Below are 288358 nucleotides of genomic sequence, written 5' to 3' on the forward strand. Positions count from 1 at the left end.
TTGCAGTTCAATTCACAATAGCTAAGACCTGGAACCAACCTAAATCCCATCAACAGTAGACTGGATAAAGAAATTATGGAACATGTACTCTACAGAATACTATACAGTAGTCGAAAACAATGAAACCCAGTCATTTGCAACAAGATGGAGGAATCTGGAAAACATTTTGTTGAGTTAAATAAGCCAGTCCCAAAGGGACAAATATCATATGTTCTCCCTGATCAGCAACAACTAACTGAGCACCAAAGTGGAAACCTGTTGAAGTGAAATGGGCACTATGAGAAACAGTGACTTGATCAGCTCTTGTCCTGTCTGTTGATGTACAATGTAATACTTTATTCATTTTCGTATTTTTTTTCTAGTACTATTCGTTGAACTCTGTAATTAACACACAATTATTCTTAGGTGTTTAAATTTTAACTGAAAAGTGACCCCTGTTAGGAATTTGAAAAACATTATTATGAGTGAAATAAGCCAGTCCCAAAGGAAAAAATACCATATGTTCTCCCTGATCGGTGACAACTAACTGAGCACCAAAAAGGAAACCTGTTAAAGTGAAATGAACACTATGAGAAACGCTGACTTGATCAGCCCTTGCCTTGACTGTTTATGAACAATTTAATACGTTATCCCTCTTAGTATTTTTTTTGTTTGTTCCACTTAATACTTTTGGTTGAATACTGTAATCAATACACAGTTATTCTTAAGTGTTGAAACTTAACTGAAAAGTGATTGCTGTTAAAACTAAGAGTGGGAATAAGAGAGGGAAGAGATGTACAATTTGGTACATGCTCAATCTGTCTTGCCCCAAACAGTAGAGTTAGAAACATACCAGGGGATTCCAATTCAATCCCATCAAGGTGGCATGTACCAATGCCATCTCACTTGTCCCAGTGATCAATTTCTGTTCACAATTGATCATAATGATAGGACTAAGAGTCAAAGGGATCACATAAACAAGAGTAGTGCCTGAAAATACTAACTGATAGAATCAAAAAGGGAGAGAAGGATCCAACATGGGAAGCAGGATACACAGCAGACTCATAAAATGGCAGATGTCCTAAACAGCACTCAGGCCTCAGAATCAGCCCTTAAGGCACGCAGATCTGGCTGAAAAGCCCATGAGAGTATTTCAGGCATGGAAAGCCAAGACACTCTGGCAAAAAAAAAAGAAAAATGACCTAAATGAAAGATCTCTGTGCGTGAGATCCCAGTGAAAAGAACGGGTCATCAAAGAAGGAGGTACCTTTCTCTGAAAGGAGGAGAGAACTTCCACTTTGGCTATGACCTTGTCAAAATAGGATTAGAGTCGGTGAACTCAAAAGGCTTCCATAGCCTTGGCAACTCATGACAAGAGCCTAGGGTGATTACTGAGGCCATAAACAAGAGTGTCAATTTGTTAAGTCAACAACAGGAGTCACTGTGCACTTACTCCTCATGTAGGATCTCTGTCCTCAATGTGCTGTACATTGTGATTTAATGCTATAACTAGTACTCAAACAGTATTTTTCACTTTGTATTTCTATGGGGGTGCAAACTGTTGAAATGTCTACTTAATATATGCTAAACTGATCTTCTGTATATAAAGAGAATTGAAAATAAATCTTTTTGTGAATTGAAGGAGAGAGGGAGCGGGAGATGGGAGGGGTGTGAGTGGAGGGAAATTATCGGGGGGGGAAGCCATTGTAATCCATAATTTAAAAAAGATTTATCAGCACAATGCAAATATTCAAATAATCATTCTGTATCATTGACAATTTTTAAGCATTTTATTTCATAATAGTTTTAAATTTACAAAGCAAAATTGAGTTATTAATACAAAGAGTTCTCATATACTCCTCACCCCATGCACCTATTAACATCTTATATTACCATCTTTCTCAAAATTTTGAGTCACACCCAACTTTTCTTATTTTGCTTTTACAAAGACTTTTATCAATCTCCACCCTCCCATCCTCTGATCAGCATTCTGTGTTCAGATTGAATTGGGTTTTGAATTTTTTTTATCGTGCAGGTTAAGCAATTGATCCAAGAGCCATTTTACTCACATTTGTTTTAATAAGGCAGTCATTATACAGTTATGATTATACTACTAGATAGTGCTTTGAAGAAATACAGTTCAGTTATTTTATTGCTGCTAAGTTCAAAATTTTATAATAGACAAATAATAATATTAGTTCTTGGGTATTGAACAAAACATTTTATCTTATTATTGCTTTCTGTCTTTGTTTTCTGAAGTTTTGTGATCATCATTCCTGTACCTAGGATTTTACTGCAGCATTAGAATTTTTCAATGTAGCAGATATATTGAAAGATTGGATGGTATCCATTTTCTCTATATTACTTTATCATAAACTTAAATGTATTAAATAATAAATAATAAATTCATACTTAGAGTCTCTTATGTAAGTTTGAGGAAAAAAAATAAAAATTATTATCCTTTAGAACACAGAACTCCTAAATCAATTTTTAAATATTACTTGACAAAATATGACTTTTGACCATTTATGAAAAAATAAGCATACATCAATCCTTGATTTTGATCTGTAAAATAAAATGTCCATTTACAGTTATATTTTACAATATATCTTATTTCCATTATTCTTATAAGTATTAGGAAAAATGATGGCTTTAATCCGCTTTTGAATTTCTCATTAGTAAGATGCGTAATAGTTTAAACAAAGAATGGCTTTGACAAAATTAACTCATTCACTACACCCCAGGAAGGCATACAGTTGATCAATTCTTACTTCTTCCTCTTGCTCCTAGTATTGGTTCAAATACATTCTATACCTTCTCTCTATTCCAGTTTTCAGAATCAGGAATACTATTAGCACATGTGTTATTCTCTGCTCTTTTCTTATTGGACATCGCAAATGATATCACAGAACATATAACTTTGGCCCATTCCTTAGCAGAAATCTATCTTTCTCCCCTACCAAATAATTCTGAAATTTGAGGTTCAGTTTCTTTATAGATTCTTCTTTCACTTATCTTAAATGTATCCTACTTTAAAGAGCATTGAATAAGTCTTTTCTCCTCTAGCCTAAGCTTTGGGGTCTATATGCACTGAAGTTGTAGTAATCAGGCATGGTTTAAAGCTTAGTTAACTCTATAAAAATAATAACATGTATTCTGAGAATGAATATGCTGATAAAACAGTAGTCAGAGAATGATCTGTTTCCATCTCTGAAGATCAGTCATTTCTCTGATTGTGTGCATATGTGTTACAGTTTGCAGGGCAAAATGTCTCAATCAATTTTAAGTCTTTGTTCCATGTCTGGTAAGGGGAAATTTGCAGGAAAAGAAAACTATCCATCTGCTAGTAAGGTATGTTTTATTATTAAGTCTAGTGAAAAATGAAAGCAAAGTGGACACACACACACACACACACATCTCCTACAACTTACCTGGGATAGGAGAAAAACTAATTTTTTGAGTAGAGGCTATAAACACAAAATAAAAAATTTTGAAGTGGAACTAGTGCACTCTTCATTTACCAATATGCATTTTAATACCATGTAATTTGTTAAAATTAATATTCATAGGTAGCTGTTTGGCTATGATATGTTTCAATGTTAAATATATATGAGGGTACTTCAAAAAGGTGTGGCCATATGGATTTAAAAACCAAGTTTATTTTAACATAAAAATTTAAAATCCATACATATTTTAAAAAATATACATTTTCCATTAATCTTTTGAGAAGCAGTCATATTTGCTCACACATAGGAAAAAATTTTGAGCAAATCACAAGTATCCCCATTTTTAGTTTCTCTCCAGATGGATTTTTGATTCAAATTACTCCAAAGTAGAGGAAGATTGCATTAAGCACTGTGACAACGTGTGCTAACATTGTCAAGTTCTTTGTATTCATGGAGTTCAAAATTTTACATGGAAAATACAAAAATTTTTCATTGAATGTTGCCATAAAAATGTGTTTCATTTCCCATAATATTAAAGCCCCTTGTTGATAACTGATTAGATACCTGTAGCCTTTGGTGTTTAATTAAACCATTTCTACTGCAAATAAATTCATTATATTTGGAGGAAAGACCAAAGGTTTACTGGGTGTCCTGTATACCAAGTAACTGTCCAGAAGAGAAAAAAACTTCTATTAATCACAGTAAGCATTGAATGATCAAAAGAAGATACAGTTGACCTGATATCTTGATGTGCTTTATTTTATAATTACCCTTCACTGTATGTTGAATTTGATGATGAGTTTAAATAGTCTAAATGAATGGTCAGAGACTTTATTTTTGGTCCTGTATATGACTCATTCTGCAAATATAATTATCAATTACATAACTGACAAAAACTTGTTTAGGAGTTTTCTTTGACCAGCTGTATTACTAAACACTGTGGTACCAGAAAGCTGGACAGCTATTGTCTCCATTTTTAGTAATCTTTTTACATATATAATGGAATAAACACATGTAGTTTTAAACTTTTTATCCCAAATGTTTAATATTTTATCCAATTCAGTGCAATCAAAATATATTAAACAAATTTTGAATACCACTATGTTCTACTTATAGTAGCAAAAGAAAATAATAATTTATACCTGAACTTTTTTATTGATTTCTAATCATTTGTTCCCAAAAAAAGAGTTTAAGGCAGAATGTTGATTGCTTTAATCTGGTACTCATTATTTTAATCATAAACATGCTGGTAATTATGTTTTCCTAACAAATGTGCCTCAAATAATTAACAAATCACACTATTTAAACTGGTAACATTAAAGGTAAAAATATCTCTCCAATTCCCACTGTAGTAAGGTGACTTTCTTTGGCTTTATTCCTATTTTTTACAAAGGTGAATTGTTAAGTGATATCTATATAAGCATGATTATACTAAAATATTGTAAGTAGTTTTTTATAATAAATAGATGGTAATTAATTAGTATATTCTTTTATCTTGGAAGTGTTTGTGTATATCTGTTACATTTTTCTTAACTGAATCTCCAAAGATGCATTTTCTAAAATAATTTATTAATTAAAGCTTAGAAAGTATTTTTATGCACTAAGAAATCAAACAAAATTCCAGACACATGGCGTCAATAAAAGTATCCAGGTATGGAGTGTTTTAGTGTTGATATTCCTCTACAAAGCAGAATTCTGAAGAATAATAAGAGTTTATTCTTTTCAATTACATCCTTGTTTTGTCCTACTGCTGTGGGGACCCATGAGCTGGCCATGGGCCCACATGCTAAGGCTTGGCTTGCTGACCATTGGCATTAGTTACTGCTGTGTGGATGTTTATGGTTTCTGTTGAGCTGTGATATCGGGACCGTTTCATAACCCCAGGCTAGAGTCAAAACAACTATGGCCTTGGGGCTTCCCGTACTTCTTTTTCCACTGGCCAAGGCTGAGAAAACACCAGGTGGAAGCTTGTTGTTAGCACCCGAGTTTCCTGCTACGTGAGCAGGAGCTTGATTGGATGAAGGCGCGTGATCACCTTTATGGTTGGACAAGGAGCGCATGGACTGTGTGTGATCAGGCACCCGATTGCAGCGCCGCTGCATGGACTGTAGCATGGACTAAGCTTGCTTACGTGCCTCTGCAATGATATACTATATAAGCCATTCGTGATGTAGTAACGGGAGCTTCCCGTTTCTTTCGGAGCTCCCCTTGCTCAAGGGTTTCTCTTTCTATCCTGTTTAAATAAAGCCTACTGAAGGCCGATAAGCTGCGAGCAACGTCGTTCCTTTGCGGGCAAGGGAGTGACATACTGCCTCACATTAAGTCGTAAATCTCTCACACCTTTCTTCTCCATTTTTTTTAACTTTTAGTCTGAAGCACTAGAATTTTACTTCATAGAAGTAGAGTTCATAAAATCGTTCATCAGGATATCCTTAAAGTTTTTAAGAAAACAAATGAGACTCAGAATGTACTGATTTTTTTTTTAATTTATATATTTGAAAGGCAAACAGAAGGGAGAAAAAGAGTAAGTTCCTAGCTGCTGGTTGAATCTCCAAATGCCCACGCAACCAATACGGGGCTGGAACATGGAAGGCAGGAACTGAAGATTCAAAGGTTTCCACCTTTGTTAAAGAAACTCAATTACTTGAGCCATCACCACTATCGCCCACAGTATGACAGGAAGCCAGAATAAGAAATCACATTTGGTTATCAGACCCAGGTACTCTGCTATGGGATGCAGGTGTTTCAACCACTATATCAAAGGCCCACCTTCGGAGATTCTGAAATAGAAGCTCCCCATCTAATCCTGATGGTCAGCCAAATAACTTCAGGGTCACACATTCATTCAGTAGTTGTGTTATTTTCTTCATAGATATAATACAAGACTATTTACTATGCACAAATCAAGTTGAGTTCATTTAAAATCCAAGAGTTTTCATTAAGGATTACCTTGACTTCCTTGCCTAAGTAATAACTTTCTCCAGCATTTTATCTAAGTAAATATATGACTAAAAGTAGGTAACATCTGTCTTGAACATCTTCGACAGACTAGCATATTTTCATGCAAGCTTGAGAGAAAAGTTATTTTCCAGAATGTTTTCTGAGGTTTGTCTTGGATTCTTTCTATATTGAATTTTGCCTTTTACTAAATAAAATTGAAAATGCCCTGTTAATTTAATCTCAAATTTCTACATTAGGATTCTGGCATATTTACCTAAGGTTATCTCTACCCTTTAAAACAATATACAGCCACTATACAATCTTTAAGTTTACAGAGTCATGTGTTGTTGCCCAGCAGATTATCTACTTGGGCTGCCAGCATTCCATATTGGAGTGCCAATTCAAGTTCCAGCAGCTACTCTTTTGATCCAGCTTCTTGCTAATGCATCTGGAAAGGCCCGTGGCATCCATGTGGAAGACCCAGATGGAGATAAGGGCTCCTGGCATCAAGTGGCTTACCCCTGGCTGTTACAGCTATTTTGGGTGGTGATACAGTGGGTAGAAGATTCTCTCTCTCTCCCTCCCTCTCTCTATGTCACTCTGCCTTTCAAATACATAAATCTTTTAAAAGTAAATTTATAAATAACAAATTTTATTTAAGATAAAGTCTAGGCTGCTATAACTGACAAGCACAATAGAAAAATCTTCAAGGTAGAAGTTACTTTTACCTTCACTGAACAATATGGACTTAAGTAGTCCCGAATAATAAAGGTATTTGCTCCTTGTTTAGGACGTCATTTGTGATGCCCATGTCTCATATCAGAGTGCCCATGGCAAGTCCTAGCTTTGTTTCCAGTGGCAGCTTTCTGCTAATGCTCACATAGTCAGGCACTAGGTTATGATAGCTCAAGACATAGTGTCCCAGATTGAGTTCTAGCCACTTGTTTTCATCTGGCCCAGCTCTGGCTATTGTAGGAATTTGAAGAGTGAACCAGCAGATAAAAGACCTGTCTGTCTATCCATCTGTGTGTGTGTACACATACATTTGTACTATTCAAATAAATTGGTGAAAAATAGAAAACAGAAGTCCAGCTTGGTTTGCTAACTCCCTGATATCAGACAACCAGGCTTTTTTTTTTTTATCCTGTTTCCATAAGCTTTTGCTATTGCCCCCATTGTGTGTTTCAAGAAAGCTCACAATTCAACTGCACTACAACCAGTGAAAAATGTAGTGGGAGAGAAAAAGCACATATCTTCTCTTTAAGTGTATGGCTGGGAAGTTACACTTAAACTACTTTTGCTCCCATTTTATTAGCCTGAATGGCATTAGGTAGGCACACAGAAAAGTAAGGAAACCAAAACAAACAAACAAACAAACAAACAAAACACGCAATCTAACTTTCATTTGGACAGTCATATACTTATGCAACTCTTTTTTTTTTTTTTAATCTATTTGACAGGTAGAGTTAGACAATGAGAGAGAGAGAGAGAGACAGAGAGAAAGGTCTTCCTTCCATTGGTTCACGGCCCAAATGGCCACCAAACGGCCGGCGTTGTGCCGATCCAAAGCCAGGAGCTAGGTACCTCTTTCTGGTCTCCCATGCGGGTTTAGGGGCCCAAGCACTGGGCCATCCTCCACTGCCTTCCAGGGCCAAATCAGAGAGCTGGACTGGAAGAGGAGCAACCGGGACTAGAACTCGGCGCCCATATGGGATGCCGGCACTGCAAGCAGTAATTAAGCAAGTGAGCCATGGCACCGGCCCACATGCAACTCTTTATTAAAGACGAGAATATTAGTGATCAAGTAGTGCTATTAATTATTCACTTCTCAAGAATAGGATACCTTTACTATGTGGGAGGAAGGTTAACTATTCTCTTCACAAAGTCATATCACAAAGGAGAAATAAGGGAGGGCTTTTGGCATAATAGTTAAGATGCCACTTGGGACGCTTACATCCCACATTGATTTGCCTGCATGTGATCCCCAGCTCTGTTCCTGATCCCAGTTTCCTGCTAATTCCCTGGGAAGCATCAGTTGATGGTTCAAGTAGTTCAGTCCCTTCCACCTATGCAGAGGTATGGATGTAGTTTCTGACTCAATGCTTTGACCTGACCTTACCTTATGCTGTTGCTGTTCTGGGTATCTGAGGAATAAGCCAACTGATATGATATTTCTCTCTCTCTCTCTCTCTCTCTCTCTCTCTCTCTGCCTATTGATCTAGCAATCAATTTATCTCTAACTCTACCTTTATTTCTGTCTTTTAAATAAAATAATTTTGGAAAACTAAATAATAAAAGTGTTATCGGGGCCAGTGTGGCATAGTGGGTTAAGTCATCACCTGTGAAGCCAGCATTCCATATGAGTGCTGGTTCATGCTCTAACTGTTCTACTTCTGATCCAGCCCCTTGTGCCTAGGAATGTGCCTAGGAAGTTGCCTAGGAGGGCAGCAGAGGATGGCCCAAGCACTTGGGCTCCAGTATCTATGCAGGGAATCTGCAAGGATTTCCTAGGCCCTAGCTTTGGCCTGGACCAGTTCTAGCCATTGCAACCATTTAGGGAATGACCCAGCCAATGGATAAATTTTCCCTCTCCCTCACCTCTCCCTCTTCCTCTCCCTCTTCCTCTCCCTCTCCCTCTCCCTCTACTTCTCCCTCCCTCTCCCACTTTCAAATAAATAAATCAATCTTTAAAAAATATATATTTATCTTTTTTAACTTTTATTTAATGAATATAAATTTCCAAAGTACAGCTTATGGATTACAATCGCTTCCCCACCATAACTTCCCTCCCACCCGCAACCCTCCCCTTTCCTGCTCCCTCTCCCCTTCCATTCACACAAAGATTTATTTTCAAGTCTCTTTATATACAGAAGATCAGTTTAGCATATATTAAGTAAAGATTTCAACAGTTTGCACCCCCATAGAAACAAAGTGAAAAATACTGTTTGAGTACTCGTTATAGCATTAAATCTCAATGTACAGCACATTAAGGACAGAGATCCTACATGAAGAGTAAGTGCACAGTGACTCCTGTTGTTGACTTAACAAATTGACACTCTTGTTTATGGCATCAGTAATCACCCTAGGCTCTTGTCATGAGTTGCCAAGGCTATGGAAGCCTTTTGAGCTCACTGACTCTGATCATATTTAGACAAGGTCATAGGCAAAGTGGAAGTTCTCTCCTCCTTTCAGAGAAAGGTACCTCCTTCTTTGATGACCCATTCTTTCCACTGGGATCTCACTCACAGAGATCTTTCATTTAGGTCATTTTTTTTGTTTGCCAGAGTGCCTTGGCTTTTCATGCCTGAAATACACTCATGGGCTTTTCAGCCAGATCTGAATGCCTTAAGGGCTAATTCTGAGGCCAAGTGCTGTTTAGGACATCCACCATTTTATGAGTCTGCTGTGTATCCCGCTTCCAATGTTGGATCATTCTCTCCCTTTTTTATTCTATATTGGTTAGTATTTTCAGACAGTAGTCTTGTTTATGTGATCCCTTTGACTCTTAGTCCTATCATTATGATCAATTGTGAACAGAAACAATATTTACTCTGTAAATTCAATTTGTCGCTCCCCGTTTTCGTGGAGGAACAACACAGGACCCTGCGCTGTTCTTCTGTCTGCTCGGCCCTCCCCGGGTTTGCTGCTGGTCCTTCCCGGGTTGGCTACTATCCCTTCCACCTCCGTGGAAGGGCAGTTCCCCCTGGCCACATTCCCCACTTCCGCAGGGGAGCGGCACTCCGCCGGCCGGCTTTCTCGGGGGCTGCACAGGTGTTCCCCTTAGATGTTCCCCCTAGATGTTCCTGGTGCATGCCGTCTCTCTCCTCCTTTATAGTCCTCCTCCGCCAATCCTAACTCGGCTGCCCACACGCCGAGTACGCTGCTCTCCTCTAATCAGGAGTAGGTCCTACAGTTTATTGGTTGAACTGGAGGCAGCTGCGTAGAAGCTGTTTTCTCCTCTCCCAGCGCCATATTGTGGGAGAGCAGATGCATAGAATAAGTCTTAATTCCAGTAACTCAGTCTAGTCCGGGTTGCTCCCCACAGATCCCCCTTTCTTTTTATTTTTTGGCGTTGATACGCGCCTGTCTTCGGTGCCCCGCGGCACACACTCTGCTCTACTTGCTAGAGTTGCCACAGGTTCTTACAAGTCCTATCAATCAGGCAAACCGAATCCGGGTCCTCTCTTCGCCATGTTGTGAGGAGGTTTTTAGGCGCTGATGCGTGCCTGTGTTCGGTGACCTGCGGCTCACACTCTGGTCGAGCCGCCTGCTGGCGCTTACCGCCTTAATCAGGCAGACCGAATCCAAGCCTCCTAATTGCTGTATTGTGGGGAGGCCTTACTGATGTTAATTCGTGCCTGTCTTCGGTGACCTGCGGCGCATAAGCTGCTAGCAGCCCGCAGGTGCTCATCGCCTCACTTAATCAGGCAAACCGAATCCAAGCTCTCTCATTTCCATGTTGTGGGGAGGCCTTTCTATTCCTCTATTTCTCTATCTCCGGGCATTCCTATTTCTCCCATTTTACTTCTATCTTCCAGCATTCCTATTTCTCTCATTTTACTTCTAAACTTCTGTTTCTCTTATCCCTGCAGCTTCCCGGCGGCGCTTGCCCCGAGGCTGCTTCCCGGCGCCTCGCCCCGCCGGCGGGTTCCCGGCTCTGCGCGCACACTCCGCGGTCTCCACGCACTTCGCGCCCGCACCACGGCCTCGCGCCAGCCCCGCGTTCCCTATCTATTCACGCCCCGTGCTCTCTCTGCACGCGGCGGCTTCCGCGAATGTTTCCGCCACCACCAGCATTCAGTCCAAGTTCCCCGGACTAACCTGGCGAATTTCAACCTGGCGGCCCACGTCTCTGCCTCTGGTTCCAGATCTTCGCCTCTTGCTCCCCGGGGTGACTTGAAGAATTCCAAGGTGGCTTATGTCTTCGCCTCGGCCTGCACTCGCGGCTTCATCCTCCCTAACATTTTTCTCTACCCGGTATGTTTCCCTAAGTTTTCTTCCAACAATATTCCTCTCATTTCTCCTGGCTTCTCCCCACAGTCCGTATCCGAGTCCAAGCCTCCTCCAGGTTTCACTTTCGCTTTCAGTCTCCTAGCTTCCCCGCCATAGTCCGCATCCGAGTCTATGAAAGCTTTCACTTTCGCTTTCAATCCTAACTTCTTTCCCACAGTCCATATCCGAGTCTATGCCTAGGCTTTCAATAGCTTCTTCCGGCACCTAGGCTCTTTGCTAGTCTCTCTCTCCGGTATTTTCCACTTCTTCCCGTTTCTTCCCTCCTAAGTTTCCTATCCGTCCTAGGTTTCCTATCCGAGTCACGGCACCATTATGTCGCTCCCCCTCTTCGTGGAGGAACGACACTAAACCCTGGCTAGGCTTCATATCCGAGTCACGGCACCATTATGTCGCTCCCTGTTTTCGTGGAGGAACGACACAGGACCCTGCGCTGTTCTTCTGTCTGCTCGGCCCTCCCCGGGTTTGCTGCTGGTCCTTCCCGGGTTGGCTACTATCCCTTCCACCTCCGTGGAAGGGCAGTTCCCCCTGGCCACATTCCCCACTTCCGCAGGGGAGCGGCACTCCGCCGGCCGGCTTTCTCGGGGGCTGCACAGGTGTTCCCCTTAGATGTTCCCCCTAGATGTTCCTGGTGCATGCCGTCTCTCTCCTCCTTTATAGTCCTCCTCCGCCAATCCTAACTCGGCTGCCCACACACCGAGTACGCTGCTCTCCTCTAATCAGGAGTAGGTCCTACAGTTTATTGGTTGAACTGGAGGCAGCTGCGTAGAAGCTGTTTTCTCCTCTCCCAGCGCCATATTGTGAGAGAGCAGATGCATAGAATAAGTCTTAATTCCAGTAACTCAGTCTAGTCCGGGTTGCTCCCCACACAATTCATGAGGGTTTTTCAACAAGTCTGTGGAAAACCTATCATATGAAAAAATTATGCATGAATTTCAAGTTTTTAGCACCAAAACAAACATATCATTTAATTCCATTTTCCATATGCTATTTGAAGTAATCTTGTATTTACTTTTACTCAAATGAAAAAGCGCTAACTTATTATTACTTATAACCATTTCACTGCATATATTTAACTTACAATTACTACTAAGGAGTTTGTAATAATGGCTAATATATGTTGGGAGGCAGAAAACAAATATATTTACCTAATTAAGCCAGAAGTTTGAATAAGGTAGGTAGCATTAGAACTGTGCAATGACATTGGAAGGGTTAAGAAAATGCAAAGTTCGCACTTCGTTGTAAGATTCAGAAAAAGGATAACACTTGATGAATAGGACGTTTATCTTAAGGCAGAAATGAAGCAGTGAGTGCAGGTACCCACACATAACAATGAAAAAGCTTTTTGAACATTTGATGAACAACAAGTGACTCAATTGGAGGGAAGACTTTAGGATTCATTCTTAAGCTATCCCAATTAGTGATAATTTATTAAATGGAGAAGTAGATGTTAACCATTCAGTAAAGGAAAACTGTCTTATCCATGTCTGTGTTCCCAGTTCCCAGGGCAAGGCCTCATGAAATGTCTGTGTGATAAAACATCTGTGAACAAATGAATGGGTGACAAGACCTATATCTCAGAAAAACTGATCCATGCCTGGTTTGTCAAGTGAGTTGGAAGGATGTTATCCTCCTGCTTGCATAATTACGATGATCATGATCTAAACATGCTTTTAGTTAATATTTAGTGAGAACTTTTCTCTGCCCTGTCTGTAACAAGATCTTCAGTAGCCTATTGCCACCAATATTGAATGCTATTTTAAGCCAATTTCATAGGACGAGAACCTGAAATTCATTGTTAGACATTTATTTAAAGTCATGGGGCCTGTATGTGACAAAGCCTTAACCCAAATGTGAGTCCACATCCCATACATTTAATCAATAATAGCATACTCCATACCACTATGAATATTTATCTGGCTCCTCAAATACAAAGAACTCAAGTAAAGCAAAATCAATCTTTTCAGTAAAGCAAGGTATTAACCCACAGCCTAGATATTAGGGGGTGCAGAGGGCAGGGCGGGATTTGGAATTCTCTTTGTGGAGAAAGAATTATTTTCAGAGGTCTTCATTTTATTCCATAAGGATTCAGTAAAAGAAAAATTGAAATATTTTGAGGCTCAAATGATATTCTTAAAAGTGTGAAATCCATTCATTTAAACCTCTTAACACAAGTATTTTACAGTCAAAACTCAAATGCCCTTTGAACACCAAGTAACTGAGATCAGAAAAGAGGCTATAAACACTTTTCTAAGCACAATACCATTTCAAATGAACTCATTTTAGGCATGAATAAAGACACTTTGGAAATGTACTGAAAATGGCGTAACAATTTGCACATAGGAATTTACTGACAACCTGCACTTTCATACATTATTAGTGCTTGCATCAGAACTTCTATGTATCCACAGAAGACTGAGACCCTTTAGAGCTGTCACACAGTGGAACTTGTTTTTCTGGTATAGCAGGACCTGTGTAAGTAACTGAAAATATTGTGGCATTTTCCTCTTATCATTTTTCAACTCAAGTGTTGATACATGTGATAACAAGAAGCATGTTCTCACTGTAGGAATGTAAACATAAACACCATAATGTGAAAAACTATAGACTAAATGATGTAGATATATCAAAATATAAATAGGAGAGGAAGATGTAATGGTAGCTGTGCTCTAAATGCTATATATATGCAATACATAAAATCTTCTCCCTTTAAACAAATAGAAAAATTATAAAGCATACTTCACAAAAGTTAAAGGTTAGGTAATAAATGACCGTTTTCCATCCACACACACACAAAAAAAACGTCCCAACACCGCCCCACTACACAAACACACACACACACACACATACACATATACATATACACACACAAGCAATACAGATCTAAAATAGTGATTAGTAGAATCTGGAAAGGGTAGAAGGAGTGAGAGGAATCTGCTAATGGATACCAAAATGCAGGTAAAGATAATGGGTTCTGGAGTTACACAGAGTAGTAGGATAATAATAGTAGTAGGATAATAGTAATAATAGTAGTAGGATAATAGTAGTCCACAACAAAGGACATGAAACAGTTAATATCCTATTATGATTGATTTATTCTGTGTATGTCTATTAAAATACTTCATTGCACTCCATAAACATAAATATTTAATATTAATCAAAATTTCCAAATTTAAAAGTATACTAGTTTTTAAAAGGTAATATGGGCCTGCGCCATGGCTCACTAGGCTAATCCTCCGCCTTGCAGCGCCAGCACACCGGGTTCTAGTCCTGGTCGGGGCACCAGATTCTTTCCCGGTTGCCCTTCTTCCAGGCCAGCTCTCTGCTGTGGCCAGGGAGTGCAGTGGAGAATGGCCCAAGTCCTTGGGCCTGCACCCCACGGGAGACCAGGAGAAGCATCTGGCTCCTGCCATCGGATCAGCGCGGTGCGCCGGCCACAGCTCGCTGGCCGCGGTGGCCATTGGAGGGTGAACCAACGGCAAAGGAAGACCTTTCTCTCTGTCTCTCTCTCTCACTGTCCACTCTTCCTTTCAAAAAAAAAAAGATAATATGAATTTCCCACGTGTTTTTGAAGGCTTCTTGTGGTGGGCATGAGGATACACACCTATAAATATATATGTATTTAAAATATTTATGTATTTATATGTATGGATATACATGTGAGACAATCATTAGGTTTCATACAATTTCAAAGCCACATAAATGTAAGTACTACATTTTTCACCTTTAATTTTTAAACTGTCTAAAATGCCAACATGATATACCTCACCATGTAAATCTGAAAATGATATGTGTAGTATTTATTCAATGGTATTTTTACAATGGTATTTCCTACCATTTGTAAACTGCTATTACCTAACTCTATGTTTTTTATCAAAAGCTATTTCTCATTTTTGAAAATCTTAAAACCATTTTTATTTGCATTCATCAAGTTTAAATTTAAGCTTCTTCATGAACTATGCAGAATCTGATACCAATTAGTGGAGATACATGGGAAAATTAACCTGAGGTCCTTCCCTTAAGGAATAGGAGGGAAATTTTTATGTGCGCAAATATGCTAGTAACTACAATGAAGACATGAAAGTTAGGTAAGAATTCTACCAATAATTCTGGAGAGAAAAGATTCTTATATTTCAAATATATGTGAAACAACTGGAAATGATGAAGGGCTATATTGTGGCATAGCAGATAAAGCCAACCCTTGCAATTCCAGCATCACATATGAGCATTGCTTTGTGTTCCAGCTTCTCCACTTCTGATCCAGCTCCCAGCTAATGGCTTTGAAAAAATCAGTGAAAAATAGCCCAAGTGTTTGGGCCCTTGTCACCCATATGGGAGACCCAGAGGAAGCTCCTGGCTCCTTGCTTCTGTCTGGCCCAGTCTTGGTCATTGCAGCCATCTGGGGAGTGAACCAGTGGATAGAAAAATATCTCTCTCCCTCTCTCTCTCTCTATCTCTCTCTCTCTCTGCCCCACTCTCACTGTAACTCTTTCAAATAAATGCATAAATCTTTTTAAAATATAAAAATAGAAACGTTGGCAAAAGGAAGATATTGTTTCTCATTAATTGTGAGTGTGAGAATTAAATGAGATAACCAACTCAAGGGATTTATCACAGTGTTCAATCAGAAAAGGCTCAACATTTTTTAGTTATATAAAGAATCCATTTTAAGAGATAACTCGTATTTGGCAGAAAGACAGAAAGAATAAAATAACTGGATGCTATGTGCCAGTCTTGTGAAATTTGGTGGGATCACTGGTTATAGGATGCAGATACCCACTACAGTCCATGTTGAAGCAGAGACTGACACCATATGATCATATTTCATGGGTTACTTAAAGACCTGAACATCATTAGGAAGGAAGAAAATCCATATAGCTACAGCGGGATGATTGTGTTGAGACTTGTGATACGTTGACAGAAATAAATGATCAATATACAGGTTCTTTTATTTAATCCTGTCACCCATGCAAGTACTAGTTTTTATCTTAGCAATACCTCTATAAGCATTGTGTTCACTGTATCTCTTATTTTAAAAAAAATGTCAGAGGGAAAGAAGCATATTATATTGAAAATAAAAAGATGTCAGAGAAATTTATGAATTTATCATTGGATCAAAATATCATTCTTGTGACATAGAAGTAATTCTCAATGAAATATTTTATTCAGGAGGTCAAACATTGGGTCAAACTTTTTAATAGAAACTTCTTCATTGGCAGCCGCTTTCAGAGGAGCTGTCTCTGCTTCCTTCAATAAACTTCAGTCACTTTGCATTATGTTCCTTTTTAATGTGCCTCATTCTTCATGATCATGAGACAAAGAACCCATCAGAGAGAAGCTGTGACCCAGAATACTGCAACACTACACTAGTTTGTATCTGTAAGCAGAGCAATTAATAATGCTACTTTGATTCATAGTTATTTTACACTTAGTTCCAGATGTTATTCTGAGCTCTTTACACTGCTGTATTCTTTTAAATCTCACAATTATCCTATATTGATACTTAATATTTATACAGCCATTTTCAAGATGAAGAGGCTGAGGTTCAGAGACGTTAAATGATTTGTTCAAGGTTACACATGTGGTAAGTGGCAAAGTTAGAATTTAGCACAATCAGTAAGATTTGAAAGTCTGTGCTTAGGAAATATTCCATCCTATATGTAGTCATAACAGTTGAAAAATGATTCCTGTTAAATATAAGAGTGGGAATAAGAGAAGGAAGAGATGTACAATTTATGACATGCTCAAGCTGACTTGCCTCAAACAGCAGAGTTAGAAACATACCAGGGGATTCCAATTCAATCCCATCAAGGTGGATGTACAAATGCCATCTCACTAGTCCATGTGATCAATTTCTGTTCACAATTGATCATAATGATAGGACTAAGAGTCAAAGGGATCACATAAACAAGACTAGTGTCTGAAAATACTAACCGATAGAATCAAAAAGGGAGAAAACGATCCAACATGGGAAGCAGGATACACAGCAGACTCATAAAATGGTGGATGTCCTAAACAGCACTCAGGCCTCAGAATCAGCCCTTAAGGCACGCAGATCTGGCTGAAAAGCCCATGAGTGTATTTCAGGCATGGAAAGCCAAGACACTCTGGGGGAAAAAAAATGACCTAAATGAAAGATCTCTGTGAGTGAGATCCCAGTGGAAAGAATGGGTCATCAAAGAAGGAGGTACCTTTCTCTGAAAGGAGGAGAGAACTTCCACTTTGCCTATGACCTTGTCTAAATATGATCAGAGTCAGTGAGCTCAAAAGGCTTCCATAGCCTTGGCAACTCATGACAAGAGCCTAGGGTGATTACTGATGCCATAAACAAGAGTGTCAATTTGTTAAGTCAACAACAGGAGTCACTGTGCACTTACTCTTCATGTAGGATCTCTGTCCTTAATGTGCTGTACATTGAGATTTAATGCTATAACGAGTACTCAAACAGTATTTTTCACTTTGTTTCTATGGGGGTGCAAACTGTTGAAATCTTTACTTAATATATGCTAAACTGATCTTCTGTATATAAAGAGACTTGAAAATAAATCTTTGTGTGAATGGAAGGGGAGAGGGAGCAGGAAAGGGGAGGGTTGCGGGTGGGAGGGAAGTTATGGGGGGGAAGCCATTGTAATCCATAAGCTGTACTTCGGAAATTTATATTCATTAAATAAAAGTTTAAAAAATTAGAAAGATTGTTCAATTTCTAGAAGCATTCCAATGCTTTCAATAACATATTGAATGTTTAATTTTTGTTAAATTAATCTATTTGAAAGGCAGAGCAAAAGGCACAGAGATTTGAGAGAGCGAGTGAGAAATATTGAAAGAGAGAATCTTCCACAAGCTAGTTCACCCCACAAATGCCCCCCAACAGCCAGGACTGAGCCCTACAAAAGCCAGGGAACAGAAATGCTGAGTTTCTGATGTGAGTGGCTGGGGATCCCGACATTTGCTTCCTCCCTGGCTTTTTAGAAGAAGCTGGCTTGGAAGCTGAGGAGCCAGAACCTGCTCTGGCCCTCCAATATCATATGTGGGCATCCAAAATATCAAGTTAATGCCTATTACAGAGGTTGATTTTAACCCCCACTTCCCAGAAAAAAAAAATTGGAAAAGGGAAAGAACAGATATTTGGGTCTGTAAAATATAACAGTGCCTAGAGCTTATAGGTTTCAAATGTTGTATTATTTTTCATATACCTTAATGTGAATCTCTGAAGGTGGAAGTGCACCAAACCTCTCCATTATCACTGAAATTGAGACTTATGTGAGCACCACACAATTTCATAAATTATTCTTTTACTATCTCACTTCCATGCTACTTGTACCCATGATAGTACCTTACACTTCCTGATCTTGTTCCTATCCGTAATGATGACTTTGGTACTAGGTTCATCTTCCTAGTCTCCTGTAGTTTCCAATTTTCATACCTAATAATAAACTTGCTATTGCCTTTCCAACCTTACCCCTGACCTCTGAATTTGTTCTGAATTTTAGTCAGGGAAAGCTAATAGTTAAACATACTAGCTTTAAAGTATGCTCTTTTATTTGAGAAAAGATAAAAAGGAAATAGAAACATGCATTTGACATAGTGGTTAAGATACTGCTTAGGTGTGGGGAGCCATTGCACCGCACCCTAAAGATGGCACCGGCTCCTTTCTCCCGGAAGGACTGGAGAGAAACAAACAACTCCTAATAAGGAGATGGCTGAGCTCCCTTCTGGCTTCCGCATTGCTGTACCTATCAATCCTTGCCACTTGGCTGCCTTTGATTGGTGTGCTGATGGCTATAAGAGGGATGGGAGAGGGAAGGAGGCGGAAGAAGAAGCTTGTTCAAGGTTCCTGAATAAACTGCTTGAAGAAGAGTTCGGGTTGTGTCTTCCTTGCTGGTCGAGGGATGCGACAACTGGTGGCCCGTACGGGGAACCATCTCAAACGCGAACTCAGAACTTCATGCAGTCAGGGCAGCACTGGTAAGTCCCCCAGGAAAATAAGGTGGGGATCCGCGATAAGAGCGGGCAGTCCTGCGACAATAGCGGGAGGATAGCTCTGCGATTAAAGCAGAGGAAGTTCTGCGACAAAAGCAAAAGGAGCTCTGACCCGTGGCCAGGGAAAGAGTACAATTTTTGACGATGGGTAATTCACAGTCCCATCCAATTTTTCTGGCGCTGAATGCGCTGCTTTGAGAAAACGGTTTGAAACTTAAGCCTAGTACATTGCATAGGTTTTTACGTAACTGCGATACCATTGCACCCTGGTATGGGGTTTCGGGAAGCCTTACTATCCCTTCATGGGACAAACTAGGCAGGGATTTGGATTTTGCATTCGAACAGGGTAATCTCGAAAGGGGAGTGAGACCAATATGGAAGTTAGTGCGAGCATGCCTCGAGGATGAGCGGTGTAGTGAAACTATTCTGAGCGGTCAAGCTGCTTTGGAGGAGCTTCAGGAAGAGCGCTCCGAGAGAGCTGCCAGTGAAAAAGGGAAAACTTTGAAGGAGAGTCAGAAAAGAACTAGGAAAAAATGTACCCCGATCTTTCCAAGTTGCACAGCCCCTCCTTAGTAAGTAGTACTAGTGCAGAAAGTAGCTCAGAAAGCAGCAGTGAGTCTGAAGAGTGTGGCGATAACAAAGAGTCTGGTATAAAGCAAGTACGGGAATTGAATCGGCAAATGAGGATTTCCAAAAATTACAGCCGCTGAGCCATTACCAGGTGCTCCAAATATATTTACGGATGGGTCAAAAACAGGCTGTGGGGTTTATATGGTAGAGGGTAATGACCCGGTATTTCATCAGTTTCAGCCAGGCTCGCCTCAAGTTGTGGAATTAAAAATAGTTATTGAAGTCCTTAAGCAGTGCTCTTTTGCCTTTAACTTGTTGTCAGATTCCTTATATGTGGTGAACGCATTAAAGATATTGGAAACCACAGGACCGATTAAACCTTCTAGCCCAATTGTATCCCTAACGTCAGGTGATTGCTCATTGTCTGGATGCATGGGCCGCCTGGGGGAGACCCCAGGTGCTAAAAACTGATAATGGCCCGGCCTATACATCTCAAACCTTTACCACCTTTTGCCAAAAAATGGAGGTTCAACTTGTCCATGGATTGCCGTACAATCCTCAGGGCCAGGGCATAATTGAGCGAGCACACCGCACACTGAAAGAATATCTTTTAAAACAAAAAGGGGGACGCGACAGGCCAGGAGAAAGAGAGAGGAAAAATTCCACAGGTATCTTGACCTAGAGAAAAGTCTTAATTCGATAACCCTTTCCAACTTGATGGGTTTTTCTCTTTACAGTTAATAAAAACTTAAGCAATGGGCTCATACGCTGATAATCAATTCTTTTCTGTGCTGCTGTAGCTAACTTATCTAATGAGAGTTTTCATGTGTCTTGAAGGTTTCGCATTTTTCTATTGCCAGTATGAGTCTTGATTGGAAAAACTGCACCATGAAGCTGTTTACGTTATATCTTTAATGTTTGAGTGATTACCTAACTCTGATTAGATCTAGTCCACAGCCTTGGTTAAACGTACTAATTTTTGACTAAAATGGTTTGACTCTCTGATAGTTTAAATTCTAAACCGAGTCTTTCAACTTTGGGGCTTCCAGTCGGATCCCTGGAACTCTCAAAGGATGGGACTCTAAATTTGTTAAAGTAACAGCTGTTTGAGTCAATTCAAATTATACAAAGTGTATTAAAATGTAGTAAATGATGTCAAATCTATGTTGTATTCATGTTTTTGCTTTTCAGCTAGAGTAGTCTTATAAAAATGAGAGTAAATTCTGTGTATACAAGCCTTTATGTTGTTAACTCAAGTAAGCCAATACAGATTGGTTCAGAAAATTGGGTTAATGCAAACGCCCTTTGGTTCACTTGCTCAGTTTTACATTTACATGTCTTTGATATGCTTTAAACTTGTTTCTCTTAAGGATGAAGATCTTTTCAAAGTTGTAAATATGCACTAGTGACTGTTGCTGCCCAAGTGGTGTTATCCTTATGTTACTTAAAAGCATGGAAATGTAATTTTGACTTTTAATTCAGATAATGGTGTGGTATTCATTAATAGCTCAGTGTTTTAAGTTATCCAGGCATCGGTGCTAAGTAAAATATGGAAAATGTATTATGTGTACTTTTAACATCTTAAATTTGATAAGACTTTTAAGTTTGCCCGCATGTATTCTCATAGGTTGTCCATACATGATAATCCAAGACTATAAAAGTAACTACAGGTATAAAGTTTCAGAAGGTGTGAGCAAGTCATGAAAAGTTGTAAAAAGTTTACGATTTTAAAACATTGTTTACAGAGTTTTCTATAAGTTAAATGTTAATGCCAAAATTACACTAACCTAAAGTTGAAGTCTGATCTTCTGTTATAACAATGGGATTTTTTAAAATGTGTACTAATGTTAGTAATTATCTGGAAATGGTCTCAATTGTAAATCTTAAAATCTGTTGTTGCAAAAACTGTAATGTCTCTTTTTAACACTACTGTCTGTTAAGTTATGATTGATAAAAAGTATTAAGTCTTAAAAAGTTATGTTAAATATTATTATGATCAGATCTGGTCTAAAAGTGTTAAAATCACCCTGACTAAATGTTAAGGAATTCTATTTTGACCAGATACTCTAAGTTCTCTTGGCACCTTTAACAGACTTTCTGAAAATCAAAGTTCTAAATTCTCTGGACTTTTGGTATCTCCAGAGGGCCCCTGGAGATGTCAAAAGATATGTCTCTCATCTTGCAGAGATAATAACCAATCGGGCTGTTTAGATTAAAAGTGGTGCCAAGATGTGAAATGATGCTAAACTTCAGTTATAAATGTGTTTCTTTCTAGCTGCTCCAGTCTCTGGCTCAGAAGCCAGATCCTTTAAAGAAAGACTGACAAAGTCTAAGAAGCATCCCATGGTCATGATTTGCATCACCTCAATGTCCAAACCTTATGATTAAGATACGGAATCACCCGGGAACAGGCAAGGCAAATTGTAAAATCCTGCCCTTCCTGTGTCACATTTCTCCCGGTCCCTTATTATGGTGTAAATCCTAGAGGTTTTATGCCTAATCAGCTTTGGCAGATGGATGTTACCCATTTTTCTGAATTTGGTAAACTAAAATACATACATGTTTCTTTAGATACATGTTCAGGTTTTGTTTTTGCCACGCTGCAATGCGGCGAGGCTGCCAAACATCTCTCATTGCCTTCAGGCCTTTGCTGTTCTAGGAATCCCTATACAGATAAAAACTAATAATGGCCCAGCGTATACTTCCAACTCTTTTAAGCACTTCTGTACTAACTTCCACATCTCTCATCACCGGGATTCCTTATAATCCCCAGGGACAAGGTATTGTGGAACGAGCACATGCCACATTAAAAAATTATTTACAAAAAAAAAAAGGGGGGGGGAATACGGGACCATGGCATATTCCCCACAAAAATGGCTATCACATGCTCTTTTCATTTTAAATTTTCTAATACTGGATAATCAAGGGAAAACTGCAGCTGATCGTCACTGGCATCCTGAAACCAAAAGACAACAAGTCTATGTGAAGTGGAAAGACCCTCTAACTGCTCAATGGTATGGACCTGACTCTGTTTTAATATGGGGACATGGACATGTTTCTATATTCTCGATGGTTACCTGAGCGACTGGTGCGGCAAACAGACAATGTCACAAAGCAGCCCCTCGATCTTCATTATGATAACATTGCTGATTGGGATCGTTACTGCAGCCATTATAACCGCCATTTCCATTGCAGCTGTGGGCGCTACAACAGCTGCTATAGCGCTCACAGGGACAGTTCAAACTGCTAATACCCTGAATAATTTAACAGCCTCCGTGGCTGCTGCTTTGGATACTCAGACATCCTTAAATGCACAAATAAAGGGAGGCTTGATGATTGTTAATCAGCGTGTGGATTTGGTACAAGAGCAGGTGGATACTCTCTGGCAGCTTGCTCAGCTAGGATGTGAGTGGAAATTTTCAGGGTTGTGTGTGACCTCTGTTCAGTACGATAACATGACTCAGGCAACAAATTACTCTAAAAAGTTGTCTCAGATGCTCTTGCAGAATTGGTCCGCAGAATTTGACTACACCTTGAAGCAACTGCGCCTTGCCATGGTCACCATCAACTCCACACGTGTGGATGTCTCCTTCGCATCTGGATTGTCATCCTGGATCTGCACAGCCATCTCCAACCTGAAGGAGTGGGCGGGACTTGGAGCTTTGACAGGGTTGCTGTTACTTGTGTTATTTTGCCTGTGGTGTTTGTGCAGGATGAGGACAGCTCATCGGCAGGAATTGGACATGATAGCTCAAGCCTTTTATGCCCTTGAGGCTGGACAATCGCCACAAGCATGGCTGGCCTTCCTTGAATGCTAGGCATGGGTGCAGGGTGCGAGGCAAAGCACTGCAGAGAGAACGAGCCATTACGTTCTCTGGAAGGCAAGTCTGTCTGCATGTGGGTTGGCATCCCAGATCCCACCCCGCGAAAAGGATGCTGTTCCAGGTGGATGCCTGGCAGTGGGGGACAGACCCCTACCTTCTCCTGTAATCCTTAGATGCCTGGTTCTAAAACAAAAAGGGGGAACTGTGGGGAGCCATTGCACCACGCCCTAAAGATGGCGCCGGCTCCTTTCTCCCGGAAGGACTGGCGAGAAACAAACAACTCCTAATAAGGAGATGGCTGAGCTCTCTTCTGGCTTCCGCATTGCTGTACCTATCAATCCTTGCCACTTGGCTGCTTTTGATTGGTGTGCTGATGGCTATAAGAGGGATGGGAGAGAGAAGGAGGCGGAAGAAGAAGCTTGTTCAAGGTTCCTGAATAAACTGCTTGAAGAAGAGTTCGGGTTGTGTCTTCCTTGCTGGTCGAGGGACGCGACACTTAGGATGCCTGCATCCCATCTCAGAGTCCCTGGGTTTGAGTCCCAGCTCCACTACTAATACCAACTTCCTGATAATGTACACTCTTGGAGGGAGTGATGATGGCTCAAGTACTTGGCTCTCCACTATCCACGTGAGAAACCTGGATTCAGTTTGGGGCTCCTGGCTTGGCTTGGCCCAGCCCCTGTTTGGGGAATGAACCACCAGATAAAAGGTCTCTCTCTCTCTCTCTCTCTCTCTCTCTTTCTCTCTCTTTCTCTCTCTTTCTTTCTCCCTCTGTGTGTGTGTTTGTGTGTGTGTGTGTCTTTCAAATGAAAAGAAAATGCTGTCTACCTGTTAAACATGTTTTCACCTTATCCAAATATTGAGATGCTATAAACCAAAAACAACATTTCAAGAATATAAACTATGTTTCATTTGCTATATCCCATAAGAAAATCAGGCGGCCGGCGCCGCGGCTCACTAGGCTAATCCTCCGCCTAGCGGCGCCGGCACACCGGGTTCTAGTCCCGGTCGGGGCGCCGGATTCTGTCCCGGTTGCCCCTCTTCCAGGCCAGCCCTCTGCTGTGGCCAGGGAGTGCAGTGGAGGATGGCCCAGGTGCTTGGGCCCTGCACCCCATGGGAGACCAGGAAAAGCACCTGGCTCCTGGCTCCTGCCATCGGATCAGCGCGGTGCGCTGGCTGCAGCGCGCCGGCCGCGGTGGCCATTGGAGGGTGAACCAACGGCAAAAGGAAGACCTTTCTCTCTGTCTCTCTCTCTCTCACTGTCCACTCTGCCTGTCACAAAAAAAAAAAAAAAAATCAGGCTCTCCAAGTTTTACTTATATTTCATGATTCCCTACTCACCACATAGTATCCTTAGTGTATATTGATTGAGAGTAATTTATTGGAAAATGTCTGTTTTTAAATAACTTCAATGAGGACAAAAACCATAAATTATTATGCTAGTTCTTACTGACTGGGTTACAAATTACTCAAGAACGTGGTAATTTACAGCAACAATCATTGCCTCATGATTCTTTTAATTTGAAATGCACCTGGGGAGAGAGGGGAGAGAGAGAGGGAGAACTAGCTCATTCGCCAAATGTGGGCAAAAGCTAGGCTGGACTAAAGCCAGGAGCCAGAAAAATTTTGAAAATCTCTGCTAAAGAATTTGTAAATCTGACAGAAATAGTTTTATGGAAAAGAAATAAACGTTACTTTTCTTAAGCATATAACATGGAATGTAATGAAAACATAAAATAGATCCAAAGAGATTCACACATTAAGAGAAAAGACAAAGACCACAAAGAGCTGGTGCAGAGATCTATATCAGATGATGACATGGACAAGGCATCATTGTGGACTCTCAAAGGACAGGATGACATAATGATCTAAGAAAGGTTGTTGAAGAACAGGGTTGCACATACATCCTTGGAAAAGAAAAATGTCCATTTTTGTGGGGGCCGGCGCTGTGGCTCACTTGGTTAATCCTCCGCCTGCAGCGCCGGCATCCCATATGGGCACCAGTTCTAGTCCCTGTTGCTCCTCTTCCAGTCCAGCTCTCTGCTGTGGCCCAGGAAGGCAGTGGAGGATGGCCCATGTGCTTGGACCCTGCACCCGCATGGGAGACCAGGAAGAAGCACCTGATTCCTGGCTTCAGATTTGTACAGCACCGGCCATAGCAGCCATTTGGGGAGTGAACCAATGGAAGAAAGACCTTTCTCTCTGTCTCTCTCTCATTGTCTATAACTCTGCCCATCAAATTAAAAAAAAATCCACTTTTGTTTTTCATTTTCCGCATCAATTCTGCTTCTGCACACAGCTTGATCTATGTGATGATATTATTTATTTTTGAAGAAAAGTCACCATTAAAATTTTGTGCCATTCTCAAAAAAATTGAAATTAAAAGGTTACTGTACTCATAGAAGGCAGTAATTTATTCGAAAGATGTGGCATGATGAAAAATATTGCTAAACACATCTTCTGAGGGCATTTGGTGTTTTAACTTTTCCAATTCTTGTTTTTTTTCAGTCCAAATTCATGCTAGTGAAATCATGATACAACTAATCTAATTACTGATACAGCCAAAAAGAACTGTTACTAGTTCCTTTACTAAGCCTTCCTGACTTTTACCTAAATGTTATTGGATATCAACAGAGAGTTCTCATGATGCCACTAATTTTGTTTTATTATATAAGTACTTTAGTATTTTCTCTATTTCTAGGGTAAAAGGAATCCCAAGGGTAGGTATTGTTTCAGAAATATAAGTTTAATGGTGAGGAATATTTGAGAAACAACACATCAAGGAGCCAGAATGGAGGGCATTTTTTAAACTACTGTAAGTCTGGGCACAGAATATGAATGAATGAATCAACTTCTGTGGGCAAACGTCCTTCCCAAGTAATTGATTTCTAAATGCCAAACCAAAATAGTTTGCTATACGCTCAATGAAAATGTTCTGTTCTAAAGGATGTTCTGACTGATAGTAAATTTAATAAAGTTTTAAAATGTCAAGTTGTTTTAATTCCAACTCTGTATCTCCTAGAGGGTAATGTGTTAAAAATTCAACATCATAAGATCATCCTTCTCAACTTTTTGGATTTTAGGAATAAGGATTTTAGAAAGAAAACTAATCTAGACTCTATTTGGCTCACCTCCCTCAGAACTTCATGCAATTTATCTGAATAACAAAAACAACAAAAAGCTATTTTAAAACAAAATAATAATATTTATGTTCATAGTCTTTAAATCAGCAAGATTCTTTTGATATCAGATAACTGGAGTTAATTTTTAACTTCTGTGTTAGATACATTATAGAATTCAAAATAAAATTTAAAAAGGATAAACCAGCAATGAATTGTTTAAACATCCACCTGTTCTATTGAAATATTATTTTTTGAAAATGTTTCATAAGTTTCTTAGAGGACAAAACAGTTGTTCTCCATAAACTTTATATCAATAAATTGATCTTTATACATCATAGATTATATTATTATATCCATAACTACAATGGGTCATAGCTTCATATACACAAAGCAACTGGTATGCAAAAAATTTTAAATATTTAAACAATTATTTTTACATTTCTGTAAATAAAATTTAACCTTACTAATAATATATCCCATTTAGGTTCATGTAGTTACACCTTATAAAAAATAAATCTAAAATCTAGAATTGCATTTTAGAAAGTCTTTCTATTATACATTGCTACTTAGTATTTTGTTAAAAGGCACTATTCTATACATATAGCAATGACTTTGGTATATATTTTGCAATTCCATAGTCATCAGTGATTGTAAAATATATTCTGAAATTAGTTACCCCTTCACCATCCTTTTTAAAGAAAATGGGAGGATTTTCCCATGATAAAGCTATTTCTTAAGAATAAATGCTCCTTGAATTTTTACAAGCCTTTGGTTAATTTTTAGAGTTCAGAAAAAGTTCAACAATTTTTGTCATATTATTATTGATTCTATTGAAGAGTAAATTTTCTGAATTCCTTACTTTTAAATTCCAGAAAAGCTTCGTACTTTATGCTATTTTAGTGGTATTCTTAATCTCAGTTTCTGAGTCCTTCATTTTTATCTTGAGTATATACACATGTTATTTGAACTTTATTAATATTATATATAAATAATATATGAAAATATATATAATGATTTCCTGCAAAAATCTGCTTATTGATTCTAGCAGCATTCTTTTAAATTTTCTACTAAATTTTCTGCATAGAGCATCATGATATCTTGTTTGTCAAATAGCCTTTGATTTTTCTTCCTCGCCTGGTGTATAGGCCTGATCTTCCAGCACAATGTTGAATAAAAATTATGATAGTAAATATATTTGCCTTGATGTGATCTTTATATACTACTTTTTAAATCTCCCAAACTTATTTATTTTATGTATTTATTTTCATTTTATTTGAAGGGCCAAGAAACAGACACAAAATTTTCAAGCCTTGGTTAACTCCCCAAATTCCCACAACAGCCATAGCTGAGTCGGGCTGAAGCTAGGAGCTCAGAATTCAATTTTGATAGCTCACAAGGATGGCAGAGCCCCAAGTACAAGAACTGTCATCTGTTGCCTCCCAAGATGAGCATTAGCAAAAAGCTGGATCAGATGTGAAGTCAGGACTTGGACCCAGCACTCAGACAGGGGATGTATGCATACCAGGAGGCAACTGAAATGCTACACAATTTATCTGCTCTTAAGGGACATGCTTTCAGGCTACTTTTGTTGTTTTTGTGTGTTTTCTTATTAATAAGAAATGGATATAAGATTTTGTCAATTGTGTTGTACACATTAATTCGATCATATAATTTTTCTCCTTTGGTTAATTAATAGAGTCAGTTATACTTTTTGATTTATGAATGTTGAACCAACCTCAAACTTCTAAAATAGTTTCCACTTGGTAATTGATGTTTTAATCTTTTCATATATTTTTGGATTTTGCTTGCTAAAATTTGCTAAAAAAATCTACTTCCTAAAGGGTTGTTTGTTAATGCCTAGTTTTTTTCTGCTCTCTTTGTTTCTTTGTTAGTGTGTGATTTCCATGTCAGAATAATGCAGGCCTCATAGATTGAGTTGAAGTATATTATTTTCCCTTCAATATTCTGATAGTTTGCATAAAAGCATTAGTAGTAATTCATTCACAATGCTGTAGCAGAATCCATCTGGGCCTTAAACTTCCCAACATATTCCAACAATAAAATGGGTGTATTTAGTAGAGATAATGATATTTCAATGATCTACTTCATATCATATGAGCCTTAGTCTGCTTCATCTAAGTTGTTACAATTTAGAATTTTTTTTGTCATAAAGTGCTCATAGCACTCACTTATCCTTTTTAATAACAGAATTTGTAGTGGTGCCTTAGTTCTAACTCCCAACAATGAGAACTTTCGTCTTTTCATTGGTTCCTATTTAGTCTGGAGATTCATCAATTTTGTTGATAACAGCTTTCAGTTATTTTCAAAATGTTTACTTACCAACTTCTATTTATTGGAAAGTCAGAGAGACAGAGACAAAGAAAAGAGGGAGATCTTCTCCACACCCCAGATGCCACAGCAGCTGGAGTTGGGCCAGGTGAAGCCAGGAGCCTGGAACTTAATGTAGGTCTCCTACATGGGTGTTGGAGACCCAAGTATTTGAGCCAATCCAGAGTGTGAATTAGCAGTAATATGGATTCAGAAGCAGAACTTGGACTTAAACTTAGGTATTCCAATGTGGAACAAGGTAGATTTCCCAAGAGGTATCTTCACCAAATGCCCACCTTAATTTTTGGTTATTTTTATTTTCTCTATTACTTTTCAGTTTCTTAATTTTCAGCCTAATACTTTCAAATCCATTCTTAGGCTTACTTAAAAAAAAAAACTTAATGGTGGAAACTGAGTTCATATTTTTGTGAAATTATTATCCATTGATGATATTTTGTGTCATAAGGCATCTCTAAGTCCTCTTTTAGCTAGATTCTATGTAATTTGATATAGTGTTATTTCATTCAACTTCCAAAAATGTGAATTAAGTCAATTTAACTGGTAGTGTTGACATGTTGACACTTTCTATAGCTTTTTTTTTTTTTGACAGATAGAGTTAGACAGTGAAAGAGAGAGAGACAGAGAGAAAGGTCTTCCTTCTGTTGGTTCACTCCCCAAATGGCCGCTACAGCCAGAGCTACGCTAATCGGAAGCCAGAAACCAGGTGCTTCTTCCTGGTCTCCCATGCGGTGCAGGCGCCCAAGCACTTGGGCCATCTTCTACTGCCTTCCCGGGCCACAGCAGAGAACTGGACTGGAAGAGGAGCAACCAGCTGGGACTAGAACTCGGCGCCCATGTGGGATGCTGGCGCCGCAGGCGGAGGATTAACCAAGTGAGCCACGGTGCCGGCCTCAACATTTTCTATAGTCTTACTGTCTATATCATCTATCAGTTTTTGAAAGAAGTGTTAAAATACTCAGAATTTTTCTAACAGTATATTCCCTTCACAGTTTTATGTTCCTGTTTCATGATTTTTTCAAGCCCTATTATTAGGTCCATAAAGGCTTACAGCTATTATGTGCTCTATTATTTTGAACCAAATAGCCTTATGGCTGGTTGAATTCTATGTTCTAAAACCAATCAGCTTTGTTTGATAATATTGCTACTCCAGCTTTTCTTTTATTATTTTAGCATAGTATAGTTTTTACATTTATTTTACTTCTAATTGCATTATGTTATTTAAAATTAGGTTTGTAGGCATCATTTGGTTGAATCTTGGATTTTTGGCCTAACAATTCATAACTTGGAACTGCAGCATTGGAATAATAAATTAATTAATTAATATTAATATAACTTTTATTTAGATTTAAACTTACTGCGTTGTTATTTTTCTGTTTTTCAAATCATCATTCAGTTTACTTTGCCCATTCTTGCTGCCCACTTTTGAAACATAGAGGCATGACTTTTTGGACAATTTTATTTTCTTTAAAGATTTATTTTATTTATTTGAAAGACAGAGTTAACAGAGAGAGGTAGAGAAAGAGAGAGAGGTCCTCCACCTGCTGATTCACTCCCCAGATGGCCCCAATGGTGGGAGCTATGTCGATCCAAAGCCAGGAGCCAGGAGCTTCTTCCAGGTCTCCCATGCAGGTGTGGGGGCCCAAGGACTTGGACCATCTTCCACTGCTTTCCGGGGCCACAGCAGAGAGCTGGATCAGAAGAGGAGCAGCCGGGACAACAACCGGTGCCCATATGGGATGCAGGTGCTTCAGGCCAGGGCTTTAACTCGCTGCACCACATCGCCAGCCCCTGGACAATTTAATTTTATCTCCTTTGTTAGATAATTAATTAAAATTTTAGGTTTTCAAATGCCTGATAAAAGATTTCCGTACACATCCTCTACTAATCACACTTACAACTTTATGTGGCATAATTTAAGAACTTTTAAAAAATGTATTACTATTTGTCTTTCTCAGTTATTGCTATTGTTAGCATTCATTTTACTTCTTCATAGATCTCTTTTAGAGAATAGGTATACACAGTCGCCTAAATCCTTTTATTTCAGGTAGAACACTGGAAAAGATATATAGCTCCATAATGCAATTACACTTATCTTGAATAGACGTTTTGCAATTTTAGCAATTTGAACATAGCCAACTTTTAATATTGTTTTACTCTTAGAAGTTATTTTTGCGGTATTAGAAAATTTGGATTTTTCTTTGTTTACCCTGTTCTCAGAGGGAGAGTTTTTGTTTCTCTTTTGGAGGCTCATGATTAAATGTCAGTTTCTGCAGCATTTTCTTTTCCTTGATGAATGGGAATAGGGACCCTTAATCTCTAACCATTCATTGTTGTTCATTATTCTGATGAATTCTCCCTTTTCCAATTGCTACCTCTGAACTTTAGAAAGAATAGTCTACACTAACACAAAAGAAAACCATTTTGATTAATTTCATTTATTCAGAAATCAGTTTCAGTGCAGAAAAAGTGGCATCCATTAGATATGAGCTTCATTATTACCATATTTGAAGACCCACAAAAGTCTGCATTTCTACCTTGTGAAAGCTAATTTTAGATTGTCATCTTTTTCATGGTTACTCTCCTTAAATTCTCCTACATAATATGTAATATCTATCACAAACTTGAATTGCAAGTTATCAAGAAAAATAAGCATCATTAATTCTTTTCTCAGAAATTCAAAAGTCTGACTGAACCTTATTGAAATCAGTTTATAAAAAAAGATACTGCTTTCTCCATTCAAGTATTATGATGTTAATATATACTTTATACACTGGGTAATAACTTTTCATTTAACTCAATTTTTTACTGTAAGGAAAATGTTTATTTAGCTTCTCTTCTAGAAATTGTATTTATATAAGCAGAGCAGATTTCACATATTTTACAAATACGATTCTAAGCAGATAAGCATATCAGAATAAGTGTTATTTCATGGAAAACTAGATTCCCTGGAGTAGGTATTGTGATGCAATAAGTTGAGTAATTGCTGGAGACTATCACATGCCATATTGGAGTGCCACTTCAAATACTACTCCCTCTGCTTTCAATCCAGCCTCCCGTTAATGTTCCTGGGAAGGAGTGATGTAATGTGCTTGCATCTCTGCAACCCATATGTCCTGGATGCAGATCTTGGTTCCTGGCTTTGGCTTGGCCCAGACTGGCTGTTGCAGGCATCTGGGGAGTGAACTGAGTGGAAGATTCTCTCCCCCCAATCCTGTTATTCTGCCTTTCAAATAAATGAATCAGTTCTTTAAAAATAAACACTAGATACTTAAAAACTGTGTATGTATTCCTAATATTTAGATAAACATGTTTTCCAAGGTCACAAATGGCAAAATTTAAATTCAAATCAAGTCTGTTCAAAACCCAAGAATCATGTACTACATAATTAACATTAACATATGCTACTGTATTTTAAATAATGTTATGTATATTAAAAATAATCAAATAATGTGCCTATTTTAATGTACATTAAATCATTTAATTTCACATATATCCCACATAATAGGAATTTTTCTGCATTAAAAACCTATTTGGTATATTCCAGATCTTACATATTCCTGATTTGAGCAATAGGACATGGCTACAATTCAATACAATCATGTTGATTAATTTCACCTTATATTCTTTACCTTAACACTAAAGAGGGCATTTAATGTTTCTTGATAATGACAATATAGTCTTCAAGTTTGTTTATTCTCCTGCTGTCTTCAAATATTTCATTCTATCTTTCCTCAAAACTAAAACTTCTACTCCAGTCTTCTCTGTAATCCAATGATTGGTTTGTTATGTTAATGAGGATATTATGACAATCAGCTTGAATTAAGCATTGTGTTAACTTTGCTTTACTAACAGGCACACGCCTAAACCCAATCACTTGTCAATGGAACCCAGAGTACTTCTTCAATGAAACCCAGGGTACCTTTTCAATAACAGTCACCACAATATCAAGAAGAAGGGGATGGGGAAGAGGAAGGAGAAAGAAAAAGATTGTGCACCAGCTCCTACCCCCTACATCTACCCACCTGCCAGTATTTATACTAATATACTTTTGGCTTCCCTTCTGTTTGTACAGACCTACCAAAGCCAAGTTGCTCACTTACATACTAGCTTTTAGCCCTACATCCCTAGTTAAAAGGATTTCTATCCTCTGTATCCTCCGTCCTCAAAATTCCCCTTGTTATTAGATCATGTTAGATTCAAAAGTACAAATAGCTTCAAAGCTATAGGATGATAAAAGATGTATCATGCAAGCAGCAATCCTAAGGACTCTGGAGTGATTATACTGTTGTGAAACGAAATAGGCTTTAAATTTAAAAAGTGATTGAGTTAAAAGAAATATTTCAATATTGATAAAAGATTAAATCATAAGGAAGATATCAATGTTATCAACATTTATATACCAAACAAGATAGTATCTAGAGTCATGAAACAAAAACTGACAACTAAAATATGAAAAAGATAATTAAAATTATTATTGGATTGGTATTTTATGGCAATACGCCACTTTCAATAATGGATAGAGCAAGGAAGGAAAAGATCAAAAGGAAAATAAAAGACTATAAAACAAATAGAACAAATATCTGTAAAACTATACACTAAATGACAGAATATACACTCTTCCTTAACTCACATGGAAAATTTTCTAGTATAGACAATACCAGCATTCTGTGACATGTAGAAAACCATAGTGGCCCCCAAAAAGCAGTCCATGTCCTAATACCCTGAAATTGTACATATATAAGGTGCATAGCCCTTTTTGTATTCAGATGATATATTTGCTCATGTTGAAAACAAATGAAATGAAGTCCCTAACCTTTAAAAAAAATTATAATCTCACTGTGATTCACAAACCACAAATTATTTCACAAATACAAATAATGAAGTTTTTCTCTTTCACTTATGGGGCTGTTATAATGACTTGTTTTAAAAATGATGAAGTCATGATCCAGAGAGCTTAAGAGTAGCAACATTTGGCTGGTGTGTACAGCAGTGCAATGGGAGTTAAAATACTTCAATGGATAAATTACATGTAAGCAAATTTTAGTGTATATATACTCTTAATGGATGATAGTTCAGTGTGATGTAGAAAATTTATATTCAGGTATGTCTCACTTACATTTGATCCTTTCCAAACTTTTACATCATTGTCTGAATTATTTTTTCTCCTAAGCAAATCTCCTTGAAAACAACAGGGGGATTGGGTTAAATATCCATAATCAGGGCCAGCACAATTGCATTTCAGATTAACAGTCTTCTACAGCACCAGCAATCCATGCTGGCGCCAGTTCAAGTCCAGGCTGCTCCACTTCTGATCTAGCTCACTACTAACGTGCCTGGGAAAGCCAGAGAAGATGATTCAAAGGCTTGGGCCCAGGAACCTACTTAGGAGACTCAGCAGTTCTGTCTCCTGGCTTTGGCCTGGTCCAGCCCTCACCACTGCAGCCATTTGGGAAGAGAACCAACAACAAATGAAAGCTTGCTCTCGCTCTCGCTCTCTCTCTCTCTCTCTCTCTTTCTCTCTCCTCTTCTCTTTCTCTGTAGCTCTTTCAAGTAAGTGAATAAATAAATAGATGTTTAAAAAAATAATAATGTCCACAAAGCAATTTTGAACAAAAATTCCTAAAAGAGGGTTGTTCCCCTGTTTGTTCTACTGAACCATAAACTAAAGGAGAGTAGGGATCACATCTATATTGCTAAGGATTTTATCTATTGTGTCAAGGATACTGCCTGTCAAATAGTAAACCCCTCTGAATATTTTCTCCAATTCCCGTTGTTATTACTCCCTATTAGAATATTATTATGGGGGCCGGTGCTGCGGCTCACTAGGCTAATCCTCTGCCTGCAGCGCCAGCACCCCAGGTTCTAGTCCCGTTCAGGGCGCCGTATTCTGTCCCGGTTGCTCCTCTTGCAGTCCAGCTCTCTGCTGTGGCCAAGGAGTGCAGTGGAGGATGGCCCAAGTGCTTGGGTCCTGCATCCACATGAGAGACCAGAAGAAGCACCTGGCTCCTGGCTTCGGATCAGCGCGGTGCGCCGGCCGCAGCTCACCGGCCCCAATGGCCATTGTGGGGTGAATCAACAGAAAAGAAAGACCTTTCTCTCTGCCTCTCTCTCTCTCACTGTCCACTCTGCCTGTCAAAAAAAAAAAAAAAAAAAAAAAAGGAATATTCTTATGGGGCTTGGCACTGCGGCACAGTAGGTCAATCTTATGCCTGCAGTGTAGGCATCCCATATGGGCACCTGTTCTAGTCCCAGCTGCTGCTTTTCTGATCCAGCTGTCTGCTATGGCCTGGGAAAGCAGTGGAAGATGGTCCAAGCTCTTGAGTCTCCCATGTGGGAGACCTGGAAAAAGCTCCTGGCTCCTGGATTCGGATCAGCTCAGCTCTGGCCTTTGTGGCCATTTGGGGAGTGAACCAGCAGGTGTAAGACCCTTCTCTCTGTCTCTTCCTCTCACTATCTGTAACTATACATCTCATATAAATAAATAAAATATTAAAAAATATTCTCCACAACTATTTTTTAAAATATATTTATGTGTGTGCTTTTTATTTTATCCCTCATAAAATTCAATTTATCTTAATAGATAGAAATGTTTCCCAGGCTCAATGATGAGTCATAACTGAGAGAAAAACAAATTGTTGCAATTGTGTACTAATATGTGATTCATGATGGTCCATGTTGCTTCTACTTATAAAAAGTTATTTCTTATTTATCTGTGATTTTTAAAATGTCATAAAGTACTCTATGCATGTTCATTTGACCTACTAAGAATACAGGCACATTCAAAGTAGTGAAAACAAATGTCATTTGTGACAATGAATCATAAGTCAGCGAACATCTTCTTTTGAGGGCTCATTTCCTCTCAGATTAATTTGACTGCAAACATAGAGTGAGCTCATTCAAAAAATATTTTGAAAATCTTTCATTTTTGCCTATTCTTACCATGAAACTAGAAAAGCTAAACCCCATGCCATAGTCTTTTTTCAAATATGGGATGGTCTATTTGATGGTCTCACACAAGGAATAATTACAGTTGCGAGCCCATTATTTTCCTGATAAAAGTAAACAGATACTATAGGAAGTGCTTTCAATTTTTTGGCTCACTTTTGCATTGAATTAGGAAAAGAACGGTAGTAGAACAGAGAACAACACAGAAAATGGGATAGCATGATGATGTAAGTGTTCTATGTCTTCTAATAGAATTACTGGCTCAACTTTAAAGATCTTTCATGTGAGAAAAGACCATAATCTTGGGGTTTTCCTTTAATCAAAGTCATATTCCTAATGTTAAAGTTAACCTTTCTGACAAACAATTTAAGTTAACACTTACTGTTTATTTTTGGAGTTTAAAATATGGAATTTTTAGACTCCTGGGTATTATTTTTAAATTGTGAAATGAAGAGAGAAACAGCTAATGGGCAGTTACAACTTGTCCTAATGCAGAGTGGAACACATGATCAATGTACAATAATGTTTAATTTTAGTTAATATGTTAACTAAATAATTTATAACTAATATAATTAAATAACTGATATAATTAAGTTATGTTGAACTGTTAAATGCAAACTACTTTATCAGTGTTAAGGGCTAGTCCTTGTCCTCCAAATTGTCACAGTAATACCATCTGATATTTATCTAATTCTCAAGTATTTAGTACTTTTTCACGTATTATCTTATCAAATCATTTAAAAATTCTGGGAGAGGGGCAGGAGTTACAATAAAACATCCCATATTACAGCTCCAGTTTGCGTCCTAGCTGCTCTGCTTCCATTCCAGCTCCCCGCTAATGTGTCTGGGAAATCAGGGTAAGCTGATTCATGTACCTGTGTCCCTGCCACCCACGTGGAAGAATCAGACGGAGTTCTGAGCTTCTGGCTTCAGTCTGCCCCAGTCCTTGCTCTTGAAGATATTGTGGAAGTAAACCAGCAGATAAAAGATCTCGTTCTCTCTCTCTCTCTCTCTCTTTCTCTCTCTCTTCTCTCTTTTTCTCATACCATTTTTAACATGAAGAAACATAGTAGCCTTTCTGATTCAAGTTAGCCAGCTTTAGAGTGTACCTTACATCTTTTATGAGTACACATAATTAAGATTACAGATGTGCAAACTGGGAATAAGTTTCTTAAAGTGTAATCACTAGGTTCATTGAATATAACAAAAATAGCTGGAAGAGCAACAGTGAGAATAAGTAAAGACATGAAAACCTCAGGGACTGCATAACAGAGTTTTTGAAGGACTCTTAGCCTTAACAGTTGTAGTAGAGAATACAAAACGTAAGTGGGGATGGGCAAGGGGGGAGTTATTAAAATGGTACGACTCTAACAGTGTTTGATTTCACCTCTCTCACTTGAGAAACACAGAACACAGGGCAAAATGACCTCCAATTTTTAAATCAACAACAGGAGTCACTGTGCACTTACTCCCCATGTAGGATCTCTGTCCTTAATGTGTTGTACCATGAGAATTAATGGTAAAACTAGTCCTCAAACAGTACTTTATACTTTACGTGTCTGTGTGGGTGCAAACTGTTGAAATCTTTACTTAGCATAGAGTTGATATTCCGTATATAATGATAATTAAAAATGAATCTTAATGAAGAATGGGATGGGAGAGGGAGTAGGAAGTGGGACGGTTTGGAGGTGGGAGGGTAGGTGTGGGAGTAAGAACTGCTATAATATAAAAGCTGTACCTATGAAAGTAATATTTATTAAATAAAAGCTTCCTAAAATAAATTCATAAAAGAATTATAATATAAGAAAAAATTTATTTAAGTTATACAAGTTTCATGTATTTCATATACACAGATTTAGGAACATAATAACACTTCACCCCTACCCTCCCTCCCACCCATGCTCCAAACTTTCCTCCTCCTCCCTCTCACATTCTCACCCTTAATTTTTCAAAAATCTATTATCAGTTTACTTAATGATTATATAGTTAACCCTACGCTAAGCAAAAGAGTTCAACAAATAATATGAAGAGAAAAAAATAAAAGACACTGTACCTCAATAGAAGAGATAGGGCTGTAACAATCATTGAATCTCAAAACATCCATTTCATTCCAATACATTACATTTCAGGTACCCTATTAATTACCTTAGGTCAGGAAATACATATGGAATTTGTCTTTTTTTGGACTGGCTTATTTAACTAAGTACAATGGTTTCCAGTTTTTTCAATATTGTTGAAAAAGACAGAATTTCACTTTTTTTTACAGCTGAGTAGTATTCCAGAGTGTTTATATACCATAATTTCTTTATCCAGTCAACAGTTGATGGACATCCGGGTTGATTCCATACCTTAGCTTTTGTGAACTGTACTGCAATGAACATGGGGGTACAGATAACTCTTTCATATACTGATTTCTTTTGGTTTGGGTAAAGTCCCAGGAGTGGGATGGCTGGATCATATGGTAGGTCTATATTCAGATTTCTGAGGTGTCTCCACATTAGTTGCAACAGTTTTTCATTTTCACCAACCATGTACCAGAGTATCTTTTCCCCCATATTCTCGCCAGCATTTGTTATTTGTTGATTTCTAAATGAGAGCCACTATAACTGGAGTAAGGTGAAACCTCACTGTGGTTTTCACTTGCATTCCCCTGATGGCTAGTGATCCTGAGAATTTTCTCAAGTGTCTCTTGACCATCTGAATTTCTTCTCTTGAAAAATTCCTATTCAAGTCCTTTGCTCATTTCTTGACTGAATTGTTCACCAATCTCACCAAAATATTTGCAAACCTAATCAAACAGTACATCAAGTAGATCATACATCGTGAGCAAACAATATTTAACACAGGATGTAACAATAGTTTACCATTTGCAAATTTATAAATTCAATAGTTCACATCAATAGAATAAAGAATAAAACCACATGATTATCTTAATAGATGAATAAGAGGCACTTGATAAGATAAAGAATCCCTTCATGAAAAAAACTCAACCAATTAGTTATGCAAGAAATATATGTCAAATTAATAAAGGCTATATGTAACAAACCCACAGCCAAAATCATACTAAATAGATAAAAGTAGAAAGCATTTCCCCTAAGATCTGGAATAAGACAAGAATGTCCACTTACATCACATTAATTAAATGTATTAAATATAATATTGAAAGTATTAGCAGTAACAATTAGGGAAGAAAACTAAATAAAGAATATCCAAATTTAAAAATACAGATGCACGGTGACATAGCCAGTAAAGACGCCACCTGCAATGCCAGCATCCCATATGGGTGCCAGTTTGTACCCTAGCTGCTCTACTTGGAAACCAGCTCCCTACTAATGGTCTGAAAGAGCAGCAAAAGATGTTGCAAGTGTTTGGGTCCCTGTACCAATGTGGGAGATCCAGATAAAGCCCCTGGCTCCTGGCTCCTGGCTTCAGCCTGGCCCAACCGTGATCACTGCAGCCATTTAAGTAATTAAACGAGCAGATGAACAATCTCCCTCTCTCCCCCGTCTCTCCTCTCTCTGTAACTGTGCCTTTCAAAAAAATCAATAAAAACCTATAAAAATGTATAGTGTCAAAATAAAGATGTTTGCAGATGTAATTATTTAATACATGGGAAAACCTAAACTCTCCAGCAGCAGCAGTAGCAGTGGAAGAAGAAAGAAGAAAGAAGAAAGAAGAAGAACAAGAATAAGAGGAAAAGGAAGAGGAAGGAATCAATAAACCAAATTAATAAAGTTGCAGGATAGAAAATAAACATTAAAAACTGCAGCATATTTGTATGTATGCTAATAAAGATTTTACTGAAAGGGAAAAGAAGACAATCCAATAACAGCTACAACAATATTTAGTAATAAATTTAACCAAATGAATAAAAAGGCTACACAATGAAAATTAAAAATCATCGATAAAATCAGTCATAAAAGGCACAACAAATGGAGAGATATTCTATGTTCGTTGATTGGAAGTATTAATATTGTTAAAATTTCCATACTACCTAAAGCATTCTATAGAATCAAGGCAATCCCCATCAAAATACCAATGAAATTATTTTTTATTTGATATTTTTGTTTGAAAGGCAGAGTAACAGAGAGAGACAGAGAGAGAAAAATCTTCCATCTTCTGGTTCACTCCCCAAATGGCTGCAACAGCCAGGACTGGGCCAGACTTAAGCCGGGAGCCAGGAGATTCTTCCCAGTCTCCTGCATGAGCACAGGGCCCATACAGCTGGGCCATATTCTGCTGCTTTCCCAGGCACATTAGCAGGGAATTGAATTGGAAGTAGAGAAGTCGGAACTCAAACCTGTACCTATTTGGGATGCTGGAATGGCAGGCAGAGGTTTAACTCACTAAGCCACTATGCTGGCCCCTCAATAAAATTCTTTTTTTTTTTAAACTTTTATTTAATGAATATAAATTTCCAAAGTACAGCTTATGGATTACAATGGCTTCCCCCCCATAACGTCCCTCCCACCCGCAACCCTCCCCTTTCCCACTCCCTCCCCCCTTCCATTCACATCAAGATTCATTTTCATTTCTCTTTACATACAGATCAGTTTAGCATACATTAAGTAAAGATTTCCACAGTTTGCTCCCACACAGAAACATAAAGTGAAAAATACTATTTGAGTACTAGTTATAGCATTAAATCTCAATGTACAGCACACTAAGGACAAAGATCCTACATGAGGAGTAAGTGCACAGTGACTCCTGTTGTTGACTTAACAAATTGACACTCTTGTTTATGGCATCAGTAATCACCCTAGGCTCTTGTCATGAGTTGCCAAGGCTATGGAAGACCCCTGAGTTCACTGACTCTGATCATATTTAGACAAGGCCATGGTCAAAGTGGAAGTTCTCTCCTCCCTTCAGAGAAAGGTACCTCCTTCTTTGAAGACCCGTTCTTTCCAATGGGATCTCAATTGCGGAGATATTTCATTTAGGTCTTTTTTTTTTTTTTTTTTTTTCCCCCAGAGTGTCTTGGCTTCCCATGCCTGAAATACTCTCATGGGCTTTTCAGCCGGACCTGCATGCCTTAAGGGCTGATTCTGAGGCCTGAGTGCTGTTTAGGACATCTGCCATTCTATGGGTCTGCTGTGGATCTCACTTCCCATGTTGGATCATTCCCCTTTTTTATTCTATATCGGTTACTATTTGCAGACACTATTCTTGTTTATGTGATCCCTTTGGTTCTTAGTCCTATCATTATGATCAATTGTGAACAGAAATTGATCACTGGGACTAGTGAGATGGCATTGGTACATGCCACCTTGATGGGATTGAATTGGAATCCCCTGGTATGTTTCTAACTCTACTGTTTGAGGTAAGTCAGCTTGAGGATGTCCCGAATTGCACATCTCTTCCCTCTCTTATTCCCACTCTTATATTTAAGTGATCACTTTTCAGTTAAGTTTCAGCACTTAAGAAGAATTGTGTATTGACTACAGTATTCAACCAAAAGTATTAAGTAGAACAAACAAAAAAATACTAAGAAGGATAACATATCAAGTTGCTCATCAACAGTCAGGGTGAGGGCTGATCAAGTCACTGTTTCTCATAGTGTCCATTTCACTTCAACAGGTTTCCTTTTTGGTGCTCAGTTATCAAATGTAACAACAAAAGACCAAGAATGACCAAAATGATCTTTTAGCAACAACAACAACAACAAAATAAAATAAAAGTTTAAAACATCACCATAAAAAACTTTAAAGCATACTATACTGATTATAGATGTAATTTTAAAGCATGGCATTGAAATAAAAACTAACACATAGATTAATGAAACATTATAGACAAACAAGAAATTATACATGTACATATATCCAACTGATTTTTGACAAATGCACTAAGAATACACATTGGAGAAAGATTGTCTCTTCAATTAAAGAGAACTGGCAAAACTGGATATACATTTGTACAAAATTGAAATTAGATCTCAAACTCTCACCATATAGAAAAATAAACCCAAGATGAATCACAAGACCTTAAGCTATGAAATCTGTAGAAAACCATAGAGGAAACACTTCAAGGTACTGGGAAGGACAATTATTTTTAAATAAGATCCCAAAAGCACAGGCAACAAAGACAAAACTAGATAAATTGGATTGTATTAAAGGCAGAAGTTTCTGCACGAGAAAAGAAGCAATTAATAGAATGAAGATACATCCAACAGAATGGGAGAAATTATTGCAACTACTTATCTGACAAAGGATTAAGATCTAGCATAAATATGGAACTCAAAACTCAACAACAGAAAAAAATCAATGCAGTTAGGAAATGTGCACTAACCCTGAATAGATATTTCTCAAAAAGAAGAAATGCAAATAGCTAATAAATATTTTTAAAATATCTCAATGCTAGCAATTGAAACTTATAAATCAAAACTACAATGAGCTATCACCTCATGCCTGTTAGTCTGACTGTTTCGAAATAGACAGCAAGTCACAAATGTTGGTGAGCATATGGAGAAAAAGGTATTCTTATACACCATTGATGGGAATGTAACTTAGTACAGACACTATGGGAAACTTTATGGAGATTCTTCAAAAACTAAAAACACAACTTCCGTGTGATCCAACAATCCCACTACTAGTTACATAACCAAAGTAAAGGAAATAATTATTTCAAAGAGATACTTGTTACATCAGCTCTGCAGATTCAGAGTCCTTAAATTGCGAGATGTCTTTGCAGAGCAAAAGTTAGATGCTTCTCAAATAAATTGAATAAGATTAAGGAAGAAAGGCAATTCCATCCTAAGATCATTTTGACCTCTGAAGGGGAAAACCAGCTGAAGTCTTTCTCGTGGCTGTGCTTTCCTAGTTTTTCTATGATGTCCTGTGTTCTACATTTAATAGGTTTGATATTGTGGGCAAATGTGTCGTGTGGGATAGGTTTCATCATTGAGAAAAAAGTTTAACTGTGTATAGAGAAATAAATTTTCTAAACTAACAAATTCTACATGTATTATCTGGCTGCAGAGTTGACAGACAGTGATTATACAGTAGATCATGAGCTCAAACTTCTAAGGAACACTTAAAAAATAAAAACAGATATGTCTGAGGATAGCTAAAGATGAAAAATACTTTAAAATAAATAAAAGTATAAGAGCAAAAGCAGTTTCTGATAGTGGAAAATGATATCTGTTGGGACCCACTTTGTGTCTATGACTCATTTGATAGACTATAAGCATAGCCTCCTGGTCTGTAATCTCTTTGATCTAAGACTTGATGAAATTTTCTATCTTTTGAGCCAAGGACCGGCTCCTATTCCTCTATGTGAAACTCTAAGTGACTGAAAGAGTACCGAAGGCATGACTTCAAACATATTGAATTACCAAAGACTTGTTAGAACACATCTTTTACAGCTAATAACAGAATAATTGACCCCAAAGTACCTAAGATTTTTGTAAATATTCACAGGCAAAGTATACATTGGAAAGCAATTGTTCTCATTTTTAAAGGTTAGACACACAAAATAGCCCTAGATATGGAATTTCTTCCTCTTTGATTTACTTAAGTACAAATTCTGATGAGAATGCTAAAGTTATGAAGATTTTGATAGGCATTCCATTCCACTGATGCTGACAAGTTGATACGCTTTAGGCAATTCAATAAAACAGAAAATTGAACATTTTAAATTTATAAGAATTAGTCATGACTCAGCCTAAGAATTCATTTCCTGTTACACACTATCTCATCATCCAATATGGCTATGAAGAATTTACCACATAGAGCCAATTAAGTCAGTAAATTTTGAAACAATTCATTATACACATTATTTTTCAAGTATCTAAATATTGTACTCTGACCTAGGGTTGTGGCACAGCAGGTCAATATGCTTACTGCAATGATGGCATTCCATATGGATGCTGGTTTGTGTCCTGGCTTCTCCACTTCTGATCCAGCTTCTTGCTAATAGCCTGGAAAAAGCAACAGAAGATTGTCCAGGTGTTTGAGCCCCTGCAACCCATGTGGGAGACACAGATGAAGCTCTTAGCTCCTGGCTTTGGCCTGGCCCAGCCCCAGCTGTTGAGGCCATTTGGACCGTGAACCAGAAGGTGGAAAATCTCTGTGTCCCTCCCTCTCTCTTTTTTTCTCTAACTCTGACTTTCAAATATACATATATATATATATATATATTTAAATTCTATACTTAATTGTAATACATATACTTCATCATGTAATCTATAAGGAGAAAAGAAAATTTAGCTCAGGTTTTGTGGAATTTATGTACATAGCATTAGTCCTAAATTGAAATTTATCTGTGAATTAAAATGATATGTTCTGTCAACTAAGGTTTTCCAGCAGAAATTAAAAATAAGTGATATATCTTAAAAATGTTATTTTTAGGAGACGGTCCTGTGGGGCAGTAGGTTAGAGCCCTGGCCTGAAGCGCCGGCATCCCATATGGGCGCCAGTTCTAGTCCCAGCTGCTCCTCTTCCAATCCAGCTCTCTGCTATGGCCTGGGATAGCAATGGAGGATGGCTCAAGTCCTTGGGCCCCTGCACCAACATGGGAGACCTGGAAGAGGCTCCTGTCTCCTGGATTCAGATCAGTGCAGCTCCAGCAATTGCAGCCACCTGGGGAGTGAACCAGCAGATGGAAGACCTCTCTCTCTGTCTCTACCTCTCTCTGTAACTCTGTCTTTCAAATAAATAAAGTAAATCTTTAAAAAATGTTAATTTTAAAGTAACCCTAAGCACTATTGGCTATATGTGGTATTTTAATTAAGTTTTCAAATACTATCAGTTTCCAACACAATATTTGTAAAGTATTAAACTACATAGCTTATTTTCAAATATTTTTATTTTGAATTTTATATATTTACTTGGTAACTTCTGGCCAAATTCTTGGCATATATTAATCCTCACAAAAACCAGTACCAGGCCTTCCATGTTGAAACCCACTGCTAGACATTGCCCCAGAATCTCTGCTCATAGGCCATTTACCTGCAGTCTGAGACTTTGGCTCCCACTTTGCAAGGAGGCAAAAGGATGGTCTATAGCCCTCCTCCAGAAGCTTTAACTTCAGGAGAGTAGCATAAGAAAGTGATTCCAGGGTTTCACTTCAGAGTTCAGTGCCAGGACAGTAAAATCTAACACCGAGATTATCTTATGGTTCCTATTCCCAGGCTAATGCCTGCAGACAGAGCATGAAGACATGCCCTAGTGCCAAGTGGAAGTCTGTGTTCTTAGCCATTTGAGTTTACATCCAGGCCAGCTTCACATGTGGGTGGTTGCATCAACTTCAGGATGAAAGTATACCTCAGTAAGCAGGCAACAAATATCATGGTGGGCATTTATCATATGCCCACAATGTACTGATCTTGATGGGATATAGGATGGGGGTGTGATCTGCCATTATGGTATTGGTGGCCATGTACCTGCCCAACTCTTTATTTACTCTACCCGCAGGAAGCACAATGTGGGGAACATAATTGTCTTCTTGTGGGAAGAAAAGGTATGTGGGTGCAAATACATTGCACAGGAACCTGGGTTGATGTATCCATGGCAAGACTTAAAGCCAGGAAGATTCTTATGGCATGACTACACAACAATGACTGTGGATTAGGCAGCTTGGCATACCCAATCACAAGGAAGGGGCAGGTAGGTTGAACTCCCCTTAGCTGGACACTACCACAATTCATTATGAACAGTGCATAAACTGGATTAGGGATAAATATGGACTTGGAATATCACCTACTGCTAAAACAATGAAAATACACCAAAAGTGGACACAAGGCAAACCTCACTAGTCATCTAGTGTTGAAACAGAAGCAGCAACAGGCATAGAGAAAATAAACAGATTGCATAGCAGCTCTGGAACAACAGCAATAAGCAGAGCCGGATTACAAGATTGCCAAAAAAAAAAAAATCAAGAAATTTCTTTATCGCCTCGTGAAAAAAATAAGTTTTCACCAAGTAGAGATAAATCTGAAAGTTATTAGATGTGGGTTCAAAATAGCTATTTTCAGAAAAACTCAGTAAGCTTCAAGAATGTTGAGTAAAGTAAAAAATGTGATAGAATGTGTTAATAAAATAGAAGAATAGAATAGATCAAACAGAAGAATCAATAAACTACAAGACAGGTTTTTTCAAAGTACATTGTTGAAGAAAAAATGCAATGCCCTAGATTCATTTTAACCTCCGCTCCACCATTCTTGTGATCATGTTGTAAATTCAGAAATGTTCAACTCTTTTCACATATGAATTCCAGGCAAGATGCAGGAAGGATATTTTAAAACCTTTTCTGAAATCACTAGAAGATTTCCATTAAAGTTTCATTGACCAGAATTGACAAGTTGCTCTAGCTTACAAGAGGCTGGAATATGATTTAGTTCATCAATTGTTGTTACAATAAAAATAGTGCTCAGTTAAGGAGGTAGGTATGTTGGATATTGGATAAGCAACTATCTTAAACTTCCACATTGTAAAACCATATTTATCCACCAATTCGAGACATGAATATACCATGAAGTGGATGAACAGTGTTGATCTGAAATTTTAGAACAATTGTGACTTTAAAAAAAAGTGACTTAAAAAACTGTGCTTGAACTATCAGATGTGAAACATTAAAAAGGATAATTTATAAATTTCAAGGTTTTGGACCAAAATAAAACTCTTGAAGCTTTCTATCATATTTTCTCTATAAGAACAGAACAATCATTTAATCAACTGAAAATTGTTAATGAATTTTACGAAGTATCTTTTAGAAATAATTCTGCCTTTATATATTTTTTATAAATATATAAGAAAACCCATATGTATGTATAATTATTTTTAAAAATTATTTTATTTATTTATTTGAAAGGTAGAGTTACAGAGAAAAAGGGAGAAACAGAGAGAGAGAGAGATTGTCATTTACTGGTTTACTCCTCAAATGGCTGCAATGGCTGAAACTGAGTTTCTTCCAGATCACCCATGTGGGTAGAAGGGCCCAAGCACTTGGACATCCTCTACTACTTTTCTAGGCACATTAGCAGGGAACTGGATTGGTAGCAGAACAGCCAAGTCTCAAACCGGTGCCCATATGGGATGCCAGCCACACAGGAGACAACCTTACTTACCATGCCACAATGCCAGCCTCATGCATGTATAATCTAAAGTTGAGAATTTTTTTAATTTTTTATTTTATAACTTTAGAAAAAATGCCCTACAATCTTTGCCAAGAGTTATATCATGGGATTTGTTTTACCTCCTGTGGAAGTCCAACTACCAAACCATTCAACATAACATACATTGGTGATAATCCTTGCAATGGTGATTATCCACCTGATGCTTGTCTTCTTTATCACAAGAGGGTGGACATTGCTGTAGCTTTTTCACCACTATAATTCTACCACACAACAAAGGAGAAGCTTAATGAATATCAGGTGAACTAAAACAGTGCTTCAATGAATGGATGCATGGTGACAATGACACCATGCTAGTTGAACAAAATTGATTTCTACAACATTAGTCTGAATATTTTACTCTTCTGGAAAAATAACAATTTGATGTTCACTTTGATAATCAAAACATCTAGAATTTGGAGAATTTCCACTGTCAGAATTTTGTAGTTATTTAAATTGTATCCAAGGTCTGTAATAAAAAGGAGTAATTATGCCAATAACTCCATACTCATTGGAGATAATGATAAAGTTTCTAATTTAGCAATTCCTACTGAAGCATTAACTGGAGTTTCATTAAATTCAAAGTAATTTATGATTCATTATAACTATTAAACTATATTAGTACTTTTCTTACTCACTATTATGAATGGAACAATATAAGAGCAAAGGATCAATGATGTATTATCCAGTCTACAATTCAGAATTCTTTTATTGCCCAGATTTCTTATCTTTTATCATCTGTCTCTAATAATTTATAGTTGTCCTTTTTATTCATGTTATTGGTCCAGACTCAACATTAAAAGCAAACTACTTTCTCCTCTTTTGAGAAGAATATATAAAAGTCCCTTGTTTTATTAATTCTTATTTTATTTTAATTCATATTTTCAAAGCTAGGTAAAGTTTATACATAACAAGGATTGTAGGAGTGATGAGCCAGAGAAGACATAGAAACACAACAATAACGCAAGTGGACAAAAAATCCTAGTCTAGATAGCATTAAGAATTGAAGTTGCATTCAATGAAGAGGTTGGGGACACTGATTTGACAGAATTGTCTGAATTTTCCAAATGTAAGTGAATTGAAGCTTCCCAGGGTAAAAGGAAGAGAATTTTCCAAAATGTACAAGGAGTGTAATCATTTCAGTATCACATTCCCCACTTTGAAAGTCTAGCTTATTATCAGTTCTATAAAACATGGGAACAGGGGCTGGTGCGGTGGCTCATTTGGTTAATCCTCCGCCTGTGGCACCGGCAGCCCATATGGGCTCCGGGTTCTAGTCCAGGTTGCTATTCTTCCAGTCCAGCTCTCTGCTGTGGCCCGGGAAGGCAGTGGAGGATGGCCCAAGTGCTTGGGCCCTGCACCCACATGGGAGACCAGGAGGAAGCACCTGGCTCCTGAGTTCGGATCAGTGCAGTGCGCCGGCCATAGCAGCCATTTGAGGGGTGAACCAATGGAAGGAAACCTTTCTCTCTGTCTGTCTCTCTCACTGTCTAACTCTGCCTGTCAAATAAAAAAAAACGTGGGAACAGAGTAGCCTCTTTAAAATTGGATATTTCAACTGCACTCTAATGATAAGGAAAAGGTGGTGCATGTCCATAATGGAATATTAGTGATAAAAAGAATGAAAGCATATCATTTCTGAAAAAAGTATTTGGAACTGCATCACATGCTAAATGAAATGAACCAATATGGGAAGACAAATGCCATGCTCTCATTCACATGTGGAAGCTGAAAATGTTCATCCCCAAGTATAAGAGTAGAACAGTGATCCTACAGGAGAGAAAGGGAGGGAGAGTGAGCACAAGAAGAAGGTTAAATTATCGGTACCAAAGGCTTAACTAGTATTATCCTTCTATTTATGAATTTTAAAATCCTTACTTAGCTTCAGCCTTTAAATTGAAACAAATAGTCAAGCACTGTGGAGCAGTGAGTTAAACCACCACTTGAAGCCTCACATCCCATAACAGGATGCTCTATTAGAGCGCTGGCTGCTCTGCACATCTGATCCAGTGCCCTGATAATCTTACTGAGACCACGGATGATGATCCAAGCACTTGGATTTCTTTCAACCATGTCTGAGACTCAGATTGAGTTCCTGTATCCTAGCTTCAGCCTGGCCCAACCCTGACTATTTCAGGCACTAAGGGAGTGAACCTGCAGGTGGAAGATAAATTCTCTCTCCTCTCTCTCTCTTTCTCTCTCTCTCCCCCCCTTATTATGCCTTTCAATTAAATAAATTAAAATATTTTAAAATTTAATACATATACTACAGTTTATCACACCATCAAAAATTCATAATTGCACAATCTACTTTTGTTCTGAGAAAGTACGTATTATTATTTATAAAATTTTCATTTCAATATTTTATATGTAATTTCAAATTCACAGTTCTTTATGTATCTAGTAATTCATTGAATTGATGTTATATACCATCAAAGCTTTACATTAGTAATTTTCCACTTAAGTGTCATGAAATAAACATTTCTCAAATTTTCCTAACAATCATATTATGCACTTAAAATAAGCTAATTAGAAATGCAAGTAATTAAAATACAAAAATTCCTTATAAACACCCTCAGAAGAAAAAATACTGAAGATTCTCGAGGTCTCTGACTTGATGTTATTGAATACTCAGTGACAATTTTGAATTAGTTTTTGGTACAAAGAATGTAACGTCACAACATAAATTAGCCTCCATAATCAGGATCAACATACTGCAGCATGTGATGATATTTGTAGTGGAAAAATACCCAGCATACCTAATCAACCAATATGTTTTCTTTGGCAACTGTGCTTAATGTATTGGAAATTCTGTCAGGGATAACTACATCAATAGAGTGAATACCATGTATCTGATATAACAATCTCTTACATACAGATGATTCACCTCACTATTCTGTATAAACTCCCTCAACTGTATCTATACTATGAATAATATTAGATTCAGGTTAATTTGATTTTAAATCCTTTTCCTAGGTCAAAGTGTTTAACACCTTTAAAGTGAAAATATCAACTCTCACACCACAGGATGTAATTACCCAAAGGATCAAAGAATGAATTTACACTAAACAAATTGATTTTATGTTCAGTACAGTCTAGGCAAAATCCTTTATATGATCTCAACATATGTTATATATGCTTTGTCCTGAAATTTTAAAATCTGAGCTTTCAATAATGAAAGTACTTCCTCAAAGGAAATATTTTTTAGCTCCCAGATTTAATCTTTTAAAAATGTGTACTTTGAAAAATTTCAAAATGCACCAAAATCATCTTTTTCCCCATGAACTTTTTGAATTATCCTTGTACATATTTTATGAGTTATTTTTATGTACTCAACATTTAATAGCAAGTGTTTTATAGACAGAGTTTTAAAGTGCATATATCCTTTTAATTGTTTCAACACTGAAATCTCTAGCATGGTTTCCATTATTGATGCTTTAGAGAACTGTAACATTTTTTAAAAAAATATTTAATTTATTTAAAAGTCAAAATTGCAAAGAGAGAGAAGAAGAGGCACAGAGAGAAAGAGGGGGAGACAGACAGACAGAAAAAGAGGAAGAGAGAGAGAGAGAGAGGTCTTCCATCTGCTGGTTCATTCCCCAATTGGCCACAATGGCCAGAGCTTTGCCAATCCGAAACCAGGAGCCAAGAGCTTCCTCCAGTTCTTCCCACATGATTGCAGGGGCCCAAGGAGTTGGGCCATCTTCTACTGTTTTCCCAAGTCATAGCAGAGAGCTGGATCAGAAGTGGTGCGCCTGGGACTGTAATTGGTGCCCATATGGGATGCTGGCACTGCAGATTGCAGATTTACCCACTACGCCACAGTGCCACTTCCGAGAACTGGAACTTTTTTCAGAATTTAAGATTATACCAACTAAATCAAAATCTCTCAAAAACAAGTTTATGATTTTATCTTCAAAACCAAATAATAATTTGTTTCAATGGCATTGACTTGACAACTTCAAAATTCAAGGTATTATTTAGTAATTTGAACTGACAAAGTTATATAAATATATATATATATATGTTTTTCCTCAATCATTGTTAGTATTCTAACAATTACTAATCATTAAAATACAATATTGATCTAGGTTTAGTGCCTTTATCATGAAGGGATAAAAAATTTAATTAATGATGTACAGCAGAATGTGGAAAATACTCTGGTCAGCAAATTCATGGTAATTTGACAGCACATGGAAGCAGCACTTTGGTCAGTCTTTCATGCAAAAGAAGCAATTAATTTACGATTGGCTGTTATGGTCTGCAACATCAACTAATCATTGTCTTGAATTAATTTGCCACTTGGTGAAATTCAGCTAAATAATTCTACTTGGGAAGTAACACACCTTGAAGATTCTAAAAGTACATTCAAATTATACTAATCTTTGCTTTCCAGAGAATTCTTACTAAATTTTAATGCTCTGTCACCTTAATTAAAATTTTGGCTTATGAATATGTAAATTTATCTTATGTCTCTCTACAAGCTAGTTATAAATATGGTCTATACATTAGCATAAAATAATATTATTGGAAATATAATTTTTCATGCTGATGAGTATTCTTCAGGCTGTTCAACACATATATGCAAAGAAAAATTCCTTACATTTTTCATGTTACAAGAATAATTGAATCATTCATTTACTTTTTTGTTCATGTAATTTTTTTTTTTACAGGCAGAATTAGATAGTGAGAGAGAGAGAGACAGAGAGAAAGGTCTTCCTTCCGTTGGTTCACTCCCCAAATGGCCACTACCACTACGGCCAGCACGCTGCACCGATCCGAAGCCAGGAGCCAGGTGCTTCCTCCTGGTCTCCCATGCAGGTGCAGGGCCCAAGGACTTGGGCTATCCTCCACTGCCTTCCCAGGCCACAGCAGGGAGCTGGACTGGAAGAGGAGCAACTGGGACAGAATCCGGTGCCCCAACCGGGACTAGAACCCCGGGGTGCAGGCGCCGCAGGTGGAGGATTAGCCAAGTGAGCGGCGGCACCGGTCTGTTCATGTATTTTTAACTAAATTCAGAAAACCCGTATCCCATTGGGAGGAGTGAAGAATAGAGAGAAATAATTTTATGGTGAATCCCATCACTATTTTTCATTCTAGTGGCTATAGGTTGCTGTGCATCGTGCCTTCATCTTCTAAATTTTTCTATTCCATTAGAAAAAATTAAGAAAGTAAATGAAAGTAATTTAATGATTTAATGAATACATTAATACCAAACAATAAAATATAATATATTAGTTTCCTATGCTGACTGTATCAAATTATGACAAACTTGATCACTTAAAACAGCAGAAATATGTTCTCTCACAGGTCAAAGGTAAGATGACCAAACTCAAGGTGTTGTCAGGTTCTCATTCCCCTGGAGTTCTGAGGAGAGACATTTCTCCTTGCCTTGGGTAGCTTCTGGTGACTGTTGACATTCCTTGTCAGCAGTGGTTGCATTATTCTAATTTCAATGTTGGTTTTCACCTTCTATGTGTGTCTACGAGAAGTCACTCTGATGCTCTAAACTGTATAATCCCCTCCTCTCAAAATCCTTAACCTGATCCAATACTTTGCACGTCAGACAATAATCACAGATTCTGGATATTAGGACATCAGTTTACCTTTGAGGCCACTCTGGACACTACAGTGTTGGTTACATTTCATCTCTTTAGGCCTCTCTGCATGCTGGGAAGTAGTAGCTGATGGTACTTGGGACTCTGTTACACATGTGAAAAATCAGATTGTATTCCCTGTTTCTTATTTATACCAGGCTATTGCAGGCATTTGGGAAGTGAAACAATAGATGGAAGATCTCTGTCTCTCTTTCTCTCTGTCACTTTGCTTCTCAAATAAAATGAAATATTCAACTAAGAAAAGTTGTGGAATGATCCAGATGACTTAATAGGTCATTTTTAAGAAATTATTTTTTCTGCAAAACTTAAAGAAAAAAAGGAGATGGGTTGAGGGATGGAGAGAGAGAGGGAGGTAACTAATCTTCATAGAATTGTACTTAGGAAACCTGCTATCTTTATATTAATAAAATTTTTAAAAATCAAGATTTATTTATGTATTTGAAACATAGAATGACAGGAGGAGAGGGAAAGAGAGGTAGGTGAAAGAGAGAGACAGAAATAGAGACAGAGAGAGAATGATGTTCCATCCACTACTTCACTCCCCAAATGGCTGAAGTTGACCCAACCCAAAGCCAGGAGCCAAGGACTCCATTTGGATCTAACAGCTGGGGATAGGAACCCAAGTACTTGGGATATCATCTGTTGCCACCCAGTTACATCAGTGGAAAGACCAATCAGAAGCAAAAGCACCAAATACCCTGGACTTAACTGACACCCTGATATGGGATGCAGGTATCCCAAGCAGCACATCAACCAGCTGTGTAACAATGCTCAGTCCAACAAATCTTTTTAGAGTAAATAAAGCATCCTTACAAATAAAAAGTGCTATCCTTCTCAACATTCACAAAAAAGCATATTTTAAAGTAAACGAGGCCTGTGCAATCTGATTGAACATATTATTCAAATAGGATTTTTTTTTTTACAAAAAAAGTTCACTTAATTGAACCATAGAAAAGTAAAATTTTATACTGATCATAAGAAATCACATTGACTAGAGACAATTCATGCTGGTAAATTAACCCTTCCTTAGCAAATGTAATAGTAATAGACTGGTAAAGTTTAAATATCATATTCTTTTGATGCATCCATACTATATATTTACTCTTGAATAAAAGCATTTTATACATTTTCCCTTGAGAAAAATTCATTATTCCATAACATGCCATAAAATCTTGTTTAGAAGGAATAAAAAATAGTCAAGTCAGAATTGTTTTGGGCTGTTCTTTATTAAGACACTGAGTAAGATAAAATACAATTTGGGCCAAGCTTTCAAAAGGAAATTACCAAGACAGAAGGGTGATAAAAGAAATTTAGAACCATAAAACATACTTTGACAGCTCTCCATGAGCAATCCTGATACAGCAGTAAACATCTGCCATTTGAGAAAATGCTAGTACTTTACAGAGTCTTTTAGAAAATAGAAATTAGTCATATCCATGGATGATGGCTTTATGTTTGAACTATAACTCTGTGGCTTAGTGGAGTGTTTGCTCTTTCAGTGAACGCCCAGAGATATGTGCTGGTTGTTGCCAGGGAGCTCTGGTCAGTGCTCCAGGTTGGAGTGGGTATTCAATGTGACCCCCAAGGTGGGCATGGTAGATCTCATCCATTGTCAGCAGGGGAGGGTATGTAATATCACCTGTGTTGACATAATCACACCTTTAGTGTGAGCACAGATGCCTCTGCAATGACTACCCCAGGCAATCAGGGAACTCTGAGCCTCTGGTGCCAGACACAATGATTGCCCAGAGACCCAGCTACATCCTGTGCCCTACCATTCATTCACAGCATCTCACAGTCATAGCATGCAAGACTCCCAGAGTCATGGGATGCAGAAGATCCACTCTACTATGCTAGCCTGTCCTGGACACAGAGAGAGCAGAAACATTCCCAGAGCCAGCTGCACGTGGGTGATCCATCTTGGCACTTTGAACCCTAGAGTTTCACTCTCAAAGCTTGCATGTCCTCCAGCCACCAGCTCTGGGGTCTAGTGTTTGTGTGTGTGTGTGTGTGTGTGTGTGTGTGTTTTGACAGGCAAAGTGGACAGTGAGAGAGAGAGAGACAGAGAGAAAGGTCTTCCTTTGCCATTGGTTCACCCTGCAATGGCCGCCGCGGCCAGCGCGCTTCGGCTGGCCGCACCGCGCTGATCCAATGGCAGGAGCCAGGTACTTATCGTGGTCTCCCATGGGGTGCAGGGCCCAAGCACTTGGGCCATCCTCCACTGCACTCCCTGGCCACAGCAGAGAGCTGGCCTGGAAGAGGGGCAACCGGGACAGAATCCGACGCCCCAATGGGGACTAGAATCCGGTGTGCCGGTGCCGCAAGGCGGAGGATTAGCCTATTGAGCCACGGCGCCGGCCAGTGTGGTTTCTATGCTCATTGCTTCGCATCCACACCTTCCTCACTCTCCACAGTGTCACTCTTCCTGCTGTAGAATTTTCACTGAAAACTTCTCTCCAACTATCCCCTGGCAATGCACTCCCTCCACTTTTCTTCCTACTATTCTCCCCTTGTCTAAATCAGTATGTCTTTTCCCTATTCATCCATCTTGGAATCTGCTGCTTTGTTTTTTTAATTATTTGATATTGCTAAACTATTTTTCTATCAGAAATCAGGAATGGGTGATATAGATGTTTGTGAATATATGGACCTTATTTTATCGGAATTAATTCCAGGAAAAACTTAAAAAGGAAACTGATGATATAAACCACTCTCTAAAAGAAAATATTTATTTTTAGTTATTTGTTTAAATTTTATTTGGAACTAAGAGAGAGGTGGGAGAGAGAGACATACAGATAGAGAGAGAGCCCCTCCACTCTGTGGTTCACTCCAAAAATGCTCATAAGAGCTGGGACTGGTCAAGGCTGAACTCAATCTGAATCTCCCACATGGGTGAAAAGAACTCAAATGTTTGGGCCATAATCTGCTGTTTCCAAGAAGACTATTAGCAGGAAGCTGGATCAGGAGAGAAGCTGAGACTCAAATCAGGCAGACTGTTATGAGATGCAGGCATCCAGAAAAGTGACCTAATGGGTATGTCAAACTCCTGCCCTGGAAAAACAGTTTAAAACAGAATTTACTCTCTACAGCCTCCAGTTCAATATCGATTTACATTCTTCTTACCTCTGCTAAGCAACAAATTACTTTTAATCTATGAAAAAATATCATGGGCTCAACTAACAATAACTTAGTCACGAAGTGTGACTTTTCTACTTTATCATGTTGCTTTTTCATCATCACATCATTGGCACTTTGAGCCCTGGAGCCTCACTCTCAAAGTTTGCATGTAATATAATGATGGAAAACAAAATATTGATGTATTTTCTACATTTTATAGTAAATTAGGAGGAAGTTATTCAGGGCTGGTGATGTGGCACAACTTCATAACGCCCTGGCCTGAAGAGCCAGCATCCCATATGGGCGCCGGTTCTAGTCCAGGCTGCTCCTCTTCCAATTCAGCTCTCTGCTATGGCCTGGGATAGCAGTAGAATATGGCTCAAGTCCTTGGGCCCCTGCACCTGTATAGGAGACCCGGAAGAAACTCCTGACTCCTGGCTTCAGATGGGCACAGCTCCAGCCATTGAGGCCATCTGGGGAGTGAACCATTGGATGGAAGATCTCTCTCTCTGTCTCTACCTCTCTCTGTAATTCTGTCTTTCAAATAAATAAAATAAATCTTAAAAAAAGGAAGTTATTAAATATCAGATAAAATTAAAGAAAATCATGGAAAACATCCAATAAATACTTTTAACAAGCAATATAATTTTTAGTTACCTATGTAACTTATGTAAGGGGTAAAGAGAACTTGTGATTAGGATAAAGGAGATGTCCTAAAAAGTTCATGAGAAATGCATGCTACCTTTGAATTTCATTTTTCCATAAACTTTTTGATGTATCCTCATGTTAAAGAGAATCTACATTCATTTTGTCTGCTGGGGATACTTCAGGTTAGTCGCACCTATCAATGGTCATGTTCTTGAGCAGTAACTATCAGAGATCAGTGTTAGAGATTGAAGTGGTTTTTAACACTACATTTGTCACAAAAATTGTACTGCTCACTACTTGGAATTATTTTTTATTATTCCCATAAATTAAATTCCATACAACATGAAATCAACTATGGCATTCTTATTTTTCCATAGATTCTTGAGTCATAGGATAAACAAATCCAATCCTTCATTTTAGCACTTAAAGTACGCCACAGTTTTTAGTATTTAATCTGCACAATTATTTTAATCTGTACAATCATCCTCTGAGACAAGTACCAATACTAGGTATAGACTGCAAACTCTAAGGGTCAGAAAGCTGAACTAATCAGTCGTTTGAATGGTAGACCTACTAAGACCTGGAAACAAAGGTATTAGGAAAGATCAGTTAGTATGGGAATTAATGATTCTGGCAACTTTGCATCATAAAGTAATAAATAATTTTAAAACAAAGACCTAAAGAAAACCTTTTTAAAGACAAAATGGAAATGAACAATTGAAAATCAGATGATATACTTTAACACTATATAATTCAGAAGAAGACATATTTGATGTCCAGCTGTTCTCTGTTTCCCTTATAGTATCATTGATGGTTTTTTACTTCTTATTAAACTATTTTTTTGACAGGCAGAGTGGACAGTGAGAGAGAGAGAGAGAGAGACAGAGAGAAAGGTCTTCCTTTGCCATTGGTTCACCCTCCAATGGCCGCTGCGGCCGGCTCGCTGCGGCCAGTGCATCACGCTGATCCGATGGCAGGAGCCAGCTGCTTATCCTGGTCTCCCGTGCGAGTGCAGGGCCCAAGCACTTGGGCCATCCTCCACTGCACTCCCTGGCCACAGCAGAGAGCTGGCCTGGAAGAGGGGCAACCGGGACAGAATCCGGCACCCCGACCAGGACTAGAACCTGGGGTGCCAGCGTCGTCGCAGGCGGAGGATTAGCCTATTGAGCCACCGCGCCGGCCTAAACTTTTTTTTAAAATAAGAAACAATTGGTACAACTGAGAAAAACAAACACAACAATTAAAACTTATACAATCAACTAGAACATAATATTAATATAATAACCAGTGTCTCCTTAGTTTGCTAGAAAAATATTTAATATCAAAAAGTAGTAAAATTATAAGTAGTCATTAAATTCTTGGTTAAATAAATTAAAGTGGGAAAATAAAAACATCTTCTGAAATGAAATTTACGCATGGCAACATTTTGTGGATGGAATCTGAAAAGCGTCAATATGCAGCATGTATACATGTGTATGTGTGCATTCCTTGAGACGATGCATAACAAGAAAAATTACTTTAATGGTAAAGAAAACCATCACAGAAATATATCAAGCATATGTCTGAAAACTCAGTAGAGCTCTTCCAGTTTCTGGTCTAACATTTAAAGATCTTGGAAGTCTTTACTTCTGTTCTTACAATTAGATGGATGGGCAAATTTAAGTTGATGACTTTGCTTGGATCCTTCAGGGAACTAACATCACAGAACAAATATCAACCCCAAATCTGGCGAGATGCGTTCAGAGAGCTGTAGAAACTGAAATGTCTTTATCTCTAGCAGAAGCCTAAACAATCAGATATGTGAACGCACACATGTTAATTTTGGTGAGTTCATGGAGGCTGCATATGGACTAGCATGAGCACTGAGCTGCAGTCATGGAGGAAACCATACTATCATGAGCTTTTCCAAGATCCCTGGAAAGTTCTCAATGTGAGGATTTAAGAAACAATCCCTTGGAAAAGTAACCATGTAAAACATTCTCAAAGGCTTTTCCAGACAAAAGCCCCCTCTCTAGAATAAAAGACTTTTTCAAAGCACAATTCAGAGCACAATATCTTGGCTGCAATAAATGAATTATTTTCTACTTTATTCCCCTCCTTCCTTCCTGTCTCATTTAAAAAAGAAAAATACTATCAAAAAAGGAATGGACTTTAGAGATGCACATTAGGAGTTCTGCAGACAAGGAAGAGGGTAAGAGATAAAGTTTTTTGTTTGTTTGTTTGTTTCTTAAAGGCTGAGGCAGGTGTCTGATGCAGCAGGTAAAATGCCACTTCAGATGCCTGCATCCATATCTGAATTCCTGGGCTCAAGTTCTAGCTGCACTACCAATATTAATGAGAACTTTAGGAGGCATCATGTAATGGCTCAAATACTTGTGTCCCCACCACCCCTGTAGAAAACTTGGATTTGGTCCTGGGCTCCTGGCTTCAGCCTGGACAATGTTGGTTTTTGCAGGTATGGGGAGTGAACCATTGGATGCAAGATTTCTCTCTTTTACTCTATGTGTCTCTTTGCCTTTCTAATACAAAATGAGTTTTCTTAAAAAAAAAATTAAGACTGGCTTCAGGTCAGAAATACAAGGAAATTTCAACAAAGTTCAAAGCAAATAAAGTTAAAAGATGTTTTTGTGCAAAAAAAGTTGTAATCAATGCAAAATTTCCTCATAAAATTAATTTTAATAAACTATTTGAAGACCCCTCATATGCCTGGAATTCAAATTGTTTTCACATTAAAATAAATTTATATTGTAATTGATTTTTCCGTGAACATTTTGAAGTATCATCATTCTTATAAAAGCCACAACCCGAGGCATAGCCCCTCTAAAAAACTGAGATTTATTCAAGGTTATAAAATGTGTTTCCCCCACATCTTACCACCACAAAAAGAGAACACCATGGAACAAGTGATTACAACTGAACGAGCTACAAAGCAGAGACTCAGGAGCAAAGCATAGAGATACTTCTAGAAACAGGAGAAATGAAAAAAACAAGGACACTACTGGAATTTGAATCTCAGAAACTAAAGCTATACCAAACATTATAAATACAGCTCAACTCCAAAATAAATTAACATAAATCCTCACACTAAAGATCAATTCTATATATTTTCTATTATCCAACATATGTCCCACTATCGACAAAAATTTACAATGTATATGAAAAGACAAGAAAAACAAAGGTGGAAAAGTCAACATGGTCATCTGAACTGGATTAACTAAATTCAGATATGACAGACATGTTGGAATTATCAGAATGAGAAATAATTATGATGTATTAGGGGCTTGTGAGATAGCTCCCAACATCATACTCGGGCTCAGTGATTCGCTACAAGGTGTTTTTTGTTTGTTTGTTTGTTTGTTTTGTTTTGTTTTGTTTTTTTTGACAGGCAGAGTGGACAGTGAGAGAGAAAGAGAGACTGAGAGAAAGGTCTTCCTTTTTCCGTTGGTTCACCCCCCAAATGGCTACTACAGCCAGCATGCTGTGCTGATCTGAAGCCAGGAGCCAGATACTTCCTCCTGGTCTCCCATGCAGGTGCAGGGCCCAAGCACTTGGGCCATCCTCCACGGCCTTCCCAGGCCACAGCAGAGAGCTGGACTGGAAGAGGGGCAACCGGGACAGAATTCGGTGCCCCAACCGGGACTAGAACCTGGGGTGCCAGCACCACAAGTGGAGGATTAGCCTAGTGAGGCGCGGTGCCAGCAAGAAATCCAGTTCTAAACAAAGGGTAAGAATTTGATCTCACTGTGACAAAGCAACTACAGGTAAGACTCAGAATTTAATTTTGTATAGCTTGTGAATGATTTTATAAATGTCCAAATGACCCTTGGCAGAAAAAAATGTTCCTTACCACTGTAATATATACTTATTATAATACACTTACTTATAATACTTACTTATTTTTTCTCTTAGAGTTATTTTAAAATATGGTTTCATTATTATATACCTAATTCTCCTACTATAAGCAAACTTACTATGCAAGGTTCAAAATTTCTTTGCAGTTCTTTAAGTCCTAATAGTGTATCTCAGTAAGGCTTTATGGTCAGAATCCAGTACTTTCAATCTTTATTTACTGAAAGTTATAAGAGGCATGCAAAGAAAAAAAATGATGAAACTCATTAGCATAACAAAACCTGGAACATGTACATTTCTTCTGATTGTTGTTCATCTCGGAACAACTTCCTCAAATATTGCTATTGGTGCTGTTAACAAACCAATAGCATTCCATAGATAACACTAAACACAACAGAGACAAAACAAAATAAAATTTTGCTCAAGTGTTTAGGTTAGCAAAAGTTGATTTTGTTGCAAGAAAATACAGAGCAGGTCCTCATGGCAGCACCAGTTAATTTTTCCTAGTTACACACTGTTATCTGCTCTTCTCTTCATTCATGCTGTGCCATCCATCATAAATTTCTTTCTTTAAATTTTCAGAGACAGCAATGAAATACTTCTTTGCTAGAGTCAGACTGGAAGGTTTGTATCCTTCTTCATCCTCTTCAATAGCTGTGAGTTAAATAACTTAACCTCTTTTACCTTGAATTTTTTCATCTTGTGAATGATGCTAACAATAACTAAATTAAAACATCATTGTGAGGATAATAAGCTTATAGTATCTGACACATAAATAAGTATTTAATGATTGTCAGAAAGAGGATTTTAATCAACCAAAATTCATAGGATTCTTTATTGTGATATCTATCCCTAGGCATATCATACATTTGGACTTTTAAAATTGTATTTTCTAAATCCTAACATAGTGCCACACAGTGCAAATCTCCCAGAAATGTACATTGTAAAGAATTGATTGTGCATTAATTGAGGTAGCATTAAATTATATTTCCATTAAGGACAATCTGTGCAATATGCATAATGGTTTTCAATATTACTTGTTTAATTTAATTAACAACTGGAGGAAAGTGATTTTGAAAAAAACTGAAAGTAAATTGCTCACATCCTGCAATCCCTTCTAGGCCTGAAAATTTGACTCTAATAACCAGATCTACTTCACCTTGTTCAATATCTGAAATATTCACTTTATAGAGAAGATTGAAAATAGCATAATACTTAGTGAAAATACTTGAACAAATTTCCAGTACTTGAGCTATATGCAGGTATGAATGCATATGAAATTGGTTTTCAATGGGTTCTTACACATATCTTTTTTTCTGGTGTCACAATGAGATAAAATGTAAATAAATCTTTACCAAGATGTAAGCAAATCTTACTCTTTCTTAATGTAATTAATATAAAATCATTAAGATGATATTTTATTTTCTTTCTAATATTGATTGAAGTCCAGTCTGTATTTTATAGTTAATGCACACCCCAGTTTGACCTGCCCACATTTCAAAGACTCAGTAGTCGCATGTGACTGCCTAGTGGCTACACTAGACAGTGCAGATGCAGTGTCTTTTCATTTACTTACATTTTACTCAAGATAAAGCTTTAAGTGCTGGCTTTTGTTTGTTCTGTCTATTGATAGCTATTGAAGTTTTAACTTAGAGCACAAAATGGTCTGATATAACATGACAGCTGCCTTGTAATTAGTCAGTTTCATTTTTGGTAAAGTTCTCTTCCTTTCTACATCTTAAGGTTCTATTTTTCATAATACACCTCAATGGATATTGTGTTCTCTGTAATTTGTTATTTTATCTATGTTTAAGGAAGAAATGACTTAAGTAACTATCAGAGGAAAATGTGACACCCAATCCTGCAAAAATCCTAGGTAGCTCTTCTAAATAGAAATATTCAATATCCTCTTGTAAGAATTAATTGCATTATGCTGTAATCATTTCCTAAGAAGTCAATTTGATCTAATTTGAGTTCATCCAACTTTCCAAAATACAAATTAATAAGTTAGCTTTTTAGCATATTCAGAAAAATTAACGTGAACTTCCGGCCAGTTGGATTTGTTCCTTTCTCAACTCAATCTGGAGAGTCTTACTGAAACTAATCATTGAAACCTCTCTCTCACTTTAACTACCAGGGTTCTCAAGTAGAGGATTTTAAACTTATTAATGATGGATTTATTTTTTATTTTGTCCAAGAAAAATCTTTAAAGATAAAATCTAGTCTTGTTGAAGGGAGAAAACAGGACCTCATATCACTTTCTAATACTTGTTTTTTCCCTCTGAGACTTCAGTAAAATACTTTTCAGGGTGATAAGGAACCTAGTGATGGGGATGGGGCTTTTAGCTCAGCAGTTAAGTCACATGAATTCCCCATCAGAAGACCTGATGATCCCCTGCTCTGGCTTCTGAATTCAGCTTCCTGTGAGGCAGCAACAGCAATGGCTCAAGTAATTGGATTCCTGGAATGCTTTCCCAGTTCCTGACTCTGGACCACTCCTGCCATTGTGGACAGCTGAGGTGTAAACCAGCAGCACTCACACCCTGACTTAGGATTCTTGCTTGTTTCTTAAATCTTAGAAATTCATATACACAAAGAGATTCCCCATCTTGCCCCAGCTATTGCACATACGATACTCCAAATCACACACCAGTCAAACATAATTTCTAAATAAATAAAAAAGTAAATGATTAAATAAAGTAAACATAAAAGCTATCTTTGTTTCAGTATGTTATATTTATTGACAAATTCATACTGAGGATCCTGTATTTATAGAAACAAAGAAATTTCATTTAGGTTTTTTTTGTTGTTGTTGTTTTTGTTTTTTTTCCCCAGAGTGTCTTGGCTTTCCATGCCTGAAATACTCTCATGGGCTTTTCAGCCAGATCCACATGCCTTAAGGGCTGATTCTGAGGCCAGAGTGCTGTTTAGGACATCTGCCATTCTATGGGTCTGCTGTGGATCTCACTTCCCATGTTGGATCATTCTCTCCCTTTTTGATTCTATCAGCTAGTATTTGCAGACACTATTCTTGTTTATGTGATCCCTTTGGTTCTTAGTCCTATCATTATGATCAATTGTGAACAGAAATTGATCACTGGGACTAGTGAGATGGCATTGGTACATGCCACCTTGATGGGATTGAATTGGAATCCCCTGGTATGTTTCTAACCCTACCGTTTGAGGTAAGTCAGCTTGAGCATGTCCCGAATTGCACATCTCTTCCCTCTCTTATTCCCACTCTTATATTTAACTGTGATCACTTTTCAGTTAAGTTTCAGCACTTAAGAAGAATTATGTATTGATTACAGTATTCAACCGAAAGTATTAAGTAGAACAAACAAACAAAAATACTAAGAGGGATAACATATCAAGTTGCTCATCAACAGTAGGGTGAGGGCTGATCAAGTCACCGTTTCTCATAGTGTTCATTTCACTTTAACAGGTTTCCTTCTTGGTGCTCAGTTAGTTGTCACCTATCAAGGAGAACAAGTGGTATTTGTCCCTTTGGGATTGGATTACTTCACTCAGCATAATGTTTTCCAAATTCCTAACAGGGATCACTTTTCAGTTAAAATTTAAACACCTAAGAATAATTGTGTGTTAATTACAGAGTTCAACCAATGGTACTAGAACAAAAACAAAATACTAAAATGGATAAAGTATTACATTGTACATCAACTGTCAGGACAAGAGCTGATCAAGTCACTGTTTCTCATAGTGTCCATTTCATTTCAACAAGTTTCCCCTTTGGTGCTCAGTTAGTTGTCGCCAATCAGGGAGAACATATGATATTTGTCCCTTTGGGACTGGCTTACTTCACTCAGCATGATGTTTTCCAGATTCCTCCATCTTGTTGCAAATGACTGGGTTTCGTTGTTTTTGACTGCTGTATAGTATTCTATAGAGTACATGTCCCATAATTTCTTTATCCAGTCTACTGTTGATGGGCATTTGGGTTGGTTCCAGGTCTTAGCTATTGTGAATTGAGCTGCAATAAACATTAATGTGCAGACAGCTTGTTTGTTTGCCAATTTCATTTCCTTTGGGTAAATTCCAAGGAGTGGGATGGCTGGGTTGAATGGTAGGGTTATCTTCAGGTTTCTGAGGAATCTCCAGACTGACTTCCAGAGTGGCTTGACCAGTTTGCATTCCCACCAACAGTGGGTTAGTGTCCCTTTTTCCCCACATCCTCGCTAGCATCTGTTGTTGGTAGATTTCTGCATGTGAGCCATTCTAACCGGGGTGAGGTGAAACCTCATTGTGGTTTTGATTTGCATTTCCCTGATTGCTAGTGATCTTGAACATTTTTTCATGTGCCTGTTGGCCATTTGGATTTCCTCTTTGTAAAATGTCTATTGAGGTCCTTTGCCCATCTCTTAGGTGGGTTGTTTGTTTTGATGTTGTGGAGTTTCTTGATTTCTTTGTAGATTCTGGTTATCAACCCTTTATCTGTTGCATAGTTTGCAAATACATTTTCCCATTCTCTGTCGGTTGTCTGGTTGTCTCTTCACTTTCCTGACTGTTTCTTTTGCAGTACAGAAACTTCTCAATTTGATGCAATCCCAAATGTTAATTTTGGCTTTGACTGCCTGTGCTTCTGGGGTGTTTTCCAAGAAGTCATTGCTGGTACCTATATCTTGCAGGGTTTTTCCAATGCTCTCTAATAATTTGATGGTGTCAGGTCGTACATTTAAGTCTTTAATCCATGTTGAGTGAATTTTTGTGTAAGGTGAAAGGTAGGGGTCTTACTTAATGATTCTGCACGTGGAAATCCAGTTTTCCCAGCACCAAGACACTCTGGGGGAAAAAAAAAAAAACCTAAATGAAAGATCTCCGCAAGTGAGATCCTAGTGGAAAGAATGGGTCATCAAAGAAGGAGGTACCTTTCTCTGAAGGGAGGAGAGAACTTCCACTTTGACCATGGCCTTGTCTCAATATGATCAGAGTCAGTGAACTCAGGGGGCTTCCATAGCCTTGGCAGCTCATGACAAGAGCCTAGGGTGATTTCTGAGGCCATAAACAAGAGTGTCAATTTGTTAAGTCAACAACAGGAGTCACTGTGCACTTACTCCTCATGTAGGATCTCTGTCCTTAGTGTGCTGTACATCGTGATTTAATGCTATAACTAGTACTCAAACAGTATTTTTCACTTTATGTTTCTGTGTGGGAGCAAACTTTGGAAATCTTTACTTAATGTATGCTAAACTGATCTTCTGTATATAAAGAGAAACGAAAATGAATCTTGATGTGAATGGAAGGGGAGAGGGAGTGGGAAAGGGGAGGGTTGTGGGTAGGAGGGATGTCATTGGGGGGAAGCCATTGTAATCCATAAGCTGTACTTTGTAAATTTATAATCATTAAATAAAAGTTTTTTAAAAAAGATAGGTTTCTTTTTTTTAATTTCACTTGGTTTTTTTTTTTTAGACACTAAATTAACTTTAAAGAGGAACCAAAAAATGAAAAAAAAGAAGAAATTTCACAAAGCATTATCGAAAGCTTTTCTCATCTTTTTGTATGGCTTTTTATGGTATGGTTCTGGTTATATTCATTACTGCTTGCTGCAGTATGTTTCTGAAAACAAATGAGAAAACATTTCTCTGCTTTGCCTTTTTAAGATTTATGTATTTATTTAAAGGCAGATTGACAAAGAGAGGGAAGGGGAAAGACAAACAGATTTTCCATCCACTGGTTTACATTCCATGTGGCCGCAACAACCAGGTCTGGGCCAGGCCAAATCCAGGAGCCAGGCATTCCATCCAGGTTTCCTACCTGGGTGGCAGGAATTCAAGTGATTCAGCCATCATCTGCTCTGTCCCAGGTACATTAGCAGGAGGTGAATCTGAAGCAGAGTATCTAGTACTCTAAACCAGCATTTTTTCTAAAGCTTTTTTATTTATTTGAAAGTCAGAGTTATAAAGAGAGAGAAGGAAAGGCAGACAGAGGTCTTCCATCCCCTGGTTCAGTCCTCGGATGGCCACAACAGCCAGAACTGTGTGGATCCATAAACAGGAGCTAGGAGCTTCTTCCAGGTCTCCCATGTGGGTTCAGGGGCCCAAGGACTTGGGCCATCTTCTACTGCTTTCCTAGGCCATAGCAAAGAGCTGGATCAGAAGTGGAGCAGCTGGGACTCAAACCGGTGCCTATATGGGATGCATATGCAGGCGGCAGTTTTCCCTGCTGCATCACACTGCTGGCACCATTGACCAGCATTCTTGTCTGCACTGCTGCATTCCAAACTGGGGTTTAGCCTACCACACCACAAAACGTCTGTACTACCCTTACCTTTTTCAGCAAGCTATATCTATACACATTTATTCAGTATTAACAACCAAATGAGAGCCATCATGCAAATATATGATTGTAAATGCTATACGAAGTGGGGATATAAGTTTCTTTATAAATAATAATATAGATAACATTCATTCTGAGTGTATAGACTCTAACTTCAAGAACATTTATTACATTAGTTTTTTACAGTGTGTCAGCTGGGTCCCACCAGAAAAACTATTCAAATAATCTAATAGATTTATGATTTTGCTCAAAATACTATTTAGTTTCAGTTCCATAAATAAAAAAAATCTTAAAAGAAGTAAAGTTTTAAAAAATTATTTGAATTTTTAAAAACTTTTATATATTTGGTGTATTTTCCTGAAAAAGTATTGAGGGCTGTTTTTTCATTTATTCACATTGTAATATGTGAATATAAATTTACATTTATTCACATGTAATATTTTATATGTTTAAATCACTTTTTCATGTATTTTTCATTGTGCTTCAAAGCAAAATATTAGAATATAAATAATAAATATGTAAATAATTGTTTAAATATATAGGTTTATTTGAACTTATTCAACCTGTCATAGAAAAGAAAGGCAGAGGGGGCCGACGATATGGCATAGCAGGTAAAGCCACCACCTGCAGTGCTGGCATCTCATATGGGCACAGGTTTGAGTCCTGGCTGCTCCACTTCTGATCCAACTCTCTGCTATGGCCTGAGAAAGCAGTAGAAGATGGCCCAAGTCTCCACATGGGAGATCCAGAAGAAGCTCCTGGTTCCCAGCTTTGGATCGGCAGAGCTCCAGCCATCTCAGCCATTTGGGGAGTGAACTATCAGATGGAAGACTTCTCTCTCTCTCTGACTCTCCTTCTCTTTGTGTAAAATAAAATAAATAAATCTTTTAAAAAGAAAAGAAAGGCAGAAATGCAACTTTTAAAGGGAAATTGTGGGGAGCAACTCGGACTAGACTAAGTTACTGGAATTAAGACTTATTCTATGCATCTGCTCTCCCACAATATGGCACTGGGAGAGGAGAAAACAGCTTCTACTCAGCTGCCTCCCGTTTAGCCAATAAACTGTAGGACTTGCTCCTGATTGGAGGAGAGCAGCGTACTCGGCGTGTGGGCAGCCGAGTTGGGATTGGCAGAGGAGGACTAAAAAGGAGGAGAGAGACGGCATGCACGAGGAACATCTAAGAGGAACATCTAAGAGGAACATCTAAGGGGAACATCTGAAGGAACACCTGTGTAGCCCCCGAGAGAGCCGGCCAGCGGTGTGCCGCTCCCCTGCAGAAGTGGGGAATGTGGCCAGGGGGAACTGCCCTTCCACGGAGGTGGAAGGGACAGTAGCCAACCCGGGAAGAACCAGCAGCAAACCCGGGGAGGGCCGAGCAGACGAAAGAACAGCGCAGGATCCTGTGTCGTTCCTCCACGAAGAGGGGGAGCGACATAATGGTGCTGTGACTCGGATATGAAGCCTAGGCAGGACTTAGTGTCGTTCCTCCATGAAGAGGGGGAGCGACATAATGGGGCCGTGACTCGGATAGGAAACTTAGGAGGGAAGAAACGGGAAGAAGTGGAAAATACCGGAGAGAGAGACTAGCAAACAGCCTAGGGGAAAGCCGGATGGAAAAGGTGCCAGAAGAAGCTATTGAAAGCCTAGGCATAGACTCGGATACGGACTGTGGGAAAGAAGTTAGGATTTAAAGTGAAAGCAAGAAGAAACTTAAACTCAGATACGGACTGCAGGTTGAAAGTGAAAGTGAAACCTATAAGAAACTTAGACTTGGATACGGACTGTGGGGAGAGGCCAGGAAAAATGAGGGAGGAATATTGTTGGAAGAAAACTTAGGGAAACATACCGGGTAGAGAAAAATGTTAGGGAGGATGAAGCCGCGAGTGCAGGCCGAGGCGGAGACGTAAGCCACCTTGGAATTCTTCAAGTCACCCCGGGGAGCAAGAGGCGAAGATCTGGAACCAGAGGCAGAGACGTGGGCCACCAGGTTGGAATTCGCCAGGTTAGTCCGGGGAACTTGGATTGAATGCTAGTGGCGGAGACGTAAGCTACGCTGTGTGACTTGCAGAAGCCGCCGCGTGCAGAGAGAGCATGGGGCGTGAATAGATAGGGAACGCGGGGCTGGCGCGAGGCCGTGGTTCGGTCGCGAAGGGGCGTGGAGACCGCGGAGTGTGCGCGCGAAGCCGAGCCGCGCAGAGCCGGGAGCCCGCCGGCGGGGCGAGGTGCCGAGAAGCAGCCTCGGGGCAGGCGCCGGGAAGCCGCGGGGATAAGAGAAACAGAAGTTTAGAAGTAAAATGAGAGAAATAGGAATGCTGGAAGATAGAAGTAAAATGAGAGAAATAGGAATGCTGGAAGATAGAAGCAAAATGGGAGAAATAGGAATGCCCGGAGATAGAGAAATAGAGAAATAGAGAAAGGCCTCCCCACAATACCGCAAGGAGAAGGCTTGGATTCGGTCTTCCTGATTAGTGAGGCGATGAGCACCTGCGGGCGGCTAGCAGCTTATGCGCCGCAGGTCACCGAAGACAGGTACGTTATTAACATCAATAGTCTCCCCACAATACCGCAATGAGAGGGCTTGGATTCGGTCTGCCTGATTAGGGCGATAAGCACCAACAGGCGGCTCGACCAGAGTATGAGCTGCAGGTCACCGAAGATAGGCACGAATCAACACCAATAAGCCTCCCCACAATATGGCGCTGAGAAGGCTTGGATTCGGTTTGCCTGATTGTTAGGGCTTGTAAGCCCCTGCAGGCAGAGCAGAGCATGCGCTGCAGGGCACCGAACACAGGCACGCATCAGCGCCTAAAAACCTCCTCACAACATGGCGAAGAGAGGACCCGGATTCGGTTTGCCTGATTGATAGGACTTGTAAGAACCTGTGTCAACTCTAGCAAGCAGAGCAGAGTGTGTGCCGCGGGACACCGAAGACAGGCGCGTATCAACGCCAAAAAATAAAAAGAAAGGGGGATCTGTGGGGAGCAACTCGGACTAGACTAAGTTACTGGAATTAAGACTTATTCTATGCATCTGCTCTCCCACAATATGGCACTGGGAGAGGAGAAAACAGCTTCTACTCAGCTGCCTCCCGTTTAGCCAATAAACTGTAGGACTTGCTCCTGATTGGAGGAGAGCAGCGTACTCGGCGTGTGGGCAGCCGAGTTGGGATTGGCAGAGGAGGACTATAAAGGAGGAGAGAGACGGCATGCACGAGGAACATCTAAGAGGAACATCTAAGGGGAACATCTGAAGGAACACCTGTGCAGCCCCCGAGAGAGCCGGCCGGCAGTGTGCCGCTCCCCTGCGGAAGTGGGGAATGTGGCCAGGGGGAACTGCCCTTCCACGGAGGTGGAAGGGACAGTAGCCAACCCGGGAAGAACCAGCAGCAAACCCGGGGAGGGCCGAGCAGACGAAAGAACAGCGCAGGGTCCCGTGTCGTTCCTCCACGAAGAGGGAGAGCGACAGAAATGTATTATTTGAGGAAGAAATTTGTTTCAAGTTCAGATGATAGAGGCTTAATAAACACTATTTTAAAATAATAACATGCAGAAAGATGTTTATGAATCTTGGTTTGAAATGCTGTCGTTGTCAATCAATTAAATTTTAATTTAATTCTTACATTGAACACTATATGCTATATTACTGTATTATATGCTACATACTGTAGTATACAGTATTTGTAATATAGCAACATTGTATTTCTGTAGTATATGCTGTATTACTGAAGAGATTAAAAAGGGCTAAGGCTCATATAATAGTCTTGGGAATATTATAAGAATATTCTTAAGTATGCATTTTGTATTTCATTTCCAACAGTACTAATTGACATAGATGTTAAGGAATTCTGAGACAAAACTTTGGGGAGAGTCATCCTTCTGCTCAAAACTTTTTCCAGTCTATCCTTCTCTCCTATAGTTGTTTTAGCTCTGAAGTTTCAATCACTCTCAATAGTTTTCTCATACCCCACAACCATTATATATAATATATATATATATATAAATTTTAGGTAAGGTATACAAATTTCATCTATCTTCTATATGCCATTTTATATTAGAACCTTGAGTATCTGTGGGTTTTGGTTTCCTCAAGGGCATGCTGGAACCAATATCCTGCAGCCACAAAGAGACAACTCTACTCATTTTTTGGTTCCAGTCCTCTGTTGCATTTGGATGGGATTCTTTTCATGGGAATCTACGTTACTCAAGTTGATTTTCTGCTTCTAAATTCCTAAAAGTTTTCATAACGTAACATCCCACACTGAAATTTCTTTTATCTTCTAGTTATCTAAGGCATATTTTCTGGATATATTGCCAGTTCGATGACTATTATCCAATAAAAGGTAAAAATCCATACTGTATTATTATCCTTATAATCTTATTTATCTTATGTCATGATAAACACCTATTAATTCTGTCCATTGAGTGAAATTATTAATTTTCTCTTTTGCTAGGCATAATCATTAACCTGTGAGAAGTCAGATGCTTTCCAGATTGGTGTCACTCCTTTGTTCTTGTGACAATGACTGTAAACCACGTTATACCTTTAGCATCTTCAGATAACTCTGTTGGAAGATATTCATTTAGCCCAATGGCTAGGTAACACCTCAGGAAGGTTTAATAAGAGACTCAAAGGCACAGTAGTCCATGGTCATTCATGTGATCACTAACCTCAGTGGTCTCCCTTATTGCATGTTCTACAATGTGCTATTTATTTGCACTTAATGAGGAAAGCCTCTAGGTACTTCCCTCCAAGCTGCAATGGTGATGGGAGACAACTAAGCCCATGTTGGGTATTTCAGGTCTCAACATAACTGCACGCTGTTCACCAGTAAAAGACTTTGAATTAAAGCCAAATAACTAGTTTACCTTTCTAATGATGCTTCCTTGATGATACACCAGATTAATCTCTAGTCCAAAACCCCCATAATTATTGCTGAATGGCAATAACAACCATTTTCCAGGTTCCAGGCAATTTGGGTGCACATTGCAGACTCTTCAACAACCATTTAAGGGTGCCAGGGTTAGATCTTGATGACTTTGACTGCATTCTATGGTTTTAAAACACACAGGAAGCCTGATTTTTCTCAAAACTCCATTCAAAAATCAGTGTTTCTTCCAGTAAATATAAAGAGGCAATAGTAAAGTTTCCAGATGACATATGTATTTGCTACAGAAAATTTTTAAAAGGTCAATCTTTTCTTCCTCTTATTTCAATTTTGGGTCTGGCAAAGAAAATTCATTTTTCATTATCTGAGGGGTATTTCCAGATGATTCTACCAAGTGGAGCCTGGGAAACTTCTTATTTGTTATAGGCCCTGTGATTTAGTTGGGTTGATTAACCATGCTCTGGTAGTCATATGATTATAAATATTTGTAATTCAACACTATTTTGGTTTCAGATCGAGATATCAACATCATGGCATCAATTTAACAGATAACATTTTTTTTCAACTGAATAAATCTAAGATTCTTATCCATATATTTAGACAATAAGTAGAATTTAAATATTCCTATGAAAGCATATTAAATGTACGAGGGAGTCCATTTCCGATGAATGAAAATTGAATTTGATTTATTTCCAAAATAAAGATGAAAAGGAAGCCATTAACTGAATCAGTAATCAAATATCAGTCTCCTGTAGCTTTTTGCACAGCTTGAACTGTTGATATCAAACACACGTGAAGCATCACTCAATTCCATTTTCCATAATCTCTAGTTAACTTCCAGAATCCACCAGCTTGTATTATCAGTCATAGCGGATAAGAAGGCAGTGAGTGTTAGTGTATACATAAAAAAGATCCTAAATTAAAATGGAAGGCCAGTATTGTGGCGCAGCAGGTTAAGCACCATCCCATATTGGAGTGGTGTTTTGAGTCCAAGCCTCTCCTCATCCAGCTCCCTGCTAATGTACCTGGGAAAGCAACAGAAGATAGTCAAAGTACGTGGGGCCCTGCCACCCACATGGGAGACCTGGATGAAGTTCCTTTCTCCTGGCTTCACCTTGGTATAGCTATGGCCATTGGGGCCATCTGTGGAGTGACCCAGCAGATGGAAGATCTCTTTTTCTGTCTCTCCCTCTCTTTCTGTCATTCTGCCTTTCAAATAGTAAAATAAATCTTTAAAATTAACTAATTAATGTAAAATTTCTTTATGGTTTCTTTTTTGTTTTGTTTTGTTTGTTTGTTTGTTTTTGACAGGCAGAGTGGACAGTGAGAGAGAGAGACAGAGAGAAAGGTCTTCCTTTGCCGTTGGTTCACCCTCCAATGGCCGCCGCGGCCAGCGCGTTGCGGCCCGCGCACCGCGCTGATCCGATGGCAGGAGCCAGGTACTTATCCTGGTCTCCCATGGGGTGCAGGGCCCAAGCACTTGGGCCATCCTCCACTGCACTCCCTGGCCACAGCAGAGAGCTGTCCTGGAAGAGGGGCAACTGGGACAGAATCCAGCACCCCGACCGGGACTAGAACCTGGTGTGCCGGCGCCACAAGGCGGAGGATTAGCCTAGTGAGCCGCGGCGCCGGCCTCTTTATGGTTTCTATGTACCCTATATTGTTTGAAATTATCCACTGGATAAGCTTAGGTAATTCTAGTCAAAAATGCCCAAATCAAACAAGATAAAAAGCAGATACCCAAAATCCTTTCCCCAACAAATGGGAAAGGAGAAGCCTCTCCCATTCAAATATTATATTTATTCCAACAATATGTTTATATAAGAAGGAAACAATGACCAAACATAACTATTATTCATAAATTTCTTTTTTGATCTATATTTTCACTGATAGACCTTACACAAACTAAATGATGATATTCTGCTTATTCAAATATGTAACATTTAATTTTTAAGGAGTTTTAAGTATGACTATGAACATCAGTGTCTGGTGATATAACAATGTTTCTTAACTATAGCTAGGCAATTTTAGATATAAAAAAGCAAGTCACCAAGTGACTCAGTTGCTCTATGTGTCAGATATTTTGATTAAGTAATCTCCACAGTCCCTCCAAAACAGAGACTTGATTTCTCTCCTTCAAGTATCCAAGTAAACGATTTATACAATCAGCTTCTTCTAAGCCCACAGAAACCAAAAGGATCTATAAACCCTGGTCTGATGAGGTAACTGAAAATAAGCTGCATTTATTTCTATAAGTTTATTCACAGAATAAATAACTTTTTTGAAAAGAAATGCAGTTATTCCTGATGAATTTTAACACTTTACTTTTTCAACTGTTTCAAATTTTCATATTACTTTATTAAACATAACATTAAATTATATTTTTTAAACTCTAACTTTGAATCTAGAGATTCAACTATCCTGGGAAATTCTTTTTGCCATAAAAACAGGAAAATAATGAACTTGTGAGTACTGTTTCAAAATTAGTTAAATTATACGAAATAATATTCTTCTCATTTCCTTGATTTAACATACGTACTAGAGTGAATAGCATATCAGAGACATGACTTGTCAATTCATTCTCAACTCTCAAAATGTAGCCCTTCTGCAGAAATAAGTATGATTCCTGCAGGCGTACACCTTCCGGATAGGTTAACGCCGGCGAGACCTCGGAGACACCAGACGCGTTTATCGGCTTTTCAGCTTCCACTTTATTTTTCAGCAGACTCGCGTTACATGTCGCGAACGCCCGCCCTGTTACCGGCATTCATTCACAACTCCTTCATTCACCACTCCCGCTTACTACTCGCATTCATTCACAGCTCCCGCCTGTTACCGGCGTTCATTCATAACTCCCGCCTGTTTCTGGCGTTCATTCACAACTCCGCCTGTTACTGGCGTTCATTCATTACTCCATCTTTTACCCGCGTTCATTCATAACTCCGTCTTTTACCAGCGTTCATTCATTCACTCCCCCCGCCCACCGTCCACCTATTTATATATATATATCATTCACGGAAAATATGTTACCAACTAAGTGTGGGAAACATGCAATAACAGGATGCTTAAAGTCAAAACAGGATCTTGCAATTAGCAACGGGCAGGGTGGAAAAAGCCCAGCACTAAACTTCTTGTGCTTGTACATGTCGGGAGGGGCACAGCTGGCCAGGCTGTCCCGTTCCCCGACAGATTCCAGTGTTTGAAATGTGCATATTTTTGTGCAAACTGGATTCTGAATACAACCTAACAGTTTAATGTGAACTGAATTGAAGAAGCAACAATCTATTCCAAAGTTGGGGGACTATTTTATTCTTTAAGAAATAGATATGTGCTTATGCCAAATTTTATATCTGATATAAAATATTCTCATGTATGACTTTCATGCTATGACATTCTCTTGCATATATACGATAGCAGTTATACCCACGTAATCTATGCCTATGCATGCATGTGTCTAGAAACACTGGTAGAGGGGACATCAATCACTTCAGAATGAGCACAGCAGCTCATACCCACCTCCTGTTCTTGGTCCCAATTTTTAAGTTATAGCTTCACCACTAGTCCTTTCGTTAGCTGGGTTTTAATTCCAATGAGATTATATACCTTCTGCTTGTTTCTTTGTACATTAGAGGGTTTTTTGTTTGACTTCTAGGAAATATTCATCACTACCATAAGGCCTGAGTCCTTGAATGCTTGAAACTGTTTTCTTTATATCTGAACATGAGTTTAAATATATTACTTTCTTAAATAAATTAATTTCTTGGAAAATTACTTCCCTAAGAAATCTGAAGAATTCCTCCACTACGACCCAACAGATAATGTGTAAAATTCAAAGACCATAGAGCAGGGATTTTCTGTAGCTATTAAGTCATTGCTTGAGATGCCTGAATCCCATATTGGAGTGCATGATTTGAATCCCGACTTCTGTGCTTATAATCCGGCTTTCTGCTAATGCATACCCTGAGAGGCAGCAGGTCATGACTCAAACAGTTGAGGCCTGCTATCCATCTGGGACACTTGGATTGAATTCCAGGCTCCTAGCTTCAATCTGGCAAAGTGCTGGTTGTAATGGGCTTTTGGGAAGTGAACCAATGGAGAAAAGAAATCCTCTCGCTCTCTCTCTCCACGCCCAACCCCATCGTTCTCTCTGCCTTTCAATTTTAAATAAAGAAATAAATACCCAAAAGAATTGATTTCTTAAACTTACAGGTGATTTGATTTTTTCCTATCACTTGCCATATTATTTCCTTATTCAGAGATCAGCTAACTTCATTTGAATATTCTTGACATGATTCTTTTGGATAAGTTTTGATTGTGGTGTGGTTAATCTTTCAAATACAGATTTAGTTATCTTGTGTTTAGGAAGCTTTTAATTTCATGTCTCACTGTTGAGTTTGGGAATAAGGGGAGTGACATGGTAATCATATTGCCATAATACTCCTTGTTGAGATTCAGCTACGTTGTCTTAAGTATCATCCTGGAAGAGTTTCACTTGTGTCTATAATTCTGAAAAGCTGATTTTGACCATTTTTGTCACTGTGTCCATTGTTTTTCTGTAGAAACGGGTGTTTGGAATTATCTTCTCCCCCATTTGTGCTACCAGTTTCATCTATTGTGTTTTTGTAGTAATTCCATTATATTTATTTGATTATCTTCCTCAGAAACTCTGGGCAGGTGTTGGATCACCAATTTTTTTTAGTGCCTGTAAGTTTCTTTACATTCTTGTTCACTTTAACAAGTTTTATTCTCACTTGATCTTAGCCAAAAGGCAGAGAAGCAATACAAGCTTTATTCTCAAACCTACTCTTCAGTTTTACAACAGCAGCTCTTTTTATTTCTGTTTCTAATAGGATTTTTTGTAATTTTTTTTTATTTTCGAGTTCCATTTAAGTATTATGTTAGATTTCTTTAGTTTCCATAATACATTTCATTGCCTTCTAAGCTAGTTATTATTCATCTTATACCTCTTTATTATGTTTATTTCCTGCTTTTTATTTTATGTACAATCTTTGAATAGTGAGTATAATTCATCTTTGAAGGTGTCAGGGTGCGTTTTGTCTGTGAAACAGCTATTCATAAAATACCATCAAGTAAGAGCCTCAATCATGGGCTTGGGAATTGAATGTTTGGGTTCAGTTTTGCCATTCTGTAGGCACAAAATACTTTCTGAAGGATAATACATTCTATAGTATGAAGTTCCTGTGCCTCTTAATGAAGCTCCTCTCTCTTATGTTTTATATAGCAATTTCTCCCCTAAATTTCTTGGGTTCTTTCAAACCAGCAATTGCAAAGACATTCAATGACTACTCCTTACTTAAATCATTCTAGAACCTTTTCTTCCAAAATGGCTGAAATGCCCATTTATTTAATTTTACCTCTCCGGCCAGTTTTGCTGTTCTTGTTGTTACACGAGTCTTAGATATGCTGATGCAATGTGTTAGAGTATCCATAATATTAAATTCTTTTAAAAAGATTTATTTAATTTATTTGAAAGTCAGAGTTGCAGAGAGACAGAGGCAGAGAGAGAGAGAGAGGTCTTCCTTCCGCTAGTTCACTCCCCAATTGGCCGCAACAGCCTGAGCTGCACCTATCCAAAGCCAAGAGCCAGTAACTTCTTCCAGGTCTCCCAAACAGGTACAGGGGCCCAAGGACTTGGGCCATCTTCTACTGCTTTCCTAAACCATAGCAGAGAGCTGGATGTGAAGTGGAGCAGCCCGGATTTGAACCAGTGCCCATATGAGATGCCGGCACTACAGACAGCAGCTTTACCCAATACACCACAGGGCCAGCCCCCATAATATTTAATTCTAAAAAGTAATTATTTATTTGGTATCTTAGGGTATTTTACTTAATAGCAAAACTCTAAGCCCCAATGATTTATTCCCACACGGCAACTACTCCTCTTGGAATCAATACAACATTTGATTTCTTGAGTCAATTCTACTCCATTTATTGTCTAGATCTGGGGCTACCCACAGGTTCCAATGAAGCAGTTTTCTCTTTTGTGTTTGTTTTGTTTTGTGTTCATTTGTTTCAGAGAGAAGAGAAATGATATCTTTTGACCATCATATTTTGTTTGCTCCATTTGTTTTGTATTGTTTTATTTCCTTTTGAAGATAACTGATTAGAGGTAGAGCAATTTGGAGAAAAAACAATAGATTAAATTGTACTCAGTTGCAAATCCAACTTTTCATATGATTTGTTTGCCAACTGTTAAATGGTTTGTTTGCCTGTTTTCTTGGAAAGATAGCATAACAGAATGACTAAAATTCCACATTCTCATATCAGATCCTGGGTACAATTCTGCCTCCCACTATTTGCTATATACTTTGTGTGACTTTAGATATGTTATTTCATCTCCTATGCCAAAGTTCTTATCCAGAAATGGGAATAATAGTAATGTCATCACATAGGATACTTAGGACATATAAAGTTAATTCAAATAAAGGAAATGCTTAGAACATTGTCTCATACATATTAAGTGCTCAATGACTGTTACCATTTTGATCAAAATTATTGTCCATACTCATTTCACATTACTTTTATCAAAATTATTTTCCAAAGTGCCGATGAATGTGAAATATTTTTATTAAAATCATTTCTGTGAATACCAAATTCAATTTATATAGGCATTATATATTTAGTACCCATACCTATCAGACATTTTAACAAAAGATGTATGATTCAATGAAATCATCACAATTTTATCAAGGACAAAACAGCCTAAAGGAAAAAAAAAAAAAGCCACTAATTTTAAAAAGTCAGAGCCGGCCAGAGCCACAGCTCACTTGGCTAATCCTCCACCTATGGTGCCGGTACCTTTGGTTCTAGTCCAGGCTGGGGTGCCGGATTCTGTCCTGGTTGCTCCTCTTCCAGTCCAGCTCTCTGCTGTGGCCCGGCAAGGCAGTGGAGGATGGCCCAAGTGCTTGGTCCTGCACCCGCATGGAGACCAGGAGGAAGCACCTGGCTCCTGGCTTTAGATTGGCGCAGCGCGCTGGCTGTAGCGGCCATTTGCGGGGTGAACCAATGGAAGGAAGACCTCCCTCTCCCCTCTCCCTCTAACTCTGCCTGTCCAAAAAAACAAACAAAAAAAAAAACAAAGAAGTATATTTAAAAACAAAGTCAGAGCCACCAGTCAAACTTTAATTTCTCAGTTTCAAAGTTTTTATTCATCAGTTTCCCGAAAAGAGGTAAAAATAAAAATGAGATATTTACCAGTTGCTGGGTTACAACAATAAAATAGTATTTTGATAAGTACATAGAGTCTGGATTCTGTTTAATGTGGTTTATTATTATTTAACATTGAGATATTATAGCAATGGCAATAGTATTTCATCAGATTCAATTAATTATTTAGGTAGCCAAGAATTTTGAAACCCTAACAAAAATGTGTTCATTTGAGAGCTTTGTTCTGTAGGGTACACTTTCTTAGTCACAATAAAGAGGACATTTCTTTCATCTGATCACTTGGACTCCAAAATGATTCCCCTTTGATCCCCTTCCTTTTCAATAATGAGTAGTTCCTAAACCAGATCATCATTTTATTTACAATTTAGAATGTTAAAGATATGCAGATACTATAAATGTAGAAATACAGAGATATGTAAGACTATTAAATCACACTGAAGTGTAAATAAACCTCAGGACAACAGCAATAACTAATATCAGTGGGAGAAAATATCCTCATTTTTGAAGACTTTTTTTAATTTATTTGAAAGACAGAGTTTACCAAGAGAAGGAGGAGAGACAGACTGGGAGATCTTCCATCCACTGATTCACTCCCCAAAATGATCGCAACAGCCAATCTGGGCCAATTTGAAGCCAGGATCCAGGAGCTTCCTGCAGGTCTCCCACATGGGTACAGGGGCCCAAATGCCCAGGTCATCTTCTGCTGTTTTCCCAGGTACATTAGTAGGGAGCTGGATTGGCAATGGAGCAACCAGGACTTGAACTGGTTCCATATGGGATGCCAGTACTGCATACAGAGGGTTTAACCTGTGCATCACGGCACTAGCCTTAAAATATTCTCAATTTTCTGTCTGTAAATATATAAGTGATTTATTTGATCATACAATAAGATAATATGCTATATACAAGTTTATATTTTGTTTTTTGTTTTTACTTAACACTAAAAGATATCCTATGTTATTAATAGTCTTTAAAACACATTCTTCAAGTGGAAGTATAGAAGACTATCTTTGAAAATGTCATGTTTCATTTTTTGAAGTTACTAAAATTATTTCATGTCACTTATATTTCTTATATTTTTGCCCTCAAAAATATAAATACAGGTATAACTTTTTATGCAAATTCTTACCATGATTTCTGGTTATTGAACTAATTACTAGGAGTCTCTAGGAGTAAAATCACCAGACTCAAAGAATAAGATTATTATTAAGATTATAGATATTATATAACTAAATGAAGTATTGAGAGGAAGTAACAAATTATGAATAAAGTTACTACAAGTAAAGATAGCAATTCCTCCACACTTCAAAATAATAAATTACCTTAAAATTTTAAACCTCAAAAATGGTATATAAATTTTAGGAGATACAAATTATATACTTTCAGAAATTTTCAAATTGATTTTATACATAGATAGATCTATTTTTGTGTCCCCAAACTGTACATGTGCTGGACACTTGGCCCTAGGTATGGTGATGTTGGGAGCTGATAGAACCTTCAAATGATTGGAAGTAGTGGAAGGTGAAGGGATTAATGTATTTCTTTCTCTCAGGACCCCAGTAATTGCCCATAATAGGAGTTACAAGGGAGCCAGCACCTCCAAAGTGAACAAACATCATCCCCCACACCACTGTAGGTGTAAAATCTTTTCAGGGCCCGGAAAAAGAGTTCATTCTTTCAGTTAAAACCTGTAAGAAATACCTATCAATAAATATTCATACTTTTAAGCATTTTTGTTTTTCTGCTTCTTTTAGAAAAGAGTAAAATTATACCAGAGAAATAGAGGTAAAATTCTAATAACTTTACAATTTTTCAAAGACCTATTTGTTTTTGCTTTGTATGAATCATTGCTTCTCCAACATGGTAGTAGCAAAACCACTGACTATAGGTATAACTCAGTCCTCATATTACAGACATAGAAAGTGAATCACAAGATAAAAGGACAAATTTTGATTTCAGCTTCTCTTCTATGGAAACTATACGTTTTAAGGAAAGATAATGATAATACAAAATTAATGTATCACTGTAACAGAAACCTCCAAGGAACGCACTGCCTTCTCACTTCCACAAGTGAGTCAGTGGGGATTCTGAGAAAACAACTATAATTCAAAATTATTTAATTTCTTCTATATTCAGTCAACGTAATAGAATGTTATGTGATTTTCAGAACCGTTTCAGTTAACTGAATGAAGGTTTTTTTTTTTTTTAATCACTGAAATGTAAACTAGAAGTATTATATAATTACATAATTTTGCCTTAAATTTGCTAGAGAAACTATATATCTCAGTATTCCCATAAGTAAAACTGGTAAACAATAATTTTGCATGTGTGTTAGTATATCTGTCCATTAATTATGTAGAGTATAAGAATTATTTTTATTTAGCAACAGAAGGAAATCACATTTTGATTTATATACTTTACATAACACAAAAAAGAAGTTGACTTTATAGGCATTTAATATGAAATTTCATTACAATGAATGTATTTGATGTCCAAATACTCTGTGTGTATATGTATTATAAATTCATATAATTGTCATTATATTAGATTGCAAAAACAAGAAAGCATCTTGAAGGCTATATGACCTAGCATCAAAATAATAAATTTTAATAAACTTTAATAAATCTCATGATAGTAGATAGTATTAACCTCATGTCTTTTGAGAAAAAAAGGAAAATCAGTGTATTATTTACTACATAAAACATGTTAATCTGTTTTCTTAAATAAAACAATTTCTACCCAACATGACTTGAAATAGAGCTTACAAAATAATTTGTAATGCAAAATGAATTTCACCTATAAATAAAAAAGCAAATAAAATAATCTAGTTTTAAAAGGTCATACTTTACGAATCAAACATGCCATTAAACTATACAGTATCCAATTGAAGCCTGTCAATTTCATATTATATATACGAAGAAGAAACTATTTCTTAAACATTTAGCAACCCATTAAAATATCTGTTACAAGATTCTGTGTTAATCAGCTTAGTACAACCCATGCCTTGCCTTTAAATGTCATATGTGTACATACATATACATACACACACACACTTAAGGAGAGATACAGGAAGACCAGTACTTACACAATTCTGTAAAAAGAACCAAACTACTGACATAAACTGGGTACTATAATGAACTGGCCATCATAGGAAGCTTCCCTCCCAAAAAATAATATTTAATTTTAATATTTAAAATAAAATGTAAAGAGTATGTGATAGATTGATAGTAATGAAAAGGGTATCCCAGGAAAAAGGTACAGTGTTGTGAAGACATAATATATAAAATACTAGGATATGCTGAAGCATTGCAAGTAGTTTTAATCAGCTAAAGGACCTTCTCAAGGAGAACTGAATGATAAAAGCAAGCAGGAAACAGGAACCAAATATTGAAGGACTTTGTTGCTCTCCACTGAAAAGCTTTTGGCAGGAGAATGACTGGTCAAATTTATGTTTAGATAGATCCTTCTAAACCATGATATAATATAATTAACAGGAAGAGTGTTGAGTAAAATCATGATGATCCAAATGAGTATGTCATAGTATCTACAAGAAAGGTAATAGGGATCTGGAATAGGGAAATATCCATGGGAATAAAAAGAAAATTGATAAAGATCTGCCTAGAATGTTCAATCTACTCTACTGGACTTGGTAAGTTGTTGGATTTGTGGCTAAAGAGTAAATAAAGGAATGTGATGAAATATACACTAATTCCCAAGATTATAGTTTGATCAATTATTAGAACAAATTTAAGATCTTGAAAATTAATTCAATTTGGGATTCTGTAAAGTATGAAATGATTTTAGGGAGTATGAAGGGAAATTCATAGATATTTGATTATATGGTCATGAAGAAATAGATTTGGTAGACCTTTGTCTTCCAGTATAAGAGGCTTATTAAAGCTAAATATGTCAGGAGCATATAGAGTAATACAAAGTGTTAAGATGGGGAACTCTGGTATCATAATATCAAATATAAATGGCTGTCGTAGAAACAGAAGCTCAAAAGATAATTGTCCAAGAAGAGAAAAGTAAGTGGTTTTACAGCTTTACAGAGGGAGAGGCTATTCGGGATGAAGAAATGATAATAATCTCTTTGTGGGCTGAGTTGTGGGGAAGCAGTGTGTTGCTCTAACAGATACTAAAATAAGTGGTTTTAGAACGAGATAATTGATCAAGGCTAGAAAATTTAGAAAAACCCTTGCTTGCCTTGAAGGGACTACTATAAACACTAAAAGGAATATAGAAATGGAAACTAGAGGAAAAGCTATCTTTGTGATAAAATAGTGAAGAACTGGGCTGAATTGCATTTTGCTTTTATGTGGAAAGTAAAACTTTTAAGTGATGAACATGGATACTTAGCTGAAGGAGATTTTCAGACAAAATGGAATATCAGGCCTAATTCTCCTTGTTGCTTGTACTAAAATGCAAAAGGAGGTATAACTTGAAGATGGAATTGTTAAACTAAAAGAAATCAGAAGATTTTGAAAGATTTGTAAAATTCTCAGTCTATCTATATTGCAAAAACATGAGAAAATTGTGCTCTAGAAAGAACACTAAGGAACATACTTTGGCTTAAAGTATTAGACATATGATGTGGGGATTAAATCAATAACCTCATTGGAAACATTGTCAGGCTGGATGCAAGGGGAAAGAGATAGGGTAAAATAAATAAAGGTTGTTAGACATCTGAAATTCTGCAGGCAGGAAATGAGCTACTACAGATACTGAGATGCAAAGTTGCACACTCTTTCATGAAAAGGGAAGAACAATTCCAAGGATGGCTCAGCCAGCAGAGCCTCTATCTCCTTGGTTCCAGGCAGAAAGTAGTTTCATCCTGGCCCAGCCCTGGCTGTTGCAGACAATTTGACAGTGAACCAAAGAATAGAAGAACTAACTCTCCTTCTCCCTCTCTCTCTCCCCCTCTGCCTATCAAAAACTGACAGTGAAATTTTAATTTAAAAATTAAAAAGTATTACTTATCTGAGGTTGGCCCTAATCAAATGGCAGAGGAAGAGACAGGAGTGACATGCATAGCTACAAAATTAAACAACGCCAAAGATTCTCAGCAAACAACCAGAGTTAGAATAGAGTATGGACCACTTCTCCTTCAGACTTTCAGAACAACCTCATTAACAACTTGATTTCAAACATCTATGCTTCCAAACTGAGAGAATAAATTTCTGACATGTTAAGCCATTTGATTGGTCATACTTAGTTATGACAGGCCTGAGAAACCAATAGAAATGTCTACAGCTATACAAACATCAGGAATATTAAAATGGAAAGTGACCATTTGGTTTAACTTGCAGGAAACTAATAGCACAATGTATTGGAACAATAGTATTAAGTACTAAGGAATTCAAAATTGCATTATGAGGTGAGGAAGTGAGAATATTTAGATATTTTGTTATAAAGGTCCATCTAGGAATGGAAGAAGAGAGATAAAAGTGGTAATGTAAAGAGGATACAGTCAAGAAATGAATATATTAATATAGATTATCAGATGTTTCAAACTAATTCAAAAAGATAAAAAGAATGAGATATTAGAGAGAAATGGTTTGAAGAATATTTAGCATAGCAGTTAAGAATCCTGTTTAAGATGCCTGCATCTCACATCCCAGTGCATGGGTTTGATACCCAGCTCCACTTCCTGCTGCTACCTTCCAACTAATATCAACTCTGGGAGTAATCACTGGAGTACCCATGTGAGAGACGGGACTTGAGTGTCTGGTTTGTGGCTTCAACCTGGTCAAGCTCTGGCAATTATTGACATTTGCATAGTGAGCCCATTAATGGAAGCTCTCTTGTGTTTATCCTTCTTTCTCTAGCTCTCTGTTTCTCAAATAATAATAGGCAATGGGTTTTAAAAAGAGAGAAACCACTTTCCCTTGGTTAATAACAAATGATGAAAACATGGATAAAATGCACAGAATATTAAAATTCTTGGCTGATGGTTTTCAATTTTGACAGAAAAACCGAGGACATTATTTGCTGAGCCTGAGAAGAAAGATGGAGAAGTGAAAGATTTGAAGAATAGATTAAACTTTGGAAATAGGAACTGATTGCAGGCCCACATGGAGAGTGTCTGGTAGAGTACAGTAATTTTTAAGGAGCTCCTGTCTGCACAATTAAGTGAAGTTGTGTTGATTGCCAGTAATACTCAGCAAGTTGACTGTAGGAGCCCAAAACTCACAGGGTGGAACTGATCCAATGAGATAAGCAACTCTGATGAAATAACAAAGGGAAGAAAAATATAAAGCAAGGTTCAGAGTGCTAGACTATAGGGATCTCAAACTGATTTAAAAAATCTCAACATGGTAGAAAAGCAATGAACATACTAAAGGAAAAGTGTGAGAACTGTCAAATAGAAGGTTGTTGTCAGAGACAGAAATCTGGAATTTTGACAAGCTGTTCTTCCCAAAAATAACTCCTCCACTAGCCATCAACAGTACCTAAAATACCACACTGTAATGCCTATTTTTGGAGGCCTGTCAAAATAAAAATTCAAGTGTGAGGCATACCACACTAAGTGTCCTTGAGTTGCAAGAGAAGAAATAACATGACAAGTATCTATTCCATTATAAATTGTTAGCAAAAAATTGTAACACATGACCTTTATGAATTCCAAACAAAAATATGCAGACTAAATACAACTTAGAAGATATATAATATTCTAAGCATAATATTTCATAATAAAATAAATACTTCTTGTTTATGAGGAATAGATAGTAACCACTCATATAAACTCTCATAATTTGTACATGTATTCAGTCCAACAGCTTAGTTTGCTATTATCTAAAATCTATCGACATCTCCTCCCAAGTCACCTACCATGCTGGACTCATTTGCCAGCATGGTCACATGCCTACATGCTCACACATACTCCCAGCTTTTAAATGCCATAGGTTAGGATCAAACTCTGCCTACTCTGGTAACCTACCATTTCCTCTACTTCTTGGATCCTTCCTTCAGTCGTTCAAGGCTAAGATTTTCTGAGTTCTTACACTAAGGGAAAGAGGATGAAGAAGAATTAAAAATCCAGCTGAGTGGGCTCAGACAAGAGCAGGATTCAGAATCCAGAGCTACAAGGGACAAATTACTCACCAAATTTTCTTGGGAAACTTCATCTTTAGCCATTATCTCCTATACTTTCTCGGTTTTCAAAGTATAAGTAAGTCTTTCTTTGCATAATTTTATTCCATCCTCACAAAGCAATTTTTGAGAACTTGACAGAATCCAGAATCTTCGTACAGAGTTAAACGTTCATTTCTCTCTGCATCTTATATTCCTATTTGTATACCTGCATAAAGTAATAAAAGAAAAAAAGAACCTGCTATTCGTATCTGACTGTTTCATTTTTAACTTCCCGGTACCTGGAAGGCAGGATATTCCAAATATATCTGAGAAATGACAGACAATAAATGGTTACTGACCACCCTTATAGAATCCAGGGAGCCTCTCTCTAAGTAAGGTAAATATTCCAAATATATCTGAGAAATGACAGACAATAAATGATTACTGACTACCCTTAGAGCCTCTCTCTAAGTAAGGTAAATCTAAGAAGGGCCATTACCCAGATCTCTCTCTTCCCCAGAAAGGAAGAAATTCTAAACCTTTTTCATTATTTTTACTCTTATTTCTAACATTATCACTTTTTTATGCCAAATCACCTCTATTCTTCTATAAACCCATGGAAGACAGAATTGCAGAATTATACTCCATATTATAAGTAAAGCAGTACTGTTAAATGAATATATCTTTACACAACGAATATTACTATGTAAAGATTAAAATATCCTAAATACCAAACTACCACATAACTTATTTTGTAATCTTAAATAAGTGATATGTATCATATGAAAAGTTTAATTCCTCCATGTGTCATTAGGAAAGAAAAAGACTTTCATTTGTCATTCAAGTAATATCTAGACAGTAAATTAGAAGAAAGTAATCTTTCAAGAGAAAGTAGTTTAATTTAAAATTAGTAAGCAAGTAAAATGACATTAAGTTTACCTATGATTTATTTTCATGGGCCTCTCTGGGAAGAAACGAGAAATAATAACATCTGTTAACTATCAGGTTGAGCATGCATTTATTTTGATACAGGGTTGTATCAATATGATTATTTTCAGGTTGCCTCAAATTTATTTCCTCATAGTACCCCTTTAGCCATAAAATTGCAAGAGGGAAACCAGTATTCATTTGCAGTGATCCTATGTGTACACAGCAGGGTTTTGAAGAATATGTTCCTAACAAGAAAACTAAAGAACATAGAAGGCAAAACCACAAGCTGTTTTCTCTTTACATAACTTGCAGCTCAAATCCATTTGACCTGAAAACGTTTAGATGAATTGCAGGATGATAACTAGAGAGAAAAGAGCCAGTGTTTGTTAGTTCTTCCTCCTGCTTGGTTGGTTGAAGGAAGTCAGCAGAAATTACTTACTCCACAATCATTCTGCAAATTGGAATTTTTAAAGTTTCTGCTTTCCAATGAGGATTCTGACGCTCAAGGAATCTGAGTCAATGAGAGTATTCCAAATGGGTTGTGGAGAAATTGGATTTAAAATAACTTTTAATGGCATATAACAATTCTGAAGTTGTATATATGAGGAATCGTTAGAAAACCCATGGAGATGCATATTGTGAAAACACAATGAATGGATTTAACAAGTATTGCACCAAAATAAACATATTTTGTAATTCTATTTTTCCACAAACTCTCTGAAATGCCCCTATTTTTGGGAGATCTCTAAAAAATACGTTTAACTGAAACGCACTAGCCAAGAGATTTAGGAGAGAGTTTCATCTCTGGAACCTTCTGGGGACTGCCTTGAGGCAGATGCCAGCACTCACCACTTCATCCAGCTGGAGCTCCACCAAAGTGCTGCAGCTCACCTGCTCCAGGATGAAGTCAGGCCTGCGGGCTGCCTCGGGAATCTCGGGTTAGCGACTGTCCCGCATCCTCACAGTCAAGTACTGAAAACTTAGGAGACAAATGCCTGCCCAAAGCCACACAATCTGGTGTTTGTATGTGCATTGATCAGAGGAGGTGACATCGGGCCCAAAGGAAAGAAGTGTAAATCTCGCCGTCCTGTAGAACACAGGCACACAGGCACACACACACACCTTACACCTCGGGATGTCTTAGTTGCCCTCAGTGTGTTGGGATTTTCCAACCTGAGCAAACCCTTGCTTCAGTCTGAAAGGAATAAGGGTAAGGGGTGGAGGGGCTAATGTCTGGTGTCAAGAAAACAGGGAAAATGGGTGGGAGCGAGATGAAAAAGACCTCGAGATAAGAGAAAATTAACACAGAAGCAACCGAGCAACCGTTGAGTGAAATCCCAAAAACCAGTGACACCTGAGACCATGCGGGGCCCATGGCATCCCTGCCGGCCTCAGGCTACACCCTGGCACCGCGCGGTATCCAGCCTCCGCCGCCCTGTAAATCGTTACAAATGTCTGAAAGCAGGAGCCTCAGCAAAATACCTTGAAGTTAAAAGAAGAGAAATGGTCTTGGAAAGATTGTAATTGCAGCGAGGAAGCACGCCCGAAGCACACTCACCGCCCGCCAAGCCCCAGGTACTTGGCGCCGGCGGCGAATGTATTAGATTGGAAGGGCGGGAGGAGACAAGGAGCGCAATCCTAGCGGGCACAGGAGTTGTGAGGTTCAGCGCCCCCCGCGACGTCACCAAAGCAGGAGACTCCAAGAGACTATAAAGCGCGCCCGCAGCGCAGGATCCTCAGTTCTCCGCACGGCGCCCGGTAGCTTCTCCCGGGAGGGACCCGCGCTCCATCCCTGGGGCCCGGGAGCAGCCCCTAATTCTCTCTCCCCGAGGATCTCACCCTTCCCTTCTGCCAGAGCGCAAACTCCGCGGAAAAAGCGCTGCTCCTGATTCTTACCACCTGCTGGCTCAAAGCAATCGCTATAAAAAGCAAGGGCTGGGAGCTCCTCTCAGCTTGTTTCCAGGTGAGACCGAAGGCTTGCCCGGCGGCAAAGTGACCCTGCGGCAGAGAGGAACTTCGGGCGATTCGGCCGGCTCCACCCGCGGCGATGGACTCTTTCGCCGCCGCCGAGACCTGGACGGACGGCGCTGGAGGTGCGGGCGCCGACGGCCGGAACCTGAGTGCTGCGCTGGCGGCTGGGGCTGCCGCGGAGGCGCTGGGGACTGAGTGGCTGCAACTGCTAGTTCAAGCCGGTAACCTGTCCTCCTCCCTTCCATCCTCGGTGCCGGGACTGCCCACGACTTCCCCGGCGCCCTCGCAGCCCCGGGCCAACCTCACCAACCAGTTCGTGCAGCCGTCCTGGCGCATCGCGCTCTGGTCCCTGGCTTACGGCGTGGTGGTGGCCGTGGCCGTCTTCGGAAATCTCATTGTCATCTGGATCATCCTGGCCCACAAGCGTATGAGGACCGTCACCAACTACTTCCTCGTGAACCTGGCTTTCTCCGACGCCTCCATGGCCGCCTTCAACACGTTGGTCAACTTCATATACGCGCTTCACAGCGAGTGGTACTTCGGCGCCAACTACTGCCGCTTCCAGAACTTCTTTCCCATCACGGCCGTGTTCGCCAGCATCTACTCCATGACGGCTATTGCGGTGGACAGGTGAGGGGCAGGTGGCGGTTGTGGGACAAGGCTGGGCAGTGGGACACAGCTACAAAATGGGTTCTACACTACTAAAAGGGCTAAAAGTTGCTGGAGAAAGGCCACTAACAAGCTTGTAGCCCTCCAGTGGCCAAACCAGTTCCTGCTTCCATGGCTTTGCCCACTCCCTAACCTCCTGAGCCTTACTAAAGGGCAGCTAAAGGTTTGAAACAAGGCAGATAGGTGGGTGTGAAAATCTGGCGTCCAAGTAGGACAAACTCAGCGGGAAACTCTTCATCCTAGCAGACTTCCTCAAGTGACCTGGAACAAATATACAAAATGTATGTTTTCTGTAAAATGTACTCCGTGGTCACTATCCTGCCAGAGAAATGGGAGATGAACCAATGGGGCCCCTCTCTACGCTGCCTCCTCTGGTCTGCTGATCCTAGTCTCGCGGGCCCCCATTCCCTCACTGGGCCCTAAGGCCATCACTGCTTTGACCTCCACTCACGGAGGTCTATCAGAGACGGCAAGCTCCTTGCAAATGACTGCAGTCAGCTAGCGGTGCCCACGGTGTCTCAGAGTAATTTAATTTCCAGAATTCGGTAGAGCCTGTGAACTGGGCAAATCCTTGCCTCATGTGTGTTGATTAAAAAAAAATTTCATTGTATGGCTGCTTTAAATTTAGAATTTAATTTCTTGAATGTTTCCCCATCTACGATGGAAATTCTGAGACTATTTAGCACTTAAAAGAAGCTGAGTGAATCTCAAGTGTGCGTTGCCATACTAAAGTTTTTAAAAATTCTCCCTGTGGGGTGGGAGTGTGTGTATTGGATGTTATGGAATGTGCATACTTGCAGAGAGCAAATAGTGAATCTCTTCCTGGTACTGAAATTGGCTACGCTTTCGCTGAATAGTATGGTAAAATGGAGCACATCAGTTCAATCCAGTCTCAGCTTTGTGATTGACAGCTGCATGTGAGTTGCATAAGGCTGATGCCACTTAACCTTAAACGTAAATATTCTCATCTGCGTAAAGCAAAGCACACTTTTTTTTACTCACCTATTTCAAAATAAAATAAGGTTAAAAATTCTTACTATATTCAACTGTTACTGTGAGAAAGCAAGTGATCTCCATCAGCCCATCCTCTGTTTACTATTGAATTAATGAGCAGAATGGTATTAATAGCATAAATCTATAGAAACTGTATTTTCACATGCCATGCCCAGAGAGCGAAAGTGAGGGAGAAGTGGTGAGATGCAACTAATTGGGGTAAACAGAAAAATCACACTTTGCTAAAGCTTCTGAAATTCTCAGTATTCCTTCCCCTTGGTCTCTGGTTTCCCACACATAGTCACTCTTCATTTCTGCCAGAGATATTTGGTTTCTTTAAGTGTGTGGTTTTTAATATGATCAGGAGGAGATGTGTGAGCATATAATATTATAGAAATGCTCAGTCGTCTTAATGTTGAATTGAATTATAAAATTTGATGAAAATCTTATTGCACATGAAACTGGTACTAAAGTCTGAGGGGGCAAACAAGGTTATTTTTCCAGTTTCTTTTGCCAATATTTCTGAAGTAGGCTTGATGTGAACTGATAATGTAAGGCTACTTCATTACATTCACTGATTTTGAAAGTAATATATTTATTCACAACTTGTTAAAAACATCCAATCACTAAATCTATACAAAATAGAGCAGACAGATCTGAGGTGTACGATAAAATGATTGAAAAATCTGAAGTGTACTCTTGGCATGCTGAAAAGCCCTAAAACAGTTTAAAAGAACATTATTTGAGCAGTGAAAAAAGGAATGGAAGATAGAGGAAAATTTATTAAAGATAATTCTTAAAATCAAATGCTATACAAATATAACAGCAGTTATAATTCTCATTGGCTAACTAGTCCTCGGAGACTTTCTGCATAGGTGTCTTATCAAACAAGAGGTGGAAAAACTGCCCCTGCAATACTTGCAGTCATTTTCCAGGTGAAGTTTTCAAGGTTTACACCACAGAACGCTCAAGAGTGTTCTGGTTGCTTTAATTAGTTGCATCACCTTACCTGCCTCATTTATTGGAGAACATAGTGCATAGTATGTTTTCGAATTAGTTTTCCTATACAATTAATCCTTTACTGAAATAACACCTGACTCATTCTCATTGCTAAAGAACTACATTGTTAGACTGCAATGTGAGCACTTCCACTGCTCAACTGTGAGGCTATTTCATCTGCGTTTAATATAACCTGCATTGTGTCATTCCAGCCTAAGGAAACATGTTCAACTTATTCTTTCCCTTTACCTAGAGTCCCTGAAAAACTTTTCTTAATGGCCTAACATCCAGCTTCCAGTTCTACACATTGCTTTCTTGTATGGAAGGCTACTCATCAGCCATCACCTCTTCTACCCATCTCTACACATGGTGGAATTCCTTTTTCTTCCACTATCCTGCCCGGCTTTGCCCTTTTGAAATGTAACAATTAGGTATAAAACCCTTCAAAGACGCTAATCATAGAGCTGAGAGGCAAACCACTGTAGTCCACTCCAAGGGCCACTGTTCTCTGAACCTCTGCACTATTCTGCATCCTAATTATTTGTAAAGACAGTAGGTTTTGATAAGACAGTTTATTCAAGAAAAACATTAATTTAGCATTTGTTTATATGCACATGTAAGATAAATATATATGTAGGATAAATTATGCTTAGTCAAGAATATAAAGAATAGAAAAACATTAATACAATAGTTAATAAAATACAAGTATTTTGACTCTTGTTTTATGGCATCTACTACTTGATATATGGGGATATTAGAAAGTAGTTTAAAGTTTTCTTCTACTTTCTAAGCACATGTTTTGTGAATAAATTAGGAACTCTGGAAATATTTTTATTAACATTATAATCATTTTAGGGCACATGGTCCAGTATTGATCTGGATATTAAAGAACTTTTAAAACTGCATTCTCAATTTATTTGTAAACCTTGAGTCATTAAATGTTTTTAGTTTAATGTTTCCTATTAGAACAGAAGCATTAACAAATGTAGCAAAAAATACATTATATTCTTTAAACCCAGAGATATACCTAACATGAATATTTATTCCTTAAAAGATCTATTTATTTGAAAGCCAGAATTGAGAGGGAGGGAGAGAGACAGAGACAGATTGATCTTCCACCAGCTGGTTCACTTCCCAAATAGCCACAATGCCCAGCTTCATCTGGGTCTCCAACATGAGTGTAGGGGTCCAAGGACTTGGGCCATTTTCTGCTGATTTTACAACTGTATTAGCGGAGAGCTGGATTGGAAGTAGAACAGCAGGTACTCAAACCAGAGCACATACATGAAACAAGAGTTGCAAGCAACAGCTTAACCCAGTACACCACAACACCGGCCCCATGGAAAATTATTAAAAGAACTATTTCTCTGAACTCTAAATTTTAAACAAATTTTAAATAAAAATGATTCTTACATGCTATTCTTAATTTCCTTAAGGAAATTCTATTTCATGCATTACAGTAAAGTCACTACACAAAGCTCCATGAGGGGCCTTTGAAAATAATTGTAAATATATATACAGTCATATAACTCAACTTGCTAACTGGTGATCTAAAAGTATTGGTAGATGTTAGTGTTCTGTAAACATTGTAGATAAAATACTTTGACAAGTGTTTAATCAGAATTTGAGTAACCTGAGCCATTCTTACCCCTCTGCACTCCAGAGAATATCACTGCCTATGCAGTTGACATTCCTCATTAGTGTCACTGTCATATTGACTCATTATTTCACCCAGATGATGAGCCTGATGAGTGAGTTCAGTCCAAGATTGGTTTCTCTTCTCCTTTGAATTATTTTTAAGATATTAACTAACACTATGCACTGGAAAATTTTACTGTAAACCTTTGGTACTTTCTAAAATTTGCAGTTCTTAAAAATTTAAAGTCCCAGTTGCATAAACTAAAATTATTGCTCCAATAAGCTGTGAAATTTCTATTAAAATTACAGCTCCAGTTCTTACAAATTAATCATGTGCACATGGTAAAAACAATAAATATACATTAATTGAGCAAATGAAACAATCATAAAAGAGTAAGATATAAGTAGAAGTGGCTCTTACAGGAATAGCAAACCTATGTTTGATATTGAAGTTACATGACACATGGTAGGGAAGAATCTGTCCTAAAGGAATTGGCTGTGTATTTAATAGGTTTAGTGTTAAAAAGAAACCCTTAATATAACATTATATATTAAGAAAAATATATAACCCCAATATAAAGAAGAAAATATATAAATAGAAATCTCACAATGTCTAACAAGAATAAAACCACTAGTTGCGTATGCTGTGTTTCCATTTTCTGATCGTGTGTTGGCTTTGATTACTCAAATCTGAATTTTGTACACTGTATCCAGTGGATGTTTCAGTCCTCTATTTTCTGGACCTTTCCAGGAAAAACACTATGGCTACTAGCTGTGAGTGTCCCTTCTTGGGTGCCAACTTTTCTGATCTCTGCTTCCTCCTGAGCCTCTTTTCCATGGCTGTGTTGATGAATCTCTGCCTTCATGTAATATTTAAATGCATAGGTTCTTCCATGCTAGATCCTTGGCTTGATTTTTCTTTTTCTTGTCCTCAAGTAATATTATCTATACCATGTCTTCATTTATCCTTTTAAATGAACTCATCTTTTTGTCTAATTTTTTGTCTGGATTTCAGAAGACAAAGATTTTGTACAATGAGAAAAAATATAAATGAAAAAATTAGGTGAGAAATACATATTTATATAAATATAAACATAAAAATATATGGTAATGTTCTACCTTTACATTTATTTATATCTATGAAACAAGACCGAAGAATTCTAATAACTTTTGAAAGTTGAATTTGTAATAAAACTGAGTTTATGAATAACTACACACAAAAAAAGTTAATAATATGATCTCTATGTGGCAAAACAATAGTACACACACATTCCTTAACTGCTAAAAATTACTGGCACTTGAGTTTCAAACTTCAGAAATGAAAAAGTATCCTCAACCACACTGTCAAAAATGCAAAAACCAGTTTCCTGTAAGTTTTCGTTTAGCATTCCTATGAGTAGGCCATAGGGATGGTGCCAAAGCATAACTCTTGATGAAATTCTTAGGTTACTAAACCTATATCTGAGCACAGTTTCCAAATTATCTGGTTTGATCCAAGGATATAATTGCAATTCTAAGCTATAAAAATAGCAATTAAATCAAAGCCTGTGTAAAATGCCCTCTTCAGTGGATTCCTACTCACTTCCTTCAATTTTAATAGGTAAAAACCAATTTAACCTTATATTCACTTGATTACTTTATAATTTATTTAGTAATCTGGATTTCATGCTTGCCATGTTTAATATAATCCAATGATTTTAACACCAACATCAACACAGATGGAACTGCTTCCAGTTTTCATGTGACATGCAAGGGTCTTGCTGTTGCTTGTGCCTGGGACTCCAGCACCATTTGCTAAGAGGTACAGAGGGAACTTCCTCAGGTCAGGTGTGGATTTTTTTGTGCGTTGCTAAGGGACTCTACCCTACCCCCAAGCTGATTGCACAGAGTAAGTGAACACAGACCCGGGGCTTATGCCCAGAATTCCCACAGTTGCAGGATATAGGGGATCGACTCACCACACTGCAGACTATGCTGGCTCCAGTGCCTTCTAGCAACAGCATGGCTGCTTGCTGTCTGAGTCAGAACCAACTCCAGCTGTGATTCTACCACATCCAGTTGAATGTGGTGGTTTTTTGGAGTGAGGAGGAGGAGAATGGCAATGTGGCCTCCCCCAAAGGAGCAAAATAGTCACTCAGCCCCCAGTCAGCTCCACAGGCCTTACTCAAAGTCTGTGTTGGACCATGAAATTCTCCCTCAAAGCTGCCGGTTGCTGGGCTCTGTAGTCCATGGGCTCTGGCAATTACTTCCTACATTGTTGTGGGAAGGTGGAGACTCCCAGCTAGGAACCAGCTGCTTTCTGTAGATGCAGGGTATGCCTTGTTGCCTGTCTTTTTTTCTCATATCTTAGTCCTGGTATCTTATGTCAATGCAGCTTCACTCTTCAACCATCTTGCATCTGTAGAACTATTAGTATTATTATTGACTTTTTTCTAATTTTATTCACTTTTATATTACATACTTTTCTTATGACCTTTATTTCCTCATTTATTTCTTTCTGCTTATTTTGAGTTTCATTTAAGTTTCTAAAAGTGGATGCATGACTGCAATGACCAGTAGTGGGCCAAGTAAAATCTGGGAGCACAGAACTCTATCAGGATCTTCCACAAGGGTGCAGGAACCCAAGGACTCAGGCTATCATCTGCTGTCTTTCCAGGTCATTAGCATATAATTGGACTCAAACTAGTACTTATTTAAAAAGGGGGGAAGGGGAATTCCAGCATTGCAGGTGCCAGCTTAACCTGCTGCACAACAAGCTGGCCCTATAGTTCTTAATTTCTTGTGATTTATTCTTCAATCCTTTGTTTATTTTGGAGAATGTTCTTTACCTTCTCATATTTGCTAATTTCCCAAGTATCTTTCTGTTGTTGATTTCAAATTTATTTTATTGATTGAGAACAAATCATAAAAATTAAGCTTTGTAGCTTTAAATTCTTTTAACTTTTATTTAATGAATATAAATTTCCAAAGTACAGCTTTTGGGTTAAAGTAGCATTTCCCCCCCATACCCTCCCATCTGCAACCCTCCTATCTCCCGCTCCCTCTCCCACCCCATTCACATCAAGATTCATTTTCAATTCTCTTTATATACAGAAGATCAATTTAGTATATATTAAGTAAAGATTTCAACTGTTTTCACCCACACAGAAACAAAAAGTGTAAAATACTGTTTGAGTACTGGTTATAGCATTAATTCACATAGAATAACACATTAAGGACAGAGGTCCTACATGGTGAGTAAGTGCACAGGGACTCCTGTTGATTTAACAATTGATGCTTTTGTATAAGGCATCAGTAATAGCCCTAGACTCTAGTCATAAGTTGACAAGGCTGTAGAAGCCTTTTGAGTTCGTTGGCTCCGATCTTATTTAGACAAGGTAATAATCAAAGTGGAAGTTCTCTCCTCCCTTCAGAGAAAGGTACCTGCTTCTTTGATGGCCTGTTCTTTCCACTGAGATCTCACTTGCAGAGATCTTTCATTTAGGGTTTTTTTTTTTTTCCCCCAGAGTGTCTTGGCTTTCCATGCCTGAAATGCTCTCATGGTCTTTTTAGCCAGATCAAATGCCTTAAGGGCTGATTCTGAGGCCATTCTATGAGTTTGTGTGTCCTGCTTCCCACGTTGGATCATTCTCTCCTTTTTAATTCTATCAGTTAGTATTAGCAGACACTAGTCTTGTTTATGTGATCCCTTTGACTCTTAGACCTATCATTATGATCAATTGTGAACTGAAACTGATCACTTGGACTAGTGAAAGTTTGCTTTAAGAGGCTGAGTCAAGGAGACAGAGGTTTCCCATCCTTGACTCACTTCCCGAATGCTCAGCAGCCCAGGCTGGTTCAGGGATAGCCCAGGAGCTGAAAATTCAGGTCTCCCATGTGAGAGGCAAGAGGGAAGTTACCTGAACTGTCACAGCTGCCTCTGCCCTATAATATACATTCACAGGTTGCTAGATTTGGGAATCGGAGCTAGGTATTGTATCCTAGCACTTTTAGACAGTATGCAAGTATCCTAACTGTTAGATTAAATAACAACTATTCTTTTAAAAGTTTTGAAACTTATTTTATAGAATAGATATGGCATATCTTAGAGAATGTTCCATACTGCTGAAGAATGTCTGCCGCTGCTGTAAGATTGAGTGTTGTATATATGATACAGCTAATTCATGGACAGTATAAGTCTTAAAATGTTCTCACTGATTTTATATCTAATTGTATGCTTATTGAAATATACAAGTATTGGATTGAATTGCTTATTCCCTTTTAAATCTGTTTAAATCTGTTTGTCTCCATATATGTTGAAACTCTCTTGTTAAGTATATGTTTACCTTTCTGTATTATCATAACTTACTGCATTTGTAGAAACTTTTTTTGTCTTAAAAATCTATTTTGTCGCTGACACCGTGGCTCACTAGGCTAATCCTCTGCCTGCGGCGCTGGCACACCGGGTTCTAGTCCCGGTCAGGGTGCCGGATTCTGTCCCGGTTGCCCCTCTTCCAGGCCAGCTCTCTGCTGTGGCGAGGGAGTGCAGTGGAGGATGGCCCAAGTGCTTGGGCCCTGCACCTGCATGGGAGACCAGGAGAAGCACCTAGCTCCTAGCTTCGGATCGGCGCTGGCCGCAGCGGCCATTGGAGAGTGAACCAATGGTAAAGGAAGACCTTTCTCTCTCTCTCTCTCACTGTCCACTCTGCCTGTCAAAAAATCTATATTATCTGATATGATGTGGCCATTCCACTTATTTTACTTATTTATTCTTATGCAATATTTTTGTGGTATGTTCTTTTGTTTTGCTTTAAATCTCCTTGCATTTTTTATCTGATTCATTTTCTTAATGTGCGTAAGAGGTACCATTTGATTCTAATATTTTCCCTCAATAAAATCCCCTACAACTTACTTAAAACCGGACTGTTGTTTTTAACTCTTACTTATCTAGGAATTTATTTCAACTTTGATTTTGTATGATTTTAGCAATTTTCTCTTTAATACTTTGAATGTCATTCCATTCTGTTTTATACACTTCTAACAATTATATCTATGATACTGTGTGGCATTCCACTTTCTGAGATTTTAAGATATACAAATTTCATGTATTGTCAATATTATAAATTCAGGAACATAGTGATACTTCCCACCCTACCTTCCTTCTCACCCACACTCCTACACATCTTATTCCTCCCTCTCCTATTCCCATTCTTAATCTTTACAAAGATCTATTTCTAGTTATCTTTTAGTGTAGGGTTAGTCTTATGAGTATAAAGAATTCAACAAATAGTATGAAGAAAAAAAGAACTATACCTTAATAGTTGAAACAAGGGCTATAAACAATCATGAAATCTCAATGTGAATTTCACTCCTGTAGTTTTTATATATAGAACCATGTCATTTGTCAATAGGGATAATTTGACTTCCTTCTTTATAATTTGTATCCATTTGATTTCTTTTGTTTTCCTAATGTCTCTGGTTAAAACTTACAGAAATATATTGAATAGCAACGGTGAGACTGGGCATCCTTGTCTGGTTATAGATTTTAGTGGAAATGCTTCCAAGTTTTCTCCACTCAATAAGATGCTGGCTACAGGTTTGTCATAAATTGCCTTGATCGTGTTGAGGAATGTTCCTTCTATACTAGTTTTGCTTAATATTCTTTTCCTCATTTATCATGAACTTTTTTTAACTTTAATAAATATAAATTTCCAAAGTACAACTTCGGGATTATAGTGGCTTTTTCCCCTCAAAACCTCCTTCCCACCCGAAACCATCTCATCTCTCACACCCTCTCCCTTCCCATTGACATCAAGATTCATTTTCAATTATCTTTATATTCAGAAGATCAATTTAGTATATACTAAGTAAAGATTTCAAAAGTTTGCACCCACACAGAAACACAAAAATGCTTTTTCTGCATTTATTGAGATAATCATCAGTTTGTTAATGTGATGTACCACATTATTGATCTGTGATGCTGAATCATCTGAGCATATGAGGAATACATCCCATTTGTTCCAGGTGAATGATCTTTGTGATGTATTGTTGGATTCCATTATCCAATATCTTTGAGAATTTCTTCTTTATTCATCAGGGATACTAGTTTATAGTCTTCTTTCTCTGTCTTTTTCTCATTAGGAATTAATGTGATGTTGATCTCATAAAGGATTTTAGGAGGATTACCTCTTTCAATTGTTTTGAATAGCTGAAGAAAAATTAGAATTAGTTCTAAAAAAAAAAAAAAAAACCTGGTAGAATTCAGCAATGAAGCCATCTGGTCCTGGTTTTTCTTTGTTGGGAGAATCTTTAATCCAAGTTCCATCTTAGTTTTTGGTCCATTTAGGTTTTCTGTGTCTTCATGACACGAGTTTGGTAGATTGCATGTATCCAGGAATCTATCCATTTCTTCCAGGTTTTCTAATTTGGTGGAATACAGCTCTTTGTAGTAATTTCTGATTCTTTTTTATTTCTGTGGTATCTGGTATCTGTTACATTTTCTTTTATCTTTGATTTTATTGGTTTGGTTTCTACCTCTTTTTTGGTTGGTAAGGCTAATGGTATATCAATTTTATTTTTCAAAAAAAAATCTCTTCATTTCACTGATCATTTGTAATTTTAGTGTCAATTTTGTTCTATAATTTTAATTATTTCTTTCTATCAATTTTGGGTTTCATTTTTTTGTTTTATTTCTAGGTCCTTAAGCTGCATTGCTACCTCATTTGGTGCCTTTCTAATTTCTTGATGTAGGCACAAATTGGTATAAATGTCTCTTAATACTGCTTTGGTTGTATCTCATGGGTTTTATGTTATGTTATCTCCATTTCCAGAATTTTTTTATTTCTCTTTTGATTTCTTCTGTTATCCATTTTTCATTCAGAAGCATGCTGTTCAATCTCAATGTGTTTGCCTATGTTGTAGAGATACTTGAGTTGTTGATCACAATGGGATGAATCTTGAAATTAAGAAGATGTACGGTATGATTGTGATGTTTTTGAACTTTGAGACTTGCTTGTAGCCTAGCATATTGTATATCCTAGAGACGGCTCCATGCCTTAGTGAGAAGAATGTATATTCTGCAACTGTTGGATGGAAAGTTCTGTAGATATCAGTTAGGTCCATTTGGTCCATACTGTTGATTAACTCTGTTTCTGTGTTGGTTTTCTGTCTGGTTGATCTGTCCATTGCTGAAAGTGGAATGTTAGTCACTCATTACTATTGTAGTGGAGTCTGTTTCCTTTTAGATCCATTAAGTTTCTTTTAAATAGCCAGGTGCTCTGGCATTGGTAGCACATATATATAGTCATATTTTCTGTTGATCTGATTCTTTAATCATTACATAGAGCCTTCCTATTTCTCTTAACAATTTTTCTGTTAAAATATATTTTATCTGATATCAGGATGGCTACACCTGCTCAGTTTTATTTTATATTATCATAGAACAACTTTTTCCATCTTTTCACATCCAGTCTGTACTTTGATGGTAAGGTTATGTTTCTTGTAGGTAGCAAATAGATGGCTCTTTTTTTTAATCCATTCAAGTAGCATGTATCTTTTAATTGGGGATTTTAGGCCATTTACATTCAATGTTACTATTGATAAGTAACATTTCTGTAAATATTCCTATTCTGCCTTCACATTCTTTCATCATGATGACTATCTGTATTTCTGTGTGTAACCCATCCTTAAGCATCTTTTGAAAGGAGGATGATTAGTGACAAATTCTTTCAATTACTGTTTGTTGTGAAAGGTATTTATTTCACACATATTCACATATATTCATGAATGAGAGCTTTGCAGGATACAGTATTCTAGGCTGACAGTTTTTTTCTTCTAATACATGGAATATGTCTCCATTTTTTCCTAGCCTGTAGGGTTTCTGATGAGAAGTCAGCTGTGAATCTAACTGGAGAGCCTCTGAAATTAATCTAGTATTTCTTTCATGCAAATTTTAGAATCTTTGTTTTACTTTTGAAAGTTTAACTACAATGTTTCATGGTGAGGATCTTTTCTGTTAATGTCTATTAGGAGTTTTATGTGTTTCCTGTGCTTGGACATCCCTTTCTTTCTCCAAATTGGGAGTTTTCTGTAATTATTTCACTAAATAGGCCTTCTAATCCATTATTTCTTTCCACATCTTCAGGAACTCCTAACACCCACATGTTGGGTCAGTTGATGGAACCCAATAAATCTGCAATGTTTTTAATTTTTCTAATTATTTTTGGTCTAAATGAAAAATTTCCAAATATTTGTCTTCTTGCTTGGATATCCTTTCTTCTGACTGACTCATGAAGTCTATTGTTCATTCCACATTTTTTGACATACTAAATTCTTCATTTCTATTTCATTTTGATTTCTGTTCAAATCTCAAATTCATTGGAAAATTTTCATTCTTGTCATATTGATTTCTTTAATCCAGGAATTTGCTACTCCTTGCTTCTGAGTAATACTATGAATAATCTTTTGATTCAGGCATTTCATCAATCTCTTCGTCTTCACATTCTGATACTGAAGTTTTGTTGTGCTCCTTGGAGTTCATGTTGTCTTCCTTATTCTTGTTTCTTGAGTTTCTGCTTTTATTTTTTAGGCATTTGTGGGGATACTTGTTTCTTTTCTCTGATGGGTTTTATCTTTGAACTCTCCCTCTGTCTTAGTGGAGTGGCTGCTGTTTCATTGAATACTCAGAGGTGTGTCCTGGGTGTGGCCAGGGAGCTCTGGTCACTGTTCTAGTATAGGGTAAGTTTACATGGTGACATCCAAGTTGGGCATGGTAGATCTCTTCTTTTTTTTTTTTTTTAACTTTTATTTAATGAATATAATTTCTAAAGTACAGCTTATGGATTACAATGGCTCCCCCCCCATAACTTCCCTCCTACCCCCTGCTCTCTCTCCCCTTCCATTCACATCAAGATTCATTTTCAATTATCTTTATATACAGAAGATCAATTTAGTATTTACTAAGTAAATATTTCAACCATTTGCAACCACACAGAAACAAAAAGTGTAAAATACTGTTTCAGTACTAGTTATAGCATTAATTCACATAGTACAACACATTAAGGACAGAGATTCTATATGGGGAGTAAGTGCACAGTGACTTCTGTTGTTGACATAACAAATTGACACTCTTGTTTATGGCGTCAGTAATTGCACTAGGCTCTTGTCATGAGTTGCCAAGGCTATGGAAGCCTTTTGAGTTCGCCAACTCTGATCGTATTTAGACAAGGTAATAAAGTGGAAGTTCTCTCCTCCCTTCAGAGAAAGGTACCTGCTTCTTTGGCCTGTTCTTTCCACTGGGATCTCACTTGGGAGATCTACTCTTATTAGCAGAAAAGGTAGGGTATGGTCACCTCTCTTGGTGTAATCACAGCCTAACCTCCTCTCTTCCAATGCGATCAGTGTTCAGGTGTTAGCCTTCTTTGGGTTCAATTTTCATCCAGGCTTCTACCTGAACTGCAGAGTATCTGTGCATTCTTTAATGTGGGCGTGGATCCCAACTGCAGTGTCCTACCCTAGGCAATCAAGGAGTTCTTAGCATGTGGTGATGTACACAGTGATTGCCCAGAGACTCAGCTACACCTTGAACCTTCTCATGTAGTCACAGAATTCCCACAGTCATGGAGTACAGAGGATCCAATCCATTCCACTTTACTGTCCTATCCACAGAAAGGCTGAAACATTTCCTGAGCCAGCTGCCTGTTGATGCTCCACCTAGGCAGTTTGAGCCCTGGAGCCTATGATATGACTGCGAAGTGCCCCAGCCTCTCAACATAAGTTGTTGCCCAGCCCCCTATCAATCCTCAGAGCTAGAATAAAATTCAGTGGGGAATTGCAGACTTCTCCCTCTGGTAAAAATCCCTGGATCACACACATGCACAATTGCTGCCAGCCACGGCTCTGCTTGTTTCACAATCCTGCCGAGAAGATGGCATCTAATTCCCACAAGTTGCTGAACACATACACAAGAGCCGCTGCACCTGATACCTGCTTATATCCAATATGGCACCCACCCTTTCTCAGCAGGTTGCCATGCACCGTCCTGGGGGAATGGGAAAATCAAAACAGGCCCCTTTTTTCCACTGAGTCAGTGGGCACCCTGTTACTCCAAGACAGTGAAGTCTGCTAGGCTCTCCCTCCAGCTATATCACCAGTGGCATGGGCTGCCGCACTCCGATCTCACCTTGTTCTCCAAAGCTTGTGCTTTCCCTGGCTCTGGGCTGCTGGGGTCATGTGTTGTGCCTATGCTCATTGCCGCACATCTGCATCTTCCACACAGATCTATGTCATCTCTTCTTGCACAGAATCTCCACTGTAATCTTCCCTCCAACTCCCCCCTGAAAACTTTTTCCACATTTGTTTGCTATTTCCCTAGCCTAGATCATTCTTCCCTTTCCCTATTCTCCATCTTGGAATCTCCACAGTGTGAAATTTCAATTCATGTATAAATTGTGTACTGATCAAAATAGGGTAATCAACATTTCTCCTTTTTTGACATTACATATGTTTGAACCTTTCTGACTTCTGTTTAGCATGAAATATTTTCTGTTAACTTTATTATGGCTCCCATGTGTGCAATGAATTGCTTTTCCCTTGCTGAATGCAAAGATTTTGTTTTTATCTTGTCCCTCACTTCCAAGATTTTAATTTTGTTAAGCTTTTTGCTTATTGGATTAATATTCTTCATCTAACTTAAGTGCTTTTCAGGCATTATTTTCAAAATTATGTTTTCCATTCCTTTCTTCATCCATTGGGACTCTGAGTATGCATATGTTTGTATATTTTATAGTGCCCCATAGATTCCTGAAGCTCTGTTCTTTATTCTTAATTTTTTAAACATTTCTTTTTAAGTTTGGAAAATCTCTACTAATATATCTTTAGGTTCCTTGATGCCTTATTCATCCAGCTCAAAAATATCTACATAGATTTGTTGTTGCTGCTGTAATTTTCACCTGAAGAATTTCTATGATTTCTTTAAATTTGTCTCCTTGGAAGTCTATATTCAATGAATCATCTCATTTTAAATTCAAATCATGGCTTCTTGTAGTTTTCTGAACATACCTGTAATAAATTCTTTGACGTCTTTGCTAAATGAATTCCTAAGCCCGCTCAAAGATAATCCCCAATTATTTAAATTATTTCTGTGTATGGGCCACATTTTCCTATTTCTTTTATGTATCATAATTTTCTGTTGAATATTGGACCTATTTCATAATATAGAAATTCTGAATTCTAAGTCCCCCACTGCACCCTGGAGCTTATTGTTATTGTGAGGATCTTGCTTGTTGTTTAATGGCTTGCTAATTATTGCACTCTAGTTCCCTCATTGTTTATGAACCAAGGTGTCACTACTTCATTTCATGTTTTTATTTTTAAATCCAACACTCAGATATTTGCCTCTGGATCAGCCAATTAGTCAATGTTTAGCCATTGATTGTACTTAAGTATTTTGAGCAGGTAAAATTTCACCATTTACCAATGTATTTTTATTGTGAGTATATTTACACATCTTGGGAATTCACAACTCTTTTACACTTATCCAGGATATTGTGGCTTTCAGAGGCTTTCCCTAGGCTCTCCTAAGTGATGGCAGACCTCCGTATAACTGCTCTCTCTCCCTTTGAATCATCCTATTAGATTTGAAACTGGCTGGCAGTCTTGTTTTGTTCAATTAAAAACTAATTCCTGGAGCAAGGACAGTCTATTCAATAAATGGTGCTGGGAAAATTGGATTTACACGTGCAGAAGCATGAAGCAAGACCCCTACCTTACACCTTACACAAAAATCCACTCAACATGGATTAAAGACCTAAATCTATGACCTGACACCATCACGTTACTAGAGAACATTGGAGAAACCCTTCAAGATATTGGCACAGGCAAAGAATTTCTGGAAAAGACCCGGGAGGCACAGGCAGTCAAAGCCAAAATCAACTATTGGGATTGCATCAAATTGAAGTTTTCTGTACTGCAAAAGAAACAGTCAGGAGAGTGAAGAGACAACCGACCGAATGGGAAAAAAATATTTGCAAACTATGCAACAGATAAAGGGTTAATAACCAGAATCTACAAAGAGATCAAGAAAATCCACAAAAACAAAACCAACAACCCACTTAAGAGATGGGCCAAGGACCTCAATAGACATTTTTCAAAAGAGGAAATCCAAATGGCCAACAGGCACATGAAAAAATGTTCAAGGTCACTAGCAATCAGGGAAATGCAAATCAAAACCACAATGAGGTTTCACCTCACCCCGGTTAGAATGGCTCACATGCAGAAATCTACCAACAACAGATGCTAGCGAGGATGTGCGGAAAAAGGGACACTAACCCACTGTTGGTGGGAATGCAAACTGGTCAAGCCACTATGGAAGTCAGTCTGGAGATTCCTCAGAAACATGAAGATAACCCTACCGTTCGACCCAGCCATCCCACTCCTTGGAATTTACCCAAAGGAAATGAAATTGGCTAACAAAAAAGCGGTCTGCACCCTAATGTTTATTGCAGCTCAATTCACAATAGCTAAGACCTGGAACCAACCTAAATGCCCATCAACAGTAGACTGGATAAAGAAATTATGGGACATGTACTCTTTAGAATACTATACCGCAGTAAGAAACAATGAAATCCAGTCATTTGCAACAACATGGAGGAATCTGGAACACATCATGCTGAGTGAAATAAGCCAGTCCCAAAGGGACAAATACCATATGTTCTCCCTGATCAGTGACAACTGACTGAACACCAAAAAGGAAACCTGTTGAAGTGAAATGGACACTATGGGAAACGGTGACTTGATCAGCATAGCCCTGACTGTTAATGAACAACTTAATACATTATCCCTCTTAGTAGTTTTTTTGTCTGTTCTACTTAATATGACTGGTTTAATTCTGTAATTAATACAGTTATTCCTAAGTGTTGAAATTTAACTGAAATGTGATTCCTGTTGAATATAAGAGTGGGAATAAGAGAGGGAAGAGATGTACAATTTGGGACATGCTCAAGCTGACTTGCCCCAAATGGTAGAGTTAGAAACATACCAGGGGACTCCAATTTAATCCCATCAAGGTGGCATGTACCAATGCCATCTCACCAGTCCAAGTGATCAATTTCAGTTCACAATTGATCATAATGAAAGGACTAAGAGTCAAAGGAAGCACATAAACAAGTCTAGTACCTGCTAATACTAACTGATCGAATAAATAAAGGGGAGAGTGATCCAACATGGGAAGTGAGATACTCAGCAGACTCATAGAATGGCAGATGTCCTAAACAGCACTCTGGCCTCAGAATCAGCCCTAGAGACATTCCGATCTGGCTAAAAAGCCCATGAGAGTATTTCAGGCATGGAAAGCCAAGACACTCTGGGGGAAAAAAAAAAAAAAAGCCTAAATGAAAGATCTCTGAGTGAGATCCCAGTGGAAAGAACAGGTCTTCAAAGAAGGAGGTACCTTTTTCTGAAGGGAGGAGAGAACCTCCACTTTGAATATGACCTTGTCTGAACAAGATAAGAGTCGGTGAACTCAAAAGGCTTCCATAGCCTTGGAAACTCATGACTGGTGCATAGGGAGATTACTGATGCCATAAACAGGAGTGTCAATTGGTAAAGTCAACAACAGGAGTCACTGTGCACTTACTCCTCATGTAGGATCTCTGTCCTTAATGTGCTGTACATTGAGACTTAATGCTATAATGAGTACTCAAACAGTATATTTCGCTTTGTGTTTCTATGGGGGTGCAAACTGTTGAAATCTTTACTTAATGTATACTAAACTGATCTTCTGTTAATTTCTTCTTTTTTTCTTTTTATCAATTCCCAACTTGACTCTCACTGGGATTAAACATGACAATAGGTCTGATCTGATTTCATCATCATTTAAAAAATCATCTATTTTTCACTTTATGTTTGTGTGGGAGCAAACTGTTAATCTTTACTTAATGTATGCTAAACTGATCTTCTGTATATTAAGATAATCGAAAATGAATCTTGATGTGAATGGAAGGGGAGAGGGAGTGGGAAAGGGGAGGGATGCGGGTGGGAGGGACGTTATGGGGGGAAGCCATTGTAATCCATAAGCTGTACTTTGGAAATTTATATTCATTAAATAAAAGTTAAAAAAAATAAATAAAACTTATTTTATTAGCCGTTTCTAATTTTCACCACTCAATCCTCTATAGTTTTCAACAAAACCCTTACTATTTTTTTCCATGCTCTACTCTATAAAAAGGCACTCTCCTGCAACAGGGTAGCAGAGTTAATAGTTCTCACAGATGTGTACATCTGTGTAGGGCAGGACTTTCCTACCAAGAGCCTGAGAGGAAACTGTAGACCCAGGCTGCAGCTGCTCTTAGAGATTACTACAATGTTGAATACTTAACTAATGTGACTTTTGTTTACTTTTCAAAATTTTAATATTTAATTTTGTCCATTTGTTTCATTGGTTTTGGGGGAGAGAATTTCTGTATCCTCAGTCTACTGTGGAGTTTTGAATATCCTTTATATATTTAGGTATGAATGCTTTGTCAGGTATGGTTTTTTAAAATATTTCCCAATCTGTATCTTTCTATTCCATTTGTAATATCTTTTGAAGAGCAAAAGTTTTCAATTTTCATCAAACTTAATACGTTAGTGCTTTTCCTTATGAATTATGCCTTCATTGTCACATCTAAGACCGCTTTGCCTATACTCTGGCTACAAAGATTTTATCTGGGTTTCTTCCTTTTTTAAATAAAGTTTGTGTGCATGCCACTCTGCCTTTCAAATAGACAATGGCGTGGGGTAATCAAGTGTGAAGATGGAGATCTTCATCCTCCAGTCGACTCCCCTAATGGTTACGACTTCCAGGTAAAGGACAGGCTGAAATCGGGACTCAAGAAATCCAGCTCAGTCTTCCAGATGGTTTGCAGGATCCTGAATAATTGGGCCCTCTGAAACTGCCTTCCCAGGCACATTAGCATGAAGCTGGACTGGAAGTGGATCATCCAGGACTTCAACCAGCACCCCGATATGGGAAGCTAACATTGCATGTGGCAGCTTACTGTGCTGCACAATATAGGCCCCTTCTCCTGCTTTCTTTTACTTTTCATTAGTTTATAATCTACTTTCAGATATCTGATCCACTTGAGTGAGTTTTTATGCAAAGTGTGGTTTGAGCTCTATATAAAATTTTTTGACATACAAACATCCAAGTATTTCAAAATGTTTGCATAACATTTTATATAGATCTATTTCTGTACTATCCATTCTGTTTTATTGATCTATGTCTATGTCAAATCCACACTTATCTTGATTCATCAGCATGTAATGTATCTTAAAATACTATAGTGTAATTCCTACGATTTTATTTTTTCAAGGTTGATTTTGCTGTTTTTAGAATTTGTGGAAAAACAAAAATACAATCTACAAAATCTTAGTGTTTTGAATTATTAAACATGTAGCTCACTTGGAGATTATCAACATGTTTAATATGTAAAGTTCTCTGAACCTTGAGAAAGGTTTCTTTTCCAACTATTTGATAGTTTTATTGTGTTTTGTAGTGTTCAGTACATAGATAATACACGTCTTAGTTTTATGCCTTATATCTTTTAAATATTTTTGAGTTAGTATAAATTGTACCATTTAATTTCAGTTTTAAATTGTTCCTGGTTAATATTCAAAAATACTATTAATTTTGTTTGAATTTGCATCCTTGCTAAAATGAATTATTAGTTCTAGGGGTTTTTAATGGATTTATTGATCATCTATGTAAAAATTTTGTATGGGTGGGGCATCTTTCATTTCTTGTGACTCTTATGTGTTTCTAAGTTGTTTTTTATGACTTACTGCATTTTAAGTATAACGTTGAATGGGAGTGCCAAGACAGGATATCCTTGCATTATACTAGTCATAGGAAGAAAATGTACTTCATCTTAAAAACGACATTAGTTGAAGGTAATTTGAAGATTCTCTTTATCAGAATGTGGAAATTGTCATCTATTTGAGATTTTTGGTGTATGAGCGTTAAATTTTATCAAATTCACTTTTGGCATCAGTTTATGATTATCTGTATATTTAATGTTAAATGGTTTATTTTTTAAAAAAGATTTATTTTATTTGAAAGAGTTATGGAGAGAGGTAGAGACAGAGATAGGTCTTCCATCCACTGGTTCACTCCCCAATTGGCCGCAACAGCCCGAGAAGCACCGATCTGAAACCCAGGAACCTCTTCTGGGTCTCCCACGTGGGTGCAGGGACCCAAGGACTTGGGCCATCTTTTGCTATCCCAGGCCTGGATAAGAAGATTCAGAGAGATGGATCAGAAGAGGAGCAGCCGGGACTAGAACCGGTGTCCACGTGGGATGCCGGTGCTTCAGGCCGGGGCTTTAACCCGCTGTGCCACAGTGCCGGCCCCTAAATGGTTTACTTTGGAATATTAAAAGCTATATTAAATTACATGGATAAATACCACTTGTAGATTATGTATTTCTCTCCTTCCTCCTTCATAATTAGATAACTAGACATTTGGATTGAAGATTATATTAGTTTTTTATATCTGTCATCATAAGGAATGTTGGTACACAGATTTCTCTTCATTTATTGTCTTTGGCTTAAATATTAGGGTAATATTCACTTCAAAATGAGTTGTGAAGAATCCTCTATTTTTCAGTAGTGTAGTACTTAGAATTATTTTTCCCAGAAAACATTTATTTGAGGAATACAAACTTCACACAATTTTCATAATTACAACTTTAGGTACATGGTGATACTTCCCACTGTACACACTCTCCAACCCACTCTCCCACCCTTCTTTATAACTTTATCTTTATATATCTTTATTTTACATCTTTATATCTTCCTTATTCTTGTTTCCTGAATTTCTGTTTTTAGGCATTTGTGGATTTGAATTTTGGATTTTTTTCCTGATGGCTTTTATCTTTTAGCTATGACCCTGTAGCTTAGTGGAATGTCTGTACTTTCAGTGAATACCAACAAGTGTGCGACGGGTGTGGCTAGGAAGCTCTGGTCCGTGCTCCAGGGTGGTGAGGGTATCCAGGGTAATACCCAAGTTGGGCATGGCAGATCTCAATGCCCAGGTGTTAGCCCCCAGTGTGTTCCATGCCACCTTATTAACCACGCAAATGATCTGTGCAGTCCTCGTTGTGAGCATAGTTCCCACTGCAATGACCTGCTGTAGGCAACCAAGGAGCTCTGAGCCTGTGAAGCTTCACCCAGTTATTTCCCAGAGACCTAGATACACCCTGCACATTCACATGTAACCACCAAATCCCCATGATCTCAGAACGCAAGGATCCCACAGTTGCTGGGTGCAGATCTTTCTCTCTGTCCTGCCAACCTGTCAAGGTGACCAAGTGATGTTTCCTGAGACAGCTCCACCTAGGCATCCTGATCTGCAAGGATGCAGGCGCCTCACTGTCTATGTGGTTGCCCAGCCACCACTCACGCAGTGAGAACTGCTGATTGTTTTCTCCATTAGAATCTCTGGATCATGAGCATACCCCAGAGCCACTGGCCAAATTTTGCGCTCTCCCTGCTACTGCCATCAGTACTGCCAAGAAAATGGCATCCTTCCCAGCCAGTCATGGTGTGTGTGCACACAGTCTTCCACAGCTCCCACCCAAACCCAAATTACGCCCACCCTTTCTCAGCTGGGCAGCAGACGCTGTTGTGGGGCAAGATAAACATGCCCTCTCTACTTTCACTGGGCCTGTGGTTAACCAGTAGCAACTGCTAGCTCTCAGGGCTCCAATCCAGACTCATGGCCACACTTTCCCACTGGTGACATCAGCACATATTGCTGCAGTCTGGTTTTACCTCCATCTCCAAGCTGCCACCTGCTCCAGCCCTTGGCTGCTGTAGTGTGTTGTGTCCATTTTTATGCTCAGGTCCACAGCATTCTTCTTCCTCTTGTAGGGTATCTAGTGTGGTTTTCTCTCCAATTCTCCCGAGAGTGCACTTCCTACACTTTTTCATGTTTTTTCTTTAGCCAAGTGCAGTATGTTCCCTAGTCCACCATCTTCTATTTCATGTATTTTGAATCTGTTGTTAAGTGCATTTAGGATCATTCCTTTTTTTAAACCTTTATTAATTTGATGGGGGGTGGGGGGGAGGAAGGAGAAAGAGACAAACATGCTAGGTCTTTTCCCACCACATTACTTTAAATATACATATAGCCATATCTACGATCAAGTTCAACTATAAATTTTGACTCGAGATGAATTGAGAGAAAAATGTGAGAATGAGATGGTATGTCTGATAGATTTTTGATATGTTCTAGAACATGAGAGACATATTTTAGGATACAGCTCATTTCATGGAGGTGGAATACTGTATATGTTGTGACTTTCTTTGAGGTTTTAAAACTTAGTCTTGAGTTTGAGTTTTTAGTCTCTTTTTTTTCCAGTTTCATTCTGTTTTTTAAAATATCAGTTCTAGTATTTTATAAGAAAGAACATCTCTTTGTTTTCAATAAAATACCTATCTTTGCAAGAGAAAAATAAGAAATTAAAATGGAAAATCTAAGGAAGGGGTAAGCTTCAAGAAAAATTAATCTAACCAGAAGAAAAAATATCCAAAAAATTAGAATTTTCTTTTGACAAACATTGTGCATATCAATATCAAACAAGTTGATGTACAGGTAAAGTTATCAGAAGAGTTTCACGCAATAGCTATATTAGTCCTATTAACTGAGAAAATAAGATTTTTTTTTATGCTAAAGTTAAAAATATCCTCATGTGATGAAGAAAAAAGTAGTCTAGAAAATCTGTAATTGTCACAATTTCTGGTGATGAATTAGGTGGATTAAAGATGTTAAAGTTGAAACTAGGCTTCTGAATAGGTTTCCATTCTTACTACATTAAAGTAAAATTAGATATTTTTGTATAACTGCTACTGCATTTCCCCTTGATAATTATGAGGAAGCTACCTGTTCCCTAAATTAACATAGGGACTTTCTGACATGTTATCACAACCAAGTTCCAAAAGTGATTCTTATAATTTATATCCCTTCATTTATCATGGTCTGAAATATCCTGTCCAGTGTAGCCTAAACATGTATCCTTATCTCAACAGAATAAGAATTGTTAAAGATTGTGTACCACTTTATATTCCATGAGTCTGCTATCTCAATTGCTTAGTTCTTCAAGCTAATGGTGGCAAAAATGTCTTAGCTTTTATAGGCCAATTAACTTTTTTTTTCACGGGGTAAGTTTTACTGCTAGACCTGTAGGTACTCTTAAAAAGGCATTACACAAGTAACAGTCATGATGTAGAGGGAAATTCACTATAACAAAATTTATTACCATTTAAAAGTTACAATATGTCCAAGTGACATAACTATGTTGACAGGTTTATAAAATCATCCATCTGTTCTGAGAAAGTTAAACTCGTTTTTAGTACTTCTAGTGTAGACCAAACAGTATTTAAGTTGCCAATAAACATCCAATAATATTGTCATACATTAATATGAATACTTCCTAATATCTTCCACTATATATGATGTAAATATCATAACATGGGTCTGAGGGAAACTGCTAGACATGCAGTGATTGTTGTACACACACCAAATAGTGTCTATTAATTTATCCGTAGCATCAGTATGTACATGTAGGACAGTCAATGACTTTACCAGTTGTTAGTCTGAGCTATTCCCTAAAGTCGCCCCTTCTGCCCATGACACCCAGACAATGGTCTCATGCCGAAGTGAGGCTAAGGCTTTCAGATGACTGAATATTGCCTATCTTTGATTGTAGTAGATGGTGTGATTTTTATCTATCTAGACATTCTTCAGATTTCAATTACTCCAAGTTCTTATTAGTATGTGCTTGATGATTAATAAAACGTTAAATTTCTAAAGTTTCTAACTCTTGTGATATAATTGCTGTTTCTAGCCCTTGTTTATATTCCTGCAGAGATGGTCTTCCTACTTTTTACTTGTTGAACATTATGATTTGTTGTGAATGATACCTGTGATTACAAAGAGAATTGAAATTATGTCTTTGCAAAAATTAAAAAAAAAAAAGGAGGGAGACTGAAGTAGAGAAGGAAGGAGGTATGTATGGTTATCTTAAAACTGTATGTATGAAATATGGCCGGCACCGCAGCTCAATAGGCTAATCCTCTGCCTGCGGCACCAGCCAGCACATCGGGTTCTAGTCCCGGTCGCTCCTCTTCCTGTCCAGCTCTCTGCTGTGGCCCAGGTCCTTGGGCCCTGCACCCACATGGGAGACCAGGAGAAGCACCTGGCTCTTGGCTTCAGATCAGCGCGGTGCACTGGCCGCAGCGCACCGACCGCAGCAGCCACTGGGGGTGAACCAACGGAAAAGGAAGACCTTTCTCTCTCTCTCTCTCTCTCACTGTCCACACTGCCTGTCAAAAAAAAAAAAAAAAAAAAAAAAAAACTGTACCTATGAAATACAAGAAAGCTGTTCTCTTTATATTAATATAAAATTTAAGAGTGCTAGAAAAGAAGTAATTGTTTATCAATATAATTAATATGGCTTATCATTTCATGGAATTGGGGATTTTACAAGTCATTTCATGTCAACTACCCCATGGTAGTTTAAAAAAAAAAAAAAGACAACCTAATATAGCAGAGTTTATATTATTATTTTGCCTCAAGTCCTATAATCTGAGTAGTTCCCATGCTAGAAAACACTGGTATCCAATTTTTTTTCCCTTTTACTTCACTGACAATGGATAGTTTTCATTAGAAGTTTCCATTCTATCAGCCACTTCTTGTGGGTCTCAAGTCATCTTAAATTATCAAATATTATTAATATTAAAATTTGTGTCCTCACAAAAGTTGAAAGAGGACCATTTATGCCTGTAAAAGAAGAGCTCAATTAAAAGGATTCATTTCATCTTCTCTCTTCCCCCAACTTTCCAAAAACATACCAGTCACTAAGGTTGTTGTTGATGTATTTTTAGTTTGTTCAAAGACTAAGGATGAGTGACTATCTGATTGGAGAAATGTTGCACCCTTTTCATGAAAACCAAAATTACTACTACAAACATTTATTTGTAGTTCTTGCTCCTAAGAATCTGATTTGATGACCCTTCATTATATCTCCATCACTTGCTTAACAATTCCAGGTATAAGGTTTGAAATACACTGATATTAAAGTGACCCTAATAACCATTTTTTTATATGCCACAGTGTCATCACCTCAAAGACAAACACAATTCTACCCATAGAAAATATGAATTCTATTTTTTTGGAATAAGGGAATACAAATTCAGGATTATGATTGGTCTTTAACAAGAAGAAAGCAATGCAATAGGCCAGAGTTAAGGCCTTCTAAATTTTATTTTCTTGTATTTGCATGGTAATGAATCATAAGAGATGTCAGTCAATACTTTGTAGAGATAATGTGAATGAAATAAAGTTCTGAAATTAATGAAATGAAACAGTGTACAGGAGACTGCTAATTCAGTGTGACAGTCCGGGCTCCTGATTTGCTTCAGTGGTGATACATGAAAATGACAGAATTGAATAACATTTACTCACTGAAGTTAGATGGTTAATTCATTTGTTGACCATGAACTCAAAAGATTTGGAAAAGTTATCGCCATCAAAAAGCAAAGGATATTAAAATCAAACAGTCCTATAGTTGTGATGTGAGAGCAGAGAAGCAGCTCATACAAAATGAATAGCTACATTTTCATTTTCTCTATTTCTCATGTTTTAACTGAACACTGTCTCAAAAAGCCCCATATCATTTTCAACCCACTTATTCTATTTTTTTCACAATGCCTATTTATTTTGTTTTCTACAATATTCATAGGGTAATGCTCATATTTATTTGGCACTCAATATGTTTATTGCATGGATGAAATGAATGGTGGCAATTTTTTAAAATTGCCTTCCTAGTATGTTATTAACTTCAACAAGGTACCATGAAAATATACTTTAAAATCAAAATCAACCATGTAAAAAGCCTCAGTTTCTCATCTTTATTGTCTGAATTTTCAGGTTAACCAATACCTGCTCTCTTCAGCCTACGCAATTAAATAAGAATTTAAACCATCACAACTTAAATTCCCTTACTATTTTTGAGATCTTTCTACCTGATCGTTATAGTTCTCTGAGTTTAAGGATGATAAACTGGGACTATCAGAGGCTGCTATTTACTTGCATTAGGAACTTGATGGGTATAGAAACATACTAGACAAAATTGAAGGGAACCAATTATTAGCATTAAGGAACTTACAAAGTCTGCAAGCATAACATTGGACATTTCTACTGAGTCAATGAGTACTTAGTTTACCTTATCAGTGGCATGAGATTTTATTACTTTACAAGTAATATTATATATCTTTATAAGGAAGATAACTTATACATTACTCTGATGAAATAGGTTTCTGAGTAAACTCCAAGGTCAATATCAAGCTTAATCCAGGTCTTCCATGCAGGCCATATTCTGCTTTCCCAGGTGCGTTCGCAAGGAACTGGATCAGAAGTGGAGCAGCAGGGACACGAAACAATGTCCATATGCGATGCCAGTATCACAGATGGCATGTAACCCAATGCTGAACCCTGAGTGCCCCTTACTTAAGACTTACTCTTCTCATTTCAGATTCTAGGGTCCTTTCATCTTTCAGACCTAAGAAAGCAGAGGCACCCACTCCCTGGCATTGCTATTCCTAATGCTGGAGAATATTCATTGCAACTTGGTTACCTTTAATCCCACCGCAACCTTATGACATTTGCAACTCTTTTATTATCTTCAGTTTATCCATTAATTGTACCATATATTTTTCCTGGAGCATTTTGTTTTAGCTTTCAAAAACTGCTTCAGAGGGCGAGAGTGCATGTGAGCACAAACTCCCATCTTAGAGTTACTACACAGATGCCAACAGTTGGCTCTGGACCTGAGACAAAGCCAGAAATTTAATCCCAGTCTCCCATGTGAGTGGCATGAGCACACTTACCTTACCACTACTGTCTCCCAGGGTCTGCTTTGGTAGGAAGCTGGAGTCAGAAGCCAGAATCGGGAATCAAACCCATATATTCCAACATACTGCCTGGATAATAGCCCACTCCTTCCTTGGCTTTGATACAATATGGTAGGCTTAGTGGAAAAGGTAATATGTTTAGTTTACCTGCAGTAAGGGTATACAGAATTGCAGTTAATCATGTAGTGAGTGAAGAAATGGAAGTATTTTAGAAAGACAACTTTGAAGGCGTTGTGTCCTATACTAAGTAGTGGTAAGGAAAACCATTATGTTTCAGTTTGTCCAAGCAGTTGTGAAAAGTGGGGAATAGAACAATTTAGTGTTGTCAGATATCAGACTGGTAATATTTGTGCAAAGGAAATGAGAGGAAAGGGAGGAATTCAGAATAACTCACAAGTGCATATAAATAATATTTAGAATGAGGGCACTCAAAAATACTGGTTTTGCCAAGAATAAAAACAAACCTATTAATGAAGCATGAGTATATTTTTATATAATTACATTAACATTCAGGTTACTTCTGAAGTAATTCATACTTTAGGAGGTTAGATAAACTTTCCATGATATTCTTAGAGCATTCCTTTTTTTTAAATTTAAGGGCAGCCATTTGATGCAGCAGTTAAGTCACCACCTGGGAGGCAAACATCCCATATCAGGGTGCCTGGTTCAAGTGCTGGCTTCTCCACTTCTGATCCAGCTTCCTGCTAATATGTACCCTAGGAGACAGCATATGATGGTTCAAATGCTTGAGTTCCTGCCACCTACACAGAAAGCCTAGATGCTAAACCTAAGAGATCTGAGTTACAGACTTCTGGCTGTTCAAGGAATTTGGGGAGTGAGCCAATGGATTGAAAATCTCCCTGTCTGTCTCTTTCAAATAAAACGAAAATATATAAATTTAATTGAGTTTTAAAAGTTGGTTTTAATTATAATTGTTTAACCTCAGAGATACAGACTTCCCATCTGCTCACTCATTCTCCAAATGCCCACAATAGCAAAGGGTAGACCATGGCCCAATCTGGGAATGGGAACTCACTCTAGGTCACCCATGTAGATGGCAGGAACCCAATTCCTTGAGCCATTAACACTGCCTCCCAGAATCTACACTGATAAAAAGCTGGAATTGGGGACCATAAGTGAATATTGAATGAAGCCACTACAGTATGGGACTCCAGTATCCTATTTGGCGTTTTTTTTTTTTAATTTTTGACAGGCAGAGTGGACAGTGAGAGAGAGAGACAGAGAGAAAGGTCTTCCTTTTTGCCGTTGGTTCACCCTCCAATGGCCGCCGCTGCAGCCGGCGCACCGCGCTGATCCTATGGCAGGAGCCAGGATCCAGGTGCTTTTCCTGGTCTCCCATGGGGTGCAGGGCCCAAGCACCTGAGCCATCCTCCACTGCACTCCCTGGCCATAGCAGAGAGCTGGCCTGGAAGAGGGGCACCTATTTGGCATTTTAACTGCTAGGACAAACTCTTACCCTTTACAACATTTTTTTAGAGAAATTAAATATTTATTAAAGAACAGTTCTGTGTTAGACACTACTATGGTTGCTGAGGATATAGCAGTGATTTAAAGGGACAAAACCCCTGCTTCTGTGACATTCTTAATGTAACTATTAGTAGAGATAAATACCTGCTAAAACTATTGGTTTGTAATTTCAATAATTTGTACCTTTTTTGATCACATGCATAGATGGTGTATAACAAAAGAAGCCAATTATAAGGAGACAGATGCAAGAGAAATTTGTTTCATTACTATTTGGTATCTGAATCATACCAGTAATATTCTGCAAGTTAAATAACAGTTGCTGTTCCAACTTACACAATTTTCAACTTGCCACCTTGTTCCCAAAGATCTGCTCCCTGTCATGTTCCTGAATAAAAGGTCCTAGAACTGTGAGTGGCTTTCAGAAAAATCTCCAACTGATTAGATGCGGAATCTGAGTTGAGAGGATGCCAGCTTCCACCTGTTTCAACAATTAATCTAGTAGTTCATGGTTCTTTGTTTCCCTCAATAAGTGGTCATTCTATTCTCGAGTGAACAGAACAAAACTTTTTTTTTTTTGGTCACTGGAGACACTCCATTGCACTCTGGACAATTGTTATATCTCTTTGTCACATAAGCCTTTTCATCATAGCTCTACCTCCTACAGTGACCTAGCACTGACCTAATATATTTCTACACTACATTACAAAATGGCATGTATTGAACTAAAGCCAATAAGTATCATTCCTCTTCTGGGGCCAAAGATTTCACTTCCTTTACTCATTGTTACATTACGTGTCTATCCCTAGAAGTTTCTTTGCCTTTTACTGTAATTCTTCTACATTTGGGCAAACTTTATACTCTCCACTCATCTGAAAACTCCTCACCTTATAAAATTGAAACTAGATTAAATGTTTGTCCTATTATCCTTTAAACTGAATTTGCATACATTTGAATAATCATATTACCTTATGGTGCAAAGAGAATGTCTTATGTAGTTGATTATGTACAGTATTTGTTAGCTCAATACATCACTGACTAGTGTAAATATTATATATTTAGCTAATGTGTATTTGAACGAAGGTGTTTTTTTAAAACTTTTATTTAATGAATATAAATTTCCAAAGCACCGCTTATGGATTACAATGGCTTCCCCCCCATACCGTCCCTACCACCCGCAACCCTCCCCTTTCCCACTCCCTCTCCCTTTCCATTCACATCAAGATTCATTTTCGATTCTCTTTATATACAGAAGATCAGTATAGTATACATTAAGTAAAGATTTCAACAGTTTGCACCCCCATAGAAACACAAAGTGAAATATACTGTTTGAGTACTTGTTATAGCATTAAATCTCAATGTACAGCACATTAAGGACAAAGATCCTACATGAGGAGTAAGTGCACAGTGACTCCTGTTGCTGACTTAACAAATTGACACTCTTGTTTATGGCATCAGTAATCACCCTAGACTCTTGTCATGAGCTGCCAAGGCTATGGAAACGCCCTGAGTTCACCGACTCTGATCATATTTAGACAAGGCCATGGTCAAAGTGGAAGTTCTCTCCTCCCTTCAGAGAAAGGTACCTCCTTCTTTGATGACCCATTCTTTCCACTGGGATCTCACTCACAGAGATCTTTCATTCAGGTTTTTTTTCCCCCAGAGTGTCTTGGCTTTCCATGCCTGAAATACTCTCATGGGCTTTTCAGCCAGATCCGCATGCCTTAAGGGTTGATTCTGAGGCCAGAGTGCTGTTTAGGACATCTGCCATTCTATGGGTCTGCTGTGGATCTCACTTCCCATGTTGGATCATTCTCTCCCTTTTTGATTCTATCAGCTAGTATTTGCAGACACTATTCTTGTTTATGTGATCCCTTTGGTTCTTAGTCCTATCATTATGATCAATTGTGAACAGAAATTGATCATTGGGACTAGTGAGGTGGCATTGGTACATGCCACCTCGATGGGATTGAATTCAAATCCCCTGGTATGTTTCTAACTCTACCGTTTGAGGTAAGTCAGCTTGAGCATGTCCCAAATTGCACATCTCTTCCCTCTCTTATTCCCACTCTTATATTTAACAGTGATCACTTTTCAGTTAAGTTTCAGCACTTAAGAAGAATTGTGTATTGATTACAGTATTCAACCAAAAGTATTAAGTAGAACAAACAAAAAAATACTAAGAGGGATAACATATTAAGTTGCTCATCAACAGTCAGGGTGAGGGCTGATCAAGTCACCGTTTCTCCTAGTGTTCATTTCACTTTAACAGGTTTCCTTTTTGGTGCTCAGTTAGTTGTCACCTATCAAGGAGAACAAGTGGTATTTGTCCCTTTGGGATTGGCTTATTTCACTCAGAATAATGTTTTCCAAATTCCTAACAGGGATCACTTTTCAGTTAAAATTTAAACACCTAAGAACAATTGTGTGTTAATTACAGAGTTCAACCAATGGTACTAGAACAAAAACAAAATACTAAAATGGATAAAGTATTACATTGTACATCAACCGTCAGGACAAGAGCTGATCAAGTCACTGTTTCTCATAGTGTCCATTTCACTTTAACAAGTTTCCCCTTTGGTGCTCAGTTGTTGCCAATCAGGGAGAACATATGATATTTGTCCCTTTGGGACTGGCTTAATTCACTCGGCATGATGTTTTCCAGATTCCTCCATCTTGTTGCAAATGACTGGGTTTCATTGTTTTTGACTGCTGTATAGTATTCTATAGAGTACATGTCCCATAATTTCTTTATCCAGTCTACTGTTGATGGGCATTTGGGTTGGTTCCAGGTCTTAGCTATTGTGAATTGAGCTGCAATAAACATTAAGGTGCAGACCGCTTTTTTGTTAGCCAATTTCATTTCCTTTGGGTAAATTCCAAGGAGTGGGATAACTGGGTTGAATGGTAGGGTTATCTTCAGGTTTCTGAGGAATCTCCAGACTGACTTCCATAGTGGCTGAACCAGTTTGCATTCCCACCAACAGTGGGTTAGTGTCCCTTTTTCCCGCATCCTCTCCAGCATCTATTGTTGGTAGATTTCTGTATGTGAGCCATTCTAACCGGGGTGAGGTGAAACCTCATTGTGGTTTTGATTTGCATTTCTCTGATTGCTAGTGATCTTGAATATTTTTTCATGTGTCTGTCGGCCATTTGGATTTCCTCTTTTGAAAAATGTCTATTGAGGTCCTTGGCCCATCTCTTAAGTGGGTCGTTTGTGTTGATGTTTTGGAGTTTCATGATTTCTTTGTAGATTCTGGTTATCAATGCTTTATCTGTTGCATAGTTTGCAAATAATTTTCCCATTCTGTTGGTTGCCTCTTCACTTTCCTGACTGTTTCTTTTGCAGTACAGAAACTTCTCAATTTGATGCAATTCCAAATGCTAATTTTGGCTTTGACTGCCTGTGCTTCTGGGGTGTTTTCCAACAATTCATTGCCGGTACCTATATCTTGCAGGGTTTTTCCAATTCTCTCTAATAATTTGATGGTGTCAGGTCGTAGATTTAAGTCTTTAATCCATGTTCAGTGAATTTTTGTGTAAGGTGAAAGGTAGGGGTCTTGCTTCATGATTCTGCACGTGGAAATCCAATTTTCCCAGCACCATCTATTGAATAGACTGTCCTTACTCCAGGGATTGGTTTTGGATCCTTGATCAAATATGAGTTGGCTGTAGATGTTTGGATTGATTTCTGGTGTTTCAGTTCTGTTCCATTGGTCTATCCATCTGTTTCTGTACCAGTACCATGCTGTTTTGATTACAACTGCCCTGTAGTATGTCCTGAAATCTGGTATTGTGATGCCTCCAGCTTTGTTTTTGTTGTACAAGATTGCTTTAGCTATTCGAGGTCTCCTGTGTCTCCATATGAATTTCAGCATCATTTTTTCCAGATCTGAGAAAAAGGTCTTCAGTATTTTGATTGGTATTGCATTGAATGTATAAAAGGCTTTTGGGAGAATTGACATTTTGATGATATTAATTCTTCCAAATCATGAGTATGGAAGATTTTTCCATTTCTTGGTATCCTCTTCTATTTCTTTCTTTAAGATTTTGTATATCTCATCATAGAGATCTTTAACATCCTTGATTAAGTTTATTCCAAGGTATTTGATTGTTTTTGTAGCTATTGTGAATGGGATTGATTTTAGAAGTTCTTCCTCAGCCGTGGCATTGCCTATGTATACAAAGGCTGTTGATTTTTGTGCATTGATTTTATACCCTGCTGCTTTGCCAAACTCTTCTATGAGTTCCAATAGTCTCTTAGGAGAGTTCTTTGGGTCCCCTAAGTACAGAATCATATCATCTGCAAAGAGGGATAGTTTGAGTTCTTCCTTCCCAATTTGTATCCCTTTAATTTCTTTTTCTTGCCTAATAGCTCTGGCTAGAACTTCCAGAACTATATTGAATAGCAGTGGTGAGAGTAGGCATCCCTGTCTGGTACCAGATCTCAGTGGAAATGCTTCCAACTTTTCCCCATTTAATATGATGTTGGCTGTGGATTTTTCATAAATTGCTTTGATTGTATTGAGGAATGTTCCTTCCATACCCAGTTTGCTTAGAGTTTTCATCATGAAAGGGTGTTTCATTTTATCAAATGCTTTCTCGGCATCTATTGAGATAATCATATGGTTTTTCTTCTGCAGTCTGTTAATGTGGTGTATCACATTGATTGTTTTGCGCACATTAAACCATCCCTGCATACCAGGGATAAATCCCACTTGGTCTGGGTGGATGATCTTTCTGATGTGTTGTTGCATTCTATTGGCAAGAATTTTATTGAGGATTTTTGCATCTATGTTCATCAGGGATATTGGTCTGTAATTCTCTTTCAGTGCTGCATCTTTTTCTGGCTTAGGAATTAAGGTGATGCTGGCTTCATAGAAAGAATTTGGGAGGATTCCCTCTTCTTCGATTGTTCTGAATAGTTTGAGAAGAATTGGAGTTAGTTCTTCTTTAAATGTCTGGTAGAATTCAGCAGTGAATCCATCTGGTCCTGGGCTTTTCTTTGTTGGGAGGGCCTTTATTATTGTTTCAATTTCTTTCTCAGTTATGGGTCTGTTTAGGTTTTCTGTGTCTTCCTGGTTCAATTTAGGTAGGTTGCATGTGTCCAGGAATCTATCCATTTCTGATAGGTTTCCCTGTTTGCTGGCATACAAGTCCTTGTAGTAATTTCTGATGATTCTTTTTATTTCTGTGGTGTCTGTTGTTACATTTCCTTTTTCATCTCTGATTTTATTGATTTGGGTCTTGTCTTTTTTTAGTTAGTTGGGCCAGTGGGGTGTCAATTTTGCTTATTTTTCCAGAAAACCAGCTCCTCGTTTGGCTGATTTTTTGTAATGTTTTTTGGATTCAATCCTGTTGATTTCTTCTCGGATATTAATTATTTCTCTTCTCCTACTAGATTTGGGTCTGGTTTGCTGCAGATTTTCTAGATCCTTGAGATGCAGTGAAAGCTCATCTATTTCGTGCCTTTCCAATTTCGTGATGTAGGCCCCTATGGATATAAACTTTCCTCTGAACACTGCTTTTGCTGTATCCCATAAGTTTTGGTATGTTGTGCTGTTATCCTCATTTACTTCCAGAAAATTTTTGATTTCTCTTTTGATTTCTTCTAGGACCCATTGTTCATTCAGGAGCATGTTGTTCAATCTCCATGCGTCTGCATATGCTCTAGGGATTCCTGAGTTGCTAATTTCCAACTTCATTCCTTTATGGTCTGAGAAGCTGCATGGTAGGATTCTAATTCTTTTGAATTTGCTGAGACTTGCTTTATGGCCTAGTATGTGGTCAATCCTATAGAAGGCAGATGTCTCTTTAATACAGTAAGTTCAGGTCTTCTGGGTATATACACAGTACTGGGATTGCCAGATCATAGAACAGGTTTATTTCTAGTTTTTTAAGAAATCTCTGTACTCTTTTCCTACCTGGCTGCACTAATTTACATTCCCTCCAACAGTGTATAATGGTTCCTGATTCTTTATATCTTCACAAGCATTTGTTACTTTCTTCTTGATAATAGCTATTCTAACAGGGGTGAGGTGATATCTCATTGCATTACCCTGATGACTATTGATGTTGAGTATTTTATCATATATATGTTGCCCATTAATATTTATTTTCTGCTGAGATTTGTCTATTTAAGTATTTTGGTTGTTTCTTAACTAACCAGTTGTCTTTTGATTGTTGAGTTTCTGATATATTCTGAATATTAAACTTAGCTTTCAAATATTTCCCCCCATTGTGTTGGATGTCTCTACTACATTGACTGTTTCCTAGCTTCAGAAGTTTGAGTTTTATGTAATCTCATTTATTTAGTTTGGTTTGTTGCCTATGCTTTTGGTATCTTATACCCCCCAAAATAATTACCTATACCAAGTCTTGAAGTGTTTGGCTATGTTTTCCTCTAGCAATTTTATAGTTTCAGATATAAATCCATGGCTTTGACCTATATTGAGTTGATTTTTGTATATAATGAGAAATAGGAATATAATTTCATTCTCCTGCTTACGTATTATCAGCTTTTCCAGCATTTATTAAAGACTCCTTTCACCACTGTATGTTCTTGGCACCTTTACAACAATCCGTTAAATCCATGTGTATGGAATAATTTCTGGTTTCTATTCTGTTCCATTGATCTCTGTCAGTTTTTATTAGTACCTTGCTGTTTTAATGACTATAGTTTTGTAGTATGCTTTGAAATTCAATATTTCATTGTCTTCAGCTTGATTTCTTTTTTCCATCCCCTCCCAGGGGAACAATAGCTTTGGCTATTCTGGGTCTTTTGTGATCCTGTATGAATTTTAAAATTGTATTTTTTCTAATTCTTTAAAGAGAGTAATTGCTATTTTGATAGCTATTGCATTTAATTGCTTTAGATAGTATGATATTTTGATATTAATTTTTCCAATCCATGAAAATGAAATACCTTTAATTTTTCTGTCTTTATAAATTTCATCAGTGTCATAATTTTCATTGTACAGATCTTTTACTCATTTGTTTAAATTTCTTCCTAAATATTTGAAATTTTGTATATATTGTCAATGTGATTTATTTTTCTCTTTGAGCAACATATTTCCAGTGTATAAATATGCTACAGTTTACATAGGTTGATTGTGTATACTGAATTTGGTTATCAATCCTAACAGCTTTCTGGTGGAATGTGTTTAGTTTTCCATGTACAACATCATGTCATCTGCAAACATGGATATTTATTTCTTCCTTTCCAATTTCAATGTCCATAATTTCTTCTCCTTAATTGCTTTTGCTAATAATTCCAATACTATATTAAATAAGAGTGGAAAAAGTGTACATCTTTGTCCTTTTCTACATATCAGAGGAAATGCTTTCAATTTTTTTTTCCTTTCAGTATGATATGGGCTTTTGTTTTTTCATATGTAGCTTTTATAATTGTGAGATATTTCTTCTATAACTAATTTGTTGAAGGTTTTTATTGTGAAGAGATGTTGAATATAATGCTTTCTTTGCATATATTGAGATGACCATATGGTTTTTGTTCTTAAACTATTGATGAGATTTCTGGGATTTATTGATTTATGAATATTGAACCAGCCTTGCATCCCAGGGATAAATACCATTTGATCATGATGCATATTTTCCTTTAATGTTGAATTTGGTTTGCTAATATTTTTTTCTTTTTTATGTTTATTTATCTGAAAGGCAAAGTTACAAAGACACACACACAGAAATAGAGAGGCAGAAACAGATCTTCCATCTATCAGTTCACTTCCCAAGAGGCCTCAATGGCTATAGCTGAGCCAGGCCAAAGCCAGGAGACTGGGACTATATCCAAGTCTCTCATGCAGGTGCAATGACACAAGAACTTGGGCACTCTTCTGCTATTTTCCCAGGTTCAGTATCAGGGACTGACTGGATCTGAAGTGGAGCAGCTGTTGCCCATACGGGATGCCAGTGTTGCAGGTGGTGACCTAACACACTGTTCTACAATGCCAGCCCCTGTTGAGAATTTTTGCTTCTATGCTCATAAATGATATTGATCTGTAGTTTTCCTTCTGTGTTGTGTCCTTGGTTTTGGCATCAGTGTAATACTCCCTCCCTCTTAAAAAGAGTCTGGCGGGATGGGCACTGTGGCATAGTGGACTGAGCCTTTGCCTGCAGCGCTGGCATCCCACACGGGTGCTTCTCTCCCAATTCTGCTCTGTTCTATGGCTGGGAAAATCAGTAGAAGATGATCAAAGTGCTTGGACCCCTGCACCCGCATTGGAGACCCAGAGGAGACTTCGGATCGGCCCAGCTCCAGCTGTTGTGGCAATTGAGAGAGTGAACCAGAGGATGGAAGATCTTTCTCTCTGTCTGTAACTCTGCCTCACAAGTAAATTAAATCTTAAAGAGTTTGGCAAAGTTCTTTCTTTTTCAAGATTTGGAATAGTCTGAAGAATATTGGAGTTAGCGCCTCTTTAACTGGTTTACACAATTCAGTTCTAAAGCCATCAAATCTGTACTTTTCTTTCATGGGATACTTCTAATCACTTCTTCTATCTTGTTACTTGTTATGAGTCTGTTTAGATTCTCCATATTTTCTTGTTTTAACATTGTTAGGCTATATGTATCCAGGCATTTATAGATGTCTTAGAGCTTTTCTGATTTGTTATTTGAGTTTTTTCTCTTTTCTTTGTCAGCCTAAAGTTTTGTCTATTGTCATTTCCATTTGCATGATATATCTTTTTCCAATGCATAACTTTCAGTCTATATGTTTCTTTACCTAAGAATTGAATTTCTTTTAGGCAGTGTATGGTTGTGTCTTTTTTTTTTAAGATTTATTTATTTTATTTGAAAGTCAATGTTGCACAGAGAGGAGAGGCAGAGAGAGAGGTTTTCCATCACTGGTTCACTCCCCAGTTGGCCACAATGAAAAGAGCCAGGCTGATCAAAAACCAGGAGCTTTTTCCAGGTTTCCCACATGGGTTCAGGGGCCCAAGGACTTGGGCCATGTTCTGCTTTCCCAGGCCATAGTGGAGAGCTGGATCGGAAGTGGAGCAGCTGAGTCTCGAACCAGCGCCCATATGGGATGCCAGAATTGCAGGCCAGGGTTTTAACCCTCCGCACCACAGTATGAGCCTCTGGTTTTATCTTTTTTATTCACTTGGTCCGTCTATGTATTTTGATTGGGAAATTTAATCCATTACAACTCAATGTTAATTTTGATAAAATATGTGGTCATTTTGTTGATTGATTACTGATTGTATCTGATCTGTTAGTCAATTTTGTAATGTTTTGTATTTTTGTTTTGGATATTTCTATTGTACAGTTCCTTTATTTCTTGTAAGGCTGGTTTGATGATGCATTCTGTTTTTGTTTATATACAAAACATTTTATTTCTCCATTTCAAAGAATAGTTTTGCTGCATGTAATATATGTGGTTAGATGTTTTTTTCTTTCCAATAACTTTACTATGTCTTCCTATTTTCCTCTGGTCTCTAGGGTTTCTGTTGAAGTCTTTTCTTAGTCTAGTTGGTTTTCCATTATATGTAACTTGATGTTCCTGTCTCACTATATTTAGGAACCCTTCTCTTTAACTTCAAAAATTTGAATATAATATGCCTTGGAAATATCTTTTTGGGTTGAGTCTGGTTGGGGTCCTTCCTGTATCTGGATGTCCATATCTTCCTAGACTTGAAGTTTTCATCTATCATTTCATTCAGTAAGTTTTCAATGTCTCTTTCCTTCTCATCTCCTTAAGGTATTATTATAATACAAATATTTGTTTACTTAATGCTACCTCATATATTGTATAGGCATTCTTTTTTTTGTTTGGTTTTCTATCATATTTTTTAAACTTTTATTTAATGAATATAAATTTCCAAAGTACAGCTTATGGATTACAATGGCTTGCCCCCCATAACGTCCCTCCCACCCGCAACCCTCCCCTTTCCCACTCCCTCTCCTCTTCCATTCACATCAAGATTCATTTTCGTTTCTCTTTATATACAGAAGATCAGTTAGCATACATTAAGTAAAGATTTCAAAAGTTTGCTCCCACACAGAAACATAAAGTGAAAAATACTGTTTAAGTACTAGTCATAGCATTAAACTCAATGTACAGCACATTAAGGACAGAGATCCTACATGAGGAGTAAGTGCATTCTTCATTCTTTTTAGTTTTTAAAAAATGTTTTATGATAGGGAGACACACACACACTTTACATCTACTAGCTCACTCCCCAGATGCCACAGCAGCTAGGGATGGATTGGGCCAAAACCTTCAGCCAGTAACTCAATACACCCTTCACATGGGTGGCAGGAAACCAATTACCTGAACCATCACAGCCACTTCCCTGGTTCTCCTTTGGTAGGAGGGTGGAATGAAGAGCCAGAAGTAAGAATCAAATTTAGTTACTCTGGCTATTCTTTAAAATTCTTTTTTCTTTATTTTTGTCTTACTGAGTCCTTTCAAAAGCCGTGTCCTCCTGGTTAGAAATTCTTTCTTGTCTATTCTGTTCTTAAAGCTCACAACTTTTTATTTTCATTGTTCATTTCTAAAATGTCTGTTTAGTTCTTTGTAATGATTTGTATCTATGGAATTTCTCATTCATCTGTGGTTTAACTCATTTCTTTGAATTTCTGTAGGGTTGCTCTTACATCTCACTGAGTTTCCTTAGAACAACTATTTGAATTCTTCTTCAGACATTTCATAGATTCATCTCAGGACCTAGTTCTAAAGAATTGTTATGTTCCTTCAGAAGTGCCATGCTTCCTTCTTCATATTTTCTGTTTCTGCATTGATGTCTGCCCATCTGGTATAATTCTTTGTTTATAGAGTAGGTTTTGATGGAAAAGACTTTGTTTAGGTGGAAGGTAGGGTATCACTATGATTGCTGTTTTGCTTTGGTTCTGGGTGAGCACAGAAGTGTAACTTCTGAGTGATTACTTTAATAAATGTCAATACTATCTATTTTACCACAATTGTCTACATCAGTTTGTGAAAATAGAAGTGTGACTTTGAAGTGTGCATGGAGTCCTAGGGTGTGTATCTGCAGCCTCCAGCAAGTTGTGTGTCAGTCACCCTAGGATTTGTGCTCACCTCTTTCTTGGTGGTGTGAGACACATAGCCAGGCTGTCCTCTTGTCCCATCAGGCAAGCCTGAGTGATGCTGGGCCTTGTGACACTAATAGCTGTGATTCTGGAACTATCATGTTTTATAGGACCTTCCCCAAGTCCTGCTGGGAGAGTGGGACTTGGGCTGGAACTAATGGCACCAAAAACCCTAGTCCCAGCACTGGGAAATGAAAAGCAATTTTGTCCCAGGTCTAAAAGATGAATATATTACATACTGGTGATTTTTCATGGGAAGATGTTGGTCTGGAGTAGTGTAAATCAGGTAGGTTCTTCCATATGTCTCACAGGTTACATTCCAGTGATCTTGGGAATCCAGCACTAATAGTTACAGTCCTGGAGCTACAGGATATAGTGGGATCACTACCCAGTTCTAACAAAGAGCCAACTGTGCTGGTGAATATGGACTGCCAGCCACCAGCCTGAAGCAGAAGAATGCAGTTGGGGGTCTCCAGACATCACAGGTGAATGTGAGTTACACCAAGGATTATAATACTACTACGAAAAGTCCCATATCATCAGGGCACAGGCAGAACTGTCCCAATTTCCGCAGGGGATGCAATGGTGATTCTGAGGTTTATGCCCTAGGCACCCAGCATCATATGCTAGAAGATGCAGTGGGTCCTTCCTCAGGTGTGGTCCTCTCAGAATCTTTTGTTCTACTGCTTCTGCTGAGCCCCAAAAAGTAGAGAGCAGCTTCCCTGTTTGTACAGAGTGAGCAAGTGAAACTCTGCCTATAATTGCCACAGCGACTGTGTAAAGGAGATCTACTCTTTGCCCTGGAAAGTACCCTTTTCTGGCTCTGGTGGCTTCTGATAGCAGCCGTTCTGCTTAAATCAGAGTAAAATTTAGTGGCTGCTCTGCTGCAGCATCTCAGACTCTGTCCCTTTAGGGGCAGAGGGAGTCGATGAGGGTACCTTTTTCAAAGCGAGGTAGTCAAATCCCAGTCAGCTTTCTAGGCTGGATTTAACATTAGAGGGGACTGTGGAATTTCTCCCTTAGTTAGGGCTATGGGCCTGTTTATGGGTCACTTTCTTTTCATCGTTTCCTGATAAGAGGACATCTTACAGCCAGGTAGCCTGTGCAGAAGCTGTGGTGACTGTGGGATGTTTTGCTGCTGCCTCTCAGAGTCTCTGAGCCATTTGCTATTTCTGTCACCACTTAACTGAAATATCCCCTCAATCAGTCTCCTTAAAATATGGTCTTTCCTTTGTTGTCCTGCTATTTTTCTGTTATTAAGGTGAGTGATATTTCTCTGTATTCATCCATCTTTGGTTTTCCTCTAATTCTTTTTTTAAAATATTTATTTGGAAGAGAAAAAGTCGGGGGTAGGGAGAAAGATCTACTATCCACTGATTCATTCCCTAAATGCCCACAAACCAAAACCAGGCCAAACTAAAACCAGGAGCCTGGAATTCCGTCTGGTCTCCCATGTGGGTGTCAGGGAACCGATCACTTGAACTATTGCCACTGCCTCCCAGGATACACATTAGTTAGGAAGTTGGACTGGTAGTAGAGCAACTGGGACTGAGACTTCAACAAGGGATGTGAGCATTTCCAGCTCACATTGTGGTGTCAGAATGCCCGTGCCAGGAAAGCTAAATTCTAAATATAAGTTAAAAGCATATATAATGAAATTCACATACATTCATTAGTCTAAAACTATTTTAAGTAACAGTGTATAAATTTTGCTGACATAAATCAAAGAATTTGAGAAAATGAACAAGTAATTTTTTGTCAACTTATGTTTTAAGTTCCTATTATATGTGTACAATCATGTATGTACATATACACACAAATTTATTTTAATAAATTCTTATTTCAAAATTCATAAGATATTTAGTTACTAGCTCATTATTTAATACTTTTATGAAATGTACAAAATAGGAAATGTAAGTTAGAGTAAAATTATGTATATCTGAAATGATTTTCAAAGCAGAAACTACCCTAGAATCAAGGTGAGAAATTGAAATTTTATGAAAAGCTATTACAACTAATCATTATTTTGCACTTAGTAATAACCAGACCACATATATGTGGGATTTACAGACTACAACAACTACTCTGGCCAGAATAAAATTGGAAAATAATAAAATCCATATAATTTCAGGCAAATTCAGTACAATTAAGTAAACATCTGAAAGCTGCCCTCTGTCTTTATTGCAAAACTTTAATGTGTGCAGCTGCACATAAATCCCAAGAAAAAGAGCTTAATAAGATGCCAACAAGAGGTGGAATTTTAATAGATACCAATGACAATAACAAAGCTGGAAAGACTGACTTATTGAGTGTTGGCAAACAAAAGTTGTGACAGAACATGCAATTTTTCCAAAGACATCAAATTAAGCATAAAGGACTCCTTCCCTTACAGCAGAGAAAAGTGGTCTCAATATAGGGGAAAGAAAACCGAAAAGAGATGGCACTAAAAATGAGCCTTTAGCAGATACTTCTGAGAATCTCAGCCTCTATGAAAGGCGGTAAGAAGTGGCTTTTAAACTTGAATAGATGATAATGCTAATTTGAAGAGCGAAGAATCTGACTTTAGCTGTTGCTGAAGACAGAACCATACCAAGGAATTTGTAGTGCCTTTGACACTTTGGTGAAGGGAGTGATAGTGTGCAGATCAACCAAAAGTCTAGTAAAGCTTATGTGATCACATGAAAGATTTATATTTCTTTAAAGACATAAATTACAAATATTCAGGGGAAATTATATCTAAAATTGAATCATCTCTTCTCAAATTCCAGAGAGTATTTGTCCAGACAAACTGAAGTATCCATCTTCTCCAAAGGTACTCTGGAGAAAACAATAGTTATGGAGAAAAAGGAGGAAATATTGGTGCCAAAATGAATTCCTATTCACTAATTTCATATTGATCTTCAGCAATAATTAGCAATTCTACCTACTTCTTTGGCCAGCTGGCTCTGTCAGTAACAGCATTTTGGCATTTCCTTTTGTTCTTCAAACATTTACTTAATTCTAAACAATTTCAGAATAGAATTTGAACCTAGATCTGCTTGATTCCTAAGACTATGGCATGATTATCATTGGCTGAATGTGTGAATGCCTGATTCATCATTTTTGCATTCAAACCCATGTATAAGCAGGCCACTACCTATTTCAAAGGAAACTTTATTTTCTATGTTTCATTATAGCATTTCTAAACCAAGATATTAGAGCAGTTAGGACTTCAACTGCCCCCGTATGGGATGCCAGCACTGCAGGCAGTGGTTTACCTGCAGTTCCACAGCACCTGCCTCAGGTGTACTTGTTTCTAAGTGTTCTCATTCTTTTATAAGGTTGAATGCTTACAGATTCCACACATACTATTTCAATGTCTAAGTTTGGGTACCTTTCCATTAGGTTTAACTTCTAAGTTATCTGGGGGAACTTCCCATTAGAAGAAGTACAGTACAAAAGGATTTTCTTTATCTTTTGGTAACTAATTACATGAGGGAAAGAAATTTTGTGTTTTGTCAAGATAATCTCATGTATTTTCTATCTTTGGGTTTAGAAAACTGAATGTTAAGAGTTGATTTTTAATATCTTTTAAGTGTATATTTCTACTAATCAAATATTAAGTATACTTAATATGTAATAAATATATTTAAACATAAAAAAAAACATGTATAAGCAGGCCACTATTTCAAAGGAAACTTTATTTTCTATGTTTCATTATAGCATTTCTAAACCAAGATATTGTTTTTTCAGTTACTTTAAGATTTATTGAGGTATAATTGATATAAAAATTTTGCAAATTGAATGTGAGTTTGGATGTAAACATACACCTCTGATTGAATCACCACAATCAAGGAAGTAAGTACATCCATCTTCAGAAATTTCTTTATGCTCTTTTGTGTGTGGGAGGGGATTTTTTTTTTGTGGTAAGAATATGAAATCTATGCTTTTGACATTTTAGAGCTCCCAGTATCATTTGATAGCTATTGGTACTATGTTGTACAAGAGGTCTCTAGAACACGTTTGTTCTGCCTAGCTGAAACCTTGTTCTCATTTAACAATTTCCCATTTTTTTCCTCTTCCCAACTCTGGCAACTTCCATTCTATTCTCTGCCTCTATGAATTTTACTATTCTTAAATACCTCATGTATACCGAATCATGTACCTAAGTGAAATAAGCTAATCACAAAAGAACAAGTATGATTACTTTTTCACATTTAAGATTAGTATTTATTATTAGATGCCATACTTAATAAATTAAGGATATTTCCTTTAGGCAAGAATATGATATACATATTGTTATATATCTGCTAAAATCTAACCCTGCCTAATAGTTGTAAAAGCAAAGAGCAATAAACAAATTATCTGGACCTTGAAATGTTTATTTAAATTGTTAAAACTCTTTGGGCTTAAGTTGTATTAATTCTTTGGCAAAAGTATTTTTTGAATTATGCATAAATCAAAATACATTTTTCAAATAAAAAAATGGCCAACAGCCAAAAGAAAACAATTATCATGTTTTATTTGATATAAATATAAAAATGTGGGACAGGCACTGGGCACAGCTGCTAGGATGCCAGTTGACATACCTGCATCCCATATTGGTGTGTCTGGGCTGGAGTCTTGGCTCTGCTTTCAATTCCAGCTTCCTGGTAATGCTCTCCCTGGGAGGCAGCAAATGATGCTCAAATACTTACCTACATTCTTGCCATCCACATGGAAGACCTGGATTAAGTTCTTGGCTCCAGGTTTTAGCTGCAACCAGCCTATGCTGTTGTGGTTATTTAGGGAGCAAACCAGTGGATAAAAAATGTTTCTATGTGTGTCTCCCTCTTTCAAACAAAGTAAAAACTTCAAATTTTTAAAGAACATAAAAATTTAATTAGTCTGGTTTGTACTATTTTCTTCTCTGAATGTTAGCCAGAATTTGACAATTAACCATATTATATCAATTTTAAACTGGAAATGTTTTTTCTCTATTATCTTTGCAAAGTCAAGAGTTCTCAATGACCCAAAAAGTTGCAGTCTAAAAGCACTCTATGTGTGCTTTTTAGAACCTCAATTATTGTTTCCTATAGCAACTCTTTTTTACATAATTACATAGATAGACTCCATGAAGATTTTCGTAATTCAAGTATAATTCAATTTGTGGACTAACAGGAAGGTACAGCCTCAGTCAAACATGATTGCCCCGAATCCTGAACTTATCTCTGGCTATTACATGGATGTGTTGTCTACATATTTCATACGAATTCCTCATCTTTTTCAATTATGTAGTTATCCATTTTATTTCCCTAGAATTTTCTTTTAAAAATTTAAGTGGTCATAATAGGAATTAAGATTTTAAGGTGTAGGCCTAATGTTTTTAAGCACTTCTCATGTACTTTTCCAGTTCAGTTCAGCAGACATTGCTGAATTCTGATAATGTGTTAGTCACAGTACAACATAATCAGTACCTTTCACTTACATTATTTCTACTGATTCCCTACTTCACTACTAAGATGTCAGTGTTCTTACTGCTATTTTTTTATTTCAAAAAGACTAAGCAATTTCAGAATAGAATTTGAACCTAGATCTGCTTGATCCCTAAAACTATGGCATGATTATCATTCTATGCTGCCTCTACTCAAGCAAAATCATTATTGTGTTTAGCACATAAGAGGCAACCCTAGCCTTTGAAACTCCATTTTAAACTCAAATACAAGAGAACCAACAAAATGGTCTGTTTGTGTCTTTATAGGTATATGGCCATTATTGATCCCTTGAAACCCAGACTGTCTGCCACAGCTACCAAGATTGTCATTGGAAGTATTTGGATTTTAGCATTTCTGCTTGCTTTGCCTCAGTGTCTTTACTCCAAAACCAAAGTCATGCCTGGACGTACTCTTTGCTATGTGCAATGGCCAGAAGGTCCTAAACAACATTTCATGTAAGTTAACTATTATGATTTTCAATTTATTGAACTTTTCAAAAACTACAATTTGGGAGCATGTAAGACATTAACATTTCCCTCAGGGTTCACACATCATATGGGAAAAAAAATACCTAAAGATACTAAATATCAAATGATGTATAACTTCTACCATTGACTTTAAATCAATACTTATTAAGCTAACAGGAAACAAGGCAAGTATATTTGATTATAAATTGTTATAGATTATAAATTGTTATATAAAACTTATTAGAAATGTGAAAGCTTCTATATGTGATAGCACTAGAGATTCCTATTCCTAAAGTTAAGAAATAAATAATGAATTTACTTTAAGGAAAGAAGCATTGTTATTGAATGAGAAATAAGTGAGAAGTGAGGAACCAAAGCCCACAAGTGCTGATTACCTCTTTTAAAAGGCTGGCTAGAGAGAAGGGAGTCCTAATGGGTTCCTGGATTTTATTTTGGTTTGATTTGGTTTGTGCTCATTTGCTTCACCATTAAGAAACTGGAGGATGAGGTTGGAAAGGAAAAAGGAATGCTTTATGATGGAAACTACTGTTTCATATTTTGGACTTAAGAAAAGCAAGAGTCCCAAAACCTAATTGTATAATTTATCCTATTGTATTATTTTATTCTGGTCATAAATTTTATTCAATAAAATTATTTTTCTATTTTAATGAACCATTTTTACTTTTAGTAGTAAGTCCTGATGTTCTATTGTAGTGGGATGATTATATGATAAGGCACTGTATATTTCTGTCTTCAATAATCTACAAGAAAGGATTTTTTATGTTATCACCATTAAAAATAATTCTTTATCATGGTACAAGTAATGGTCATCTTTGAAAGCATTTATTTTATCCAACTTTGCCTAAAGTTCAAATTTTAGGGAAAAATATCAGGAGGCACTTATTTAAGGAAAATCTATCCATTACTGCTATAAATGTTACTTTGTATGAAAATATCACCCTCAAATTGTTGACTGAAATGCTTTTCCACTAGCTTAAAATCAATTCTTATAAAGCTACAAGGAAACCAGAATGCAAATTTTAAAATTCATTTACAAAGAAAACACATGTATTAAAAAGACTATTGTTAACTAATTACTTTAGAGGCTTCCTAGGACAATAAAAGCCACAGTAATTTTACAAAATTCTGTTCATACTGTTAAATTAGGGGATGTCCTTATATTCCTTCCTAATTGCATACTTGTAATTAAAATAGATGAAATCATAGAATTTGACAATTTATAACATGACTTTGATATGACTTATATAGCTTCATGTGATTTACCAAATTAACAATACAATGTGTGTACGTATCTTTACTTGATTTTCTCAAATCATAGTCAAATAACATGTGTGTCTAATGTGGCTGAGATTTTCTAAAATTGGTTTTTCTTTTCAATGAAAACCAATTTATTTTAAATATGTCTGTTATAGGACTATATAGAGCAGTGCTACACAGGGCAATATAATTCAGTTGGTTACTTTATTCTGTCTCATCCCTATTTCTCATAAAAAATTTAATTAGTTTAGCACAAGAATCACCAAGCACAACATCAAGCAGAGAAAAAGTTTTCAGACTCCATTTCTAGGTAGAGAACATGTGTAGTTTAAATGAACACTATTCATCTGAGGTAAGTTTGTCTATATGAAGTAAAATTGGCAAAAGTCAACTGATAGCATTTGAAACATGACCACAGGTGACACTGGCAGGTTATTTTGATGTATATGTGAAATGAGGATATAAACAAATTATAGAATTTTGAAATTTTTAATTAAGATTTAAAGAACTAATATATATTTCATCCCAATAGATTGTTTAGCATGTGTTTTTCTTATTTCTTGTAGCTACCACATTATTGTTATCATACTGGTGTATTGCTTCCCATTACTCATCATGGGTATCACATACACCATTGTTGGAATCACGCTGTGGGGAGGAGAGATCCCAGGAGATACATGTGACAAGTATCACGAGCAGCTAAAGGCAAAAAGAAAGGTACCTTCCATGTAATTTACCTAGCATTTGTCTAAAGTGTGTCACATCACAGAGGGAAAAAAACTTGTGCATTTTCATATAATTTACTTGAGTATCTACTCTGACTTTTTAATTGTCTTTTCTTTGTCTTTTAAACATTTTTACCTTTCTGGGGGGTTCTTCTATACACCACTGTCCATGTAGAGTATTAGAATATTAGTCTGCAATAGAATAGTTACTTGCTTGCAGTTTGGCTTTTTAAAGCAGATTTTGCCGAGTATTCTCAATTACTCCACTTGAAATTTCTGAAATTCATTTCAAATGTAATCTGAGTTAATCATATTTCTTCAACTACAATCATTTTTTACTTTTATTGAACAGTGTCTCTGTCTATTAAATACCCAAAGCTTATTTTATCCCAAGAATGACATTTCTCCTTGAAAGTGGTATAACTCCTTAATTTCTACCTCTTCTGTCTCTGTCCGTTTCTCTGTTCTTCCCCTTGACCAGCCATAATATTTATTTGATTTAGGGATGACAATCACTATGTTCCTAAATCTCTGTGTGTAGGACATTCCTGAAAATTGTTCACCTTCAAAACTAAATGAAGAACATTTTTTTTTCTTCTTACTATTTGTTGAACTCTTATTGTATGGTTAATCTTCTGAGTATAAAGTAAACTGAAAGTATATCATTGTAAAATTTAATTAAGAGAGGAAGGATAAGGAAGTTTTGGAGCATGGGTGGGAGCAAGGTAGGCTCCCACCTAATTCTGTAAATGTTAATTTAAAGGTGTCCCTTGAAATGCCCAAATCACATATCGGAGCACCCAGGTTTGAGTCCTAGCTTTGCTCCCAATCCTCTGTTCCTGCTAATGTGCACCTGGGAGGCAACAAGTGATGGCTCAAGTAGTTGGGTCCCTGCCACCTACGTGGGAGACCTGTATTGAGTTCAAGGGCATGTGACTTTAGCCCAGACCAGTCCTAGCTATTGCAGACATTTGGGCAGTGAACCAGCACATGCTAAAATGATTTCTCTCTGACCCTCTCTTCCCCTCCTTCCTTCCCTACCATCTCCTCATCTCTTCCCTCCTTACTCCTCCTCATTCCATTTCTCCATACCTCTCTCTCCACTCTCTATCCCTCTTCATGTCCCAATCAAAGAAATAAAATAAATATTCAAATAAAAATTTTATGTTGTGGAAATGCCATAAACAATGTTTTTAAGAAACCAGAAAAATGTTTTATAGTCTTATGATCTACTAGTTGATCAATTGAAAAATGGACTGGTTGCAGATGGCATTAACATTGGCTGAGTGCACACACTCCACCTGTGCTGAAGAAAATAATCTCCATCTGGAGGGAAGATTCCAGGACAGGCCATGGATCTTTGCCCTCAGTACCGGCAAGTTTAGATTTGATGAAAACAAGAATAGGAGCTCTTGGTGGCCATGATAATTAGAATATGCAAATAAAGACAGAACACTAAATAACTCAATTAGGAACTAGGTAAACAAGAGCACAATGACATGCCTATGACATGCATATGACAGTTTGTGCATGTGAAGGTAACCTGTTTCCATAGCTGATTAGAAAGAGCAGTATAAGGGCCAGCATTGTGGCATTGCTTGTAAAGCCACTACCTGAAACTCCAGCATTCCAATGGATGCTGGTTTGAGTCTGGGTTGCTCCACTTCTTATTCAGCTTCCTGCTAATGCACCTGGGAGAATGGCCCAAGTCCCTGTCCCTGTCCCTGTCCCTCTCCCTCTCCCCCCTTTCAAATAAATAAAATGTTAAAAAAAAGCAAAAAAAAAAAAAATGGGTCCTAAATCATTTTCCACTGTCTTCTCAGGTACATTTGCAGGGGTCTGAATGGGAAACGCAGTAGCCTTCCCATGTTGGATGCCTGCTGCTCAGATGGCAGCTTAACCCACTGAGCCACAAGGCCAGCCACTACTATTAACATCTTCTATCAGTATATTTATCATAATCCATAAGCCATAAGGCACACCCAACTTCCCTTATTTTTAAATCCAAACTCCTTGTGTTACTCCACCCCTTCTAATCTCTTGTAATCAGCATTCTTTGTTCAGATAGGTTTCATTTTGAGAATCCACTTTTGAGGGAGAATCATATTTATGTTTCTGCTTATTTCACTTAGCATGATGTATTTTATTCCTGTTTTTTTACCCCTGTGGATAAAAGGGCCTCATTATTTTCTATGGTTGAATAATACTACATTTATACATATTTTTTGTCCATTCATCTGATGGACATCTTACTTTATTCCATATTTTGACTTTTTTAAAAAGATTTATTTATTTGAAAAGCAGAATTACAGAGAGTCAGAGATCTTCCATCCACTGGTTCACTCCCAATTGGCCACAATGGCTGGAGCTGGACAATCTGAAGCCAAGAGCTTTCTTCAGGTCTCCCAGGTGGGTTCAGGGGCCCAAGCACCTGGGCTATCTTCCACTGCCTTCCCAGGCCATAAGCAGAGAGCTAGGTCAGAGTGGAGCATCCAGGTCTCGATCTTCTGCCCATTTGGCATGTCAGCATTGCAGGTGGTGACCTCACCCACTACACCACAGCGCTGGCCCTCATATTTTGACTTTTGTGAACAGTCCTGCTAAAAACATGGTGGAGCAGTTTTCCCTTTAATACAATGAGTCCATGTCTTTGGGTGTATACTTAATAGTGGGATTGCTGGATCATATGGCAAATCCATTTCTAATTTTTAAAGAAATCTCCAAACTATTTTGCACAGTGGCCACATGGATTTGTGTTGCCATTAAGGGTACATGGAGTTACACTTTCACCACATCCTCATCAGCATTTTTCACAACAGCATTCTGATTGGGGTGAGGTAATACCTCATTGTGGTTTTGATTTGCATTTCCCTGATGGTCAGTGATATTGAACAATTTCTCATGTGTGTCTTGGCCACTTGTATTTTTTCTTTCTTTAATGTATTATCTTGAAAATCTGAGTTACAGAGAGGGAGAGAAAGCCAGACGTAAAGAAAGAGATCTTCCATCCACTGGTTCACTCCCCAGATGGCCACAACAGCTGAGGCTGTGTCAGGCTGAAGCAAGGAACCAAGAGCTTCATCTGGGTCTCCTGCCATCTTCTGCTTTCCCCAGGCAATTTAGCATTAAGCTGGATGGGAAGTGGAGCGGCCAGGACTTGAACCATGCTCAAATGGGATGCTAGCATCATAGGCAGTGGCTTTACCATCTATGCCACGACACCAGCCCTTAATGTATTTCTTCTTTTGAGAAATGTTTACTCCGGTGCTTTGCATATTTTCTCTTAGATTGGTTGCTTTTTGAGGAGTGTCAAGTTTTTTAGTTGCTCCTATGTCAGATGGGTGACTACCAAATGTTTTCCTTCATCTGTTCTATGTCTCTTCACTGTTGATGCTTTCCTTTTCTATGTGGAGGTTTCTGGGCATGATGTGGTCCCATTTATCTAGTTCTGTTTTTTTGTTTGTTTGTTTGATTCAGAGATCTTACTTTTTAAAAGAAATCACTGCTCTTACATCAATGTTTTGAAATGGTATCCCTGTTTCTATCAATTTCATGTTTTCATATATTATTTTTGGGTCTTCACACAATCTTGTTGATTTTTGAGTATGTTGAGAGGTGGAAATTAATTTCTTTTGCATGTATGATCCAGTTTTGTCAGCACTATTTGTTGAAAAGACTCTGGTGTATGCTCTTGGTAGCTTTGTCTAAGATTGGTTGGCTGTATGGACATGGATTGACTTGGGGGCTGCTTGTTTTATTGAGCTGTATGTCATTTTTATGCCAGTATCATCTCTTTCAATGTCTATAGTTTTATAGTGCGCTTTGGGATAAGATATTGTGATGCTTCCAGCTTGATTATCCTGCTCACAATTACTTTAATGTCCAGGGTCTTTTGTTTCATATGAATTTTGAGTATTTTATTTTTTCTGCTTCTGTGATGAAGGTCATTGGTGTTTTGATGGCAATTGCATTGAGTCGGTGGATTTATTTAGGTACTATGGACTTTCAGTAATACTAATTCTTCCAATCCATGAATACAGGGTATTTTCCTATTTTTTATGTTTCTTTGATTTCTTTCATAAGTGTTTTGTAACTTTCTTTGTGGAAATCTTTTACACTCTTATTTATGGCATCAGTAATCACCTGAGGCTCTTGACATGAGCTGCCAAGGCTATAGAAGCCTCTTGAGTTTGCCAACTCTGATCTTAGACAAGGTCATAGTCAAAGTGGAAGTTCTCTCCTCCCTTCAGAAAAAGGTACCTCCTTCTTTGATGGCTTTTTTTTTTTTTTCCAGAGTGTCTTGGCTTTCCATGCCTAAAATACTCTCATGGGCTTTTTAGCCAGATCCAAATGCCTTAAGGGCTGATTCTGAGGCCAAAGTGCTGAAATAAACATTTAAGTAATAAGTTTTCTAGGGAAATGAATGTCAAGAACAGAAAATATCTTTTTAAATTCCTATTATCTACCATGAAATATCTCCCCCAATAAAAATTGTATAAATTTTACATATAATCATTTGCCAATTTTTCAGCCATATACTTTGAAAAAAATCCTATTTTGCTTGATAAAATAATAAATATCATCAGAACGTATCTGCCTTAGGTATTTCTGAAATCACACAATATTTTAACCCAGCATGATATGTTGAAAACATACCATTGATTATTTAAAATCCTCATTATCCTAAAAGAACTAAAAATCAAGAAACACCTGAGACCTCTGATATTACCATATAATGTTTTGAATTGAAACAGTAAAGCTTAGAGAGCTGATAGCTGCTTGTTCCATCCAGGTAACTTCACCTTCCCCACCCTATGCTCTAACCTGCAATCAGAGTCTCCTACATTGGACCTCGACATTGATTGTCAATACTTCCTGGTTTCAACCCTTTGATTAAATATTTTCCATGCTTTCATGTGTGGCAGTGGGTGGGAATCACTTTGAAAAGCCTAGAAACTTTCTGCTTCCTTTTGATTTTCTTTTAATAGTTGAGAAGTGGAAGTGATTACACCTTTTTTTAAAAGATGAGAAAGGCTAGACACTTCAGGAAGAAATCTCTACAGAGTTTGAGTGCTTGACAATCACTTGAAAAAGTTTCTTATGGATGGCCCATTAGTGTTTCTCACTCTGTAATTACAGTCCTGAGAAGATGGAATGAGACACCATGGATTCCTGTTAGGTAGTAAATTTTAGGATAGGAAATCTGTAACAATGCTAGTTAGTTCTCAATTGTTCAAGATTTACATTCCACACACAGGTGCACACCACAATTGAAAAGCATATCAATTACTGTATATTTTATAAAATCACTATATGGATACAATATATTTAATCAGACTCTCCTGGTTGTTTTATAATGTATTTGTTACTTAAAATTTATATCCATCTGAAGTCTATTTGCAAGAGTTGGATGGGCCTCAAACTTTATTTTTCTAGATGCTTCTATGTTGTTTGCAACATAATTGTATTGAATCCATCCTTTTCAACACTGACTTAAAATGTCACATTTACCTTATTTGAAATTCAAATATATATATATTTGAGATTTAGGACTTTTTATTCTGCAGATATGCTCTGACTATTCATGCATCATTACCACACTGGTTAAATTAAGGAAGACATAATTACATCCTACTACCGGACAGGATAACTTTATATTCCATTTACTCATTTTTTTTCAGGATTTTCTTAGCTATTCTTATTTTACATTTAATATTTATAATTATTTTTCTTAAAATGAGTTTTAAGAAATGTGATTATATTTACTACCTTTGAAAGTATTAAACAATAAATACTTTGTAAGGGAAATACGGATTGGTAGATGAGTAAATGAATGGCATTCTTTATATTACTCAGAACATAGTGGCTGGGAACAGATGATTGTAGTCATTGTACCAAGCTGAAATATTTGTGTTAGGACATACCTTGGGCAAACACCTTATCTGAGCCTCAGAGAGGTGACAGTACTTCTACAATGAAGTGAAAATAATAACCTCTACTCATGTGACTGGATAGAGATCAGACGAGATGATGTATGTTAAAGACTCAAAAGTTTCCAGCACATGGACCTGCTCTCAGCATCAGCTCTCACTTTAGGCATTTTTGTGTGAATATATATACCTGTATTGTGGAGGATAGTAGGCATCATGTTGCAGAAAATTAGATATATAAATATGGCTACCTGTATTTTACAGTGAATTCATAGTCTGTAAACAAAATCTGTACATTTATTATCTAATATCTGAGTTTTACAAAGATATACAACATATAACCTTTGTGGAATTGTTAATCCAAGCTAATATATCCATCATGTCACCATACTTGTCATCATTTTATGTGGTGGTAACATTCAAAATTACTGAAAGTAAAAATAATTTAGAAACTATAACCATGCTGTATCAAAAAATGTACATATCTATTTGAAAACTTGTACCCTCTGAACAATGTCCCTCTCTTCCCCTCTCCCACACTCATCCTCTGGTAGTCACCATTCTAGTCTCTGTTTCTCTAAGATTGAATTTTTTAGATTCCACATATAAGTGAGAACATGAAGAATTTGTCATTTGGGTCTTGGTTTATTTAACTTGGCATAGTATCCTCCAGTTTCATTCATGTTGCAGCAAATGACAATACCCTGCCTTTTTGCAGGTTAAATTATATTCTATTATATTTGTATGCCACATTTTCAGCCTACTCATTTATTGGTATATATGTTATTTATTTTTTTTTTATTTTTTTGACAGGCAGAGTGGACAGTTAGAGAGAAAGGTCTTCCTTTTTGCCATTGGTTCACCCTCCAATGGCTGCCGCGGCCGACGCGCTGCGGCTGGCCCACCACGCTGATCTGATGGCAGGAGCCAGGTACTTATCCTGGTCTCCCATGGGGTGCAGGGCCCAAGGACTTGGGCCATCCTCCACTGCACTCCCTGGCCACAGCAGAGAGCTGACCTGGAAGAGGGGCAACCGGGACAGAACCCGGCGCCCCGACCAGAACTAGAACCCGGTGTGCCGACGCTGCAAGACAGAGGATTAGCCTAGTGAGCCGCGGCGCCAGTGTTACTTGATTCTATATCTTGGCTATTGGGAATAAGGTTGCACCAAACAGGGAATAACAGATATCTCTTAATATATATCTCCATATATATATAACAGCTATATATGGAGAAATGTGATTATTGGTTCATTAGTTAATATTCATTTTAGTTTTTTTGAGAAACTTCCATATATTTTCTACAATTGCTGTACTAATTTACATCCTACCAACAATGTAGAAGGGTTCCATTTTTTCCACATCCTCACCAACAGTCATTAACCTACATCTTTAATAGCCCTTCTAAAAAATGTGAGATGATATCTCACTGATTTTAACTTGCCTTTCCCTTATGATTTAATGATGTTGAACATTTTTTCATATACCACAGGAACAATCTCGAAGTATCACACTACTTGGTTTAAAAATGCATTACAAAGCTACGGTAATCAAATCCACATGTCACTGTAATTAAAACACACACATAGATCAATGGAATGAAGTGAAAACTGAGAAATTAACATGTGCATTTACAGTCGATTGATTTTTCACAAAGATGCCAAGCTGAGGCAATGGGGAAAAGATAGTTGACTCAATAATTGGCGATGACATAACTGGATATCTACTTGCAGAAGAATAGTCCCTTATTCCATACACAAAATCAACTCAAATGAGATTAAATAATTAAATGTAATAATCTGAAACTTAAAACAATTAAAAGCAATCATAGGATGAAACAGAACATTTGTCTAAATAATGAATTTTTGAATTTGATCCCATAAGTACAAGTCATAAAAGTAAAATCAGATAAATGTGATTATAACAAACTACAGATCTGCACAGCAAAAGAAATAATTATAGAAAAGATAGAAACTACCAATTATGAGCAAATATTTACAGGCCATACAGTGGTAAGATTAATATTCAAAATATAGAAGGATAGCTACTCAATAGCAAGAAAATATAACTCAATTTTTAAGTAAGAACTGAATAAATACTTTTTTAAAAAAAAGGTATACAAATAGCCAACAAGCATGTGAAGGATTGATTAACATCACTAATCACTAGGGAAATGCACATTTTTCCCTATTTTAATTGTTATTACATGTTGTATCTCAGCTGAATTGAGCCACGGTAGGAATTTCCTTTGTGAGAAAACAGCCAATGTGATTTCCTTGCCTTTTTTACATCATACCTAACAAATATACATCCATATCTATACAGTGTTCTATAAAGGGGAAAAGATGAATCTTGATATCTTTCATTTCCTTGTTATAAAATATTGAAAATCTTTTAAGCATCGTATGAGGATAGATCAAGATAATACCTATTTCAAAGTGTCTGATAAATAATGCTCATGAATACACAAATACAATCTGTACTTACCTTGATGTATTCATGAGACAAAAGTAAGCCTAATTATAATTAATACAAGATTGGCCAGTGCCGCGGCTCACTAGGCTAATCCTCCGCCTTGCAGCGTCGGCACACCGGGTTCTAGTCCCGGTCGGGGCGCCGGGTTCTGTCCCGGTTGCCCCTCTTCCAGGTCAGCTCTCTGCTGTGGCCAGGGAGTGCAGTGGAGGATGGCCCAAGTCCTTGGGCCCTGCACCCCATGGGAGACCAGGATAAGTACCTGGCTCCTGCCATCAGATCAGCGTGGTGCACCGGCCGCAGCGTGCCGGCCGTGGCAGCCATTGGAGGGTGAACCAACGGCAAAGGAAGACCTTTCTCTCTTTCTCTCTCTCTCACTGTCCACTCTGCCTGTCAATAATAATAATAATAATAATAATTAATACAAGATTAATGCTTGTGAAAATTATTAAGCACAACTGCCATTTATTAGTTCTTATTGTAGGTCAGGTACTGACTTATGTGGTTTGATGGATCAGCCAGTAGAATCCTGGCAACCAAGAAGGTACTATTATTTTATTTTGTGAATGAAGAAATAGAACAATTATATACCTTCTAAAGACTTATTTTAATCTATGTATTACACTGATATTTTTGTACTTAATGTAGAAAAGTAAATAAGGTAAAGTAATTATCTCTTTAATACAAGTAACACAAATCTATTCAGAATTAAAAGGCATTTGTAGGTTAAACTAATCAGAAGACTTACATCATTTATAGGGCAAAATTATTTTCTATCACCAGAGATCATTGTAAAAATCCATTTGAGTGCCAGCAGCCAAAATATTTTTTAGAAAAAAGTCAGTAAGGTGCCATTGAATGTATTTACCAAAGTGATGTGTGCTAATGTAAAATCTATTTCTGTCATCAAAAACTAAATTTTCGGGGTCGGCGCTGTGGCGCGGCAGGTTAACACCCTGGCCTGAAGCACCGGCATCCCATATGGGCACTGGTTCGAGACCTGGCTGCTCCACTTCCAATCCAGCTCTCTGGGAAAAGAGTAGAAGATGGCCCAAGTCCTTGGGCCCCTTCACCCGTGTAGGAGACCTGGAAGAAGCTCCTGGCTTCAGATTGGCGCAGCTCCGGCCAATTAGGGAGTGAACCAATGGATGGAAGACCTCTCTCTCTCTCTCTCTCTCTCCCTCCCCTCTCTCTAACTCTGACTTTCAAATAAAGAAATCTTTAAAAATTATAAGTTCTCAAAAGTATGTAGTATTTTTTGTTTATATTAGGTTCAGAAGATTTTTTTAGGAATAAAAATTCCTTTTAGTATATACTGGGAGAAAAAACAAACTCCCTTAACAAATTATCCTTAGTTAATGTAATACCATAAATCATGCTGATATCAAGTAATGGTTTTACTGCAACTAAGACAACTCAAGAATAATTAATATGCATTGTTGAATCACAGCAGACAGATGCAAAGATAAAAATATAAGTTATTTTTTAAGAATGTCTGGATTTGTGAAACTGAATAAGCATGAAGCTTTATGTGCTCATGAAGGAAAGAGAAAAGGATAGAAGGGGAGGGATCAAAGGTGGGAAAAGGAGACAAACACACCATGGTAGGAAAGAGAGATCATGATATTACACAAAAGAGACAAAGCTTTCATGATGCAGAGGAAAGAGAACTGGGACTCAGATCTGGTACAATAATTCAATATTGCTACCAATATTGCTAGAATCGCCACTTTTCTCTGAGTTAATTTTTTGGGCTTATTTCTAAAAATGATTCTACTGCCTCTAAATTCTCTTGCAACTAGAAATTACCATCATTAAGATTCATCAAGTATGTTTTCAACATTTAATGTGAATCAGGCATGTGCATGAGTGACTTATTTGAGCTGTATAAAATCATTTTTTTCCTGGCCACAAATATAAGTGGGCTAAACCTATTGAAAATTTCCTACTTGGTTCTATGAAGTTGATTTTTGGTTACAGCCAAAATTTTCCCTCCTACCTTTGACCCCACACAAGTAACCAATCACCACATTATATTAAGTCCAGCAAAGATTGGAAGAATTCTTCATGATTAGACTTTAGGTTGTCTGCAAGTGGTATATTGTGCAAGGGAGTAGGGGTGGGAACACCCACACTTAAGGTCAATTCAGCATGGAGTCCTCAAACTAAATTTAAATTATTTTTGCAGTTGTCCTCCTGGGCTCCTTCTGCCCCAAGCCCTACATAGTTGAGGGAAAGAGAAAACAATTATGTTCTTTGACTTACATGAAGGCAAGTGTGTCACAGGATTGCTAGTACAAGAAGAAATGTGGAGAATCACAGAAACATTGAACCTGAGAATATTCATATTATCATATAGTACCCTGTTCATATGTAGTAATCCTGTCTCTGTGGCTCACCTAAATATGAACATAGTTATATAACATGTGTGCACTACAGCATTACAGGGGGTAAAGCAAGGGACCAGTAATAGAGTCTGAAACTAGATAAACATCTATGACAAAAATTCCCAATTCTAAAATATGTAGCACACAATCTAGATTCTCATTCATACTTACAAAAATGCCCTAGGTTAAATAAGAAATGTTTTGTCTTACAATAGTGATACACAATTAAGAAAGTTGAAGCTGAAGGAAAAAGTGAAATAGAAAGGGATCAGTGTAAAAGACTTTGAAATAACCATCAGAGTTTCGTGAGTGATTAGATGTGCAGACTGAGAGAAGGGAAATGAAAAAAATTCTACTTCAAGAATCAATTGCTGAGAAAATGAGAACATTATTGACAGAAAAATAGAAAGCCTGTGAAAAACCAAGCAATTTTTGGCTGAAGAAGATGAATTCACTTTGAGAATCCAGCAAAGTAGAAATAGTTCATATGTAACTGGAAATAGGCATCAGTTTGTGCTGAGGAGGGTGACAACTGCAGATAATCTATGAACAGTGCTCCATATCAATCCGTTCTGTACTCTTACTAGAAATTTTCATAAGACCATTCTGTCCTATGAATGGTACAGTAACTGGACATACATGAGAAACCTCTGGGTATCAGGGGAACAAATTCCTCTGCTCACCACTCCTGCCCTTTCCTCACAAATCTCAACTCCCCAGCCTCTGGGAGCCCAGTTCAGAGAAGCAGAGAAAAAATGTTATAACATAACCGTTGGCTTCTATTCATAGTTATGTCATTATTTCTGCTATTTATTTCTAAGTAGAAATATTTCCAACTAATGCAGAAAAATTCATTAGCATTTTCCCTCTATAGGCTATTGGTTAATAATAGGTCAATAAGATATTTGAAAAAGATGAGTTGATAACCAATAGTTCAGGCAATTATTTTTGTGCTCTCAAAAGAAGGTTGCTACCACCTGTGTTCATGTATTCCTATTTTTGCATGACGATCATGTGTCCTGTGTTGATAACAGTGTGCATTCGTCTAGCTTTGACCTTTTGTCAGCAAATGTGTCTATAGCTATTTGTTTGGCATGCTGCTAGATTGATTGGTACTGACCAACACTTAAATGCTTTCTCCAGCTTCTATTTTAACAGACTCTATTTGAAAAAGGACTGAGATTGGGGGAATCTGTGATCATAAGATAAAAAATACACCTAACCTATGGAGTAACTAAGCCCTAAGACAACGTGCTCGAGAAACCAGCTAGCTATTTGTTAAAAAGACTCAATTGATGATGGAAATCATCTTATTGAAATATGTGGTAAAAAATAAATCCCATGGACATCTTCTACTTTTCTTCAATTTGCCATTAGTATTATGAAATCTAGATATATTTTCCTTTAGATGCTCAATTTTGCCTAAAATGGATAATTACTTTAAATTATAATAAGGATAAATGCCTAAGCACTGTTAGTAACATATGCACAGAATAGCTAATTTAATAGCCACATTAACATTTTAACACATTATTCAGCAGTGAAACCATCTGGTCCTGGGCTGTGTGTGTGTATGTATGTGTGTGCTGGGAGGGTCTTTATTACTGTCTCAATCTCTGTCTTGGTTATTGGTCTATTTAGTTTTTCTAGGTCTTCCTGCCTCAATTTTGATAGTTGATGTAAGCAGGGATCAAAGGGTTTAACTTGCTTAATATTATTGTATCAATAAGTGGGGGAATTTGATCTAGTACCCAGACAAATAATTAGTTGACTTTATATTTCCTTGTATACACTTAAAGTAAATTATAGTTAACACCAGTAAAAGATCTTTTCAAGGGCAAAAGAGGATGGATGAAGCAATAATATCCCCATGCTAACACTTTTTAGACTTATCTACAACACACATAAAATATATAAATTTTAAGAAAACAAATTCTTAAATAAACAATCACTTTTTCCCATGTAACCCATAGTACATCTTACTTCTTTTGATTATATATGGATAACTGTAGTTGCATGGACAGGCCATTGTTAAATTTCATATGTAATGTTAAAATGGTCTTCTGCCTTCATTGTGTAATCTCTTCTGGAAATATATTGGTCCTAACAATTCAAGGTACTATTTTTCTTCTTTCTTCATGAGGATTCATCCAGCTTTTAATGCAACTTTTAGCATGATGAACTTCCTGTCAGAATTAGTTTGAATATTTTCTGTATTTTACTTGACATAGGAAATCCCTACAAACATTATTGTCTCTAACACTAATGTTCATCTCCAAGTGTTAGCTATGTTCTCCTATTTTACCTGGATTGAGTAGTTACTTTTTAAGATTTATTTATTTATTGGAAAGGCAGAGCCACAGAGAAAGAGGGAGAAACAGAGACAGAGAAGGATCTTCATCCACTGGTACACATTGCTGCAACAGCCATTGCTGGGCCAGGGTGAAGCCTAAACCTTATAACATCATCCACGTTTCCCACATGGGGGCAGGAACCCAAGCACTCGGGATATCTTCGTCTACTTTTGGAGGAGTGTTAGCAAGGAGCTGGATGGGAAGTGGAGTGTCCAGGACTCAAAAAGGCACTCGTATGGGATGCCAGTGTCATAGCCGACATCTTAAACTACTGTGCCACAATGCTTGTCCCTTAAATAGTTTTTAATGTACACTTCTTTTTTTTTAAGATTTATTTATTTGAAAAGCAGAGCTACAGAGAGGCAGAGAGAGAAAGAGGTCTTTCATCTGCTGGTTCACTCCACAGATGACTGCAAGGGCCAGAGCTGCGCCAATCTGAAGCCAGGAGCCAGGAGCTTCTTCTGGATCTCCCATGCTGATGCAAAGGCCCAAGAACTTGGGCCATCTTCTATTGCTTTCCTAGGCAATACCAGAGAGCTGGATCAGAAGTGGAACAGCCAGGACTAGAACCGCCACCCATATGGGATGCTTAGGCCCTGCACCCTCGTGGGAGACCAGGAGGAAGTGCCTGCTCCTTGCTTCTGATCAGCACTGTGCACCGGCCATGGTAGCCATTTGAGGGGTGAACCAATGGAAAAAGGAAGACCTTTCTCTCTGTCTCTCTCTCCCTAACTCTGCCTGTCAAAAAAAAAATATTCACTTTACTCAATAATGACATATTGTTTAATAACTATTTATAATTCTTTGGTTTACAATTAAACCTCATTTAAGAATAATTTCAAGGGGCAGGCATTTAATGCACCAATTAAGACACCACCTAGGGTACCTGTATACCACACACAATGCCTTGGTTCAAGTTCTAGCTCTGTTGCTGATTCCAGCTTCCTGCTAATGTGTACCTGTGAAGCAGCAGGTAATAGTTTAAGTAGTTGGGACCCTGTCACCTGTATGGGAGAAACAAGACTGTTCCTAGCTTCTATCGGGCCAGTCCTGACTGTTGCAGGCATTTGGGTAGTAAATCAGTAAATTTTTGTGGAGTACAATGCAATATTTCTACACATGTATATGTGTAAGCGTTCTAATCAGAATTTCCATATCCTTCTATGTTGAGTCTACCAGCTCTCCTAAGTCTTCTTACAGTATATAACAGATAATTACATTATTGTGGACTATATAGTTACCTCACTGTGCTGTGATTGCTTTTTCTAACTCTATAAAGAATGCCATTGGTATTTTGATAGGGATTGCATTGTATCTATAGATTGCTTTCGGTAGTATAGACATGTTAATGATATTCTTCTGATCCATGAACAAGGAATATCTTTATATTTTGTTTGTGTGTGTCCTTGATAATTTCTTTTATCAATGTTTGATAATTTTCATTTGTAGAGATCTTTCATCTCTTTGGTTACATTTATTTCTTAAATATTTGAGTTTGTGTATGTGGTCTTTTGTGAATGAGATCTCTGTCTTGTCTTTTTTTTTTTTTTTTTTTTTTTTTGACAGGCAGAGTTAGATAGTGAGAGAGAGAGAGAGAGAGACAGAAAAGTCTTCCTTCCATTGGTTCACCTCCCAAATGGCCGCTACAGCTGGCTCGCTGCGCCCATCTAAAACCAGGAGCCAGGTGCTTCCTCCTGGTCTCCCATGCGGGTGCAGGGCCCAAGCACTTGGGCCATCCTCCACTGCCTTCCCGGATCACAGCAGAGAGCTGGACTGGAAGAGGAGCAACCGGGACAGAATCCGGCACCCCAACCAGGTCTAGAACCCAGAGTGCTGGCACCGCAGGCGGAGGATTAGCCTAGTGAGCCACGGCACCGGCCAAGAGATCTCTGTCTTAATTTCACTTTTTGTGATTTAATCACTAGCATACAAAAAGATTCTGTTTTGTTGTATGTTTATGTTGTAACTTGCAAGTTTATTCAACTGGTTTATCATTTTCTAACAGTTTTTGTGGAGTTTTAGGTTTTTCCATATATAACATCATGTCATCTGAAAACATGGATAATTTGCTTTCTTCTTTTCCAATTTTGATGCCCTTTATTTCTTTCTTCTCCATAATTGCTCTTGTTAAATCTTCCAATACTAAATTGAACAAGAGTGGTGAAAGTATATATCCGTGTCTTGTTCCAAATGTGAGGGGAAATACTTTTACTTTTTCCCATTCTGTATGATACTGACTGTTGGTTTGTGCTATATAACCTGTAAAATTTTGAGGAATATTCCTTCTATACCTAATTTGTGGAAGGTTTTTATCATGAAGTGCTGTTGAATCTTACTGAAATGCTTTCTCTGAATCTATTGAGATGACCATATGGTTTTTATTTTCATTCTACTGATGCAATTTATGACATTTATTGATTTGCAAATGTTAACTCACCCTTGAATTTCTGAGATAAATGCCACTAGATCCTGAAGTGTGATCTTTTTAATGTGGTTTGAGTTTGATTTGCTAGTATTTTGTTGAGAATCTTTGCATCTATGTTAAGGATAAAAAATCTGTAGCTTTCTTTTCATATCCTGTCCTTGTTTGGTTTTTGGATCAAAGTAATGCTGCCCTCATAAAAGAGTTTGGCAGTGTTCCATCCTGTTTAATATTTTGAATACTTCGAAGAGTATTGGAGTTAGTCTTTGAATGTTTTTGTAGAGTTCAGTAGTAAAGCCATTACATCTAGGACTTGATGGGAGACTTGATTACAGCTTAAATCTCATTGCTTTATATGGGTCTGTTTTGTTGTCTATATTTACTTGATTTAATCTTAGTTTTATGAATCCAGGAATTTATCTACTTTGAGGTTTTCCAGTTTATTAGCATATAGTTCTTCATAGTTGTTTCTTGTGAGTCTATTTCAGTGGTGTCAGTTTTTATGTCTTGTTTTTCTTCTTTAACTTTGAGGGTTTTTTTTCTCTTTTTCTTTTTTAGTCTGGGTAGTGGTTTATTTTATCATTTCCATGAACTTTTAGATTTGTTGATCTTTCATTTTTTAGTCAATATATGTGATTAGATCAGTAATTTGAGATGTTTCTCTTTTTTATATGAAAGCATTTAATGGTATAAACTTCCTTGTTAATGCTGTTTTTGCTGTTTCCTACAGGTTTTGATATGTTGTGTTTTCTTTTCATTTATTTCAAGCAAGTTTTTGATTTCCTTTTTAATTTCTTCTATGACAAATTGATCATTTAGTAGCATGTTTAATTTCCATGTATTTATGAGTGCTCTATTGTTATTACTGATTTCTAGTTTTATTCCTTTATGGTATGAGAAGATGCATGGTATGATTTGAGTCTTTTTAAATTTTCTGAGATTTCATTTGTAGCCTAATCTGTGATACGCCCTAGAACATGTTTCAAGTGCTGAGGAAGAGTGCTTATTCTGTAGCTGTTGAGTAAATGTCCTGTCAAGTCTCTTACATCCTTTACTCGATAGTATGTTTGAACTTTGATGCGTCTTTATTGATTTTTTTTTCTCTGAATGATCTGTCCATTGATGAGAGTGGGGTATTGAAGTTACCCATTATTATTGTAGTGGAGTATATCTCTCCTAGGTGTAATAGTATTTTCTGTATATATTTGTGATTGTTTATGTCTTCTTGCTGAATTGAAACTTTCATCAAAAAAAAATGTCCTTCTTTACCTCTTTTTACAGTTTTAGATTTAAAGTCTGTTTTATCTGATATCTGGATAGGGACACCTCACTTTTTGTTTCCATTTGCTTGGTAAATCTTTCTGCAAGCGTTCACTTTCAGTCTGTGTGTATCTTTTTGAAGTGAGTTTCTTGTGGGCAGCATATAGTAGGGCTGCTTTTTATCCATGGAGCCATCTTAAGTCTTTGGTTGGTGAATTTAATACATCTACATTCAAGGTTAATATTGTTAAGAACTAAGACCTATCACTTTGTTGATTGTACAATGAACCTACCTGTTCTATTACCGAATTTGGTGGTGCATGTGTTTTATTGTTTTCATATTTACTTCTAATTCAGGATGCCCTTCAGAATTTCTTGTAAGACTGCTCTGGCGGTAGTGAATTCTCTGTTTTTGCTTATATGGGAAACAATTTATTTGTCCTTCATTTTTAAAGGATACCTTCACTGGATATAATATTCTTGGTTGGAAGGGATTTTTTTTTATCTTTTATTTAATGAATATAAATTTCCAAAGTACGACTCATGTGTTACAATGGCTTCCCCCCATACCGTCCCTCCCACCCACAACCCTCCCCTTTCCCACTCCCTCTCCCCTTCCATTCACATCAAGATTCATTTTTGATTATCTTAATATACAGAAGATCAGCTTAGTATACATTAAGTAAGGATTTCAACAGTTTGCTCCCACACAGAAACATAAAGTGAAAAATAATAGATGATTTTTTTTAAATGATGATGAAATCAGATCAGACCTATTGTCATGTTTAATCCCAGTGAGAGTCAAGTTGGGAATTGATAATTTCTTTTTTTTTTTTTTACAGAAGATCAGTTTAGTGTACATTAAGTAAAGATTTCAATCGTTTGCACCCCCATAGAAACACAAAGTGAAATATATTGTTTGAGTACTCGTTATAGCATTAAGCCTCAGTGTACAGCACATTAAGGACAGAGATCCTACATGAGGAGTAAGTGCACAGTGACTCCTGTTGTTGACTTTACAAATTGACACTCCTGTTTATGGCATCAGTAATCTCCCTATGCACCAGTTATGAGTTTCCAAGGCTATGGAAGCCCCTTGAGTTCTCCGACTCTTATCTTGTTTAGACAAGGTCATAGTCAAAGTGGAGGTTCTCTCCTCCCTTCAGAGAAAGGTACCTCCCTCTTTGAAGACCTGTTCTTTCCACTGGGATCTCACTCACAGAGATCTTTTTGCCAGAGTTTCTTGGCTTTCCATGCCTGAAATACTCTCATGGGCTTTTCAGCCAGATCCGAGTGCCTTTAGGGCTGATTCTGAGGCCAGAGTGCTATTTAGGACATCCGCCATTCTATGAGTCTGCTGAGTATCTCACTTCCCATGTTGGATCACTCTCCCCTTTATTTATTCTATCGGTTGGTGTTAGCAGATACTAGACTTGTTTATGTGCTCCCTTTGACTCTTAGTCCTTTCATTATGATCAATTGTGAACTGAAATTGATCACTTGGAATAGTGAGATGGCATTGGCACATGCCACCTTGATGGGATTGAATTGGAATCCCCTGGTATGTTTCCAACTCTACCAATTGGGGCAAGTCAGCCCGAGCATGCCCCAAATTATACATCTCTTCCCTCTCTTATTCTGGAAGGGATTTTTTTTTAAGACCTTGAATATATTTCCTACTCTCTTCTGGTGTGTAGGTTTCCACTGAGAGGTCTCGTGTTTATTCTAATTGGCTGTCCTTTATATGTAATTTGACAATTTTCTCTTCCTGTCTTTAGGATTCTCCCCTTGTCTTTAATTTTAACAATTTGACAAAAATTTTCCCTGGAGAAGACCTCTTTTTGTTGAATGTGCTTGGTGTTCTTTGAGCTGCTTGTATCTGAATATCCATGTCTCCTTCAATAATTGAGAAATTTTCAACTTTTATTATCAGTTTTCCATGCCTTTTTACTTTTCTTCTCATTCAGGATTACCTATAATATGGATATATGGTCATTTGATGAGATCTCATATTTTGCATACACTTTCTTCATTCTTTTTTGTTCTTTATTTTTTTCTGATTGGGTTATTTCAAAATTCCTTGTTCTAAAGGTCAGAAAGTCTTTCCTCCACTTGGTCTATTCTGCTGTTAAAGCTCTTAATCATATCTTTTATCTCACTGATTAAAGATTTAATCTCCAAAACTTCTATTTGGTTCTAAATGAGTTCTATCTCCTTAGTAACATTTTCATTCATATCACTCATTGATTTCCTCATTTCTTTAATCTGTCCATCTGTGTTCTGTTGCAGCTCATTGAGCTTCTATTCAATCCTTGTTTTGCATTCTCTTAGCTCATAGATTTCCTTCAGTTCAGGATCTAATTCTGGATGAGTATTGTGTTGTTTTGGAGTTTATGGTTTAGCTGGAATGCAGGTTATCACTTGGTTTGTTTCTTTGGCTTTGGTTCTACATTTGCCCAAGAGTATATTCTCTGAGCTTTTTTGTCATAATGCTAGCTGTGTCTATAAGTGACACATTGGTCTTATCTGCTGCAGTTCATAGGGATAGGGATAGAAGTGTGGCTTTGAGATGAATAAGAGTCTCCTTGGGTGTGTACTTTTGGTCCACTAGAGTTTGGTGTCAGTGTCCCTGATGATTATGATAGCCAGGGCCTTAAACTTTGTGCTGAGGCAGACAATGGTGGCTGCCCTTTTGCCCTACTGGCAAGCCTGAGTGATCCTAAGGCTTGTGGCACCAATTGCTGTGGCTCTAGGACTGTGTGATATGATGGACCCTTCCTCAGGTCCTACTAGGAGAGTCCAATTGGTGCTCTGGCACATAATACCAGAAGTCCTAATCCAGGACTAGAGGATGTGAATGGGACCCTGTTGCAGTCCCACAGGGTGACTACAAGCGATAGAGATTTTACCCTGCAGGATATGAGTCCAGAGAGATGGATTCAGGTAGGTTCTTTCCTATGTCTACTGGGTAGATACTAATAGCACCAAAATTTTAGAATACATTGTTATAGTGCTGGTGGTACAGGTTATAATGGGGTTATTACCCAGATCTCCCAAGGTGGGGCAGATTTTTTTTACTAGATCCTTCTGGTATTAGCTCCCAGAAGTTAAGGTTAATGCCCCTGGTTCATGTAGAGTGCATGATTATAGCTCTGGGGCTAATGTCCATAAACTCCCTAAGTTGCAGAATGCAGGGGATCTGTCCTTTGCCCCACATGTTGTCTTGACTGACCTACAATGCTGATGGGAGCATAACAGATGCGCTGAACAACAATTTGCTGCTGAATATGATGTTCTGCATAGGTGGGGGCTGGAAGAAAAGCAGTAATGCTTCCCTGCTCCAAGCCCAGCAGTTGCTAAGACCTCAGTAAGTTCCCCAGGCTGAAGGAAAAGTCAAGTGGGTGACTTCAGAATCCCCTCTCAGCTAAAATTGGGAGCACAGGGTGCAAGGCAATTTTTTCCTACCTTGATGTGGTAAGATGGTGGCTCCCAGCCAGCAGCAGGCTGTCCTGCATGGCTGGCTGCAGCAGTGTTTGTCTTCTCTTGTCCCATGGAGTCTTCATTGTTTTTGTTTTGACTTCTTCGTTGAAAATTTCCATCAGTCAGAGCCCTGGAAATGTAGTCCTTTTTTCTTTCATATCCCAGAGCACTGTAAGTTTGTGTGGCTGTACCCTATTCAGCCATCTTGGATCTTTCCTTCTAACTTTGTAAAGAAAACTTAGTTCTGTTTCTACGATTTAAGCTCTGTCACTCTTCCTGTAACTCAACTTGCAAATCCCTGTCTATATCCATTACCCTTTAGCAAACAAAATATCCTCCCTATGACCAGTTTTACTCTTTCAGCTCAGAAGGGAATTATAAATAGAAAAGTGTTTTATTTCCTGTCACTCCATGTTGTACACATGCTTTATTTACATGTTTTCAATTATTTGCTCTAAATCTTTTCAGGTGTCTTTTCATATTCTTTATATTTTAATTTTAGAGGAGAGATTTCAGCTACTGTCCTTAGGAAGTAGCACCCAAAAAGGTTATATTTTCTATATAATTTTTGTATAATTGTTGTATAATTTTTGTAAGATGTACACCCTGTACATTTTACACAGTGACTTTCCAAATTTATGACTTTTTAAAATCATTTATATGCCCCTCAAAACTGTGTTTAATCTGTTTTTTTCTTGGAAATATTTAAAACTGGTAGAATAATACATTGTGATACCTTGGTAACTTCTGATTCTTGGGTATTATCCTCGGATTATTTCTGCCTCATTATTGCATCACTGCCCAACAAGATGTGGCAGCATTATACAAATCTCTGAAATAGGAATTTCTAAAGCCTTTTGCTGCGGCTATATAAGCCCAGATGAGGAAAATAATTTTCACTGACATTCTAAAGAAACATTTTCATGCTTCACATTTAAATTCTGCAAAGGCACAGAGCATCCTTCAGAGAACTGAAAGTAATGCATACAAGAGGAATTACACACATAAATGGAATCAGAATGAAAATATTAATTATAATAAATATCAGGTCCTTCAAAAGGTAAATATGCTAATTAAAAGGCTGAAGATCAAGTATAAAATAACCTCCTTCATATAAACAATGTCTCACAAGAAATTGAAAACTAATGTGTGAGTTGGTCTCAAATTTCTCACTCCCTGCCTCTCTATCTCAACACTAGAAGAAGGTTGGTTCCTTCTCACGACCTCTCTGAATAGCTTGGCCTGGCCATTTTGGCCCTACATTCTAGATTTTTATATAAAACTTCTCAACATTTAAATACTGGCACTTGAGCGAGAAGTTGAAAACACTTATCCATTTTAGTATTTTTTTTGTTCTAGTACTATTGGTTGAACTCTGTAATTAACACACAATTATTCTTAGGTGTTTAAATTTTAACTGAAAAGTGATCCCTGTTAGGAATTTGGAAAGCATTATGCTGAGTGAAATAAGCCAGTCCCAAAGGAACAAATACCATATGTTCTCCCTGATCGGTGACAACTAACTGAGCACCAAAAAGGAAACCTGTTAAAGTGAAATGAACACTATGAGAAATGGTGACTTGATCAGCCCTTGCCCTGACTGTTGATGAACAACTTAATACGTTATCCCTCTTAGTATTCTTTGTTCTACTTAATACTTTTGGTTGAATACTGTAATCAATACACAGTTATTCTCAAGTGTTGAAACTTAACTGAAAAGTGATCACTGTTAAATAGAAGAGTGGGAATAAGAGAGGGAAGAGATGTGCAATTCAGGACATGCTCAAGCTGACTTACCTCAAACAGTAGAGTTAGAAACAATTCAATCCCATCAAGGTGGCAGGTACCAATGCTATCTCACTAGTCCAGTGATCAATTTCTGCTCACAATTGATCATAATGATAGGACTAAGAACCAAAGGGATCACATAAACAAGACTAGTGTCTGCAAATACTAGCTGATAGAATCAAAAAGGGAGAGAACGATCCAACATGGGAAGCGAGATACACAGCAGACCCATAGAATGGCAGATGTCCTTAAGGCACGTGGATCTGGCTGAAAAGCACATGAGAGTATTACAGGCATGGAAAGCCAAGACACTCTGGCAAAAAAAAAAAAAAAAAAATACATACATCTAAATGAAAGATCTCCACGAGTGAGATCCCAGTGAAAAAAGAACAGGTCATCAAAGAAGGAGGTACCTTTCTCTGAAGGGAGGAGAGAACTTCCACTTTGACTACGACCTTGTCTAAATAGGATCAGAGTTGGTGAACTCAAAAGGCTTCCATAGCCTTGGCAACTCATGACAAGAGACTAGGGTGATTACTGATGCCATAAACAAGAGTGTCAAATTGTTAAGTCAACAACAGGAGTCACTGTGCACTTACTCTTCATGTAGGATCTCTGTCCTTAATGTGCTGTACATTGTGATTTAGTGCTATAACCAATACTCAAACAGTATTTTTCACTTTGTGTTTCTATGTGGGTGCAAACTGTTGAAATCTTTACTTAATATATGCTAAACTGATCTTCTGTATATAAAGAGAATTGAAAATGAATCTTGATGTGAATGGAAGGGGGGCGGGAGAAAGAAAGGGGAGGATTGCGGGTCAGGGAAGTTGGGGGGTGAGCCATTGTAATCCATAAGCTGTACTTTTGAGATTTATATTCATTAAATAAAAGTTAAAAAAAAATTATATGCCACAGTTGACTGAGTTTGAAAAAGTTTCATGTAGAATTAGAAGTCATTGTTTCACTTACTTGATTGAGAATACTAGCCAGGTCTCTATCTACCACCTTCTACACATAAGATTCCAGGGGTGGGGAGGCTGGCCAATATTGTGGCATGGCAGGTTAAGCCACCACCTGCAAAGCTGGCATCCAATAATTTATCTTCTGTCTTATGTGACAACTATTTCTATCCTACTTTTGCTTTGGCGAGTATTCTTTAGTTGTTAATTATTCTCTTTAATAAGTTATTTTGTGAAAACCTTTCCATACTTTAATCCTTTCTGAATTATTCCTTAGGGTAAAAAGCACTTTTTTTTCCTTTTTCTCTTTTTTTCTTTTTATCTTTGAGGAAAGATAGCACAAGCATATAGAACATACATTTGACTTATATTTGCTTTAGAGTATTAATTAGCACTGACACAATATCATAATTTACAAAAGTAAATGTGTGTAGAAATAGTTTTGCAGCCACTATTGAAATAAAATGCATGAAGTGTCTATTTTCTCCATCTGTAGCATATCAAAAATAAACTCAGTGGGTACAGTGGGTTAAGCTGCCTCTGGGGACACCTGTATGCAGTATTCTAGTGCCTGGGATCCAGTATTACCTTCACACCCAATCTAGGTTTCTGCAAATATGCACCCTAGGAGGCAGCAGATGATGGTTCAAGTATTTGCATCCCTGTTACCCATTATGTTGGAAACATTAATGGAATTCCTGGATCCTAGCCCAGCCCCAGTTGTTATAGGCATTTGGGGAGTGAACTGGCAGGTGGATGGATATTTCTTTCCTGCCACCTCCCAGCCCCCTTACCCCCTACTCCAGCCCTCTCTTCCTCTCCCCCTCACCCTCTCCCTCCCTCCCTTTCTCCTTTCCCTTTTTAAATAAATAAACTTTAAAAAATAAACTCAGCAGCAACATGAAACCTATGCTATACCATACACTATACTGTACAGTTCTGTATTATATATTCTATGTCTTTGGTCTCCTTAGAAGCAATCCAATTTCTGAGTAGTTATAAATTCATTAAAATGTATGTGAGGAAGAATAATTGTTTTCTGATCAAATCTATTCCTCAGTTTAGACAGTGGTAGTGCATCCTCCTTATTGATACCACAGTTATTTATTGAGTATGCACTGTGTACTATCTACGTTTCTGGGCACATTGAGCATTGCCATTAAAAAATTTGGAGACATTAGAAGAAGTTGCTCTAGATTTTCTTATAAAATCCAAAAATTTGCCTGCATATACATTCTATTTTCTTTCATCCATTACAATGAGATAACTCCACCTCTCAAAAGTTTGTGGATTCCATTTGCTCAATACTGTCTTGAAATACACGTGTCTTCAGCTTCTCTTGATTATTTTAGGGTTGTTCTAATGGCATTCAGGCATCTTTTAGTATGTCTATCTTTAGAAAGCTATCATTTGATTGCCTTCTCTTCCCCAAATGTTTCCAACCTATCTCCTAATATTAAAAAAAAAAAAAAACAACCAGAAGAGTTGCTTATACTTGTTGCTTCATATCTCATTCACATTTTAACCCACAAATTTGGGTTTTACCTCCACAACTTAACAAGAACTCCTCAGTTTTTCACTTGTCTCAATGGAAACTAATTTTTTTTAATATTACTAAAGCTTGGAGTGGCATTCCCCAGAACTTAGCAATCCTCCCCCTGAAAGGAGAGAAAAATTTCATCTCAACTTTACTGACAATATTCTAGTATTTTTTTTTTGCCAAATCCTTGTTCCTTCTTCAGGTCCTTTCCAATTCTTTGCCTTTATCTGACTTTAAAACATCTAAGTTACTCAGCATTTGATTTGTGTTATTCCTCACTCTTCATTTGTTAAGTAATATCTGTCATTCCCAGGATGTTGAAAACAGTCTATACATCACTGACTATGAAATATATATTATATTTTAAAATTTTTCTTTTAAGTTATATTTTATTTCATTTTTGCTGTAATTACATTGGTCACTGTTTTCCTCTACTAAATACATAATTTGAATATGGTTTTATAATATTACCTTGCAAATGAAAGTTAATGAAAAAAAAAAAACTTCCCAGCATATGAATTGTAGGTACTGATTCTGCATTTATCATTTTATTCATGGATTTTGACTTAAATATACTAGCCAGTGTTTGCTAATGTTTTCTTATTTTTTTTAAAAGTTTTACATGTTTATGGAGTATAATGGGACATTTCTATACATGTATTACCATAACATCCAATAAAGGAAAAACATATCAATCTCTTCAAATATTTAACATTTATTTCTCATAAAAATATACAAAATCTATATTCTCATGGTTTTTCTTTCTTTTTTTTTTTTTTTTTTTTTTTTTTTTGGACAGGCAGAGTTAGTGAGAAAGAGAGACAGAGAGAAAGGTCTTCCTTTTTCCATTGGTTCACCCCCCAAATGGCTTCCATGGCTGGCGCGCTGCAGACATCAGAAGCCAGGAGTCAGGTGCTTCTCCTGGTCTCCCAAGCAGGTGCAAGGCCCAAGCACTTAGGCCATCCTCCACTGCCTTCCTGGGCCACAGCAGAGAGCTGGATTAGAAGAGGAGCAACTGGGTCAGAATCCAGCTCCCCAACCAGGACTAGAATCTGGGGTGCCAGCGCCGCAGGTGGAAGATTAGCCTAGTGAGCCACGGCACCAGCCTATTCTCATGTTTTTGAAAAATACAGGCACCCTCCTTTGCAATAGAACAAGAGAACATCTTACTACCATCTAACTATAATCTAGTACCAATTAATCAACCTTTCTCCATTCCTAATTCCCTAATTCCCTGCTTTATATTTTTAACTTCTATGAAATCGACATTTTGTATTCCACATATGAGTGAACTCGTGCAGTATTTATCTACCCATGCTTGGCTTACTTCACTTAACATAATGAACTTCAGTTACATCCATGTTGTTGCAATGACGATTTCATCATTTTTATGGCGTAAAGGTACTCCATTGTGTATATGTCCTGCATTTCTTTATCCATTCATCAACTGAATAAACTTGGATTATTTGTATTTCTTGGCCATTGTAAATAGGACTGCAATACACATGGGGGTCAATACTTCCTGTATGAGCTTTAAATTTATACATCAGCTGTTACCTGACGTTTTTGCTTATTTCTAAGTATTTTTAAGTTGCATAATACTGATCTCTGAGGCTAGGTAGCCATGTTTGGCTTAAAAATAGGCTCCTCCTATATTACTCAAACAAAAGCAAATGGCATTTCTTTTCACTCAAATACTAAATTCAGAAAATAGACATTCTTGAATATTCCATCTTCTGTTAACCTCCATCTGATGCATCATTAAGTCCTAATGACCCTTCTCCCCCCACCCACACACAAAACTCTTCTCGTTCTACTCCCCTCAATTTCCAGCTCAATACTTAGCTGAAACACTGTCCGTAAACATCAGGAATACACCAATATCCTCCCAAATTGTTTTCCCTAGATCTATACTTGTTCTCCCCAAATACATTCTCCACTCAGTAGTCAAGAGGATGTTTTTGAAAATGCAGACCAGTTCATGAAATCTGCCTACAAGTACTCAGTGGATTTCTAATATATTTAAGAGAGTAAATCAAATAAATTGTACATCCTATCATTCAACCTATTTTGCTACAAATGATAAATTTCATCCTTTTATATCTGAATAATCATTATATATATATTTATATATATGATATACACAGAGAGATATATGCTCTTTCACATTATTTTCTTTATCCATTTATCTGATAATGTACACCTTGGTTGATTCCATGTTTTAGCTGTTGTAAATAGTGCTGCTGTAAACAAGTTGGACCATGACTTTGATAAACTGAGTTCATATCTTTTGGGTATATACCCAGTAGTGGGAATGATGGAACATATGGAACTATTTTTTTTTTTTTAAGAAATCCTCATACTCTTTTCCACAGTGGCTACACTAACTTATATTTCCACCAACAGTATGTAAGAGTTCTCCTTTTCTCCACATCTTTTAGAACATTTGTTATTCTTAATATTTTGGATAATAAACAATCTGACAGGGATAAGGTGATACATCATTGTTTTTTTTTATTTAGTAAATATAAATTTGCAAAGTACAGTTTATGGATTACGATGGCTCCCCCCCCATAATTTCCCTCCCACACACACCCCTCCCATCTCCCGCTCCCTCTCCTATTCCATTCACATCAAGATTCATTTTCAATTATCTTTATATACAGAAGATCGATTCGGTATATATTAAGTAAAGATTTCATCAGTTTGCAGCCACACAGAAACACAAAGTGTAAAATACTGTTTCAGTACTAGTTATAGCGTTACTTCACATTGGACAACATATTAAGGACAGATTCCACATGAGAAGTAAGTACACAGTGACTCCTGTTGTTGACTTAACAATTTGACACTCTTGTTTATGGCGTCAGTAATCTCCCTAGGCTCTAGTCATGAGTTGCCAAGGCTATGGAAGCCCTTTGAGTTCGCCGACTTCGATCTTATTCCAACAGGGTCATAGTCAAAGTGGAAGTTCTCTCCTCCCTTCAGAGAAACGTACCTCCTTTGATGGCCCCATTCTTTCCACTGGGATCTCACTCGCCGAGATCTTTCATTTAGGTTTTTTTGTTTTGTTTTTGTTTTTGTTTTTGTTTTTGTTTTTGCCAGAATGTCTTGGATTTCCATGCCTAAAATATTCTCATGGGCTCTTCATCCATATCCAAATGCCTTAAGGGCTGATTCTGAGGCCAGAGTGCTATTTAGGACATCTGCCATTCTGTGAGTCTGCTGTGTATCCCACTTCCCATGATGGATCATTCTCTCCCTTTTTGATTCTATCAGTTAAAATTCGCGGACACTAGTCTTGTTTGTGCTATCCCTTTGTCTCTTAGACCTATCAGTGTGATCACTTGTGAACTGAAATTAATCACCTGGAGTAGTGAGATGGCATTGGTACATGTCACCTTGATGGGATTGTATTGGAGTCCTCTGGCACATTTCTAACTCCACCATTTGGGGCAAGTCCGATTGAGCATGTCCCAAATTGTACATCTCCTCCTTCTCTTATTCCCACTCTTATATTTAACAGGGATCACTTTTCAGTTAAAATTTAAACACCTAAAAATAATTGTGTGTTAATTGCAGAGTTCAACCAATAGTACTAGAACAAAAAAAATACTAAAATGGATAAAATATTACATTGTACATCAACAGTCAGGACAAGAGCTGATTAAGTCACTGTCATTGTGGTTTTGATTTGTATTTCCCTAATGGATATCACTATATTGCACTTTTTCACATAATTGCTATCCATTTATATTACTTTTGAGAATGTCCTTTGTCCATTTTTTTTTTATTTGACAGGTAGAGTTATATAGAGAGAGACAGAAAGGTATTCCTTCCATTGGTTCACTCCCCAAATGGCTGCTACAGCCGGTGCTGTGCTGATCTGAAGCCAGGGGCCAGGTGCCTCCTCCTGGTCTCCCATGCTGATGCAGAGGCTCAAGCACTTGGGCCATCCTCCACTGCCCTCCTGGGCCACAGCAGAGAGCTGGATTGGTGGAGGAGCAACCGGGACTAGAACCTGGCGCCCATATGGGATGCAGGCACCGCAGGCAGAGGATTAACCAAGTGAGTCTTGGCGCCAGTCCCTGTCCATTTCTTAACTGGATTCATTTTTGTTGTCGAGTCTTTTGTTGCTGATATATTAATCCTTTATCATATAAATAGATTACAGACATTTTCTCCCTTTCTGTCACATCTCTTTATTGATTATTTCCTCTGCTATACAGAAGTCATTTGATATAATCCCATTGGTTTTGTTTTTGTTGTCTGTGTTTTCTGGCTCTCAAATAAGCCAGAGAAATAAAGACAAATACTTCATGTTCTCCCTTATTTGTTGGAACTAAAATTTAAAAAAGAGAAATGTCTATGTACATCAGTTTTGCTGCAAATACAGTTTATCAAACTTGATTTAAATAATTATCAAACAAATTGATAGGATTAATACTATTATACTATCAATGATTTTGTGACTATTTTAACCTTTATATAAGTGATGCTAAAAATTTCTTCACTTGCTTATTTTTTATAGCCCTTGTATTTTTATCCTGCTGGACTATGTACTTTTTACTTATCTATTGAATTATTTAGTACAGCCATTAAGCCATTGACTGAATTGCGAATATTTTTCTTTAAACAGTAATTCTCAGTTTGCCTTTTATTTATATCGTGTGATTTATTTTTAATATTTTCAATCATTTTAAATTTTATTTAGCAAATACAAATTTCATATAGACAGATTCAGAAACATGATAGTTCCCACCCTATTATCCCTCTGCACATGGCTTTCATTTTTTTATACCACCCTGTAGTATTCCATGGTGTACATATACCTTTTTCAAAGGTATGTTGGTTGTAGATGTGTGGATTGAATTCTGGCATTTCTATTCTGTTCTAGTGATCTAGATGTCTATATTTTAGCAAGTACCAGGTTGTTTTCATTATAACTGCCCTGTAGTATGTCACAAAATCTGGTTTTGTGATGCCTACAACTATATATTTTTTAAATATATGATTGCTTTAACACTTTGGTGTTTCTTTTATTTCCTTATGAATTTTAACATCATTTTTTCTAGATCTGAGAAGAATGTCCATGATATTTTGATTGGTATCTCATTGAATCTGTAAATTGCCTTCAGTAATGTAGACATTTTGATGATATTTATGCTTATAATCCACAAACATGGACTATTTTCCCATTTTTGTGTCTTTTTATTTAATCTTATAATTTTAACTATAGAGCTATTTGATTTCTTTGGTTAAATTTATTCCAAGATATTTAATTATTTTGTAGTTACTGTAAATGAGATTGATCTTAGAAGTTCTCTCTCAGCTCTGGCATTGTCTGTGTATATAAAGACTATTGATTATTGTGTGTGAATTTTATATGCTGCCACTTAACCAAACTCTTCTATAAGTTCAAATAGTCTCTTATGGAGTATTTGGTTCTCCTATATATAGAATCTTGTCATCTGCAAATAGGGATAGTAAGACTTCCTCATTTCCAATTTGTATCCTTTTGATTACTTTTTCTTTCCTGATGGCTCTGGCTAAACCTTCTAAGACTATATTGAATACCAATGGTGAGAGTGGGAATGCTTACACCTTTTCCCCATTCAATAAGATCTGGTTGCGGGTTTGTCATTAATTGCCTCAATTGTGTTGAGGAACTTTCTTTCTGTACCCAGTATGCCTAAGGTTTTATCATGAAATATGTTGTATTTATTAAATGCTCTCTCTGCATCTATTGAGATAAGCATATGGTTTTTGTTCATCAGTTTGTTAATGTGACATGTCACATTGATTTGCAAATGTTGAACCATCCGGGCATATAAGGAATAAATCCCACTTGGTCCAGGTGAATGATCTTTCTGAAGTGTTGTTGGATTTGATTAGCCAGTATTCTGTTGAGGATTTTTGCATCTATCTTCATCAAGGATATTGGTCTATAGTTCTCTTTCTTTGTTGTACCATTTTCTAGCTCAGAAATTAAGGTGATACTAGCATCATAGAAACAGTTTGGGAGGATTCCTTCCCTTTAAAATATTAGTAATACCTTGAGAATTGGAATTAGTGTCTGGTAGAATTCAGCAGTGAAGCCCTTGTGTCCTGGGCTTTACTTTGTTGGGAGCATCTTTATTACTGATTCAATTTCCATCTTGGTTATGGGTCTGTTTAGGTTTTCTTTGTCTTCATAACTCAGTTTTGGTAGAGTGTATGTGTCTAGGAATCTATCCATTTCTTCTAGGTTTCCCAATTTGTTTGTGAAAGGCTATTTGTAGTAATGATTCTTATAGCTCTGGTACCTATTGTCACATTTCCTTCTCTCTGATTTTATTAATTTGGGTCTTCTCCCTCTTTTTTTCTGCTTGGTCCAAAGGTGTATTAATTTTGTTTTGTTTTTGTTTTGTTTTTCCAAAAAATACTCTTCATTTTGCTGATCTGTATTTTTTTATTTGTTTCAATTTTGTTTATTCTCTAATTTGGATTATTTCTTTCCTCCTACTAATTTGGGGTTTTATTTGTTTTTTATGTCCTTGAGATCTATTGCTAGCTCATTTATTTGCTACCTTTCCAATTTCTTGATGAAGGCACCAATTGCTATAAATGTCTCTTAACACTGCTTTTGCTATATCTCATAAATTTTTTTTTGTTGTATTGTCATCTTCATTCATTTCCAGAAATTATTTTCTCTTTTGATTTTTTTCTGTGTCCTACTGTTCATTCAGGAGCATGTTGTTTTGTCTCCATGTGTTTGCATACAACCTAGAGATTCTTGAGTTGTTAATTTCGTTTCCTTCCATTGTGGTCAGAGAAAATGCATGATATGAATTCAGTTTTTTTTAATTTGCTGAGACTTGCTTTATAGCCTAGCATATGGTCTATCCTAGAGAAGGTTCCATGCACTCATGAGAAGAATGTGTATTCTGCAACTGTGGGATGAAAAGTTCTGTAGATATCAGTTAGATCCATTTGGTTCATAGTGTGGATTAGCTCTGTTGTTTATTTGTTGATTTTTCTGTCTATTTGACCTGTCCATTGATGAAAGTGAAGTATTGAAGTCCCCATTTACTATTGTATTAATATCTATGTCTCCCTTTTGATCCATTAACCTTTGTTTTAAATAGCCAAGTGCACTGGAATTAGGTGCATATACACTTATTACAGTCATATTTTCTTTTGAATTGATCCCTTAATCATTATTTATTGACCTTTTTTGTCTTAACAGTTTTTGTGTTAAAGTCTATTTTGTCTGATATTAGGTTGGCAACACCAGCTCTTTTTTGATTTCTATTAGCATGGACTAATTTTTTCCATCCTTTCACTTTTAGTCTGCATATATCTTTGTTGATGAGATATGTTTGTGAAGGTAGCATATAGATGGGTCTTGTTTTTTAATCCATTCAGCCAGACTATGTCTTTTAATTGGAGAATTTTGGCCATTGACATTCATGTTTACTATTGGCAAGTAACGATTTGCCCCTGACATTTTTCCATAAATATTCCTGTTGTTTACTTTGAATTTCCTTTATTCTTTTACTGGGAAGTTTTCTGCCTTCACATTCTTTAATAATGATGAATATCTTTCTGTGTTTTGATGTGTAGCACATCCTTAAGCATCTTTTGTAAGGCTGGGCGAGTGGTGACAAATTATATCAATATCTGTTTGTTATGGAAGGTACTTATTTCATCTTCATTCATAAATGAGAGCTTTGCAGGATACATTATTCTGGGTTGACAGGTTTTCTTTTTCTTAAGTCTTGATCTATATCTCTCAAGTCTTTATTAGCCTGTAGTATTTCTGATGAGAAATCAGCTGTGAATTTAATTGGAGATCCTCTGAAAGTAATCTGGCTAGTCTCTCAGGCGTATTTTAGAATCTTTGATGTTTTACTATTGAATGTTGGACTACAATGTGTCATGATGAAGATCTTTTATGGCCCTGTCTGATGTGAGTTCTATGTTCTTTCTGGGCTTAGACATCCCTTTCTTTATCCAAATTGGGCAAGTTTCCTATAATTATTTCTCTAAATAGGCCTTTTAATCCATTCTCTCTTTTCATACATTCAGGAACTCCTAAGACCCCTATATTGGGTTGTTTGATAGTACCCTACAAATATCCACTGCTTTTAATTTTTCTAATTTTTTTCTCTTTTTTTGAGAAATTTCCAAAGATTTGTCTTCTTGCTCAGATATTCTTTTGTTTCACCAAGTCTATCATTTAGGCGTTCCACCACATTTTTATTTGACCTATTGAATTTGAAGTTTAAATTCTCTTGAAATTCTTAATTTCATGGGGAAATTTTTTTTCATATCATGCATGGAATTTAATTCATTGATTAGAAAATCATTGCTTCTGAGAATCCTATGATTGATCTCTTGAATTCCAATTCCTGCATTTCATCAGATTCTTCATCTTCGCATTCAAATATTGAAGTGTTGTTGTTTTCCTTTGCAGGAGGGGTTCATGTTGTCTTCCTTCTTCATGTTTCTTGAATTTCTGCATTTATTTTAAGGCATTTGTGGAGATACTTGATGGTTTTTTCGCCTGGTGAATTTTTATCTTTATACTATGTTTCTGTGGTTTAGTGTAATGTCTGATTTTTCAGTGAATACCCTTAGGTGTGTGCTGGGTGGGGCCAGCGAGCTCTGGTTAGTGCTCCAGTGTGAGGTGTGTAGCCTGGGTAACACCCAAGATGTCCTCTTTTTAATAGAAAGGGTGGGTATGTACACCTCTGTTGGCATAATCAGTTCTCTTCCATGGTGAGCAATGCCTGGGCATTAACCCTCAGTGGGTACAATAGTCATCCTCGCTTCCACTTGAACTTCACAGAGGTTCTGTGCAGTACTCAGTGTGAGCATGGATCCCTCTGCAATGACCTACCCCTTGCAATCATGGAGCACTGAGTGTGTGGCACTGCTCACAGTGATTGCCAAGTACCCAGCCACACCCTGTGCCCAATTTAAGTCACAGAGTTCCCACAGTCTTAGCACACAGTATTCACACAGTTATGGGGTGCAGAGGAGCCACTTCCTCCACTAGCCTATTTACAGTGAGGCTGAGATGTTCCCAGAACCAACTACCTTGCATATTCTGCCTGGACGTTTTGAGCCCTGGAGCTTGTGATATGTTGAGAGGCTGGAGCACCTCATTGTCATATGTGTGTGCTCATCTACCCGTCAATTTTTTCCTCTGGTAAAATCCCTAGATCACACATGTGCACAAGAATCACTGGCCACAGCCCTACTCTCACAATCATGCCTTCTCCTCACCAGTTGCTGGGCATTTACAATAGTCTCTGCAGTCAGTACTAATGTCAGAACGGCTCCTCCCCACCCATTCAAGCTGCTGTGGTTGCCTCTGCTGACAAGATGGCGTCTGTCCCTGCCAGTTGATGAGTGCACACACAAGAGCTGCCACAGCTTCAACTTACTTATGTCCAAAATGGCACACCCCTTCTCTCAGTCGGTTGCAGGGCACAATTTTGGGTGGGGTTGGGAAGGAGAAAAGTGCCTTTTTTTTTCTCTGAGTGGGCATTCTGTTCCCTTCAGGTCTCTAGACAAGACTCAGAGACAGTGAAGTCCGCTAGGCTCTCACTCCAGTTATATAACTAGTGGCACAGGCCACTGCAGGCTGACCTCACCGTGCTCTCCAAAGCTGGCAGTTTCTCCAGCTTAGGGCTTTTAGGATCGTGTGTTGTTGTCCTCGTGTGCACCTTCCATGCAGATCTAGAGCATCTTTCCTCCTTCTGCAGAATCTCCACTGCAGTTTTCCCACCAATTTTCTCCTGAGAATGCATTTTCTCCACTTTTCTATTTTACTATGTTGACTAGCCTAGATTAATCTACCATATGCCTAGTCCATCATCTTTTTTCTTAAGGCTGCACCATCACATAGCTCAAATAGTCATTGTTTACAAATGTAATGCTAAATGAGAAGGGACTGTAAAGATTATATCAATGTAGATATAGCATGTTTTAAAGCATTTTTGGGCTGGTGCCATGGCTCAATAGGCTAATCTTCCACCTGCGGCGCCAGCACCCTGGGTTCTGGTCCCGGCAGGGGCGCTGGATTCTGTCCCAGTTGCTCCTCTTCCAGTCCAGCTCTCTGCTGTGGCCCGGGAGTGCAGTGGAGGATGGCCCAGGTCCTTGGGCCCTGCACCCGCATGGGAGACCAGGAGAAACACCTGGCTCCTGGCTTCGGATCAGCATGGTGCGCCAGCCTCAGCCTACCGGCTGCAGTGGCCATTGATGGGTAAACCAATGGAAAAGGAAGACCTTTCTCTCTGTCTCTCTCTCTCTCACTGTCCACTATGCCTGTCTAAATAAATAAATAAAGCATTTTTGTCTTATTTTAAAAAGTGACAATTCCTATTACATGCATAATTGAACTAAGCACTGGTAAGGCAAAGATAACTAAATGATGTTTCTTCCCATTGAATTGTTCATAAAATGAGTGGGAAAGAAGATATCCTCTGTCACCGAATATTTACTGAATGTCAAGAGTTGTGCTAAGTTCTACAGACACAAAAGTGAACAATACATGTGCCTTCATCTGCACTAAAAGACAATGCTGAGTATCCTGTGTTATGAAATATATGTAGGGAGCTTTTGCTGTGGCACAGTAGGTTAAAGTCCTGGCCTGAAGCGCTGGCATCCTATATGGGCACCAGTTCTAGTTCCAGCTGCTCCTCTTCTGATCCAGCTCTCTGCTGTGGCCTAGGATAGCAGTGGAAAGTGGCCCAAGTCCTTGGGCCCCTGTACTCATGTGGGAGACCCAGAAGAAGCTCTTGGCTTCAGATCGGCGCAGCTCCGGCCACTGCGTCCATCTGGGGAGTGAACCAACAGATGGAAGACCTCTCTCTGTGTCTCCACTTCTCTCTGTAATTCTGTGTTTCAAATAAATAAAATCTTTTTTTTAAAAAAAATGTAGAATATGCTACATCTAATTATAAAGTGTCTAACACTATTCAGAGAAATGTACTTGGAGCGAATGCCCAAGGAAGGGGTAAACTATTTTATAGGCAAATAAGTGGAATCAGAGTATTCTAAGGAAAAGAATATGTATAAGTGTGCAAATCATGTAGATTTATGTCACTCTATGTGCAAATAATGAGAACATTACTTATATACCATGATTACTTAGTTTGCCAGGTATTATAAGGAAATATATTAATTTTCAGTTACTGATTTAATTTTCTACTAGATTCAAGACAGAAAAGAGTAATCAAATATTTTAGATGTCTGCTGTTTCAAAGAGCAAATAAAGTATTTATGCATTCAAGGTAAAATGCCAACTAAAAATTATCTTGACAGTGGCTGGCTCAACATTAGAGACCACAATGCTATTAATAATGCTGTGTTTTTAAAGGTCAAATTATATCAACATATAGCAAAATGTACTTCATTCTGGCAAAATAATGTCAGCCTAGCCCTTTCCACCTGGCCGCTTACAAGTTACCAGATCTTTCCATGCAATTCCTGGAACAGAGAGGAGAGAGGAGTATGACCCTATGCTATAAAACCAGCAGACAGGCAGGAAGCTGCAGCTATTTCCCATTGCATTGCTGTTCGCCAGAAAATCTGCTTGACTTGCCCCTTTTGTGAAAGTCAAAGAACTGTAAGTCACATCAGTGACTATCTGAAACCAAAACAGTCCTTTCAGCAGATATGCTTTCTAGTTTCTAAGTTCATGTAATATACTTCATATCCATTTGTCTATCTTTTTAGGAAAATTACAATATATTTTAAATGTTGGTACTTTAAAAATAACACAAAATAACAGTAGAATATGTTGTTATTCATAAGGCATATATAAGATGTACACATCTTTGCCCAATATGTATACAGAAAACCTTCAGATATTTTAAACCCAAAGAAATTCCAGTTCAGGAAATGAAGTGCTTTACACAGTTGTTGAAGAAGCTCTACATAAGACCGGCAATAGTGTCTAAGAAAACATTTCAGATTTAATTTACTAGTAACCAATGCAGAAAATAAGTAAGATGAGGAATCAGGAAGTCACCATTGAAAAGTTGTGAACATATCATCCTCCTAATTTCCATATTTTATTCAGCATGTAATTAGTTGTCAATGTAACACAAACATTCAAATCAGATCTGACCTTGGACTTCCTTTAATGAAAAACATACCACAAACTTTTCTCTCCAGAACATGGCTCATGAACTGCTATCTGTATGTACCTCTTTCTTATTAAACAGCTCATACATTCCTCTTGCTCTCAATGTGTTGCAAAAGCAAGCAATACAAAACACTACCAATTTGTCTCTTGTGTGATATTTCACCAGGTATATAAAACCATGTACATGTAATGCACTGCATAAATAATAAAATAAGAGTATTTATGTCCTTCAGGGAATGACTGAAAACGTTTCTACTTTAATTGAGTTATTCTGTTTGTGCTTTTGATGTTTTATTTATATTGTGTTTTGTTGGAAGGATTTTTCAGTTTATTGTTGTGATTCCTATTCTATTTCAGCACTGGAAATAGCTCCTGTCTTGTTTTGCCCTTTTCTTTGAAATTCTGGTTTTTTTTGTTTTGTTTTCCTCTTCTTTTTAAAAAAATGTTTATTAACATAAAGAGAATAAACATCATGCATTCCATAGGTATAGTTTCAAGATGACAATCACAGTTCCCTCACATCCCTGTTCCCCGACCACTCCCCCTCTCTCCCTCCCATCTCTCCATCAGCTTTTGCAAAGACATAATTTTGATCCACTCTATATTCATAGGCTTAATTCAACACTAATAATATTCAACAAGTAAAAAGTGGGAATACCACAGTTGCACAGGAGTATAAACAAAGGATAACATTGACAATAATATCACAAAATGTCAATTTCATTCCAATACCTTGTTTGTATTCTATACTAACTACCACATACCAGAGAAAACATATGATATTTGTCTCTCTGAGACTACCTTATTTTACTAAGCATATTGGTTTCTGATTGGATCTGTTTGTGATAAAAGTCAGGATTTCATTCTTTTAAGGGCTGAGTAGTATTCCATAGTGTATATATATATATATGTGTGTGTTTCTACACACACACACACACACACACACACACACATATATATATATCACATTCATTATCCAGTCATCAGTTGATAGACATCTTGATTGATTCCTTAACTTAGCTATTGTGAATTGAGCTGAAATAAACATTTCGTTTGGGTAAATTCTCAGGAGTGGGATGGCTGGTCATATGGTAGATGTGTTTTCAGATCTCTGAGGAATCTCCAGACTGTCTTCCAAAATTGTTGTACTAGTTTACATTCCCAGCAACAATGAATTATGGTATCTTCTTCCTCCAGATTCTCATTAGCCTTAAATTGTATTTTTTTTTTAATATTTGGATGCTAGCCATTCTAACTGGTATGAGGTGAAATCTCATTGTGATTTTTTATTTGCATTTCCCTGAAAGATAGTGATCTTGAAACTTTTTTTCATCTGTCTGTTGCCCATTTGTATTTCATCATCAATAAATCTACCATATGACCCAGCCATCTCACTCCTTGGAATTTACCCTAAGGAAATCAAATCAGCATATGAAAGAGTCATCTGTAACCCATGTTTATTGCAGCTCAATTCACAATAGCTAAGATATGTAATCAACTCAGATGTTCGACAACCAATGACCACAGAAAGAAAATGTGGTATATATACACTATGGAATATTACTCAGCCTTACAAAATAATAAAATCCTTTCTTTTGAAACAAAATGGATGAAACAAAACCATTATACTTAGTGAAATAAAGCAATCCCAAAAACAAAAATATCATGTTTCCCTGATAGGTAGTAACTAATAGAGTACAAAAAGTAACATCTATGAGCAAAATTGAGATTTTGAGATTTGATTATTGTTACAGCACTTTTCACTATCATTGAGGAACAGTGTTTATTCTTTCTCTTTTACTACTTGTTGAATTCTTTACTTAGTGGAGCATTAAGCTCACGATCTTTAAGTGAATTCAATGTATGTCATTGTAAAAATTAAAAGATAGAATGGAAAGGAAGGAGGAGAGACAGAACAATGAAGGAAGGAGGGTAGGGTGGGAAGTATCACCAAATCTGTATATATGAAATATATTAAATTTATTCACCTTATATAAATATAAAATTACTAAAAGTATGAAAAAATGCCTGTTCACATCCTTTGCCCATTTCTTAACTGGGTTGTTTGTTTTGCAGTTGAGTTACATAGAGAATAGGAGAGACAAAATCTTCTATTTGCTGTTTCACTTCACAAATGGTCACAATTGCTGTGGTTGTGCCATGCTGAAGCCAGAAGCTTCTTCAGAGTCTTCCAAGTAGTTGCAGGGGCCCAAGCACTTGGGGAATCTTTTACTCCTTTCCTAGGTGCATTAGAAGAGAGCAATTGGGACTAAACACCCATATCATTTGCCCATGTTGCAGGAAGTGGCTTCACCTGCTACACCACAATGTTGGACCCCAGATTAACTTTATTTTTCTTTTATTTTATTTGACATAAACAAACTTCATGTATTTCATATATACACATATAGGAACATAGTGCAACACCCCATCCTACCCTTCTTCTTGCTTATGCTCCCACACTTCCTTCTCCTTCCCCATATTTCCTCTCTTAATTTGTAAGTAATCTTTCAGTTTACTTTATATTCATAAGATTAATCATTCACTAAGTAAAGAGCTCAACAACTAGTAAGAAGAAAAAAATGTAATTGTTCCTAAAAGTGGAAACAAGGGCAGTAAACAATCACCAAAGCTAAAAATGTCAATTAAACTCCTATATATTACATTTTTTGGTATTCTATTAGTTACCATAGATCATGGAAAACATATGACATTTGTCTTTTCAGGATTGGCTTATTTCACTAAGTATAATAGTTTCCATTTGCATCCATTTTGTTGCAACAGATAATTTCATTCTTTATGATATCTAGGTAGTATGCTATACCTTATTTCTTATAGATGTAAGCTCACTTTATTTCATATCTTAGCTATTGTGAATTGAGTTGCAATAAACATGGGAGTACAAGTAACTCTTTCATATGTTGATTTCATTTTTCTTGGGTAAATTTTCAGGAGTAGAATTATTGGGTCATATGGTATATCTGTGTTCAGCTTTCTGAGGTATCTCCATATGTTTTTCACAATGGCTATACTAGTCTACATTCCCACCAATAATGGATTAGAATACCTTTATCTCCACATCCTGGCCAACATTTGTTGTCTGTTGACTTATGTATGAAAACCATTCTAACAGGGGTGAGGTGAAACCTCATTGAAGTTTTGATTTTTGTTTCCTTATGGCTAGTGATCCTGAGCATTTTTTCAAATGTCTGATGCCCATTTGAAATTCATCCTTCAAAAATGCCTATTCAATACCTTTACCCATTTCTTAATTGGAGTGTTTGTTTTGTTGTTGTTGAGTTTCTTGAGCTCTTTATCAACTCTGAATATTAAATTCTTTTTTAGTTGCATAGTTTGCAAATGTTTTCTCCCATTCTGTTAATTTCCTCTTCACTTTGCTGAGTATTTCTTTTGCAGTGCAGAAGTTTCTCAGCTTGGTGTAATCCCATATGTCTATTTTGTCTTTGGTAGCCTCTGTTTTGTGGTCTTTTCTAAGAAGTCTTTGCCTATGCCAATATCTTGCAGAGTTTCCCAAATATTCCCCTATAGTAGTTTTATGGTATCAGTTCATAGATTTAGATTCATTAATCCATTTTGTGTTTATTTTTGTATAAGTTGTAAGTTAGGGGTCCTTTCTGCACAGAGAAATTTTTCAACCACCATTTGTTGAAGAGACTGTCCTTTCCTCAGGTATTAATTTAAACCCTTTTGTCAAATATTAGTTCATTATAGACATGTGGATTTATTTATGGAGTTTCTTTTCTATTCCATTGTTCTACATATCTATTTTTGAGCCAATAATCTGTTTTTATTATAATTGCCATGTAGTATATCTTTTTTAGAAGGTTTTTATTTAATGAATACAAATTTCATAGGTACAGCTTTTAGGAATACACTGGTTCTTCTCCCATTCCCGCCCTCCCACCACCACTCCATTCACACCTCCTACTCCCTCTCGCATTCCATTCTTCATTAAGATTTGTTTTTACTTGACTTTATCTACAGCAGACCCACCCTATACTAAGTAGAGATTTTAACAGTTTGCACCCCACACAGACACACAAAGTATAAACTACAGTTTGAAGACAAGTTTTACCGTTAATTCTCATGGTGCACCTCATTAAGGACAGAGGTTCTCCATGGGGAGTAAGTGCACAGTTACTCTGTTGTTGATTTAACAATTAACACTCTTATTATTGACATCAGTGTCCTCACAAGGCCCTTGACATGAGCTACCAAGGTTATGGAAGCCTTTTGAGTCCACAAACTCCATAAGTGTTTAGACAGGGACATATGCAAAGTGTAAGTTCTCTCCTACTTTCAAATGAAAGTAGATCCTTCTTTGATAGCCCCCTCTTTCTATTGGGGTCTCACCCACAGAGATCCTTCATGCAGAACAGTTTTGGCTATTATGTCTTGGCTTTCCATGCCCGAAATGCTCTCATGGGATTTTCAGCCAGATCCTAATGTCTTAGGGCTTATTTTGAGGCTCAGAGTACTGTCTAGGGCATTTGTCATTCTGTGAGTCTGCTGTGAGGAATGCTTCCCTTGTTGAAAATTTCTCTCCATTTTAATTCTATCTATTGTTCTTACCAGACACTTGGTCTTATTTGATCCCTTTGACATTTAATCCTATCTATATGACCAATACCACACTTAATATGATCACTTTATCATGTAAGATAGGATTAGTACCACCCACTTTAATGGAATTTGGAGTCCCATGGCAAGTTTGTAGCTTCAACCTTAGGGGTAAGTCTGTGGGAATGTGTGCTGAACTCTACAGCTCCTCCCTCTCTCATTCCTACTCTTAGTTTTTTTTTTTTATTTGACAGATAAAGTTAGTGAGAGAGAGAGAAAAGTCTTCCTTCCGTTGGTTCACCCCCCAAGATGGTCGCTACAGCTGGAACTATGCTGATCTGAAGCCAGGAGCCAGGTGCTTCCTCCTGGTCTCCCATCCAGGTGCAGGGACCAAGCACTTAGGTCATCCTCCACTGCCCTTCCAGGCCACAACAGAGAGCTGGACTGGAAGTTGAGCAACTGGGACTAGAACTTGGCTCCCATATGGGATGCCAGTGCCGTAGGTGAAGGATTAACCAAGTGAGCCACGGCGCCAGCTCCCTTACTCTTATTTTTAACTGGGATCTATTTTCAATTGACTTAATACACCTATGATTAATTCTATGTTAAGAGTGCAACCAATGGTATTAAGTAGGAAAAAAAATAATCAACCGTTTCTCGACAGTCAAGACAAGGGATGCGCAAGTTATTTCTTCTCATAGTGTCAGTTTCACTTCTATGGGTTACCTTTTAGGTGCTTTATTAGTTATCACAGATCAGGGAGAACATATGGTATTTGTCCCTTTGGGACTGGCTTATTTCACTCAGTATGATGTTTTCCAGATTCATCCATTTTGTTGCAAATGACCAAATTTCATTTTTTTCTTACTGAGTATATTATTCCATAGAGTACATATTCCATAATTTCTTTATCCAGTATTCCATTAATGGGCATTTAGGTTGATTGCATGTCTTAGTTATTGTGAATTGAGCAGCAATAATCATGGATCTGCAGATGACTCTCTTATTTGCTGATGTCATTTCCCTTGGGTAAATTCTGAGAATGGGATGGCTGGGTTGTATGGTACGACTATATTCAGTTTTCTGAGTTATCTCCAAAGTGTCTTCCATAGTGGTTTTACCAATTTGCATTCCCACCGACAGTAAATTAGGGTACCTTTTTCCCTACATCCTTGTCAGCATCTGTTGTTTGCAGATTTCTGTATGAAAGCTATTCAAACCAGGGTGAGGTGAAACCTCATTTTAGTTTTGATTTGATTTTCCCTGATGGCTAGTGATATTGAACATTGTTTCATGTATTTTTTGGATTTCCTCTATTGAAAAATGTCTGTTTAAGTCCTTGGCCCATCTTTTAACTGGGTTGTTGGTTTTGTTGTTTTGGTGTTTCTTGAGCTCTTTATATATTCTGGTTATTAATCCTTTATTGGGTACATATTTTGCAAATTTCCCCTATTTTGTTGGTGGCCTCTTTACTTTCCTGACTGTTTCTTTTACCATACAGAAACTTCTCAAGTTGATGTAATCCAGATGTTAATTTTTGGCTTTCACTGAATGTGCCCCTGGGGTCTTTTCCAAGAAGTCTTTGCCTGTACCATTACCTTGCAGGGTTTCTCTGATGTTCTCTAATAATTTGGTGGTGTTGTGTCATAGATTTAAGGTCTTTAATCCATTTTGAATGGAATTTTGTGTAAGGTGTATGGTAGGGGTCCTGCTTCATATTTCTGCATGTGGAAATCCAGTTTTCCCAGCACCGTTTGTTGAAGAGACTATCCTTGCTCCAGGGAATGGTCTTCACTCCTTGGTCAAATAAAAGTTGGTTATAGATGCTTAGATGGATTTTTGGCATTTCTGTTCTGTTCCATTGGTCTATCCATCTATTTTTGCACCACTACCAGGCTGTTTTAATTATAACTGCCTTGTAGTATGTCTTGAAATCTGGTATTGTGATGCCTCCGGCTTTATTTTGTTGTATAGATTGCTTTAGCGATCAGAGGTCTCTTGTGTTTCTAAATGAATTTCAGCATCATTTTTTCTAGATCTGAGAAGAATATCTCTGGTATTTTGATTGGCATTGTATTGAGTCTGTAAATTATTTTTGGAAGAATAGACATTTTTATGATATTCTTCCCATCCATGAACATGGAAGTTTTTTTTTTCCATTTTTTGTGTCTTCTTTAAAGTTTTGTAATCCTCGGGGGCCAGTGCCGTGGCTCACTTGGTTAATCCTTTGCCTGTGGTGCCAGCATCCCTTATGGGCACCAGTTCTAGTCCCGGCTGCTCCTCTTCCAGTCCAACTCTCTGCTGTGGCCCAGGAAGGCAGTGGAGGATGGCCCAGGTGCTTGGGCCCCTGCACCCACATGGGAGACCGGAAGGAAGCTCCTGGCTTCAGATTGGTGCAGTTCCGGCCGTAGCGGCCATCTGGGGGGTGAGCCAAGCGAAGGAAGACCTTTTTCTCTGTCTCTCTCTCTCTCTGTAACTCTACCTGTCAAGTAAAAAAAATAGTTTCATCATTCTCATTATAGAGATCTTTGGCCTACTTGGTTAAATTTTTTCCAAGGTATTTAAATATTTTGTAGCTATTGTGAATGGGATTGATCTTAGAAGTTCTTTCTCAGCCGTGGCATCATCTGTGTATACAAAGGCTGTTGTTTTTTCTGTGCTGATTTTATATCCTGCTTTTACCAAAGTCTTCTATGAGTTCTAGTAGTCTCCTATTGGAGTCTTTTGGGTCCCCTATATATAATCATATCATCTGCAAATAAAGATAGTTTGACTTCATCCTTACCGATCTGAATCTCGTTGATTTCTTTTTCTTGTCTGATGACTTTGGCTAAAACTTCCAGGACTATATTGAATAGCAGTGGTGAGAGTGGACAGCCTTGTCTGGTTCCAGATCTCAGTGGGACTGCTTCCAGCTTTTCCCCCATTCAATGGAACACTGGCCATGATTTTGTCATAAATTGCCTTGATTATGCTGAGGATTGTTCCTTCTAGACCCAATTTGCCTAGAGTTTTCATCATGAAGAGGGGTTTTATCTTATCAAATGCTTTCTCTTCATCTATTGAGATAATCATATGGTTTTTGTTCTTCATTTTGTTATTGTGATGTATCACATTGATTTGTGAATGTTGATGAAACCCCACATACCAGGGATAAATCCTACTTGGTCAGGGTGAATGATCTTCCTGATGTCTTAATGGATTCAATGGGCCACAAATATGTTGAGGATTTTTGTGTCTATGTTCATCAGGGAAATTGGTCTGTAGTTTTCTTTTTCTGTTGAATATTTTCCAGATTTAGGGATTAAGCTGATGCTTGTTTCATAGAAATAATTTGAGAGGATTCACTCCCTTTCAATTGTTTTGAATAGCTTGAGAAAAATTGGAGTTAGTTGTTCTTTAAATGTCTGTAAGAATTCAGCAGTGAAGCCATCCAGTCCTAGGCTTTTCTTTGTTGGCAGGGCCTTTATTACTGATTCAATTTCTGTCTTGGTTATGGGTCTGTTTGGGTTTTCTGTGTCTTCATGGCTCAATTTAGGTAGGTTGTATGTCTCCAGGAATCTGTTTATTTTTTCTAGACTTCCTAGTTTGTTGGCATCCAGCTCTTAGTGTAATTTCTGATGATTCTTTTTATTTCTGTCATATCTATTGTTACATTTCCTTTTTCATCTCTAATTTTATTGATTTGGGTCTTCTTTCTCCTTTTTTTTGTTAGTTGGGCCAATGGTGTGTCAATTTTGTTTATTTTTTTCAAAAAACCAGCTCTTCATTTTGCTGATCATTTATACTTTTTGTTTCAATTTTTTGGATTTCTTCTCTAATTTTAATTATTTCTTTCCTTATACTGGTTTTGGGTTTGGTTTGCTTCTTTTGTTCTAGATCCTTGAGGTGCACAGATAGTTCACTTATTTTGTGCCTTTTCACTTTCTGTATGAGGTACCAATTGCTATAAATGTTCCTCTTAAGACTACTTTTGGTGTATCTCACAAATTTTGCTATGTTTTACTGTCATCTTCATTTGTTTCCAGAAATTCTTTCTCTTTTGATTTCTTCTATGCCCCACTGTTCATTCAGCAACATTTTGTTCTTTTTCCATGTGTTTGCATATGATGTAGAGTTTCTTGAATTGTTGATTTCCAGCTTCATTGTATTGTGGTCCAAGAAGATGCATGGTATGACTTCAATTATTTAAATTTGCTGCAACTTGCTTTATGGCCTAGCATGTGGTCAATCCTAGAGAAAGTTTCATGTACTGGAGAGAAATATGTGTACTCTCTGGCTGTATGGTAGAAGGTTCTGTAGATATCTGCTTGCCATATTTGGTCTATGGTTTCAATTAATTCTGTTGTTTCTTTGCTGATTTTCTATTTCATGGATCTGTCCATTACTGAAAGTGAGGTATTGAAGTCCCCCATTACTATTGTATTTGGGTCTGTATCTCCCTTTAAATCCTTTAATATTTCTTCAAATAGCCGGTGTCCTGTAGTGGGTCATATACATTTATAATAGTCATATTCTTGTTGAATTGATCTTTTGATCATTATAGGGTGTCCTTTGTATCGTTTGATGGTTTTTGTGTTAAAGTCTATTTTGTCTGATATTAGGATGGCCACACCAGGTCTTTTTGGTTACTGTTAGCATGGATTATCCTTTTCCATCCTTTTACTTTCAGTCTGGGAGCATCTTTGTTGGTTAGATGTGTTTCGTGTAGGCAGCAAATAGATGGATTTTCTTTTTTTAAAAAAAGATTTATTTGAAAGTCAGAGTTACACAGAGGTGAGGCAGAAAGAACTTCAAACACACTTTGTCTGGGTCTCCCACCTGCTCACTGCTTAACCACAGCTCTTTGGACTCGTGACTTGTATCTCACTCTTCACCACACCGCTACCATGTCTCTGTGACTCTTTGCTCACTATTTGTGGATTTTTTCAGTCTCTGCTGTACGCCTGGGCTGCTTCCCACTAAACTCTTATGGCTCTGTCACCAGTCCTTATCCCCTTTCCTTGTTAACTGTCTACTCCCCACCACCACCAACTCAAAGTCATATTGCTATACTGCCATCCTGGCTCTACAGTCCAAGTAGTTTGTCTTGTAATCTGATATTGTGATGCCTCAAGCTTTGTTTTGTTGTATCTATCTATATCAATATTTTGAAATATTTGTCATCTAGCTCTGATATTCTTTCCACTGCCCAAGTCTGTCATTAAGGCTTCCCACTGTATTTTTATTTAACATATTTAATTACTCATTTCTAATATTTCACTTGAGCTCTCTTTAAAATTTCAGTTTCATGGGAAAATTGTTTTCCCATTTCTTTAACTCACAAATTTGCTTTTCGTTGCTTCTGAGTAATACTATGAATAATCTTTTGAATTCCTTTTCAGGTATTTCATCAATCTCTTCATCTTCACATTCTAAATATTGAAGTGTTGTTGTATTCCTTTAGGGGGTTTCATGTTTTCTTATTCTTATTTCTTTAATGCTGAAAAAAAAGTGTTTATTTTTAGGCATTTCTGGAAATACTTGTTGGTTTTCTCCTCTGATGGCTTTTATCTTTCAACTATGCCTCTGTGGCTTAATGGAGTGTTACTCTGTCAGTGAAAACCCAGAGGCATGTGCTGGGTATGGCCTGGGAGATCTGGTCAATGCTCCAAGCTGGAGTAAGTATCCAGGGTGATACCAAAGTTGAGTATCGTCAATCTCCTCTATTAACGTTAGGGAGGTGGGTATGATCACCCCTCTTGATCTAATCACACTCTGACCTCCTCTCTTCCTAGGTGATCAATGTGTGTTTAGCACACAGTGGGTGCAACACTCACCCATACTGCAGCATGAACCACACAAAGGATCTGTGTTGTCCTCAGTGTGAGCACAGATCCCACTCCCATGATCCACCCCAGATAATCAGGGAGCTCTGAGCCTCTGGTGCCACACACAATGATTGCCCAGAGTCCCAGCTGCACCCTCTGCCAATTGTGTAGTCAGAGTTTCCACAATCTCAGCACACAAAGCTCCTACATTCATGGGGTACAGGTCTGCTCTGCCGCACTAGCCTATCCCATCCATGGTGAGACCAGAGATGTTCCCAGAGCCAGTTGCCTGTGGGATCTCCACCTTGGTGTTTTGAGCCCTGGAGCCTATGATATATGGAGAGGCTGGGGGCATCTCACAGTTGACGGCCCTCTGTCAACCCTCCTAGCCACAGTAAGAAATGTGGATTTTCCCCTCTGGTAAAATCTCTGGATCACCAATGAGCACAAGAGCTGCAGCTGCTACCAGTGTCAAACAGTACTTTCTTACCAAGAGTTGCAGGGCACCCTTCTGAGGGCATGGGGAGAAAGAAACATGCCCTTTATTCACTGGTTTAGTTGGGTACCCTGTCTTCTGTGAGGACTCCACACCTACTAAAACTGTGCTGCACCAGTTGCATGGGCCACACCAGTCTGTTCTCACCTCACTGTCCAAAACTGGCACTTCCTCTGGCCCTCAGCTGTAGGGATCCTGTGTTGTATCCATACGTGTTGCTGCACTTCCTCACCTTCCACGCTGATCTATACTGTCCCTCTTCCTTCTGTAGAATTTCCACTGCCGGCTTCTCTCCAACTCTCACCGGGAGTACATTTTCTCCACATTTTTGCTACTATTTTCCCCTCATCTAAAACAGTACATCTTTCCCTATTCAGCCATCTTGGAACCTCTGGAATTGGCCACAGAAAATTAGTAAGGGGAAAGATAGAAACAGATGTTTGAAAGGTAACATAAAAATGTAACGTAAAAAAGGTAACATAAAAAACACAGCATAAAAAAATTGAAAACATTGCTATGTCTTCTAGGATTTACTAAAAGAACTGGAAATGCAGAAGCAGGAATAGGCTCTCTACTGTCAAGTTAGAAAGTAATAACCCGTTGTCTCAATAAAAACAAAAACACTGATGACAAATTTCTAACTCAATTCTATCAAAAATCTACCTTCATGCAATCAATTATGAATTAGTATTTTATTTTTCTTTTTAATGCTTCAATGATATATTTTATTTATTTATTTATTTGAGAGAGTGAGACAAAGCTCACTCTTCCACTTACTGGCTGGGTTACTTCCTCAGATGCCTGCAATAGTCATGGCTAGGCCAGGACAAAGCCAGGAATTCTGTACATACAGTTCTCCCACATGAGTGGCAGGAACCCAATCAACTGGGTCATCATCCTTGCTTCCCAGATAAATTAGCAGAAACTGGAGTGGAAGTACAGAGTAGCCAAGACTTGAACCATACATTCAAGTGTGTGATATGGAGATTCCAAACAACATCTTAACCTGCCTGTGCCCCAAACCACATATCTAACCTAATTTGACATTCCTCCCTTGCTAATATAACAAATGCCTCAAAAATGTGAATTGATTCTAATATTTATAATATCTGAGTGTTCTTATTTAAAAATCTGTGGAAATTGGTCTTAATTATTTGAATACCTGAAATGCTGTTAAATTAATCTACTACTGTTGTAAAACATAGAAGACAGCCAGAAAACCCACTTGTAGTTTAGTTCTTTTTTTTTTTTTTTTTTTTTTTTTTGACATGCAGAGTGGACAGTAAGAGAGAGAGAGAGAGAGAGAAAGGTCTTCCTTTTGCCATTGGTTCACCCTCCAATGGCCGCCGCGCTGCGGCCTGCACACCGCGCTGATCCGATGGCAGGAGCCAGGTACTTATCCTGGTCTCCCATGGGGTGCAGGACCCAAGTACTTGGGCCATCCTCCACTTCACTTCCCTGGCCACAGCAGAGAGCTGGCCTGGAAGAGGGGCAACCGGGACAGAATCCGGTGCCCCGACCGGGACTAGAACCCAGTGTGCCGGCGCCGCAAGGTGGAGGATTAGCCTAGTGAGCCATGGCGCCGGCTTAGTTCTTTTCTAAAAATCAACAAATCGTATCAGCTCTTTGCCTTCAGAGGTGAATATCCAAATGTGATAAATAAAAAACCTTGTGCTTTAATCAAAGAGACCACTCTTCAACATAAGCTCTAGAGACAGGTTCAGTTGCATTCTTGAGTTGAATGTAAGTCAGAAAAAATCTCCGGGGGCACTCAGTAAACAAGCTGTGTGCTTGTTATTTCTGCTGCAAGAGAATCCATATGGAAAATAGTGCTCCTGAAGAAGACTGTATTTAAACTGAGAGGCTCAACTGATGCAATCAAAATCCTGGCCTGTCCCTCCTATCACCAAAAGCAGTTCTACAGAAATTTCAAACCACTCTGGAGTTCTCTGTTTTCTTTGGGACTCCATATAGTATTCAGCTTCCTCCTTTGCTGGAATAAAGTCATATAACATTCTATCATCAGCATCTAAATCAGGCATTGTATTGGAGAGGTCTTCTCAGCTTGCCATAATGAAGTACTATAGACTGAGTACTAAATAACAGAAACTTAATTTCTCAGACTCTGAAGGCTAAAAGTCTGAGCTCAAAGTATCAGCCAAACTGGTTACAACACTGACTCTACCTCTTCTTTCCTCTGTATGGCTTTGTGCCAGTCTCTTCTTCTTTTAAGGTTAATAGTCATATTAGATGAGTGTTTTTTCTAATAACCTCATTTAATTCTTTAAAAATTACTTCTAAATACAGTCAGACTCTGAGGTAGTGGATATTTAGTAATCCAACAAAAATTTTTGGAGAAATACAATTCATGATATATCAAGAGTCTTAAGTTACCTCTTATTTTCATAAATGTGTAAAATCTTAGTAATTCTGCCTTAATGTAGTTACTTTTCTGCCATCAATTGTCTCTTCCATTTTGTGACTGAACATTTTTCTTTAAGATAATTACAGACCTAAAATCCTACAATGTTGTAAATGACCAAGTTCTAGGATAGGGGGAATTTGGTTAATGGGTATTGAGCTACAGATTGATAAGAAAAAGATATTCTAATGTTCTATGGACAAGTAGGATGACTGTAGATAGTGATAATGTGTTGTATATTTCAGAAACTTAGAAGAAAACACTTTGTTTTCACTACAAAGAAATGATAAATATTTGAAGATATGTTTTATCTTGTTTTGAACATTGCATAATGTATACATGTATTGAAATGATTGAAATATCATAAATATAATTTTATGTGTAAAATTTTTACTGTGATCATATTGTGGAGGTGGTACTTAGCCAATTGCTAAAAATGACTAAACTGTACAGTTATAATGGGTGAATTGTATATAAATAATACCTTGAAAAAATCCCTTTAAATAAAAAACCACCACACATACACAATTTTTTCCATACTTATGTCAAATGCAACTAGAATATGTGCATCTATATGCAATTTCTTTTAGCTTCACACCAGACTAATATTAATTGGATAGACATGCTAGTTGGATTTTGGCAACAGTGTCCAAGTTTTTATATGATATCAATATGTATTCTCACATATTCCTTAAGTAAGAATTAAAATTCATCTCATCTGGGTCACCATGCACATGCATTACTAAGTTCTTATATTCTCACTTTACACAGAAATTCTTAAGCAGACTTTGAAACAGAAGCAAAAGCAAAGGTAAACCTAAATAGCCCATGAAATATTTTGTATATTGATTTTTTTCATTAACATCTGTTTATGATATGCTCTTAAGAATATTTTTAAGTTTTCTAATTTGTGCTTAAAATAAGCAGGCCAGGTATTTTCACTTCAAAGCATGTAGTGGTCCATTTGAGAATATTTGCACAGAGGCAAAATATGAAGAAATAGAAGGGCATGGTCCATAAAATGGTCTTTTAAAACATATGCTCTGAGGAGATTTCAATCAAATTAAGAAGTTTCCTGTCACACAGAGTCAACCACTTCTAGTTTAGACATTTGGAAGCAATAAATTCTGCACTGAAGAATATAACTCTGATTTTTTTTTAAATAGTTGATACTGGGGCTGGTGTTGTGGCATAGTGGGTAAAGCCATCATGGCCTTTGATGCTAGCAACCCATATGAGTGATGGTGAGAAACCCGGCTGCTCCCTGCTAATGCACCTGGGAAGGCAGCAGCACGTGGCCCAGTGCTTGGGCCCCTGTATCAACATGGAAGACTGGGAAGAATCTCCTGGTTTCAGCCTGGTCCACCCTGGGCCATTCCATCCTTTGGGGGAACCAGATGATGGAAGCTCGCTCAATCGCTCTCTCTCACATATTTATAAATATATACACATATATGTATTGCCTCATTTGATTATATATATATATGTGTGTGTGTATATATATATATGTGTGTATATATATATATATATATAAATAAAATCTGGGCCTCTACCTTTCAAATAAGTAAATCTTTAAAGTAAATAAATTGGCAGTATTTTATTTAATTTCTTAGAGTAATTCTTTTTTACGTAAAACATCAGAGTCATCCATCCTACACTAATTCAAAGTGATAGATAAGAACAGCTGCTGGCATTTAGTCTAACCTATATAGGATACAAAATTCAGTTTTATTTATTTCTTGATACACACAGAAAATGTACTCAAAGTATATTCTAAAACATGGCATGCATTCCAGTCCTGCCTCTGTGGTTAAAGCAGATCCTTAATTACTAAAAAGATTACTTAATTACTAAAAATTTTATGAGAACTGCATCCCTCCTCCTGCTAGTAAGATCCTATACACGATGACATTGGGTGGCTGCAACTGAACTTGTTGCCATGGAAAATAATTCCCTTTGCCTCAGAAACAGGATATATTTTTCAGTTTCATGAAATAACCCAGTATCAATCAGCCTTTATGTCAAGTTACATAAAATTTGCTAAGGTATGACAAAAGATTTGAATCTTCTCTATCTCAGACTGAGATCTTGAATGAAAATCTCAACAGCTTAGGAAAGTCTACCAATTGATTATTTTTTCTGTTTAGCATCCATAGCCTGTCTGTGCCAAGGCCATGACCCAGCTATGCAACATGATGATAACAGCTCACAGAATTTGCATATCATTGCTCAAGCACTGTAGTTCAAAGGTTTTTTTGTGAGCATTTTTTGAGGAGGGGAATTAGAACTTTGTGATTTCAACATTTCCCAAAGAAAGAACAATCACCTCGCAAGAGCTTGCTTTTTATATTCATATAAAAATGGGGTCATCAGAGTTCAAAGTCTAAGAGTTAAGGTGACAATATTTTAGAGATAAAATGTAAGTTATTTTAAGAACACTCTATTTTAGGATCTTTCAGTATTCCTCAAAATTCCAAATAAATTTCTAAATCAGCTGCAAGATCCTAATGGCCTTAAATTGGAAACTAGAAGTTTTCTCCTGTTTAATTTTGTTCCTTCTGTTTAATTCCCCAAATGAATTTTAGTTTTTCTGGACATTTCCCATGGTGATGATTAGATATTATTTAAAAATACTCTAACCTTAGTAGATCTTCAGCCATGGATGGAAACAATTTCATGCATAGTTTGTGGTCATTCTCTAAAAAGATTCAAAAAACTCTGTTGACATTTGAATAGATGTGTTTATCACTCTTTAACAATTATTCAGAATACAGTTTAATGCTTTCATGTATTCTAAACAATATATAATTACATTGTTTTTGCATTCATTCTCTCTGCCTGAATTTATTTGCTATGAAACAGCTGAGACTCAAACCTGTGCTTGTATGGAATGCCAGCATTTCAGGTGGCAGCTTAACTGGCTGCACCACAATGCCTGCCCCTCATTTATTTAAATATTTTTGGAGCCCCCATTTTGTGTGCAGTCCAGTATAGGTGTCTGAAACACATCAGTGAACACAACAAGCAGAAAAGTCTTGCTCATTTTGTTTCTTCAAACTATAGTGTAAAAGAATACCATAACAAATTATCTAAATATAAAGACTAAGCTAAGGAGTTCCAGGAGTGCTAGAGTGACAGAACAGAGTAAGATTCATAGGATATGTGAAAATTATACAAACTCTCATGGTGATGAGGGAATTAGCCAGTAGAATAATTGACAGAGAACAACCTAAGTAGAGAGAGTAGTGGAGAAAAATAACCCTGAGCAGGATTTTGCCTTCCTTGTTAAACAATGAAAGCATCAGTGGAACCCATGTCATTCAGGCTAATATCCACTGAGCCTATAATTAGCAGGCATGTATTAGTTTTCTCTTAATTATTATGACTATATTCTTACAATATTATTTTCACATTTTACTTGTACATGTTATACTTTGTATGCATTTATCTGAAAATTTTACATGTTTGTAATATAGATAGTATAGCTTTATAAATGGAATTAGTCTTTACTATTTTATTTACCAATATTGGCTTTTTTCAAGAGAAACCTTTTATTTAAGGAATACAAATTTCATGCATTTCATAAGTACAACTTTAGAAATAGTGATTCTTCCCACATGTCTGACCTCTCACCCACACTCCCACCCCACCAATTCCTCCCTCTCCTATTCCCAGTCTTATTTTATCCTAAGATCTATTTTCAATTAACTTTATACACAGAAGATTAAGTCTATAGTATATAAAGAGTTCATCAATTTGTATAAAAAAAGAAACTTTTAAAAAATAGAAACAGAAAAATTTCTTAACAATGGAAATAAGGGCTGTTCAAAGTCATTGCATATTGAAGTTATTTTCACTTTTTTTGAGAAACTTAAAGAAGCACTCAAGAATGATACATCTTTTGTGAGCACTTAGACATAACTGTAGCTTGTGGGGCATAAAAATAATGTCCCTTTAATTCATTAAAAGAAAGTAAGTCTTTGGGAAAAAGTTTTATCATTAATTAATGAAGCACCTAAGAAAACAAGAAATGGAGATAGACACTTTGGCATAACTAAAACTTATGAGACATGAGTATATCCTCCACTTAATACACTAAAATGGACTAAATCTTTGAAGGTAAGTTTTACTTCTAACTCTCCTAACACAACTCTGTGAGGGCAGAGCTCCAGCACAGTGACCCCTGTTGTTAGTTTAACAATTAACACTCTTACGTATAACCTCAGTGATCATCTGAGGCTCTTGACATGAGCTGCCTAGGCTGTGCAAGCCTTTTGAATTGACAAACTCTGTCAAATTTGGACAAGGCCATAAGCAAAGTAGAAGTTCTCTCCTCCCTTCAGAGAAAAGTACCTCATTCTTTGATGACCACTTCTTTCCACTGTCATCTCACCCAACAAGGTCCTGCATATAGGACATTTTTTTTTTGACACTGTGTCTTGGCTTTCCATTCCTGAAATGCTCTCATGGGCTTTTCATCCAGACCAGAGTGCCTTAAGGCCATAACCCTAACCCTAACCCTAACCCTAACCCTAACCCTAAACCCTAAACCCTAACCCTAACCCTAACCCTAACCCTAACCCTGAGGTCAGAGTGCTATTTTAAAGTCATCTGAATCTGCTGTATTGACGGCTTCCTATGTTAGAACATTTGCTCATTTTTAATTCTGTTATTATTACTGAATACTTAATCACATTTATATGATTATTTTAACACTTGATAAAATACATAGGATCATCACTTTAACATTTAAAATGCTATTTTTACAACCAGCTGAAGAAGATTTGTGGTCTCATGGCAAGTTTTTAAACTGTACCATTAGAAGTAAGTCTGTAGGAATGTATACAGAACTATACAGCTTTACAAACTTCATACACTTCCTAATTACAACTTTAGAAACATGGTGATTCTCAGGACCAGTGCTGTGGCACAAAGGGTTACAGCCCCAGCCTGCAGCATCGGCATCCCATATAGGTGCTGGTTTGAGTCTCGGCTGCTCCTCTTTCAATCCAGTTCTCTGCTATGGCCTGGGAAAGGAGTAGAATATGGTCCAATTCCTTGGGGCCCTGCATCCGTGAGGGGGACCTGGAAGAAGCTCCTGGCTCCTGGCTTCAGATCAGCCTAGCTCTGGCCATTGCAGCCAACTGGGGAGTGAACCAGCAGATGGAAGATCTCTCTCTCTCTCTCTCTCTCTCTCTCTCTCTCTCTCTCTGCCTCTCCTTCTCTGTGTGTGTGTAATTGAATTTCAAATAAATAATTCTTTAAAAAAAAACATGGTGATTCTTCCTACTGTAGCCACCCTTCCAACCACATTCCCACCCCTCTTCCTCCTCCCTCCTTCTCCTTATTCCCACTTACTTTTTACTAGGATCAATTTTCAATTAACTTTATACATATAAGATTAACTCTTAGTTAAAAAGTTCAAAAAATAGTAAAAAAAAAAAACTGTTCCTCAACAGTCAGTCAAAACAAGAGCTGTTCAGAGTCATTGCTTCACAGAGTATCAATTTCACTTCTACAAATTGCCTTTTAGGTACTCTATTGGTTATCACAGGTCAGTGAGAACATATAGTATTTGTGCCTTTGGGACTGGCGTATTTCACTAAGTATGATGTTTTCTAGTTTCATCCATTTTGTTGCAAATGACCACTTTTTTTTATCTCTGTAGTATTCAATGGTATACATACCCCATAATTTCTGTGTCATCTTCAGTTGACAGGTATTTGTGTTGATTCCATGTCTTAGCTATTGTGAATTGAGCTGCAATAAACATTGGGGTACAGATAACTCTTTTATTTGCTAATTTCATGTCCTTTGGGTAAATTCCCAGGAGTGGGATGGCTGGGTCATATGGTAGGGTTATATTCAGAGGTATCTCGATACTGTCTTTCATAGTGGTTTTACCACTATGGAAGTTTACATTCCCACCACCAGTGAATTAGAGTACATTTTTCCCCATATCCTCAGCAGCATTTGTTGTTTTTTGATTTCTGTATGAAATCCATTGTAATGGGGGTGAGGTGAACTGGCATTGTGATTTTTGACTTACATTTCCCTGTTCTGGTGATCCTGAGCATTTTTTTCATGTGTCTGTTAGCCGTTTGGATTTCTTCTTTTGAAAAATGTCTGTTAAAATCCTTTGACCATTTCTTAACTGGATTTTTTTTTTCATTTCATTGCTGTTGAGTTTCTTTTTTTTTTTTAATTTTTTTAAAGATTTATTTATTTATTTGAAAGGCATGATTACAGAGAGGCAGAGATAGAGAGAGAGGTCTTCCATCCAATGCTTCACTCCCTAGATGGCCACAATGGCAGGAACTGTGCTGATATGAAGCCAGAAGCTTCCTCTGCATCTCTCATGTGGGTGCGGGGGCCCAAGGACTTGAACAGGTACCCATATGGGATGCCAGCAGGGCCGGCCCCCATTATTTCTTTTTTTTTTTAACCTTTATTTAATGAATATAAATTTCCAAAGTACAGAATATGGATTAAAATGGCTTCCCCCCCATAACGTCCCTCTAACCCGCAACCCTCCCCTTATCCACTCCCTCTCCCCTTCCATTCACATCAAGATTCATTTTCGTTTCTCTTTATATACAGAAGATCAGTTTAGCATACATTGAGTAAAGATTTCAACAGTTTGCTCCCACACAGAAACATAAAGTGAAAAATACTGTTTGAGTACTAGTTATAGCATTACATCTCAATGTACAGCACACTAAGGACAGAGATCCTACATGAGGAGTAAGTGCACAGTGACTCCTGTTGTTGACTTAACAAATTGACACTCTTGTTTATGGCATCAGTAATCAACCTAGGTTCTTGTCATGAGCTGCCAAGGCTATGGAAGCCCCCTGAGTTCACTGACTCTGATCATATTTAGACAAGGCCATGGTCAAAATGGAAGTTCTCTCCTCCCTTCAGAGAAAGGTACCTCCTTCTTTGATGACCCGTTCTTTCCACTGGGATCTCACTCGTGGAGATCTTTCATTTAGGTTTTTTCCCCCCCCCCAGAGTGTCTTGGCTTTCCATGCCTGAAATACTCTCATGGGCATTTCAGCCAGATCCGCATGCCTTAAGGGCTGATTCTGAGGCCAGAGTGCTTTTAGGACATCTGCCATTCTATGGGTCTGCTGTGTATCTCACTTCCCATGTTGGATTGTTCTCTCCCTTTTTGCTTCTATCAGCTAGTATTTGCAGACACTATTCTTGTTTATGTGATCCCTTTGGTTCTTAGTCCTATCATTACGATCAATTGTGAACAGAAATTGATCACTGGGACTAGTGAGATGGCATTGGTACATGCCACCTCGATGGGATTGAATTCGAATCCATGGTATGTTTCTAACTCTACCGTTTGAGGTAAGTCAGCTTGAGCATGTCCCAAATTGCACATCTCTTCCCTCTCTTATTCCCACTCTTATATTTAACAGTGATCACTTTTCAGTTAAGTTTCAGCACTTAAGAAGAATTGTGTATTGATTACAGTATTCAACCAAAAGTATTAAGTAGAACAAGCAAAAAAAGATACTAAGAGGGATAATGTATTAAGTTGTTCATCAACAGTCAGGGCAAGGGCTGATCAAGTCACCGTTTCTCATAGTGTTCATTTCACTTTAACAGGTTTCCTTTTTGGTGCTCACCTGTTGAGTTTCTTGATTTCTTTATATATTCTGGTTATTAACCCTTTATCAATTGTATAGTTTGCAAATAGTTACTCCCATTCTGTTGGTTGCCTCTTTACTTTTCAAAGTGTTTCTTTTGCAGTACAGAAGCTATTCAATTTGATGTAATCCCTTTTGTCAATTTTGGCTTGATTGCCTGTGCCTCTGGGGTCTTTCCCAAGAAGTCTTTGCCTATGCCACAATGTCTTGCAGGGTTTCTCCAATGTTCTCTAATAATTTGATGGTATCAAATTGCAGATTTAGGTCTTTAATCCATTTTGAGTATATTTTTGTTTAAGGTATAACTCAGGGATCTTGCTTCATACTTCTGCATGTGGCAATCCAGTTTTCCCGGCCCCATTTGTTGAAGAGACTGTCCTTGCACCAGGAATTGGTTTTAGCTCCTCTGTCAAAGATAAGTTGGTTGTAGATGCTTTGATTGGTTTCTGGTGTTTCTATTCTGTTCCATTGGTCTTTCCATCTGTTTTTGTACAAGTATCAGGCTGTTTTGATTTTAACTGCCCTGTAATATGTTTTGAAATATTGTATTATGATGCCAGTGGCTTTGTTTTTGTTGTATACAATTGCTTTAATTATTCAGTCTCTTGTGTTCACATATGAATTTCAACATCAGTTTTTCTAGATCTGAGAAGAATGTCCATGGTATTTTGATAGATATTTCATTGAATCTGTAAATTGCTTTCAGTAGTATGGATATTTTGATGATATTGATTCTTCTAATCCATGAACATGGAAATTTTCCTTTATTTGTATCTTCTATTTTTCTTTAATGTTTTGTAATTTTCATTGTAGATTTCTTGACATCATTGATTAAATTTTCCCAAGGTATTTGATTTCTTTTGTGGCTATTGTGAATAGGATTTATCTTTGAAGTGCTTTCTCAGCCTTGACATTATTTGTGTGTACAAAGGCTGTTGATTTCTTTGTGTTGATTTTATATCCTGCTACTTTACAAAAATTTTTTTAAGATTTATTTATTGGAAAGTCAGAGTTACACAGAGAGAGAAGGAGAGGAAGAGAGAGAGAGACTTCATCCATCTGCTGTTTCACTCCCCAATTGGCCGCGACAGCCAGAGCTGCACAGGAGTCAGGAACTTTCTCCATGTCTTCCCATAGGGGTGCAGGGGCCCAAGGACTTGGGCCATCTTCTATGGCTTTCCCAAGCCATAGTAGACAGCTGTATTGGAAGTGGAGCAGCAGGGACTCAAATTGGCACCCAAATGGGATGCAGACACTGCAGACGGTGGCTTTACCCGCTACACCACAGCACCAACCCCCCAAACTGTTCTATGAGTTCCAATAGTCTGTTAATGAAGTCTTTTGGATCCCCTAAATATAGAAACCTGTCATCAACAAATAGGGAGAGTTTGACTCTCTCTTTCACAAAATGTATCCCTTTGATATCTTCTTTTGCCTAATGTCTCTGGCTAAAACTTCAAGGACTATATTGAATAGTGATGGTGAAATTGGGCATTCCTGTCTATTTCCAGATCTTAGTAGGAATGCTTCCTAATTTTCTCCATTCAATAGGATACTGGCCATGGTTTTGCCATAAATTGCCTTGATTATGTTGGGGAATGTTCCTTCTATACCTAATTTGCTTAGTTTTCATCATGAAAGGGTGTTTCATTTTATCAAATGCTTTCTCTACATCTATTGAGATAAACATATGGTTTTTCTTCTGCAGTTTTTTAATGTGGTGTATCACATTGATTGATTTGCAAATGTTGAACCATCCCTGTGTACCAGGGATAAATCCCACTTGGTCAGGGTGAATGATCTTCCTGATGTGTTGTTGGATTTGATTGGCCAGATTTTTGTTGAGGACTTTTGTGTCTGTGTTCATCTGGGAAACTGGTCTCTAGTTCTCTTTCTCTGTTGCTTCTTTCTGGATTTAGAAGGGTTTTGGAAGGATTCCCACCTTTTCAATTGTTTTGAATAGCTTAAGAAAAATTGGAGTTAGTTGTTCTTTAAATGTCTGTAAGAATTCAGCAGTGAAGCCATCCAGTCCCAGGCTTTTCTTTGTTGGCAGGGCCTTTATTACTGACTCAATTTCTGTCTAGGTTATTGGTCTGTTTAGGTTTTCTATGTCATCATGACTTAATTTTTGTAGATTTATCTCAGATTTTCTCTAATTTCTATGATGCATTCTTCATTCAGGAGCATTTTGTTCTACCTCCATGTTTCATATGTTCTAGAGTGTTGATTTTGATTTCTTCTGAGAGGATTCATTCTGAGAGGAGGAGCGTGGTGGGGGAAAGAGGTGCAGAGTCACCACACAGACCCAAGGAGTCCGGTGAAAGCAGGCCAGAGGTGAGCAGCCCGCAGACTCGTTTATTTCAGTTGCTACAGCTGCTTATATAGCCAAGGCAGCCAATCCGGTCATGGGGTGGTCTATGCCCTAACCAATCACAGCCTGTTTCCAGTCAGGCTCTTGTTGCCAGGCAGTTTCTGAAACCATCCAATCGGCCTGCTGTCAGTCAGGCTCTGTTGTCATGTGGTTTCGGAAGCCATCCAGTCACGGCCGATTGCCAGGCAATTTCTGATGTCAGCTGCCATCTTGGCATGACCTTCTCACCTTCTCATGACCTTCTCACCTTCTCATTCTACCACACTAGAGAATCTTGAGTTGTTGATTTCTAGCTTCATTCCATTGTGGTCTGAGAAGGTACATGGAATGATTTTTTTTTAATTTGTTGAGACTTGCCCTGTGGCCTAGTATATGATCTACCCTAGAGAATATCCCATGTACTGATAAGAATTTGTATTCTGCCACTGTGAAGTGAAAGGTTCTGCAGATATACATTAGGTTTACACTGTTGATTAACTGTTTCCTTGTTAATTTTCTATCTGGTTGATATGTCCATTTTTGAAAGTGGGGTATTGAAGTTCCCAGTTACTATTGTATTGGAACCTATGACTGACTACCTTTAGGTCTATTAACATTGTAATTGGATAAAAATACATTTATTATAGTCACATCTTCCTATTGGATTGATGCTTTCTTGTTTCTTGAATTGTGACTTATTTTTCAGCATTTGTGGAGTTGATTTTTCATTTTTTTCTTTTTTTTTTTTTTTTTATCTTTGGAGTTATGCTTCTGTGGCTTCATGAGGTGTCTGCCCTTTCAGTGAATACCAGGAAGTGTGTAGTGGGTGTGGCACAGAGTTAATGCTCTAGGGTTTGGATAGTTTTCAGGGTAACACCCACGTGGGATGTGGTAGAACTCCAAATCCAGCTACGCCCTATACATTTTGGGTAGCTACAGAGGTCCCAGGCTGTTAGCATATAGGGCTCCCATAAACACAGAGATGAGAGAGCACTGTTGGTGCAGGCACTCCTTTGTATTTTGTAGTTGCCCTGCCACCTTCCCACAGAGCTCTGAGGTAGGGTTGCTGTGGGCTGTTCCCTCTGTTGGTAGCTTTGGATCACATGCACATGCTAGAGTCCCTGATGGTTTTGAATCATCTGTGCCCCTCCACTTCTCCAGGACCCCAGGGGACTGCCAGCTCCCTTGGCTCCAGTCTGGACCCATGTCATGCTCTGGCTCTGTCCCCATGGATTGGTACAGACCAATCCCCCACCCCATCTCAATAATGCCACCCGCTCAGGTGCTCATGAACAGTCACCGTTCTGTTTGAAACCAATTCCCCTCCTCCTATGCAGCTTCCTGGGTGGTGTACCTCCTACCCTATTCTCCACATTTTTTTCTTCCTATCCCTGCATAGCATGCTGCTTCCTAATCTGACATTTTCCCCCTCCCAGTACTGTTGGTCTTTTTGTTTGCTTATTTGAGAGGCAGAGAGACAGACACACTGAAAGAGCTCCCATCCCAGGGTTCACTCATAGAATGCTAATAGCTGGGTCTGGGGTGGGGTATAAAGCTTTGAAATAAAAATTACCTCTAGGTCACTTACTCTCTAGATCAGCACCTGCAGCCTCCTAGGGTCAGCATTAGTGGGAAGCTAGAATCAAGAGCCAGAGCCAGAAATCAAACACAAATACCTTAATATGGGATGCAGATTTCCCAACCAGCATCTTTTTTATCTGCTATAAAAATAATTTTATTTAATTCTATAATTTTATCTCATGTTATTCACTGGATTAAACTTTAACTCACAACAGTTTTGTTCATCCTGCTATACAAATAATATGACATTAATCTATACTATGTCTTGGAAAAAGAGTGACAATCAGTTCTCCAATTACTTCACTATGAGTCAATTCGTGATTTAGTTTGTTAAATCAGAACTTAACTAGAGACAGGATTTAAGAAAACTTACCATGGTAACAGTCATTATCCTTCACTTCTATTGTTCATTTATCGACCAGCACCTTAACAGCTAGGTCAAACACCCTTTCACAAGTGTTTTTCAATGTAAGCAGGAAGTAAGAAATGTTTAAGAATCTAAGTTTTAATACTTTAATGATGTGATTTATAGTGATCAAATTATTGGTCTTTTCCTCAGGTCACAAATGTGCAATTGAAAGATAGTAAGTTGTCAAATATGTGAAATACTTAGAAATGTAAATTGTACTGTAGCTCTGACTTAAATCCTAAAAAATGAGTATATGAATAAGAAATACTGGAGATGGAAACAAAATGCATACATATGAATGCAGCTCTTCAGGGAAAAAGATGCAATTTGAAGCACACTGAGAAAATCAAAAGAATTTTCATGGTGTGTTCAAAGATGCCATTCTGTGAACTATTGACCTGGATTTTCAGCTCAGATGACACATTTTCCATCAGTTCCATACTAGTAACATGGAAGGCACAGTGATTATGCCCATGGGGAAACTTTGCCTTCCTTGTTGATCCATTTAATGCTTTGTCTATTTCTAGAATCACAAATCTTAACTTTTAACCTTGCCAACTTTCTTCTGAGTCCCCAACTTGAAGTCAGATGACAAGTCCAGTTCATAAATAGTGCATTTTCCTCATTGTAAGTTGTCTCATATACTATTTACATTAAGATTTTCTCTGATTGGCATTAATCTGATTGTAGATAAGCCTCAAAACTATTTAATATCTTAAGTTAAACTTTTTATTATTTCAAGATTTCCCCAGAGAGATGAACAAATTTTAGACATATAAGTGATGAGAAATATTAAATAAGAATATTGCACTCCTCTTTTGTGCTCAAAGCCAAGGGCTAAGTGTACAATATTTTTATTCCACCACTTTTTATAGAAACATACAATTGAATACATTCTATTTTATTTAGACACAATACCTTCTGTCATTCAAAAAATTGTGCATTACCATTCATCACTCATTCATCTGTACCTATTGCTTTATCTCCATCTACACACCAGGGACAGCACTACTGCTGGGAATATTAGATATTTTCCATGCCTTTCAGTAATTGAAGGCCTAGTGGAGGAGGAATTGATATTGGCATTGTACTTTTCCTTGAGTTTTTCATGATATTATGACCCAAAAGAATGGAATCAAGGAAATGAACCATACTGATAAATGAGCTGACATAAAACCAGTTGTATAAGCTATTGCCTATTTAAAAAAATATACAGTTGGGGTGGGCATTTGCCATAGCAGTTAAAAAACACATGACATGCATATATCCCACCCTAGAGTGCCCTAGCTCAAGTGTCAGCTCAGTTCCCAATCCTATTTTCCCACTAACATCCACCCTCGGAAGTAGCAGATGGTACCTCAGGTTGTTGGGTCCCTGCTGCCATATGGGAGACCTAGACTGAGTTCCTTGATTCTGGTTTCAGCCTGACTCCCACTTATTGAAAGTATTTGGGGAGAGAACCAGTGAAAGGGAGAACTGTATCTCTCTCCTTTGAATAAATTATATTTTAATTACCAATATTTCCTTGAACTAATTGAATATTCGTAATCACTATTCAGGGAAACATTTCTCACTGTAGAATTAAGAGAAACTAAATTAATATTCATAAGTTTGCCTAGTAAGCATGTTATTAAAGAAATCTTAATACTATTATGTTGCAGTCAAGTTATAATAAATACTGAGGAACCAGCTAAACCCTGCAAGCCAATACCTACATGGTAACTCAACTCTGTGCCCAATGTTGTACAGTGAAGGCTATCCCAGCCAAGTCCCAGCTCCTGTTTTTCTCCTCCTCCAGCTGTTTTTTTTCAGATCAGTTAAAATCTATTTATATTTTAGCTGATGCCAGCCATTCAATTAGGTAGAGATGGAACGGTGACACAAACATACATTCTTAAGACAGACCTTGCCGTTTTACTCTATCATTTTAGAGTGTTGAGTATTTCTTAGGCATCCTGTGTAATTAACTATATTGATAGAAAATTTTGATTTGTAGTTGGTTATTGGAATTATTATATCTAATGATTTTTATATTTGCCAAAAATGAATTCTTTCTTTCTAGGTTGTAAAAATGATGATTATTGTTGTGGTGACATTTGCCATCTGCTGGCTGCCTTATCATATTTACTTCATCCTCACTGCGATCTACCAACAGTTAAATAGGTGGAAATATATCCAGCAGGTCTACCTGGCTAGCTTTTGGCTAGCGATGAGTTCAACCATGTACAATCCCATCATCTACTGCTGTCTGAATAAGAGGTAAAAACAAATGACCTATTACAACTTTCTTGTCATTCTTACTTTCTTACAATGTTGTCCTAGCTTCTTGGTGAAAATATAAAGAAAAGAAAATCTAAAAATTCACCACTGGGAAGCATATAACTTAATTTTTTAGACTCCTCCTTACTTTACAAAATACCCCACCTTAACAGTTATGTGTTCAAAAAATATTATTAGAAGTTGTAACTGGGAGATTTTTATATGGGCCAACTTTTTCTTCCAAAAGTTTCAGGATTTTGTCTACCAAAGACACATGTCCTAATGATTGAAGAAGATGTATTAAAAATGTACTGAAATCCTCAAAGAAATGAAGGCACTTCCTAGAAATTCATAAATAATTTTTGTAAGATAAATAGATGATGCCATAAATTAATCAGATACATTTAAAAGAACATCTTCTAAATAAATTTTATATATCCAGAATAGATGTGACAGTGTGGGGAGCAACAATAGAGACAACCCCTCTTTCTCTCTAATGCGGGGGAAAGAAGAAGGCATAGCCTCCATGGGAATGGTTAGTGAATAAATGGGGTAATCCAGGTAATGATGGTTGTATTTAAGTAGGAATAGTAAGCCGGCGCCATGGCTCAACAGGCTAATCCTCCGCCTAGCGGCGTCGGCACACCGGGTTCTAGTCCCGATTGGGGTGCCGGATTCTGTCCTGGTTGCCCCTCTTCCAGGCCAGCTGTCTGCCATGGCCCAAGAAGGCAGTGGAGGATGGCCCAAGTGCTTGGGCCCTGCACCCCATGGGAGACCAGGAGAAGCACCTGGCTCCTGCCTTCGGATCAGCGCAGTGTGCCAGCCACTGGAGGGTGAACCAACGGCAAAGGAAGATCTTTCTCTCTGTCTCTCTCTCTCACTGTCCACTCTGCCTGTCGGGAAAAAAAAAAAAGTAGGAATAGTCAAAATTCAGACTAGAAAAAAAAATGTAAAATGTTTTCCAGGGGAAAAAAAAACAACATCTTAGTTGTAGAAGCAACACAGAAGTAGGTTTAAAATTCAGAGGTTATTAATTCCCTCAATAAACAGACATGTTTTGGGTATAAGTAGAAATGGGACTTATTGTAATTAACTACATGAGCTAAATCCTAAGCTTTCTTCCCAGGTAGGGCCCTACCATACTGTGCTTTAAGTTTTTAAATAATTAGTTCTTACCGTTTTTCACTAACTTAATAAGCCATATTCCAATTTAAACGACCCATCTGCTTTTAGTTAAGTTCTTTTCATGTTTTGCAAAGGTAAGCATTTTGTACATTCCTATATGATTACAAAAAACTCTTAAGATGTATAAATGTGTAATTCTTAGACTAATGAGATTTTATAAATGCATAATTATGTCTGAAAGAAGCTATTTTGAAATATTGTGTGTCATTTTTAAGTACCTTAACTGACCAGTCTGATTCAATTATGTCTATGTAAATACATACAATAATTACAGAAAGGTACACTGTTTCTCTGGTAGGTTGGTTCCCTGATGCTATGCTTTTGCTATTTAATGACTTCCTTACTGATATGACATTAAGGCTCAATTCAAACAAGAATTTCTACAACTAATACCAATATGTGGCATAGGCTCTAAGACTTTTACTGGAAAATCAAATTGAAACACTGATTTACCATAGCTTCCTGAAGTAGGGTTTTTCTGTGGCAACTGAGGGAAGTATCTACTTGAAAATATGACTTTTCCTTTCTCTGGTCTGCTTCTCCTAAGATTTCGAGCTGGCTTCAAGAGAGCATTTCGCTGGTGCCCTTTCATCCAGGTTTCTAGCTATGATGAGCTAGAGCTCAAGACCACCAGGTTTCACCCAACTCGGCAAAGCAGCCTGTACACCGTGACCAGGATGGAGTCCATGACAGTGGTGTTTGACCCAAGTGACGCAGACAACACCAGATCCAGTCGGAAGAAGAGAGCTACACCAGGAGACCCAAACTTCAATGGCTGCTCCCGCAGGAATTCCAAATCTGCCTCCACCACTTCAAGTTTCATAAGCTCACCCTATACCTCTATGGAGGAATACTCTTAAAACCACTTGCTATTGTGAAAGATGAGTGTAAAGCTATCACAGTCCCATTCTCTTTATCAGTTCTGTCCTACAAATTCTGGAAATAGAAGGGCAATGCTTACAGTGACAAAGCTAACATAAATGTAACACAAACATTAAGATATTAGCTGTTTCCCCTAAAAAATGAGCTTTGATAATTCTAAATTATATATGCAGCAAAATTAAATCTTAAAAACACTTATCAGATATACAGTGTTTTTTTCCATTTAAAAATGCAATACACAATTGTGATGATAGAATGGCATATGATTTTCCTAAAAGATTAAGGAAACTGTATAATATTGTGAGTACAGAGAAACAGAATCTGTATAAGATGGAATGTTTTCATCTACAGTTATAAAATAGAAAATTTCCCCCATTACACTGATGGAAAATTAACCTCAAGAAGTAGGAGATAATGAAAATTTTTACTCATGAAATTCATTTAACATTTCCTCTCAAGCATTGATCTAAAGGAAAACCTAGTGAAACTACTAGATAATCAAGAGAATGAAATGAGCATATTTTCTGAGAAAGTGACTTTTTGACCATTAAATGTTTTAAATGCTGGTCTAAAAAGTGAAAATCATGAATTTAAAACCATGAAAAAAATTCCTATAATCCTTATTTTTCAGTATTTGTAAATAAGATAGGTTTCAAAACACTACAGATGCCTTCCAGTGAAGAAGGGAAGAAAAACCTATTTACCTGTAAAAGTGGCTACCATTTATAGGCAAGAATGAAAAATAATATCTATAGTTATAAAGGCAGAAAAGCATCTTCTAGTTCCAAAGGAAGGTGTTTTCTTACCAACTATTCAGCATCTCCTTCCCTTCCTCTCCCCACCATGGAAAATTAAGTAAGAAGCAAGAAAAGTATCAGCATGCATATTCAAGTACAAATCCTTAGGGAAAAATTATAAGCATTATGGAAGGAAATATCATTAGAAATATATTAATATAGAGAGAGGTAAACTAGACAAGATATAGAAAGGTAAAGTGAGTCACTTTTTACCCAAGCTACACTACAGTTTGGATACATGTGAACAAAGACCAAGTGAGCAGGAATATTACACACAGCCTCACACAGAAAGACTTCTTTTGTCTGCCTAGAAAATTTACAGTCCCACCAGAAAGAAATGAGGTAATAATTCTAAGGAAACACCCATTTTACTGCCATATATGTATGTAAAATGGGTGTTTCCTTAGGATTATAATATATATATATATATATAGTCATATTTCAGAGACCCAAAGAAAACAAAGGAACACCCTTCACTGAAGAATTTATCATCAGACCTCAGTGCTTATAAATCCTTTATCCTTGAATGGTGAATCATAGTCTATTACTACTCATTCATCTCTCTACCCCCTTTCCTGTTTTGAAGTCTGAATCAGAAATATTCCATTGTTACAAAGTGTTAAAAGTCTAAATAACTTAACTATCTGTATTTGTGCTGGATTTCATGTGATAACAATAAACCGACACACATGTTTGTTGCAAAAAAATCAATAAAGTATGAAGCTTGCATGCATGTTTTAGATAACTTTATTTAATACTTAATAATTTGGGTATGATGTTTTTAAATGTTCCTTAAAATATAAATGTTTATCAAAGGTAAAAGTGTCAAAAGAAATCCTAATATGTGAAAGTAGGTGATATTTTCTTCTGAAAGTTGGAAATGATATAGTTCCAGGGTTAAAGTTCTAGACTTCACCATTTTCAAAAGTAGAATATGAATGTGAAGTTTGGCCCTCAAATTTAATATAGGCAACCTCCACCAAATTGAAAAATAATTCCTGGTCATCACACAAGTTGGGCAAATTCTGTAGAATTTCTAAGATATTCTAAGGAAAGATACTTCCCTAATCAGCTGCTTATGGGTGGTTTTTTTTTTTTTTTTTTTTTTTTAGTTTTTGTTGTAGCTTTGCTTACCAAGTATTATCCCCCAAAATGTTACAAGGGTGGATAGAATTTTTTAAAGCATTTTAAGAAAACTCGAAATCACTCATTACTCATGATTCTTGTTGTTTGTTTGTTTGTTTGTTTTTGACAGGCAGAGTTAGACAGTGAGAGAAAGAGACAGAGAAAGGTCTTCCTTCCATTGGTTCACCCCCCAAATGGCTGCTACAGCCAGCGCGTTGTGCAGATCCAAAGCCAGGAGCCAGGTGCTTCCTCCTGGTCTCCCATGCGGGTACAGGGCCCAAGGACTTGGGCCATCCTCCACTGCCCTCCCGGGCCACAGCAGAGAGCTGGACTGGAAGAGGAACAACCGGGACAGAATCTGGCACCCCAACCAGGACTAGAACCAGGAATACCGGTGCTGCAGGCGGAGGATTAGCCTAGTGGGCTGCAGCGCCAGCCTTTTTTTTTTTTTTTTTTTTTTTTTTTTTTTTTTTTTTTTTTGACTCATCACTGTTAAATCAGACTTAGAAGGCCAATGTTTGTTTGTTTGACAGGCGGAGAGAGAGAGAGAGAGAAAGGTCTTCCTTTTTCCATTGGTTCACCTCCCAAATGGCCTCCATGGCCGGAGCGCTGCTCCAATCCAATGCCAGGAGCCAGGTGTCTCCCCCTGGTCTCCCATGCGGGTGCAGGGCCCAAAGACCTGGGCCATCCTCCACTGCCCTCCTGGGCCAAAGCAGAGAGCTGGACTGTAAGAGGAGCAACTGGGACAGAATCCTGTGCCCCGACCGGGACTAGAACCCCGGGGTGCCGGTGCTGCAGGCAGAGGATTAGCCTAGTAAGCCCCGGCGCTGGCCAAGTTTTTTAAACTTAAAATAGAATAACACATCAAGGGGTAAGATTTTAGCCCTTTTTTCTTTGACACTAAGAATTGGAAATCAGCTTCAGTTGGTTCCACATTAAATAAATCTATGTTTTTATATTTTTCAGGATTTAGAAGAAGTTGTCTCAAATTCTTCGTACATTCTGATGTTAAAGTTCAATATGAATCTTTTTCATTGTTTGCAGGCAAACACTGCCTTGGATTACAAGAAAGATGGTTACAGCATGCTAATATTTTTAGATTTAGATCAGCAATAGAAAATGCAAAACATATTGGGAGAAATCTGACTTTTAAAAACTTTGTATATTTTAAACATTGTTTCAAAAGAAAAGGATACATTTTCAAAAGCCTTATATTGCCATTTTGAAAGCACCTGCGAAAGCAGATTTGACTACTGTAGAATCCAATCTTATGTCTTTTACTTTTTAACAAGTTCCATAGCTGTTGCATGATTTCACCACTGTACTTCATGATGTTGTCATTTCTGATTGAACAGCACAATTCATATTATTTCCAGATCCTGGAAAAATCTCTTAAACAGTGATCTGACCAACTTCAAAGAACCAAGTTTTGGGGCCTGGGCTGTGGTACAGCAAGCAGGTTACGTCACCATCTGTGATGTTGCATTCTATATACAGTCTAGGCTGCTTCACTTCTAAACAGCTCCCTGAATATGCACCTGGGAAAGAAATAGATGATGTGTCAAATACTTGAGCCCCTGACACCCACATGGGGAACTCAGATGGAGTTCTGGGCTTCTGCTTCGGCATGGGTCTAGTCCTGGCCATTGAAGCCAGTTGGGGAGTGAACCAGGAGATAAAAGATTTTTTTTCTATCTCTCCCTCTGTCAGTCTTTCAAATATATAATAAAAATAAACATTTTTATAAAGATTTGAAAGGGAGAGAGAGAAAAGATTTTTCTCCTGCTGATTCATACCCCAAATGGCAAAAATGGGCAAGGCTGGGCCAGGCTGAAGCCATGAGCTTCTTTCAGGTCTCCAGAGTGGGTGGCAGAGGCCCAGGTACTACTAGATCAGAGGTGGAGCAGAATCAATATGGGATGCTGGTGTCGCTTAACCTGCTATTTCACAATACAGATACCTAAACCTTGTTGTTTAAAAGTACCAAGAAGTTTAGTATCAAACCTAAGAAACACAAAATAAATGTGAAAATTCAGCACGGACTATCTCAAAATTTGAGTTTGGTATCTGTTAATGTAGAAATTATTCAGAAAATCTGATTAATGTCTGTCAAGTTATTTCATCAAATGGATATACAACAATTTCTCACACTTCAAGCAAAAATTTGAGTTCCCACTGTTCATCAATAACATGCTAAATGTTTGGTTAAACCACATATGAACCTAGCCACTTAGAATAATTGAGTTGTAGTAGTTTCCCTTCAGGCCAAGCAAGAATAAAGTCCAACAAGGCTGTAATTGTCTAATTTAATCTATACAGTGAAAATTAAGTAAATATAATGTTTGTAAAGTTTGTAGCAAGTGAATAAAGTATTTTCAAGTTGTATTTATATAGAATATTCTTAATAAAGTCATACCCTTTGCATATGTGATAATGTATACACATTTAATTCACATTTTTTAAAACATTAAAAATGGGAAATTTTAAAGCTCTAATGTTTACTGTTTGGTAGCAAAATTTGTAATGCAGTATCCTATCTTTTCTAAGCATACTGTCCCCAACCACCCCTCAAAACCTGCATTGTGCTCCCTTTTTTTAATTATAAGTGTGGTTTTCCTAATTCAGAAAAAGCTCTTATGAGGCAAAAAGTTATAAAAATGTAAAAATAGTCTGTACAGAGAGAAGTGTGTTCATGTAGACAAGAACAGAGTCTGGTGTTTTAGAGCTATAATATACAGGCTATACTGACTGGAAGAACTGGGTTTAAATCCAAGCCCTCCAAGAGGTTACTGGAGAACCTTGGGTGAGTGATTCAATGCTCTGAGCCTCACTTTATTTCTCAGTAGAAACAAGAAAATAATTTTCTCAGGGTGCTGATAATAAGGATTAAATAAATTAGGGGCCTGTGCTGTGGCATAGCGGGTTAACGCCCTGGCCTGAAGCACTGGCACCCCATATGGGCTCCAGTTCGAGACCCAGCTACTTACTATGGCCTGGGAAAGCAGTAGAAGATGACCTAAGTCCTTGGGCCCCTGCACCTGCATGGGAGACCCAGAGGAAGCTCCTGGCTTCAGATCGGCACAGCCGTTGCGGCCATCTGGGGAGTGAACCAGCAGATGGAAGACTTCCCTCCCTCACTCCTCCCTCCCTCTCTCTCCCTCTGTGTGTGTGTGTGTGTAACTCTGACTTTCAAATAAATATTTTAAAAATGATTAATTCATTTATCATTACATTAATTCATTTAAACAATAGGGCAGAGCCAAACTGAATAAATCTTCAAAAATATTATTACTGTGTCCATAGGGAGAAATATTGGAGCAAACCATTTAGCCCATGTCTTTCTAAAGCTCATTGAGGGCCTGTAAATAGCCTTATATTCTCCTGTAACTTAACCCTAGGCTATTTTCCAAGTTCTCATGAGATCTCCTAAACCGTATGAGTGCCCTGGGAATTTGTCCTGAGCAGGATAAAACTGTATAGGTGAACAGTTAGAAATGACCAACCAGGAGCCGGCACCATGGCTCACTTGGTTAATCCTCCGCCTGCAGCACCAGCATCCCATAAGGGCGCCGGGTTCTAGTCCTCTTCCAGTCCAGCTCTCTGCTGTAGCCCAGGAGGTCAGTGGAGGATGGCCCTAGTGCTTGGGCCCTCACCCACATGGGAGAACAGGAAGAAGCACCTGACTCCTGGCTTCAGATCGGCCCAGCTCCAGCTGTAGCGACCATTTGGGAAGTGAACCAGTGGAAGGAAGACTTTTCTCTCTGTGTCTGTCTCTCACTGTCTATAACTCTACCTGTCAAATTTAAAAAAATGACCAACCAAATGTTGGAGTGGCTTTAAGGATATGAAACTAAAGTCACTTCTTGAGAAAGATGCAGTTCAATATGTTATTTTTAGATTGAAGAATGAGAATATTAAACTTCAGGGAATAATCATTGAATGAAATCACAAGAGTTTTGAGGTTTTCTTTGCTGCTGCACTACTTGCTGTCTCCTCTGCAGTGCACAAAGGAAGAGAAGAAACAAGATATAAACTTGCTCACCACACATCCAAAGCATTAGGATTAGTTCTTAAAATAAACTCAGAGTTCTATGGATTCACTGTATCAATTACTGCAAACCTGGCCCTTTCATGAATTACTAATTAATACAATGACTGAATGTGGGGGGAGGGGCAGTGGTATTCCTGCTAATATCCATACTGGAAACACAAAATGAAAGTGACAGGCTTAAGACTTTTAACCATAACAACAATCAGAGCAGCACCGAGTTTATAAGGTAGGCTTAAAAAAATTTATGGTTCTGAAGAGAACAGATGAGACATTATTATTACGTACAACTACATAACCTGTATCTCTGCAGGAAGACAAAAGAGACTTTAGGTCAAAAACTATTAGACACAAGGATGTTACTTAGTGACAAAAGGGTCAAGTCATTCACCAAAAAGAACAATTATACGCATAAACACCTAACAAAACGGTTCCAAAATATACAAAACAAAAATGTTCACAAAGTAACAGAATTGTTTTATAGTAATAGGAAATTCAATGCCCTCTATGTTCAGCAATGGACAGAACAGCTAGACAGATAGCAAATATGGAGCATGAATAACACTGAGTCAACTAGACTTAACATACATAAATAGTACTCTCCACCCAAAAACAGACTATACATTCTTCTCAAGTGTATACAGAACATTGTCCAGAATAGAATATTTCATGCAATTAAAAAACTCAAAGAAATTGAAATCAACCCAGTTTCTCTCTAACCCAATGAAATGAGGCTACAAGTAAAAAATAGATGAAATACTGAAAAATTCACAAATTAAACAGTGGAAATTAAATATATCCTTGAGCAACTGTGATAGCTGATTTTATCTTTCAGTTTGACTGGATCACTTGGTTCTTAGTTATTCTACCAAGCATTATTTCTGGATATCTGAGGGTGTTTCTTGATGATATTAACATTTGAATCAATGCACTCAATAAAGCAGATTGCCCTTCCTAGTGTAGTCCGCCTTATTCAATCTACTGGGGGCCTAAATAAAGCAAAAGGTGGAGAAAGGGAGAATTTGCCTCTTTTGCCAGTCAGTTGATGTTAGAATATGGGTCTTCCCCTACCCTCAAACGGAGACTTACACAATTGTTCTCTTTGGCTATCAGCTGTTGGACTAGGACTGAACTAATCTATTGGCTCTCCTGGGTTTCAGCCTATTGACAGCAGATTGTACTACGGCTCAGCTCCCATAATCATTTGCACAATTATGGAGGAGCAAATTAAAAGAACAATGAAATACCATTTCACATCCACTAGGAAGGCTGTAATCAATAAGGTAGACAATAACATGGTTCAACAACGATGTGGAGAATTTGAATTGAGTATAAAATGATGCAGTCACTGTGGCAAACATTTTGACAATTCCTCAATCCTTAACACATGGAGTGACCATAGGATCACAGACATTCAACTCCTGGTATCTGCTCAAGAAAAATGAAAACATGTCCACAGTAAACTTGTACACACAAGTTCATAGCAGCATTAGTCACAATTGCTAAAACAGTGAAAACCAAATGAATATAAATTGATGAATGGATAAACAAAACATAGCATTTCAATTAAATCAAATATTAGTTGGCAATCTACTAAGTGAAACAAGCCAGCCTCAAAGAACACTTACTGAATGATTCCAGTTACAAGAAACGAACAGGTAACTCTAGAGAAAAAGTGGATTGTTAGGTTACACAGTGCTGTAAAGGAGAGGAAAGAGTAGAAAGGACCAATAATTGCTATGGGTAACAAGGTTGCTTTTCAGGATGATGAGAATGTTTTAAAATCGTATTACTGTGCTGTCTACACAACTTGGTAAATACATGAAAAACACTGGATTCAACACCTTAAGCATAAACTATATGTTAATTAACTTTAAAAAGAATAGGGATTTCATGGAGCAAAAGTCTAATTTAAGTATCAACAACTTGTATCAGCAAAGAAGCCGAGAAAAAAAAATGTATCAAATAAGGAACCAAAACATGTTGAACAAACTATGACAAGGAACTTTAAAAAAAAGGAAAGGATAAGTGCCTGTCTACAAAATGCAACTGATTTATTAATGTTTTCCCTTGTTATGGGATTTAACCCTGATATTGTACATAATCATTTCCTTTGGAAAATCTTAGTCCAGGGACTAACACCTGTGATACCAGCATCCCATATAGGCACCAGTTCACATCTCAGCTGCTCCACTTCCATTTCAGCTCCCTGCTAATGTTCTTGGAAAAGCAACAGAAGATGCCCCAAGTGGTTAGGCCCCTTCTCCCCATATGGGACACCTGGAAGAAGCTCCCAGCTCCTGGCTTCTGGCCTCAGCCATCTGGGGAGTAACAGCAGATATAAGATCTCTTTCTCTGTCTCAGTCTCTCCCTCTCACTCTCTCTCTTAAATAAATAAATAAATCTTAAGAAAAGAATATCCTAGTCCAGCACCAACTGTTTGGCAAAAACCCACAGCATATATCAGAGTGGCTGGTTGAATCCCAGCTCCTCCACTTCCAATCCAGCTTCCTGCTATTGCATACTCTAGGAGGCAGTAGGTGATAGCTCAAGTACTTTAATCCCTTCTACCTACCCACATGTGAGACCTGGATTGGGCTCTGGGCTCCTGACTTAGGCCTGGCCCAGTCATGGGTGTTGCAGGCATTTGGAGAGCAAATCAGAGGATAGAAGATCTCTCTCCATCTGTCTTTCCCTCTTTCTCTTCCTTTCAAATAAAATTAAATTTTTGAAAACATCCTAGTCCATAGGTAAAACTTACTTCAGACTCAAGAATGTTAAAATGTAATTAAAAACATCCACTGACTTAAATGATATTTAAGCTATAGAAATTAATTGAGGTTGGCACCGCGGCTCAATAGGCTAATCCTCCACCTGCAGCACTGGCACACTGGGTTCTAGTCCCGGTCGGGGTGCAGGATTCCGTCCCGGTCACTCCTCTTCCGGTCCAGCTCTTTGCTGTGACCCAGGAAGGCAGTGGAGGATGACCCAAGTGCTTGCACCCTGCACCCGCATGGGAGACCAGGAGAAGCACCTGGCTCCTGGCTTCAGATCAGCGCGGTGTGCCAGCCAGCCGCAGTGGTCATTGGGAGGTGAACCAATGGAAAAGAAAGACCTTTCTCTCTGTCTCTCTCTCTCACTGTCCACTCTGCCTGTCCAAAAAAAAAAAAGAAGAAAGAAATTAATCGAAAAGATCTTAGTAATTAAACTTCATAAAGTATATTTAGGTAACTCCCAAATTCTGAGACTTTAGAAGAATAGGCTTGGAGCAATGCCATCACTGGCAATAAACCACAACTCTGAAGCATTACGGTAGTTACACTGCCACCAGAATTGCTGGGTGCAATCACTGTTACTTGCAAAATTTCATCACCAGAAACAGGCACCTGGCCCTTCCATTGCTGCTACTGCTTCTGCCTTTGGAAATTGGATGTCAGTGCAGCTGACGCACCTGCCCCTTTGGAATAGCTTCTCCTGTGTTTCTGCCTCTTTACTTCATGAGCTTTCAATCCAAAGCCCCGTGGTTACATCAGCCTGGTCTAGCATAAGCCAGTATGTTTGTTCCTAGCTCCAAGACCAGCCGACAAGGGGCACTGGATTTTCTGCTTGTAAAATGGGATGAATAATCTGCTCAGAAAGTGGAAATTCCCCAAATGCAGAAACAGAGGATTCAATAAGAATAGCTGTCTGTTATAGAAGCCTTAAGTAAAGAAAAATACCTAAATGGTGTGTCAATGTCTTTGGTTAGTAGAAACACTATTTAAATTTTTCCTTTTCCTATACTAATCTCATTCTCCTTGATAAGCATGAACGGCATAAGTAATAAAATGTTTAAGGAGTCTTTTTTTCTGAGGAAAGAGGTGAGCATTTTGCTTTAGCTGAATTCACAGGAAATACCTCTATTTTTCCCCTAGGGTTATTATTATCCTGATTTGCAAAGACAATTACTGCAGGTTTTCAAGGTTAGAATGGCTGCTGACAGACAGATGATATCACGATTAGGAGAAATTAACATAATGACTGTCTAGATACAATGTCACATTCACAAAGGCATAGTATAAATCAAACAGAAATTCCTGTGACTCTGAAAAGAGACAGAGGCAATGATGAACAACCCAGTCTCCTCTGAAACAACTTGAATTTCTTCATGGTCTGAGATTTCAGAGTAAAAGGTAAAGACCTCTTTTGATTAACTAAATAATTTTATTATCAGCAAAATGTTCCTTTCAGTTTATAAAACTATGACTGCCGTCCATTGCAAAATATAGTGGAAAAGTTATAGAAAAGAATCCTAGTAAATGAATGAAAATCATCAGAATGTTGTTCTGTGTTCTAAATCATTCTTATCACAAAAAGTAATTATATACTTCATATGATGAAAACACTGATTAGCCCAATTTGATAATTCCACCATATATGTATCAAAATATCAAATGTATCCCATAACTATATATATAGTTTTTTATCAATTAACAATGAAATAAAGCTTTACCAAAATTTAATTCTCCTCTGAACCAGAAACATCAATTGTTGAGCCCTTCTCCCTTCAACCTGCAAGCAGTCTGAAAATAGATCTGCTTGAGCAGTCATAGGCTAACTGAGATTAGAAACATTTAACTAATTCCACTCCTGTGCTGGTAAACAACCCTAAGGAAAGCACTATAACATTTAAAGCTTCAGCTTAATGCTCCTAAAAGGCAGTGACCCCAAAAGGACATGACCATATATTTAGCAAAGCATCATGAATTCGTGGATATGCAAATGTAGTTAGTTGGAGATGGTTTACAAGATACATGAGTAAATCAATTGATATCAGAATATTCAATGATGGTAGCAACAAGTTCCGGGAACCTGACTATGAAAAGAGAAACCAAATGGAACCAACTGCCCAGTGAGGGTTTCAGTGGGGACTCAGCATCAGCGAAGTATAACATGATGATTTTAGACAAGAGAATTGGATGCAAAAATGTTAGGGACTGAGGCAAAACTCAGGAGCCCCAAAGAAATTTTTGCATACTTAAATATGTTTATATATTCAAACAATTGATGCTAAAATTGAATCTTGATAAATATGACTAAAGACTAAATGATAAAAGAATTTGGTTGAAAATAAACCTCCTCTGCCTATATCATGAAGGCAAGGGAGAAAAGAAATACCCTCCAAGCTCCGAGTCAATGACCTCAGCTCTTTCCCTCTTGTGGTTTTGATATCTCAAAATCACAGCCTCCTCTATAAGTGTTTTATTAAATAAGGAAGGCTTAGAAATGGTAAATCTAGTTCTTAAATACATTCCTCTGATAGTATCTAGACAATGGACATCACCTACCAGAAATGGATTGAGAAATATAGAGCTTTACCAAGTAGGTGCTTCTTAGAACAAACTTTGCCCAATGACAGGGCAGCATACTCTTTGGTGGAAATCTAGCCTTCTGTCTCAGACCACCCATCTGTCTTCCAAATCACAATGAGCATGATGTGTGCCCAACACAGAACTTACTCTAACATCTCCCATTATTGACATCCCTAACTGGCATCTGGGTACTTCATCCAGCTACAAGCTCAAGATATCCAGCTGGTATGCAAATCACTCCACCTGATTTGAACAGGGTTACTAATAACTCTGCGATGTAACATCAAAATGGCAAACCACCAGTCCCTCCCAGTCTTCAAAATAAGCACTAGAAAAGCATAAAAATAATGAGAAAATCAAATTCAGAAAAGAGAAGTATGGGAAGTATACAGCAAGTACTGTTCCATAGCATTGATAAAATTCTAAAGGTTAAGTATTGTGGGAATCTCCTTTCTGAGCATAGCTATATTTCAATATCTGATTTTAATATCTGTCATATCAGTGGGTGGCATTGTGGTGCAGCAGGTTAAACCAATGCCTAGGATGCTGGCATCACATGTGACTGCCTGTTTGAGTTCCACCTTCTCTACTTCCAATCCAGATCCTTGCTAATGTGTCTGGGAAAGCAGCAGAAAATGACCCAAGTACTTGGACCCCTGCCAGACAGCCATGTAGGAGACACTGGAGTTCCAGCCTCCTTGCTTCAGTTTGGACCACCATCAGCTGTTGCAGCCATCTGGGAAGTGAATCAGCATATGGAAAATCAGTATCACTCTCTCCTTCTCCCTCTCCCTCTCTTTCATCTCCTTCCCTAACTCTGCAAATAATAATTCTTCAAATAAATAAATAAAGCTTTAAAAAATCTGTCACATCTGAAAATACATGCATCACAAAGATAAATGTGGATGCAAAAAGTATATTGTTAGCTTTCCTGACTATTGATATTAAAACATAATTCAATAAAATACTTCTTCTGAGAATATATGCATACAAATGATTAAATCATAAGATTTCTATTTCATCAACTATACAAAAAGTTTGGGTTTTTTTGTTTTTTTTTGTTTTTTTTTTTGACAGGCAGAGTGGGTAGTGAGAGGGAGAGACAGAGAGAAAGGTCTTCCTTTTGCCGTTGGTTCACCCTCCAATGGCCGCCACAGCTGGCGCGCTGCGGCCAGGGTACCGCGCTGATCCAAAGGCAGGAGCCAGGTGCTTCTCCTGGTCTCCCATGGGGTGCAGGGCCCAAGCACTTGGGCCATCCTCCACTGCCTTCCCAGGCCACAGCAGAGAGCTGGACTGGAAGAGGGGCAACCGGGACAGAATCCGACGCCCCGACCAGGACTAGAACCTGGTGTGCCGGCGCCACAAGGCGGAGGATTAGCCTAGTGAGCCATGGTGCCGGCCCCCAAAAAGTTTTTCTTAATCTGTAATGTTTATAATTCTGCATTCAATAACATTCCTTCATACTAAAAGCTGCTATATTATCTTAGGTGAATAACATTGTAACATGTTTACATAAACATTAAGGAATCAAACTCAACGGAAGATTTGAATATTTTAGAAAATTTTGAGATCTGGTTTTATAAACAGGCACACAGGAAGATCTCAGAGGAAGCAAACTCCTTTTCTCTTGGATTATGAGAATCATTTCAGGATGAGAGCTTCAAATTCGCAGTGAAGCAAAATCAAGTGATTGCTTTGAAAGTTTTGATCTTATTTTGAAAGCTTTGAAAGTTATGTGACCCTGAGTGTGACAACTAAAGTTCACATGCTAGCTATTCTCCTCAGGCTGAAAAAAACCTATCATGTCACCTTAAGTCAGAAGAGTTAGCTGTTTCTTCTCCGTGGCCTAATAGATTTCACTTCTTGGTTTCTCTGGGGAAAAGAAGGAACTTTTGCAAACACCAATCAACCATGTCTCTTTCAGGCCTGTCAGAATCCATGGACATCATAGCCTAATATTAAATGCAGTTCATATACTTCATATGATAACAGAATAAACCATGGCTAATAAGGAAAATCTCTTACAGATAAAGGTGAAACAATCAAAAATATATAAGCACTGTACAATTGCATTGCTGATACTCTTCAGTTACCATGTAAAAATTCACCATAAGGAATGAATTTGAAACCACTATGATGTTTCAATTTTCCATTCCAAACATTCTCAGAGTGCAAATACTACATACAACATCAGGGCTGCAGAAAATTTACAACAATTTATAATGTTATGCCAAGGAAATAAGGATTACCTTTCTATGGAAGCTAAGAGATTGCTGAAGTTATTATTCTTGTTTCATCTGTCTTCAACAGAAAATATATGTAAGAAGGCAAGAAAAAAATATTTCCAATCTGGTAAAATAATTTTTTAAAGTTGACATTTTTTCAGCAAGTCTAATTCATTACCATCTTCGATCAGGCTTATATGGTTTATTGTCAATTTAATCACCTATGGCTTATCAATCTTACTACACTTTTTTATGTTTAACTTTTTAATTTTTATATAAAGGGAACAAATTTCATGTATTTCATACTTACAGTTTCAATAGCAAAATGATACTTCCCACCCTACCACATCTCCCTCCCTCACTCTTAACCTGTCCTCCTTTTTTTATTTTTATTTTTACAATGACAATAGTTTGTTTTCTTTCCAATCACCAGTTTAACCCTCCACCAAATGTAGAATTCAACTTATAGAGCATTATCCCAATCCTACAGACAGATTAAAACACAGAGATTTTAATTATATTGCCCAAATTACATAGTTTGCTACTGGTAAAATGCAACTTTGAACCCAGGTAGTTTGATTCCAGAACTTATCCACAGCTGAGTATATTGGTTTGTGAGGTCCAGACACATAGCCATGAGATATATTCCTGACTCATAGTACTCTTATGAAACACAGAACCCAGCAAAAATGTGTCATCTTAATCTTTAAAGTGTGGGCAGAGCACAATTTTGGTGACAAATTTAGAGTATATGAGCTACCACTGCCAAACATTTCAAAACGTGTAGTGTTTTCAGAGAAGAGCTGACCAGTTGGGTTGTAAGACATTGCATGATACCTAGTTAGTCTGATGAATTAGCCCCAGTCCTGGTTCTCATTCTTAGCATGAAGCTAACCCATGGCTGAGTCCAAATCAGAAACAGTTAAGTAACATTAACAAAGTTTACAGGAACCTGAAACAAAATCAGAATATTGGCCAACTAGCATATTTTCTTGCTACGTGAAAATCCAATATTCAGAAAATGTGATGAGCATGTAATAAGACATGGTTTATAATAATTTTATTGGCTCTGTTTGTATATTGCTCCTTGGACAACAATTCTTGCCTCTGAGTAAGATACTGGTGACTAATATAAGACCTACTATTGTTAAATCACTTTTATCTAATTAACAAAAAACAAGTTAAGCCAATTATATTTATGAACAAATAACTATAACAACATACACAATTAAAAATATAGGAGGGCACTTCAAAAAGTTTGTGAAAATATTATTAAAAGTCATTTATCATTGTGCAAAAAAAAACCTGAAATAATACTTTAAAATACATATATTTTTCAAAAAATTTTGAAGACTTTTTTTTTTTTTTGACAGGCAGAGTGGACAGTGAGAGAGAGACAGAGAGAAAGGTCTTCCTTGCTGTTGGTTCACCCTCCAATAGCCGCCGCGGCCGGTGCGCTGCTGCCGGCGCACCGCACTGATCCGATGGCAGGAGCCAGGAGCCAGGTGCTTTTCCTGGTCTCCCATGGGGTGCAGGGCCCAAGCACCTGGGCCATCCTCCACTGCCTTCTTGGGCCACAGCAGAGAGCTGGCCTGGAAGAGGGGCAACCGGGACAGAATCCGGCGCCCCAACCGGGACTAGAACCCGGTGTGCCGGCACCGCTAGGCGGAGGATTAGCCTAGTGAGCCGCGGCGCCAGCCTAATTTTGAAGACTTTTTACATGCTTAGATTTCAAAGGTTTTGCACCAAAATAAAATTATCTTTTAATTCCATCTTCCGAGAACTTTTTGAAGAACTCTCAGGTGCATAAGGTGCCATGAGAGTAGACTGGAAAATGTAATTAGGGAAAAAGAAGAGGTGAATGGGGAATAGTTTTCATGAAGAAATGGTACTTGAGTTAAATCCTTCAAGTAAATAGGAATTCTCTGAACAGAAGAAAAAGCCAAGCACACAGAACACAGTGTGCAGATCAGACAGGCTGAAATAATCCACAAGAGTCTTCTTCCCTCACTAACTGCTAAATTGCATTCAAAGTTAAGGGTGAAGAAAGTTAATTGTACCTCATTAAGCAACACTAAAATTATCTTAAGGTTTGACAATGCCAAATAATAAATTTCTTCTGCCAGACAGAGCCACATACCTTTTAAAATGTCAATTTAGATTCACACAATGCAAGGCTCACATCGTCCTCACATTCTTCTCAAGTTCTCCCAGCCATGCATCAAAGTCATATGAATGGACACTAATCTGATTACAAATGATCAAGGCCTTTTCTGTCTGTAACATTTCAGGTCTAATTCAGTATGTTTCCTGAACCATTATTTTAAATGAACAGAACAGGAAGGGATTTTTTTAAATTATTTTACACTATTTATAAAGCTTTGGAACTATTGAGTGTGTAACATTTTGACCCAGCCACATTAATGCAATCATTTTTATTTCAAGAAGACTTTGATGAAATAGCTCTGTTTTATTGTGATAAAATTTTAAAATAGATGTGTGCATTCCATGTCAGAGACATATATTTTAAGGTCAGAGATTAAATGAAGAAAAAGATGAATATCAAATAAATTAAAAAAAAGGACTGGAAAAAAAGAAGTAAGGATGGAAAGATAAGTGCAGAGTGAGATCATGTTAAGAGTAAGGGTTGGCCGGCACCACGGCTCAATAGGCTAATCCTCCACCTTGCGGCGCCTGCACACCGGGTTCTAGTCCCGGTCAGGGCGCCGGATTCTGTCCTGGTTGCCCCTCTTCCAGGCCAGCTCTCTGTTGTGGCCAGGGAAGGCAGTGGAGGATGGCCCAAGTGCTTGGGCCCTGCACCCCATGGGAGACCAGGAGAAGCACCTGGCTCCTGCCTTCGGATCAGCGTGATGTGCTGGCCGCAGCACACCGGCCGCGGCGGCCATTGGAGGGTGAACCAACAGCAAAGGAAGACCTTTCTCTCTGTCTCTCTCTCTCTCACTGTCCACTCTGCCTGTCCAAAAAAAAAAAAAGAGTAAGGGTCACAGTTCAAGTAAGGAGCACCTGTGCAGTGAGGGCAACAGGCCCACATCAAAATGCTCTGCCTCGGGATCCTTTCTACTACCAGAAATAGATTATTTACAATGAATCCATCGAATAAGAGAAAAATAACTCTGAGACGCTATTCCATTGCTGACTAAATCTTCCCATGTTTGTTTTTCATTAATATGCTTTAAATGTTTGCTATGCTAAAAGCATAACAAAAATAGATTTTATATGCAAAAATCACAAAAGTACAGAGATATTAAATAGGATGTGACTATGAAACTATATAAATTTGCATAGTCCCCCCCTGAAATTATTTCTTAATTTTTTCATTTATTTGAGACACAGAGACAGAGAGTGTTTTCACCCCCTGGTTCACTCCTAAAATGCCTGAAATGGAACACAATCTGTTTCACAATCTGACACACTGATTGAATTTGGAAGACAGAGAGTTAGACAAATGGATATAAAGAGATTTCCCTACCACTGGTTCCATTCCCAAATGTTCTCAACATCCTGGGTCTGGAATAGGCCCAAGCCTGGAACTGGGAACTCCATGTAGGTTTCCCAAGTGTGCAGCAGGGACCCGATTACTCAAACCATCACCTGCTGCCTCCAAGGGTGCACAGAAGCAGGGAATTGGAAATGAACTCTTACCAGGACTTGAATCTACTCTGATATGAGATGGGACATTCCAAGCAGCATCTTAACTGCCAACTAAATGCCCACCCTGACATTATTAGTTTTAGGTAGATAGTGGAGTTCAAAGTTTGATGAGATTTTTATAACAGTAAGGTGGAGATAATTAACTGTAGCAATAGTAATACTCTGATAAAGTAATTTCAATGTTATCTTAGTCATAAGGAAAAAACTATAATGGATATTATACTTATCCCTAACTTTGAATGAATTCCTTCCATTTCCACTTATTGCTAGGAAGAGAAAAATCACATGAAAAAAAGAACAAATAGTATTAAACGTGAAAGATTGTCCAAAAAGAAAAAGAATGGAACTTGTGAACCATCTGTCACCACTTCCCCAACTCAAAAATGCCCCTAAGGCATTTATTTTTAGTTTACTCCTGCAATTAGAAAATATTTACTTTTCACTCAATGGATACCAGGACTTGTGCTAAGAACTAGAAGTATCATGAAGCACAGAATACACAGAGACTTCAGAGAATTTCTATAGTCAGTTGAAGGATATAATAACTACGTGGACATGAACTGAAGATGACTGAGGAGTTGTGAGGAAAGCATTAGGTAATTTTACATTCAGGAAGACTTTCCTGAAAAAAGAGACATTTGAGATGTAAGGTGATCCTGATGTTGAGATTGTCCAAAAGAAAAGGGAAGGTTTTGTTTCTTGTTTTTGTTTTCAAATGAAGATCAAAGCACATTCAAGTGCCTTGAAGTGGGAGCTTGTGTTATTTGTGAAGCTAGAAGGTTAGCAAATCTCCAGCATAGCTATTGAGAGAATTTACCATGAGAAGACGACAGAGAAATGTGGTAGTGTTACACTTCTGCCTGTGTGATTTCTCCACTGAGAAGCAATTGCCCATTAGGCAGAAAACATAAATTCTTACAATGACCTCTAAGTGTGAGACGAGGCCAACATCCTACAGGAGAATCTGTGCTAATTTACTGTATCCATTTCCCTTAGATTAAATAGGGGACCAGACTCTCTGTCTTTACTTTGACCATGAGAATTCCATTGTTCAAATAAGCCAGAATTTTAAAAACTCTGGTAAGTTTCCACGCTGAAAATCTTTCCCTGGCTTACAAAGTCTTAAGATTTGATTTTGCCTGCCTCCTTAACTCATCTTGTCACCAACTCTGCTTAAGCCACATTAAATTTCTTCCTTTCCAAAGAACTTAATAACTCGTTTTTGCTTTGGAGATGTTACATCAGCTGTTCTTTCTGTCCAGAAAGAGTTTCTTTCTGGCCTTGTCTTGGTTGGCTAATTATTATCATTCAGATTCAGTTAAAATCATATTGACTTTTAGATATATTCCCTGCACATCCAATCGCTACCACATAATCTTTTACTTTTCTTCATACATGTATAGTTATCTTTCATATTCCTTATGTTTTTCTAATTTACTTGATATTTTCTCCCTCTCCCAGACTGGAAACAGGTAAGAGCAAGTATCTTGATGGGCTTACTCACCACTGTAATCTCAGTATCAATTGCCATGCTAGACATAAAACAGAAAATTAATACTTAATGGTGGGATGGGCATTTGGCATAGCTGTTAATACACTGCACAGAACACCCACTTCCTATATTAGAATTCTTGGGTTTGAGTCTCTGCTCCACTCCCCATTCAAGCTTCTTGCTAATGAGACGATAAAGATAATGGCTCAAGTACTTGGGTGGGTGTCACCCTGTGGGAGAGTAGGGTTGAGTTCAAGGCCCCTGACTGTGGTTTGGACAAGTCCCCATCTATTGCAAGCATTTGGGGAATGACCATAGGAGGGGAGATCTCTCTCCCTTTCAAATAAAATAAATAAATATTAAAAAGTATATATTTAAAGGCCGGCACCGCGGCTCACTAGGCTAATCCTCCGCCTTGCGGCGCCGGCACACTGGGTTCTAGTCCCAGTCGGGGCGCCGGATTCTGTCCCAGTTGCCCCTCTTCCAGGCCAGCTCTCTGCTGTGGCCAGGGAGTGCAGTGGAGGATGGCCCAAGTGCTTGGGCCCTGCACCCCTTGGGAGACCAGGAGAAGCACCTGGCTCCTGCCATCGGATCAGCGCGGTGCGCTGGCCGCGGCATGCTGGCCACGGCGGCCATTGGAGGGTGAACCAATGGCAAAGGAAGACCTTTCTCTCTGTCTCTCTCTCTCACTGTCCACTCTGCCTGTCAAAAAAAAAAAAGTATATATTTAATTACTCAAAGTATAAAGAAACAGGTGAAACAAAGGCATGCAGTTTTTAAACCACAAATTTGTGATTTACACAGGCTGTTTTTAAATTCCATTACCTTTCTGATTTCTCTAAATCTTCGCTTTCTTCTGCAAAAGATGAATAATAAATACTTCATGAAAGTTTGGAGAAATTGAATTAAATGTGATGAATTTTAAAGTACAAACAATTCCTTTAATATATTACCCACATTATAATAAAAATTATTATTAAGCAAACATTGGTCTTTCTACTAAAGTCAGCTTCTAAGAAAACTCAGGAAACAATACATAGATGATGGATGTAAAATCATAATTAAATCTCCAATTCATTTAAATCACTCAATTGCTTGCATATATTTCCTTCTTAAGCAAATCAACAGAAATTTTTTAACTTCCTTGAAAGCTTCTGATCAAAATCCACTTGTTAAATTGTACATAAATGACCGGAAGATGACGGAAGAAAAAGGGAAGAACTGTATTCCCTGGGACAGTTCGTGAGAAGTTGACAATCCAAGTCTACAAAAAGAAGAGAGATACCATAGAGCAGCAGGGACAGGACAACCACGCAGCAGAGAGCAGGACACTGCCATCAACTCCCACAGCCAGTGGCTGGAGAGGATGCCGTTTTCCTGAAGCAAGGCACCTAGCAACCAGCAGGGAGGAAACACCATCTGTAAAACACAAGAAGAGGAGAGAGATTCCAATATGGTGGAATATGGGAATATGGGGGGAGTTTACTGCTCTCATCTAGGGGAAGATAATTAAAAAAAAGGGGGGGAGTGAAATCTCATGGAAGAGTTAGGTAGAAAACTGCAGAAGAAACTCCATGCAAATTAGAGGGGCACTGTGGACCTACATGAATGGTGTGGACACACACAACTCAGGACCTCAGCAGCTGAGAGCCTCAGCACCAGCTGTGGAGTGAGCTGAGACTAGACTGCAACAGCCCAAGCCACTGGTGATACAGTTACAGGACAACAGGCAATGGCAAGACGTATTCCAAGTCCTAAAAGGAAAAAAAAAAACTGTCAATCCAGAATACTGTACCCTGTAAAGTTCTCATTTATGAATGAAGGAGAAATAAAGACCTTCTGTAACAAACAGAAATTGATAAAATTTGTTACCACTTGTTCAGGCATACGAAAGATACTTAAGGATGTGCTACACACAGAAACATAGCCACCACTATGAAAGAAGGTGAAGGCAGAGAATTTCCCAGTAAAAGAACAAAGGAAATCCAAAGTAAACAATGGAAATATGTATGGAAAAATGTCAGGGCCAAGTGGTTACTTATCAATAGTCACCTTGAATGTAAATGGTTTCAACTCTCCACTTAAAAGATATGAACTGGCTGCATGGATTAAAAAACAAAACCCATCTATTTGCTGCCTACAAGAAACACATCTCACCAACAAACACACACGTGGGCTGAAAGTGAAAGAAAGGAAAAAATATGTTCCATGCCAAAAGGAAACAAAAAAGAGCTGCTGTAGCCATCCTAATATACAAAATAGACTTTAACACAAAAACTGCTAAAAAGAGACAAAGAAGGGCACTATACAATGATTAACAGATCAATTCAACAGGAAGATATGACTATAATATATGTAAATGCACCTAATTACAGGTCACCTAGCTATTTAAAAGAAATGTTAATAGATCTTAAAGGAGCCATAGATGCAATACAATATTAATGAAGGAATTGAATACCCTGCTTTCAACAGTGGACATATCAACCAGACAGAACATCAACAAGGAAACATTGGAGTTGATTGATACCATAAACCAAGTGGGCCAAACAGATATCCACAGAACTTTTTATCCTATATTTGCAGAATATACTTTCTTCTCATGAATACACAGAATTTCCTATGGATAGAACACATGCTAGGCTATAAAAGAAAGTCTCAGCAAATTCAATAAAACCAAAATCATACCATGCATCTTTGACCACCATGGTATAAAGCTGAAAATCAACAACTCAATCTCTAGAACATAAACAAACATATGGAGACTGAACAACATGCTCATGAATGAAGAGTGGGTATTAGAAGAAATCAAAAGAGAAAAAAAAAATGTCTGGATGTGACTGAAGGCAACAATACATCAAAACTTATAGGACACAGCAAAAGCAATCTAAAGAGGAGAGTTTGGGGCTGGCGTTGTGGGTAAAGCTACTGCCTGCAGTGCTGACACCCCATATGGGTTCTAGTTCGAGTCCCAGCTGCTCCACTTCCCATCCAGCTCTCTGCTATGGCCTGGGAAAGCAGTAGAAGATGGCCTAAGTCCTTGGACCCCTGTGCTCACCTGGGAGACTCAGAAGAAGCTCCTAGCTCCTGGCTTTGGATGGGCGTAGCTCAGGCTGTTGCAGCCAATTGGGGAGTGACCCAACAGACAGAAAACTCTCTCTCTCTGGGTAACTCTGACTTTCAAATAAATAAATAAATATTTTTAAAAAAAGAAGTAATAGTAGTGAATACTTGTTCTGCTCTAATCCGAGTAGATTATAACCATCAATAACCACATTGTATTATGTAATATCCTTGTGATTATAATGGGACAACTAAGCTGGACCTTTGTTAGCTTTTAGTGTATATAGTTATCTTCAATTGTTTTAATAGTTACCCTAAAGATTATAGTATCCATCCTTGACTTATTAATATACTTTCCTAGAAAATACAGAGATCTAATTCTATTTACCTCTCTCCTGCTTTAGTGTTACTATGACCATACATAATATCTCTTCTGTGCATTGCTTTTCTTATTGCTTTCACTGTCATATAAATTATTTATGAAGAAGGTAGAACCAGAGTCTAGTCATCATGACCTGAGGTTCAAGCCTTCTTGGGTTTTTTATTTGTTTTATTCTGTGTGACTTGTTTTTCAGTTTTTATACCAACAAACAAAATGGCATTCTTTATATTCTACAACCATGATCCATCATCATTAAAGCATCTGCAGCTCCACATTACCCTGATTCCTCCCTTATTTTCTCCCTGTTTCTCTGTAAGCTTTTTTTCTCTGTACATCTTGAATTCCTGCATTCCCAATACTTGATCCTTATCCATTTATTTCTCTTTCAGTCCTTTCTGCAGCAGTACTTGTGTAGTCTCTTACTTCCAATTATTTTAATTGAAAAACTGTAAATGGGATAGAACATGTTTTGAAAAATATATAATTGTGAAACAGCAAAATAAATCCAAACAGCCAAATACATTACCTTACAAACACAGGAAAAAGAAAGACTACAAAGTGTAAAAAGCAAAGAGGGAATGAGCTTTTGGAAATATAAAACTAAAATTGTTTATGACAGCAGATTAAAGAGAAAATTGTAGGGTCTTTAACTATGTTTCTTCCAAGAACAAATATTTCCCACCAACTATTCGCTTATGTTGAACCTATCACTTAGTAATAGTTGGCTGTTGTAAGCTCCACTGACTTAAGTGGCTTACAAATTCAAATTCATTTTGAGGATTGAGCCTGAAAAGAGACTATTTTCCTTCAAAAAGATAGTTACAGAATAAGTACAGAAATTCCCTGAAACTATATAAAGTAGGAGTGCTATAAAAAAATCTTATTGAAAATTCAGAATAACAAAGACTTATTGTTAACTCTAAAGTTCTTTGGAAGAACTCTCAACACCAGTGAGAACCAAATAATTTGTTACTTTAAACTACTTTTGAAGCTATTTGGGAATGAAGTTTTATGGAGTAAAAATTTTACTAGTAGTTAAATGAGTGGTTGTTTACTTTTGTCTTATTGATTTTGGGGAAACAAACAATTTCTATTAAAAGGAAATATCTGGTCTCTACCATATAGAGTTTTTGAGTTGCTTAAATACAGTCAGAGTGAAATTTATCCTAAATTCCTTTTGAACTACTTTTCCACAGAAACTAATAAATTAACCAGTAAAGTTTTTTTTAGTCAGTTTATGATTAAATATGAGAACTGAGCCAGGGAGTTGAAACAATGAGTTTCACCCAAAGTTACTCCTTAGTACATGTATACTCACTTTTTTTAAAAAAAAGATTTATTTATTTATTTGAAGGCAGAGTTACAGAGAGGCAGAGAGAATGAGAGAGAGAGAGAAAGTCTTCCATCTGGTGATTCACTCCCCAGATGGCTGCAACAGCCAGAGCTGAGCCAATCCAAAACCAGGAGCCAGGAGCCAGGAGCTTCTGGATCTGCCACATGGGGCAGGGGCCCAAGCTCTTGGCCATCTTCTACTGCCTTCCCAGGCCATAGCAGAGAGCTGGATAGGAAATGGAGCAACTGGGACTTGAACCAGCACCCATATGGAATGCCAGCACTGCAGATGGTGGATTTACCCACTACCCAACAGCACCTGCCCCACATGTATACGTTCTATTAGAAGGAATATAGTTAATGATGAAAATACTTGTAGCCAAATCATAAAAAGGAAGAGAAAATGAAAAATTTGGAAAATGAGATAAAAAGCATTGACCTCCCTGACATCGTCTCTAGCTCAAGACAGAATACAATTATTAGTTGTGCTTAAGTTGGTTATTGGATTTACTAAAAGAAAAAAGTCCTTCAAGGTGCTCACAGCAGTGAAATTATTTGGCTACAGTTAACTTTCGGGACTTCAATATGGTTCTGATTGTTCCATCGTAAAATGTCAAAAACAATAAGGACCTTAAAGGAACTACACAAGTAGGATTTTTTTAACCCCTTTTTTTAAAAAAGATTTAATTATTTATCTGAGAGATGGAGTTACAGACAGAGAGAGGGAGAGACAGAGAGAAAGGTCTTCCATCTGCTGGTTTACTCCCTAAATGGCAACAATGGCCTGTTCTGGGCCAATCCAAAGCCAGGAGTCAGGAACTTCTTCCAGGTCTCCCACATGAGTACAGGAGTCCAAGCACTTGGACCGTCTTCTGTTTTCCTAGGCCATAGCAGAGAGCTGGTCCACAAGAGGAGCAGCAAGTTCAGGAACCAGCACCAGTATGGACTGTCAGCACCATAGCCAGAAGCTTAGCCCACTACATCACAGCGCCAGCCCCCATAAGTAGGTTTAAGATACATCTCAGGTTCGTAAACCCCATACCACAAAATAGCTAATTGACATACCAGAAACACAAGAAAAATCATAGTAATCCAAGGCAATTATGTCAACAATTCAAAATAAATTATTTTAATAATAGTTAAATCACTTGGCAGAATAGGATTTCACTTAACTTACCACCTTACCATTAAAATATAAAAGTCACACTACACCATGTTTCTTTTATTAATATGCTTTCTCAATCATACAGAGAAAAATGAAACTGCAACAGAGTATATAAATGGGATTTCCATTTAGGTAACCAAATATTTATTAACCTTATCATAGGTTAATGCATATATATTCTAAATGCTAGTTATGTGGCCTCAGCAAAAGTGATTCCTGTGGGCTTTACACACACACACACACACACACACACACACAAATACACACACACCCTTAAGATTGGTTCATAGAACAAATCACTTTTAATGTTTCATGTTTATATGGTGGTTCATAGATTTCAAAGCATTGTTACAAAAATTATTTTACTCCTTCACAATACCTATATATAATAGGTATTAATTCCTATATTTTACATTAAGCAGATTGGAGTTTCTAACAGTTCAATTATTCAAAATGTACAAGTGCATATTAATGTACATCTAATACATTTCTTAAAAAAATATGATCTAGAGAAGGACTTGTAATTTAAGACATATAAATGCAAAGTATATCTTATTTTAGATTGGTCATCGGCATATAGACAATTGTTTAAAGTCTGATTTCTTAAAAAGTCCTGTGTAAAAAGAAAAGATAATATATCGTTCTTTGTGTGCCACAGTTCCATTGCAAAGATTTAAAACTACTCTAAGTAGTTTAAACAATAGCAAATAAACTCACTCAGCTATCAAAATCATTGGAATGTCTTGAAAACTATGCCCTAGGCATGACTCCAAAAATAAGTGCAGGAACAGCATCACAAAACCTATCTAACGAGAGTGCCACTCACTATGCCTCTCAATGGCACAATGATCAGATCACCCTTATCTTTTATCCAGCATGAGTTCAAGATCATCCAGGATATGCCTCCTATAGAAAGACCTTACAGACACCCTAGATTTAGGCCACCTCTGCAACCTGTATGATGTTAGCAAAATGCTTATGTCATTTTGCTTTTCTTATTGGTTTTGATATGTAATTTCCCTTTAAAAATCATAACTTAAGGATGACTTTTTTTTATTTGACAGGTAGAGTTATAGACAGTGAGAGAGAGAGACAGAGAGAAAGGTCTTCCTTCCGTTGGTTCACCCCCCAAATGGCCGCTACGGCTGGCACTGCGCCAATCCAAAGCCAGGAGCCAGGTGCTTCCTCCTGGTCTCCCATGCGGGTTCAGGGACACAAGCACTTGGGCCATCCTCCACTGCCCTCCCAGGCCACAGCAGAGAGCTGGACTGGAAGAGGAGCAACTAGGACTAGTACCTGGTTCCCCAACTGGGGCTAGATCCCCGGGTGCCAGCGCCGCAGGTGGAGGATTAGCCAAGTGAGCCACGGTGCCGGCCAAGGATGACTTCTTTCTATAGCTCTCTTTTGTGTCTGTCACGGGCCCTAAAGTATTGCAAACTCTCAATAAATTTTATTTATCCTTATTTCATATCAGCCATAGCTCTAAGTCATTTATTTAAATTAATAAATCTTTAAAAATTGAATAACTTAAATCATTTAAAGGGAGAGACAGACAGACAGACAATGAGAGGCAGACTTTTCCCATATGCTGATTCACTTGCTAAACGCTTCAACAGCAGTACTGGGTCATGCTGAAGCCATGAGCCAGAAATTCTATAATGGTCTCTCACACAGCTGGCATGGATTAAGTCATCATCTGTTGCTTTTTCAGGCACCCAGACACACCAGTACTTGAACCAAGACTCCCAAATGAGATTTGGTTATCCCAAGCAGTAATTTAACTAACTGCACCACAACACTCACCCCAACTTATTTAATCTTCATAATTTCGCTGTGAGGATAGTCAAATCATTATCCTCATTTCTGCAATACAGACCTAGGGCTTGCATCCTAACAACTACAGTACATTTTCTCATTGTAAAAGTAATTTCTCCCTGATGTAGCAGCTTCAGGAAGTTGGAGAAAAGTATAAGCAAAATAAATGGAATAGAAGAAAATCAAATAACAAATTCAAATATAAATCAAGCCATAGAGACTTGAGACAAATAGTTTAAAATAATCTAAATGGAACTTTATGAAAAGGATTTTAAGGGACATGCATATTGATACAAATAACCATGTATTGTGGCTTATAACTTTACAATCAAACAAAATGTTAGATCATCTTTGTATAGGTTTTAAAGGTCACACTGTGAAAGTAGATATAATAGATCCTGACTTAATCTATATCTTCAGTTCCTCCTCATCTGAAGTTAAATGAGGTAAAGTCCATTTTTTATTAATAGATTTCTGAGTTTAACAACAAACATTGCCAGAAAACGCAGTGATTCAGGAGCATGGGAGTAAAGAGCTATTGTCTTTTTAGGACACTTATGTAACTTTTAGCTAATGTTTGATATTAAGCAGACTGAATAAAAACATCTACAATAAGTAGAATTTTTCCTCTCTCTTAAAGTCGTTTCAGTTATATATGCCATAAAAGATATGCAGCATGAGGAAGAGTAAAAACTCAGGATCCAAGATAACCTAGAAATTGGGTACTGTAGGACTATAAAGCAGAAACTATATCTTTGAAGTAGCATATACACCTTTTAAAAGCTTTTATGGAGTAGTTCAACTTTCCATAATCCACTTTTTATCAACTGAAAGAAAGGCAAGTTCAAAAACTCACGACCTCCCAAAGTAAGGCAGTGGGAACTTAGAGCCCATTCTCTCATACTCCATAATGTACCAGCCTTTGTGTGCCTGATGAGGATTATTTTTCTCATAGAAGTGACAAACACCACAGATAAAAAATGAATCAGTATTCCAAGACCCCAAAACCCAGATGAGAGCACTAAGGAAAAAAAAAATTATTTACAAAAGACTTTTCTAAACCAAACTTTTAAATCAATTCCTCATAAATATTTTATTCCTTTTTCTCTGTACAAGATAACTACAATGATCTTGGGCCACTGCTTAAAAAAATAGAGACTAAAACTATCAGGTCTTTTCTAAATGATAGTTTCTGCTACCAAACCATCTTTGTAAAGATACAGTCTTAGATGTTTGTTCATGATAAAAAAAAACCTATGGATATTATTTGTTTTAGAATTTTTGCTTTGCTTAAATGGTGGGCAGAGAAACAAAAAGAAATATAGACCAAAATACATGATGAACATAAATGCAAAAATCATCAACAAAATACTATCTAATCAAATCCAACAACACATAAAAGAAAGACAGAGAGACAGAGCAACCTTCCAACCGAAGGTTTACTCACCAAATATCTGAAATAGCCTGGTGTAAGCTATGCCACCGCCAGGAGCCAGGAACTCCAGGTCTCCCATGTGAGTAACAGGAACTCAGTAACTCAAGCCACCACTACTGCTCCCAAGGATTTGTACAACACATGTATGTATGGAGTGAAATAATGAGAACATTATAATAAATATGAGAACACAGTAAATCATGAGCTAAAGATTCATCTCAAATAGTCTTGTTTTCAAAAAAGTATGTATCTTTCATTTCAAAAAACTGTCTATATGCAACTCATATACAGTGAGGAGACATACCAATATAACCACACATTACATAGGATCTGATAATGTTTTTCTGTTCGATTGTGTATACAACAGATTCAATTATATTGACACTAGTGTGCATAAATGAACTATATAACCAAATTTTCAGGCTTTAAATCTTAAATTGCTTAATCACTGCTAATTATCATCACAAACTTAGCAATTCCCAGGAATTTAAGTGCTACTGAATCTTATGTGAGAAATATATAAGATACAATAACAATAACAAATTTAAAAATCCACTAAACTCTAAGACTACCTGTTTCCCACATAAAATGAACTTGTATCTTGGTTCTCTGGTTGCTCCAGTTGACTTCGCTAAGTAATTATTAGTGCCCTTTCACTCTCTGCATGCTCTACTAGATGACTGATTAAATGGTTTCTCTGCTAATTGATAAGATTCTATCGTATCAGTGAAATTTGATAAAAATCTTTAATAATGATATTCCAATATGTCTAAACTCATAAGGGAGTTTGTTAAAGAAAAAGGATGTAAAAACCGTGCACAAAAATCAATTGAGTTTGTATATATAGACAATACCATGGTTGAGAAAAAACTGAATCAGTCCAATTCACAATAGCTACAAAAAATTAAATACCTTAGAATAAACTTAACCAAGGAGGTAAAAGAACTCTATGATGAAAATTACAAAATTTTAAAGAAAGAAATAGGAGAAGACACCAAAAAAACGGAAAAAATCTCCAAGCTTGTGGATTGGAAAAATTAATATCATCAAAACATTCATACTACTGAAAGCAATTTACAGATTCAATGTAATCCAAATCAAAATACCTGTGACATTTTTCTCATTTCTAGATTAAAAAAAATAGTAACTTTCATATGGCAACACAAGAGACACCAAATAGCTAGGACAAATCTAAACAACAAAAACAAAGCCAGAAGAATAGCACCACCAAATTTTAAGATATACTACAGGACAGTCATAATCAAAACAGCCTGGAACTGGCACAAAATACACATGTAAATAATTGGAACAGAGAAGAAACACCATAAATGAATCCATACAACTATAATCAACTTCTCTTTGACAAAGGAGCTAAAATCAATTCCTGGAGCAAGGACATTATCTTCAACAAATGGTGCTGGGAAAATAGGATCTCTGTATGTAGAAGTATGAAACAAGACCCCTGCCTTTTACTTTATGGAAAAATGAACTCAAAATGGATCAAAGATCTTAATCTATGACCTGGCACCAACAAATTAATAGAGGAAAACACTGGGGAAACTCTACAGTACTTTAGCATAGGCAAAGATCTCTTTGAAAAGATCCCAGAATGACAGGCAATAAAACCCATGGCCGGCCCCATGGATCACTTGGCTAATCCTCTGCCTGTGGGGCTGGTATCCTAGGTTCTAGTCCTGATTGGGGTACTGGATTCTGTCCTGGTTGCTTCTCTTCCAGGCCAGCTCTCTGCTGTGGCCCGGGAAGGCAGTGGAAGATGGCCCAAGTGCATGGGCCCTGCACCCACATGGGAGACCAGGAGGAACCACCTGGTTCCTGGCTTTGGATTGGCACAGCGTCAGCTGTAGCAGCCATTTGGGGGGTGAACCAACAGAAGAAATAGCTAAGATAAGAATCAACCCAGATATCCATCAACAATGACTGGATAAAGAAAATGTGTTATCTGCACTATTGAATACTATTCAGCCATAAAAAAAAAATGAAATCCTTTCTTTCCCAACAAAATGGGTGTAACTGGGATGATTATACTTAATGAAATAAGTCAGTCCCAAAGTAATAAATATTGTATGTTTTTCCTGGTCTGTGGTAACTAATACAGTAAAAAAGTAATGTATATGAATGATAAAAAATCTTTAACAAAATGTTCATGAGCTATCTTGGCAATAATGAATAGTAAGTTATGTAAAGTGGTGTTGAGCTTGTCGCTCAATTATTTCAATGTAGGCTAAGAAACTCTCATAAGAAAATATCTCACTTTGGGAAAATTCTATTACTAAAATTCATGTTTCTTCAACGTTACTTTTGCATATCTGTGTTTTTCCTTCAATTCAACTTGTCAATACCAGTTTACAGTCAAATAAACAGGTTCTAAAGGTATAATTTGGAGAATTCAGGGGGCCAGCAATACTCTTTTTGTGGGAACATATCAATTTTCATAATAAACTCAAATGCTGTTGACCATTTTTACTGTTTTTCTCTTTTATGCATTGTAGAATTCTCCCAAAGCTATAGGTGGTGTGATGACATCATCACTCTAACATCTAATGAAAATTAAATTTTTGAATTCTGAAAGTTCTAGAATTTTCTAAGGGAATAAATTGATTAATATTCCTGGATTAACTGATTTTTTTCTCTAATTGTTATTACCCAGTTTCTTTGTTTATACTTGCAATGATCTGATTAACTTCATTCTCATAAAGTAGACCATTATTTTAACATCTTGAACTTTGACTTGTGATTACACATAAACAAAATCTATTGGTTTACCATACAATATTGCTTTGCAAAATTAGTTCTGGCCAGAGCCATGGCACACTTGGCTAATCCTCTGCCTGTGGCGCCAGCACCCCAGGTTCTAGTCCCGGTCAGGATGCCAGATTCTGTCCCGGTTGCTCTACTTCCAGTCCAGCTCTCTGCTGTGGCCCGGGAGTGCAGTGGAGGATGGCCTAGGTCCTTGGGCCCTGCAACTGCATGGGAGACCAGGAGGAGGCACCTGGCTCCTGGCTTTGGATCAGCGCAGCGCGCTGGCCGTGACGGCCACTTCGGGGGGTGAACCAACAGAAGGAAGACCTTTCTATCTGTCTCTCTCTCTCACTAACTGTGCCTGTTAAAAAAAAATTTAAAAAACTAGTTCTAATTTGTTAATGAAAATTATCCATCCTTTAGCATTATAGATACTAGTACCTCTCTTGATACATATCATACTGTAAAACATTTTCAAATAATATTATGTTACCAACTAAGCTGTATTGTCAGTTTGAGAATAATTATACACTGTTTAAAATAAAAGAAGTTTATAAAATACTTAGAAACCAATATACAAAATTCTGACAAGAATATATAACAACAGAAATTCTCATTTACTGCTGATGGGAATACAAATTGATACAGTCATGTTGAGAAAGTTTTTGACAGTTACTTGCAGAGGTAAACAAACCATTATCATAAAACTTATCATTTCACTCCTAGGCATTTGCCCAGGTAAATTTATAATTCATAGGCACACAAAAACTTGCATATAATATTCATGCAGTTTTATTCATAATTTTCCTGAACTGGATGTCCTTACATAGGCAAATAAGTTTTTAAAATATCTTATGATATACCTATGCAATGAAATTCTTCACAAAGAAATAAAATGCAATGAACTATGGATTGTGCAAAAACATGGAAAATTTAAATTCATTTTTCAAATTAGAGAAACCATATCCAAATCTGTGTATTATACTTTTCCACTTATATGACATTCTAGAAATAGTAAAAAACTATAGGGATGGGAAACAGATCTTTAATTGCCAAGGGTAGGAGAAAATTCTCACTACAAAAGAGCTGAACAGGGTATTTTAGGCAGATGGAACTCTGTGTGGTGCTGTGGTGGTAGATACATTTCCTTATTCATTTGCAAATCAAAAAAACCCGTATGCCACAAAAAGCAAACTTTACTACTCACAATTTTAAAATATAATTAGGTTTTTAGGGATCCAGTCTATGAAAATGAATCTACTCACAATACAAATGTACAGTTTAATATTTTGAAATGTAAAATGATAAAATAAAACAGTATGTTAACTAGATAGTATAAAACTAAAACAAAAGTTAAACATGAAAACTATACTACACTGCCTTGCAGGCAGATCATTTATAGGTAGAAAAGCTTTATTTCACTCACAGGTTTGGAGGCCAAGTTCCAAGACAGGGAGAGCCCAACTCATTTATCCTCCGGTGACAGCAGCGGATGATGGCACACCATGGCAGGAGTGTGTGTGAAAATAGACAAACAATTACATCCCCTATAACAGAGCAGAGAGAAAACGGCTGGGGCCATACTCAGGCTTTTATAATAATCCTCTGGCAAGAGCTCAAGGAGTTGCATGGGAACTTCCTTTGGAGACCATGCCCCCAAAGACCTAAGGATCTCTCAATAGGCCCTGCTTGCAAAAATTCCCATCACCTTCCAGTGCCACCCTGAGGACCAAACTTAACCATGCTCCTCTGGGGACATCCAAGCTGATATCCAAATCATAGCACACGTAAAGTGGGGCATGCATGTAATTAAATAAATACAATAAATAATTAATAATAGATACTGGGAGCCAGATTCTCCTTGTCAGAAAAAAAATTGCAATACATAACAGGAAGGCTAGAATAAACCTTATAGTTCGGGATTAGAGTCAGATCTTTCAGTGTAAATTCATAACTTTTTAAAAATGTACAAATAAATATACATATAAAGATTTACACATAGAAATAAATGTGTATATTCACATATTTCCTAACTCTTGGCCCTTGGAGGCACTAAGATTGGTGACATATCATTAGTAATCATCACACTAACTGCCCAGATAGCATGCATCACTGGAATAAACCAGGGCCCTTGGAGAAATGACCTGATGGTAGGGGTGAGGGAAAACTTCACAGTGCAGTTGGAGAACTTATCATTTCATAAAGGATACAAGAACCAACATAAAAAGCCCCAGTGGCAAAAGATGAAACAATTTGGTCAAAAAAATAAAGACAATATTGGCTTATAGTTCAAGATTGCAGTAATTGGAGGGCTCCAAGATGGCAGAATAGAGATGGAGCTCACTGATAGTCCATGAAAAGATAGTCTAATAAAAGTGGAGATACTGTAGTCTCAGGGAAGAGTTAGGGGGAAAAAAAACTGCAGAGGAAACTCTTCTGGAATTAGAGGGACACAGTGGACCTAAGTGGAGGGCACGGGTGCCCACAGCTCAGGACCCCAGCTACCGAGTCTACACACCAGCGCTGGAGAGGGAGGTGAGGCAAAACTGCAGTAGCCCGAGACACTGGCGAAAAAACGGAAGGAAGAGCCTAGAGGGAACAAGGCTTGAAGCCCTCTAGGGGAAAGTACACCAGCCTAATAAGAGAGAAACAAAATAATAAAAGGGACCGCTACAGGACACAATTCTCTCTCTCCACTCACCTTACAAAGACAAGTGAGACAATAGAGCAGGTGCTATTTTGGACATACATAACAGCTGCGCCAGCTCAGGGCTGCACCCGCCCTTAGCCAAGCAGAAAAACCTGACTCTGGTGGGGGAGAAATAACAGGAGACTAAGACCTAGTAAATGCATGGAGCTTATGAACCAGGATGGTGAAAAAAAAAAAAAAAAAAAAAAACTGAGAGTGTGTGGGAGAACTCACGGTGTGGCTGAGAATTGAGTAGTCTCAATGGGAGACACCACAGATTCAGGACCCAGTGAGAGACATTGCAGGGGAATCTGAGCTTACACTGAGGACTGAACAGATCCTTTGTGTGGTCCTTGGGACAGAGCAGACAAATATTATACCCACTGGGGCTAGTGCTCAGGCACTGATCGCCATCAAGGAGAAGAGCTCAGCTGAGTGGAATTACTTCCCTTCTGAATAAAAAGAGAGAGAGAGAGAGGATTGATTTACATGCCAAATCTGGGTATGTCACCTTTGGCACACCTTTAACCCTGAAGAATTGATCAGAGCTCTCTGGCCACACCCACCACCAGCCTCTAGAGATTTACCAAAAGCAGACAGCCCACTTAATCTAGGGTCATAGTATAATAAGAAAAGCCACCACAGTGAGAAATAAAAAAAGAAGAAACCAAAAAATATCTCCACAATGCCAAACAAACACAGAAACTGAGGAAACAAGAACAAGGAAGACATCATGATGCTCCCAAATGAACATGACATTCCAATACAAGATTATGAAGATGATGAGATAGAAGAAATGCAAGATACAGATCTCAAAAATTTATGATGAGAATACTTAGAAGTTATCAAAAACAAAAGCATGAACTATATAGTCCTCCATACAGGACAGGATAGAAAATCTCTCTTGTGAAAATGAAATCTTAAGGAGGAATCAAAATGAAACGTGGACTTTAGTAGAATATGAAATTGAGATATTGAAGAGAAATCAAAATGAAATGAAGAATTCAATAGAACAAATGACAAATGCATTTGAGAGCCTTAAAAACAGAATCAGTGAGGCAGAAGAGAGAATATTGGACTTAGAATACAGAACACAGGAAAGTACACGGTCAAACCAAAGAAAGGAAGAGGAAATGAGAAATCTAAAAAATATTGTTGGGAATCTACAGGATACTATTAAAAAAACCAACATTCGGGTTCTAGCAGTTCCTGAAGGCATGGAGAGAGAGAAAGGATTAGAAGGCCTTTTTAGTGAGATACTAGCAGAGAACTTCCCGGGTTTGGAGAAGGAACAAGACATCCAAGTACAGGAAGCACATAGAACCCCCAATAAAAAGATCCTCACCGTGACACATTGTAATCAAAATAACCACAGTGAAACATAAAGAAAAGAGACTAAAATGTGCAAGAGAGAAACGTCAGATTACTCTCAGAGGATCTCCAAATAGACTCACAGCAGACTTCTCATCAGAAACCCCACAGGCTAGGAGGGAATGGCAAGACATAGCCCAATTACTAAGAGAAAAAAATTGCCATCCCAGAATATTATATCCTGCAAAGCTCTCATTTGTGAATGAAGGTGAAATAAAGACCTTTCATAGCAAACAGAAATTGAAAGAATTTGTCACCACTCATCCAGCCCTGCAAAAAAATGCCTAAAAATATGCTGCACACAGAATCGCAGAAACACAGCCATCAATATGAAAGAAGGTAAAGGAAGAAAACCTCCCAGTAAAAGATCACAAGAAATTCAAAGCATATATAAGAAATATCTTTGTACAGTTCGGTAGATGCTCAATCAGACTTACCCTTAATGTAAGAGTTAGAAATGTGCCAGGGATTCCAATTCAATCCCATCAAGATGACATGTACCCATGCCATTTCACTAGTCAAAGTGATCAGTTTCAGTTCATAATTGATCATAATGATAGGATTAAGATTCAAAGGGATCACATAAACAAGACTAGTATCTGCTAGTACTAACTGATAGAATTAAAAAGGGAGAGAATGATCCAACATGGGAAGCGGGATACACAGCAGACTCATAGAATGGCCGATGTCCTAAACAGCTCTTTGGCCTCAGAATCAGCCCTTAAGGCATTTGGATCTGGCTAAAAAGCCCATAGAGTATTTCAGGAATGGAAAGCCAAGACACTCTGGCAAAAAAAAAAAAAAAAAAAAAAAAAAAATGACCTAAATGAAAGATCTCTGTGAGTGAGATGCCAGTAGAAAGAACGGGCCATCAAAGAAGGAGGTACCTTTCTCTGAAGCAAGGAGGGAACTTCCACTTTGACTATGACTTTGTCTAAGTAAGATCAAAGTTGGTGAACTCAAAAGGCTTCCATAGCTGTGGCAACTCATGATAGAGCCTAGGGTGATTACTGACGCCATAAACAAGAGTGTCAATTGTTAAATCAACAACAGGAGTCACTGTGCACTTATTCCTCATGTAGGATCTCTGTCCTAAATGTGTTGTACTATGTGAATTATAATATAACTAGCACTCAAACAGTACTTTATACTTTGTGTTTCTGTGTGGGTGCAAACTGTTGAAATCTTTACTTAGTATACACTAAATTGATCTTCTGTATATAAAGATAATTGAAAATGAATCTTGATGTGAATGGGATAGGAAAGGGAGTGGGAGATGGGATGGTGGCGGGTGGGAGGGAGGTTATGACGTTATGGGGGGGGGAAAGCCACTATAATCCAAAAACTGTACTTTGGAAATTTATATTATTAAATAAAAGTTAAAAAAATAAAATAAAAAAGATTTCATTAATTATTCATGAGCTTATACTGATATGAATAAAGGGACAAAGCTTCCTTATAGAACAATGAACATGGAACAATGAAGGAAAACTATTCTTAAATCACATTAATAATTTCTATAAGCAAGATCTTCTGATGAATACTAAGATTAATAGAAGAAATTTTAAGGGAAAAATGGGAGATTTGTATCTCTCTATAAAAATCTTACAGATGATACCTCCTCTGAAATATTTATTATTATGATTGTTTTAAAAATGTTTTATACTCCTCTTTCTAGGACGGGGTGGGTGTCATTTGGCCCACAGTCCATACAAGGCCCACAAAATCATTTTGTCTAGGCTTCCTAAGGCAACTGCAGGTGGGAATCAAAATTCAGTAAATTTAGAAGATTTTTCATAGCAACATGTTTATATTAAGTGAATCAATAAAATACTATTAATTTTGACAGACAAGTTGAAAAAATCCATTATGGAATAGACAGGACACATAGAACTCCAAGACAGACAGATATATAAGCATCTCATCGACTGCCCCCTTCCAATCTATCTGCATTGCAGCGACTCAAAGGACATTCATCACTGGGCAGGCTAGGAGTATACATGCTGCAAACACATTATGGTGAAACTGCAACAATCTAGTGATAATGAGAGGAGATGCAATGAGATAATCCCTCACAACGTTGATGACCGTGCCTCCTGTGATTGACAATAACACTGTTGACTTTTTTGTTGATATAGACAACTAATCTTCAAAAAACTGAATCTCAGATGAAAATGTATTTAAGGAAATTACAGTTCATAGAAAAGAGCTTAATGATATGAATGATGTGAATATTGGATATGTTCCAAATCCAACATGCAGAATTAGAACAGCGATCAAAGCATAATCATGTCACTGATGACACATACACTGAGGTTTATCAAAAGTGAAGTGGTGTGAAATCCTACTAATGACAGCTGTAAAGAAAAGCTGATGCATAGTGTTGACCCTTCCAAGATAAGTATACAAATGATTTCTGTTGTTGTTGAAGTCAAAGGCAGTCCTGTATGCCCAGTTTGTGGCAATGCATTAGCTATAATGGAAAAAATTTAAAAAAAAAAAAAAAACCTGGAGCATCACAACAACTCAAAACATGCTAAACTCAATGATTTAGGTGGCCAAAGGCATCTGGATAAAATCAATGTCTTTCAGCAGATTTTGGAATCACTACAAGCTGCTTTCACTAGGCCTCATTATGACAGACATTATTCAGATGAGTTATGTAGTGATCAAGCAAATCACAAGAAAGTGAGGCCCCACGTAGAGGGAGAGTTTGTGAAAGACTGCATGGTGGCTGCCATGGAGTTGTTAGTACCAGTAAGGTAAAATTGTTTCAGAGTGTTTGTTTTAAGTATCATCTCAAATCAGGTCACTGATGTAGTATAAGATATTGAAAAAAAAACAGTGAAGGACTCTGCAGATTCGGCAGCAGATTTTCACTTTATCTCTCTGGTTTGTGACAAACATTAGATATAACAAATATTGCCCCCTGGCCAGTTTTTTGTTTGTTGATTGGTTGGTTGGTTTCTGGAGGTATTTTTTGTGTGTGAGAGATAACTGTAGTTTGATACATAAGAGGAACTGCTGTCACTGGAAGCCATTCTTGGCATTACAAGAGGTGAGATTTTGTTTGAGAGACTTCTTTTATCAATGAAAAAACATAAGCTAACATTTGAAAAGTCAAGTAGCTTTAATACAGATGGAGCTCCAGGGTTGGCTTGCAAAAAGGGTTCATTGCATCTTTTGAAAAAGAACTAAATTGTCTTAGTCTTGATCCAAGTGATTAGATGCCACAAAAGTCTCTGTGCATAGTCATTGTGGCTCAACTATGTTACGCCATTAGTTGTGTCATGCATAAATTTTGTCAAAAACAGAGGGTTACCAGCCACCAGTCTAAGGAGTTACTGAATGATCTTGACTCTGGGTAGTCATCTCATCATAGTAAAGCATTGTGGCTGAGTCATGGGAACACACTCACAAGGTCTTACAAACTGTGGGATGAAGCCAAGCAGTTCATGGAGATGAATCAAAAACCTGCAAGGAAACTCAATGATAACAAATGGCTGTTATCTATTCATGGTGGACACTACCTACCACCTCTCAGAACTGAACATAAAGCTGCAGGTTCCAACTAGCTTCTCAGCTCCCTGCTTTCAAATATGAAATCATTTGAAGCTAAATTAAGACTATGGAAAGTGGCAACTTGAAGTGAAAAAATATGGTACATTTTCCATTCTGGAAGGACTTAGGATTTCTATGATACTTGAATATATTTTTGAATGTGAGAAACTCATTGAGTTATTTTTTTTTTTTTTTTGACAGGCAGAGTGGACAGTGGGAGAGAGAGAGACAGAGAGAAAGGTCTTCCTTTTCCGTTGGTTCACCTCCCAATGGCCACCACGGCTGGCACGCTGTGCTGATCCAAAGCCAGGAGCCAGGTGCCTCCTCCTGGTCTCCCATGCCGGTGCAGGGCCCTAGCACTGGGGCCATCCTCCACTGCACTCCTGGGCCACTGCTGAGAGCTGGACTGGAAGAGGAGCAACCAGGACAGAATCCAGCGCCCCGACCAGGACTAGAACCCGGTGTGCCGGCGCCGCAAGGCAGAGGATTAGCCTATTGAGCCGCGGCGCTGGCCCTCACTGAGTTATTTTAATGAGAGATCAAAAGGTCATAATTAGTAAACAAAGGTAATTGAACACATTTGCTACATTGTTCAACGTGGAAAGTATTGATATTCTTAATAAACTACAACATGCAATCATTCAGCTGCAAAGCAGTGATGAGCTGAAAGCTAGGCACAATTTCCTACTACTAGAGATTGATAAATATTACATGGCAATGATGCATTGCTCACTTTGAGAAGGTATGCACAGAAATATGCATCTGTGTTCAGAAAAATGTACAGATGCAAGAAGTTTTTTTTCCAAAGTTACCATTACAATGAATCTTCTAAGCTCCAGAACTGACTGATGCAAACCTACCAAAGCAGTTAGAAGTAGAAATATCCTCAATAGCAGCAAAAATCACATGACTCACCAAAAAGAGGCAATTCCAACCACCACAATACAGATGAATTAATTAGATGTTTGATGAAATATAGCAGGCTAACTTTTAAATTCATAATTTTGAATGGTCTGTGAATGATGTTATAAATACCCAAATGTCCCTTGGCAAGAAAAGATTCCCAGGGCCAGTGCTGCGGCTTGGCAGGTAAAGCCGCTACCTGTGGTGCCGGCATCCCATATGGGTGCTGGTTCGAGTCTCAGCTGCTCCACTTCCGATCCAACTCTCTGCTATGGCCTGGAAAGCATTGTAAGATGCCCCACGTCCTTGGACCCCTGCACCCACGTGGGAGACCTGGAGGGGCTCCTGGCTCCGGATTGGTGCAGCTCTGGCAGTTGCGACTATCTGGGGAGTGAACCTGCGGATGGAAGATCTTTCTTTCTCTTTCTTTCTTTTTCTCTTTCTTTCTCTTTCTTTCTCTTTCTATCTTTCTCTCTTTCTCTCTCTTTCTCTCTCTCTCTCTTTCTCTCTCCCTCCCTCCCTCCCTCCCTCTCTCTCAACTGCCATTCCTTCTCTCTCTGTGTAACTCTAGCTTCCAGGTAAATAATAAATTAAAAAAAAAAGATTCCCCACAACTGTTCTAGGAGATAGAACTTACTACCAGCCCCTGGAATCTGTGGGACACCTAGTGATTTGCTTCTAAGGATTAGATATAGAAAATGCCATTTAACCAACTGGTTAAGCATAATGTCAGAGCTGGCATGTTGGCAACATGTACCACTGGTACAGTGTGATGAGAGTATTTCACCTGTGTGGTTTTCTTCCTTTATGTCCATAACATCAGTTCAGTCAAGAGAAAATGTTGTACTATGTGAATTAATGGTAAAACTACTACTCAAACAGTACTCTATACTTTGTGTGTCTTTGTGGGTGTAGTCTGTTGAAATCTTTACTTAGTGCCTACTAAGTTGATCTTCTGTATATAAAGATAATTGAAAATGAGTCATGGGATGGGATGGGAGAATGGGATGGGAGAGGGAGTAGAAGATGGGATGGTTGCAGGTGGGATGGAAGTTATGGGGGGAAAAGGTGCTGTAATTCAAAAGTTGTATTTTGGAAATTTGTATTTATTAAATAAAAGTTGAAAAAAAAACCAAAAAACAAAAAAAAAGAAACTGAATGGGAAAAAAAGGAAATTTCAGGCAAACTCAAACTGAGGGTCATTATACAAAATGCTGCACCATTACTCATCAAAAGTATCAAGGTCATAATAGAGAAAAAACCTAATACACTGTCACAAATGGAAGACAATAAGGAGACATGACAAGAAAATGCAAAATGTTACCCTGGATTGAACTCTGGAATGGACAAAAGATATTGGTGGAAAACTGGTAAAATTTAAATAAAGTCTACTGTCAGTTAACAGAAATGCATTAATATTAATTTCTTTGATTTTGTAAAGTTATTACAGAAATATAAGCCATTAATGTTCGTGGAAAGTGGCTTAAGGCTATATGAGAACTGTCTGAACTATTTAAGTCTTCTATAAACAGATAATTATTTCAAAATAATGAATATTTTAAAGAATTAGACATTCACTTGGTAATAATGATATAATAGAAATAACTGCTAAAAACCTAATTTATAATTATGCAAAGAATATGGAAAATCAGATCTCTTTATTTTCAAGTAGACAATGATAGACTAAAGTTCATGTAATAAATTGGCTTACCTGACTTATTTATCTAAATTAGATTTGAAATTCTTTGTGTGTTTTTACTAAGACTAAACTATTTCAAAGCATTCTGTTCTTGGTTTCCATTAGAAACCTTATTAATACAGACAGGCTTAAGATATAATTAATTTTTTCAAAAAGTATCCAAAATTTGATTTTTTAAAAATTTTATTTATTGATTGATTGATTTATTTGGAAGTGATAGCTACAGAGAGAAATTGAGACAAGGAAAGAGAGAGAAAGAGAGAGATCTTCCATTTGCTCGTTCACTCCCCCATATGGCCGCAACCGCCGGGGCTGGGCCAGGACTGAGCCAGGAGCCAGGAGTTTCATCCAGATTTACCACATGAGTGGCAGGTCCAAGTATATGGGCCATCTACTGCTGCTTTTCCTAGGCATTAGCAGGGAGCTAGATAGGAAATAGAACAGCTAAGACATGAACAAGCACCCATATAGGATGCCAATTTCATTGGCAGCATACCCAATATACCAAAATGCCAGCTCCAGATTTCTGACCTTAAACTAAGTGCATTATAAATGGACAAAAATGTAAATTGCCACTGTAAGAATCACTTATTCATCAAGTCTTTTAATGTCAATATTTCAGAAAAAGAAGAAACTAATGGTTTTGAAAATGTTTTGTATGAAAATGTTTACATGCCTGAAAATTATAATTATGTTTGTAATAATTTTAAACACCAGAATATATTCTATATCACATATTCATTTAAAAAGGTAGAAGTTCACAGGTAATAGCAAGTCAGTGTCATGGTGCCACTGCTTTTCTCCTCAAGAAACACTTTTAAACTTATTTTGTTTTTATTTTACCAAATCATAGCATAAGTTAATATTTAGAGAGTGCTTGGTCCAAATACGGAATCATTTACCTGCATTGTTTCACTACATTTTTACAAATGCCCTGTAATATTAGTACTATTACTTTGATTATTCTATAGAAGAGAGAAATAAAGTTTAGTAAGACCAAATAAGGCAAACAAAGCTATACAATTAATCCATCAAAAGGCCAAAATCTGAACCTAAGTAGTGTACTTGCAATACTCACATTTTACTTCACATGATAAAATGATATTAAATTTCCTTTGGCAATATTGTAGATAGAATTTATATGCAATGTTATAAAAACGGAATTTTCTTTGCACAAATAAAGAAGTAGCTTGCTCTGCTCTAATGTTTATGCAACATCCAGCATACTCAGAGACTCAATGTGATGCAACAAATGAGGTATGACATGTTTTCACAATCCCCACGTACATGGAAAAAAGCCACAGATTAGAGTCCTTCAATCTCATGATATAAAACCAATTTGCTCCCCAGGAAATGCCCCCAAGATAGCTGTTTAGAGCAGCCAAATGTTCCTATACCTAAATCTTGGACTTTAAAGTGCCTTTAGAGATCCCAGAATAAAAGATTCAGGAAGAACCTGCTCTACTTTATCTTTAAGGAAAATTTATTTTTTTATTTATTTGAAAGGCCAAGCAAGAGAGAGAGGGGAGTATGATCTTAAATCTGGTTTGCTTCCCAATTTGTTGCAACAGCCAGGGCAAGACTAATCTGGTTGGATTCATACCAGTAATGCTTACCATTTTTAGTATAATATTCAATAATCTCAGTTTCCTTACCCATTCCTATTGTGGTTGGCTTTATGAAGCATAAAAAAATCATCTATGACATTTCTATGCAAATTGTACTCCCCTGATTTCTCAACCAAACGTATAAGGCAAATTCTATATGCATCTGACATGCAGCATATATTTTGGCGTCTTACGTGCTCTATAGCCTATTAGGCTATATCCAAAGACCACAGAAAAATACAATTAAAAGTTCTTTATTTGGTGCAAAAATTTAAAACCCATGTATTTTTTCATAATATTCATTTTTCATGAACTTTTAAAAGACTGCTTACATGTAAAGATTTCAAAAACTTTTACTACCAAAATAAACTTGCCTTTTAATTCCATTGTCCATGTACTTTTTAAACCATCTTTGTGTATGAAGTATGAAATCATTATAATTTTTCATGCCAGAGATGTAAGAAACAACTGTAGTTAAGTGATTCTATAAGTAAACAATCTAATTTTGTCTTAGCAACAGATATTCAGCCTCTGTGCACACATACTAAAGATCATCTGCTTATACCATAGGTGCTACTTCTACTGGCCAAATTTCTGGGCCGCAAGAGGGCATCCTAGCAAACCCAGGGTGTAAAAATCTGTGGGCCTAATACATGTGTGAATGCCACCACTATTAGCATAACTTACAAATCATACTTATTCACTTATAATGAAAAGGAAAGTAATATGTGACAGTATTACTGCCTCATGACAGAGTTCCAAGAGGTATGGATTCTGGAACTCATGTTTGTTCAGAGGCTTTCAACTTTTATGTTAAATATTGGCATGTTCTAGCATACTGTGATATGAATAGTGCCATAAAAAAAGAAAGAAATCAGGTTGTAACACATTAGCCAGGACTATCATAAGTTACATTAACAAAAAAATACAGGGGCCGGCGCTGTGACACAGCAGTTAAAGCCACCGCCTGTCGTGCCAGCAACTCATATGGGCACTGGTTCAAGTCCCATCTGCTCCACTTCCAATCCAGCTCTCAGTTGTGGCCTGGGAAAGCAGAAGATGGTCCAAGTCCGTGGTCCCATGCACCCACATGGGCGACAGGGAAGAAGCTCCTGGCTCCTGGCTTTAGACCGGCACAGCTCCGGCTGTCGCAACCAATTGGGAAGTGAACCAGCGGATGGAAGACCTCTCTCTCTCTCTCTCTCTCTCTCTTTCTCTCTCTCTCTTTCTGCTTCTCCTTCTCTCTGTGTGTGACTCTGACTTTCAAATAAATAAATAAATAAATATATCTTCAAGAAAATACAAAGACCTGTCAAAAGCCTTTTCTCTATATTTTGAAAATAGGCAGAGGTGTTTAAAATGAGCCACCGTACACAGTACAGTGTGCTTCACACTGAGTAAGTTAGAGAGATTTCATATAAGAGATGTTCAACAGATCAAATAAATTCCAATAAGGATTAAAATATTAGTCTTGCTGTTGTATACTATCACTATATTCACTCACAGGAACATGGGTTATTCTGATTGTATGTCAATTTGCATAATAAATTTAAGTAAGGGCAGGTGCCGCGGCTCACTAGGCTAATCCTCTGCCTTGTGGCGCCGGCACACCAGGTTCTAGTCCCAGTCAGGGCGCCGGATTCTGTCCCGGTTGCCCCTCTTCCAGGCCAGCTCTCTGCTATGGCCAGGGAGTGCAGTGGAGGATGGCCCAAGTCCTTGGGCCCTGCACCCCATGGGAGACCAGGAGAAGTACCTGGCTCCTGCCATTGGATTAGCGCGGTGCGCCAGCCGCAGCACGCCAGCCGCGGCAGCCATTGGAGGGTGAACCAACGGCAAAGGAAGACCTTTCTCTCTGTCTCTCTCACTGTCCACTCTGCCTGTCAAAAAAAAATTAAGTAAGACAGATGCATATATATGATGTAGAGATATGAAGAAATTTGAGTTAGCTGCTGATGTGTTTGCTTCACTTTTTAAAAAAGATGTATTTATTTGTTTGAGACAAGGAGAGAAGGAAAGACAAACATAGATGGAGAGAAAGGAAAAAAGAGACAAAGATCTTCCACCCACTAATTCCCTCCCCAAATGCCAACAACAGCCAGGGCAAGGACAGGCCAAAGCCAGCTACACCCACATGGGAGGGGTGCATATGAATGGCAGGGACAAGCATTTGAGACATTGTCTACTACCTTCCTAGGCACATTACCAGGAAGCACTCGGATATGGCATGCAGGCATCCTAAGTGGAGATTTATCACCTTTAGCACAACGCTCACCCCCACTCTTACTTCTCAAATATTTAAACAATAGTATTCAAACTTGTGCTGGTGTACAGATGTTCATCTTTGACGGGACTTTCAAGTGTGTTTACCATGAGGTAATTTTCCTCCTTATATTATGACTTCTGGTCAAAAAAGTAAAAATGAATGAATAGGCCAGCGCTGTGGCTCAATAGGCTAATCCTCCACCTAGCGGCGCCGGCACACCAGGTTCTAGTCCCGGTCAGGACGCCGGATTCTTTCCCGGTTACCCCTCTTCCAGGCCAGCCCTCTGCTGTGGCCAGGGAGTGCAGTGGAGGATGGTCCAAGTGCTTGGGCCCTGCACCCCATGGGATACCAGGAGAAGACCTGGCTCCTGCCTTTGGATCAGTGCGGTGCACCGGCCACAGCGCACCAGCAGTGGCGGCCATTGCAGGGTGAACCAACAGCAAAAGGAAGACCTTTCTCTCTGTCTCTCTCACTATCCAGTCTGCCTGTCAAAAAAAAAAAAAAAAAATGAATGAATAAACCACCATAATGACCAAAGACTAACCACTTGGGTTTTTTTCTCTGTATCTCAGTTTTCTCACCTGCAATATATATTTCTCTATAATAGACATAAATTTCACGCTATGTAAAAACCAGGAAGTACAGTAAGACTGTTCAACTGATGCAACAATCCATTCATAAGAGAGATGGTCTAAATCTGTAGAGAACTATCCTTTCTACCAGATTCCTCATCAGTCTTCGAACAAGTTGGATTGGTTCTATTGAATCACTGTGGAACACTTCACATAAATTAAGTGTAACATTTTCACCAAAATTATGAGCTCCTAGAAAATATGAAGTCATTATGCTTTTCCTAAAATATTACTAGAATTCCTGCAACTTCTGTTTATCTTAACTAGAAAATATAAATGGAAAATATAAATTCATATTATATACTTTGTAAATACAGCATGCACTGTTTGCATATTGTTTGTGTGTATGGTTATATGTATATATATATCCAAACAAGCAATATGAGTTTAAATTGTGCAAGTTATATATCTCACTTTTGATCCAATATATAAATATATGATATTTATTTGCATCACTCACCTCGAATACTATTAATCATTGGTTAACATCAACAAGATGTCTCTAGGACTTGCATTACAAATTTAATCCCTTTGAGTGGCAAAAACTTCATGTAACTGTTACTAAAAATCATTAGTCCCCCAAAAGAAATATAAGTGTTTTAACAGAGTTTGAGTTAGTATTTTCAGTTTGCATAGTAGAAAAATTCAGACTCTCAGTTTTCCTTGATAAAGAAAAGCATCTGCTACCAAATAGGGAGAATCAATTGAAAGCCTGAAGTTATTAATGAAATCAAATAATAAAGTAAATCCTAGATTTTTCTCCTCTAAAAAAGTATTTTGAGAAAATGAAAGAGTTTTGAGATTATACCAGTAGATTATGGCTGTGTTGAAAAGTGTTTGCTATTTATGGATCACTTAATATTTCATTTGCATTAAAAACTAACAATGATTTAATCATATTTTCAAATACTGAATGGTTTCTTTGTGCATGATGATCAACAATTTTTTTCTAGATTCAAGAATTTAGATATAAGAATCTGACGTGGGGCTGGTGCTGTGGCTCAGCTGATAAAGCTGCAGCCTGCAGTGCCAGCATCCCATATGGGCACCAGTTCGAGTTCCGGCTGCTCCACTTCCAATCCAGCTCTCTGCTGTGGCCTGGGAAAGCAGTAGAAGATGGCCCAAGTCCTTGGGCCCCTGTTCCTGTGTGGGAGGCCCAGAAGCTCCTGGCTCTGGATTGGCGCAACTCCAGCTGTTGCATCCAACTGGAGAGTGAACCAGCGGATGGAAGATCTCTCTCTCTCTCTCTCTCTCTCTCTCTGTCTCCTTTCTCTGTGTAACTCTGACTTTCAAATAAATAAATATTTAAAAAAGAGAATCTTTTTTTATATTTTTTATATTTTAATATAATGAAAATGAAATTCTACCACCACAGATGTAATTGAGCTTTTTGTGTAATGGTTTATGTTCTTTTCTAAGAAAAATACTAAGGAGCACAGATATTTCTGACTTTCGAAATTCAACATGTAACCTGGACAATGGATATTTTCCTAGTCTATTTTGAGGCAAAAATGTGCACCTGATTATAGTGTATGGAGTTTTTTCTCAATTTTCTTATATTTTCTAAATAGCCCTTTGTCAAAGTTCCAAATGTATGATTCCTAAACCAAGGATAAATAAAATAGAGAATCCATAAATAAACCCTCACTTATAGGATCATTTTTTTTATTTTTAAATTTATTTTTTATTTGAAAGGCAGAGAGACAAAAAGACAGAGATGTTTAATTTTCTGGTTCACTGCCCAAATGTCTGAAATAGCCAGCGCAGAGGTTGAAGCCAGAAACTCAATCTGTATCTCTTTTTTTAAAGATTTATTTATTTATGTTAAAGGCCGGGGGAGGGAGGGAGAGAGGTCTTTCATCCACTCATTCTCTCCCCAGATGGCCGCATGGTTGGAGCTGGGCTGATCCGAAACCAGAAACCAGGAGCTTGTGCCAGGTCTCCCACGTGGGTGCAGGGGCCCAAGGACTTGGGCCATCTTCTACTGCTTTCCCAGGCCATAGCAGAGAGCTGGATTGGAAGTGGAGCAGCCAGAACTCGAACCAGTATCCATATTTGATGCTGGCACAGCCCACGGTGGCTTTGCCCACTATGCCACGGCCCGAGCACCAATCTGTATCTCTTACCTGGGTGGCAGGGACATAAGTATCTGAGCCATCACTTACTGATTTCTAGGAAATCTTTAGCTGGGAGCTAGAATTGGGAGCATGGCAGGGAGCTGAACCCAGCACTCTAACATAGGATTGGGCATCACAAGCTGCCTCTTAATTGCTGTGCTAAACACCTGCCCAAGGAATCAAATTATTTTCTACAAGAGTCTGAAGAGCATGGAGTAAATGTGTTTTCAATAATTTATGCTGGAAAAACTGGATATCCACATGCAAAAGAATTATTAGACCCTTTAAATTTTAATTAAAAATTTAATTTTTAATTTAATTTAAATTAAATGCTCTCCCCATAGACAGGACCATCACACAGGCTGAGAGTGGATCCCCTGCATCTGACTATGTAAGCCTTACACATTATGACTGGGAATTCTGTGACTATACAATAGGGCTTTGAGTGTAGGCAGGGTCTCTGCAGTCACTATGTCTGGCCTTAGAGTCTCAGAGCTCCCCAAGAGCCTGGTGTGGGTCAATGCAGAGGGTTCTGTGTTCAAACTGAGGACAGCAAAGATCCTTTGTGCCATTCATGCACCTGCATGGTCTGGGTTGTAGCCACTGTGGGCTAACACTTGGCATTGATCACCTAGGAATGGTGGGGGGGCTGCATTATGCTAACAGACATGATAACCTTCCACCCTGCTGAAAATGGTGATCTACCACACTCTACTGGGTGTCACCCTGGACTCTCACCCCACCCTTGATCCCGGACCAGAGCTCCCTGGCCCCACTCAGCACATGCCTCTGGATTCCAACTGAAAGAGCAGACACTCCATTAAGCCACAGAGCCAGAATTCAAAGGTAAAATCCAGCAAATGGGAAAACCAACAAGTATTTCCACAAATACTTAAAAATAAATAGGGAAATATAAGAAAAAAGAAGGAAGACAATATGATTCCTCAATGGAGACACAAAAACACTTCAATATTAGAATCTGAAGACAAAGAAATTGATGAATTACCTGAAAAGAACTCAAAAGAATGATCATAAGATTACTAAGAAACACAGTCACAAACTAAGAAATAAAGAAATCCATACACGATATGGATGAAAGATTGAGAGATATCAAATTCAAATTCTAGAAAAGAATATATCAAATAGAAAATGCAGCAGAAAGCCTCAACAACAGACTTTGTAACAGGAAAGAAAGAATATCAAATCTGGAAGACAAATCCTTGGAAACAGACAAAAAAAGAAGAAGAAAAAAATAGAAAAACTGAAGATAGTGTTTGAGATCTATGAGATATTATCAAAAAACCAAACATGTATGTATTAGTAGTTCCTGAAGGCATGGAAAGACAGAATGGATTAGAAGGCATATTTCACTAAACAATTGCATAAAGCTTGCCTAGTTTGGAGAAAGAAATGTACATCCAAGTACAGGAAGGACATCAAACTGCTGATAGACATGATCAGAAAAGATCTTCACCATGACACATTATGGTAACTTTTTTTTTTTTTTTTGATAGGCAGAGTTAGACAGTGAGAGAGAGAGAGACAGAGAGAAAGGTCTTCCTTTTGCCATTGGTTCATCCTCCAGTGGCCGTCGCGGCCGGTGTGCTGCAGCAGGCGCACCGCGCTGATCCGAAGCCCGGAGCCAGGTGCTTCTCCTGGTCTCCCATGGGGTGCAGGGCCCAAGCACTTGGGCCATCCTCCACTGCACTCCCTGGCCATAGCAGAGAGCTGGACTGGAAGAGGGGCAACCGGGACAGAATCCGGCGCCCCGACCGGGACTAGAACCCGGTGTGCCGGCGCCGCAAGGCGGAGGATTAGCCTATTGAGCTACAGCGCCGGCCATATGGTAACTTTCAACAGTAAAACATATAGAAAATATTTTTAAAGTATATGAGAGAAATGCCACATTAACTTCAGAGGATCCCCAATTAGACTAACATGATTTCTCATCAGAACCCTACAGGCTAGGAGAGAATCGAAAGACATAGTCCAATCCATAAAAAAATAAAAATTCAACCCAAAATACAGTAACCAGCCAAATTGTCATTTATAAATGAATGGACAGACATGGTCCAAGCCATGCAAGAAAGAAACTGTCAACCCAGAATACTGTACCCAGCCGTCAAGTCTTCATTAATAAATGAAATAAACTTTCCAGACCAAACAGAAATGGAAAGAATTTATCACCACTTGTCTACTCTTACAAATGATTCTTAAGTATGTGCTAAACACACAGAGAACAACAGTCAATATTATGAAACAATGTGAAGGAAGAAAATCTCCTAGTAAAAGTACAAAGGAAATCCAAAACAAACAATAGAAATATTAATGGAAAAAACAAATAATCAAGCAGAAGCCTAGAAAGAAAATTTATAGTGTAGGTATATTTAGAGAATGGTCTTGCTAGACTGGTTTCTGTGGGTAAGATGAAGTTTCAGCCATTGTTATCACTATGTTCCCAATATCTAAGTCTTCTATGCCACCCTCAACTTCTGAGACCAGAGCTTTGGCCAATAATTTAAAACAAAACTTTTAATCAAATACATATATTTTATTTAATCAAATACATATATTTTTACATATTTTATATATTTTAATCATATACATATATTGTGGTATAAGGATATAAAATATATTGTGAGTATAAAATACATTGTGAGTAAATTACATTAATTTTGTAAAATATACATCTATATTGAGTACATATTATGTGTCAGGTCTAAGTATATATTCTGGGCATATTGTTTGTTGGAATGTGTATGTGTTTGTGTGTCTGTAAACACACGTGCAAATATAATGTATATGTATTCACAAAATGTCAGGTAGTTACAAGTGCCTCTCTAGCTCAAAAAAAAAAAAAAGTTAAGGAGGAAAAGAGTATAGCATCTAAGGGAGAAAATGAGCCATCAAAATAGAATATTGGATAATGGAGTGTCTCAGACTGTGACACTTAGTAATATCTTGCCTAAATAAAGGCACAAAGTAAATATTAGAATCCAGGATGATTTGACAGCACCATGTTCTTTATAACTGCTCCAGCTCCCTAACCGTAAAGCTCATTCTCTAAAGGAGAAATTTTAAAGTCTTTCTCTAAATTGCTAATATTTCATTCTATTGATACTTAAAATACATTAGCATTTTAATAAAGAGTTTATTTTATTTTTAAAATAAAAAATACACAAAAAACTTATGGTCTACAATAAAGTATTTCAATTCATGTATGTAATGTATACAGATCAGATCAGATCAGGGTAATCATTTCCCCTTCTTTGACATTACTTTATGATTGAAAGCTTGGAGCTCCTTTCTTCTGTGTGCTCATAAAATATATACTTAGTTATTGTGACCTATGGTCACCCAATGGAGCTGTGTAACATTAGGATCTTATCATCTCATCCTAACTCTGGTTTATTACTCATTATCCAAAGACCATCTAGCCCCCACCACCTCCAGCCTCTGATGCTCACTATCCTGTAATCACATTAAATACATATGAAAGAGAACTTGCAGTATTTGTCTTTCCATGTATCACTTATTTCATCTCAAATGATGCCCTCTACATGCATCCATTTTGTGAAAATGACAGGATTTAATTTTTTTATGATTGAAAACTATTCCATTGTATATATGTATGTATGTATGTGTATGTCACATTTTCTTCATCCATTCCACTGATGAGGGACACCTTGGTTGGATGTATTTATGTATTTCCTAATCAAAGCAACCCATCATGAAAATGGCACCACCTAGTGACAGAATCGTCCTCCATAGATATCTATAGGTCATGTCCTATACGTTTAAACCAATAAACAGATGCATAAAAAAAAAACAGTAATGACTACAGCAATATCACTTCAGTTTCTGTTCTAGTAAAGACTACCAGGTTGACTAAGTTTGGTTAAAATGACCAAAATGTGTTAACAGTAAATTATGTTAATTTGTATTAATTTATGTTGGATATAGAATAGTTAGAAATGATAATTTCTATAATGTGTTTTTTCATTTTTAACAGAACTAATATGACCAACACAGTCAAATTTAAAGAAAATAGTGGATAATTCCTGGATCATTCAAACTTTAAGTCAAATGAATTAGCACAATTTGGTTTTGAGAAAACATATGTATTTTTAAAAGACAAATATCATATGATCCTGCTTATTTGTGTAGTCTAAAAAATATGTTACATTAAAAATATATTTGTTGATACCAGAGGTTGGGAAGGAAAGTGGGGAAGGAGAGAGTTGATTGATGGGTCTTAGGTTGTAGCTAAATAGGGGTGAGAAGTTCAGCCCCATTGAAAGTACAATGAAGCTAGATAATGTTAACTCATTGTATATTTCTCTCTAGAAAAAATTAAAAGGATTTTTGATTTTTTTCACTATAAAATGTTAAATTCTTGAAAGGGTATACTAATTTTTCATGATTGTATATTACACAATGTATTCATGTTACAAAACATGTAGAATCCAAATACATACAAATATTTCAGTTAAAATTTTTATATAAAAAACTAAAATAGCATATAAAACACCTTTATATTAGTCACTTATGCCATAAGTTTTCCAGAAACAGTAACTGAGTTGGTCGTCCTAGTATGGCATTTCTATATTATTCTTCATACTTAGCCTTTTCATCCGGATAACAAAAGCCATTTGGCAAAGTTCTACCACTACCAATATTACTTTCCCTAAAATAAAGATCTTCAGTACCTCTTCCCAATCTTCTTCAAGTGGAAGTATTTTTTCTCAAAGAAAATCTTAAGTTTATTTATGATGAATGACATTTAAAATTATACTCAGCTTTAAACAAATGCAAAACATTAATAATATTTTTATTTAGTCATTTAGACAAAACTAAAGATACAAAAGGTGAATTTTGTATCTTTAAGAGATGGTTCAGAGATAAATAAATTGAGTACATAAAGCTTTAAGGGTACCAGGACTACAACGTGCAATAGTGGGGTAAACAAGTTACATCTATGGTGCTGGTTCCAGTCTTGATGCCCCACTGCCAATCTAGCTCCCTGCTCCCTGCCAATATGCCTGGGAAAGTCATGGAGGGCAGCCCAAATATTTGGGCCCCTCTGCTCAAGTGGGAAACCTGGACGAATTCAGCCCGGATGAGCCCCAACCATAGTGGCCATTTGAGTAGTAAACCAGGGGATGGACGATCTCTTTGTCAGTTTCTCCCTCTCTCCATCTTTCTGTCACTATGCCTTTCAGATAAATAAAATAAAATCTTTTTTAAGAAAAGCTTAAGAGTATAGATCCTATAAGAGTATTACAGAGAACTAAACTAGGAAAGAGTCAGTAAAGGGAAAAAGGTGATTTAAATAAATTTTTCAAATATTTAAAGGAAAGCAATGGGTAATTTTTTTAAATAAAATGTTTTATAATCAAAAATAGACATCATATAAGGAAACAAAATTGAGTTTAGGCTATAAATTCACTGGAATAATCATTATGAGAAATTCATACATATCTACACAATTTTGTGTTTCATCCATCTGTCTATCCGGGAACATGTATGGAACAAACAACAACGACAGCCAAAAGGTAGACATAGCACTCCTCATAGAAAACCTATTATATGTTAGCACACAGTTAACATAATTAATTCTTAACCCTAAATTGAAAATCAAAATTTAAAGCTCCAGTTCCACACAATCCTGGAAAAGAAACGTAGCAAGTCTATCAAATCCAAGTTCATGAAATTTAGATTTACATTTAGATCCCAGTATTGATAATAAAAGTAGATTAATATTCATCCAAGACACAAAGTTTTAAAGATTTCATGTAGCACTGCCTCTAGAAATTTCACAAAGATTTTTGCTTGATCTCAACACAGAAATATATCCATGGCAAGTTCTTGGTAACAAGATTTTTCTCCTTCCTCTGCCCATTCCTATAGAGTTCATTTTGCTTAAGTTTTATTAAATAACAAGAAAATAAATCTTAAAGAAAAAATTTCAAACATCAATAAAAGAAAAAGAAGAAAAAATTTTAAGAATGGTTGCAGTAAGTGTTATGCCATTTGCGAGCATTTACTTCTATCCATCTATTCCAAGGAAGGTTTTAAGACCATCAAAATGAATTAGTTTAAAAAGACAAGTTTTGAAATTATACAAAAATGTAATAGGAGACAAAATAATGAAGATCATATCATTTTATGAATTTCTTAAAAAATAGATACCATCAAGTCTTAATTTTAATTTGATACTAAATTGTGTTTTAAATTAGAAACAGCATTTTCCATTTTGACCCTTGGCTTGCATTTTTACCTGAATATTATTTTTTGAGACAAGATTATTAGTTTATGTTATAGTCAAAGGTTTAATGCTCTACTAAATAAAGAGTTCAACAACAAAAAGTTTAAAAAAAAAGTAGTTCAGAAGGAAAGCAGGCAAGGGCTATAAACAATTATATGAAAAGAATTTCAAGGTCACTCATGCAGTAAATTTTAAAAGAGTCACGAAATCATTAAAACTATAGTCACATAATTCCTATCGATTTGTTTGACAAAGGTTTAAAACAAGTTTGAGAAAATACTGCATTTGCAGCAAAACTAATATACTCAGGCATTTCTTTTTCACTAAATGTCTATTTTAGCTCCAATGTATAAGAGATAAAATGCGGTATTTGTCTTTCTTGTTAGCTTATTTCACTCAGCATGATGACCTCCAATTCCAACCATTTTGTTGCAACTAATAGAATTTCACTCTTTTCTATAGCTGAATAATATTTTATTGTGTGTTTCTTTATCCATTCATCTGATGATGGACACCTCGGTTGATTGCATATTTTGGCTGTTGTGAACAATGCTGCTATACACATGAAGACACAGGTATCCCTTTGATTCAATGTGTTCATTTCTCTTGTGTATACACTCAGTAGTGATTTTTTTTATTATTATTATTTTACAGGTAGAGTTACAGACAATGAGAGAGAGAGACTGAGAGAAAGGTCTTCCTTCCGTTGGTTCACTCCCCAAATGGCCTCAACAGCTGGCGCTGTGCCGATCCGAAGCCAGGAGCCAGGTGCTTCTTCCTGGTCTCCCATGCTGGTGCAGGGGCCCAAGCACCTGGGCCATCCTCCACTGCACTCCCAGGTCACAACATGGAGCCGGACTGGAAGGGGAGCAACTGGGACCAGAACCCGGTGCCCATATGGGATGCCGGCGTGGCAGGCGGAGTTAACCAATTGAGCCACAGCACCAGCCCAGCCCCAGTAGTGGTGTTATTGGATCAAATGGAAAGTCTATTTCAATTTTCTTAAGAAATATCCATACTGTTTTCCACCATGGCTGCAGCTCGACCAACAAGTTATAAAATTCCCCCCTTCTACATATCCTAGCCAGCATTTAGTGCATCTACAACCAACTTATCTTTGACATAGGAGCTAAAATCAATCCCTGGAGCAAGGACAGTCTCTTTTGGTGATGGGGAAACCGGACCTCCATGTTCAGAAGTGCAAAACTAGACCCAAACATTACACTTACACAAAAATCCACTCAAAGTGATTCAAAGACCTAAATCTATGACTGGATACCATCAAATTACTAGAACATTGGAGAAACTCTGTAAGATATTGGAATAGGCAAAGACTTCTTGAAAAAGATGCCTGATGCATAGGCAATCTAAACCAAAATTGACAAATAGGATACATCAAGCTGAGAAGTTTCTGCATTGCAAAAGAAATACTCAGCAAGGTGAAGAGGTATGCAACAGAATGGGAGAAAATATTTGTAAACTACACAACTGACAAAAGGTTAACATCCAGAATCTATAAAGAGCACAGGAATTTCAACAACAAAACAAACAATCCAGTTAAGAAATGGGCATGAATTTGAAGAGGCATTTTTCAATAGAGAAAATTCAAATGGCCAATAGATACTTGAGAAATGCTCAGTATCACTAGCCATCAGGGAAACGCAAATCAAAACCACAATGAGGTTTCATCTCACTTCAGTTAGAATGGCTTACATATAGAAATCAACAAATGACAATATTGGCAAGGTACTCTGATCCACTATTGGTGGGAACATAAAGTGGTGCAGCCACTGTAGAAGACAGTATGGAGAAATCTCAGAAATCTGAATATAGACTACCATATGATCCACCTATCCCATTCCTGGGAATTTACTCAAAACAAAAGAAATTCATATATGAAAGAGTTATCTGGGGCCAGTGCCACGGCTTACTTGGTTAATCCTCTGCCTGTGGTGCCGGCATCCCGTATGGGCTCCGGGTTCTAGTCCCAGCTGTTCCTCTTCCAGTCTAGCTCTCTGCTGTGGTCCGGGAAGGCAGTGGTGGATGGTCCAAGTGCTTGGGTCCTGCACCCGCATGGGAGACTAGAAGGAGGCACCTGGCTCCTGACTTCGGATCAGCGCAGCGCGCCAGCTGTAGTGGCCATTTGTAGGGTGAACCAACGGAAGGAAGACCTTTCTCTCTGTCTCTCTCTCTCACTAACTCTGCCTGTCAAAAAAAAAAAAAAAAGACACTATTATTACTTACAACTATGAATACATCATAACTAATTCACAAAAATGTTTTTTCCAAAGAAATATGGGCATTAAATTTAGAATTTCTAATAGAAACTTATGTTTGAAAAAAGGAAAATTACTATATCAGTCCTATTTTGCAAGCTGAGGGAGTGACTTTTTAGAGGGGAAAAAAAAGAATATTCAAAGATTATCAACATGCAAAGGAAGACCTTTCTCTCTGTCTCTCTCACTGTCCACTCTGCCTGTCAAAAAATAAAAATAATAATAATAATAATATAGCCTTTCACAATGAAAAAAACTCTATGCGGAACTTGAAAAATTCTTGTACAATTTATTATAAAAGAAAATTTAGCAGCTTTCTTTGGATGTCAAAACCAGAGGCACTTCTAAGTTACATTCATGGGAAAAGTCTAGACAATCCTAGAAATTATGAGTTTATGTTTGCTATAGCTGTCACAGTTTGCTCTCTAGAAAGATGCTTGCTTCCAATTACATCCTGCTATCAGCATATTCCGTATTAATGTAATTTCCATATATAGTGAGGTCCATAGTAATGTAATTTTCATAATTTTATGAGGTAAGGTCCTTGTTATTAGCAGATGGTTGATACAAAAACTACAGGGGGCCAGTGCTGTGGCATAGTGGGCTAAGCCTCAGCCTGTGGCATCAGCATCCGATCTGGGCCCCAGTTCATATCCCAGTGGCTCCTCTTCTGATCCAGCTCTCTGCTATGGCCTGGGAAAGGAGTAGAAGATGGTTCAAGTTCTTGGGCCCCTGTACGCATGTGGGAGACCCCAAGGAAACTCTTAGCTTCCGGCTTTGGATCAGCCCAACTCCGGCCATTGCAGCCATTTGGGGTATGAACCAGTGGGTGAAAGACCTTTCTCTCTGTTTCCCTCTCTCTGCCTGTAATTCTACCTCTCAAGTAAATAAATTTTTAGAAAAGAAATAGTACAGCTGGCGCCGTGGCTCAATAGGCTAATCCTCCGCCTGCGGCGCCGGCACATCAGGTTCTAGTCCCGGTCGGGGCGCCAGATTCTGTCCCAGTTGCTCCTCTTCCAGGCCAGCTCTCTTCTGTGGCCCAGGAGTACAGTGGAGAATGGCCCAAGTACTTGGGCCCTGCACCCCATGGGAGACCAGGATAAGTACCTGGCTCCTGCCTTCGGATCAGCACAGTGTGCCGGCCGCGGCGGCCATTGGAGGGTGAACCAATGGCAAAAGGAAGACCTTTCTCTCTGTCTCTCTCTCTCACTGTCCACTCTGCCTGTCAAAAAATAAAAAAATAAATAAAAGAAATAGTACAAATAAATAGAATATGCAAGAAGCGCACTGACAGTTGGCAGTCTCATAAAGTTAAAACACATTTAATGCATGACACAAAATTCCCACTCCTAGCTACCTACACAAGAGAAATAAGCTTATTCTCAAACACACATAAATGTAAAATCTCATCCTAAATGATATCAGCTTTCTGAAGCCCTAATTGGGTCCATCCTCCAGTGTTATCATGCTTACAGAACACTGATAGACCACAAGCATATATGAAATATGATATGCTTATTGACAGTTAAAGAAAAACACATTGCCTGAGTAAGTTAATTTTGGCTTTTAAAGAATCAAAATGTAGTTAATGCTCCCAAATAGACTTTTAACAAGTCGTGCTTTATAAATTGACCCTCATGATGTGTAACCCTGCAGAATACACTTTCAGCTCTGTCAAACAGACCATTAACTTGCTCCAAATAGTTTCCTAGGGAGGCCACATCCAAAGTCTGATTTTTAACCTCTCTGAGATCTTTAATCTCTGTGGGTTGTAGAGAATTCTATAAAACTCAATATTGTAGAATGAAGATATAAAGGATCTGACTATAATTAAAATAATATGTGAATGTATTTTAGAGATTATAAAACTTAATCTTTCATCTTAGACATTTATCTAGTGTCGTGACATTTTATTCATGAAAAGTGACTGACCTATAAATTTGGTTTGTTTTACGTTAATGTTAGTCTTCTAATCTCTCCTTTAACCTTTTTTATCGGTTCTCTTTTTGAATTTTTGTGAAAAACATGTTTGACTATTTGATAAGAAAAGAATATCTTTCATTCTAAGTGTACTAGGTTAAGGATTAAAATGTTTCTTGTCTCAGAATTTCAACTAAGGCCTCATAACTGTAGTAAATGGGGGAATACATTGGACTCAATAAGAGATACTCAAATTTTCCCTTTGAAAATTTCAGGTAACATAAAAATGAAGGAAATCTATAAGTGGAAAACATTATGGTAGTTCCCTTGCAGAGGGGAAAGGTGTCTGCATTTCACTCAGCCTAAGTTGAGAGAAGGAAAACAAAGCTCATAGAATTTGTGACCTCCAGGCTCCCACTTAGTGCTGCCTGATAACAGGAATCAGTATGATCCAGAAATGGACCCCTTTGAACATCAAAAGCATGTCCATCTAAAATAGAATCCCAATTACTTATATATCTCTACCTTCTGACCTCACCCCACATATAAACTCCAGGTAGTCCCTAGGCATAGTGATTCAGAGATCAGGCTTTTTCATCAAGCACATTTGGGTTTTCATCTTTCCTTTATTGTTTATGGAAACTTAGGTGGTTATATGGCCATTTGAAGCTTCAGTTTACTCATTCACCAAATAGGAATATATTATAGACTTGATTTCCATATATGAAGGGACTTCAAAAAGTTCATAGAAAACAGAACTAAAAGATGAGTCTATTTGGTGCACAAAACCTGAAATCCATAGTTTTTTTTCCATAATATGAATTTTTCATGAACTTTTTGAAGACTTTTTGTATATAAATTTAAATACCTAAATGCTGTACAAATTAACTCTTTTAAAGATTTTAATTTATTTTATTTGAGAGAGTTACAGGCAGAGAGAGGGAGAGACAGAGAGAAATGTCTTCCATTCTGCTGGTTCACTACCCAGATGGCTGCAATGGCTGAAGCTGAGCAAGCTGGATCAGAAAAGGAGCAGCTGAGACATGAACTGGTTCCCGTATGGGATGCTGGTGCCACAGGTGGAGGCTTAGCATACTGTACCACAGTGCCAGACCTCAAATTAATTTTTAAACATTTATTTTATTTATTTGAAAGCCAGAGTTACAGAGAGAGAGAAAGAGAGGTCTTCCATCTACTTGTTCACTCCCCTAACAGCCGCAACATCCAGGGTTTGGCCAAGCAGAAGCCAGGATCTTCTTCCAGGTCTCCCATACGGGAACAGGACCATATTCTGCTGCTTTTCCAGGTGCATTAGTAGGGAGCTAGATCAGAAGTAGAGCAGCTGAGACTTGAAATGGCACCCATATGGGATGCCAGCACTGTAGGCAGCAGCTTAACCCACTACCCCACAGCTCCAGCCCCTGTATAAATTAAATACTATGCATAAAACACTTAGCACAGCATCACACATGGCTACCACAGTTATTCTTCCATAGGTGATATTATTGTTACTGACATTAATATTTGTTTAAGCTCAGAGTTCATATTAGTGTAATAGTATCTACTCACATATTACCAAATATTCCTTTATCAAGTTATTTTGTCAAACTGACCTCTATTGCATATATGCATTATCTCAATGGAAGCAAATATTTGAGAAATAAATTGTCTGTTGGTGAATATTGTTTTTTGAATATTGTTCTCAGAGAGCCACTTGGAAGAAGATTGAATTATGTCATTGGATGATCCATTGAAACAAGGAGAGGTCTATATTGGTAGTTTAAATGCAAGCATCTAGTTATTTTGACTCCATAAATATTCTGTAGCACTTCTCTAAGTCTAGGAAAAGATGAATACTTGCGTCTCTGTTATATAGGAATTTAGAAATTGGCCTGTGTGTGTGAGAGAGGGGCCTTCAGAAACCTGCATCTGTAGAAGCCCAGCATCTGTACTTCAAAGTCCTGCCCAGACCCTGACAACCTTCCAGGTGGTCCCAACCCTTCCCATATGGGAAAGCTCTCTCCTCAGCACCATATGGGTGATCTGGGTTGATAACATGGAGCAATAAAACATTGCATCCTACCTCCAAGGAAGGTACCTAGGTGGGCGCCATAATTCCCCCCTCCCCAGTCTGATAATACTGAGTAGAAGAGGGAGGAGGTAAAAAGAAACCAGCAGGAATGAAGTGGACCCTTCCCAATAAAACCTTGCTACTCTTCTCTGTGTCTCACACCTGAATTCTTTCTTGCACAAAGAACCCCACGACTTCTCCCTGGTGACATCTCTATTTTCAATTTTTTGGTGAATACAGCTTCTAGAAATTTTAGCAGGCTTGGAAACTTTTCTTTGATGATCAAATGTTCTAATCTATTTCAACTCATTTTTACTCTTAAATTCACAAGGAAACAGACTACTTTTGAGAAGCTGGAATTTAGAGAAATGACAGAAAAGATTTATTGTAAGTGACTATCAAAGCAAAAATCACCCCCAAACAAAGGTAAACAGCCAGGAAAGACCTTACTCAAGTCCATTTCAACAGAGGTCAGAAATCAGTCTGTTTTCAACCTCACAGAAACAAAAGGGTAAGAGGGAGAATTTGGTCTGTTTGGAAATAACCTCCCTCATCCAAAGGAAACACAAACTTTCTCTTCTCTTAATGATAAAAGATAATTTTATAACTTGGAACAAGGCACCCACTGAAGTCAAGGTTCTATCCTCCCACAGAGACTGTGAGATGGGGGCACTAACTTCCTTGATGATAACATTTCAAAGAGTTAGCTCCCAGGTCCTTGAGAAAGACAATCCTGGATAGTAAAACTGACAAGAGGTATTCTAAGTGATTTACATCTCAAAGGCACATAGAAAGAATTTACATTGTAAGGCTTCTGAAGAAAATGCTCTAAGAGAAGAAAAGGGAGGGACCTTTGTAGTAAGGCCAGTTGGATTCCCAAAAGGTAGGGGATAAGAAGGAGGTCAGAGGCTCCCAGAGAAGTAGCAGCCTGTCTAAGGTAAGTGAAGCTGAGGGAAATATCAAAGTTGTGGTGGCCACAACCCAACAACTTGCCATCAATACCCAGCTGGGACCTGCAGACTAATTAGTTACTGGCAAGTACTGCCATCTTCCTCTTTATCCCTTGCCTTCTAGTTCCTGTTATCAATAAACCGTATTGCAGACTTTCCTGTTTAATTATATCTTCTTCCCAGAGCTATCATTCTCTTGCTGATTCTACTTCTGCCTTTTTTACAGTAACTACACAGAATTTCATTCAATTTCGAAGAAACATCAATAATGTACAACACAGGCACTATTTCCCTTCACTTTTTAACCCTAACTGTAAACTATCCTCAAAAATATAATTTTTTTCCTCAAAAAGTCCTTCAAAGAAGCTGTTACTTCTCTATTTTACAGTGAGAGGTTCACCTATCTTTCTCTTGTTTATCCTGATATTTTATTTTCATTATATCTGAAGCTCATTAAAAGTTCTTCATTTGAGCTCCTAAAACTGGACTGTAGGGGCCAGTGCTGTGGCATAGTAGGCTAAACCTCTGCCTGTGGTTCTGGCATCACAGTTCTTGTCCTGGTTCTTGTCCTGGCTGCTCCTCTTCCAATCCAGCTCTCTGCTTATAGCCTGGGAGACCTGGAAGTCCTGGCTCCTGACTTTGGAGCTGCCCAGCTCCAGTCATTGCAGTCATTTGGGAAGCGAACCAGCAGAGGGAAGACCTTTCTTTTTATCTCTCCCTCTCTCTGTGTGTAATTCTACCTCTCAAATAAATAAAAACCTTTAAAAAAAAAAGGACTGTATTGTATGTTTCATCTTTACTGTTCAACCTCCACTTCCCTATGCCTCATGTAGTGAGAAATTCGGTATCTGCATTTTAGTCTTTCCACCAATTCCTGTCATTCTGAAAGACAGCATCCATGTGGACAGCTATCTAACAAACTCCACTCCCATTTCCCTCCAACAAAACACTCATATACACTGTGGTGCAGTGGGTTAAATCCCTGGCCTGAAGCGCCAGCATCCCATAAGGGCGCTGGTTCTAGTCCTGCTGCTCCTCTTCTGATCCAGCTCTCTGCTGTGCCTGGGAAAGCAGTGGAAAATGGCCCAAGTCTTTGGATCCCTGCACCCATGTGGGAGACCCAGAGGAGGCTCTTTGCTCCTAGCTTTCGATAGGTGCAGCTCCTGCCATTGCAGCCAGTTGGGGAGTGAGCCATCAGATGGAAGACCTCTCTTTGATTCTACCTATCTAACTTTGTCTTTCAAATAAATAAAATAAATCTTTTTAAAAAACACTCAAAAGGACTATATTCTGTACCTTGTCATTTTCCAAAATTTATTTCTGGATCTGAAATTTGGAAATACAGTTCTCATACTACCATCTCCAGTTTTTACGTCTCCACTCTTTCCTCCTCCCATTAATTTTCCAAGGAAACTATATGTTCTTTACACTAACTAAACCCAGGAATGAGAACGTCAAGGGCATTATTCATCACTGCTAACTTCCTGTCATATTCACATTTGCACCAAGCCATCCTTGTGAATCTGTCTTTGACATCTGACAGACTTGAGTACAAACCAACATTTCTCTGATTATTAATTGTAGGAATACGCCCTTGTGACATTTACTTATGCTCCTTGAAATTTAGTTTCCTTATCTACAAAATAAGGAAGTTGTTGAAAATATTAGATGAAAAAACCACACATAAACTCTGACCTAAATCAATATTTTGTAGCCATTATTAGCTACTGTCACCTCCAAAGTTCATTTTATCTGAATAATACCAGAGAAAATCATTATGGCTAATTACCACTAGAGTTGTGGTAATTAAATATGCAAACTTGGATAATGATTTTTCAACGATAATCAAATACGAAAACATAAACAATGTGTTTTTTCTTTTTTATTCATCTTTCCATCATTTTTTCTTGTAGCTATCAAAAATTGAACTAATCTCTAGTTTTCTTTCTGCAGCAACCTATACTGCTTTTATAAATATCCTTAATGGAGAAAACCTGGCACAGATTATTTTGTCAATCAAACCTCAGCCAGTCTCTTGAATCCTCTTCTATGACATCTTTGTACTTCCCTTATGAAGTTCAGTTTTAAAAATAACCCTTCAAGTTCAGTGTAGCAAGAACTCCCCTTGGTTAATATCTGACCAGTCAGCTCCTCCCCTCTCTCATACTCTACCTTCCCACAGATGATATCTGATACTCCAGCCAGTTAGTCAGCTAGAATTCTTCAAGTTAACCAGAATCCCTCTCCCTCTCACATTTTCTTTTTACAGTTTCCATCCACTGACAACCAATCCACTGAAATTATGTTCTAGGATAGTCTTTTTCCATGTATGCTCTTATGGCTCATGAAAAACAGGAACCACATTTTATTGAGAAATACTTAGTTTTCTTCCTGCCTTCCCTTTATCCAAGGGTATTTAATATAGGTGATTTTTTTTCTCCTAAAAACTGAGGCTGTTGAGAATTTCAATCTTTCTTATTCATTCCCCAGGCATATTTTTGTTTCATTATAAAAAATTAAACTATTTAAAAAAATAAAACCCTGGCCGGCGCCGCGGCTCACTTGGCTAATCCTCTGACTGTGGCGCCAGCACCCCGGGTTCTAGTCCTGGTTGTGGCGCTGGATTCTGTCCCGGTTACTCCTCTTTCAGTCCAGCTCTCTGCTGTGGCCTGGGAGGGCAGTAGAGGATGGCCCAAGTGCTTGGGCCCTGCACCCGCATGGGAGACCAGGAGGAAGCACCTGGCTCCTGGCTTCGGATTGGCGCAGCAGCCATTTGGGGGGTGAACCAGTGGAAAAAGGAAGACCTTTCTCTCTCTAACTCTGCCTGTCAAATAAATAAATAAATAAATATAAAAACCCCTTTTCCCCCATGATAGGATCTCATCCTTGTTCATAACCCATTCATATTTTAAATATTTGGAAATGTAAATATAACCTTACATATTTTCCGTATATATTCATATTTCCAATTTGTTTTAGCCAGTATCTGGACGTGCTCTCAGTTCAATACCACACTGCATATCCTAGCAAGTTCCTGATTTTAAGAAGGAACACAGGAGTTTCACTGGTGGTTCTGAGTCTTAAAAAATGAGTGCATTTGAATGACCAAGAGGAGGGCACTGTTGTGCATTGGTGGTATAGTGGTGAGCATAGCTGCCTTCCAAGAGGAGGGCACTGTCCCACAGCCTGTGAGAAAGAAGACAACCTTGTACATAATTTTCAGCTCTCCTTTTTCATGCCCTCTCCATTTGCAAAGGTCTCACCCTGCTAATTCTAGTTCCCATGAAAGAAGTTAGCAATGCAAAAAGTCAGATAAAGATATTGATGGCTTAATGTGTTTATCTAAAAGATGTGTTCCCCCCTCACTAGATTTAGATAATCTTAGAGCAACTACCCAACAGTGAAATTCTAAAGACTGCTATATTTGATTATTGGACATATTGTGGAGAAGACTTTCTGGCATCCACCAAGTTGCTTCCTTCAAAACAGTGCAGAGTCTAATGCTGCTCATTTCCCCAAACATACAATATAAAATTAACACACCATACAATTATAGAAATGAATAGTTCAATCAGTGTTCTTTTAATCAGCTGCTTCTAATTTTATGGTAAATTGAGACTGGAACTTTTCTCTTTTTTTTAACTTTTATTTAATGAATATAGATTTCCAAAGCACAGCTTATGGACTACATTGGCTTCCCCCTCCCTCCCGATGACTTGCCTCCCACCCGCAACCCTCCCCTTTCCCGCTCTCTCTCCCCTTCCATTCGAGACTGGAACATTTCTATGTGTTTATAGAAAGACCCATTATATATTCTCATGGATCAAGTCAAATTCTTCTATTATTCACCAGATCCTCATTATCTTCCCCCTTAAGTTTTACTAAATGCATCTGTAAAAAATATTTCCTACTCTTTTCATATCCTTTACTTAACAGTTTTGTACATATCAGAACTTAGTTTTAATAAAAATTGAAAACTTCTACATCTGTTATTAAATTGCATTCTTTTCTACCATATGTAAAGGAAGTACAGTGTTCCTCAATTTGCCTTCATTTGAGGTTATTTGCTTTTTTTATAGATATTTTAAGTAGGTTGATTCTATATTTCATGAACTGAGAGGAAATGTTCTTAGAATATTTCAAAAAGTAATAACCATTAAATACAGTAGCTATAATATTTTTAATATATTGCAAATTTCAAAGACCCAGAACTAATAATGTTCTGTCTAATAAGTATTTATATAATTGGGTAACATGAGATGGGGAGTTCTGAGATAACGAAATTAACAGATTTCAGAATTTCAAATTGGTAATTTTTGTAACAAAATAGTCAACTGGACTTTTTTTATAATAATTTACTCTATGGTAGGCAACATAATAGTGCTTACAAAAATGTCTGCCTGAATCTCTGAAAGCTATGAACAATGTGTTATGTACTTAATTGTATTCCGCTTGAGTGAATGTGTTGAAGCCTTCATCCCAATATGAGTACATCGGTAGATAGGCCCTTTACACAAGTAATTAATATTACATGAACTCTTAATGCAGGTTCCTATACCTTCTATCTATCTATCCAGCCATCCATTTATCTATCTCTATCCTTCGCTTCACACACATGCACAGAGAAGAATACAATGTATGGACACAGAAATGGTTGTGTAAAGGCCAAGAAGAAAGACCCAGCAGAAGCCTATCCTAATGGCAGCTTGATCTTGAACTTCTAGTCTCCATAAATGCTAGAAAACAAACTTGTCCTGTCACCAAATCAATGATATTTTGTGATGGAAGCCCAAGAAGACTAAGAAACTATGGGAAAAACAAAAATATACAAACCAAACTTGTTAACTCTTACAAGGAGGAGGAAGAAGCCTATGAACCCAGGAATATGGGAATCCTCTGGAAGCTGGCAAATGCAAGAAAATGGGTTCTCCACTAGACAATCCAGAAGACAATCCCGCCAACACCTTTATCTTAGCCCAGTGGGCTATATATATTTCTGATTTACAGATCTGTCAGTAAAGTTGGGTTATTTTAATCTACCAAGTTTATAATAACTTATTACAGTCACAGAAAATTAATGTATTTTTCAAGATGTAAAGATGAGTTAGTTACACTGGAATTTCTAAATGGAGATCTCAAGTTTGTGACTTTAACTCAGCACTCTGCCAGTTTTTCTCAAAATACTGTAACTATAAGGTGAAGAAAGTTTTGAAATACTGGTTATAGGTCTAGTTAAATAAGGTAGTGTTTTCTATACTGAGCATAAGGCAAGGTGGGGGGGGGGGTGTCCTCAAAGCTGGAAGTGAACTCCTAGAGACAGTGATGTGCATACCAAGACAGACTGACTTCGAATTCACCAACTGGGTGTTTGCTGACTAAAGAAGCTAGTGAACCTCTGCTCTGCTGCTACGGTGGAGACAGCATGTAAAATGCTGTTTGAAGAAAATTTAGGAATTAGGTACAAACAGCTTGACTTTCTCCTGGAAAACTTGAAAGACAAGAAGTTAGCAAGAGCTGCTCATGGTTCCTGAACCAGAAAGAGATGGATTGCAAAAATCAAGGCTTGAACTTGTAAAGCTTCATGAAGGAACATAAGTAAGTATAATTTCCATAAACTAAAGTTGATCCTTTGAAAGTTATGTAGGCCTCATTAGTTTCTAAAGGATCCCTCATTAGTTTCTAAAGGATCCCTCGTTAGTTTCTGAAGAATCCCTGTGGAAGAGATCCAAGGAGAAAGAAGCAGTGTTACTTTTGCCAATTTGAATAGCTATTGAACAAGAGCTATGATAAGCTAATAGAGGTCAATGCATCAGGAACTGTAGTATCAAACATACCAGCTAGGATAGGGAGAGCTCACAAGAAGCTCACAAAAAGTTTCTATGAAAAAAGATAACATTGATAGATCTGCCAATAGAGACTAAAGCCAAATAACAACAAAGGTTTTTTTTTTGTTTTTTTTTTTTTTCTGTTGGGTCTCTTCCCTTTCCTGATTAGTTAGGAAAAGGAACACTGTGAGGTGAAGAGAGAGAAGAAAGGCAGGTGGAAAAGGGCAAAAGTATACGCCATGATCTCTTTCTCCCTTCCTCCATTACACAACATGGCCTGGCCTGAGCTGAGGATGAGGTTACAATGGGTATTTTAAATGGAAGAGATTCAAGTTGTGATTCAGATGGGACTTATCTTCTGAATGTCCAGAAATCAGAACTATTAGTTAACACTTGAAGAACAACTAGCAAATAATCATTCCTACTCTGAAGTCTAATGTCAGCACACTCAAGGCAATATTACTGACCTACTTATAAGTTTATTACTTTTTAAAAACTCATCAATAAAATCATAGCCTATTACCAAAAGGTGGGCTCTTTTCAACAGTGCCATCAAAAATAATGAGGACAAGGTTTGAGGATGAAAGAGAAAGAAAGTTTAATCTATCAATAGATGAGGACAACAGCATACTTTCCAGTATCAGAAACTAACATCTTCTTTAAAGGGCGTTGAGCTGATGAACCAGGTGCTGACACTGAATGTGGGTCTGATATTAGGGTATCTCAGATGCCCATGCAATTCCTTGAGAAACCTACTTGACTTTGTTGTGAGGAGATAGCAGGACATTCTGTACATTTAGGTAGCCACAAATATTATTTGACTGAGATCTGAAAGAAGTAAAGTATTATGTTAATATATTTTAGTGTTTCATTAATCATGATGAAGTCCCCTCAGCCTAGAGCCCAGGTTTATCTGTTACAATAAATCCAGCCTTCCAGTCATGCTGAACACGGAGGGCCAAATTACTTTACAACTCCAGTTAACTTTCTCAAGGCTAGTTTCTAGAATTCATAAGCAAGATTATCTTTTTGAACAATGTGTCATTCTCAAGCTCAATGATTTCCTTTTGATCGCTAAAGTGTAAAAAGGAAAACAATACGTATTTGATATAATTACAACTTTTGAAATTCTATATTCTCTCTGTTTATATTCTCTTTTATATATTTTTTCTTGTCTGTATTTATAGCTCCTATATGGGTACTTTCCCATTTAGTGAGACTTATTCCACTTGAACATCTGTTTGGATATTTCCACAAATGTGGGTTTGGAACTGCAAGAATAAGCTGGCTGGAAAAGTTAACCACAAGGTCAATTATGCAGCCATGGATGTCCCTTACCTTTGGGCTTGGTTCACCTTGCTTTTCAATATTTAGTAGGTGAAAAAAGAGAAGCTACTTAAATCCCACCTTACATTGTATCTAGTGTTTGTGCCTCCTCCTTCACCACCACCTCTGGCAGAGAGTGGTCTCCAGTAGCAGGCTATGCTGTACACAACAAAAATTGCATCTTCCTTTAGCTCCCTACCCATGTTATGGAACCTGTGTTGTAGAACCAAATCTCTAGAACCTTTTCATGCAACAGATCTTGTTTAAAGATAAGCAAAGGAGTGTTAAGGAAGTCTTAAGGAAAATAGCTCTTCCCTTCAAAGACATCAGCATATCCTAGATCAAAAAATATGAATCATCTCTTTGCATCTTCTTTCTTCTTTCATGTAGATTTATACTTTACTAACACTAAAAGACTTTTACATATTTAATAAATATTGGCATGTTCTAGACATAAGCTTTCACTTATTTTCATTTTTTTGACAGGCAGAGTGGACAGTGAGAGAGAGAGACAGAGAGAAAGGTCTTCCTTTGCCATTGGTTCACCCTCCAATGGCCACCACGGCCGGCGCACTGCGGCCGGCACACCGCGCTGATCCGATGGCAGGAGCCAGGTACTTCTCCTGATCTCCCATGGGGTGCAGGGCCCAAGCACTTGGGCCATCCTCCACTGCACTCCCTGGCCACAGCAGAGAGCTGGCCTGGAAGAGGGGCAACCGGGACAGAATCCTGCACCCCGACCGGGACTAGAACCCGGTGTGCCGGCACCGCAAGGCAGAGGATTAGCGTAGTGAGCCGCGGCCCACTTTCACTTATTTTCACAGTGTCTGACTGATAGTAAATGGTTTGGAATTGATCCTACTTCTTTTATTGTTATTGTAAGTTATTTAAATAAAATTATTATTACTATTTGGAAGACAAAAGTTTACAGCCTCGTATTCAAACACTAAGTCATTTGAACATTTTGCTCTCATCAAATGCTATGTTTCCTATTTATCTGAGTAGAGAACACAGAGTTCACAATTTAGGTGTCTGACCCTGCATCTATATCCACCTCCCAAACCTTTACTCATTCATGACATTTTAAAAATTACTTCTTTGTGACAGTTTCTCCGATTTTCCCAGGAAGAGTTAGTCAGCCATCTCTTCCTCTATGCTCCCATAGCAATTTCTTCATGTCTTATCTATAATATTTGATCTTTAAAAGGAAGCCTCCTCTGAATTCTTGATTGGATTAAGCCTGGCTCTATAAAAATGCCTACAAAAATGTCCTTTCAAATTTCTGATGTAATGCTATCTACTCTGTTAAAAATATTAATGCATTTTAGTGCATGTTAGATTTAATTACCTATGAAATTTTAGTTTATTCTGTTAATAAACAACTTCATAAAATATCAATTAAATGCCAGGTTCACTGCCAACTAAAGAGATTGTTACTTCAGCAGAGAAGTCATTTTAAGGTCTATGAATCATCTGATTATTGTGTTGATATAGCCTGAAGGATATGAGCCTTCATCTTAGTGCAACTGGGATTGCTAGGAGGTATCAACCTGAGTGAGTGATATTTGATCTGAGTGTTAAAGAGAATGAAGTCCCCAGAAGCACACTCAATAAAGACAAAAATAAACAAATGAGATTACATCAAGCTAATAAGCATCTGCATGGTGAAAGAAAAACTCAACAAAGTGACAAGGCAACCAACAGGGAGAAAATACTCACAAACTGTACAATTGATAAAGAATTAATATCCAGGATCTATAAAAAGTTTATGAAATCAACAACAAAACAAACAACTCAACTTTTAAAAAATGGGCAAATAAGATGAAGGGGTAATTTTCTTTTTTTTTTTTATTTTCGATTCTCTTTATATACAGAAGATCAGTTTAGCATATATTAAGTAAAGATTTCAACAGTTTGCTCCCACACAGAAACATAAAGTGAAAAATAATAGATGATTTTTTAAATGATGATGAAATCAGACCAGACCTATTGTCATGTTTAATCCCAGTGAGAGTCAAGTTGGGAATTGATAATTTCTTCTTCTTTTTTTTTTTTTTTTTTTTTTACAGATCAGTTTAGTATACATTAAGTAAAGCTTTCAACAGTTTGCACCCCCATAGAAACACAAAGTGAAATATACTGTTTGAGTACTCATTATAGCATTAAGTCTCAATGTACAGCACATTAAGGGCAGAGATCCTACATGAGGAGTAAGTGCACAGTGACTCCTATTGTTGACTTTACAAATTGACACTCCTGTTTGTGGCATCAGTAATCTCCCTACAGAATAGCTGTGATGGTAGAAGAAAACAAAACCTGAATTTACTGATACATTTGTGGTAAAATTAACACTATGTAACAACACATTGTTAGTATTTTAAAGAGAAGGTCTCTAGATAATGAAACTATATGGATGCCATCTTCAGTGGCCAAAATAAATATTGAAGTAAAAATGGGTATATATGAGGTGATAGTTATTCCCCACTTTGACACACCACATTGAATGTTCATGCAATGTATCTAGTGGATTGTTAATAGAAACATTTGGATATAAAGAGGTGGTAATGATATTTGTGAATCCTCAGAATGAGAGTTGGCAATTGAAACACAAAATTGGATTAATTTATCCAGAGTTTACATGTATAAAAATTGATATGTATTCAAGGAAGTAATAGAGCTTGGAAGCTGAACATACTGTTCTGTAACTAAAGAAGAGAAGTCTTTAGAGAGTGATCAACTGTGTCAAAGGCAGATGAGACATAAAAAAATAAAAACTGAGAGTAGGACTTCAGCATTGCAACGAAGAAGAAAGACATCAGTGCTTTCAGCAAGATAAAATCTCAGTAGAACAGTAAGAATTAATAGCAAGGATTGATTGGGCATTGAGAAAGAAAGGAAAGGAAATAGTCTTGCAGCTTGTCCTTTCAAAGACTTGTCAGTGAAGAAACTTATCACCACACTGCCAAATGTAATGGCAAATTCTTTCTTGCTCAACATTCAGCAGTATTTGATGTAGTTGATCATTCCATCCTACTTGAAACAGGTTTTGCTTGACTTCTAGGATATCAAAAGCCCTGGTTTTCCTACCTAATCATCAGGCTTCATTAGTCGTCTGTGCTGCAGCCTAACTTTCTGCCCATGTTCTAAACTTCAGTATCCCTGTGGGCTCAGTTTTTGGGCTTCTTCCTCTTTTTTTTTTTTTTTTTTTTTTTTTTTTTTGACAGGCAGAGTGGACAGTGAGAGAGAGAGAGACAGAGAGAAAGTTTTTTCCTTTTTGCCGTTGGTTCACCCTCAAATGGCTGCGCGGCCAGGGCGCTACGGCCGGTGCATCACGCTGATCCAAAGCCAGGAGCCAGGTACTTATCCTGGTCTCCCATGGGGTGCAGGGCCCAAGGACCTGGGCCATCCTCCACTGCACTCCCGGGCCACAGCAGAGAGCTGGCCTGGAAGAGGGGCAACCGGGACAGAATCCGGCGCCCCGACCGGGACTAGAACCCTGTGTGCTGGCGCTGCAAGGCAGAGGATTAGCCTAGTGAGCCGCGGCGCCGGCTGGGCTTCTTTCTACTCACAAGTATCCCTCACATACTATTTGTACATGATAAAGATTCCCAAATGTTTACTCACATCTCCCATCCTACATTCTTTTTTTAATCCAATTCTACACCTACACATGGATTTGTAGTAAGTTCTTCAGATCCAATATACCTATGACAAAACTCTGTTCCATTCACCTGAGGTTTGTGGACATGAATGTAAAATGAGATCAATAAGAACAACATTTTTGCTTTCCTCCAAGTTTGAGATGAAGCAGTTCGTACTTACAGCAAGGAAAATTTCTAATCAACTAGATTGGTAAATTTTCAATTAACTACAAAGAAAGAAAATAAGTGTGAGGCAGTTTAAGGTGTATGTGGTTGTGTAACCATTGACCTATGAGCATTTTGATCAGCTGACTCCTGGCTGCCACTCTAACCTTCTTCCCCACTGCTTTCTCCATATCCATTCCTCTGCCTCCATGTACAATCTCTGAGACTTTGGACCTGCTATGCCTTGTTTCCCAAACATTATTACCTACTCATGCAACTTATTTATTTCATCTCTACCTCTACTCATAATGTACATCTAAAAGAAATTCCCTCATTAGTTTCCTGAAATAGCGTTCCCCAGACATTCCTACTGCAGTTTCTTCTTCTTCTTTTTTTTTTTTTTTTAACAGGCAGAGTTAGACAGTGAGAGAGAGACAGACAGACAGAGAGAAAGGTCTTCCTTTTTCCGTTGGTTCACCCCCCAAGTGGCCGCTACAGCCAGTGTACTGCGCCGATCCGAAGCCAGGAGCCAGGTGCTTCCTCCTGGTCTCCCCTGCGGGTGCAGGGCCCAAGCACTTGGGCCATCCTCTACTGCCCTCCCAGGCCACAGCAGAGAGCTGGACTGGAAGAAGATCAACCAGGACAGAATCCGGCACCCCAACTGGGACTAGAAGCCAGGGTGCCGGCACTGCAGGTAGAGGATTAGCCAAGTGAGCCGTGGCGCCGGCCATGCAGTTTCTTCTAATAACAGAAGTTTCAAATGAGAAAATCTAAATAGGGTACTTAAAACAGTATGTGGCAAATGATCATTCAATACATTCTAATTATCACCATTCATGATGAATGGAAATAATATTTGAAAACTTAGAGGTGATCACATTGTATTTTCTTGTTTTTTTTTCTGCTCTAATATTCACATAGAAAATCAAGAATTTAAACATCATTTTCTCTGTTCCTTTCTAATCACTTTAGTTTAGTTCTGGAATTTTGTTAGAAAAAAAGAGTTTTAAAAGGAGGGAATTAGGCTTAATGATTTCTATAATGACATACATGCACTAAAGTAGAAGACATATCACCAACACCATTGGACTCTGTATATTATTCTCAAATCACTGTCTTGCAGTATCCACTTTATCTATAATGGGACTGTGAAGTGCTACTGAATTATATGCTTTCAGATAGAGAGAGATCAATCAAAACTCCAATGAAAACCAAAATTGCAATTTTTCTGAGATATTTACCTGGAGAAAGGAAATATATTGAGGATGGACAATTTGATTATGATCTTTAGTTTAATGATGTTGTCTTATGCAATGTTCTCTCTGAATTGCCTGATTTGTCTTCACCACATTCCTAAAAAATATCAAATTTCTTATGTTTTGGCTAAGATAACAACATATTTTTTGAAACGTATACAGAGTTTTTATTATAAGAAGTCACATGAAAAATGATATAATATTTGGGGTAATGTAACAGAATGAAATGCAATTTCTACAATGTTAAACAAAGACAATTTAAAGAATAAAGGCAGGATTTCAACACAAAATCTCATCAAATTCAGTGCTGCTTTATCATGGCTTTGGGGGATATTCAAAACAGTTAAATATCTACCTACTAATTTCAAATTGTTGATCCCTGTTCATCTTTTCTCCAAGCATTTTGGGTCCTTTTAATTCTCTGGAGAAGTGCAGAAATAAAAACCTGTGGGTTTTGACAATGTAAATTTTTATTGACATCTTCACTTCCCATGCTAAGGAGGAAATTTTAAATTTATAGATAACCCTTTGGTTTATAATCCCTCAAATTCCTCCCTCAAAAGTTTAACTGTGATGGCACTCCCCACTATCACTGCAAGAACAACAGTCAATATTTCATATTAATCATACATAGTTGTATTATCTTAGAGAAAAGCTCCCGAGCTTACCAGAAATGTAGCAACTCACACATTAGCAAGGATAGAGCTTAGAAGTCTTTGTAAAGTTTCTTTTTCTCGTGTATAAAATGGATCTTTATTTTTAAAATACTACAACACTCCTGATTTATGAATTTTTGAAATTTTGAGATTCAGGAACATAGTTTTACTTCCCACTCTATACCCACTCCTGCCCACACTCCCTCCATTCTTCCTATTCCCTCTCCTATTCCTATTCTTAATTTTTACAAAGATCTATTTTTAGTTAATTTCATACTCATAAAATTAACCCTATATTGAGTAAAGAGTTTAACAAATAGAGGCCAGTGCTGGGGTGCAGTAGGTTAAGCTTCTGCCTACAGTGTTGGCATCCCATATGGGCACCAGTTGGTGTCTTAGCTGCTCCTCTTCCAATTCAGCTGTCTGGTTACGGCCTAAGAAAGCCGTGGAAGATGGCACAAGTGGGAGACCTGGAATAAGCTCCTAGCTCCTGGCTTAGGATTAGCTCAGCTCCAGCCATTGTGGCTATTTGGGGAGTGAAACAGCAGTTGGAAAACCTTTCTTTCTGACTCTCCCTCTCTTTGTAACTCTACCTCACAAATCAATAAAATATTTTTAAAATAGTTCACAAACAATATGAAGAAAAAAAAGCACAGTTCCTCAACAGAATAGACAAGAGCTATAAATAATCATCAAATGTCAAATTCACTCTTATAGATTATCTTTTAAGTACTCTATTAGTTATCACAAATCAGGGAAAACATATGGTATTTGCCCTTTTTGGGATGACTGGCTTATTTCACTAAGTATAATGGTTCCCAATTGCATCTATTTTGTTGCAAAATACAAGGCTACACTTTTTTACTGCTGTTTAGCATTCCATAATGTATATAAACCATAATTTCTTCATACAGTCTTCAGTTGATGAACATTTGGTTCGATTTCATATATTAGCTATAGTGAATTGAGCTGCAATAAACATAGGGATACAGATCACTCTTTAATATGCTTTCATTTCCCTTGACTAAATTTCCAGGAGTGGAATGGCTGGGTCATATGGTAGGTTTATATTCAGATTTCTGAGGTATCTCCTTCCTGTCTTCCACAGTGGCTGCACTAGTTTACAATCCCACCAACAGTAAATTAAGGTACCTTTTTCCCCACATGCACACCAGCACCGGTTGTTGATTTTTTAAAATGAGCCATTCAAACTGGAGTGAGGTGAAAACTCATTGTGCTTTTGATTTATATTTCCTCGGATGGCTAGCGATCCTGAGAATTTTTTTATGTGTCTGTCAGCCATTTGATTTTCCTCTTTTGCAAAAAACTCCTGTTCAACTCATTTGCCCATTTCTAACTAGATTGTTTTGTTATTATTCATTTGATTGAACTCTTTATAGATTCTGGATAATAATCCTTTATCAGTTGCATAGCTTGCAAATATTTCCTTCCATTCTGTTGGTCGCCTCTTCACTTTGCTGCATATTTCTATGAATTTTGCAAGGTTTTTCTAGATCTCCCTCAGCCAGAATCTTTGGTTGGGGAAAGCTGGAAGCATTCTCACTAAGACTCAGACCCAGACAAGGATGCTCACCTTCACCATTGCTATTCAGTGTAGTTCTGGAAGTTTTAGCCAGAGCCATTAGGCAAGAAACAGAAATCAAAGGGATACAAAAATTGGAAAAGAGCAAATCATGGTATCCCTATTTGCAGGATACATGATTATATATATGTATATATGGAAATATACACAGATACATTTTATATATGATATATATATATATGTGTATATATATATAAAACAAAAGACTCCACTAAGAGACTATTGGAACTCACAAAAGAGTTTATTCAAATGGTGGGGTATAAAATTAGCTTAAAAATCAATAATCTTTGTATACACAGACAATGCCATGGCTGAGAAAACATTTCTGAGATCAATCCCATTCACAATTGTAACAAAAAAGTTAAATATGTTAGAATAAATTTAACCAAGGAAGTTAAAGACTTCTATGATGGAAATTAAAACATTGTTTTAATTGAAGAAAGAAATAGAAGAAAACACAAAAATGACAAATTCTTCCATGTTCTTGTATTGGAAGAATTAATATCATCAAAATGTCCATACTACCAAAAGCAATTTGCAAATTCAATGTTATCACAGTCAAAATACCAAGGGCTTTCTTTCTCCTGCTTTTTAGAGAGAAATTTACAGTATATTATTATTGGTAGGCACCCTGTTAAACAGTAGAATACTACAACTTCTGTCTCCTACCTAATATTAACTTAGCACCCATTAATCAACCTTTCCCTGTGGCTCTCTCCACAATATTCTCCTCAACCTCTGATAGTTATGAGAGTCACTATTATGAGATCACCTGTTTTTAGACTCTACATATGAGTGGGATCATGTAGTACTTGTCTTCCTGTGTTTGGCTTATTTCATTTAACACAGTGACTTCTAGTTCCATCGTATTGTTGAAGCTTTTATAATTTAAATGCTTATTATGGCTTGATCTTATTCCATTGCTTGTACATACCAGTTTGTTTATCCATTCATCATTGGTTGAACACTATTTCTTGGCTATTGTGGATAGTGCAACCACCAACATGGGAACATTGTTGGAACATATGGTATTCTATTTTTAGCTTTTTTTGAGAAACGCCTACAAGTTTTCCACAATGATTGTAGTGATTTACATTCTCACAGTTTGCACAGAATGGAATGAATACCTTTTCCCCAAATCCTCGTATTTGTTATATTTACTTGTTTTGATAATACCCAATGTAACTGCAGGATAGCTAGTTTATATTCTTGAAGCCAAGAAATATTTCTTATATATGACACAGTATGAGAGATCCAAGATGACTGAATAATGAGAAGCCATACTGACCTCAGCTACAGAAAGATATCAAAAATACAAAGGAAGGGTCATTTTTCCCAGGGGACTGATGGACAGAAATTTTTAGCATAAAAGTGATAGAACAGAACAGTTATTCCGTGGGAGAGCAAAGAAAGAGGACAGAGATGTCAATGTGACCATGCCATTCCACCAGCCAAACCTGCATCTATGCAGCCACCTGCTGGCTGAAAAAATGCCATCTTCCCAAGACAAGTTAGGAAGAAGTTGCCACATGCCCCATTAACTGAGGGAGAATTCTACAGTCTACCACTGACTTCAACTCCAGCTTGCAGAGCTGACTAGGATTTGAGCAACTACTTTCTTACAGAAAGGTAAACCACATTTCATCCCTTCTCTCCCTCACCTTCCCAAAGCACCAGACTTAATTGGCTGTGTAGAGTCACAGCATCATAGCTGTTCTCTGTTCTGATTCAGAAACAGCAAGTAGCTTCACTATCAGAAGTGATGAGAGCCATAATCAGGGCAACTTATAGGATGCAGAACAGACCCACTACATCCTGCAGCCTTAGGAGTTTTGGGCATAAACCTCTGACCTATGCTCACTCACTCTACATGATTCAAAGGAGTTCCATTCCACTTCTTGGAACTAGCAACAGCAGAGCTGACATGAGAGGAAGTTCTCTTGGCACCACCTAGCTCATAGTGCTAGGAGTCCCAGGAACAAACCACAGCGCCACCCTTGTGTATTGCATGAGAACTGGTGGCAGCTCCATCTATGCCTTAGGAAACTAGACTGTTGATATTGGTGTTGCAATCTTTAGAGTGTTTTGCCCACATTTGCATTATCTGGAGGGCTCTACATGGATCACTCTGCTTCAGGTATATGGTTCCCACCATACCCAACATGTGCCCCCCACCCTCGGAGTTGTGAGTAATCACACCACTGTATCCTGTAACATCATGACTGTGAAAATCAGTACTAATTTATTCAAACCCACTGGAATCTGCCTAGTGGAACATAGGGAAGAAGCTACCTTCTTTGCACCTCTTCAGACTAATACTTGTCAGTGCAAAATCTCCCACATACATTGTAATCACCCTGTAGATCTGCATCAGGGTTCATTTCACATTCCCAAGTCATCAGACTAGGGCTGTTAATGCTTTAAGCCCGAGCACATGTTGGAGACTCCTAGAAGGACCTAGGTTAGGTCATTCACATCACACACACCTGGAGCAACAGATAACGGTGACATAAGTCTGAGCATCACTCAAGTTTGCCAAGAGGACAAGAGGACAACCACCTTTGTGTACCTCAGCAGCAATAACAAGACCTTGGTTTCCTCAATCCTTAGTGTAACTGACCAACAACCATTTGGAGTGGAAGAAGTCCACATTCACATTGAAGTACCACTTCTATCCATATGAAATGATGCAGACTAGAAAAATGTGTCACTTATACACACAGCTGACATTGATTAAAGCAAAATGAATCACTCAGAGGATACATTTCTGGGCTAACTTAAAAACAAAATCAAAGCAACAAACTAATATCCTGCACTCCATCTAAACAGTAAAGTACTTTCCAGTAAAATCTACTGCATAAAGAAGACCAAGGAATTACTAACACGAAAGGTGCAGACATCAATGAAAGGAACCAGGAAATATGAAGATAGAAGGTAGCATGAAACCTCCAAAAGAAAGCAATAGTTCTCCAGAAATAGATCTGATTCTGAAAAAAAAAATTGCGAAGTGCCAGAAAAATAATTAAAAACAATGCTCCGCCTTGAGGCGCCGGCACACCAGGTTCTAGTGCCGGTCGGGGCGCCGGATTCTGTCCCAGTTGCCCCTCTTCCAGGCCAGCTCTCTGCTGTGGCCAGGGAGTGCAGTGGAGGATGGTCCAAGTGCTTGGGCCCTGCACCCCATGGGAGACCAGGATAAGTACCTGGTTCCTGCCTTCGGATCAGCGCGGTGCACTGGCCACAGCGCGCTGGCCGCGGCAGCCATTGGAGGGTGAACCAACGGCAAAGGAAGACCTTTCTGTCTCTCTCTCTCACTGTCTACTCTGCCTGTCAAAAATCAAAAAAAGGCCGGCGCCGCGGCTCACTAGGCTAATCCTCCGCCTAGCGGAGCCGGCACACCGGGTTCTAGTCCCGGTCGGGGTGCAGGATTCTGTCCCGGTTGCCCCTCTTCCAGGCCAGCTCTCTGCTGTGGCCAGGGAGTGCAGTGCAGGATGGCCCAAGTGCTTGGGCCATGCACCCCATGGGAGACCAGGATAAGTACCTGGCTCCTGCCATGGGATCAGCATGGTGCGCCGGCCACAGCACGCCAGCCGCGGCGGCCATTGGAGGGTGAACCAACAGCAAAAGGAAGACCTTTCTCTCTCTCTCTCTCTCTCTCTCTCTCTCTCACTGTCCACTCTGCCTGCAAAAAAAAAAAAATTAAAAAAATTAAAAAATAAAAAAAACAATGCTTATAAGGCAACCCAGTTCAATGCAAGAGAACACAGACAGCTTAAAGAAATGAGGAAAACAATAGCTGACATGAATGAGAAATTCACTAAAGAGACAGAAAGCATTAAGAAAAGTCAAACAGAAATGTTGGAGATAAAAAGTTCAATTGATGAAATAAAACAAAAAAAATGGAGAGTCAACAGCAGAATAGACCTATTGTAGAAAATAATTTCTGCTCTGGAGGACAAGACTTTTGAAATAAATCAATCAGACCAGTCAAAATAAAAGAATTAAAAAGAAAGTCCATATGAAATATAGGATACCAGGCGCCGGCGCCATGGTGCAGCAGGTTAACGCCCTGGCCTGAAGCACTGGCATCCCATAGAGGTGCCAATTGGAGAACTGGCTGCTCCACTTCCAATCCAGATCTCTGCTATGGCCTGGGAAAGCAGTAGAAGATGGCCCAAGTCCTTGGGCCCCTGCACCCACATAGGAGACTTGGAAGAAGCTCCTGGCTCCTGGCTTCAGATTGGCACAACTCTGGCCGTTGCGGCTAATTGGGGAGTGAACCATTGGATGGAAGACTCTCTCTCTCTCTCTCTCTCTTTCTCTCTCTCTGCCTCTTTCTGTGTGTAACTCTTTCAAATAAATAAATAAATCTTTTAAAAAAAGAAGAAGAAAAAAGAAAATATGAAGAATCCTCTATGCCTTCATGAACATTTGAAGAAAGAAATATAGGATACCATTAAGCAACCAAATATTTGTTAAAGAAATTCATCAAAGAGTAATAATTGATAAGATAATCGAAAATGAATCTTGATGTGAATGGAAGGGGAGAGGGAGTGGGAAAGGGGAGGGTTGCGGGTGGGAGGGACGGTATGGGGGGGAAGCCATTGTAATCCATAAGTCATACTTTGGAAATTTATATTCATTAAATAAAAGTTAAAAAAAATAAAAATAAAAATAAAAAGAGTAATAATTGAAATATTGAGCATAAAGGTAATTGAAAATACGTCTTTGCATAAAATACGAATGGGAGTATGAGAGGGAGGATGAAAAAGGGTGGGAGTAAGGGCAGGAGGGAGAGTAGATAGGGTGGTAAGAATTACTGTTTTTAAATTTGTATATATGAAATGTATGGTTTGTGTACCTTAAGTAAAAGGTTTCTATGTAAAAATTTACATAGCTGGGCTGAGTGTATTAAAGAATAATAACCATCTATATGCTGCCTACAAGAGACACATTTCACCAACAAAGATATGCACAGGCTGAAAGTGAAAGGCTGGAAGAAGATAATCCCATGCAAAAAGAAATAAAAATTGAGCAGGAGTAGCCATCCTAATATCAAACAAAATAGCCCTTAGGATAAAACTATTTCAAAAAAAAGGACATAGAATGGTATGATGTAATGATTAAGGGATCAATTCAACAGGAAGATATGACTACAGTAAATGTAAATTCATCCAATGTTAGGGCACCCAGCTATTTAAAACAAATGTTTGTTGATCCAAAGGGAGACATATTCTCCAATATGGACAGATAAACTAAACAGAAAATCAACAAAGAAACAAGAAGACAAATCTACACGATGGACCAAATGGATCTGATATCTTCAGAACATTTCATTGCACAGTTGCAGAATACACATTCTTTCACCAATGCATCACTGTCTCTAGGACAAACCTTATGCTAACCATAAGACAAACCTAACAAATCGGAAAAAAAATTAAAATTGTCCCATGTATCTTTTCTGATCACAATGGGATTAAACTGAGTATTAACAACAAAAGAAACTCTAGAAAATATGCAAACATATGGAGACTGAACAAATGCTCCTGAATGATCAGGAGGTCATAGAAGATATCAAAAGGGAAATCAAAAAAATGAGAGAAATGAGTGAAGGTGACAACACAACATATCAAAATTTATGGGATACAGCAAAAGCAGTATTAAGTGGCAAGTTTATAGTAAATAGTGCCTACCTCAAGAAATTGGGAAGACAACAAATAAATGAAGTAACAATGCATCTCAAGGGCCCAAGAAAAAAAGAACAAACCAAACCCAAAATTATTAGGAAGAAAAGAAATAATAAAAATTAGAGAAGAAATTAAAAATTGAAATTTTAAAACATACAAGAAATTATTGAAGTATAGAGCCAGGTTTTGAAAAAATAAACAAAATTTATAAACCATTGGCCCAGTTAACCAATAAAGGGAGAAGATCCAAATTAATAAAATCAGAGATGAGAAAAGGAGATTTTACAACTATCAAACAGAAATAAGAATCATCAGGAAATACTGCCAATACTGTATTCCAACAAACTGGAAATTCTAGAATAAATGAACAGATTTATGGACACATACAATGTACCAAAATTGAGTCATGAAGACTTTGAAAACCTAAATAGACCAATAACCAAGACAGAGATTGAATCAGTAATAAAGACCCTCCAAAGAAAAGTTCAGGACCAGATGGCTTTACTGCTGAATTCTACCAGACATTTAAAGAACTAAGCTCAATTCTTCTTAAAGATTTCAAAACAATTGAAAGGGAGGAAATCCTCCCAGACTCCTTTTATAAGGCTGTGAAACAGTGGTCTTCTACTTTTTACTTATTGAATTCTTTATTTAGTAGAGAATTAAGCCTGTGATTATATGGTAAATTGAAATGTGTTATCACAAAAATAAAAATGAAAAAGAAACAAGGGAAGAAAGGACAGGGAAGGAGGGTATAATATATCATTGTGTGCCTAAAATTGTGTATTTGAAATCCATTTTCTTCATACAAATAAAAATTTTAAATAGACAGCAGTAATAGATAGTATACTCTTCTGCATATCAGGCTACTACAGACAATAAAAAAGTATAATCTAAAATAAATAAGTGAATTTAAAATACCTCACCATAAAACTGACAGGTAAATTAAATGATGAATATGGTCACTTTATCATACCACATTGTACTCATATCCCAAAATGTCACACTATACCCCTACAAATATATACAAGTATGATCTGTCAACCAAAAATAACAAGTTTTAGAAAAATGAACAAAATGACAAAAGCAAAAATAGAAATAAATTTTAACAATATAAAATAAATATTTCTACATGGCCACTATGCATATAAAATGATGCTGAATATCATTAATCATCAGGAAAAATTAAAATTTATTTACTTTACCATTATATGTTTGTACATGATCCATGATCCAGAATAACTAAAACTAAGATGACCAAAATAATTAATGTTAACAAGAGTAAAACAGAAACTTTCAGACACACTTATAAGAGTGTAAGTTGATACAACCACTTTGAAGACTATGATACTATCTACTAAATTTAAATAAACTATTAAAAATAAAACAATATGAAACCCTAATCTAGAACAAATAAAGTTGCTATGAACATCATACGCAAGACATTTGTGAACAAATGCACTCATTAGTCTTAGTTATATACCTGTATACAACTGTGTATACCCAAGAATATACCTTGAACACATCCATGACTATTAAGTGCACATAACCACCTGGAGATATGTACAAGAATATTTGCAGAAAAGTCTTATTCATAACAGCACAAAATGAAAGTAATCCAAATGCTAGTACAATAGTTAACAGATGGTATATTCATACATACACAATAAAATTATGAATATATTATACAACATGAAGAAACATGTTTAGTAAAAGAAGCCAAATGAAAGAGTTCAAGCTACATAAAGTCATTTATTTATTTGAAATTCAAGGATTGCCAAGACTAACGCACACTGATAAAAGTCAGAAAAAGGTGGCCGGCGCCGTGGCTCACTAGGCTAATCCTCCGCCTAGCAGCGCCGGCACACCGGGCTCTAGTCCCGGTCAGGGCGCCGGATTCTGTCCCGGTTGCCCCTATTCCAGGCCAGCTCTCTGCTGTGGCCAGGGAGTGCAGTGGAGGATGGCCCAAGTGCTTGGGCCATGCACCCCATGGGAGACCAGGATAAATACCTGGCTCCTGCCATCGGATCAGCGCGTTGCGCCGGCCGCGGCGGCCATTGGAGGGTGAACCAACGGCAAAGGAAGACCTTTCTCTCTGTCTCTCTCTCACTGTCCACTCTACCTGTCAAAAAAAAAAAAAAGTCAGAAAAAGGTTTTCCTGTAGTACTTATCCGGTTGACTCAAAAGAGTTGTGAGATAGCCTCTGAGAGGCCAATATCTTTCATATCTAGATCTGGTTAATGATTACATAATACAAGAACCATTGATCTGTACACTATGTTTTTACTCATTACTTTACTTTTTTAAAATCCATTGAACTTTACATTGATATGTGCACTTTTACCATACTTGTGCTGCCTCTCCATTAAGAACTCTCTCTCTGAATTACCATTTCATAATTCATCCTGACTTGGAGTAACTTTTACAAGCAGTACTTCCATAAGTGCACTGATCAAACCTGTGTTCAGAGATATATTCAGAAAACAGTGACAGGATGCATAAAAAGTAAAAATTATCCATGTTTAATTGGCATATTTAATTAGTGATAATTTTTATGCTTAACACATAAGAGTACAGATGTGGACGCTGTTTAAGAGAAATAAATGAACTTTTCATGTATAATAGGAACCTTCAGGCATTCTAATTTTCTAAGTAATTATCATAAAAGACAGCATTTCTTTAAGCAGTTAATGCATTATCCTGAAAAGTAGCTCAGGAAAGCCTAAGTTTGTGCTCTCAGCAAACGTTGTTTTAAATATCACCTAGAATGACTCTTCTTCAGGGTTCACTAACATCATTCCAGATATTGTTTGAAAATTGGAATAACTGAAAAGTATAATCACTTTAATAGTACTATAATATATAATTAAGCAACTATTTAAGGTGAAAAATCTACAGTGTGCCCATGCTACTCAAAGTGATTTACAAATTCACACAATCCCTAACTGCCAATGACAATTTACAGAACTAGAAAACACATCTAAAATTTGTATTGAAATAATAAAAAGCAACTAGCCAAAGTACTATTGAACAAAAAGGAACAAAGATGAAGACATTATACTACCTTACTTTAAAATATATTACAAAGCTACAGTACTTAAAACAATGAGGGAGAAGGGCCTACCAGTTAAGAAGCACTTCGGAAGTCCAAATTCCGTATCAGAGTGCCTGGTTCTACATCTGATTCCAGATTCCTCCTAACATGCACCCTGGCTGAGGGTGGAGGGGTGCAGGCAATAGGTGATTATTCAAGTGATTGGGCCCCTGCCACCCTTGTGGGAGACTGGGTCAAGTTTTGGCTCCTTACTTTGATCTGGCTTAGCCCTGGCTGCTGCAGACATTTGGGAAGCAAACAAGTATATGAAAGGTCTCTCTCTCCTCTCTCTCTCTCTCAAATAAAATAATTTGTTAAAGAATTTAAGCATGTTATTGACATGAAAACAAAAACACAGACATGTGGAACAGAATAGATTCTAGAAGTAAACCCACACATATACAGACAACTTTGACAAGGATGCCAAGAGAATATATGGAAAATGGAGTTTTTTCAAGAAATAGTACTAGGGAAATTGCATATCCACATGTAGAAGAATGGAACTTGAACCTTATCCCTTACCATGTCCAAATAGCAACTCAAAATGAATTAAATGTAAGACCTGAAACTCAAACTACCAGATGAAAACATAGGCGAAACTCTTCAGGATATTGGAATGAGGAACGATTTTTTAAGACTAGATCCCATAAGCACAGGAAACAAAAGCATGTATAGACAAGTGGATGGAATAGGCATGTAGTGTAGTGATTTAGATGCAAGTTAATATGTCCATGTGCCACGGTTTGATACCTGGCTTGACTTCTGACTCCATTTTCTTGCTAATGCAGACTCTGGGATACAGCAACAATCCCTCAAATGATTGGGTTCCTATTATCTAAATGGGAGACCTGGATTAAGCTTCCCACTCCAACTATGCCTCAGTTATGTCCATTATGGGCATCAGAGAAGTTAACCAATGGATGAGAGTTCTTTCTCTCTGAATGTCTGTGTTTCTCACACACATAGTGTCTCTCTACCTGCTCTCTCTGTCTCTCTACCTCTCAAATAAATGTGTTCTGCAATAGATAAACTATGTTTCATCAGTTTGCACAGCAAAGCAAAGAATAGATTAAAGAGACTGTTTTCACAATGGGAGAAAATAATGCAAGGTATATTTCTGACAAGGGTTTCATATTCAAAATAAATGAGCAACTCAATAGCCAGAAAAAAATCCAATTTAAAAGTGGGCAGTAG

The 288358-nt window shown here is 37.7% G+C and overlaps 1 protein-coding gene and 1 long non-coding RNA gene across 7 annotated transcripts; one reads left to right on the forward strand and one right to left on the reverse strand.

Annotated features, from left to right (window-relative positions):
- Nucleotides 1–77707: 77707 nt before the first annotated feature.
- Nucleotides 77708–88497, reverse strand: LOC149125086 (uncharacterized). Of its 6 annotated transcripts, none has more exons than XR_016212041.1 (5): nucleotides 88359–88494; nucleotides 87726–87963; nucleotides 85977–86172; nucleotides 85813–85877; nucleotides 77708–78752 (listed from the first exon to the last, which is right to left on the reverse strand). It is a non-coding gene; the product is annotated as an uncharacterized LOC149125086 (long non-coding RNA). The 6 variants fall into 6 exon arrangements; XR_016212042.1 differs by having other exon boundaries at nucleotides 77710–78752; nucleotides 87726–87871; nucleotides 88359–88492; XR_016212040.1 differs by lacking the exon at nucleotides 87726–87963 and having other exon boundaries at nucleotides 77724–78752; nucleotides 88359–88497.
- A 128-nt stretch (nucleotides 88498–88625) lies between these two features.
- Nucleotides 88626–203071, forward strand: TACR3 (tachykinin receptor 3). Its single transcript, NM_001082055.1, is given in 5 exon segments — nucleotides 88626–89477; nucleotides 134350–134538; nucleotides 136395–136545; nucleotides 200665–200861; nucleotides 202594–203071. Coding segments are annotated over 5 exon segments (1404 nt in total). The 5' UTR covers nucleotides 88626–88923; the 3' UTR covers nucleotides 202907–203071.
- The last annotated feature ends 85287 nt before the right edge of the window (nucleotides 203072–288358 follow it).

This window comes from Oryctolagus cuniculus, chromosome 8 (genome assembly GCF_051225735.1).
Source record: "Oryctolagus cuniculus isolate XC-2025 breed Fujian yellow rabbit chromosome 8, ASM5122573v1, whole genome shotgun sequence".
NCBI lineage: Eukaryota > Metazoa > Chordata > Mammalia > Lagomorpha > Leporidae > Oryctolagus > Oryctolagus cuniculus.